This window comes from Eptesicus fuscus, chromosome 22 (assembly GCF_027574615.1).
Source record: "Eptesicus fuscus isolate TK198812 chromosome 22, DD_ASM_mEF_20220401, whole genome shotgun sequence".
In the NCBI taxonomy this organism is placed as follows: domain Eukaryota; kingdom Metazoa; phylum Chordata; class Mammalia; order Chiroptera; family Vespertilionidae; genus Eptesicus; species Eptesicus fuscus.
The window spans coordinates 10,838,719-11,057,500 of NC_072494.1; the positions used below are offsets into that span (position 1 = coordinate 10,838,719).

Consider the following 218,782-nt stretch of genomic DNA (forward strand, 5'->3'; position numbering starts at 1 on the left):
TGGAAAAAATAACCTCGGGTGAGGATTAAAAATCATGCTACATGAGGGAATGCAAGTTAAAAATGCAAACCCATCTAGAATGAGCAGGCACATTGAAGACCCTGAGGAAATGGGGTTCGGGGTCAGGGAGGGAACAGGGTGGCAGGCATAGAGTAGGTTGGGCTGTGATGTTCTGTGGGAATCCGGAGGGTGTGGTTGGAGGGTCATGGGGTAAAATAAAAGGCAGGTGTGAATAATTATCCTGGTCCCATCAGTGTGAAGCCACTGTTTGCCCTGTCACCCCCACATCAGCTCGAGTCCCACGAAAAGCAGAGGAACCTTGCCATCCTGGAGGAGGATATGCCCTGCGCTCTCCTCTCTCTGAGCCACAGGTAGCTGCTATGTTGAGGCATCCAGGGGAAGCTGGGCAGAAAAGCTGCACACCCTCATTTCCAAGGTGAAACTCAGACCTTCATTCATAGCTGGTTTTCAGATCTAGGAAATCCGGTTCTTTGCTGCTTCCTCTGAAACGGCCTGGTTTCGTGCTGGGCCAGGGTGGTCTGTGGGTGAGCAGGCCCTGCCCCCAGGGTCAGGTGTGTGCCTGGCTCCGTGTTTCCTTCAGGCCTCACCTGTGATCTACCCGCAGGGACAGGGAACCATCCCGGCTCTGGGCGGCCTTCCCTTTCCCGGCTCAGCTGGGTGCTTATTCCAGGTGAACCTCAGGCCATCCACAGGGGCCCCGTGACCTGCTACAAAGGTCAGCGCGCTCAAGAGCTTTGCAAAGTTCACATGTTGGGGGGCAAGGCTCCTTTGTCTCATTTGCATTTGCTTTGTATCTGTGTACCCACCTTCACTCCTATTGACCTGGGCTCTGGTCTGAGTAGAAACTTTTCTTTTTTTTTTTACACGAAGGCACAGTAGAAAGCTCCAGGCTTCACACACGGAGGGCACAAGCAGGGAGAGGTGTAAATGCAGATACTGCCAAGTAGCACAAGCCGCGAATGTTTCCTGGTTCTATAAATGCCAAGCTCGCACTTTCGTATTTGTAAAGTGCTTTATGCTTTTTAATGATTGTTGATAGCTGTGGTCTGACCTTTTGTGCTCTCAGCTGCTAGGAAGACTTACTGTTGTGATTTACATAATGAAACGAGGACACTGAAAATGTGTATGCGTGATGGATCACTTAAGGCTGGTCTGGAAGGGCCACAGATGTCCTCGCTGACACAGCTGGGCTTTGTCCCATCAGTAGGGTGTCCTTGGCGTGTTACATGTCCTGTGGGGCTGTGGTTAGATGACTCCCGAGTAGATTTCAGTTCCCTGGGCTGAGCCCCTCCCCTCCGCTGGTTTAGCCTCTAGAAGTCAGAGTGGTGGGAAGCAGCCTTGTTTTCTCACTCGTGATGGGTACCCTGTACTTTTCACGGATAAAACAACCACAAGGTTGTTCTTACAATTCAGCAAATTTTCTGGGGATGCTGGTCATTTATACTTGATCAGTTGTATTCTAGCAAAGAACACACAACCCAAAATCTATGAGACTCAGCAAGAAGAGTCCTGAAAGGGACGTTCATCACATGACAGGTCTACCTCAAGAAACAAGAAAAGTCTCAAACAATCTAACAAAGAACACACAACCCAAAATCTATGAGACTCAGCAAGAAGAGTCCTGAAAGGGACGTTCATCACATGACAGGTCTACCTCAAGAAACAAGAAAAGTCTCAAACAATCTAACCCTACAACTAAAAGAACCAGAAAAAGAACAAGCCCAGAGTAAGTAGGAGGAAGGAAATATTAGAGCAGAAATAAATGACATACATTATTGGCAGATGACATGATACTGTAGATAGAAAACCCTAAAGACACCATCAAAAAACTATTAGACTTAATAAATGAATTTGGCAATGTAGCAGGATACAAAATTAACCCCCAGAAATCTATGGCTTTTTTATACACCAATAATGAACTTACAGAAAGGGATAAGTCAGAGAAAGATAAATGTCACATGATCTCACTCATTTGTGGAATATAATGAACAACATAAACTGATGAACAAAAACAGATCCAGAAACAGAGAAGCATCGATCAGATGCTCAAACCTCAGAGGGTAAGTTGGGGAGGGTGGGGGTGAGGGGGACAGATCAACCAAAGGACTTGTATGCACGCATATAAGCATAACCAATGGACGCAGACACCAGGAGGGTGAGGGCATGAAGGGGAGTGGGGTGGGGGGGACAATGAGGGGATAAGAACACACATGTAATACCTTAATCAATAAAGAAATAAAAAAGAGATAGAGGAGAACATAAACAAATGGAAGAATATACTGTGTTCATGGATTGGAAGAATCAACATCAGTAAAATGTTCATACTACCCAAAGCAATATATAGATTCAATGCACTCCCCATTAAAATACCAATGGAATATTTCACAGACCTAGAACAAACTCTCCAAAAATTCATATAGAATAAAAAAAGACTCCAAATAGCTTCAGCAATCCTGAAAAAGAAGAACAAAGTTGGAGAGATCTCAATACCAGATATCAAGCTATACTCAAAACTGCTTGGTACTGGCATAAGAACAGACATATAAACCAATGGAACAGATCAGAGAACCCAGAAATTGACCCAAGCCAGTATGCTCAATTAATATTTGACAAAGGAGGCAAGAGCATGCAATGGAGTCTAGACAGTGTCTTCAATAAATAGTGTTGGGAAAATTGGACAGATACATGCAAAAAAAATGAAACTTGACCACCAACTTACACCATACACAAAAATAAACTCAAAATGGATAAAGGACTTAAACATAAGACGGGAAACCATAAAAAACTTAAAGCAAACCACAGGCAGCGAAGTATCAGACATTTGTCATAGCAATATATTTACCAATACAGCTCCTAGAGCAATGGAAAGTAAGGAGAAAATAAACAAATGGGACTACATCAAAATAAAAAGCTTCTGCACAGCAAAAGAAACCATCAACAAAACAACAAGAAAGTCCATTGCATGGGAGAACGTATTTGCCAATGTTATCTCCGGTAAGGGTTTAATCTCCAAAATTTACAGGAAACTCATACAACTTAACAAAAGGAAGATAAAAAATCCAGTAAAAAAATGGGCAAAGGACCTAAATAGATACTTTTCAAAAGAGGACATACAGAAGGCCGAGAGACATATGAAAACATGCTCAAAGTCACTAATCATCCGAGAGATGCAAATCAAAATGACAATGTTGTACCATCTCATACCTGTCAGAATGGCTATCATTAACAAATCAACTAACAACAAGTGCTGGTGAGGATGCAGAGAAAAAGGAACCCTCGTGCACTGCTGGTGGGAATGCAGACTGGTGTAGCCACTGTGGAGAACAGTATGGAGTTTCCTCAAAAAATTAAAAATGGAACTCCCATTTGACCTAGTGATCCCACTTCTAGGAATATATCCCAAGTAACTAGAAACCCCAATCAGAAAGGATATATGCACCCCTATGTTCATAGCAGCACAATTTACCGTAGCAAAGATTTGGAAACCGCCTAAGTGCCCATCAGCAGATGACTGGATCAGAAAAATCTGGTACATCTACACAATGGAATACTACACTGCTGTGAAAAAGAAGGAATTCTTACTATTTGCAATAGCATGGATGGATCTGGAGAGCATTATGCTAAGTGAAATAAGCCAGTCAGAGAAAGATAAATACCACATCATCTCACTCATTTGTGAAATATAGTGAACAACATAAATTGATGAACAAAAATAGATCCAGAGACAGAGAAGCATCAAACTGTCAAACCTCAGAGGGAAGGCAGGGGACCGGGAGTAAGAGATCAACCAAAGGACTTGTATGCATGCATATAAGCATTACCAATGGACACAGTCGTTAGAGGGTGAGGGCATTTGCTGGGGGGTGGGAATGGCCGGAGAGAGGTCAATGGAGGGGAAAAAATAATAGTGTAATAGTTATGTACAGGCCAGGGGGGATACTTGAAATATTAGGGGACCACTCTGAAAAGTATATGATTGTCTAACCACTATGTTGTGCACCTGAAACTAATACAGAATAATATTGAATGTGAACTATAATGGCGAAAAATAGATGGAAAATTGTATGTTATATATTTATCATCATCATAAAAAAAAAAAAGAAATTACCTAGCGACTAAAAAAAAAAAAAAAAATACCAAAGATCAATGAAACCAAGAGCTGGTTCTTTTGAAAAAATAAACAAGATTGAGGAACCTTTAGCCAGACTCATCAAGAAACAATGAGTGAGGACCCAAATAAATAAAACAGAAACAAAAGCGGTATCAGACATTAAATAAACAAGATTGACGCCACAGAAATACAAAGGATTGTAAGAAAATACTATGAACAACTATATGCCAACAAATTGGACAACGTGGCCAAAAGACCAATTCCTAGAAACATACCATCTTCCAAAACTCAATCAGAAAGAATAAAAAAAAAACACCTGAGAGACCAATAACAACTAATGAAATTGAAGCAGTGATCAAAAACACCCAGCAAACAAAAGTCCTGGACCAGACGGCTTCATAGGCGAGTTTTACCAAACATTCAAAGAACAGACACCTCCTCCTCTAACTCTTCCAAAACTTCAAGAGGAGGGAAGACTTCCGAGCTCTTTTAACAAGGCCAGCATGGTCCTAACTCCAGAACCAGATAGAGACACCACAAAACTTACAGGTCAATGTCCCTGGTGAACGTGGGTGCTAAAATCCTCAGCGAAATACTAGCAAATCGCATCCAGCAGCACATCAGAAAGATCATACACCAGGGATGTAAGGCTAGTACAATATTCGCAAATCAATAAATGTGATACATCGCATAAACAAAATAAAGGGTAAAAAATCGCATAATCCTATCAATAGATGCAGGAAAAGCATTCAACAAAATCCAGCACCCATTTGTGAGATAAAACTCTCAACAATGTGGGATTAGGGCAGTGGTTCTCAACCTTCCTAATGCCGAGACCCTTTAATACAGTTCATGTTGTGGTGACCCCCAACCATAAAATTATTTTCGTTGCTACTTCATAACTGTAATTTTGCTGCTGTTATGAATCGTAATGTAAATATCTGTGTTTTCCGATGGTCTTAGGCGACCCTGCTAACGGTTCTCAACCTATGGGTCGCAGCAGAACCGCTGCTGTAGAGTCTAAGACCATCGGAAAACACAGATATTTACATTACGATTCATTAACAGTAGCAAAATTACAGTTATGAAGTAGCAACGAAAGTAATTTTATGGTTGGGGGTCACCACAACGTGAGGAACTGTATTAAAGGGTCTCAGCCTTAGAAAGGTTGAGAACCACCGGACTAGAGGGATCATAACTCAACATAATAAAGACCATGGGGGCGGGCTAGAGAAGGTCATTGGGGGGAAGGGGAGGCATCGGTAATACTTTCAACAATAAAGATTTAGAATAAAAACATCGGGCCGTATGTGACAAACCCACAGCCAACATCATACTCAACGGGCAAAAACTAAGAGCATTTCCCCAACGTTCATGTTATGGGATTCCTGGGTGCAAGGCGGGAGGAGCCAGGACAGGTCAGGGAGCAGCAGGCCAGAACCGAGCAGCCGCTTGGGAAGAGCTGCAAAGAGCCGAATACACTTAGGCTACAAACAAAGCCTTTCTACCTCCCTCCTCCCCATCCCAAGTTAATGCACCTCTGGACCTGGCTTCTAGCGGAGTCTCCTGCCCCCTCCTGTCCCCTCCGCCACGTCCCACCTACAAGTAAATCACTGTCCCGGGCCGGCGAGGAGGATTCGATGAGGGTTCTGTGTGGCCGCCTGTGTTTCTCTAGCCACTTACAGCTGTGTCATTTGTTATCAAGGCGGGACTAGCCCTCTGTCTGAGCTAAGTAAACCCTAGCTAAACCCGCCCAGCTGTCTTCAGTGCCCATTACAGAAGCAGCCAAACAGGTTTGCCCTGGCAGGAGTTAGTCAATCCCAACTCCCACCGAACCCCATTTCTGAACAGTGAGGGAAACCTTTTTTAAAATGTAAGGCTTTGGCCCGGCTGCCTTGACTCAGTGGTTGAGCGTTGACCTATGAACCAGGAGGTCATCCCCAGTAGGGGGCTTGATCCCCCGTGAGGCACGTGCGGGAGGCAGCCGACTGATGATTCTCTCTCTCCCTCTTCCTTCCCGTCTGAAATCAATAAAAACGTGTTATTTAATAAATAAAATGTAAGGCTTTGGTGCAGATCAAGCATGTCCAACTCAGAGGCTAACACGGACCAAATAAACGAGGCATGCGGCCCACCAGCCGCGAGTTTGACATGCTTGGTGTAGGTGGCCAGCCCCACGTTTCAGTGACGAAATGCTTATGTTGGTAGCCGCATTTGATGTGCGTTTAATTCAAGACCTGAATTATATTGCAGCGTCTCCTTGTTGCTTGGGGAACAGCGGAATTCACCCCAAAATAAGGAAATGCGAAAAGCCATTCTCCCAAACAGAAGCAGAAGGGTGCCTGGCACAGGGGGCACCCCACATGTGACTCAAAACCAAGACAGTGACATGGGACTTTCCAGTCTCTCTCTTTTTGTTTTTTTTTCATTCAAATATCTGTGGATTCACCACTCACCTTTGTTGGCTAATCCCTCATCAGTGGTCTGCAAACTGTGGCTCTTGAGCCACATGCGGCTCTTTGGCCCCTTGAGTTTTTAGCAAAGGCCAGCTTAGGAGTACCCTAATGAAGTTAATAACAATGTACCTACCTATATAGGTTAAGTTTAGAAAATTTGGCTCTCAAAAGAAATTTCAATGGTTGTACTGTTGATACTTGGCTCTGTTGACTAATGAGTTCGCCGACCACTGCTTCAGGTAGTAAAGAAGTCACGGCAAAACTGAACCTAATGAGACAGCCTTCTCCACATTTTCCTAATGAATCTTGATTGAGGCCGGGAACGCTGTGGGTTTCTAAGTGGTGGCGTACGAGACCCCATGAAGGTGGCATAATAAGTGAGCGTGCAACTGGCGTAAGTTCACACCCAGAACTTAGATCACCCCCTCCAACCCCCCCCTTCGCCCCCCCCCCCCCCCCGGCAGGCATCGTATTTAGGACCCAAACAAGGGGGCGCTCACCTCTTTCCCATCACTCCCCAGACGTGAGGGCGGGTCTGCTCCAGGAGCTCCTCCCGCGGCTCCATGCCTCCTGCCTGGTGGCTCCGATGTCCCCAGGGAACTCAACCACCCACACAGTCAAAGCCGTCCCCCACCACCCCTGCCCCCCCCACCCCCCCGTGGGGCGCAGAAAGGAGAGGAGGTGGGCACAAAGCACCTCCTCCTAAGGGCGCTGCCCTGCTGGGCTGAGGACCTTGGCGGCGCCTGGCTGTGGGCGGCGGGAGGTGTGGCCTCCAGCTGGGCAGCAGGGCCGACCACAGCTCAGGGGGTGAGAGCCCTGAGCTCGGGCAGCCGGGGCCGGGTCCTGGGGGAGTTGGTGCAGCCATCCCTCCTCTAACGGAGCTTCTCTGTGCCTCTCTCTGCAGGCGTCTGCGTACTTCCAAAAGGTGGATTTTCAAAACTCCTGACAAGTGTTGTAACCCATCCCCGGCTGTTGTATCACCCCCCTGAGTCCTCTGGGCCTTTGGTGCCGTCCACTTCCCCGCCTCCCCTCCATAGGAGACAGGTGTTCCCTCCCCCTCACCAACCAGGGAACAGCCCACAGGTGGGAGAGCTCGCCTCCTCGCTCCCACCGACACATCCGAACCCTTTCTCCTCCTTTCCCCGGCAGAAGCCCCAGCGCCCAGGGGGCATTTGCCATCGGCTATTTCACCTGAACTCACCTCAGACCTGCCACCACCGAGACACTGAGCGCCTTGTCCTTCCCTCACCCCTACTCTGTGACCAGCTTCCATGTGGAACCCCCCAGCAGTGAACGCTCACATCCTGCCCCTCCTCACTGGGAACTCTTTCCTCACCACACCCTGAGGCCCACTTTCACCACCAGGCCTTGGACCTTGCCATAGGACTATAGCACACTACCCCCAAGATATGATGCTTAACACCTCACTCTCCCATTCGTTCTTTTCACGTGTCCAGAACGCTTACTCCAGCATGCCTACTCCTAACTTCCCAACACCGTCAACCACAAATCCGCTGACTTCAAAATGTTTTTCTTATCCACCATCCCCTCCTGCCCTTACTTTTGTCCTTTTGTGATTGGCTTCCTTCACTGAGCATGTCTTCGAGATTCTTCCATGTAGTAGTATGTGTCAGAAATGTATTCCTTTTTTTAAAAGGCTGAATGAGCCCGGCCGGTGTGGCTCAGTGGTTGAGCGTCGACTCATGAACCAGGAGGTCACGGTTCCATTCCTGGTCAGGGCACATGGCCAGGTTGCAGGGGGCATGCAGGAGGCAGCCAATGGATGTTTCTCATCGATGTTTCTATCTATCCCTCTCCCTCTCCCTCAAATCAACAAAAATATATTTTAAAATAAATAAACAAACAAATGGCTGGATGCTATTTCATTGTCTGCATCTGTCACATTTTGTTTATCCATTCATCCATCTGTAGACACTCAGTTGCTTCCACATTTCAGCCATTGAGAGCAATAATGCTATGGACGTGCGTGTGCAAATATATCTGCACGCACCTTCTCTCCACACACCCAGAAGCAGAGCCGCAGGATGATGCAGTCGTTCTAGGATCCATTTTTGGAAGAAACTCCATGCTGTTTTCCACGGCAGCGGCACCACTTTGCATTCCCACTGCAGTGCACGCGGGCACAGATTCTCCATATTATCGCCAACACAGTGGTTTGGTTATGGGGGGGGGGGGGGGCGGTAGGCATCTGAAGGGTGTGATCTTTCTTATTTCCTTCCTTCCACTAGCTTTGGGTTTCCTTAGTTCTGTGAATATAACTCGTTTTTAAATCCTGCTTCATGTCACCCCTAACTGCATTCCCGCCTCCAAACACCACAGCACTTCCGGCAGCACAGGTCCCACCTGTGTTACGGTCAGCTGTGCAGGCTTTTTCTTTTCTTTTCTTTTTTTTTTTTTTTTTTTTTTTTGGTGCAGGTTTTTTCTTGCTCTCCCGGTCTGTAAGCTCAACAAGGCCGGAATTTACGTCTGATTCACTTTTGTAGCCCTGTTGATCAATACATTGATCGTAAGATCAAGAATTTAGCCACTCACTGCCTCCTGTCTGTGAGTATTGTGCCACGTGCTTTCCATACAGTCTCATTTACTCCTTCCACAACATCCCCATTCTACAGATGGGAAAACTTAGGCTCAGACAGGAAATAACCTGCCGAACTTCAAGGCTCTTAAGTAACAGAAACAGGATGCAAACCCAGGTCTGTGTGGCCATAAAGACCATACTTCCCTATTGAACTCTATCCCTCTTGCTCATTCATGTATTCAATCAATATCTATCAACAATCTATTATATGTGCCAGGAACTGTTAGTACTTCCCGCTCTTACACACGCAGCCTGAAGACTGAGGCAGACGCTGGAGACAACGCGGGCGAAGAAAACCTTTTATTTCTTTATGCACGTTTTGCTCTAATAGCCCCCAGAGGAAAGGTTTCATTTCCTCCCACAGATCCTGTCCACCAGTCATGTCGGCCTCCAGTCTATTGCTATAGCAACATATATAAATACATATCATACAGCTGTACACACGTACACACGTCCTAAAGCACCGCGGAGACAGACCGGGTAGGCTTTAGCACGACTGTCTCTCACACGCCACCTACGAAGGTCACGGGTTTGCGTTACACAGACTTTCAATGGCTTGGCCTGGCCATCAGCCCCAAGTCCCCCAGGGAAACACGGTGATAGCGGGACAGCATGGCCAGCGGGGCCGGCACACTTTGGAGATGGGGGGGGGGGGGGGGGAGGAGGGTGCTGGCTAAGCGTGAGATGGTGTCCGGGAGTCGCCCCTTCCGCCACGAGGGTTCACAGGCCGCACGGCTGCTGTGGGGCGGACCCCCGCGGCCTGGGACCAGCTGAGCGGCCCGAAGGCGCGGCTCTGAGTAGGCTGCTGAGCCCCCTGCCCAGCCGGGCCCGCTGCTCCACCGTGTGCTTCTGGGCCGCCGAGGAGTGCCAGTGGGGGACCACGTGCCGTCCTGGGAAGCAGGGTCCTGGGTCCTCTGAGCTGAGGAGGTTGGCTGCTGGGGGAGCCGTGCGGCTGCGGGTCCCGGGCCCTGGGGCTTTCTCAAGCAGCGCCCCAGGCCGTCTACAAACTCCCGGGTTTTGCTTAGTGATAAGCATGTTGTGCTTAGTGCCGGGCAGGGGCCTGGGCTGGTGTCTGTAAGTGCAGGGCGGCCCCCGCCCACGGCCGACTCCTTCTGGACCCCGGCAGGAGAGGAGGAGCCGGGCGGGCGGGCTCCTCAGCAGAGCGGCAGCTGCTCGAAACGGGGGCAGGCCCATCCTTCCTGCGGCTTTAAGGACCTCTGGTGGCCTCGCTTCTTGCATGGCTCCTGGGAGGCCAGGGTCACAAGGCGGGAGCGCACGGCAAGGCCCTTAGCGATTTCACCTGCAGACAAAACCACACCCGAGTGAGGGCTGTTGTCAGGGCCGCTGGGACACTGAGGCTGCACGGGAGCTGAGTGGTGGCAGAAGCCAGCACAGCGAGGGCCTGTGAAGAGGAGGAGCTGAGGGGCTGCTCTGTGGCCGGGGAGCAAGGGGTGCCACCAGGTTAGTGGAAAGGTTCCCACCTCCTCGCGTGGCGATACCCCTGCTCCAAGCACGCAGTGGCCGGATCCGACCACCCCCTCGGGCCAGCTCCCTCTCAATCCACTTTGCAGCAAAATGATGGCTTTGTGCTCTCCCAGGAAGAGATGCTCAGTATGGCACAGGCGCACACAGACACGGCGCTGTGGGAAGGAGGGGACGCTGCGAGAGCCCCCCGTTATGTCCCATCTACTTAACGAGGAGAAAAAGGGGCCACGCCAGCAGGGACCTCGGAGATCATTTAGGTCTAGTGCCCCCTCTTCCAGCCGAGGGGCAGCCCAAGCCACACCGCCGGTTAGTGACAGGCCCGGGGTTAGAACCAGGCCGCGGCCTAGCGAGGTGGAGAGGAACTTCCAAGCTGGGGAGCCAGCGGGAGCGAAGCCGGTGGGTTACCTTTGCTGGGACAGGAATAAGGCTTTACAGAGGCAATCTTGGAAGTGTTCTTCTAAAAAGGCTCAGGAAAGAGAGGAATCGTCGAGAGAAAGACAAGAGGGAATTAGCAAAAGAAGAAAAGAGAAAAAAGGGGGTGCCGCGTTTAACCCATTTTCTCACTGGGGAAACCCACGTTCTCCCCGGTTATCACTCAGGAACATGCTCAGCTGCTCATGGCAAAGCCGTAAAAGTCCAGGTTGAAAGACTGGGTTTCTGATTGCTAAGCCATTTCTAACATCTCAAGTTCTTCTGCAAGGGACTTGCTAGGGAGTGTGTTCGTGCTTTCAGCAACTGCAGAGAATGTCTGCCGTGTACCTCACCTCTTTCCCTCCGCGGTTCAGCCTTTCTCTCTCCAGTTCTCTTAGGTCAGTAAGACCCAGTGTTTTTTTGTGTGTGATGTTGCTTAAAAGAAAAAGATGCAGCAAAATCAAACTGCTGTTTTCGGCCCAATAGTGTGCAGTGGATTCAGTTTATTAGGTGGCACCTGGCTTTTATATGTCCCTAAAGTGGCACAGAAAAGCCCAGCACACCCCGGCCTCAGGAGCCCTTTCCTGGGGCGAAGGCAGAGGCCGACTCCCACGTGGACTCTGACTCCAGCATCAACGGAGCTGCATTTCTCTGGGGCCCTGACGTGGCAGAAAAGGAGGGGGAAGTGGAGTAGAGAGAGAAGATGGAGCCCCTGGTGGAGGGCGGGGCGGGGGGGACTAGAGGATGCCTGCCGACCACCTGCTGACGACCTGCACTCCTCCGTGGACCAGAAGCCCGGTGGCCGGAGCAGGCGGAGGGTCACCCGCAGACTCTGGCGACAGATGCGGGTGGGTGTGGGGTGGGCTCTCTGGCTCGGACTGGTGCGGTGGTTTCCTTACCTCCAGATTAGTCCTTGCCTTCTTCAAAACATCGTGCGTCCTGGTCACTGAAAAACAGAAGAGCCCGACAGGGCGGAGATTACCAGCAAGCGGGGCCCCCGCTGGCCCTGGGGGTGTGTTCTGCAGTGTGTCCTCCAGGCCAGCTCAGCCTGGGCCTCCTGTGCCCCTCAAGCCCCACTTTGCTCTGCATTCATGCTGACTCATGGCACAGGAGGCTGCGCATCCATCAGTCTCCCCTCCCCTGCCCATCCGCAGCACAGTGGGGAGTCTGCACACCCCACCCCGCCCCGCCCGTCCCCTCCCCTCCGGCTCAGGCACCCACGCTGACTGAAGATGAACTGCTCCAGGCTCTCCTTCTGCCGGCTGGCGGTCCTCAGGCGCTCGGCCGTGCTCTGGAGGAGGCTCTCCTGCCTGGAAAGCTTGGTTCTCAGCTCCAGGAGCTCCCTCGCCGTGGACTCTCCCTGGGGAAGAGGAACAGCTGGCTGTCGATGGTCAGAGGCCTACACCCCATGTTCGAGGCTCTTACAACCCAAAGCAGGATTCCTTGATCTTCCCATCGATTTCTGGAGTGGATTCCATGGAAGTCTCAAAACCCCGCAGTGCTGACAGCTCAGGATGAGCCAGCAGGTGGGGCACTGAGCACCTGGGGGCCCAGCAGGCGGACACTGAGCACCTGGGGCCCCAGCAGGTGGGGCACTGAGCACCTGGGGCCCTGAGCCAGCAGGCGGGACACTGAGGACCTGGGGCCCTGAACCAGCAGACGGGGCACTGAGCACCTGGGGCCCTGAACCAGCAGACGGGGCACTGAGCACCTGGGGGCCCAGCAGGTGGGACACTGAGGACCTGGGGCCCTGAGCCAGCAGGCGGGACCCCTAGCACCTGGCGGCCCAGCAGCCTGCAGGCCTACACTCCGGCTGCTGAGCTCCGGCTGCTGAGAGGACCTGACCCCGGGATAGCACGGAAACTCCCGGCTGTGACCAGAGCTCAACCTGAGGGCGGACGTCCTACATCGCTGGGCCTCACACGTGAGCCTGGAAATTAGGAATATTGTGCCTTGGGAGGCAGGGCTGGCCAAAGACTGTCTGCACTTTAGTAAATATTTGTGCCAACCTCAAGATGGCAAACCCCCCCTTGGAATTAGCATAGCTGGGTCCCCTAGGTGTGGGCAGCTAGAATCTGGAGCAAGAAGCCCTGGAGGGGATTCGGAACCTGCCTGTCCCAGTGCCGCCATCCAGGGAGCAGGCTGAGGGCTGAGAGCAGGGGTGGCTGGCGCTCCAGGCCTGGCCCAGAGATGCAGACTGAAGGGCCCTGGTGGGTTCCAGCGGGTGGCCCTCTCACGGGGACATTCTGGGACCCTGCTTGACTCTGTGCGTGGTGGGTGGGTGGGGGCATTGAGGCTTTAACCCAGACGTCCTCAAACTACGGCCCACGGGCCACATGCGGGTGTTTTTGCCGTTTTGTTTTTTTACTTCAAAATAAGATATGTGCAGTGTGCATAGGAGTTTGTTCATAGTTTTTTTTAAACTATAGTCCGGCCCTCCAACGGTCTGAGGGACAGTGAACTGGCCCCCTGTTTAAAAGGCCCCTGGCCAGTGTGGCTCACTTGATTGGGTGTCATCCGAGGACCCCTGCTTTAACCTATCCCTGAACTTCCCAGCCCCACTTCAGAAAGTTAAAGAAACTGAGCATTTACAGCTTCCAGGGTTCTCCTCTCTCTCCCTTCTCTGCATCCTTTCTTTCCCCTTTGATTTCTATCCTGGGGGCTGGGGCGGGAGGAGAATGGCACTGACAGCAGAACCCACAGACGAGAGGTCTCCCCCAGGTCCCATCTATCTGATTCGCTCCTGATCTTCAGGATCTACGGGGCTGGGGACGCAGCACGGTGACTGGGGGTGGAACCAGCAAAGGGTGCTGGTCTCTTACCGCTTTGCCAGGCAGCGCAGGGCCGTGGGAGCTGGGCAAGGCCGCCCGCCAGAACATGGTCAGGAGGGAGGCCGACTCGTCCAACACGTGGCCTAGGGCATTGGCGCTGCTGCGAAGTTCACGGACGCCTTCGCTGCCCAGCACCTGGGAGAGAGGCAGGGAGCGCGGGCATCACTGGGGCTGACAGATCACTTCCCCCAAGGACGCTGTCAGCGATCTTACGCTTTCAGGCGTTCAGCTTCCTCTGTGCGTGAGGCAGACGCAGGCCTGGAAGCCCAGCGCCCCTGGCCTCGGCCGTGACCTCCCGCCTGCAAGGACTCATGGGATTCCAGCTTCCCCCACATTCTCTTTACTTCTAGTCCTGCTCCACGCGCTTGAGTCTAAAGTCCCGAAGGGGAGCAAACTGTACCATGAGGGCATACCGATTAATTTGAATTAACGTTACTTGAGGAAGAGCAGGCGCAAGAAAGACACTCTGACCCTGCTTTGTCCCCCGAAAACAGGAAATAAATCTCCTGTGTTGATGGCAGGAGAGGGTGGAGGAGGAAGAGGGCATAGAGGGGATACATGGTGAGGGGGAAAAAGAAGCAATCAATGAATGCATGAGTAAGTGGGAGGAGCTAAAGTCGGAAGAAAGGGCCCTGGCCAGTGTGGCTCACTTGATTGGGTGTCATCCGGGGCACCTGGAAGGTGCTGGTTCAGTTCCAGGTCGGGGCACCTGCAGGGGTTGCAGGCTCCGTCCCGGTGGGGGGCATGTTTCGCTCTCTCTCTCTCTCTCTCTTCCCCTTCCTCTCTCTCTAAAAATCAATTTAAAATAAAAACCAGAAGAAAGGGCCCAGGACAGGGGCACCTAGGCACTGTGGTGTGACTACCTCGGAGCCCCGAGCCTCGAGGCCAGGGCAGCTGCAGGCGGATCTCACGGCGGACGCGATCTTGCTGGCCAGCAGCCTGCCCTCCCCGATCTGCTGGCTCAGGGCGCTGTAGTCGTCGATGTGGCCGACCACATGGCGGCCGTGCTTATTGGCGAAGCAGCCGTCAGCAGCATCGCCCTCCAGCTTGGGAGGGCTCTTCACTCCATCAAAACCCAGATCTGAAAAACAAAGGCACAGCAGACCCCACTGCTCACGTCAACCCGGAAGACACGTCGAGTACTGCACGGGCCAGGGCCAGGGAGGGCAGTCGTGGGAAAGCCCGGGGCGTGGAGTCCGGATGGTCTGGGTTCTATGTTTTGTCATCTTTCTTACGTCATCTCACAATGACTGAATTGCAGGAGGCAAATTTTGTGTTTATTGCACAAGAAATACTTGGAACAAATGTTTTTCGTTAAAACATTAAAACGTCTGGGATGAGAAGACAGGGCAGGAGAGGAGGCTGGATTCAGAGAGCACTTTCAGGAGGGAGCGACTGCGTGCGATGAAGCACCAGCGGAGCGAACGGAGACCCACAGGAGCAAGTGTCCTGACAGGAAAGGTGGCCAATGAGCGGGGCCAACGGCCTCGGGGCAGCAGAGAACCGCCCAAATTCAGACAATGTGGGTACAGAAAACCGAGGGTCACTTGCAGTAACGGCTTTCCATCACCAGCCCCTGTGCCCTCCGGTTGCCATAGTTACCATTAGTCCTACTGAGGAGGGCGGTGTCTGGACCGGGAGCCGTGAAAGAGCCCGGGAAGACCAGGGCTGGGTTCATGCCGACGTCCCGAACGGGAGGGGAGGCGACTGCATCTGGGGGTGAAGACAAGGGCAGTTCTCAGGGACCCTGGGACAGGCTGCTCGCCACGCACAGCACACCTCCTCCCCTCGGCCCCTCTCACACACCCACGGGCCACGACCGCATGGTGTGGAACAAGGTGTCCCTGAAATTGAAGGGTGGAGAAAGCAAAGTCTAATTTTAAAAATTACCAGGTATATATTTTTCTAGCCCCAGTTTTGAATACAATTTTGCATGTAGCATCTGATACTATGCTTTGTAACAAAGTATAAATATGCATAAATATTGGCATGTATGTTAAATATCGGTAACATATATGTTAAATATTGGTAACATATATGTTAAATATTGGTAACATATATGTTAAAAATACCGAATCAAGGAATGAAGGGACGTGTGGGCGAATAAACCCAGAATTCTTTTTTAATATATTTTTATTGATTTCAGAGAGGAAGGGAGAGGGAGAGAGAGATAGAAACATCAATGATGAGAGAGAATCATTGATCAGCTGCCTCCTGCATGCCCCCTACTGGGGATGTAGGCCGCAACCTGGGTATGTGCCCTTTACCAGAATCAAACCCGGGACCCTTCAAGTCCACAAGCCACTGCTCAATCCACTGAGCCAGACCAGCTAGGGCTAACCCCAGCATTCCAGTCCCCCTTCTGACGAGGCGTTAGTGCTGGGGAAACGCAGCAGCATGGGAAGAACAGGACACAGGAGCCTTGGTGGGCCAGGGGTGCCCGGCGGGAGACCAGGCAGCAAGCCTTCAGTGGAGGAACTGGCAAGTGTCCTGAAGACAGACCATCCTGCTCAGGCCAGCGTGGCTCGGAGCCTGCTCCCTGTCAGGCCTCTGTGGTGGGGACGGGACGCGGGGCAGTGACTGAAGTCCCCACGTGCCAGGGGAAGGGAAGCCAGGCTGGAGAGCCTGGATGGCCAGCAGCACCCAGAGGAGCTTGGGGGCGGCGGGAGGAACGCAGCCTGGAAATCAGAACCTCTGGTTCGGTCCTGGGTGGGGTCTGAGCCCCGTAAGCCTTAGCAGGTCAGGTAACGTGTCAATGTTTTCTCCTGTGAAAACAGAGTGTAAAACCTGCCCTGCCGCAGAGGAAATTATTTGGAAACGTGTGGGAAGTTTTAAAACACTTTACAAACACAAATACAGGAGCCGTTAAGGCACACCGCAGTCAATCGATGAGCAATTCTTACTGTGCCAAGCACTTGTGAATTATTTCATTTACCACTCCAAATAACTACCCAAACTCGATGTTGTTACCTGCATCTTAAAAAATGAGGAAAGTCAGGCTTCAGTGCCTGAGGAGCTCAAACACCTGGCCCCGGGGAAGCATGGGAAGGTGGCATCAGCGTCGGAGGCAGGGCTGAGCCTGAAGCCCGCGCCCCGCTCAGGCACTGACTACACGGGAGCATCTGCGATGCCACCCCGACCTTCTCTAAGGAGCTCGGAGGAGGCAAGACCGTCCCTTCCACCACAGACGCCTGGCGGCCAGGCAGCTGGCTGGGGCTTCCCGATGCCCTCGCCTTCCTACCTGGGAGGAGCGGCTGCTTGTCCCCAGGGCCCGTGCTGGCGGGCGAGCTGTGGCTGCCGCAGGGGCCGGGGCTGGCTCTGCCGGCACCGCGGTCCAGCTGCTGCTCCAGCTGCAGCCGCAGGCTGTTGTTCACCTGAATGCTCTGCTCCAGCTGCCCTCTCAGGGCCCGGATCTCGGCCACCAGGTGGCTCAGGTCGCTGCTCAAAGGGACCTGGTGGCAGGCATCCCAGGTGTGAGCTGAAAGCAGAGGAAGAGGGGTTAGCAGCTCTGATCCAAGTATTTCTCAGCGTTTGTCGGACACTCCGTGAAACAGGGCTTGGGAGGGGGGCTTACTCCTCCACAATCCAGCCTCTCCACCACCAGAAGGCTCCAGTGACCAGGGAAGTGGGAATTGTAGATGCAAATCCCATTGCCCCTCACCCCGGCCCTCTGTTCAGCCCTCTGGAGAACCACAAACACACCTGACAGTCCTTCAAATGTTCGAAGCCAGTTCTCACCTTCTCAGGCTCTTTCCTGGCCTAAACATTGTTAGTTTCTTCAACCAGTTTGAGATTTCTAGTCCCTCAGCCTCATGGCCCATGTCTTCACGATGTTCTTAGTTTGTCAATGTCCCTTTTACAAGACGGTACTCACAACCTGACAGTATTCCAGACATGGTCTCACCATGGGGACACCACGCTCGCACCACGGCGGTCTCGGGCTGAGGTGGCACCTCTATCAACCTTGGCCTACAACGTCCTTGTGGAAATGTGTTTCCACCTCACGCCCTCACCCGCGAGCCCACGGACAGCTACAGACCCAGGCTTCCGCGTCCTGTATTTCTACCACTATTTTTATTTATTTTTTTAAATTAAATGTATTGGGTGCCACAGATGTTTTTAATCAAGCTCAGGACTTCTAAAAATTATCATTTCAGCAGGTGACAGACGTCTTCTTTAAGAGTTTAAAATGTAAATCCAGCCTTGACATGTAGGTCCTATCAGTGGTATTCCCATAAAAACAATTCGTGTATCTTTTCCCCTTCTCGCTGGGAAGGGGTCAGAGCGGGAGCAGGCGGCCTGCGGCACGGGCGGCGTGGTGGTCGGGATGTGTTGCTCACACTAGCCCAGACCTTTCCCAGTGATGACACCATCAGGACGGCTCTGCGCACGTAAACGGTATCATTGTATATCTGGACCTTGAGGAACTCACTGGCTTCTGGCCTAGATGGTGGGTGAGGTTCGACTCTGTGGCCTCTTTGTAAGGATGTCTAGGCTCGACCTCACTGCTGTCACCAACCTCCGGGCTTTGCGGAGGAGAGCTCCCCTGTTTGGACTGGGAGCCCCAGGCCTGGCTGGCGGTTTTTCTGAGACGGACTGTAGCTTTCCGGGACCCGTACACTCCAAGGTGAAGAAGACCCCACCGGGATGCTAAGCAGGGGCAGGAAGCTCGCGGCCAGGGGGGCGGGAGGGAGAACTCATACCTTGCGGCCCCTTCTTGGAGCTGCCGTGAAGCGCCTCGTAGATCTGCAGCTCCGACTGGAGGGTCTGGAAGAGCTGCTGCTTCTCCTCGCACTGTTGCTGCAGGAGGGCCAGCTTGTGCTGCAGCCTGCGGGGAGGGGGAGGCGGGGGAGGGCGCTGAGCCTGCAGGGCACTGGGCCACACCAGGGTCAGACACTGCGAGCCAACCTTCACACCAGAGAGGCTTAGCCCGAGCTGTCAACGCGGGGTCACAAAGCCCTGGCTTTGAGTTTACAGGTGTGGGGACAGAGGCTGGAGGGGAAGTGACTGCTTGGAGTGGTGCCATGAGCTACAGTGGCTGGGACACGCCAGCACAGCGTTCCTACTGCCCCGGATGCTCTTCTCACGCTGCCAGGCAGTTAGTGTTAGGCTGGGGACGAGCATCACGGCTGGTGCCGGGGTTCTACCTTCCCAGAGAAGTCCCTCCTTCTGGGCATGTCACCCATAAATCAGGCATCGCAAAGGGGAAATGGTCTCCAAAAGGGGCCATTAACTGTCTTGCCAAGACCCCTTCTTCTGCACCTGAAATTGGGGCCTCCTTCCTTATCAGTGGGCTCCCCCTGACCTGGAGTCCTTCTCCTGGAGGGAGAGTCGTTCCTCCTGGAAATGCAAGATCTCCTGCTGCTTCTCTTTCAAGTCTCCCAAAAGCTGCTGCCGGTCCACCTTCTGGTGCTCCAGCTCCGCTTCCAGCTCTTGCAGCCGGGACCGCGAGGCCAGCAGCGCCTCCCGCAGGCACTCCGCCTCCTGGGAGTGCTCTGGTGAGCAGAACACAGGAGCGTTTAGACTGGGGCAGAGGTCAGCAGGAAGGTGAGCCCAAGCACATCATCCCGGCAGACAGAGCTAAGGCCAAAGGAAGGCCGGCGCATGCTGCAGCCGCCCGGGGTTGGGGGGGGGGGGTGTGGTCAGCTCACTGTCCACACACACGGGGGAATGGGGCCTCGTCCTTGCAATGCCCTTGGTCCTCTGCTGAATAAGGCCTACTTGCTGTTAGAGAAAACGCTCTGGTCTCTAACGCTCACTGTTTCTAAGTGCTCACAACCCTCTGCGCAATAGTCCATTCTTGAATTTCACCAGAGATCAACAACAAGATCTCCTGTCTACAGTTTTTAGTATATATTACTGTCATCATTTTGAAAATAGGGACATCTGCTCTGGGCTCGTGGCATCTCTATGCTCTTCATTTCTTAAAGATTCTGGACAAGGACTCTGAGAACAAGACTGCAGGTGCCGTCAGTCCTCCGGGTAGAATTCACCTGGGCCTGGCAAACTGCTCATTTAACTCTCCCATCTTCTCCCCCGAGAGCTCTGTTCCAGTCTTGCCAGGCACACAATGGTGGTTTAGTAACCGTGCCTTCTCTCTTATGTGTGACCTTTCCTATCTCCTTCCCCACGCAGTGACCTTTCCTATCTCCTTGCTCTGCGGTGGCTAATTTGGAAAAATCTGTTGATATCTTTTTCCTTTTCCACAAGCATTCATTCATTCTCAGCTTATCCTTTTGGACACTATTCTTAGTCTTCTATGACTAATAAATATTAGTAAATAAAAATAATTTGTTATTGACAATATAGTGATCTGAGCAAGTCAGCTAACACTAAGGTCAGCTGCACCTCAGGCCATATCGGAAATGATGCCCACCCATGAATGCCACCTATGGAATGCCCACCTGTGGATGCCACCTATGGATGCCCACCCATGTATGACTGACTGCCTGTGGATGCCCACCATGGATGACCGCCTGTGGATGCTCACCCATGGATGCCACCTGGAGATGCCCACCCATGGATGACTGCCTGTGGATGCCCACCCATGGATGCTACCTGTGGATACCACCTATGGATGCCCACCCATGGATGCCCACCTGTGGATACCACCTATGGATGCCCACCCATGTATGACTGCCTGTGGATGCCCACCTGTGGATGCCACCTGTGAATACCCACCCATGGATGACCGCCTGTGGATGCCCACCCATGGATGCCACCTGGGGATGCCCACCCATGGATGACCACCTGTGGATGCCCACCCATGGATGCTACCTGGGGATGACCGCCTGTGGATGCCCACTGTGTAGACTGGGAAAGCTCTGGAAACACTTTACAGGCACCTCCTGACACAGTACTGAGGACTCCTGACCAGAGAGGAGCCTAACTGAGGAGCGAGGGGATGTGGTGAGGGGACACGGGGATGGCAGCCCAGTACCAGGAGGGACACACAGAGCTGCAGTGAAGTCAGGAGAAACGTGAGAGGGTTTATAGCACGCAGGTTCCTTCCTTTTCTGGTTCCAAATCAGCTGGAGTTGGGGGAGGTTGGACGGACACCTAAGTGGTTCCACTTTGATAGCCAGTGACTGTGTCAGCGGGCGGGTTTGCACGGCAGGGGTGGTTCCCTCGGGCTATGTGTCCCTGGGCCGGAGTCTGAGGGCCCGCAGGTGGCACCTCTCAGGAGCAGCCCTTTCCGCCTCCTCTCTCTGCTTCTCCGGTTGGCGACGGGTGTGGCCAGGGAAGACAGGCACCGAGGTGACCAGTGTGTGGCTCTGACACCCACCTCGCGACAGGTGACTCAGCTGAGCCTGGAGGCTGCGGTTCTCCTCTCGAAGGGCCCTGTTCTCGCTGTGCAGCTGAGCCGTGGGCTCCAGACCCTGACTGTAGACGTTAGACGTGGATCCTGCCCGGAAGAGAAAGCAGACGAGTTACGCATGTGGGTGGCAGATGCTTTCAAAGCTGCCCCTTCTGTATCTCCAAAGACACTGTCCCACCCAGCGGAAAACCCTGAGGACTCAGGCCTGGGGGCCGAGGCCTGGTTTCCTGTCATCCTCTCGGGGTTCTCGGCGGCACTATCACCTGCCCTGGCTGCCACCATCAGGGAGGCCCGTTCCCCTTCACAGCTGCAGCTGCGCTGTGGGCCGGACAAGGCGCGTGGGAGGGACGGCCTCCCAGTGACGGCAGCCTGGGGGCGAGTGTGGGGAAAGGCCACGCGGGTAAGTGGCTGGGGGAGGGCCCCGGAGACCTGGCCCTACCACCTGCCAACCACAGGACAAGGGCACAGAGGACTCAGCAGGTAGTATGAGAGCAGATTAGGGAGGATGAGAAGTCCGTGGCTCTGGGACAGACCTGGTTGGTTCATGCGGGGAGGAAGGTCAGTCTCTGAGCTCCCCTCCATCTACCTGCACAGTGAGGACAGCGGTACTTGCTCAGAGCCTTGCCTGGCTGCTGGCAGGCAGGCAACTGTGTAAGCCAGGGGTCCTCAAACCTTTTAAACAGGGGGCCAGTTCACGGTCCCTCAGACCATTGGAGGGCCGACTATAGTTTAAAAAAACTATGAACAAATTCCTATGCACACTGCACATATCTTATTTTGAAGTAAAAAAACAAAATGGCAAAAAACACCCGCATGTGGCCCGCGGGCCGTAGTTTGAGGACGCCTGGTGTAAGCCGACCACTGTGCTCTGAAGCTCTGCCCAAGGGCCCTCCCTCCAGAAGCTCCCAATTAGGACCAGGAACCGGAAGCCCGGGCCGTCCTACCGCTTCCGCGGGCCGTGGAGCTGAGCCGGTGCTCCAGCTGCTCCCGCAGGCGGTCGTTAATGCAGATGGACTCCTCCAGGCGCTGGCGCAGGTTCCGGATCTCGCCAAGGTGCTCCTCTAGCAGGTCAGCCCCTGCAGCCACCACAGGGCAGGAGAGAGGCGGGAGAATCCCGGTCACAGGCGGGGCCCACACGGGCGCAGGGCTCGGCCACCGGCTTCTCAGCAAGATCCCTAAACGTCACCCTCCTTCTGCCAACTGCACCCTCTCACATGGGCACTCAGGCAACAGGGCACTTTCCCACACAGGACAGCCCGGGCCAAGCAAGCCCCATGGACCTCCTCCCACGCCGGGCCAAGTGCAAGTGTGCAGTGACCAGTGTAACTAGTGAGGGTGAGGGGGTTCCGCCTGGTTTAGAAAAGTAACTGGGAGTGCTCGTTAGCTTGAGAGCTCATTGGCTTGAGTTCTCGTGTGGTTTCCCCACCGTGGGTCTCGGTCCAGCGTGTGGAGCCATGGGAAGGTTCCTTCTGCGTGGTCTGATGATCCCTGAACTCTAGTCACCGCCTGGACCGGAACCAGTCTACATGTTCAAACTCCTAGGACGATTCATTCACAGACTTTGCTAGAATTTCTCAATATTTCTGCCTGGCTTTATTTTAGTCTGCAGTCTTTTGAGTTCTGGAAATTAAGCTGTCCCTTTTAATCCAGTTCGGTTTGATTCAGGGGGGATGTTATTAAAAACCTGTTCATGGCCCTGACTGGTTTGGCTCAGTGGATAGAGCGTTGGCCTGTGGACTCAAGGGTCCCGGGTTAGATTCCAGTCAAGAGCATGTACCTTGGTTGCGGGCACATCCCCGGAAGGAGGTGTGCAGGAGGCAGCTGATCAATGTTTCTCTCTCATCGATGTTTCTAACTTTCTATCCCTCTCCCTTCCTCTCTGTAAAAAATCAATAAAATATATATATTTTAAAAACAACAACAACAACAAAAAAACACTACACAAACAAAAAACCTGTTCATGTGCGCAAAATATAAATAAGTAACTGGAGGCTGGGACAGGCCTGCTGGCATCTGGCCACCCAGTGGCCACCCCTGAGTGTGACTCTGGGTGTGATGGGGAAGGCCTCGTGCTACCCTAACCCTCTCCTCTTACTGATGCTTCATTAAACATCCTTTAGCTCTTCCTCCGCCTTCAAGACAAGGCCTCGGGTCAGTTTCATAGACATGGACTCATCCCGCCGCTTAATGGTCCTGAATGCTGCCCTCACATCCCTTTACCAGGGAGGAAGGGAAGCAAGGAAGGAAGGGAAGGAGAGCCGCACATATCCGAGGGCTGGTGAGAGGAGGAAGTGCCCCAGGAGAGGATGACAGGTGCAGGAACAGAGCGGGGAGGGGTGCTGTTGACAGGCTGTGCCACCTGCACCACTTTGCTTCGGGCTCAGCCTTTTTTTTTTGAAAATGACAGTCGTCTCACTGTTGGAACTGAGCCGCGTCCCAGCATCCACCTGTATCTAACAGGTCCACATGGAGCACTGCCTCGACCCTGACCAGGAAAGCTAGGACAGAGGAAAGTCGGACCTGGTTTTGGGCACAGGATATATTTATGGGGTGGGCCACGCCCTCTGCAGCAATTCCTGACTGATGGCAGCATGTCCTGTGAGTGCTGGTGCCCGGCATTCCGGAAGGGCCCGGAGTGTGCTGCCAGGGGCTCGGGATGCAGGCCAATGTGAGAGCAGCGGGGTCCCTGGCTTTCCCACGCCCCGCCCAGCACCCGGGCCCTGGCAGGGAGGATGAAGGCTGCACGAAGCACCGCTATGGCCCTTTCGTTTTATCCCCAGGGACTAGAGAAAGGCAAGAGCCCTGCCGGGGGCACAGACTCTACATGGGTTTACTTTCACTTACCTGTGGGTTTGGAGTTCAGCTGGCACAGGGAGGAGCCCGAGGACAGGTCCCCCGATACGCTCCCTTTCTGAGGCCTCATCATATCCCACTGGCCGCTGCTGCCCAGGTACCGGGGCTCCAGGATCCCGCCCAGTTCTAGGGCGCCCCTCGGAGGAGAGTGGGGCTGGGCAGGGTGGAGGAAGTGGGAAGAGCTGGCGTCTGAGTGGCTGCTCAGCAATGTAGCCGGGGAGGCGGGATGGACGGTGCTGACACCTGGGCAGAAAGAAACCCGCGTGAGAAACAGCATCAGAGGGGTCCCTGTGGCTGTCAGAGATCCCAACCCATGGCAGAGAACCCAGTAGATAAAGACTCATGACCTAGAGGCCATGTATTTGCCATCAGGAGACACCAAGAGGCAGGAGACGGATAAAGTATCTGAAAGTCACCAGTGTAAGCCAAAGAAATCCAGTGGACCCTGGCTCTTGTCACAACTCCTATGACAGAGTCTAGGGAGGTCCCAGGAGTAGAACGCACTCCCAAAGTCGGGGGTTACGTGGGTGATGGGATCCAGCATTGCGCACACCTGTGAACAGGACTCTTTGTTGGCCTGTGGGGACTTGCCTTCCCCAGGAGCTAAGCAGTCTGTCTTTCCCTTTCTCCTTTGGGGCTGTCCGAGGAGAAAGGGGACATGAAATCCAGCTAGACATGGTCGCCCCAACTCCTCCAGACCAGAGAACTCTGCTGAGGCTGCAGGAGGCTCTACGGCAAGTGGGGATTGGACCTCACCCAACATGATTCCTCACTCCTGCCTGGAGAATCACTGAAGACTTGCAGGGAGGGAGGCAGGCAGGGAGGGGAGAGGACCTTTCATTTCACAGGCGGATGCTTTCATAGATCTTAGGAAATCATGGGGCCTTCTCTTGAGCATCATCATCTCTGCTTCTATATAAAAGAAGCCCAGCTTGGGGAGAGACGGAGAGAGGAGGGCAGCGTTGTAGTTTAGGACGTTCATATTCATAGGACTGCTGTCTTTCAGGGATCATATACATGGGTGGCAAGTGCACAGGTAGCTCTATCTAAGCAAACAGAAGTGAGGGCACATTTCCTCCTGCCAAGTCAGACTCCTCTGAGCAGTTAATTGCTAATTTTTATCTCCATCTGTAACTGGTTCTCAAACTTGGCTGCACAGTGGAAATACTTGGGACAATGTAAGAAGAATATATACTGATGCCTGGGCCCCCGAGATGCTGCCTTGGTTGGTATGGAGTACAGCTTAGGCACTGGTGTTTTTAAGGCATCCCACGTGATTCTAATGACAGCACCGTTTGAGAAATACGGTCATGGGTCTCTCCTTCCCCAAATCTGCAAAATACAGACATCCATTAGGATCACTGGGAGTTAGAGAACAGGATGAAAAGTGTAAGCCTCGGAATTTTACCTGGGGTTCAATAAAGATGTGTTTTCCTACACCCTTCAGCTCACCCCACCCCAAGGCAAAGCGCTGTTGACAGTCAGTGCGTATACTTTCTACCCAAGGTCACAGGAGCTCCCAAGACTGTCAGCACCAGTGAGCAATACTCCCATTCTCCAGTCTCCCTGGCCACACAATGCAGAGCACATGCCCTAAATCATGCAAGGACCTGAGAAGCCGCCATGCACTACTGTCCACACGGAAGCTTGGGTCAAAGCAAACAAGGAGCATGGGTGAGCGCTGGTCCCTCGGAGAGGACCGCACCTCAGGAGGGCAAAGAAAGGGCTACCGTCTTCCTCACCAACGCGGGACCACCCGACTCCGGTTAGTGCCCCAGACTAGATAGGGCTTCAGCCCACAGCACCAGACCCCTTTTCATGCAGTGCTCTCCTTCTAGTCTCCCCTTGGATGAAGGCGAATCGACAACTATGGAAAGGGAAAGGGGGAAGAGTGAGCTTGAGGACACTCTTGTCACTGGGGCATGGGACAGATTTGTTATCCATCAATTGTTGGTTCCAGAACTGCTACAGCAGGAAGTTCTAGGTCAGACGCACCAGCACTTTCCACTAGTTTCAAGGTCATTTCAAACTGCTTTCTAGTTGTTGTTTTTTAAACACTATTAGAAAGCAAATCCATCATGTGAGGTTCTTTTCTTATTTTTCCTAAGCTGTAAGTGATCACACGCACACAAAATTTTTATGATGGGGCATCTAGCCCATTTATATATCAAACTCTTTTCTAAAAGGTAACCACACAGTCTATGAGTTCTGTGAGTTAGAGGACTGAGTTCAGAGCAGACAGCCCTGTGTTTCCGGGTCTCGCTGCCATGTGTCCCCTGTCCAGGGGCAGAAATGAACCTTGCGCAACAGGGAGAGGGGCTGTCACCCCCTTCTAATCCCTCTACCTCTGCCTTGTAGCCCCCACCTGAGGGTGTGAGGATCTGAACTCGACTAAAAGCATCTCACAGCGAGAGGGTATAATGGCCATGGAAAGGATCCCACGGAACGTGGCCATCTTTGTCACGGAACGTGGCCCTTTGTCACGGCCACTTCACCCTGCACAGGCAAGTGCGTCACCAGCGTGTCAGGCTTCGGCACACTTGGTGGTATTCCCCCCTGACAGCAGCGGGAGAGCACCAGGACTAGGGCCTGGTGAGCTAGACGCCTGTTAACTGATGGGTGACACACACCAGAAAGATAACAGTAAATACATTTCCAAAAAAAAATTTAAAAAGCAAGCAGCGTTATCCCGCCATCGCCCCGGCCATGTGCGCCCCTCGGCTTTTAGAAAACTCTGCCCTCAAACCAAAGCCATGCAGAGCGACGCGGGCGGGGCCGCCACCCGCAGGCTCGCGTGCAGGAAGTGCTCACTTTCTCCCAGCTGCTTCTGCAGCATCTGCAGCTCCTGCTGAGCCTCGGCCAAGGAGACCGCGGGCCTCTCACAGCAGCCGAGGAGGGGAGGGCCAGTGGGGCAGAAGGGCAGGAAGCTGGGTGGAGCTGAGGGCAATGGCGCCTGCGGGAGGCTAACCCGCGTGGGTATGGAGGAGAAAGGAAGGCCTAGAAACAGAAAGTTAGGGAGAAAGCAGAGACATCGTTAGAGAGAAAGGAATGAGTACAAGATATAGAAGATGAAACTGTCCCCTGAGCAGATGTCTCCTTGGGGAGTGGCTCTCATTCACGGTGGTGCTGCCTGGAACGGCTAAGAGTGACCACAGCCATGGCCAAGGGTGAGCACTGCTCCCAAGGCTGGCCTGGCTGACCCCGCCCCTCTCCTGCCAGGGCCGTCCTGCAGACATGGTCTATGCCCGGGGTCGGCAAACTGCGGCTCGCGAGCCACATGCGGTTCTTTGGCCCCTTGAGTGTGGCTCTTCCACAAAATACCACGGCCTGGGCGAGTCTATTTTGAAGAAGTGGCGTTAGAAGAAGTTTAAGTTTTAAAAATTTGGCTCTCAAAAGAAATTTCAATCGTTGTACTGTTGATATTTGGCTCTGTGGACTAATGAGTTTGCCAACCACTGGTCTATGCTCATCTCGGAAACAATTGGCGACAGAAGGCAACAGTATTTTCGTGAAGTAAGCCAGGTGGCCGTAGCCCCACCCCAGCATCCTGGGCACTGTCACAGCAGGCGCCAGTCCTTCCCCTGTGACGAGCCTCTCCCCACACCCTGAACTCCTTTTTCTGAAAGCATTAGGGCTCACCCTGGGGAGGTTCAGGCTGGACTAGGACTGTGGGGAAATTTGCATTATGAATGCATGCAATTCAAGACTAACGGAAACATTTCAGAACGCTACATCAACACGTTCCTTCACCGAGTGAAAAACAGAGGCCTCCGTGAAGTGACATAGATAGACACAGTGGCTCACAAACCTGTCCGGGCATTTGCATCACCTGGGAAACATTTTTAATACACACAGACTCTTGGGGCCCCAATGCAGACCCACTGAAACTCTGAGAATAGAGCTTGGAAATTTACTTTTAAACAAATCTTCATAGAGGTCACGATGCAGCTCATCTGCAGACAGGTCTTGAAGAACCCTGGGGAGTTCTGATGTTTGAATCTGTCTCCTCTTTCATAAAAACAGTTAGGGGGCCCTGGTGAGGTGGCTCAATTAGAGTGCCGTCCTGTACACCAAAAGGTTGTGGGTTCCATCCCTGGGCAGGGCACATACCTAGGTTGCAGTACGGAAGGCAACCAGTCGATGTTCCCTCTCACATCGATGTTTCTCTCCCTTCCCCTCTCTCTAAAAACAATAAGCATGTCCTCGGGTGAGGATTAAAAAAGAAAACCAGATGTAGGGCAGGGAGCCCACAGAGGGAGCGGAAACCGAGACTGACCCGTGGAGAATGTCTCACGTGGGAGCATGTCTACCTTCTACATCACACACTGCCCGGCGCTGACCCGGGACCAGAGCAGTACTGCCAGGACCCCGGGCTGCCAGTGACACGGCCCAGGCTCCTCCAGGAGGCGTCTGATGGAAAGCCCTGGCCTTCCGCTGTTTGACCCCAAAGCCTTTCCGCAGATGTCTGCAGGCTGGGGGAGCAGCTTTTCCCCACGAGCCCCTGCTCCGGCTGCTGCTCCCTGTGACTGAGAAACCTGAGCCCAGCTCAGGAAGACTCGGCCATGCCTCTTCCTCAAGATTTTGGCTGACTTGTCCTCAGGAGAGACGGGGGCGACAGAAGGAAGCACTGTGCTTTCTGGGGGGGTACCTCTGTACAAATCCAACCCCTCCCCAAACCACACTGAAGACAGCAGCCGGGAGGGGAGGAGTGTAAGAAGCGAAGACGAGGTGTGCCTTTCCCTGCATGGCTGGTGCAGACCTGAGATTGACCAGTGTACCCCGGGCCACTACACTGAGGCAGGTAAACGAAACATACCCCTCCAACTGGCCTCAGGATACGCACCATGTACATATCATGCCGACCCACTCATAAATCCCGAGTGACTTAATATGGCAGAATCTTGTCTGAGGATTCTGAGGCCTCCCCAGCTAGGAAGTGAGCAGCCCACGTACAGCAGAGGCTGTGGCACAGGTAAAACGGGGGCGGGGGGCAGATGTGACTTTCCTTTCGTTCTTTGACTACTATAATCCTGCAAGAAACATTTTGCTTCTTTGCTCCCCAGGGTGAAATGAGAGAAAGAAATGAAATGTTTATTCAAAAATGATTACCCAGTCCTGGGCGGTGTGCTCAGTGGTTAGTGTGTCGGCCTGCACACCAAAGGGTAGCAGGTTAGATTTCCAGTCAAGGGCACATACTGGGTTGCAGGTTCAAACCCATGGCCCAGGTGCGGGGGCATGTGTGGGAGGCAACCAATCGGTGTGTATCTCTCACATTGATGTTTCTTCTCCCTCTCTCTCTCTTCTCTCTCTCTCTCTCTCTGCCTTCCTCCTCCCTCCCTTCCACTCTCTCAAAAATCAATGGAAAAAATATCCTCATGTGAAGATTAATGAAAAATAAATAAAATACAAATGATTAGGCAACTATTGGTCAGAGTCTTTTCGTATGCAGCTCAAAGTCTGCTGTGAATGAGTTATTTTTCTAAAATATTTCAAACAAAGAAGTCAGGCACAATTAGCGAATTAGGATGGTCTTTTGATTTTTTTCCAGGATTTGATGCAAATAAGCCCCTAACAATGGAAACATCTGTCTCTGAAGAAAAGCCAGGCAGGAGCTGGGGGAAAGGAGACGAGGCCCTGCCCGCTGACCGCTGCATACCTGGACGGGCCTGGGTGGCCTCCTGCGGGGGGTTCTGGGGAGCAGGCAGGCTGCTGGGATTGCTGCTGGGCTCGGCCTTAACCCCCTGAGGCGCAGTGGTAGATGATGGTGTAGCAGACAGTACAGCAGAATGACTTGAGTGATGGATGGAATCTACAAAACCCACGAATGAAAGAACATGTTTGATGATCTACAGAGAACTGGAGCCTGGCCTTACATTTAACCGGGATTCATTTCCTCAGGACAGAGAGCTCCTTGGGGAGGCAAGCCAGCACAGAGGTGATACCGGGCCCAGAGCCCTGAAACCATGAAAATGGCATCTGCAATGACACCAGGCAGGACCGGCAGCACCTGTGGGACGCCGTTCGGGAGCTGCTGCTAATGTGATTGCTGCAGGAAGGACCAGCGGCCCCACCTTAAAGGAGGTCAGAGTCTGTGCTCGTAGGCAGTGGGACAGAAACACCGACACGGTCTCATTCTCCCCTGTGGCTCGCCTGGGGTCTAACCTCATGCACATGCTGGGGACCTGGTGCCAGCGTAATTAGTAGAGTCAGCAGCAGAGCAAGGATCCTAACTCACTGGGCCTGTGCTTGGCACTTGGTCCCAGAGCCGTGTTCGGCCTGATCCACACCAGGTGGACCTATGAGGCCGGGTTATGGAGGGCTCCTCTCGGCCTGCATAAAGCTGGAACCACTCAGAAAGTGGCGGCTACCTGGGTGACCAGGCGAAGCTTTCTTCTCTTCATAGTGTGTGTCCTCGCTGGCTACGTCCATGTCGGAGCAGGCTTCCAGCTCCTCGGACAGGAAGGAGGAGCTGCTGGGTGAGCGCTGGGAGTCGGACAGGGCGCGGCTGCTGGAGGGCGAGAGGGACCGGGCGTCCAGCTTGGCCTGCAGGACCTCAATCACTTTCTCCTTCTCCTGCAGCTCCCTGCGGAGGCTGGTGGGGAAGGGAGGACAGCAGGTGAAATCGAGGTCCCCAGACCAGCTAGTCCTGACTGGACCACATGGGAAAAGCCACAGAAGTCAAGGGAACATTCCCGCAGAGAATAACAGAAGTGACCCATCTCTGATTAGGGGTGGGGAGCAGGTGGGGCGCAGAGGGAGGGAAAGCAATCGCTACCCAGGGCACTGGCCACACCATACGCTGAGGACTAGCGGGGACTGGGCCAGCCCTCAAAGGCACTATTGCCTAGAGCAGTGGTCGGCAAACTCATTAGTCAACAGAGCCAAATATCAACAGTACAACAATTGAAATTTCTTTTGAGAGCCAAATTTTTTAAACTTAAACTTCTTCTAACGCCACTTCTTCAAAATAGGCTCGCCCAGGCCGTGGTATTTTGTGGAAGAGCCACACTCAAGGGGCCAAAGAGCCGCATGTGGCTCGCGAGCCGCAGTTTGCCGACCACTGGCCTAGAGTATGGTCCCCACTACGGCTGCAGCCTGAGAACTGTTGGCTACCTGTCTCCAACTAGACAGCACGGAATGGAAGGAAAGCATTGAGAGCCATATGGCAGCTTGACCTCGCCTTAACATCCAGGAGCAATACAGATGAAACCATCTGCGTGACTGCGGTACAGACCACCTGTGTGTCTGATGGATTAGACGTGAAAACAAAGGCAAAAACAACAGCACCCTGTCCTTCACCAGGGACATGTGGAGAAGCACTGTGCGGTCTGAAGCACACGCATGACACCAAGTGGCTCGAACTAGCAGCTACCACAAACTCTGAGCCCATGTGTCACTGTGCACGATAAGGCTGTATGCAGTGACTCACTGAAAGCTGGTTTCTGAGGCACTGAGCTTCCCAGGGACCGCAATGTGTGGGCCTTTTTCACTAAGAACTGTACTATAATTCTTTTTCCTAAGGAAATTGGGCGGCTAGGAACTAGCTGACAACTCAACTGGGGGAGGGAGGGAAGAGTAAGCCAACTGGGCAAAAAGTATACCCTGGTCTTTAAACACACAGCAGGAAGCAGAGAAGACCCTGGGGGTGCAAAACCCCTAAAACATGGTTAGTATACTTTTAATCAGACTGACTCCAGGTTACCAAACCTGGAGAACAAATATGCAAATAAAAACCAACAGAATCATATCAAAATGAGTAAAGAATTAGGTTAAAGACAACAGTTAAGTGTTCCAGCATTCCCTCCTCTACTCCCCCTCCCCAATTTGTGACCCATGCTTCATCCCTCGGGCCTCATTCCTGATCCCTTTACCAGAGCCCATGTGGAATTACCTGAGGGCCAGCGGGTCAAGTCCAGCTCGATCTTTCTCACTTTTATGATCCTCTGCAAACCAAATTCAGAAAAGAAGCAGTAAAACAATCAAACAGGTCCCACTTCACACATTGCAAACGCAGGGGCCTACTTGTGTACGGAACGATTACTGTGTGTGTCCAGGGTGTGTGGGAGCATCATGCTGGGAGGCCTCAGATTCCGTCTTTAGGGAAGGGACCCGCAGGCTTTCCTGAGCTCACCGCAGACCTTCCCTGGTCTGGCGATCCCCACCATGACTTCCTCTGCCCTAAATCTACGCAAACAAGTTTAAAAGGCATGTGCCCAGCTTCCCTCTGGGAAAATCCAGCCTCCAAGCCTGCCACACACTGACTCCCCGTTGTACGGCTTTCATGTAGAACCTACTCTTGCTCTGAGATGACGAACAGCCCTGTCCCACTTCGGCACCTGCTATCGGACGTCGGGTGCTTGGCCCCAAAGACTGATTCTGCTGTGCCCAGGAAATTCTCTCTAAGCAAAGAGCTTCAGTAATAACCAACTTTCCTAGCCCTTGTACTATGGCAATTCGTGCCTAAACCATGTCCAAAAGGGCATGGTGCTTCAGCTATATTTGAATTACCGTATTTTCCGGCGTATAAGACGACTGGGCATATAGAAGATTTTCCTGGGTTAAAAAGTCGTCTTATACACTGGGAAATACGGTAGTTTTGTGTATAATACCATGCAATACATGAAGAAACACAGACACCAAAGAGATAAGTCATTTTCCCAAAGCAAGTTGATGGAAGCATCCAGGCCAGAGCTTGGGTCTTGAATTCTAAGTTCAGGGCTCTTTCCACTGTCACAAGGTGCTCTGAGCACCTCCCTTTCTTCCCCTCAGCGCTGGATGGATGCAGCCTCCTTCCCAAAGGTCACATTCCATGAAGGATGACCTTCCTACAGTGGTAACCGTGGCCTCTCCAACCCGGTGTGTGCTTCTGCGGTGCTTCCCACCTTCCTTACTCTAAGGCCTGATGCTGTAATGGCCCCCAGGGAATGACATGGTGGCTGGAGGCTGGGTGAAAAGGCTGCTGTGGAGGTGTAGCAACCACCCGGGCCCAAGGCTGAGGGTGACGGAGCGAGTCCCAAAGCCCCGTGGCCAACTCACTGGTGCTGAGTTTGCTGGCGAGCCGCTCCGTCAGCTGGCTTCCCTGGGCGAGTTGCTCCCGGAAGCTCTGCCCCAGGTAGTAGTCAATGTCATTGCTCCTTAGGAGGTCCTCAAAAGACTTGACTGTATCTTTTGCATGCTGGGTGAGGAGATAACAGATGCCTCTCCCTTCTCGTATTTTCTGGCGTAGGTAGGATAGTTCTCGCGCCTGGTCCTGAATCAGGGAATCATATTTCCTAATGCGGGGAAGAGAAGGAAAAGAGTAAGAATGAAGAAGAGGGAATGATAAGTTATGGGGGCTTCCGTGGAGATTTCTGTGAGCACTTCTCTAAGGATCTCCCCGCCAAGTGGAATTCTGGCACATAAACCAAAGGACGTATTTAAGAGTAAATTCTGCTCTGAGAGACTATTGCATCAAACAATTTATGCTACTTTCTTCTACTGTTTATATATGTTAGTCAAATGGCCCAAAAATGAATCGTAAGGCCCTAGTCGGTTTGGCTCAGTGGATAGAGCGTTGGCCTGTGGACTGAAGGGTCTGGGTTCGATTACAGTCAAGGGCACATGCTGGGTTTCGAGCTCGATCCCCAGTGGGGGGCGTGCAGAAGGCAGCCGATAGATGATTCTCTCTCATCATTGACGTTTCTATCTCTCTCTCCCTCTCCCTTACTCTCTGAAATCAATAAATATATATATATATTTTTTAAAATGAATTATAAGTTCTGTGGAGGAAATTCAGCCATAATATTTTTTTTTAATATATATTTTATTGATTTTTTTACAGAGAGGAAGGGAGAGGGATAGAGAGTTAGAAACATCGATGAGAGAGAAACATCGATCAGCTGCCTCCTGCACACCCCCTACTGGGGATGTGCCCACAACCAAGGTACATGCCCTTGACCGGAATCGAACCTGGGACCCTTCAGTCCACAGGCCGACGCTCTATCCACTGAGCCAAACCGGTTTCGGCTCAGCCATAATATTTAACACCCCTTACAGCTCCAGTATTAATGTAGCCTCATAGGTGATACTAATTAAATACTAGTATATTTACTTAGTACATGCTCAATAAACTAAAAATAAATGGAGGAGAATCACTTAATCTTCCATCTGGACAGGACCTTTCATATCTTCTATGTCTAAGACCTTCGATATTACGGCAGACAGCGCTGCAAAGACGGCCAGGCACAGCTCCCGGTCCATTGCTCTCTGCACCGAGGCTGTGCTGCTCTTTCATGGGCAGGAGAGGCTGTTCTCCATCTCCTTAAATCTGACTGGGCTCTGACCACTCTGACCAAAATAATACAGTGGAAGTGACAGGGTGCCAAGCCCAGAGTGGCCCTTGACTGCCCTGGCAACTTCCACTTCCTGTTTCTTGGGAGCCAGCTGCCACGCAGAAATGAAACTACCCGAGACCACTATCCCAGGAGGAGAGGCCCTGAAATGAAGCCACGTGGAGGAACAGAGAAACCAAGGGGCAGAGTCACCAGACATGTCAGTGAGGAAGCCGTGTCCAGCCCAGCCACACCTTTCCGATGAAGCCCGCCCCATCGACCACCGCGTGGCAGCCCCGTGAGAGACCCCCAAGGGAGAGCCACTCGGCTGAGCCCAGTCAATCCACATGAATTATTGTTTAAGTTCTGGGGTGGTTGGTCACTCAGCCCAGATAACCAGGACAGATACCAAGATATCTGCCCAGTGGTTTTCAACATAAAGTATCAAGAACAATAATAACTGTGGCAAGTAGTACTTAGAGCTTAATATATGCATTATTTTAAGTACTTATATTAATTCACTTAAACCTAATAACCACCCACTGAGATAAGTTTTCTTATTTGACTCATTTAATATGTAAGAAAACAGCTCAGCTGTCATGGCTCAGTGGTTGAGGGTCAACCTATGAACCAGGAGGTCACAGTTTGATTCCCTATCAGGTCACATGCCTGGGTTGTGGGCTCAATCCCCAGTGTGGGGTGTGCAGGAGGCAGCCGATCAATGATTCTCTCTCATCATTGATGTTTCTATCTCTCTCCCTTCCTCTCTGAAGTCAATAAAAAAATATATATTTTTTTAAAAAGTAAGAAAGCAGGCTCAGAAAGACTAGATAGGTTGCACAGCTAGTGAGTGCCAGAGCCAGGATTCAAACCCAGGCAGCCTAACTTCAGTCTTACCATTACACTGTGCCCACTGTCCTTTCCTAATAAATTCCCAGGAGGAAATCCCAAAGACCTGGTACTGTCCAGACAGGGCTGCCACCCAATGCCTTGGATGCCTCCCAGTTCTTTCTTCAGACTTGGTCGACCACTGAAATAAGTGCCCTGCGGGGTTTTCTCTCCCACCTGCCTGGCTACCCTACCTCAAGCACAAACTCCTCCATCCTCTATCTGGTAAGGGTCCGAGGAACGCCCTACTTACCCAGGCCACGAGGCTGATCTCAGCTCCTCGGCCAGCTTCCCTTCCAGTCCGGACTTCGGGAGCTGGGCCTCCAGCTGGGACACCCTCTGAATCAGACTCTCCAGGTCCTTCTTAGCCTGAAGGTCTGGGGGGTAGAAAGCCCCAGTGCCATCGGACAACCACCCCTCGTCCTCGTCAGTGACACTATGAGGCGAAGATCCCTCGAGGGTGCCAACGGCCTTTAGCTTGCGGGGTCTCTCCAGACTGGACGAGTAGTCGCTGGTGACGGAGAGAGACCGGACCCGGCTCTTGAGGTTTTGAATGATCTTGTGGGCGGTCTGCAGCTGGGCCTTCAGATCTTTGATGTCCTTCCGGAGGACAGAGATGTCTTCGGACTTTCCATATGCCTGGAACTCCTCCTGCTTCCCCAGCTGGCTCTCCAAGGGCTTCCTCTTGAGGGGGCCGGCCAGGGTCGGGCCCAGGCGCTCCTGCTGAGAGCACAGCCCCTCCATGAGGACTGTTTCCCTGGGGCTGTCATGCTCCTCGCACTCTGGGAAAAGACAAAGCCGCCTTCCTGAGTAAAGCTGGGCATGCTCCATAGCCTCGCCCTTCAGGGCAGGTGGTGTGGTCACAAGGACAATTGTGAGAGTAACATTTTTTTTTAATTTTAAATATATTTTATTGAGTTTTTACAGAGAGGAAGGGAGAGAGATAGAGAGTTAGAAACATTGATGAGAGAGAAACATCGATCAGCTGCCTCCTGCACACCCCCCACCGGGGATGTGCCCGCAAACAAGGTACATGCCCTTGACCGGAATCGAACCTGGGACCCCTCAGTCCACAGGCCGACACTCTATCCATTGAGCCAAACCGGTCTTGGCGAGAGTAACATTTGAAGCAGCTCTTTATTCAGCCCTGGCACGGGACTAGCATTCAAATACAGTATTACTTATCCTCACAACAGCCCTGCAAGTCAGGTGTGGCCTCCCTCTGTTTTAGATTGCAAGTTGGTGGGTATCCCTACAATCAAAGTCCTTTTATAGTAGAAATACCATTTTTTAACTTATGGTTTGCATATTCCCAAAAGTTCATTTGATTTTTTTCATTAATAAGTAAGCCTTAGCATTTTCCCCTATAATAATCAGTTGGCTAGAACAGTGTTTTCTTTAACAGTAGTATGCTGGAAACTAAGTCTAGGAATTCAAACTCACACTTGGCTTTGTCTTGGGCAAGAGTTTTCATCCAGACCTCCTGTCCCTCTCTGGTCCTGTGTCCTCTTCAGTTTACAACACCCTCTCACCCCTCCTCCTCTTCATCAGGTGTGAGATTGGCCAACAGCACCCAGATGTGAAGGCTGAATGGGGAGGGACGGTGAGCCTTACCTGGGCTGGTGCTCTCCTCCCGCTCAGCCTCATTCTCGCTCCGGCCACAGGTCTCGTACCCCAGGTCCTGGAGGTCCACCTGAACCTGCTTGCTGGCCTGCTTCACCAAGGATTCACCTGCTCGAGAGACAAAGGGTATCTCACTTACTCGGTGGCACACACGCTGGCCCTTGGAGGCAGGAAGTCAGGTCCCGAGTGGGATATACGCTTCTTTGGACTCATGGCGTGGAAGAGACCACCCTCTCTGGGCAGCAGGACTTCCCTCCACCAAGGTGAGCCTGTGTTTGCCACTGATGCTCTCACCTACGTTGACCCAGACGTAGTTGGGACCAGACATCGTTAGACGGCAGATATTGCATACTCTCATATAGAAGCCCCAGTGAAACTAGCAAGTGCCTTAGCCACAGAAGCTCAGGAAATACCTGAATGACACTGAACTAACTTAGAATCCCAAGACATCTAGCTCTGCACTGTCCAATATGGTAGCTACTAGCCACATGTGACTATTTGGTGTTAAATTAATTAAAGTTAAATAAAAGGTAAAATTCCCAAGATGAACTAGCCCCATTTCATGTGTTCAATAACCACATGTGATACAGACAGAGAACACTTCAGTCACTGCAGGGCCTTCTGCTGGAAGGCACTGATTCTAGATCAACAGTGATGATATATTTTTGAAGAATCGGACGTGGTGCAGAGGAACAGGAGAGAAACTATCAGTATGTGCTGAGTGAGGTAAGGCCGTGTGCTGACCCCATGAGAGATCCTCAAACCCAGCTGTTAGTCCATTACCTCCCTAACTCACTGCAAACTGCTTTATCCATCCCTTCTTCTCTGCCACCTGCAAATTAACGTTAAATATCCTCCTCCATGATGCTAGGACCATGGTCAGGGGTAAGTCTGTTTCTATGTTGGGGAAGATGTGAAGTCCGCAAGGCATGTGGCTTCGCAGGGGGAAGACAGACACTTGGTGACGAGATCTCAGGACTTACTGAGCATGAGCCTGAACTTCTCCAGCTGGCTGGCCTGGGCTGACACAGTGGCTTCCGCTACCAGCAGCTTCTCCTGCAGATCCTGATAGCGCTGCCTGCACTGCGCCAGCTGGGAGCGCAGGTGCTGGGTGGGTCTTGGGAGGCTCAATTCCGACGGTGGCCCAGGGTCACGGGCTTGGGGCTGGTCGTCCAGCTGTGAAGAGAAGCCAGCACAGGGAAGTGACGGGATCGGGGCGGTCTGAGGTCAGCCCCAGCAGCGAGGCCCCCTTCCCCTCTGAGCCCATGGACTATACTCGTGTGTCTGCCACAGCCCTGCTCATGCCATTTGGCAGCATCTTGCGTTCCAGATGGAGCCTGGGGAGCTGGGATAATGTTTTATTCACCTCGGGATCTACAGCCCACGGCACGGGGCCAACCGAGTCTTCAGAGGAGCCCTCGGTAAATGTTTGTTCAACGGTCGGAAAGAGAAGGGGCAGAAACCACCCCTCATCTGCCCCTGCATTCCTGCCCCGGTTGTCCTTTCCGAATCCTCAGGGTTCTCCATTTTTCTTCATCCTCAGCACAGCCCCTCCCCTTTAAAAAGAGCCTGCGAACCCCTCTGAGACCCAGCCACAGGCCCCTGTGAGGAGCTGTGATGAAAATGGCAGGGGCGGGCGGTGACGGGAGGTGGAGGAGGGGGTGGGGGGATAAATGGTGATGGACAGAGACTTGACTTGTACACAACACAGTGTACAGATGATGTGTTGTGGAGTTGTGCATCTGAAACCTGAATAATTTTGTTAACCAGCGTTACCCCAATAAATTCAATAAGAAAGGGGAGAGGAAATGGCAGTGGTAAGGAAGAGATATCATTACACACCGCTTGACTGGGCTGCCTTACAACCCCGTGCATTCCCTACACCGCCTCCTATTGCAGGGAACTGCTTCTGTCCAGCTCTCCCTCCATACTGAGTACCTGGAGGACAGAGACCGGGTCGTGTTGCCTGCCGCCGATAACTAGTGTGGGACTAGAAAACTAAGCACTCAAGATACATTTCTGGGAGATTAATTACTTGTGAAATATTTATGGCATAATGTTGCAAAAGCCTTTCTAAAGCCTGAATGTGTGAGGACTATTATGACCACTGCCTGAGGTGCAAAGGTCCCTTGGTCCCTCTGGACCCACTGGACCCACAAGGCAGAGCTGCTTAGGGAAGAAACTGACATCTCCAGCCCTTCTCCAGAGGCCTTTCATTCCATCTAACCCCACACTTACTTGGTGGGCATCCACTGCAAGGGCAGCCCCAAGGTCAAGGCTCTGGGGTCTGGGGCGGGGCCTCCCGGTCACGTCCTCCTCTTCTTGGCCTTGGTGCTTCCCAGGAGAGCACACTGGCTCTGTGTTCATTCTGTCGATCTCCCTGGCCAGGTGCACCAGGAGCTCTGGACTCAGCTTACTATTACCTTCCCTGCTGCTCAGCACCAGCTGTTCTTTGAGGAGGTTGATGATGTTGTGGGCATTCTTCAGTTTTCCCTGGAGCTTTCTGAACTCAGCCTGAAGGCTCTTCTCATTCAGACCCCCTTTGGCCACGACCGTCTCCACCATCGCCTCGCCCTTCTCCTTGTCCTCCTCCATCTCCCATCCATCAGACATTGCTTCTCCCATCTGTTCTTTCAGCTCTGCGTTCTCAAGGCAAAGGCTCAGCATGGTGTTTCTGCAGGGAACATACACCATTAGGGGCCAGATCTGGTCTTGGCCCGAGTTTCTGAAAGCCCCCTTACCCAGATCTCAGTCCATCATAGACTCAGGGACACCCCAGAGCATGAAGTAACCTCAGAGACCTATAATAACACTCTTATTCTATAGATAAGAAAACCAAAGCTCAGGAAGAATAAGAGACCTGCCCACACCCTCACTAAAAATCTTGGACTTAAGACACCTGGTTTTGTTGTCTTTACCCGGCCACAGTTTCATGTTCTAACTTTTAATGGCCCCTGAAATAAACAAGGGTACTTACACTGTTAAGAAAAAACATAAAGACATAGCCTGGGACACATTTATTATTATGCATTCTATGGTTCTCTTAATTAGCATCAGTCAGTTTTCAACTACTGGGCGAGAAATTGGAACCTAGGAACATGGAAGAAATAAATAATGCAAATCAGAACTTCAAACACACTATGGAATTAATTGCTTCATGACTCCTGTGATAGGAGACCATCTTCATGAGAGCAGATGTCTGTCCTGTTTGCCCCGTGCCCCCAGAGCCTCCACATTAAACATTCACATTTGCAGAATAAAATGGACTCAACAAATTATTTTCACCAAGACATTCTAGATCCACCTTTTCCCCCCACCAAATCCTTTAGTAGGATTGGTGGAAGCAATAAAAAGCATAGCTTTAACAAGGCAATTCACTTAACCTCTCCGAGCCTCCGTCTTCTTTTATATAAAACTAGAGGCCCAGTGCATGAAATTCATGCACGGGTAGGGTCCCTAGGCCTGGCCAGCGATCAGGGTCAATCAGGGCCTTCCAGCTGCCAGCCAGGGCCTTCCTTCGTTCCGCACCACCCCCTGGTGATCAGTGCACATCATAGCGAGCGATCAAACTCCCGGTCTCTCGGTCGAACTCCCGAGGGGACACTTTGCATATTAGCCTTTTATATATATAGATAAGGATCACAGCAGTGACCTAGTGGAGTTCTTGGATGCTTCAATGAAATTACATGTGTGTGTGGTTAACTGAGGGTCTGCCATGGACAAGTCATCTAATTCGGCTGTACAGCTGCAGCCCTGAGAAGACTAACATCAGAATCCTATGAAGTGCTTTAGGGCTGAGGCCTAGGAGTTTACATTTTTACTTAAGTTCCACAGGTGCTTCTTACATGTGCTAAATTGAGAACTGCTGGGTAGAAGAGGCAAAGAAAATAAGCAATTCACAACTTGAAGCATCACCAGCTGGCTATGCCTCTAGATTGAATTTCTCAGAATCCTAAAGTCTTGGAACCAACAGAAGAGCTTGTCTAATATGAATTAAGGAAGAAAATGCTTTAGGACATGGACTCAGACACACTGTCTATGAGAGTTTCCTCAATGGAAACAAAGGGAACTGGTATTTTACCAAAACTGAGGTGTAAGAAGGAGAGAAAGGAGCATGTGTATAGTATAGAAAAGAATATTTAATATTCTAACTTTATGCTTTGGGGAAATCCTATTGTTTTCACAATACAAACTAATGAAAGCAAAGCTCAACAAAATCATCTCAAGAGATAGGCTATGCATTTCATAAATTCTATCTTCTACAATATCAGCCAATCTTAAAGTTGGGTGGAGAGTTAAACAAATCAGAGTGTCAGGTCATTAACTCTGTCGGGGGAAAGGAAAATCCATAAAAACATGTACATATGGTTTGATTGTAGATTCAACTGTAGGATCAAAAGAGATACTATTCTTACCTATGACAGCTCAACTAAGTTTACATATAACAGAGTTTAAGTAAAACATATATATATATATATATATATATATATATGTAATATTTTTATTGATTTCAGAGAGCAAGGGAGAGGGAATGAGAGATTGAAACATCAATGATGAGAGAGAATCATTGATCGGCTGCCTCCTACATGCCCCCTACTGGGGATCAAGCCCGAAACCCGGGCATGTGCCCTTGACTGAAATTGAACCCGGGACCCTTCTGTCCTCAGGCTGACACTCTATCCACAGAGCCAAACCAGCTAGGGCTGTAAAACATATTTTAACAAGTAGAATTAAGGGAAGAAATCACCATTATCCAATATTATGCACTTTTCTCTAAAGAACTTGGAGAAACATAAACCCATGGAGCCTGGCATGGGGACCAAGAAGCCCCATGGCAGAGGTGGATGCCTTGGCTGCAGCAAGGCAAGTCCCTCAGTTATGGTGCCTCTCCACTGGCAGGCTCCCCGGTCTGGGGGTTGTCCTACCTGATGTGGGCCACAGAGGAGAATCCTGCTTCCTCGATTTGAGCCTTCAGCTCCTTCAGTTCCCCCTCGGCTTTCCTCTTCTCCTCGAGGTGCTGGTGGACCTCAGCTCTCAGGTGGAGCATTTCCTCCTGAAGACCCCTGTTACTGCCCCCTCCTGTTGGGGACGGAGGGCAGAGAGACATGTTCTGGCTCTCCACAGCTGCCAGACTCTTCTCCAAAGCCACTTTGACGAGCTGAAAGAAAATCATGATTTAAAGAAGTCAGGCCATTAAAGAGGATCCACGAGGAACATCAGATCTCAAGGGCATTCTCGAATGGGAACAAAAAGGGGCAGACCTAAAGTGAGCGCCCTCCGAGGCCTTCCTCATCCAGAAGGGCCCTGGAGACTGGTTTGGGTGGGGAGGACACACCCAGGGAGCAGGGAGAACTGTTGCCATGGGCAGGAAGAGGAGATTCCAGAGGTGGGTGAGAAAAAACAAAAACACAAAAGCATATAATAAATAAATAAGAATTCCAACAAATGAGGTTTCCACGAGACTGGAAAGTATGCGTGCTGTGATTTTCCTCCTGAGGGGGCTGAGTCCCCTGAATCTTCTCACAAGTCAGGAAGTTTCATCAGCTCCATGACCCTGGAGTCTGTGACTTGGGAAGACCAAGGCTCGAGACACCAGCGCTCCAATCCTCAGGCTGAGCCTATAACTCAGACTCCAAAGAGGATGATCTAGAGGGAGGGCTCAGGGCGCTGGGCAGTCAGGAGTCAGTGACAGAATCAGAATATGGGTGGGGCTGCAGGTAAGACACAACAAGCTGAATTTCATTGGCTGCAGGAGAACCACACCCCACAACCACTGAGAAGCTACCGTGAGGCCACCTGCCAGCAGCTAGCTTCACTGGTTGGTTAATCACCCGTGTGCTGATGCTGCTGGTGAAACTCTCTCTACAAATCTAAGCACATGAGAAGTAAACAAGGCAGAAACAACTTCCCAACACCCTCCCCCCACCTTTTTTTTTTAGGATATTCTTGACATTACTCCTCAACGTTTCAACTAAAGTGGATTTGTATGGTTTTCCCTCCAATGAGAATTTTTAACTTTTAGACTTCCTTATTGTTCATCCTGGGCTCCTCTCCAGTTTTCCCCATGCATTTAAAAGTGTAGAAAACAAATTTGAGTATGATAATGAACTTATTTTATGACTAGTTATTTTAGTACAAGAATTTGCCTGGCGGTCCAGTATTAATCATATAACCCAGTGCCATCCTGACTTCTGTTTCCTCTCAATTTTGACCTCCCAATTTCCCACCTCTCCCCATAGCTATTTCTGGGTCATGTTGTCATCTTTTATCTCTATAAATATGACTTGTACTTGTCACTTATAACTTCATACTGGCTGTACAAAATAATTTCCCAATATTAGTATATTTATGTGCATCTCCATAAACCATATAGTGTCCATATAGTGGAGTTGTGATTAGGGATATGTTGCAGAATTAAATGCTTTATTCCTTCATTCAGGTCACAAATATGTTGAACAGAACAGAATCCAGAGGAGTGTAAATAGATCGATGATCGATAGAGCTGCTTGACTTGGCACAAAGCCATCGACCTTTGCTTTTGACTCCATGACAGAGCATAGTAAGAGTTGGGCTGCACGTATGTGGTGGGGTTGACTCATGGCATGTACATGCAATGGTGATTAGGAGCACAGCAGTTGGGATTGTGAAGAGATGCACATCCATGTCAAAAATGAAAGAGATGAGCGAACACAATTGCTCATTTCCTAGGCATCCAATCCCCCTCCTGGGATTGTGAGCCTGAGATTTGGGAAGCTCTGGGATGTCTGCCTCTATGCCTCTGCTGCCAAGCTGGGTGAGACTAGTGGCCATCCCTGCATGTGCCACAAGGCATCTGGGACAAAATAAAGGAAGGGGGACTGGATAAAACCACTTTTGAAAGTTTATAACCTCAGCCCTCGTTTAAACTATATGATATATTTTTATGTAAACTCTTTGCAACTAACTGAATGTTGCATCAGCTTTGAATATGGGCAAAACATTTGTTCTTTTCTTTCTTTTTAATTGATTTCAGAGAGGAAGGGAGAGGGAGAGATAGAAACATCAATGATGAGAGAGAATCATTGATCTGCTGCCTCCTGCACGGCCCCTACTGGGGATCGAGCCTGTGACCCGGGCATGTGCCCTTGATCAGAATTGAACCCAGGACCCTTCAGTCCACAGGCCAGTGCTCTATCCACTGAACCAAACCAGCTGGGGCAACATTTGTGCTTTTCTAAACCTTAAAGGTTCCTTCTGCTTAAAAATAATGTCTGACTTTAATGACAGCCACCTATTATTTTAATGTACCTTCTGGATGTATATCTTTTTCTATTGATTTAAATATACCCATTTTATTTAAATACAAAATTAAGACCCATGGAATATTACCAGTAAATATTAACCATAAAGTCCATCTGATCTAATTTCCCACTATAAAATGAGAAAAGAGAGATCTGATTTGTTCCCAGGATGATTTGGGTTTCATATTTTCAGGTCAAAGGGAGCTTACTTTGGCTAATTTGTCTTTACATTTTAAATACAAATGCATGAAAGTTAATATTTCCTCCCCCTCCCAATAAAACCCCAAGTATGTGTGGTGGTAGTATAAACCCTTTAGGTCTATTGTTAATTGTATCTCTTATAGCTCCCCCACCACACATTTTCTAATTCATCTGTTCTATTAGATCAGGGTATAACTCAACTTTTTTGTGTGCTAGATTTCCATTAACCCCATGCAGGTCTACATGCAGCTCTGATCTCTTGTTTGAATAGAGTTGTGTTGCTTTTACCTTATTGCTTCACATCTCTCATAATGTAAATCAGTTCTCTGATAGCATTAGGGGCATTAAAACCATTCTTTTCTCAAGTTCATCACACTAAGTCTACTCATTTTTCTCTCCTTTCATTTGAATCTTGATTAACTTTTTTTCCATTGCAAAAGTTCAAAGAAGAAAGATAATAACTGGTTATGCTAGTTTCTTTCACAGGAATTTCCTAGGTATTTATTATAGATTTTACATTTGATTGAGACTGGAAATTACCACCATGGCTGGACCTGAGACTTCCTGAGGTGGGTGAGTTCAAATATAAGGATAAAGCTACTTGCTTTAGCCAAAAGTTGGTTCTTGCCTTGGAAGAAACACAAAGTTGGATGTGTTTGTTAAGGGACTTGTGTGTATGCCTGAGGTAGGAAGGGAGCTTTGTGTCGAGAACAAAGCCAACCTTTTAAGGACACAACTAGAAGAAGCTCAGAACCTAATCTCAAAGGGACCATTTCCCTGGACACAAGCAAACACATTTTTGAGAATCTGGACACAAAACAGTTATGGCAAAACAAGCTTTATTTAATTTGTAGCAGAAGAGTCACACCCTCAAGCTCCAGAAAAGTTGAAGTAAATTTACAATGATTTCACACACCCTTTACTCAAAACTGAAGATTAGTTTCAAGAAAAGGTGATGGAAAGCAAAATGGTGCTTACCCAAGATATCCTTCATCCAATAGGTATATACTTTGTCAATCATGAGTCAAGCCCCAATCCAAAGATATTTTAACCCATAATTTATTATCTCCTATGCCAAGTAATAGGGAAGATGTTGCAAGAAAAAATACAAATGCCCCAGTGTAAAGGTGTATTTCAGGATTGAACTGACCTTCTCAAAATGTGCTCTGGTCATTGTCTCCATGCAGATATAGGAAAGAAGGTTAAGGAAGAAATGACTTTACTACCCAGTTTGCCTACAACTGAGAATTAGAATGAAGGACTTCCCAATCAGAATCTGGCTCTTGGCTTATGTGTCTCTTGTTCATTTATTCTAAAGTCAATCCTGTCCCACAGTAGCAATAACCATCAGTGACCTGCTGACATCCCAATATAGTTGTCTTAGGGTGGATATTTGGTCATCCTGAAGATCCCTCTCGCTCACCCAGAGTCCTCAATGAAATCAGGAAGTGAGAGGCAGAGGGACCGGTGCAAAGGGGCTGTGGGGTACATAAGTAAAGTTACAAGCATCGGCTAGGACTCAGAAGAAGCTGTTCAAGCAAAATGGTAAGAAGAGCTCATGCAGAAACTCCAGGGGAAAGTAAGGGTCAGGTTAAGTCTAGAGCAATAAAGACAGGATCTTGATAGAAGTAAATAATCTGTGTTGAGAACTTGAGATATTCCAGACAACTACTCATGTCAAGAACCAGACTGTGCCAAATCCTGCAAGAGTTGGGGATTGCTCACTTGGGCTCTTCTTGTTGGTTTATTAGATGTCTCCTCTTCTTCTTGTGCAGATGTACAGGCAGACCCAGAAAGCCTAATTTTCCCTATAGTTTTCCTAACCCTCCCCCCCCCCCCAAGAAATGTATCACTGGAAATGCCCAGCTGCTTCTGCAAGAAGGACAGATACCAATAATCCACTTCCTCCTTAAGTCACAGGAATGGTCCATGTAGGAGATGTGATGGCTAAATGTCCCTGGGCAAGCTGGAGACACAAAGGAGTACCAGTGAGTGCTAGGGATCACTATCGGTGACTTAATCTCTGAGGTCCAGGCCATTAAATTCTTGAGCTTGAGAACATGCTGGTTATTTCATCATTGACGGTTGGTGCGAACAGTGTTTCAGCCTTGGGTTCCAAGCTGAGGTTTGACAGGGGCTTGCTCTTGAAGTGCCATCTCTTCGTCACTGATGTGCCATGACATGGGTGGTTTGTCAGATTTGCCAACAAAGTTCTCTTTTGTATAATGAGATTTCACTGAGAATGATTCCAATCCTCTTAGGCTCTCTCAGAGAGCACTCTCCCAAAGCAGGTCCCAGGCCCCGCCACCTCCCCAAGTAGCCCTTCTATGACTCTGTCTTCAGTGGAGTGTTTCAGTTACAAAAGCCCAAGAGGGACAGTGTCTGTGGTCTTATAAGTAAAAATTCTCCTGGAGCTACAGCTATAGATGGTACATAGGGACAAAGGCGGGTGGAGGGGCAGGGAGCAGGGTGAGAGACAGAAGGAGTGAAAACAAAAGAGTGTATTGGAGAGAAAAATGGAGTGAAGATAGAGGTTGGCAAAGAGGCTGGGAAGCTCAGGGAGGGCAGGGAGAAGACTGGGAAGTGGTTTATATAAAAAGATAGCTTCTCACTCTCGGTCCACAAGAGCTGCAGGAAAGCACCAGGCCCCCAAAGAGTCACAAGTCTTCCGCCCTGGGACCCAGAACCTGACTCAGACTTACTTGCTGGTGGCTGTTGTGTGCAGCCTCCTCCTCAATGCTGTCAGTGAACTCAGTGCTCGCATCCTCGGTGTCATCCCCTGCAGCTGCACCTGGAAATAAGTCCAAAAGAGAAAGGTGATTCCCTTCACAGATGGCTTCCAGACGGCAGCTAAAATGTCACTTCTTTTGCCATCCGCCTCTGATTTCTTCCCTTCCCCATATGCATGGTCCCCTGGCCAGCAGGGCTGACAGGAAAGGCAGAACCAACGTGCCAAATCTGTAGAAAAGCCTTCACACGGTATCACTGGTATTTTCTTACTAACATTCAAGCTTATGCCCCAAACATAAACTAGCTTTGATTGCACAGACCTGTACCTAAGGAGCCCACCGTCAGGTGGTTACCCCTTTCACTTATTTCCAGAAAGTCTGAATTACAACCCCCCCCTACCCCCCACCCCCGTTCTGCCTCTGACTGGCTATGTAACAACCTTCTCTTCTGTAACATGGGCCCCTGCATGACTACCCTTTTCCCCACCACTGAATGTGGACAGGGTCCCTGATTTTCTGGGGACTTGGGCAGCCCTGCTCCTCTCATACTTTCCCATCACTGGGATCAGCTGTGCATGGGGTGACACTCTCTCTGAGGAACCCTCCTCTAGGGGCCCTATGTCCTACAGAAGTTCAGATCTAGTCAAGACCCAAGGCACAGGTATTTCTTAATTCTTTCTTTAACACCTCCCATCCCCATCTCTCAGACTCTTGCTCAATGCCAACATCCATTGCCTGAAGGGTTCTTGCACTGCTTTTTCCAAATGGGATTTAATCCATATTTTCATTCCCCAAAGATGGACACAGTCGCCCTAGGGCACAAGCATGTATGCCCTGCACTAAGGGAAAGGAGCTGCAGTTGGTGGTCTGGGCAAAGGTCTAGAGCTGTGCTGAGCAATAGACTTTCTGCAACTCTATGTCTGCACTGCCCAACATGCTAGACACTGGTCACCTGTGAGTGGCTACTGAGCACTGGAAATGTGGCTAGTGTGACTGAGGAACTGAAATTTTAATTTAAAATAGCTTGAATTAAAAATGTTTAACTTAAATTAAAAATGTAGCTAGTGGCTGCCATATCGGACAGTACAAACCTAGGATATTTCTTCCTCTTTACATGTTAGAATAAGACTGTCTATCCATCCAATTTCAGATTAAGGCCTATGGCCCACATTGCAGATTTCTTCTGAAAGTGTAGGAATTTATAGTGGTTAATTCATTTGAACACCCAAGAAAATCTACCTTGACACTCTCTGAGTCTTATAGAAGCTGCCCAAGTTAGAGAACCTAGAGAACTAGTTGTGACCCTGACCTTGGCAACCAACCTGGTTAAAACTCTTCTGTCCACTGAGTAGTCACCTAGGCCTCAAAGAGATTAGGTGGCGTGTCCAAGGTTCTGACAAGTGTCTGAACTTTATGAGGCAACTCACTGTTCCTTCTAATGACAAATCAGCTCTGTATCTTTGTTTCTTCCTTCAAGACTCTGCTCCTGAGCTCAGACATCCCTGGATGAAAGGCCTCGCGTGAATAACGAGCATTCAGTACCATCTGCAGATGAGGTGAACGGGGAGGTTCACACCCACATTCCATCTTGGCATCTGCAATGGTCTGGGCCAATCACATTAAAGTACTAAAAGGTAGTAGGCATGTTGTTCTAACAGCTTCATTTTAGGGTTCATTCACTGATCTTCACCGTGAATGTTGTGTTATCCTTGGATCAAGGCAGTACCAGTTCAATAAAGCCCTGCTTACAAGGGACCTCTACCGCTCGCCATCTTTGGAGCCCCCTCGCGCACAGTGCACAACAGGCATTTTCATTCCTCTTAAACCAGCCCCAACATCCGCTCAGGACACTGTGTAGAGGTGAATGAACACACTCCCTAAGCTTTGGCTGTTTTGGAAATTCACTGAATCCAGGATGCTAAATCACTTGAGGACAACTGTATCGTATATAGGGTGTCCCCCCAAAAAATGTACATACATACTTTGAATAATTATAAAGGCAGTGTTTGCTAAAATACATTTAAAAAATTGAGCTACCAGCTGTTAAAAGTGTGTATACATTTTTGGGGGGACACCCTGTATTATGCTTACTTTCAGTTTTTTTTTCTTCTGTACACCAGTACAAATCAGAATCTTTATTTTCCCCTGCAAAGAAAAACAATTGCCCCACTCAGTGGCAGATTAAAAAAAAAACACACTTTTCATGGTTTCCCCTGTTGAGCATTGGACTAGAGAATGACCCTGTGACTGAAGAAAGCTCGGCTCTATGAGGTCAGGATCCTCATCCCCACACCATTTTTGGTGGGTTATGTAGCCATTCTGGGCTTACATACCAAGGTGATTCTAGACTAGGTTTCAGGAATAAGGTTTAGTGGGGAATCAGAATAGGTGGTTGTCACTGGTTTTGAAAGTTTTTCTCTAGCTTTCTGCCCTCCACTTACCTCCGCCACCTTCCTGATGCCACATCCACCTTTCTAGATAATGCTGTCTCTTTAATTCACTCAGGAGCAGGATACCATGGTTTTGATATCAGGAATTAAAGGGAGACCAAGCAAGAATGCCCATTTCATCCCAACACTCCACTACGCAGGGGTTTTACTTTCCTTAATGTTTGGTTTGTTTATTTATTTATTATTAAGCTAGTTTATAGTCCCTGTATTTCCTCCAGGACAGCGTTAAGTGATGCTCAGCCTTTCGCCAACATAAATTAGAATGCAGAAAGCTTTTTAGTGTTTGAGTGGGGTGGAATAAAAAAAATTGAGAGAATATTGGGATGAATGTTATCCCACACAAGGTCCTACATGTTTTACATTAGACATCCCTCTTTCTGTTACCTTCTGGTTTTTTGTATTTTTTTTTAAATGACAACTAAAGAACTTCTTTTGTGCAAAATACCCCTTTCTAAGCTTTTACAAGGCAACAAAACACTATCTTCAAAACTAACTTGAAATACTTTAAATTTCTAATTTAACCCTTTGCACTCGCTTGCTTTTTTCGATTCCTTTATTCTACTGCTAACCGTGTCGAGTCACACTCGACATCCGAGTGCTAAGGGTTAAAGGTGCTATATTTTGTATTAATAAACCTACTACTTATTTCTCATGAATGTGAAATGTCACCTTTAGAATCTCTGAAAGGTAAGTATCTGTTCATTCAAATTTAACTTACTTCTCCTTCTCTAGGTTTTATCTCCAGGGTTAAGTTTTATGTGTTACATTGAAATTTTTATTAAAAACTGTTGAGGCTTCGATAGTAGTTCTCAAGTTGTGATTCTTGCACGTTTCTAGGCTCTGAACCACACAGACTGAGGTGCTACCAAAACCTTCCTTTTTAGATTTAGGAAATTATTTTCTACCAGCGATCTAATGATAAAGTACACAGATATAAAACAAACCTCTAAATACATAAAATCCTTGGGCAAAGTTTTAAGCATTACGCAAATATTTATTTTTTATCAATGAGGCAAAAACTTACGCATTTGTGGCGCTTTTTAAACAGAAGATGGCTATAATTATTAAGAACAGGGGCTCTGGAGCCAGAATGTCTAGGTTAGAGTTCTGCTTCTGTCATTAGTTACGTGACTTCAGGCAAGTCACAGCCTTTCCGTAACTCAATTCTCTCAGCAGTTAACCCCATTAACTAGGGTTAATAATGACACCCACTCCCTAGTTGTGCACTTTAAAGGGTTTGTTGCTTTTGAAAGTGCTTAGAACGGTGCTTGGCATATGGCGTGTACCACTAAATATTGCCCTTAAACATTATTGTTTTATTATTACTGTTGGTAAACTAAAGTGGCCCAAGGGTGGGTAACCAGCAGAGGGAGATTTTGTACCTGTGACTAACTGGAGGATCTGCATTGAGACTATTGCATGTCTGTGTGTTTCCCCAAACGAGAGGCTGGAAATCACACTTGGTTCTCCCTGTTCCCAGAACCGCTGAAAGAACAGTTGTAAGTAAATGGAATGAGCTCTTTTGAGTGACAGGTGCTTCACACACTGGGCTCATCATCATCAAAGTCTAGCTGCCCTCAAACTCCAGCAGGCAGGAATGAGCCTTAGAGGGAAAGTCATGAAGGGTTACTTTAATTCTGCAGTAACGAGCCCAAAATGGTTGCACACGACCTGTTTCCCCAAACTCTAGGGTCATTACTGATTTCCCCTCCAGCCATTTATATGGGACCAGCAGAAAAAGAGTAATATTTTCCCATATGGTTACTCAGGACATAGGACTCACATTTGACTATGTTGAAAGAAGATTCAAAGAGCTAAACACTTCACAGCATGAACAAGTTGGCAGTGCCAAGCGCCCGGCTGTTCTTTCCTTGCTGCCAGGCTGCTGATTCGAGCCCTCTGGGCCCATCTCCCTTTCACCTCTGGGCACCCTGCCATGGGCTCATTACGAGGAGTCACATGTTCACATCATGAACCAGCTAATGCAGGCTCAAGTATTATGATGCACTATGAGAGAATCAAAGGAAACCGCTCGCCTATCGAACGCGACAATTTCACCCGCATCCACTCCCTTCTGGACCATAAGAAAACTTTAAGAGTTCATACAGTCCTCCGTAAACTTCTGCCGAGAAATAAAATTCTTTAACTGGACAGATTCCGATCTTAGAACAGAAGTAGCTAGCAAACAGTTGTCTTTGGTCAAGACCCTTCAGGGTGTATCTTTGTCTTTAAATTGCAACCTCTCTTACGTTGCTACCAGCTTGTCCTTGATTCAGAAAGCAACAGTTCTCAGTGCTTAAACTTCTACAATGTCAAGGAATTCTTCCTGCTCGTGGTCTCTCTCTTTCCGCGCAAAGGACACGGGAAGCAGGACTTTCCGGGAACCTGTATGGGGACAGCACCACCCGCCGTAAGAACTGGCTCTGCACATCTCCATCCCTCTTCCTACTACTCTTCAGTGAGGAGGGCAAGAAAGGGTTTTTAAGGTACAGCAGTCCAATTCCATTTCTGCAGGAAATACAAGGCTGTCTCTTAGGCTCACTTCTTTGAAAGCAGAAAAATTCAGGTTCCTTCCTCTTCCTTTAGTTAAACAAACACAAAGGCATTCATTCACTCACTCCAGAGCCTTACTCTGACTTGGAATTTTAATACAATGGTCAACAGATTGATTCTCCTATAAGGGGGGAAAAAAAAGATATGACCTTTCTCTCTCTTTTTTCTCCTCATAAACCTTTTAAAAATGAAACCAATAGTTACTGTTTGGCCTTGGATACTTTTATTGATCAGTAACAACTTTTTTGTGTCTCAACTCAAGTGGCTGAAATTCTAATACTTATATGTAAAAAAAAAAAAGTACACTCTCCATGTCAGCACAAATGTTAACACAGGTTAGCACAGCACAGGGCCATGAAGAAATGAACTTCCTGAGGAAAATACACAGGACTGGGAAATAGACCTGGAAATAATCGAATGCCAAGTTACTGGGTCATTTAACATGTCACTCCCTCCTTCATTTAAACAGTCTGAATCAGTTTCATTTTTCTCAGAAGCCTTAGGAGCAAACTTTCAAGCAATGAAAGTAAAGCTGTTTTTATCATCAAACTGCTACTACTTTGTGGAAATAAATTCATGATTTGCAAAACATACCTGTATACACACGTGCAGCTTGAGAGAGGTCGGCATTTTAGAGCAAGGACTTTGATCATGGCACAAAGAAGCGGTGCGTACTCATGTTACTTACGGAAAGCAACCTTCATGCATTTGCCAGACATTTATGAGTTCCTTAAGGGAACCAGGAAGCTGATTTGGTTCATGAACCTAACACCCCTACTCCTCACATTATTTTACATCAAACATTTTCTGATGTTGTTGAACTTTCCATTTTATCCGTCCAGCTTTTGCAAGAGGAAAACAATTATGATAGAGATGTTTATTTCTGGAATTTGACTTGAAACAACAAAAAGGGAAAGTAATGCAAAAAGAATGAGTAATTCACTTGATAAGTTTAATTATTATTTGAAACCTGGTACAATTATTATTGTCAGCTCTACAGTTTTGTTTCCCTTCCACTTCCCATCCTTTGTTGGAAGCTAAATGCAATGCCAATGTTTGATTTGGGAAACTCATCCTGGCTCTTGTGATTAGATAGCAGGAGGCTGAGGACTTACCTTCTGTCAACACTCAGACTACTTAACAGTAACATGCTTGTCATGTAATCATAATAAAAACGGTTTAACAAAGTTATCGCTCCGAATGTCTAGCGAGAGGGTGGCGTAACTCATATTCCAAAAGGTGTTAAGACTCAGAAACTGTCACCCCATAGAAATCACTCCGATGTATGGTCCCATTGGCTCGCTCCTTGCTTTCTGTTATTGGTTGCCTCATGAGCTCCATATTCCTAGCTCTTCTTTCTACAGTACAAATGGTTCTATAACACCAAAGGGAGAAGAAAATCTCTCTGAACTTTAACCCAAAGAGAAATGAGAGAACATACTCTGCAGGCTTCATCTCACAGGATATTAGTATCTGAAAAAGAAAGCTGATTTCACTTATTCTACCGTCAGTACAATTTCTACAAGACAGGATGGAAAATGGACTGTGTGCGGAGGACTAATATGTCTTCCTAACTTCATAGAAAGTGTCACATTTCCCTGCAGGGCACTGGCTGCTGACCTGTATAATTACTACTGAGGCCCAAGTTGAAGAGGCAACTTGAATTTTTCAGGGACGTCAAATGTGAAGATTCTGTGACTTTTTCATGTAAAAAGACCAGAAACCAGTGGCTTCATCCTAACAACAGGAACTAGAGTTTCTGATACTAGCTCAAGGAAAGCCAAGGAATTAAGCATTATTCTAAGGCTTATAGCCCAAAGGGAAGTGACTTTAGGTAGGCCAGTCAGCCTTTATTCCTCGAGGAAAGGAGCAATTTGGGTATAATCTGATCTGCTCCCCCTTTGCCCAATCAGAGAACTCTAGGTCCAACTGGAAGACAGAGAAAACCGAAATCAATTTCATGAACTGCACTGAGGCTATAAAGCAAACTTCTCAGGACCAGATACTAAATTCGGAGCATAAATAAGCATAATAGTGATAGGTCTTTATAAAGATTTGTCACAGAGATCACATATGTATAAACTGTGCAAGTGAAATATACTAAAGAACCCTCTAAGGAAATGTCTTGTGGCTAGATCCTAACATCCTATTCAGGTCAAGATTTTCTTGCTTTAATAGAGCTCTCACTATATTTAACGGCATTGACAAATATTTTTAAAATATGAATAAGGAAGTAGAGGTACCAAAAATATTGCTGCTGCCTACAGTTGAAGGAAGAGAAATTGGGTGGGGGTAAGGGTAAAAGTACACCCTATCAAACTAAAAGGTTGACAATATTAGAATAGCCCAAAAATGTCTTTTCAAAAGTTACAACTTGGCTAAACAGCTATCATCTGAGGGAGAATTTAATTCATTCATTTTCTTTCAAGATTTTTTTTTATTCAGGCATCAAGTTCCATAAGCAGAACACACAATGCTTTATCTAAAATTGTGGTGATGTTGAAAAATGCCTGACACAGGTAGCATAATCCAGTAAGAGAAAGGGTCTGTGCTTCTAAAGAGAGAATGGACACTATTATGTCATGTTAACTCTAGTCCCTATGGTCGATCACAGCATCATCTATATGAAGGTTATAGAACAAAATTCATCAGAACTGTGTTCCCTAATATGATGTCAAATGATCACACAACAGTGGTAGGCCAGAGAGCTCTCCCCAGGCAGCACTGTTTGCAAGCCTCATTCCAGCTACCAGAAAATCAGTACTGATTTCAGTCACATCTGCGGTATCAAAATCAAACTCTTAATTTATCCTCTGCCACTAAGGCACTTAATTTTCTAAAATGTTTTCCAAAGACAATATCAAAAGGCAAGTAACAAGTTAGTCTGTCCTTTCAGAATCTAAATCGGGACCAGAAATTCACTTAGATTTTTCTCTCTAATCTAGTCTGATAATTATTCAATAGAAGTTGGGTTTCTCAGTATTCATCTAACTTGAATTCATCTAACACTTAGCAACAGTTCAAGACCCCAAGGGAAGTTGCTACTCTTGTTCAAGGCTGACAGAAGCAGCAGTGGTAATGATTACAGTTCCTTTAATCATTGTGAATCATTAGAACCCAAGTCACCCAAGGTTGAATCTTAGGAGACTTAGAAAGCTTCCTTAGTCTACTCGTAAAATTAAGAAATAACATTTCCTAAATGTTCTGGTTGGTTGACATTTTACTGCTCTAATACCCACCTCCTCACATCCAGAAAGTCACAATAAGCTCTGTGCAGCAAGGGCCTCTTAAGAGGAGAAGAGTAAGGAAGTGGATGGTTCTGCTTATACTTCCTCTTTTCTTCCTTAAATGACTCCTTTCCCTGCCAAAGCCATTAAACCTGGAAAGCACTTCCATGAAGAGGAAGGCCTATGAAGGCTATCGGTCTTTGCAAAATACTTTACAGAAAATGCTAGGCTGTTCTCTTGGATGGAATTTAGAATGTCAGGCGAGCCATGTCAACACACGAGTGTGAGAGAAATGAAAGTGTCCTGGAAAACAAGGGAGGGCAAACAGGACACTCACTGCACCCCACCTCCTTTACAAAGAGCAGTCACATCTACGGTGCTAGAAAGCCTCAACCCCTGCTCATCAAATTCCAGGTTTACAAACCAAAATCTTAGCTTCTAATCTAAGAAACTGCCATCCGGCAAAATAAGCTATCTCATTTGAACCCTCAGAGCTCCAAGTTACCCTGGTTACTTTTTACACGTCAACAGTGAAGACACCAGTACAATCGCCAGTGCCCCTGTCCTTCTACCCATGCTGTCGCTCTAAGAAAGCACTGAGACAATGACTAAAACCTATAAACACAGATCTGTGACACTTATGTCTAAACTATTCAAACACCTCAAAGCCTGAAGCCTATTACTTATTTTAATATGGAGAATTGGAGAAGCACTAAAGAGTGAAAAATATAGGATCCCATCAGGGCCACTACTCGCTAAAACAGATAAGCAATACACTCCTCTGGCCATAATGACTTATTTGGTGAATTACTAAGTTTAACGGGGGACATTCATTTCAAATTATCTTTTTATATAGAGAATTGTGACTCTGGAAGACCTGGGAGCTTTCTTCAAGTCATGTTCTGACTAAATAACATACCCCTGGTTTAAAGAAAAAAGAATTTAATGGAATTTAATCTGCTCCTAATCTAATTTCAGTCATTAAAAAATCAACTCTGAACCAATATCGGAGGTAAAGGTTTACTATCAACGCTTTACCCTTTGCCTCTGCTCTTTATTGTGGCTCTCCCAATGCTACAGTCTACCGTGGCGAGACTTGGTTTTGGTTACCTTCCGACAAGGATTATATCACTTTTGCAAAGTCATTCTTACAGACTTTAAATCTCTCTCTCATCTTGAAACTTTAAGTTACTCTCCCTCAAAGAGCAGGAGTTGACTGAATGGCAAAAAATAATACACACGCATGCATTATGACATGATATGGAACATATGAAATGGATTGTGAGAGCGGGGGAGGAATAAACTTTATTGGCCCACAGAAGGGATGAAGGAATCGGGAGGAGGCGCTGGGGAAACGAATGAATACGGGAGGGAAAACTAAAATGGAATGATTTAAAATGTGCAAATACACTTTGTAACCTCCACCATTCAACTTAGAGATGGATACGTGCTGTGAAGTTCAGGTAGACTAACGTGAGTTTCACTTTGTAGCTGATGCTACTTGTACCGGTTTTATCATTAGTAAGTCACCATTGAATTCTGCCAGTCAGACCCGGCTCTCTCTGGTTAGTACAAACAAGGCTTTCCGTCCTGGTTGCAGTGACCCGCCAGTGCTCAGAAGGCATGCTTGTGACGAACTCGCACACTTTCCAGTTCCCCACCTCCATTGGCGGCCAGGGTCTCCAGCCTGCTTAAGCGCTCCAGGCTTCTTCCAAGAATTTCTTCGAGCCGACCGCGTAACACCTGGGCCCCTTCCAGTTCCACCTGCAGAGTCTGGTCTCTGTCAGAGCTGATTAAACATGCCACACGGAAGGAAAATGGATTAGCCATCAACTGTAATGAGTTCACCTGTGCTTTCAAAGAGCCACCAATGCCATGAGAGCTTCTAAAGCAAGCATGTCAAACTCACGGCCCGCGGGCCGCATGCCTCGTTTATTCGGCCTGTGTTAGCCTTTGAGTTTGACATGCTTCTCTAAAGTAGCTGTTCCCTAGGACACAGTGAATGAATGTAGTCTTTGTTGTGGCATTTGTGGCCACTGCGGTAGATTAGCAAGACATGCTCCTTTCTTTCAAGCTTGTCCCTTATCCTAGGCTCTGGGCCAATCTCACATGAAATTATAGCTCCCGAGATTTATCTCACACCCCTAAAGCACATAAGAGAAATTTCATTATTTGACTAAGAGCGTTAGTTTCTGAAAAACAAAACCCAGGAAAAACTAAACATAAATGAAGCAATATTGAGTCAAGTAAAATACTTGTTCTCTTGTTTGTTAACCAGGCTTGACAGTGCTCTGAAAAAGAATCCAGTTCACAGAGACTAAGGATCCAAACATTCTTTAAAAAGTAACACAATCAAGGGGTCCTATTCTACCTTTCCTCTTCCTTCATTTGCTTGAAGTAGAACAAAAAATTAAATCCAACAATAATAGAAACGGAATAGTAAAAGAATAAAAACCGGGTAAGAGAAAAGGGGGCTAGGAGGGAAGGCAAAGTGTACAAAAAGGGGAAGAATATAAAATGGACCAGAACGACATAATATACATGACCCCAAATCAAGAGGGACAAGAATATAGACTGATCACGATGGCTATCAGTGATCCTGGGGTGATACTGGCATCGCAGTAAATATGTTTTCTTCAATGATACTCAACAGTATCAGTTCCCATTACAGCCTTAGTCTTACAGCAGAACAGTCTTTCGTAGGGCATGGAGCAGAGAAAGCAAAGGCCTACCAGTATACCTGGAGTGCTTACTAGAGGCAAGGCATTCTTTTAGAAACCTGCTAGGTCTTCTCATTTGAAATTTGCAACAGCTATATGACTGACTTAAGATTAGACACTTCTGCTCAAAGCAATCCACACAACGAATGACAAACTGGGCAGTCCCCGTAGCCGTCTCTGCTTTCTTTTCTCTCCTCTTCGCTATCGTAAGCATCTGCACTTAGTGAGAGTCAACGGGAACACAGTGCAGTCACTCTCTTACCTGTCGGGATGGGCGTGGAACTTCACCAGGCTGCTATAGAGCTGTCGCTCTGCTTGTAAGGCCTCATTGAGCCGACTCCGTTCATCTACTAGTCCTTCCAGCATCAGCAGCAGCTGAGGAAAGAGTAGAAGAAATGCGCAAATGGAGACATGAGACATGAAGCCAGTTAATCCTGAGAAAGACTAAAAGAATGAATTAGCATGTACTTTGACTAAAAGCAAGCCCACTATATTATTACTTACTTATGCTTTCCATGGTATTTTAGTTTTCAAATCAATGCCACATGAACTACCATTTTTTCTTCTTTAAAACCCTATAAGGCAGTGTTTAAACATGGAAGCAAGTAGGAGATAGAGAGGAGCCAGAAGCCTAGGAAAGAGGCTGAAAGAAAGGAGGGGAAGAGAAAGAGAGGAAGGGCAAGAGGGAAACATGTAATGGGACTTCCTAGTATTCTTCATTCATTCAATAAATACTTACTGAGCCCCTTCTTATGTGCCAGGTTCTGTTCTAGGAATAAGCTTACTATATCTTGTCAGGGGAAGACATTCATCAATCACGTCTGTCACTGTGTCACCGTGAGCTCTGATAAGTGCGATAAAGAAGACGAGCTACGGCAGTGCATGACCAGAGAGATCTGTTTAAGTGGACTGGTAGAGTTAAAAGCCAGACCGGAGTGACATGAGCAGTTAGTGAGAGGGATGAGAGTGGAGACCAGGAGCGCAGGCAAGTAGGTCTTCTGAAAAGTTTATCATTGAAAAAAGGTTAGACATGGGATAGAAGCTACAAAAGAACTTTGGGAAGAGGCAGAAGTTTTCTTTTCTTTAAAAAAAATTTTTTTTTAACCATTTTTTAAAAAATGGTTACATGCAGACAGATGGATTCAGCCGAGAGAGGTGACTTAGGGGTCAGGGACAACTGACAGTGTATGATGCAAGAACTGCTTCTCCCTTCGCAATGACAAGTGTAAGGAAGGAGCCTCCACGCTGGTGGCTGCCACTGACCAAGGCAGGACACTCCAGAGCACAGATTCTCCGTGAAATTCTATCCCCGGACCCCTTCTCAGCTAACTGAGATGGACAGCTTCTCCACTGTTCATTTCACAGTGAAAATAAGGTTTGTATTCCAATAACTTACTTGTTGTCTTCGGTTTCCTGAAGCTTCCTGACCCTGTGATTCTACCAAAGCAACTTTTTCCCGAAGAAGTAAGACTTCTTGAGTCAGGCGGTCCATAGCTGGTATGTCTTCAGGATCAACCAGTTGCATCTGCAGGTCCTAGAAGTAAACAAATGGTTACAGTAATAAAAATACTATTCAGCAAAGGAGATGTGCCTAAGACAGTCTGCTACGCTTTCAAGTGGGATACTGGTAAGTCATATGAAGGTAATGATGTATTCTGAACGAAGTCACAGCAACTCTGGTACAAGTCAAAGAGAACACGGCAATACCACGAGACTCTAATAGCGTGTCCAAGAAATAAGCACTGGCCAGCGGACTCAGTGCATCCAAATGTGTGTAGACGCTATTCTGAGTTGTAGGTATTTCCAATGGTCTTTAAAAAGCTGAGAGACCTTTATGAGGTCTTCTTTAATCTGTATGTTCCTGGTCAGGGACTCCATATCAGCAGCCTGCACCTGCAGCTCTTCCTCTTGCACAGCCATCATGGACTGTAGAGCAGAAAGTTCCATCTGTGCAGAAAGAAATCCTCAAGTAAATTATAAGCAACAAAAATTTCATTTGTGTATTTTCTAATTCTATCAAAGCTTACAGTATCACTGTGTGGGCTCATGATGAGTTATGACGATACCAAGTTATCTGATGGCTCTGGGCTCCTGTGGCATGTTAGGAGAAAATGTTTCTCCTCACATTTCCTTGCATGTTGAAGAAGCCCAGGCAGTGTAAATCCTGACCTCTCTCCACCCCTTTCCTCACCCAGCTCTGGGCAGGAAGAGGGACTTACCGTAATGGTACATGGGGAAAGAAAAAGCCAGGCATGCTTGACGAGGTTCCACCTTTCCTAACTTTGGGAGGGAGTTGCCTGCGGGAAGCCTGCTTTTGCCACGGCTTCTCCAAGGGCAGCCTCCTCCCGACCATGAACACTGGGGAATCTGCCCAGGCCCAGTGCTGCCTGTGACTGGGGAGGTAAGTCTACCTAATTCTGGGGACTGGCTGGCAGGCCCATTGGCTCTTGCATTAAGTTCTCTACCTAAGCCTTTATCAGTAACACAGTTGATAAGGTAACACAGCATCCGCCATTACTCTGTTTTACTTTTCAGTTTGTCCAGGTCTGGGTTATGGAAAAAAGGGGTGCTATGCATTAGGCCCTCTTCAGAGATCTCTATCATTAAATATCCAGATAATTTGCTCCATTAAAAAAAAAATGAAAACATGAGGAAGAAACATTATTGCAGCATGATAAAGATCTGCAGTCAGACACACATGGGTTTCAGTTTCCTCAATGGTAAAATGGGAATAATACCTACTTTTCAGAGCTATGTGAAAATAAAAAATATGTATCTAAAGTGCCTGGCACATACTAGACAATCAATGAAGGATGATTACTATTACCACCACTACTATTATCTCAAAATAGTAGGGGAGTGCTTAAAAATTGGAAAAAATCTTCATGGCTTTTGGAAAATAACAGATATTAGAGGGAAGCTGATAATGAATATAAGACATTGAACTGAGAAGTTGGTAGTTAAGGATACATAAAGGTAAGTAATATAGCTAAATATCATTCACTCCAAATATCCATTTAGTCACTATAATTTTATAATCCTGAAAAGAGGACCAGACCAAGGAGTAATATTGCTCTGAACTGAGCATATATGAAAAAAACAGGAACTGCATATGGAAACTAAACAACTGACATGAATAATCAGATAACGGTTGGGGTAGAGCCCGCCCCCCACCCAAAGGGGAGGATAACTGGGGGATTTTTAAAACTGTTATTTTTTAAATGCCATGCAATTTCATATCCTCAAACTTTAGTCATATAATGTGGGTCTGTTTGTAAGGAGATAAATGGTGTAAAGAGAGAAGTTAAGAGGTATAATAAGATACTTTAATCACAACTATGAACACAGGCTTTACATTTAGATCTAAGACAAAGAAGTGGAACAAAACTGAGCTACACAGCTTAGCCAGCTGAACTTGATTTAGGAACCCATGACCCGGACCGACCTTCTAAAACAGATGCCATGGGAAATAAAGGCTCTTAGTTGTAGTCTGGAACACTATACTGTGGCCCCAATATTCCCTCTGCAGCATAGCTGGACATACAACTAGCTGCACAGGGAGGCAGAAGGGGAGGAGAGTCTGTGAGGCCGAGAGGCCTCTTCCAAGAAGACTGATGAAAACTCTATTGCTAGACCTCGAGCATAAACATGGGCGGCGGGGGGTGGGGGGGGGGGCGCATCTGTTCCAGGAAATGACTACTTACAAAGCATTTCAAGTCACAAAAGACCCAAGCTTAAATTTTAGTTTTAATTATATGACTATTTCCTACCGCTGTGTTTTAAAAAGTCTGAGTTTCAGCTTCTTTATCTATAAATAGGGCCAATACCACTTATTTTGTATAGAATTATAAGCATTAGTGCTAATTTAAGTAGCCAATACAGTGCACTGCATTATAGCAATTACTCAACATTAGTGATCATTCTCAAATTTCTCTTGTTCCATGCTTCCAAAACTAATTTTATGAATCTAATGTCATAAATCTAAGCAGCAATTATATAGCATGTCATTTATTCCCAATTACTTTATTCCAGTGAGCAATGGGCAGAGAAAACTATTATTTTAACACTTAACATGTTTTAACAGTCCCCATTTATAAAAACCAGAGCATCTTGGAAAGGTAATATGGATATGAAGTGATTTATATTTTTCTCCAGAAAAAAAAAAGGCATACCTTGTTTTTGGACCCAGATATTATAGTTGGAGAAATGTACTTCCTTAAATATAAATTATTTTGAAAGAAAAACCAGGAACTTAGAAATTAGGCTTGACTAGAAAACTCACCCGACTTTCTCTTTCTTTTTTAGCCATGAGTTCAAGTTCCTCTTTGGCATTACTCAGTTCTTTTTCCAGCCCTGCAACTGTGTCCAAGTCTCCTGAAATTGAAACAACAATGTGCGTTCTTATCACTATTAACATAGCATGATCTCTGCGGCCTCCTTTCTCAGGAATTTACTCTGAAGACACACCCCAACAATAAAAAACAACATATATGCACAGGTTGTTCTTTGCAACATGATTTGTAAAGGCAAAACACTGCAAGCCACCTACATGCTTATAAAAATAAGATTAAGTAAGCCACAGTATACCCACACCAAGGTTAAATCTCCTGTGTGACAATTATATTGTAGTTATGGAGGCAACTGCCTGCCCCTCCCAACACTGAAATGTCACGTTACAGCAAGTGTCCTCAGCCTTCTTAAAAGATACCCAGAAGGTATCAGCCCCATCGTCCTGCTGTGCAGGTTTGGAAACACTACCTCCTGCATTGCTGAATCCCTGCAAAGCTATCCGAAAAGGAGGATGCAATGTCCCTGGCCAAACTGCGTGCCCAGAGCAATCACCTCAATTCAACATTATGGAAAGGGCAGTTCTTCCTAGAATAGACTCGTCTTCATCCTTTCAGGGGAACTCAAGTTTAATTTTTCCATTAAGGTAGGAAGGGAAAGAGAGTCTCGGCCAAATCTATTAATAGAGAATTATGGGAAGGAAAAGCAGAGATTACTTAATGCAATTTGATGCTTACCTAATGGGGACTTGGGTACGGTGGTATCCCCTTTGGCAGTCAATGAAGTTCTATCATCTCTGGAGGGTATGTGCACTGAACCCTGAAAATTGGAGGAGTTGGGGGATTTAGGAAGATGCAGGAACCATGATCACAATGACAAGGACTTGGATTGTTCTCACACAGGTCAGATAATTATCAAACTTAGGCCTCAAATATCTACACAAGTCTACAGTCTTACTTGACCAGTCTGCTCTCCGAGGCGGGGGCTGATGGAGGTCACTCCGGTCGGCTGGCTAGAAATGAGTGCTTGGGACACCGTGAAGTCTTTCCCTCCTAAATATTGGCGAAGGGCCTGCAGTTCTGAATTTCTTTCCATTAGGGCTTGCACCATCTTCTCGGCAGCAGCCTAGAAAGGAAATCACACGTGACATCAGAAAGATTCTCTAATATAACAAAACTTGTGTTCTGAAGTTATATGTTAAAAGCCAACCATTATGAAGCCAGTTTTGGGACCCTAGAAAATAGTTTCCTTGCTTTCAGTTTACAAGGGAAAATATAGTCAATGAGTGAAAAGTCTCTCATAGGTAAAATATTAGAACAAAATGAATATAACAAATATATTAAAGATAAAATAATTTGAAATTGGTTCTGCTAGAACTCATCAGACCAAGGTGTCAAGATTCTGGTTTGGCCCTGGCTGGTTTGGCTCAGTGGACAGAGCATCGGCCTGCATCAGCCTGCGGTTTGAAGGGTCCCAGGTTCAATTCCAGTCAAGGGCACATGCCCGGGTTGTGGGCTCAATCCCCAGTACAGGGTGTGCAGGAGGCAGCTGATCAATGATTCTCTCTCATCACTGATGTTTCTCTCTCTCTCTCCCTCTCCCTTCCTCTCTGAAATTATATATATATATATATATATATATATATATATATATATATATATATATATATATATATATATTTTTTTTTTTTAAGATTCTGGTTTGAATTGTGATAACAGATGTCTTCCTTTACTCTGGGTAAAATGTGTGTTAGTCCTTACCTGGCTCTGCCGCTCCCTGGTGCTCATAGACTGAAGCAGGCCCTGAATCTCCATTTCGTGTTCCACTGCTTGTTTGTTTCGGTCACTCAGAAGGTCCTGCAGCATCCTTTCCTTGCGCTGTAGACGCTGGCACAGCTCCTCAGCGATCTCACTCTGCCCTGGTCCGAGTTTGCAGAGCAAGGTTGCACTAACATCCTAAGACAGAAGAAACAGTTAAGTTTTGGAGGAAAGAATTCCCTCTACTACATATCAAAGGGCTTTTAAGGATCTATCATATAAGAAGGAGCAGTGAGATTCTGAAGAACAAGTATCAGTGTTTCATTTGTTTTTGTTTCCCCAGACCTAGCACAGGCCTCGCACACAGAAGCCCGTAAATACATGCTCAGTGAATGAACGCTGACAATACAGAAGAATACTATGGCAGCTGACATACTGTTTTGAAGTAACAAACTCCTTGAATTTATAGGAGTAGGGATAACAGTCCCAGTGAAAGCCAATGACTCGCCCAGGCACAGAACGGAACAAAGACTTGGGTCGCTGGCCTCAAGAGTCCTAATCCAAGACTGAGCTTATGTAACCGATAAACTGACTGCCAGTAAGTTAACAAAGTCTTGCCTCCACTTCTTTGTTCCTGTCGTGCAGAGATGTCTGTAACTGCTGAATGATACTCTCTTGTTCCTTCTGCCAATGGCTGAATTTGGTTTCCATTTCTTCTTTCAGCCACTGGAGGTTTTGACAGGTAGCAGATAACTGCTCCACTTCCAGGCCCTTGGCCCTCAGGAGGCTCTCCATACTCTACGGTCACAAAGAAAGCAACCGTAAGTCCAAGGACCACTCCACACCCCTCAGGTTACACAAGAAATCCGGTCTACCTTTAAATGATCTTCATATTATCAACGATTTTACAAAAGGAGGAAGCTTAGTACCTAATCTAAAAATGCCATACTAATTTATTTTTTGTTTTTATAAATTCTCATCTAGTTTGTAGAGACATAAACATAACATACATGATAAATGATGTATTTTGGAGAAAGAAGGCTATACTATACAGGAAGTGAAGAACTTCTTTAAGAAGTGGCAGATGGTTAGATATATAAGCTCTAAAATAAATATCAAAAATGCTCCACAGTAAATATTACTAAAATAAACAAATGATCTGATTGCGGCCATACACAGACATGTATGTAACATTGAGAAAACCACAATGTAGTAGTTGCACCCTGGCAATGCTTATGTAAAAGTGTACAGATATTGGCAAGGGTTAGAAATGAATTAGAACCATGTATAGAAATCCATATTCAGCCGAAACCGGTTTGGCTCAGTGGATAGAGCGTCGGTCTGCGGACTGAAAGGTCCCAGGTTCGATTCTGGTCAAGGGCATGTACATTGGTTGCGGGCACATCCCCAGTAGGGGGTGTGCAAGAGGCAGCTGGTCGATGTTTCTCTCTCATCGATGTTTCTAGCTCTCTGTCCCTCTCCTTTCCTCTCTGTAAAAAATCAATAAAATATATTAAAAAAAAAAAGAAAGAAATCCATATTCACTGCCTCCCCCTACAAAGTTCATGAAAGTGCTAAAACTTCTCACTTCCTAATCCCTGATGATGAAACTAATGACTATTATTTTTATATATTTTTTCTCATAAATTAATACGCTGGAAAATGACAGAAGGGCTGATGCTTCAGGAATGCAAGTAGGAGAGGGATGCCAAGTCAGGACAGATTTTGCTCTTACCTGCATGGTAGCTTCATTAGAGGAGAGGATACCGCGCAGCCTCTCTAAGTCAAGATCTCGCTCTCTCACGGCCAGACGAAGTTGCCGCAGCTCTTTGTCTTTTTCTTCTAGAGTGGAGAACTTTTCATCGATAGCCCGCTGCAAGGAAAGCAAGGATCCTAAAGCTCCGTAAGAGCCACTATCCTGGTCACCCCTTTCCAATAAGGATCCCAATATAAAGGAATGGGGATTCAACTGTGACAAGCAGCAAACCCAGCAGATACAGATTTCTATAGGGCCTGTGTGGACAGAATAATCCATAGCATCGTGAGCAAAATTATGGGACATACCTCTAGCGCAGCATCTCTATCTTGTATTCGCTGCCGCAGTTTCTCAAGCAACATTTCATTTGCTTCAAACGTTTTGTCCGAGTTATCTCGATATTGCAGGAGCTCCCTAAATTCCTAATGAAGCCAAAAAAAAATTTTCCTTTATTCATTTATCCAATACTAACTGAATTCCCATACTCTGCCAAGCAATTTGTTAGTTATTCAGGTTAAAAAACAAAATGTGATCTCTTTCAAGGGGAACAGTTAAGCAGAGATAACAAATTTTTAACTGCATCACATACACATACACACGTGCATAGGGGAACAGGAGATGCATTGTCTAACTCTGCCTGAAGGTGTCACTAGAGATCTCACAAAAGATTACATTTGCTCTGAGTCTTGAAAGGACTAGAAGAGGTGATGGAGGAGGTATTTCTATCAGAGAAAGAAAAAAGTATGCACAATGTATGCATGCTATGAACAATCGTATGCACAATAAACTATAAGGGATTCAATGTGACTGGAGCTTAGAGTAGGTGGTAGAAGTGATTACTGTCTTCTTTAGAGTTTGATTTCCCCCCTAACACTTTTGTTTTATCATCTGGGGAAATTTCTGTTCAGATCTCTTCACTTAATAGGCTAAGAGCAGTGGCCATATCTTCTCTTTGTCTTCCTAGAACCTAGCATACTTTCTGACTCACAGAGGTGCTTAATAACTATTTACGAGTATGGCTCCGTCTTTCAGGTCTATATTTGTTTCCTGGACTTCCTGGTTAACATCCTGGTTCACAGATTGTACTTTATTTTGAACCCTCCTGGTCCCCACCTCTCACTATTCTACATGTGGCAGGTACTCAACGCAGGTGGACTGACATCTAGAGATTACATGAACAGGAACTTCAGCTCTCTGAGTCCAGTTTTCGATGAAATCACTGTGTGACTCACCTGAAGCAAATGTTCTTTGTGACTTAGACTATGGTTTAGATGCTGAATGTGTTGCTCCTGGGTTCGAATCTCATTGTATTTTTCAGCCTCCAGGGTACAGAGTTGTTGGCTCTTACTCTGTAATTCTCCTTGTAGCTGCTGTAAGGCTTTCCGCAATTCCTGAATTAAACAGATTCCCCTTATTTTATTTTTTGAAATTTTATAAGAATTTATTTGAGCCAAACTGACAACACAGATCTTAAATGGTCCCCCATATTCCCTTTTGTTAAGAATCTAACATTTTCACAAGGTCATTAGACATGGAGGCCTTAAAGCTTTCCGGGCATGTAGAACAAAATAAACTAGCAGAAAGTACCATCCTTAAAATTACTCAGAAATATTATACACAGATCAACTAGGATGTGAGAAACTGTGGATGGGGGTAGAATGTAAATTTGGTAAAAATGATAGACCTCTATAACTACTAAGGAGGACTCTGTCCCACTGCAAACCTGGATCCTTTGCTTTATAATAAGATCAAGGATAGGATAGTTCAACCTTCCTTTTAAATCTTAAAAAAGAATAGCATATGCTCTAAACTAACAAGATAAAGAAGCCATTAAAAATTATGTCTTTTATTAGAAACAAACAACATGTCTAATGGCATGTGCCATCCCTTCGACCTTGCTTGTGCTTCCACTTTTCTTTCTCGCTGACTTTTACCCATCCTCCAAAAATAACTTCATAGCCCTCGCCTGTGTGGCTCGGTTGGTTGGAGCATCGTCCATGCACCAAAAGGTGGCGGGTTCGATTCCCAGCTGGGGCGTGTGTGGGAGGCAATCGATCAAGGTTTCTGTTTATGTGGCTGTATCTCAAATTAAATTACAATAACTTACAAGGAAAGAGCCTGTGATCTTCCCTATTGTATTTCCAGAGCACAGCCCAATATTCGGCACAGAGTATGAGGGCAACAGATGAATTACTCAGATAAAGTAAGTGACTAAAGGGTTCAACACAAACTGTCTTGATAAAAAGTTATCATCAGGGCAAAGTCAGTCTGTAGGGCCACAAAATGATTAATGATTTACCTGGTTATGCTTCCAAGAAGCCTCTTTCTGCTGTTCTCTCTCGTGGGCCGCGGCCTCGACAAACTGCACACACCGTTTGGCGTCAGCCAGCTGGCGTTCTTTCTGTCGGACGGCCCTCTGGAGCTTCTGTATTTCCAGCTGGCTGCAGAATAGAGCACTCTGCAGGTCAAACAGAGCCACTTGTTGCTGAGCTGGAGTACCCTCTGAGCTCTGAAAAGAGTAAAGATGATGATCACAAGGAGGGCAAGCACCAAGCATCTGAGAAGACCAACAATATAGGTCAGAGAATGGCACATCCTCCAAGGAGTCTGCCTATGTGACCCCCACATACATGAAGCTGTCCAAGCTGGCTTTGGTGAAGCATTTCTCGAAGCTTTGCCATTGTGTCATTTTGACTTTCGATCACCTGGTATAACTCCTCCGTCTGAAAATGAGAGAGGGAGCATCCCACGTTAGTAAACGAAATGGTAATTAACTCCATTATCTCACCTGTACAGATTTTAGTAGCAGGACTATTCCAAAATATCAACTCAGGTTAAGCTACAATTTCTCTAGGGTAAGATTTATTAGTCAGACATCAAAAATATAGAATACTTGTCGACTTTAATGGGACACATCATTTCCTCACAGGTCCTTGATTGCCAAATATTTTACCTCACTTTCCCTGCTTTTCAGAGTTTCCTTGAGGCTTTGAATTGTACCATCTTGCTTCTGAGATGACTCCTGAGCAGACTTTAGTTCACAGCTCATTTCATTCAGTTTCTCTTGAAGAATCTAAATTCAGGAAAGTAACAGAGTTTATTAGGTCAATTATATTTCTTTCTTTTTTAAAAATATATTTTATTGATTTTTTACAGAGAGGAAGGGAGAGGGATAGAGTTAGAAACATCGATGGAAGAGAAACATCGATCAGCTGCCTCCTGCACACCCCCTACTGGGGATGTGCCCAACACCAAGGTACATGCCCTTGACCGGATTCGAACCTGGGACCCTTCAGTTCGCAGGCCGATGCTCTTATCCACTGAGCCAAACCGGTTAGGGCCAATTATTTCTTTTGACCTCAAATGCAACCATAAAATCCTCCCTCAAATTTAGGTTCAGAGGATTCCTTGGGAAACATTACCTTATTACTTTTCCCCCAACATAGTGACCATTCAAGTCCTAAGCCAATCAGCAAGAGAAAGTGGCAGGAAAGGTGAAATACTTCCTCTTACACTCAGTTGCTTCAATTCTCACACACTGTGCTTTTTCTATGATGGCAGCCATCCTGGGCACTTGTCCATATGAGTCACTGTAGATCCCTTAAACCAAGACCAAGGAGCTTCTGCTATCTAGCATCATACAGAACTACACCAGGCCAGAAGCTCAGCATCCCAAATTGTGGACCTTTTCTTCTAAGCAGATGTTAAAATCCATTGGTTATGAAGGGGTGAGAAGTTAAGCTAAAATCAAAAGCACAAATCTCCTATCTCAGTACCTTATACACTTAAAGATTGCATTCAAGTTTTAATCACATACCTAAAAGGCACCAGAAACCTGATCTGTGCACAACAGGCTAACATCCTGATGCGAAATAAAGAACTACACTTAAATATACACTATCCATCTCCCAAGTCCTACTCAGAGAAGTTAACAGACTCAGCCAGAGCCAGTCACATCCTCAGGAAAGTATGAGCTCCAAGGGCCACCAGGTGATTATACCTTGTTGGTAGCCTCTGTTTGCTGGATTTTTTCCTGGAGTTCTGCCATGTGGGACTCAGGTACCGACTGTTGAGTTATAATGGTCTCATCTGAATTCAGCTTTTGTTGTTTGAATAACTCTTCGGTCATGGGCTAGGAAGAAGCAACAAGACAAGTTACTTGAGTTAAAAGTAGCCAACAATAAATTTTATCTTCAAAGGATTTTAGCATCTTTTGCTAGAGACTTACAAAAACCAGTTGTTGCATGCATTATCAGTATGAATTCCTGAAGACAGTCCTGTTCCTTATTAAGAGTACTGATTCACTTCCATCCTTACTATACTCCCTAGCTCCCCTCCCTAATTCTCCCAGCAACTCACACAAACACTACCTATTCAGTTAAAGAAATTAATTCAGAGTTTAAAGAAAGGGGAGGATTCAAAATAGAAAATGATGATCATATATCCACTTTATCCTGTTTTCAATCAGGAAATTCAAAAGGCACACTGATCAAACTTATGTCATCCCTAAGAGAGGAAAAGTTATATTCCAACTATCTTTCTTATAGCATGCTTGCTCACATTATTGGAGACATTGGCAGATTTTTAATATGGACTATACATTAAATAATAGTATTTTATCAATACTAAAATTATATAATATATAATACTATAGTTATAAAATAAGAGATGTCCTTGTCTTTAGGAAATAAATATTGAAGTATTCAGTGTAAAAATGCATTATATCTGCAACTAATTCTCAAATGGTTCCGGGATGAAAAAAATAATGTGTCTATATAGACAGTGGGAGCAAAGTTAGCAAAATATTCGGCAACTGGTGAATCTGGGAGTTCTATGTACCTCCCTCATGAAATTATTTCAAAATAAAAAGTAAGCCTGGCTGGAGTGGCTCAGTTGGTTGAGCTTTCTCCTATGCACTGAAGGGTCGCCATTCCTGGTTTGATTCCCATTCAGGAAACATGCCTGGATTGAGGGTTCATCACATGTGCAGAAGGTAGCAGATCAATGTTTCTCTCTCACATTGATGTCTCTCTCTCTCTCTCTCTCTCTCTCTCTCTCTCTCTCTCTCTCTCTCTCTCTCCCTCTCTCTAAGCATGTCCTCAGGTGAGGATTTAAAAAATGATAATAAAATAAAAAATATTTTAAAATAAATTTAAAAATCCATAGTGGTCTGAGGGAAAGGTGTCTTACAGAAAGAGTAATTCACCAAAACAGTTCAGTTAAAAAACACACACATGTATTATTTATATATGGGATGATCAATCAGACTAAGATGAACTCATTGATGAACTCATTGAATTATACTAATATTCATTATGAGCTAAGAGTTTTACTAAATAAAGCTTTAGGAATTCACTGTGGCATTAAATTCCACCTCCTCCCTCCCTATTCCACCCTCTTTCCAATTAGAAAAATTATAAACCCATTAGAGGAAGAGAAAAAAGGCAACTGGTATTCATTTTTTCTTTCCTTCACACTTTCGACCTCTTATTACCACCTTGCAGGCAGTGGAGTTACAGCTTACCTTAAGTCCCTTCCTGCCAGCAACTGGGAGCATAAAGATTTCAGAAGAAAAATCTCTTCTATTCCTTCAGTGCTATTTGTCAATTTTTCTGTTCACCGTGCATTCCTATCTCCTCTGCTCACTGTGCTCTAGCCCCGTACTATCCAGCACATCTGTTAAGTACCATAGTATACAAAGCATTGCAGAAGGGAGCTACATATAAAGGAACATGGAAGCACACGAAATATCAGCTAGGGACAAGCCTTATGCAGTAAAACAGAGAGCATGATAAAGCGACTAAGTTACCCTAAATTGGTTGGTCAGTGTGCAAAGATCTACAGAACAAAATAGGAAGAGGGAAGCAATAAAAGAGACCTAGGGTGGATATGAGCCTGGGAAAGAGAGATGCCTAGATGACTACAGTATTGCTTCCCAATAGAAATGCAATGAGCTATAGACATGATTTTAAATTTTCTAGTATCTTCATTGGCTAAAGTGAAAATAAATAGGTGAATGCAATTTTAATAAAATATCTTATTTAACCCATTATATCCAAAATACTATCATAAATAAGCATTCAATATAAAAATGATTAACAAGATACTTTACATTTTTTCATACTGTCTTTTGAAATGAAGGGGTATATTTTACACCCACAGCACATCTCAATTCGGATTAGCCACATTTCAAGTGCTCAACAGCCACGTAAGGCTACCTTGCTGGATAGCACAGGGATTGAGCATAAGGGGCAAAGGAGAGAGTAATTACAGGATGAGATGGAAAGGAAGGCAGGGTAAAATCATATATAGCTTTTGTACACCAGAGTTAAAGAAACTGAATTTCATTCCCATTGAAATGAGATTGGACTGCAGTGTTTTTTAACAGAAAAGTAATCCAATCATATTTAATTTTTCAAACGGTCACTCAAGCTGCTCTGTGATGAGTGGATTATGGGGGAGCACCAATAGAAACAGGAGACTAGGCTATTGCAGTAATTTAGATGAAAGATAACAGCAGCCTGGATTATAGTGGTAGTAATGGAGGGGGAGAGAAATGGGTAGATATGTTTTGAAAGTATAGTCAACAGGACAAGATGGAAGAGAGAAAAAGAAAAAAGAAGCAAGAAAAACAACTCCTAGAAAAATTGAGGTATTTGTTGTTGTGGTATAACAGGGAGCCTTGCCCTGAATCAATGTGAATTATGTCACACATGAGAGACGTAACTATTTAATAGGCATGTACAACAATTCTAAATGATAAATAACTATCATTTATTTAATGATAAAACGTTGTCTACAAAACCTGGCTTTTTATTTCCTCAAATAAAACAACTTTCCAATAATATCTATTATTAGATATGTTTCAAAAAATGTTAAATATATTTTTATTGATTGCACAGAGGAAGAGAGAAGGAGAGAGAGAAAGAAACATCAATGATTAGAGAGAATCATTGATCGGCTGCCTCCTGCACTCTCCCTACTGGGGATGATTGAGCCTGAAACCCAGGCGTGTGCCCTTGACGGGAATTGAACCCGCAGACTGCCGATCTATCCGCTGAGCCAAACCAGCTAGGGTGATATGTTTCAAATTTAAACTATAACAAACAGAATCAAAGAAAATAGCCTCATGTTTAAAATGGTAGGAACTGTGGTTATATCTATGCCCTTTAAACCAAAGAATCTTAGCGCTGTGAAGAAAACTTTAATTATCTGGCCCAATACCATCCTACATTTAGGAAATGGTGAGTAACTTAAAGATGGTAAGTAATTTGTCCAAAGGGACACAGGAAATCAGGAAAAGGTTCCAATTTAACCGAATGCACTTAAGTTGGTAATGTATCTTTCACCTCTATATACGTAAAATCACTATTTATCATAATGCCTAAAATATTATAGGGACCAAAAGTTTTTTGTTTAATAAAAACAATAAAAAGCAAGCAAACAAAAGATAGGCCTGTCTCCTTCTCAGGAAAATGCTCTAATCCTTTAGTGGCTCTCTTACAAATAAGACCAGATAGAAAGACAGATGGATGATATTTAATATAGATATCTCAACAGCAAGTTTAAAGCCAAGAAGGCCATCGAAGAGTACAAATGAATCTGGATCTCACCTGAACCCATCTTGGCATAAATCATCATAGGAAACTCCTAATTCTGTAACGTACTGACTTAAAAGCTAGAAGTTGTTTGTTTCTTCTTTAAGAAAAAAGAAAAGTATTCTTTTTTAAAGTATTCTTCATAATACTTTATTATTTTACATCTCAGAAAAATGTCCTTTCAAATATGAGTGCCAAAGAGCATTTTGCAAAGCCCCACTGAACCAACAGCTCATGAATTCTTGGGAAGTATCAAGTACATAAATCAATCGCTCCTATGAAGATTTTTATCGAGCCTGAAATTCAGTAATACTTGATTTGGTTGATCAGTGTTAATCTCCGGACTATCAGCTACTAAGATCATGTTGTAATAATTTTAATTAAGTTGCTTTAAACTCAGGACAAATCCAGTATCAGAAAAGAGAATTGCTTCCAGGCCTAATGTTGTATATTGTAAGATCTTTAGGCTAAAAGGCAGTCATTTAGGTCTTCCGGGTTAACACCATTTTTTCTTGGCATGTTTCTGGTCCTCACAATACCAAGTCATTAATCTCAAACTGCTGTAATTTTCTATTCCATTGTTGATAAGAGGAGATACATAAGAATCATCACCCAGCATCAAATTAAAGACCTAATCTTGTCCAGCATCTAACACATCTTCCAAAGGGCCTGCTCTAGGTTATGTAGCTAAACCATGAGAGCTATGATTTACTGTAGTCACACAAGAGCAGACCCTGGCACTGCAAAGCTTGAAGCAAAGATCTGCTCCTGGAATTTACACAGAAAAGGAAATTGCATGTGGGCCAGAGCTGAACTGCTCTTTACTAAGGAACCACACCCCTCCTATCACAGCTTTTCTAGTTCAGGGCCAGACAATAAAGAAGGAATAATTACCCGCTAGAATAAAGCTTCAAACCTTTCTTTAGATATTTAGACAACCAATATGTAGAATTTATTCAGGCATAAATTCTGTACAAGGCAAATCAGCCAATTTACATAATATTAGAAAATTAGTAAGCAGGAGAATGACACTGTTGCTGTTTGTCTTTAACAGAAGGAAGGAAAAAGCAAATACAGAGACAGAAAGAAAAGTAATCAGGAGACACTGTGAAAAGTGACATTTGAATAGTGCACATCATTGGGAAAGTAGAGGATTAAACAAAGAATCAAAATGATCTTACTGTACAATCTTGCTCTTTAGGATAAAAGGTTTTCTTCATATTTGTAGTAGAATATAACGAAAGGAAATGTTATTCTTTTGTGTTTTTTCCTTTCTACAAACTAAAAGGACAACTACCAAAAATAATTTACATTTATTTCTAATCTTTCCACATTTGTTCAGAGCAACAGACAAAAACCCGTCTGCCTTTGTTCCACTTGGCTCTGGCTCTGCCATAAAGCACAACAGGCCTAGGGAATTGAAAAGTCAACCTGGCCTAAAGAACAGACGAGGGGTCCAAAACATACATTTTATTTACAAACACCTGAGCCCAGTTTATCTTCATACTCTGCCCCCGCCCCCACATCCTTAATTATTAGAGAAAATGACATAGTAATTAAACACCATAATTAAAGCTGAATGTTATTTTCTCCCTCCTCTCGATGTTTTATTATTCAACAAACAATAAAGAATGTAAGCCAAGTGATGGGTGAAAGGTCATATACTTTGTTTTAAACATCTATTTTCCTAATGCCCAAATTTAGTGAAGTAAAGGGACTTGATGTAAAGATGCAGTCAACATAGCTTAAAGGAATCCTCCTGGAATCCTTAGGGTATAGAAGAGAGTCTCTGTTAAAAATAAGTACGTATTTAATTCAATGTATATCAGGCAATGTAACTTAATACACAGATTAAGAGGTCTTGGCTGAGAATGGTTAGGGACCTTTGGCTGTGCCTGGGCTAAGTATTTAAACTATGAGCTTTCCAGATCTCTCAACTGAGGGCCTGCATGAAATGATCTTTAAAATCCTTCCCAACACCAAAATTTGTTGATTGCAGGCACCAAAAGACAGAATTTTTAATTAAATATGGATTTTAAAATTCCTCTCATTTTGCCTGCAATTTTCTGTCTTTACTTTTCTATTAATATTGACCATATACGAGAGGGGGTAAAATAAGCTTATTTCCCACCCACCCTGCCCCAGACTACTTTTAGATCCTAATATGAAAACACCATGTTTAATTGTGACATCTATGTCTGGTCACACAAATACTGTAAAGCCCATATTTAGCTGTGAGGCTCCACTCCAAGAAAAGGAAGCAAAAGAAAAGAAGCACACAAGCAGTAGGCACACTAATACTTAATATTTTATACAAATGAAAACATTATCAAACTTTTTCTAACACTTTTATATATACTGTTTCTGACAAATCTGTCATTGTGATGCAAGTTTAATATATATATATATATATATATATATATATTAAAACTACTTTTCAAAAATTTCAAGTGACAATCAACAATTTCATTTTTTTATCAAGCTGTAAATTTCTAGGACGATGGTGACTGTAGCAGGCTTCCCAAAAATGCCTTCTAGATCTAGCATTTACTGTTGCTATAGAAAAAAAATAGCATGTCAGATCCCTGTATACTAGTATAGCTGCATTTTAAAAGTGACATGAAATCTATTGGCCAGATGTAAGCAGCTCAAATTAAGATCAATTGCTATCCTCTAATCATTTAGACCCTCAAGAGTATAATGGATGAAACTCTATTACTTGATAATGGATGAATCCTTTCTTAATATCAAATATCTCGTAAAAGAGCTCAATAGACTAACTGGCTGTGAAGTTTTCTCCTTAAATGACATTTTAAATGACAACACTTGAATTCCCAAATCTCTTTTATGAGCAAGTCACCATCAGTCCTCTATTAATTTAGTATAAATATTGCCCAGATGCCACAATACTTTGGTGAATTGATAGGTTTTCCCAAACCTTTACCCTATGCTCTAATCAGTTTGAAGCTTACCTGGGGAAGAACTAACTCCCTTACAGAATGGGAGAAAACATCTACAAATCTAAAAATAAAAACAAAACAAAAAAAGAAGGGAGACAGGAGGAGGGGAGGTGTGTGTAAGAGGGAAGAAGAGTTCTAGTGCCAGACATAGGATTATGTCTCTTCATAGGGTCAAAGTGAATTTGAAATATTGATCTGCAATTTTGATTATGGGAAGGCCAATAGATGTTGCTACAAAGGGGGTTGTGGAGAGCAAATCATTTGAGTGTGAATCACATACTGTATACTAAATGGGACACAAGCGAAAGGTGCGGCAAAAATGGGCTCGGTGATTAATTTTCTAATTAACCTTCATTTAGAAATCCTGTGAAGCTTGAGGCCGGATAACTCTAATAAAAAAAAGACACTATGTAGCCATGTTGTATACCTGGACCCGGAGTGGCAAATATTCTTCACAGAGATCATCCCACAGCTCCTGCAGCTCTGAAATCTCCAGGGAGTAACTGACAGGTGTGCTGTACAGGGGTTTCAAAGACCGGTGAAGGAAACCGGAACTAACGCCATCTGTCACGCTAGGGCCAGGCCTGGCTCCAGGGGGGCTGGATTTCACGGGAATAGGAAGCTTGCTCCCTCGGGGGCTCTGGATGGGCTTATAATCAAGCCCTTTAATCATGCTAAGAGCTAGCTCCAGCTTGTGGTTACACGTATGCTGCGGAGCCTGCTCCTCTGAGCAGCAGTCACACTTGACAAGCTCCTTCGCACTTCTCTCGGGTTCCTCATCCTTTTGCTGTGGAGGGCTAGCCTGGACACTTGCATCCAAAGATTCCACCGAGGATCCCGGTGTCCCTTCCTCCATGCTTTCTCCATCGGGGGGGACCTTGGTGCTTGGTAAGTCCGGGGGCCCAACCTCAGACAACGCTGGTTCTTCAGTGCAAATGCTGGTGGACCACCTGGAGGAAGGGCCGCACATGATACTTCTGGCCACCTTGCGAGGCACTTTGCAAATGGCTTCATAGTCAGAATCGGCAACCCGCAAAGTTGCACAACCACGGCATCTCCTGGGTCGGTGTCCAGGGCCTTCCGAACCATGGCAGCTGTGTAGCTCCTGGATCTGGTCCTCGTTGTCCACCCAACACTCAAACCCCGAATAGGCGAAGTCTTCCTGGAGCAGCGCCGAGTACCTCACGTCGGGTAAGCCGGAAATGTCAACCGTCCCGTTCCCCGCCTTGGTCTCCGCGCCCCAGTCCTCGTTATTCTTGCGATACAGGCTGGCGATGCAGAACTTGAGGCGGTCCTTCTCCAGCAACAGCTTCTGCAAGCGCTCGATGGACAGGGCTTCGATCCGGGCAATGACGGTGTCGAAGCGGTAGATCCGATCAAGCATGAAAGCACACTTGCTGCAAACAAACTCGGCTTTGCCGTCGCGGGAGACATCCTTGCCGAGGACGTGCGAGAGCAGAACCTGGAGGTTGAGCTTGGACGTCGTGTGGAAGATCCAGCGCCGCTGGTTTCCGCACAGCTCGCGGGCACAGATCCTGCAGATCTCCTTCATCTTCTCTCTCAGCCTCCCCCGAGGCGGCCGCGGCGCGGGGTTCACTCACCGGCGCGGCGCGGCGCTCCGTCTCCCACCGCGGCGGCTTCGTGCCGGCATGGCACAGCCCGCGGCGATGCCCACGGTGCAGGGGGTCACCTCTGCCACCCGCGCGCGAGCGCTGGGTACCGGAGTGGCCAGCCCCGCCCCTCGGGGAGGGCGCGAGCGCGGAAACGCCTCGGGGCGATGCTAAAGTGACAGCAGAGCAGGCCGTGCGCGGAACCTGCAACGTCTCCTCCGGCTGTTCCCTCCCGCCAGCCGCCGCGTCCCGCACGTCCTCCCAGAAAGCAGGCTGGGTGCGCGGAGCCCGGGCTGCCGCCGGCCGCTGACGTTGAGGCTCGGAGACCGAGGATCAGATTTCAAGATGGCGACAGCGGCTAAAGCTCCCGCCGCCTCCCGCAGGATCCTCTGGGAAGTGTAGTCCGGGAGGCCGCGCCCCGGCTCTGCGCATGCGTGGTGGCGAGTGTGGGTTCCTTCGCCCCAAATCGGGTCACCGCTCCTTGCGGGGTAACACAAACCTGGCTCAGTGTGTGTTCGCAGTGGCAAGCAGGACGGACGCTGACCGCTGCCAGGCCACTTTCATCGGCTAAGATTTCACCACGAAAGCGCATCAGTTCCCGCGTGGGTCCTCCCTGTCGCCCTGCAGCACGTCCGGAGGCTCTGCGCGGGGAGGAGAAAGCCGAACCCCCTCCCCCTTCTCCGCACGGGCAGTGCCACGTCCTCTGGATGAGCAGCCAGGCAGTGCCACTAGGTACCGCTGCGTGCCGCCTCCCTCCCGCCGGCAGCCCCACCTCCTCTCCCATCCAGTCCGGTGCTCGCATTAAAAGGCCCTGCGGCTGCAGAGGCGGCCGTGGAGAAAAATTGGATGAACCAGAGGGGGCGCGCGTAGGGCGGATTTTAGAAGGCTCAATTCAACCTCTCCCTCGACTACTGGGAATAACTAGAAACGCGACGTTGGGAGTGGGTGGTAGGTTTAGCAACCCCGGATGATTTGCCCTTTTCTGTTTAGAAATTCAGAGATGGCACAAAGCAATCACCTGAGAGAGTCCAGCAAATACCGCATGAATGCAGCTGGTTCAGCAAGATTTTAAAGACAGTGGAAGAGAAAGTGGGCTGTTTCTAGAATGGAGACACCTGAGAGTAGATTACCATCACCCAATTCTCTTTCAGGTTCTGGAACAAAAGACCAAGCTTCTTTGAGCAAGAGTCCAGAGTGTCAGGGAGTGCTGCTCTGCAGATTTAGGGCTGGGGATTTCTCGGACTTCAGTTAGTACCCTGTTTTATTCAACACTATACGGTTGTAAGTCACCCCACCCTTGGGTATAGAACTTGGGGTGCACACGAAGACTGGAGGGAAACTGGAGCTCTGACTCGGAGGAATCCAGGTGTCAAATCATTTACAATAAAGAATTTTCTTGTTGTGAGAGGCATGCAGACACCTCTCACGGGAAGGAAAACAGCCCCAGCAGTTACCTGGAGTCTCCCAGGGCAGGCCATATCCCAGTGGCAATAACGCTGAATTTTATTAACCTGACCTTGTGAGGGGTCATGGCCAGCAACAGTCTACGTATATCTAAGCCCATACTCCCCAACCTGGAGATATTCAAATGCCTTCAATGAGAGTCCATATAACTTCCCAGAATTCTTATGGAGGATTAAATGAGATGATTTGGGAGGAGTTACTTTGACAGTAAAGAATAGCGAATGTTGTTATTTTAACATCATAAAAATATCTTTAAGTAATTTTAAAACTTTGTGGGGCGCTGCACACATAAGATTGTATTGTTCTCTTATTTAATCACCAAAACAAAATCTTAGTAGCTCCATTGGGAGAGAGGACAGCTCTTAGAGCTTTGGGCTGCACAGGCTACAGAGCTCTGCATGTGTGATTTCACTAAGTATGTATGTTCTGGCCCTAAAACCAAGAATGCAAAATAGAGTTCCGAGTAAAACTCATTACAGCTGCTAACCCCCACTTTGTCATAAGAATAGCTTTGAAAATTGGGAAGATAAAATGTAGCCCAGAAAAATTTTATAAAAGGCCCACTTGCAAACTCAAAACTTTATAGCTCCTATCCGTATGAGATTTGGAAAATATTATTGTACACACCACACACTTATGAGTGAAGCAAAGCATATTAAGGTGAGATTTAGGGCTTCTGTGATGATTTAGGATAGAATGATTATTTCTAAAACTTGTCAAAGTTACATAATAAAGGAAAATTTGAGAGCAGGGTGCATAACATAACAAGCTATTAAGTAAATAAATTATTGATTTTATATATCAGCACTTTGCCTCAAAATGTATTGATACATGCAACTGTATGTCCTAGGTCAGATCACTTATATCTGGCCTTTAATTTCCTAATCTACAAAGTAAACCTGTTGCATTTAAACAGTGGTTTTCCACCTTTGTCATGCAGCAGAATCACCTCGAGGATTTGTTAAAGCACCTTGCTGGGACCCATCTCCTCAAGTTTCTCATTCACTTGGTCTGGGGTGAGGCCCAAGAATTGGCGTCCCTAACAAATCCCAGATCATGCTAATAATGCTGCTGTCTGGGAATCACACTGTGTAAACCACTGCATTAGAAGTATCCTAAACTGTGTTAGTAAAATCTCAGTCTAAGATCAGAAATTCTTCAGATAAATTGAAAAACCCACCAATGAAGAATAGTTATAAAACTGTTGACCTTAGAGAAAACGATATACTAATTTGGAACAGGATTCCTAAGTATTACTGTGGTCAGGATGTTTTGCACTATCTCTATTTTGATCTCTACATTTGGGGCCCTGGGAAGGATCTCGGAGGACCGTAGTCACATTTGTACCCCCAGCATTGTAGTGCTTCTAAGACCTAATACTGGGCTGGCAGTTTCCAACAGAATCAGATGTGGAAAATCCCCATGTCTCAAACCAGGTGTATTAGGTTTCATTGCCCTAGTTATGACATTGGGAATAGCTGTTCCAATTACTAAAAACTATGCCAAAAAAAAAAAAAAAAAGTGGTTATGGCAGAGAAGTAAAGCAGATGAGGAAATGCAAGAATATCAATCAAACCAGTTAGGCTTTATGGTAATACCACAAGCATGATTTCCCTGTGCTGCCTGGAAATCTTTAAGATGTCAGAAACAATCGTGTTTTGCATTAATGACTGATACAGCATTTCGCAACACTTCTCTAAAACCAGCAGATTTCCAGTTCAACTACAGATTGTAGTCATATGGGTATGGGTATCAGCAGGATCCCTTAAAATAGTAAGCATTAGAGCCTTTCCAGTTAAGTTATTAAATACCCATAGCTACTTAAGTGAATTTTATAGTAGTGTTACATCAAGCAACCCAGGAGCAAGAATTTTTGCAAACTCTGTCTTTTCTCTGCCTTCAGGGAGCTTTCAGTTTAGTTGAAGGGGAGAAAATATGGATGCTACAATGAAAACAATTGGATGGTAAACTAAATGGTACTGACTTAAATTCAATGTGACTGCAAAAAAAAGTTGAGATGAGCATGGGCTTTGTAGTTAAAGGGGACAAGAGCGGCTTTTGAGATGGGTCTTAGAATGGAGACAAAGGAAGGGACTGCAGAAAAAGGAAACAGCATCATCAGAAGTCTGTAGGTAAAGGGAGACAGTAGAGATTTTGCCGGGCATTTGAATGGCCAGCTTCATCCTACTCAATACATCGTATCCTCTGTAATTTCTCATTCAGAGAACATGTGTGAAGGGCCAACTATAAGCCAGACTGTGCCGTGGTGCTTTGGAGGGCCTTGGCAACTAGAATCGGGACTTAATGTTATAAACTTGAGCAGAGAATGGCATGATGCAAACTTTATTTGGGGAAGATTAGCCAGGCAACATTCAAAATCTCAGTCAAAAGATCAGAAATTAGAGTTTCAGGAAGAGATTTGGGGATGATTACAGGAAGACCTGCTAAAAACGCCACTGCAGTTATTCATATGTGGGGTAATAGAAGTCTGGGGTGGAAATGGGAAGAAAGTGGCGTGAATCAGTTTGAAGGCATGAACAGCGGGACTTGACATATATGCAGAGAGGAAGAACGAAAAAAAGGATTGAAAATGGAGGTAAGGTTTTTGGTCTGGAAGACTGATAGATGAAATGGTCTAAATGAGCAGAAATGTGAAGTTGAAGAGTCAGTCCATTTGCAAAAAGATAATGAAAAAATTTGATTCGGGACCTGCTGAGCTTAGGTGACTTGAGGAAACACTTCTGTAATCCAAGCACAGGTGAGAGGGGACAGAATTTCAAGGAGGAGAGCATTGGTTAACAATGTATAAAAAGCTGGAAATACATCAGCAGGAGAGAGAAACTTGGTTGTGTAATTTCTCTACCTGGGTGGACGTGTAAGCGTCAGAGTTGTTGCCTTTAACTCCCCAGAATCCTTCCCTATCAAACCAAACACTACATTCATTCCATCCTTTTTCTGAACATCTTTAGCTTGTCCAGAAATGTTGCTTCACATTTTCACTATGCTTTCCATTTCAGGTTCTGGAAACCTTAGGAGAAGCTTACTCCTCTAATCATTATGCATACTATCTCCACTGTAAATGCCCAATAAGCATTTTCAATGAAGCTATAAAGAAGGCCCTTATTTTTCCACTTCCTGTGATGTTGGAGAACTGTGATTGTCTTAGCTGATAAGACCTGTTTCTGATACATGTTATCAATGGGGGTTATGTCTGGGAGACAGGGATGTTGAATGAAGTTTTGTCAATGAGTCTCTAGCTTCAACATTCATCAGCTTAAGAAGGGGATGCAGAAAAGCTGCTCTGAAGGAAAAAAAAAAATCTCGTATGAAGTTGGCTGGGGCTGCCTCAGCTACTAATCCCTGCCAGGTTTTCAGTCTCTGCCTTGAGCTTCGGAGCGCATTATTGCCTTTAACCTCCACTTTAGATCTCTCCATGGTAACGCTGGAATGTTTGCTATTTTAGGAAACATGCCTCACTGAACAGCAGCGTCATTTGCATTGGGTTCCAAACAAGCCATAAATGCAATGGCTCCGGTGTCTGCTGCTTTGTGTGGGTGCCTGATTGTTCAATGCATGCCTCTCCCGAATTCTGTTGTTCTGTTTCATTTTCAGGCCGGCCGCAGTGAAATTACATGGTAATGAATATTACCTTATACTGGGGGGGGGGGGGGGGGGGGGGAATGGAGAGAGAAAAGGGAAAGGAACAAAAGGAGAGTTCCTCTAGACTGTTCATCGTTTCCCCTGCCTGCACACCCTCCAGGAAAGGTTTCATTTAAAAGGTGCTTTGAGATGAAGCTCCTGCCATTCTGTAAAGGGAATAATATCCGTCACTGGGGCCACGGCCAGCTTTCCCCTGCAACGCTGAGGATGCCTCCACCGAGGAAGAGAGAGAGATGCTTTGTAAACTTGGCTCCATTCGGTTTTCTGACTCCCTAGTGAAAAGGGGGACAGCCACCTCAAACAGCTCCCAAGCACCCCAATCACAGCATGCTAGCGACCCGAGTGGATACAGGGGATGGGAAGCCAACGCAGTATTGTCAATTGGTGGCATGTTAAGCTTATGGCATTTTTGTTGTTGTTCTATGAAGTTAATTATTTAATAGAAGCTCAGAAGTATTGTGCAAGTACACTCCAGCTACAATGGATGCTGTGCGATGTTTTGGTAGAATGGAAAAGGGAAACAGAGGGATAATAAAATCAATTAAGTAAAGTAATCTGTATCAAAGCCCTGTGTCCTATTTGCAGAAACTAAAATGCAGCTACTATTTGCAGATAAGGGGTAACACCCAGAGCAGAGCCTTCCAGTGTCACAAATAGCAAGAGTTGCCACACACTAGTGCATACAGAGGGGGGAGACAAAGTGCTGTCTAACTGGTTGTATAATAATCTTTATGCCTCTATCCAATTCACAGAATGGATTAGATGAAGCCAGTTATTAGCCGTGTCAAACCACAATTTACTACCTCGAGGGATGACATCAAATCTCTGCTCAGTCAATCAGTCTAAACAGCCACCAGGATTATCTTTCTAAAACACATCAGATGCTTTTATTCCCCTTGCTTAATTTTTTAAAAATTCTCAGTTGTTTACATGAAGTCCTTAGCTTGACATTTATGGGACGTTCCAGCTATGTATTTCACTCTCCAACATTTACCATATATTTGGCAATACCAATTCCTCCCAATTCCTTAACTATGCATATATTGTTCCCCTTGCTTAGAATGCACTTCTCCAATTTTATATCTGGTGTACTCAATCTTTAAGGCCGGGTCAAGGGGGACTTCCAGGTGAGGCTTTCTCTGACTTCCATAGGTAGACTTATTCCCTGTTATTGATGGGTCCCTTTAGCATTACGCATATTATTTCTATGTCTTTATTTATCATCCTGTATTTTAATTCTTTACTTGCCAATCTTTTATTGGACTATTAACCCTTTGAAGGCTAGGCCATGGTTCTACTGAGCAACTGTACAAACTCCGTTGGTGAATTCTGCAAATTCATGGGGGTGTTGCTTGTTTTCATTGTCATCCCAATCATGAGTGGGACAAAGGGTGCTACATAACTTGCAATGGACAAAGCATGACATTTAAATGACTTTCAAATCTTCCACGGGGCACTGGTGGAAGTAATAAAACTGTTTATATAATCATCTGAACTTAGGACTTAATTCTACTGTATATATGGGCATACTAATATACACTAAATTTTCCATGAGTTGAACTGCTATGTAAATTAGGAGAGAATTGTTTTTGTTTCATTTGAAAATTTACCAAGAGTTTATCACCTTGGCATCACCTTGGCTCATTATCACGTTGGCATCACCACTAACTCATTACTAACAGCATTGCCACTTGCCATTTCTGAAGTGCCAACAGAACATGCCTGCATGTTATACCATCACTTATAAAATCAGATTGCATTGGAAGTTGTGATAATCACAGTGCTTTTTGTTACAGTTATAAGCACCTATTTCTTTGTCTTTTTAATATAATTGTGCTCAAGAACTTACATAGTAAAATAAACATTATTTTATTATCAATTACTCTCTTTTTATGCCTCCTATGTCAATATACTTCACATGGTTGTTTTCAGACTTGTTAATTTGAGTTAATGTATAAGATATTTAGAGCCACACTTGGTACATAGAAAAGGCTACAATAAGTGCTGATTTCATTACTACAGAAAAGTTGTTGAATATTCATTGATAAATATTTTAAATTACACTTGGAATATGTTTTATATTATAATATCTGAACCATTTGAGTAATTAAATGTTCCCAAGATATTACAGAAAGTGCTTCAATATTTCTTTTTGTCTAGGAGGTTAAAGTGGTAGATAATTATCATTGTGATCAATTTGCTGTGAACCATTCATACTCCATTGTGGTCCTCCTGAGGAGCAATAACTCAAATTGACAACTCTTGAGTTCCATTTTTGCCTACAAAATAGTTTTTCTATGTGCAAAGCTAACAGGTCTGAAGGGAGAATTATGACCATTAATCTCACTAATAAACAACAGCTATATTTATTAATTTTGTCCTTGTGATAAAACAAAGACAGTTATAATGTGAGTGAGGTTTGCAATATATGACTGACTAACTATGTCTAAGAGGAGGAAACCACTTGGAGGGTTTATGTAATGTGCCCAAGGCTATACATAAAACAAGTGTTGACACCCAGATTCAAATTCCAAACCCTGAGCTCATTCTTTCATACCACTTTGCGTCCCTCATTAAAATCCAAGAAACTTGTCCTGGCTGGGTGGCTCAGTTGGTTGGAGTGTCATCCTGTACACCAAAACTTTGCAGGTCCAATTCCCGGTCAGAGCACGTACCTAGCTTACGGGTTCCATCGCTAGCTGGGGCATGTACAAGAGGCAACCGACTGATGTTTCTCTCTTACATTGATGTTCTCAATCAATCAATCAATCAATCAATAAAAATATATCTTCAGATGAGGATTAAAAAAAATGTCCCAACAATCTGAGGGAGCTTGGTCATGTATCAGTTCTCGAGTGAGCCTCCAGAAGAGAACGCAGCCCAGCTGAGACCTTGCTTTTAGACTTGTGAGACCCTGAGCAGAGAAACCAGCCAAGCCATTCCTGGACTTCTGACCTACAGAAACTGTGGGATAACAAATGTCTATGTTTTCAAACCACTAAGTACGTAGTAATTTGTTACGCAGCAATAGATAGCTAATACATTTAGATACAAGAAAGCAGGACTCATGAAAGCATGAGGCGAGTGCCTCAGGAAGTACAGCCCAAACCTCACCTGCACGTCCATGCTAGTTGGCTCCTCCAACAGATGTAGCAGCTGTTGTTTCTCTTGAGAGAGCTGTTCTACAAGCTTCTCCTGGGCAGCCAGGCTCTGACTCAGTTCTTCAATTTGTCTGAATTGAAGAAAAAGTAAGAACAATTATGCTCATGGTACTATTACTACCTTCTGCCCACTCCAAAGACAGCATGGTTCAATACAGTAGGTTTTTAGCTTTGGGGGTCACTGAACTCTGTGATTCTTTTCTTCAGAAAGCCATCTATGCTCTGCTCCGGGCCCCCAACATTTATATAGGTTACTCTTTGCTTACATGGTCACCAGGTTTATGGGCCTCCTGAAGCCGATCCATGGATCTATAGACCATAGGTATGTAACTGGAAATAGGGCCCTGAAGTTACAGGGTTTTTTGGGTTGCTATTGTTGTTTCACTCAAGAAACAATTCTTAGATAGCCATTATGTACACTGAGTGGACAGATTATTATGATCTCTGAATGCATAATAGTCTGGTCACTCAGTGTGTGTGTGTGTGTGTGTGTGTGTGTGTGTGTGTGTGTGTGTGTATTAGAGGCCCGGTGCATGAATTTGTGCATGGGTGGTGTCCGGCCAGCCTGGCCAGGGGGAGGGGATATGGGCGGTTGGCCAGCCTGCCTGCTGGTCAAACTCCTGGTTGAGGGGACAATTTGCATATTAGCCTTTTATTATATAGGATATACACTGAGTGGCCAGATTATTATGCGTTCAGAGATCATAATAATCTGGCCACTCAGTGTATACTCAATGCACTCTACCAAGTACTGGGAATATAAATTTGGAAAAGACACAATCTCTGCTCTGTAAAAACATTAATTCTTTTAGTGTGTGTGCCAAGAGTTTGGGGAGTGCAGAGACTCAGCAAGAGAAACAAACAATAGCAATAGAATGTAGTAAGTGCTGCCATACCACAGGTGTATGTGTACCTTGTAGTACACTGGGTGCTGCCATGGAGCTACAGGAAGACAGATTTTTTTTTTAAATGATTCATTTGACTGGAAAGAGTCTGGGGAAAGCTCAGCAGAAGAGATTTTTGAAGACTGGGTAATTTACAGGCTCAGGAGGAGAGCTTGAACAGAGGAATGAAAGCATGAAGACACAAGTTATATTTGGGGAAGAGTCACTGGCAGGAAGAAGGGGGAAAGGCTGCGGGGAAGAGACCGTGGCTGGAGAAGAGGCTGGACAAGCAGACTAGGATTACGAGTAAGTTTAAAGGCCGAACGCTATGTTGAAATATACACACCGTGGGTTCAAATAAACAGTTATTCATTATCTACAACACGTAAGGCATATCTTGCTGTTCTCTGATAATGTTGAATTCTCCGCTTCAAAACTGCTCTGAATTATTAGGAAGGAATGGACAGTAAATGGGCAGGACCGGAAGTGAAGAGAATAGTTAGAAGTTTTGCTGTAATAATCAGGACAATAGTGGCCTTAACAACTGCCCAGTTACCTTTAGAAACAAATTCAAGTTCCTTATTATGGCACACAAAGCTGGCACAATCAGACCCCTACTGTGAGCACAGCTTACCTCTCCCTAGTCTTCCCCAGACCCTCTGCTCTAGTTATGTAGACCACATGCAGGCCTTGAAATACGCCCTTCCCTCTGTCTCCCCTCCACAGTTTATCCTTCGCACAGAACCTTTCTCTCCCCCCACCCCCCGACTTCCTATGCTTTCTTCTAACTTCTATCCATTCTTCAAAACTTAGCTCAGATTTCAGCTCCTCTAAGAAACCTTTAGTCTGGAAGAGATGACGATCCTCCATGTCTCCCAAGCATCCCATGCTACTTCTGTCAGAGAACTTACGAAGACTGTGCAACATAACAGAACTGGGTCTTTCATCTCTGTAACCTTAGCGCTTAGCCCAGGGTCTGGAATGTAGCAGGTGCTCAGTAAATGTTTGTACAATAAGTAAATCCACATCTCTTGTGAGCCACCATGGGACCCTTGTTCTATTTATACCTACTTAAGGCTCCCGATGGCCAACAAATGAGTTCTTTTCATGAATACCATTGAAGACGCAACCCTAAAAAGAAAATCTTTGGTTGTGGGAGCCACCGAGTCTTAGAAATGGACACGGTAAGTCCTTTGAAAGGGAACAGTGCAGCCGAAACCGGTCTGGCTCAGTGGATAGAGCGTCGGCCTGCCGACTGAAGGGTCCCTGGTTCGATTCCGGTCAAGGGCATGTACCTTGGTTGCGGGCACATCCCTGGTTGGGGTTGTGCAGGAGGCAGCTGGTCGATGTTTCTCTCTCATCGATGTTTCTGGCTCTCTATCCCTCTCCCTTCCTCTATGTAAAAAAATCAATAAAATATATTTTTTTAAGAAAGGGGAACAGTGCAGCTGCTATGTGGCTCACAGCCTGGAGAACAGGCAAAAGGCAGGTGACAAATATAGCACCAAAGGCACCTACTTGTCCCTCTGGGCCAGGGCCTCAGTGTGTTGGTCGGGCTTGACCCGGTCTCCTGGCACATCTTCCCTGTCCTTGGTGACGCCCTTCAGTTTCTCCGAGAGCTCCAGGTTACACTCTTTCTCCGCTTCCACCAGAGCTGCCATCCGCGCAGCTTCATTCTTTGCTAGCCTGGATTCCTGCGAAAAGAACAGAAACTGAGAGACTGCGAAGTGCCCACCGAGGTTCAGAGCCCTAAGACACAGGGACACTCCATGCGTTTGGGAAGCGAGAGAGGGAAGGAAAGGTGGATGCAGGGGCAGAGCAGCAGGGAAAGAGGCAGGGAGCCTGGCCCTGGGCCCCTACTTACCTCCTGCAGAAGCTGGATCTTGTTCTCCAGGAGCTCGTACACATGCTGCGTCTCCTGCTGCCTCTCCTCAAACTGGCGCCGGAGCTCAGCCTCATTGTGGCTGCTGAGATTCTCCACGTCGGCACTGAAACCACAGGGCACGGGCCGGTCAGAGCCAGGCATATAATTTAGCACGGGAGCCCACGCCGGTTGTTTCACACAGATGAGGAGAAAAATGAAGCCTTTTTCCCTCTGCAATTATTTTCGGAACTGCCTTTTCCAACCTTTCCAGGAACTCTTTAAGTTTTTGTTGCTTGTCCATCAGAATACACTTGACTCCCTGGAGCAGGGGTGGGGAACCATTTTTTCTGCCAAGTGCCATTTGGCTATTTGTAACATCATTCGTGGGCCATACAAAATTCTCAACTTAAAAATTAGCCTGCTATATTTGGTTAAACATTTAATTAACTCACCCTTAATGCCTTGGCAGGGCCAGACCAAATGATTTCGAGGGCCTTGTATATAGCCCGTGAGCCAGACCTTCCCCATCCCTGCCCTAGCGGCTTCATTATTCCTATAGCTTCATGGGGGAATCTTTCATTTGGAAGGTGAGTAGCCATCGAACTGTTCAGAACTCAGCATCCATGTCCACTATCTTCTGTCCACGGACTCTTCCATTCAGGCTATCCTCCCAGAGTGCTTTGCTAGTGGCCTGCCTTTCTAGCTATTTGAATTGAAAGTGTTCCTTCCATGTCGGTGCTGGGACAGAATATCCATTTGGACAGCCACAGAAATGCTCTCCTCCTTTATAGCCAGTAACCCCTAAATACCTGCCCTGCACCTGGGCTACCTGGCCAGAGTCCGATCCAGTGTTCCCAGGATCCCATGCAGAGAGCAGACATTTAATCTATCGAGGCTCAGAGTTCTGAGCTTTGCTCCTCTGACGTCCTTAGGAATGAATGTCCAGGCACTAGCATGAAGCGGGTAAGGTGTCACCAGCTTATTTTTAGCTAACAACAGCTGCCCTTGGATGTCTGAGGATTAGAAATTTGGGGGCAATATCAGGTGCTGAATGATCTTAATTCCGGTTTGGTTTTATTCCTGCTTTAAGTCATTTGTTGAGAACCATGGACCACCTTCTTGTTCTCAGGGCAGAGAGCAGCATTGTACCTTCATAGGCTCCTGATAAATCAAAGCTACTCTACCCAAGCTCAGTGGTACTTTAATATTTGACCCAGAAGGCTGTATCCATGGAGACCAAATGGAGCTTTCCTAAAGATGACAGGATCCCTTAGTTATTGCTGGACACTACTCAGTACCATCCAGAGGCTTTATGTAACTTGAGTCTTTGGGGGATAGAAGGGTCTTGGTTGTACAAGGTACAGAAGTCAAAAGAATAACCCTAAGTAGAAAGACCCCTAAATAGGTAGACCTCAGGAATCATCAACTTTTCCTTTGACTCCATACTCTTTGATAAATGCAATAGACAAAAGCTAACTATAATATCTTGAGAATGGAAGTTATACATTTTCTGAGTAGCTCAGTTGGCCGGGAATTCCTGATTGAAGAGGCTACAGCTGTTGTAAAGTCAGAGGCGCTGAATTGATGCCAGAAGATGTGGGTTCTGCCACTCATTTGACAAGACTTTAACACTCTGTACCTTACTTTTTTCATTTCTAAAAATAGATAATAGATAATGCCACCTAATTAAAAGCTGAAATGACATAAAAAATCTTAAAGCATCACACAAATCTCAAAATCTATTACTCAATTGTTATTTTATACGTTTTCCTAAAATCTATCAGCTCACTTAATGCTTTAGTAAGTGTTTAATAATACCAGTATATCGTGTATTATTGAATCTGGTTTTGAGTATTCTGACCTTGCTAGACTAGTCATCCTAAGTGTCAAGAGATACTGTAGCAATAGAAAGAATGACAGATCAGATTGAATGTAAACCGATCACAGGATACAATCTGAAAATTATTTTAATGGCAATTTTAATAATACTTGTCATTTAAAACTCAGTTTTTAAATTATAAAAACTATAAATTATAAAACTATTTTAACAACACAAAATTATATAAAGAAAAAATCAAGTCTTCTTCCTATCACAAACTCCAATCTCACTCCCTTGATATAAGCACGTTAAAGGATTTGATATGTAACTCTCCAGTTTTCTTCCTATGCAGCATCAAACACACACATATACACAAAGAGAGCACTTTTGCCTTTATTCAAAGGGGCTGATACTATAAACATCACTCAGCACCTTTTCCCCTTACTTAGTCTATCAGGGACTTCCCACCAGGATAGAGCTAACTCATTCTTTTTAATGACTGCATAATGTTCCACAGCATAGATCAAAATGCCTTCAACCATTGCTCTATTGATGCCTAGTTGATTCTAGGTTTTTGCCATTAAAAATAATGATTCAGGAATTATCTTTATACATTTATCCTTTCATATTCGTGTTTTTATTTGTAAGGAGTAGATTCCTTTTAAGGACTATTTGATCCGAGGAAATGCTGATTTTTTTACTTAGGTAGTGCCACATACCAAAAATGTGGCCACAATTCACACTCTCATCAGCAGTGTATGAGAGTGCCCATTTCACCCAAACTCTATGCCAGCCCTTGGTGTTATATCAGTAGGTTATTTAATAGGAAGTTTATAAACTTAGGTCTGGTGAATTTGTCAACCTATGGCAAGGTCTGTCAGACTTAGTAACAGAGCCCTGAATTGGACATGGCATCCAGATGCCAGAGTTCAGGGTAAGGAATTTGGTTCCAAATCTATTATTCTCGGGTTAGTGAGCCAGACTCTGGAAGGGACCAGAACTCATCCAGTGCAAACTACAACTCACCAAGTTTTATCCAAATGCTGTTTCTTGTCCTGGAGTTCTCGTTTTAGGCTCTCCACTTCAACCTTCAGCTCGATGTTCTGAAAAGCACACAGGCATGAATCATCATTTCCTGCCGCAGACCCTCTACAGGTTCCTACTTGAACTTGCCTTGGTCCTCAACTTGTCATCTCAACTCAGCCCTCTTCCTGCCCTTGACACAGCTGTGGATTCAGATGGGTCAGTAACCTAAGTCCTAGCCAATGACTAATGGACTGTAGGCCTCAGGACTTCTCTGGGGCTACTTAACCATCCTCCTAATCTGACCCTCACCGCCCCTGGTCCTGAGCACTGCCCAAGCCTGTTCGCTCTTCAATGCACTGACGGACAGAGTGTATATTAAAATAATATTTTTTTCTTACCAACACAGGTGTGTTCCTGTAAACCAAAGTGCAGTATATAGGACTGTATTTTAAGTTTACCTAGGAATTTAATTATTTAAAGAAATTGTGTTGTGATGAGCATTTCTGAAAACAATACCCAACCTTTATCATAAAATTGGACTTGCATAAATGGCATTTGTTTAAGGTGACAGGAGATTCTGATGGCAAATGAAGAGAACAATTAATTTGTATTGAGGTGAAGCGGCCACAAGTCAGATTTTGACGAACAGAAGGAGGAAATAAAAGCATCCCAAGTCAAACATGGACCAAGATTTGGTGAGCGCTTGTCCATGAAGTGCCCAGGGCAGGGGAAGTGGCCTGGTGTACGGGGAGGAGTGGGAAATCGGTACAGAAATTCATTTACAACTAGTTTGTGAGCATTATGCTAAGAAGGCTGAATAGTAATCAGTAGAGAACAAGAACTCACTAGGGCGCTGCAGGCAAAATAGGGCCACGGCGAGCTCTGGGTTGAGGAAGGAATTCACCGTAGGTAGGCGTGAAGAAGATGCTGAGCCAAGAGGCAACTGACCGGAACGGGGTGGGGACTGTCTGAGGCCAGCGAAGCACAGGGAGGAAGACTCAGACGACCTCTCAGAGGTAGACTCCACAGGGCTCGCGGATTAGTGAGGGACTCGAGTAGACCAGAGGGAGGAGCAGAGCCAATGCGGAGGTTTCTAGCCAGTGGGTGGCAATGCGTGTGGATGACTGAACCAGGGCACAGCAAGAGGAGCAGGTTTGTGGGTGAGCCGAAGGAGGGGTCTCTGCATTTTAGTTCAGGATGGACTTTATTCCGGCTTCGAGCTGAGCGCACAGAAACGAATCGGTTCCTTCCCTGATGGCATCCATTGCACAGTATGAAGCAGGACGAGTTTTGTTAATACTAGTCTATGGGCTTCATCACACAAGCCTCCGTTTTCTCACAGGAATAGTATGCTCCCTCATTTTTTTTTTTTATTGATTTTTTTACAGAGAGGAAGGGAGAGGGATAGAGAGTTAGAAACATCAATGAGTGAGAAACATCGATCAGCTGCCTCCTGCACACCCCCTACTGGGGATGTGCCTGCAACCAAGGTACATGCCCTTGACCGGAATCAAACCCGGAACCTTTCAGTCCGCAGGCCGACGCTCTATCCACTGAGCCAAACCAGTTAGGGCTGGTCCCTCATTTTAAACATAAGGAAACTGAAACCCAGAAGGGTTCCAGTATTCCACTGCAGCATTTCAGAGACCAGGCCAGGACACACTGCCAGTCTTCCCTGATTTAGTGGAATGTGGTGAGCTATAAAATTAGGGAATGTGCCGCATTTGTGCATTCTTGAAAGATGTGGAGGTAGTAAGTAGAGTGGCCAAGAGCATAGGCCCTGCAGGTGAGAAGAGGGCCTGGCAAGTCACCTGCCCTCTCTAAAAGCCCCGACCTCCCTCATCGATCAAGGGGGAACCGTAACGGTACCTCGCTCATAAGGATATTCAGAAGACTAAGTGAAATAATGCACAAAAAGCACACGCATGGTGCCTGGCGTGCAGTAAGCATTCAAGAAATATGACCTATTATCAACTATAAAAACAATTTACCCTGTCCGACTAAGGTAGTTAAAGTTCTCAGCCATAACCACATTTTAAACTAGTATGTCATAGAAAGAAGAAAAGAAATGATTACACCAAAGGTGGGCTATCCCAGACCCTGCACACAAATACATATCCAATCCGCACATTCTTCATGTTAGCTTTATCCTTCTAAGTTAAGTAGAAAAGAGAATTGAAAAGGAGGGAAAGCAAAAGATAAAAATAAATGAGGAAAGATTTTTAAAAAATAGAATTACTTCTCTAGGCCTTAGTATTATGTCTGTTCAATCAAATAGACAGTGAAATTTATGTCTCACACAGAACTGCTGAAATAGCTTCAGCATCACAGATTAGATCTGAAATCTTATGATCAATGATTCCAGCGGATCAAAGTCATTTCACAGGTGATACAAAACCTTACCACATGGAAATACAAGTACATTCCAATTTAACCCTTTGCACTCGCTTGCTTTTTTCTCGAGCTGCTACCGATGCTAACCATGTCATCATTGTAGGTAAGAAATGTGGTATTAAGATAGAAATTGCTAGACAATCCAATATGTACAAGTACCATTCAGGAGCTCAGTCATTTCAAGCATACATATTTGACACTATAAAGTTCTAGAATCACTTTTTAAAATTTCACCCACTGACTGATAAGTGGATCAATAAAATGTGGTAAATCCATACAATGGAATATGATTTGGCCATTAAGAGAAATGGTATATACAGCATGGGTGAACCTTGAACACATGATGTTCAGTGAACGCAGTCAGACACAAAAAAACCTGGTGCTAACGCCCGTGATACCAAACCTGGATTTAATACCTGACCTAACTGCCCTTTCAAACTCTCCCAGAAAGATAATCTTCATCAACCAGTCTGGAACTTTCTGGTCAACACCCATGAGGTAATCCATCACATGGGCCCTCACCATGCCCCCTATGGAGAAGAGGCAATCTGCAGGATAAAAACCCCTGCTGTCCCCCAGCTCCCAAAAGAAAATGTCAGTGGTCTACAAATAGTCCTTCCCTTTTGTTATCAGCTCCCTTCCCTACCCTTCTTCCTGTAAAAAGCTTCGATTTGGTACAACCCCAGGATCATCCTTCTAGTTACTAAGCAGGACACTGCCGGACTCATGAGTCGCTTAATAAAGCCAATGAGATCTTCAAATGTACTGGGTTGAATTTTGTTTTGTTTTTTTAACAGTCCTTAGACCCTATGATACAGGAAAGACTTTACTCAGAGGTGAAATTTCTGCCTTTCTAGATTCCAAGTTCACTGCCTTCTACTAGCGCAGTTAGACACCTAGGTTGCCCCAGCATGTGACAAGCGTCCTTCATTGCCAGGGAAAGGACAGCAGGGCGGTGTCCACAGTCTCTGTAACCAGAGGACTCTACAAGGCCGGGGCACTGTCCTGCCAGAACCTGCTTTAATGTCCAGGCCCCCAAAGAGATGGAAAAAACCCAAGTGGAAAATTTCAGTTCCTACAATACATAATACAAGGATCCACATCCAAATGGCAAAGTTCCTCTATTCAGGTCTCTCCTTCAAGCCCAACCCATGTCAGTCCTTCGTAGGGGCCTGAAAACAATACCATTCTCTTCCCAGCCCAAGTAGACAAACACAGTCACATCCGAGGAAACACTGAGCTGTGAATGAGTTCGAAGGAGGTAAGGAGGTCAGGTGTATGAACAGACACAGGGGAGAGAGAGAGAAAGAAGGAGAAGAGGTGCTCACTGGGCAGAAGACAGGGTGACTTGTGAGATGGTAGCATTTGTTTCCTTCTGTTTTGATCAAATATTTATGAAGCACCTATTTTGGATGTGCAAGGACAAAGCAGACACAATCACAGTCCTCAGGGAATTTACAGCCTATGGGAGCAATTAAGCAGATGATTACAGTAGAGTGTGATAAACAGAAGAGATCTAGAATCAGATAGTGTACGGAAATGCGGAAATGCTCACACGTGGCAGCTGTAAATAGCAGCAGATACACAAATCAATAGAGGTCCGTCCTGTAATTCCAGCTTTCACCTCCAGAGAAACACGCCTAGACCCAACTCAACATATGTCAGACCTTGGGCTGCCCTTCCTCTTGGCTCCCTAGTCCTAATGTTTTAGGGGGTGAGAGACATAAGTCTGAAACTACCGCACTGCCAAGGGAAAAGAAAGAATCTGGTTCCTAGGGCAGCGTATGGTACAAGGCAAAGAGTGTAGACTTTAGGACTGACGTACTGGCTCGCTCATATTCTATTAGGTTGAATCACAGGGAAGTACAGCTCTTCAGCCACTTTTCACAGTTTCACATAATTCCATACAGTTCAACCTCTGTATTCTAGAGGTAAATCGCTTAACCTATGTTTTCGTTTTTTTCGAGTGCTAATAACTACCTCTCAGGAATATTGTGAAAATTAAATGAGAAGATACAGTGAAAATATCTAACACAGAGTAGGTGTTACGGGCAGAAATAAAATATTGGAAACCAACTATAATTATAAGAAATATTAATCATGCTCTGTTAACCATGATTGTTCTTTTCTGATTAGAGAAAGCACATTTTTACCTGGCTGGGAGTTGTCCGCCCTGGAATATGGGAGCTAACATAGGAATGCAGTCCATCCTCCTGTCCAGAAAACTGCCTATCATTATGGAAAGATTTACAACCTCCTGGCTGACAAAAATGTAGTCCCAGAGGCACCTGCTCTTTACCCCAGCCCCTATTACCTGTAATCTGGTGCCGGGGTGCCTGGAGGCACCTGCCCTCTGAGAATCCCCTCCAGCCCGCATGACTTGTAACCTGTAATGATTATCCCATGCCCACTTCCCCATGCCTGTAATTCCTACTTTCCCACGTAATCTTCGTCCTTCTACCCGATATAAGCAGCTGGCTTATGGTGGGCTGCAGAGCAGATTTTTGTGGATGACCTGCTGCTCTCCCACACTGCCGGCATTACTGGAATAAACGCTCATAAATGATTCAACCCTGTCTCTGCTTAAGTGGCTCAAGTAGTGACAGGCAGCCCAGACCCCTCGGTTGTCTGGTTACATAATCTGGTGAAATGTTAGTTTCCCCACAGGTAGTAAGATGCATGAGTCATAAGAAAGAGAGAGAGAGAGATTTCTGGTCTACACTAACTGTAGGAACCCAAGAAAGTTAAAATGAGATGTCTTTGGACTAAGATGGTGGGGAGGCTGTGGGCGTTAGGGGGCAGGAGGTATATGGGATATCTCTGTATATTTGGCTCAATTTTGCTGTGAACTTAAAACTTCTCTAAAAATAAAGTCTATTACAAAGTGGGGGTTGGGGGGGGGCAGGGGTGGGTGGGCGGGCGGGAATTTGAGGTGTCTTGGGCTTGTTTCAGTTAGACCGAGCTCAGAGGTCTTCATACACACACTGCGTTGGTGTCCACACTGCTCTGCACTTCAACTGTCCTCAGTGTACCTCCAGCCACTCGTCCCCCGTGGCCACTCTGTTAAAATCTTGGTTGAGTCCCTGAAGCCTCTGCTGATCTGGCAAGTGAGAGACTGTACACATAAATACCAATGATCTCAGTGCTTCTCTCCCTCCCAGAACATTCCGTAGCTGGACGCATCTCTCTCACTTGGCTGGAGCCTCTGGTCCACAAATAGGCCTGGCGGGGCTTAATTTAGCAAAGTGCAGGCCTCCTGAGAAAGCCGGGGCGAGGCGGGAGCCCTGCAACCCCCAGGACACCTGTGTGCAGACAGGAGCCCAGCCCCACGCATGGGGCTGAGAGGGATGCTCAGAATGGCTTGTGTCCTCAGCTAGTCTGGAAGGGGAGCTCAGGGTACCATCCTGAGCTCTCCCTGGCTTCTCTCTGGGCAGCAGGTCTGGAACTGGGAACAAAGTAAAAATGTACTATGAAGTTAAAAAAATATAACCACTATATTAATTTTTCTATAGATAAATTGGTGCACAGGAAACATATGGCCTACTAAATGTTTTTAAATGATTTGTGTTGCCCAGCCAGAGTGGTTCAGTGGTTGAGTGTTGACCTATGAACCATGAGGTCACAGTTCGATTCCAAATCAGGGCACATGCCTGGTATTGGGGCTCAATCCCCAATAGCAGGCATGCAGGAGGCAGCCGGTCAATGATTCTCTCTCATCGTTGATGTTTCTATCTCTTTCTCCCTCTCGCTTCCTCTCTGAAATCGATAAAAATAAATTGTTAAAAAAGCATCCATGTTGTCTAACATGATCTGACATTTGTCCCCTAATTCAGCTCACTTGCTTTTATTTTTCTAAAAGGACAGAGCCACTGATGGGTGTCCTGCAAAGTGCAGGACAGTTTTGCTTACACTGAAGCTTACACTCCACACTGGAATCTAAGGCACTCCTCCTGGAAAGCCTACCTGTGTCCTGCAGCCAGGCCCTCTGATCAGTCAGCTCTTCTGAGGTTGAGCTTCTGTTTGGGACCAGGCTCAGCACTTACGACTGTAGGTCCTACAGCTCTGCCATCCAGGGCGGCAGCCACAGGCCACATGTAGCTACTGAACCCCTGAGATGTGACCAGTCCAAACCGAGATATGCTGTAAGGACTTCAAAGACTCCACACTGATTGCAAAGGCCAACCACACGAAAGAATACACACTCTCGATTTTTAAATATTCATTTCATGCTGAAGTAATATTTTAAATACATTATTAACATTATTTTCACATTTTTTAAAAACTGTTCTTTTAATATGACCACTAGAAATTTCTAAATTTCGTCTGTGGCTCGCATTATATTTCTACTGGACAGCACTGCTCTATAAGATGTTAGGAGAAAGGTGCACTAGCTTTCGGTACATTGCACGGAAAACGCTCTGCCCTGCATTACACTAATCCTGTGGTACAGGAGAATCTTAGCGTTTCATGGGATGATGGCATTCAGCAACCAACAAAACAAGACATGACTCCAGCTCATTATAAGTGAAGCAAAACGAGACAAGTGGTAGCAAGCATGGCACTGAGTAGGAGTCAGATCCCAGTCCTACTCAAACTGTGTTCAGGCACTGTGATGAGTGTCAGGAGGACAGGAACCCCTCTATTCTCTCACCACTGTATCCCCACTGTTGTTAGCACGGTGCCCATACATAGAAGATGATTACATCTTTATCAAATGAGTGAATTTGTTCCAAATAAAACAGAACTCACTCTTTTTTTGGGGGGGGGGTGGGGGTGGGGATTAATCCTCATCCGAGGATATTTTTCCCATTGATCTTTTAGAGAGAGTGGAAGAGGGAAAGACAGAGAGAAACATCAATGTGAGAGAAACACATTGATAGGTTGCCTCCTGCACACTCCCTAAACAGGGCCCAGACCAAGGAGGAGCCTGCAACAAAGGTACTTGCCCTTGACCGGAATCAAACCCAGGGACCCTTTGGTCCGAAGGCTGATGCTCTATCCACTGAGCCAATCTAGCTAGGGCCAGAGCCCACTCGTAAGCAATTCTTACTGTCAAGAATTTCTTCTTCTTTTTTTTTTTTTTAAATTTTTTATTGTTGAAAGTATTACATATGTCTCCCTTTTCCCCCATTGACTTCTCCCTGCCCCTTCCCATCCCCCCAGCACAGGCCCTCACCCCCCTCACTGTCTGTGTCCATTGGTTATGCTTATATGCATGCATACAAGTCCTTTGATTGATCTCTTACCCCTCCTCTCCTGCCACACGAATTTCTTCTTCTTACCTATTTCGTTCCTCAATGTGTTTGCTCTCTATCTCTGCCAACCCTTCTCTTGGAGAGGCTGCTGGATTCTGGGAAGAGATGAGGGTTCACCTCCCAAGCACAGCTCCTGGGCCTCCCAGGTGGAGGAGATAGCAAAGGGCACAAAGGTGTTCTGCGCTTCCTCTTTTTCTGTACAGGTGAGCCTCACTTTGCAACTTTCAGGGTGTTTGCAAACAATCAACACAAACTTCCTGAGTTTGTGTTATAGGCTCAACAAACAGGCGTCCTCAAACTACGGCCCGTGGGCCACATGCGGGTGTTTTTGCCGTTTTGTTTTTTTACTTCAAAATAAGATATGAGCAGTGTGCATAGGAATTTGTTCATAGTTTTTTTTAAAACTATAGTCCGGCCCTCCAACGGCCTGAGGGACCGTGAACTGGCCCCCTGTTTAAAAAGTTTGAGGACCCCTGATGTAGAAGATTATGTTGAAGGCTACAGAGGAAGTTTGAGATCAATCCACCCCACAAAGTGTTCATAATCTAAGAGGAGGGACAAGGACTGTATATGTGGAAAGACAGTTGCCAGCCAGGAATTCAGTAACATTTGCCAAATAACGCATCCCAACTGTAGTTGCTGGAAGAGCACAGAGAGTGAAAGACGATTTCCGGCAGTGTGATAAGGAAAGGCCCTCCTGAGCAGGTAGAAGCTGAGTTGGACTCTGAAACCTGAGAAAGGTTTGGATAAGCAGAGAAAAGGGATAGGGGTATTCCAGGCGTGAACGAGGATATGTCAGCAGGAATTAGCACACACGAGGGAGAGTGACTCACTCTAGGAGCATGTTTGAAAATACAAAGTGGGAGAATAAGCTTGATTTTTCCCCCCTTTTCTTTTTTTTATTGTTTAAAGTATTACAAGCTTGCTTTCTACATCCTTGAGAATACTGAAATGCTAGAAGAAAACTCTTAACAGTCTTCTCCCACCGTATCTGTCCATCCACAGGCATCTGAGCTCACATACTCTGTCTGTCCACTTGTGACCAAAGACCAACTATCCATGCTCCCGCCTAAAGCCAAACATTCCATTTATGCATTGCCTCTTAAAAGAATCATCCAGAAACTCTCTCCTTCTCTTCACCAATATTTCACTTTCTACTGGAAAATTCTATTGGTATGCAAACATGCTATTATCTATCTTTTAAAAAAAATCTTCTATAACCCCTTACTAGTGACTACCCATTTCTTTGCCCTCCTTTGCAACAAAACTCCTAAATAGGATCTGTTGTACTCACTGAGTCCAATTCTTCTCTCAGTTTCTGTTATACCTACTGTGATCAGGCTTTGCCTCCACCAGTCCATCAAACTACTCTAATCAAGATCACTAGTGACATCTGTGTTGTTCAATCCAAAGATCAAGTCTAAAAATTTTTTAATTGATTTCAGAGAGGAAAAGAGAGGGAGAGAGAGATAGAAACATTAATGATGAGGAAGAATCATTGATTGGCTGCCTCCTGCTCACCCCCTACTGGGAATCGAGCCCACAACTGCAACCGAAGCATATGCCCTGTCTGGGAATCAAACCGTGACCTCCTGATTCATAGGTCGACACTCAACCACTGAGCCATGCAGGCCAAGCCAAAGGTCAATTCTTAGTCATCATATTACTTGAGCTATCAGTGGCAGTTCAAAACTTTGATCCCACCCTTTTCCATTATATACTTTCTTTTTTTAAAAAATATATTTTTATTGATCTCAGAGAGGAAGGGAGAGAGATAGAAACATCAATGATGAGAGAGAATCATTGATCGGCTGCCTCCTACACACCCTCCACTGGGGATAGAGCCCAAAACCCCAGGACATGTTCCTCTGACCGGGAATCGAAACATGACCTTCTGGTTCATAGATTGACACTCAACTGGCTGGGCCATTATATACTTTCTTTACTTGGTTTCCATGACTCCAGACTCTTGGTTTTCTTCCCACTTCATCAGTCGAATCTTTTCTATCTCCTTTGTTGGTTCTTCCTCCTGTCCCCAAACTATTAATGTTTGAGTGACCCAGGGTTAAGTCTTTGGTCCTTTCCTCTTCCCCGTTGGTAGTTCTAACTCCCTGGTGATCTTATACAGTTTTTAATACTATTTATATGCTGACAACACCCACATTTTATATCTCCAGTCCAATGCATTATCCAGAACTTCAGACATAAATTCAACTGCTTGCTTGATATTGCCACTGGGAATGTCCAACAAATATCCCAAACACAGAATGTCCAAAATTGAAATCCCACTCCCCACCCTCACACCTGCTCCACATACATCCTTCCCAGTTTTAATTATGGCAACTCCATCCTTCCAGTTGCTTGGGCTTTGACCCTGGAGCCTTCCTTAATTCCTTTTTTCTCTCTCACATTCCACATCCATCCCTTCACCAGCAAATCCTCTTGGTGCTACCTTCACCACTTCTCCCCCCATCAACTGCTATTACCTTAGTCTGATCACCATCACCTCCTATGTGGCTTACTGCAATAGCTTCCCAGCAGCCCTTCTGGCTTCTACCCTTTCCCTTCTACAGCCTATTCTCCGTATCATAACCACAGTGATCTTTAAGCAAAATTTTTTAATTTTTCAATTATAGTTTACACTCAATATTATTCTGTATTAGTTTCAGATGTACAGCATAGTGGTTAGATAATCATGTACTTTACAGAGTGATCCCCCAGATATTTCAAGTACCCACCTGGCAACATACATAGTTATTTGATACTAGAGGCCTGATACATGAAATTCGTGCAAGAGTAGGCCTTCCTTCCCCCGGCTGCCAGCACCGGCTTCCCTCTGGCCGCCAGCAGGCACCCAGGACCCAGGCTTCCCTCACAGCCCCGGTTTCGTCCAGAAAAATGTCTGGTTGAATTAGCATATTACGCTTTTATTATTATAGATTATTGACTATATTTCCTGTGCTGTAATTTACATCTTTGTGACTATTCTGTAACTACCAATTTGTACTTATTAGCTCCACTACCTCTAGGGCCTCATCTCTCAGCATTCTTGCACCTTCTCATGCTGCTTCAGGCTCCATGGCTGCCCTGGAATGTTCTTCTCCTAGTTATCTGCTTGGCAAGCTTCCTCATTTCCTTTAAGGCATTGCTTTAATAAAACATTTTCTGTGGCATAGCCACTTTGGAAAATAGTTTAGCAGCATCCTATCAATTGAAATATATGCTTATGATATGACCTAGCAATTCCACTACTGGGTACTTATCCACAAGAAATGAAACAAAGACTTGTGCATGAATATTTAGAGCAGTTTTATTCCTAATAGCCAGTCACTGGATACAGCCCATATGCTCATCTGCAGGTGAACGGATAAACAAATTGCATTATATTCAAACAATGGAATACTACTCACCAGTAAAGAAGAATGAACTAGTGACACAACATGAATGAACTTCAAAATCATTATGCTAAGTAAAAGAAGCCAGGCACCAGAATTCCATTTATATAAAATTCTAGAATAGATAAAACTAAGCCGTACACAGAAAGTAGATCAATGGTTTTTTACAGCCAGTGGTGTGAGAGGATTGATACCAATGGGACATACAATTTTGGGGGGGGTCATAAAATACTTTATATCTCTATTGTGTGGTGATGGTTGCATAGATGTATATATTTGTTCAAACTCATCAAACTGTACACTTAATAAAGTTGATTTAAACAAAAAGATGTAAAGAAAGATACAATAAAGGAAGTGTCAACATAAATAGCCAAGTACAAAAGGTAAGTAAGGAGCTCAGCATGAAGACCACCAATCTGGGATGCTTGATGGTTATAAATGCTGTGAAGGTAGAACCTAGGAACAAACCTTCCTCTATTGGTCCCTCTCATGTTTATTTACTTCCCTTCACATCCCATCTCTGCAAAAAAAAAGTGGGACGATTATGTGGTGGACAGACTCTCACATGCCTCCCATATCTGCCTCCTGGTGTTCATGCCTTTGTATAGTCCCCTCCCCTTGAGTATGGGCAGCATGTGTCATTTGCTTCCACCCAATAAATATAACAAAGATAGGGACTGTCACTGCTGTGTCAATGTTAAGCCTTAAGACTGTCTTGTTAGCAGACTAGAGCCTCTCCCTGCTGACATGGTGAAGCAAGTTGCCATGTGGAAAAGCCCATATGGCAAAGGGTGGTAGATGGCTTCAAGGAACCGTGGCCAGCCTCTTGCCAACATCCAGCAGGAAGTTGGGACCTTTAGTCCTACCACCCAAGTGAGCTCAGAAGCAGATTCTTCACCATCACGTCTCCAGATGAGAACTCAGCCCAGCCAATACCTTCTCTGTAGCCTAGTGAAATGCTAAACAGAGAACTCAGCTAAGCTTTTTCTAGAGTGCTGGCCCACGTAAACTGTGAAGTAATGAATATGTGTGTGTGTTTTTAAAATCACTTTCTAAATGTGGCCTCCCCTGACGACTTTCTAATACTGCAACCTGCCCTCCATTCTTACACTTTCTGACCCCCTTACCCTGCTCTATGTTTTTCTTTTTATTCTGAAGAGGACTTAATCACTTTCCAATATTCTATGTATTTATTGTTCATTGTCTGTCTTCTCAAGGTAGAATATACATTCCATGAGGCTAGCGATGCTTATCTGTTTTGTTCATTGATACAATATTCCAAACACTTCTAATAGCACCTGGAACATAGAAGGTGGTCAAAAATATTTTCATGAATGAGGCCTAAATGCTTATGTTTGAATTAGGATCAACTTATTCTTATTCTCATCAGACACAAGAGCTTATCATCTGTCACATACTGAGACTTCATGTATCTAAAAGCTACTACTAGGTCACCTTTAAGTTTATTCTTCCCCAAATTAAAAATCCCAATTCCATTGCCCTTTTCTCATAAACCTCATTTTCTAATTTGTATTTCGGTTTGAATATTTCCTAATTTCCTCTGTATTTCTGGAGTTCCATACCAGACTCAGGGCAGTGTATGGGGATAAGGATAGCACGGTTTCTATTACATTCCACATAGCAATTCGCAAGTAAAAATGAGGTCAATGCCACCTTTTACTGCAGGTAGAGCAGTGAGATAATGCCACCCCTTCCGGTCACAGTCTTGGTGAAAGCCACTATGAAAATAGATATCGTTCACTAGAACTCTTTCTTTTCTCTTCAGTCAGGCCTTAATACAATGTAGAGTTAGTCACTAAAAAGCATCATTTGCATTTGAAAGAGGGACTAACTTTTAATTCTAAAAGATGTGCCAAGGCCTTGATTAACTCAAGAATCGGGCCATGTGGCTGCTGGGATACCAGGTACACTCCCTGGCCCTGTGAAAAAAAATGAGGACAAGACACCAACTTCACAGGGCTATTATGGGTTGAGATTAAATATGTATAAAATGCAAAAGCACAGAGCCTGGCCTGCAGTAACACTAAATGGATTTCCTTCTCCAAGAGGGTTTAAATGGGAAGCATTTAGCATTTACATGTGTGAAATTGAGGAGGAAGAGACAAGATATGGGGCAAAGAAGGACAGAAAGAGCCTAAAAATGGGGGAGAACAGTGATACAAGAAGGTGGGACAAGATCTGGCTCTGGAAACTTCTGGAGAGCAGTAGCCTAGAAAGGATAGAGGAGTTTTCCTCCTGATCATTTCTTTTCTTACATCTTAGGCCAAGACACTGAGGCACCGGGAACATACTCTCACACGCCTTGAAAAAGTAGGGAAACAGGAGAGAAAAGAGAAGAGAGAGCAATGAGCAGTTGAGGGTGGAGAAAGCCTGGGGCGGAGTTCCAGTTCTAACCACCATCTCGTGATCACCCTCTACCTGCAGCACTTCAGGCAAGCCCTTATGTGGCCTCTCTACAACCACGCTTTCCCTGACTGAAGGGACCCCTCTGCTCTCCTTCCCAGCTTTGCAGAGGCTGGAAGGGACCCGTTCTGACCGTTCTGACTGTAAGAATCCTCTGAGGCCTCACAATCCCATAGCCGAGAAGGGGTCGGAGAGAAAGCAGACTCAGAGGAGAGAGTGCTCCCCATCTGTAAGGAATCCGCTCACCTGAGCCCCAGAGGTCCACCACCTTCATCTGATTCTGTACCTGAAAGATCTGAGGGTCCTGCTCTGGACTCAGAGTCCCTGACTTTGGAGCAGAGTGATGACAGCACGCCGTGTGTCATCAATTGAGTGATGCCAGGTGGGCAGGACCAGATGTATGTTTAGTACTGAGCATTGACTCAGTTTGACTGGATCTAATGGAGAACTCTGAAAGGGTCAGACACTATGCGGCCTCAGAGGAAGCTTGGAAACCTACCCAGAACGAGTGACCCAGAAGGACTTCTTACTTCTGGCCCTCAGCCAGGGCCCAGACACTCCTTTCGCAGCTCCAGGTCATGGCCTGCATGCTGGCCAACCCACTCCACTTACCCAGGGGCCCCAGAGCAGGCTTCTTCCTCAAACCCTCACGAGGGCTTTCTAAGGCCCTGTGTACATAAAGAGGTGGCTTCCCGCCCTTCGCGCAGTGGGATCTTGCGTGAGGTTGGGGCATGAAAAGCTGGCATAACAAGGCAGGCCGTGCCTTTCATTTACTTCCAACCTCTTCAAATAACAGGTATGATAACTGCCCAGTGTGGCCCAAAGTCCGTTCTAACGCTGCCTGGCAAAAAGCCACCTGGACCGTTACTTAGCTGTGCACGGAACAGCATGTACCAGGTCTTTTGGTGTGTGGGTGGCTTAGCTGCTGTTTAACGTGATAGGGTGGATTCTTTCCAGTGTGCCCCAGCCCCCACTCTGTGCCGTCTCCATGTATCACAGAGCCTCACCTCACTGTGAAGTTTGTGAATTTGAACTTGCTTAGATGAGATGGCAAAGGTCAGAGCAGGAAGCAGAGATAAAAAATGTTCACAGTGGCTTTGGAAACATAAATGAAACCCCTACATAAGGCGTATATAGGCTGAGGAACTACATGTGTGTTTTTTTTTTTGGCAGCAGGCACAGGGTATAGAATCTTTATCTATGAATTACCCTAGCCCCTGCTGTGTATATTCTGTTTTAGCCCAGTAGCACAAAGCGGAAGAAAGTCTCCATTTTTGGCAAGCATGTAAACCCCTTGAAACTTGGCTGACGACCAAGGAAGTCACTTCCAGTACCCAGACAGGTAGCCAGGCCTCCTGGACTCTAGTCCCAACCTGACCTCTGTGACCTTGGGCAAGTGACTTGACCAATTTGGGGCCTCAATTTCCTTATCTTTAAAAATAAAGGGCTTACTCATTAGGGGAGGCTGAATGAATGGTATATAAGAACTCTTTATATATTATTTTTGCCTCTTTTCTATAAGTCTAAAATTATTTTAAGATAAAAATATTTATTAAAAAGCAAAAGGGTTATATACTAGTAGATTAACTCCAAGATCCTCTCTAGCTCTAAACTGTGAGTTCTTATTTATCTCCATCATGTGCAGTCTCTTTCCAGCTACCCAAATACAGATCAAGAGAATTTTGCCCACTCCTCCTACCACACAGAAGATGTTGAGTAGCCCCAGCACAAACCTGTTTTCTGCTTTCAGCCTATCCTATACCCTAGCCTAGGCAAAAACTGAATCCTCTAAAAACACATAAAAACACTCCATCCCTATCCACTTTGTTCCTGCAAAGGAGTTGATTCATCCAGCAGGGGAAAGCTGCTTCTGGCAGTCCATGCCTACAGAATCTCAGTTTTCCCCTAGCAACTGGGCTAATTATAACCCCAGCTACCTGGTAACAGCACCAGATTTTCCTGACACTGGCTGGCAGTTTTAAAGCCATCTCAGCTCTGGAGGCAACTCCTGCAACTGAGAGGCATCATGAGCTGAGAGACTGGGAGAAGGGAGGCAACTACCTAAGCTAGGGTGAGAGTATCCAAAGAGGCTGTTCAGAATCACAGAACTTTGAGCTGGGAGGGATGTTGGCATGGATCCGGGTCCTGCCCACTCATTCTACACATAAACAAGCAGAGGCCCAGAAAAAGTGACCTATCTTAGCCAGGAACCTGACAGTCTTTAAAATATATAATACAATATATATATATGTAAAAATATATAATTGTTATTATTATTAATTTTAGAGAGAGGAAGGGAGAGGGCTAAAGAGCTAGAAACATCGTTGAGAGAGAATCATCTACTGGTTGCCTCCTGCACACCCTCTACTGGGGATCGAGCCCACAATAGGGGCATGTGCCCTGACCGGAATCAAACCATGACCTCCTGGTTCATAGGCCAACGCTCAACCACTGAGGCACCGTGGCTGGGCCTGACAGTCTTCTCGATTCTTTTCCCTCAGTCTTCCCATCCCGTCAACCACCAAGTCCTACAGATGTTTTACCTCCTAAATATTTCCCAGATCAGTTCCCTCCCCTCTATTCCTATTGCCATGGGCCTTCATTGTGTCTCTTTAAAATTTCTTTGATTTTTTAGCATTTAAAAATAGGCTTTATTTTCTAGAGTAGTTTTAGATTAACAGAAAACTGGGCAGAGAATGTACAGAGAGTTCCCACATCCCCTGTCCTCCCCCACATCAACATTCCCCACCACAGTGGCACGAGTGGCAATTGATGAACCTATAATGACACATGATCATCACTCAAAGTCCATACTGTTGTACATTCTATAGGTCTGGACAAATGTATGACATATGTCTATCATTATAGTACCCTACAGAATAGTTTTGCTGCCCTAAAAGTTTTCTCTGCTCTGCCTATTCATCCCTCCCTCCCGCCAACCCCCTGCCAGCTACTGATCTTTTTACTGTCTCCACAGTATGTTTGGCCTGTCTGTCCTCCTGCTTTCCTGCACTCCCTTCCTGGAGTCCCTCTTCCCCACCCACTAGAAGGATCTGGGGGTTCCCCGCTGTTTAAAGCCCATCAATGGCTCCTTATCATCCTCAGGATAAAGTCTACACTTTTAAAAATGGCACAAAGGATTGTGTCCTGCACACTTCAAAGCCTATTCTCTATGCCTACTACTTCAATTTATCAACGCAAAACCACTTTGATTCTCCACATGAATCATGCGCTTTCTCATCTCTAGGCTTTTGTTTCTGGCAAAATCCTTTTCTTTCCATTGTAACATCCATCAACTAACTTTGTACACATCTTGATTTTTGCTTTTTACCACACTCCCTCGCTTGTGTTTTACAATTTTGAACCCCCAACTTCTAGCAGAGTACTTAGAGTACAGTAGGTATCCAATTAATGCTTATTAATGAATGAATGGATAAGTCCCAAAGCTCTCCATGATCTGTACCCTGCTTACCTCCCAGCCTCACCTTCCCACCACCACAAGCCTTACCTGTGCCCCAGCCATACTGAAGACCTGGAGTGTGCCAACACACAGTGCTTTTTCATGCCTCTGTGTTGTTGTATATGCTGTTTCTTCTGCCTGCAATGCTTCTCCCATTCCTTATTGTGTTAATCACCTTTCAAGATTCAATTCAAACTTCACATACTTGGCAAGACCTTTCCTGGTGGATTTTATTGTTCTCCTTTGTACTCTAGACCCGTGGTCGGCAAACTGCGGCTCGCGAGCCACATGTGGCTCTTTGGCCCCTTGAGTGTGGCTCTTTTACAAAATACCACGGCCTGGGCGAGTTTATTTTGAAGAAGTTTAAGTTTAAAAAAATTGGCTCTCAAAAGAAATTTCAATTGTTGTACTGTTGATATTTGGCTCTGTTGACTAATGAGTTTGCCGACCACTGCTCTAGACCAATATGTTTGTATCTCTATGGAAGCCCTTATTATATCATTTTTCATTTATTTGTTAATATCTTTCTCTACCAACATCAAGCACAGTAGCTGGCATATAGTAGATAATCAACAGATGTTTGAATGAATGTGTGCAAATGTGAGTGAACAAATGGTCCAGGGGATACTGCAAATAAGGGAAACATTTGAGACAGGAATTTAGAGTGCCTCCTTTCAACTATCATGCTATATCTATCAGGGTGTAAGCCTGGATGGACATAACTAATACTAAGAAGGGGCTTTGTAATAAGTTCATGCAGAAGTATAAATTAGGTGGACGTCGTAGTAAAGGGGATAACTGAAAGTGAATTAGAGTAAATCAGGCTCCCGAGGTTCATCATCGGTGCTGAGAGCTCATTGGCCTTGTGGACACCACAGCTCCAGGCAGGTGTAGGTGAGGAGGGAGGGAACGAGGATAGAATGTGGCAGCCTCTCGAGCCCACCGGACCCTCTGTTTTCCTCCACACTCGTAGGAAAATCTGTAAGTTCGCTGCAGCACATTCCTGCACACTTTGCCTAAGCCCATCTCTCCCCTGAAACTAAGGAAGGCAGGATCAACCAAAAAGAGATAGGTCTTAAAAACTTTTTTAAAAGCTGAATTTAGAACCAGGCCAAATTATATCAGAAAACATTAAACCAAGATGATAAAACATTTTGAATTATAATTAATCACAGTCATAATAATTTGTATAAAAGCAAAGGACTTTGTACCATTGCTAAATAAAATACATTGTTAAAAAAAGAAATTTAGCAAACTCAGCCTTTCTTATTTATTCACTCTTTTTTAAAGTTATATTTTTTATTGATTTCAGAGAGGAAGAGAGAGATGGAAACATCAATGATGAGAGAGAATCACTGATTGGCTGCTTCTTGCACTCCCTACACCGGGGATTGAGCCCACAACCCAGGCATGTGCCCCGACCAGGAATCGAACAGTGACCTCCTGGTTCATAGGTTGACGCTCAACCACTGAGTCACACCAGCCAGGCTGGTTCATAACTCTGAACTACTATGCCCAGTGACAGCTGAATAGTAGAAATGAAAATCTAGTAGGCAAGTAAAGTCAGTCTGTTTGTCACAATTTTAAAAACCTAGCTGCATGAAAATGCTATGTATATAAACTTCAAAATTTGCTCAGGAAAAATATAATTTGATTTCAAAGATGAGAAACCAGAGCTCAGAGAAATCAGACAGTTTAAGGGCCAAAGAACAATAGAACACAACTCTGCCAACTCCCATCTAAAGGCCAAATCCACTTTAACCTTCTACCGTCAATTATGCCAGATTTAAACACTGACTTTACCTGGCCCAGGATGACAACCGTCAGCTTCTCCTGATATTTTTGTCATTGGATCTGTCAGATTTTAAATTCCATTCTTAAATCTTTTTTTAAAGCACCATAATAATAAACTCACAGAAGCTTAAACAAGTAAGTAGCTATCATAAGGCGAAACACAGTGGATTGGGTGTTTTCCACACAGCAGTGGATTTCATTAATTCCAGGGCACAACATATTCCTAGTGGTGGCACACTCCGCTATAATGAGAAGATGCAGTATTAGATAATCAACAACAACGAGGAAATCAACAAGTTGCCACCCAGAAATTATTTGCCAGAGCAGCTGCAGTCCAGAAATGCCAACAAGCCACCCTCTGAAGGAGTGGGCCATACTCAGCTGTGGACCAGTCCCAGCACTTTCTCACTTTACTCAGCTCCAGAATCAGGAGCTAACAGTACTGCAATGGTTTCTTCTTGGGAAGACACCTTCAAAACGGTCTTCCCCCAAAAAACTGAACCTGCAATTACTATTTGCTACCAAGAGGGGGCAGTGGTACCTAACCAGGTAGATATATGCCCATTTTTTTCTGTGCTCAGGGTAAGCAGCCGCTTTCTGTTTTTTAATTTACAAAAATTGAAGCTAAAGGATAGTTAAAACGCTCAGCAGAAAAGTAACCAGTCTCACAGAACCAAAATTTTATGTATAATTTAATACTATTTTATTAGTCCATAGTTAGCATGGGTCTTAAGATTATTTCTGAATTTTCTGAACAGCTTGAAAGAGAGGAACCTTTAACTCCTTTATTTACTTGCCTTGAAGTCGACACTTCCAAGTTTTAATATAACTCTCTTACAACTTCTTACAATTAATTTAAATCCTTATGAATTATATCTATTTTTGTCTCTCTCGTAAGCAACTACATAAAGGAGGACTTGCCACCTGGAAAGACGGGCCCCTCTCTCCAGTCCTTTTCTCCTAAAGTTTCTCATATTTTCCTCCCCAGCTGCCATCATGGTAAAAAGCCTGACTGTCTCTCCTAAAGACAGTCATTTTCACTCCTAATACAAATATCTCAACAGAATCTGAAGTAGTGGAGATGTGTGAAATGATCAAATACTTACTATCCGCAACAGACTTAAGTTACATGTTTCGCAAACATTGGTTTTATTTAAGAGAGCCATGCAGGCAGCACCCAAATTATTGCAGATTCTGACTCAGCTGGGTGTGATTTAATATGTTTACTCTCTTTAAAGAAGTGTCCTTCCAACGCTAAAGAAAAACCAAGCTAAGTTTGGTCACAAAACAGGGCTCTGAATTCCCATCTGAATGACCTGACTTACCGTGTGATGCTGTAATGCACGTCACCCTTGATGTCTCTTTGCCAACATGGCTGTTATTTAATCCACCTAATCTCGTGGAATCATGATGTGACTAACAAGGATGAACACAAGACACTGTTGGGGCCCAAGACAGGCCACCCCAAAATATCCCACGACATATTGATTACTTTGAATTGAAGTTCCCTGACAAGCAGCAGTTCCCTGCCAGAAGGGCGTCTTGACCCTCCCTGGTCTCACTTATTGCAGAAAATAAATCTCCCAGGTGAAAGGTGAGTTAACTCAGAGCTGAAAAGTCTGCATGACAAATCTTGGTGCCTCTTTTCTAGTGATTAATAATGGCTTTATGTATTCCGTTTCCCCAATAAGAGCATTTGAACATAAGCCTTTAGTGTTTCCCAAGTCAGACAAATGGGATGAGTATGTGACAGGTGGAATGAACGAAGATTTGGTGAGAAGGAAGATAAGGGGACCCAGTAGTTTGAGATCCCTCCAATCGTATTGTCCAGTAGCTGCCTGACTTCACTGTACTTGACATCAGGAGGACACAGAGCCATGTCTGTTTCCTAAACGGGACTAGTGGCGACTTTGGTCGAACAAAATGGTTGTCACCTCTGCATGTGACAATGTGCTGTGACCACTCCCTCCCCACACCCCACCCTCAGCAGTTCCTTTAATCTTAATCACGCTTCTCCTGGACAGCTGGGCCTCTGCACAGCCAGCCCGAGGTGTTCACTGGAGACTCTCAGAGCAGAGGGTGAGAACAAACGATGCAAGCAATCCGTTGATTCAAGTTAAAAAAAAACACACACACAACCTTTCCCTCAAATTATCTAAGAAACCATTCTTCCTTCTGTCTTGCTTTGGGGACAATTAAGAGAAAAATGCTCCAGTGAACAAATTCATTCACTATTTCTACCCTGAGGCAAATACTGCCATTTACCCTCCCCCCTCTCTCTTTATCTTTGAGCCAACAACCCTCACTTGGCAATCTCCTCCTGGACCCTGGCGGCTCCTTGAGGCACAGCACTAGCCATGTAAAAGCTGAAAGGCGAATCTAGACCAGTTTCAGGAAAATTCAGAGTAAAACATGGAAATCCAGGAAAAACAGAAAATGGGGCTAAATCCCCCCAATGTAGCGGTCCACATTAGTTGATTTACCAAATAATCATTGACCAAATTAGCAGTTTGAGAACCTCTGGTTCAGTGTAGCTCTCTTTCTCAGGAGACAGCAAGAGTTGTCATGCAGACCAGCTCCTCCTCTGACCAAGACCCTATTTAGCAGCCTGTGACGCACAGGGGTCTTAGCTGCATGGTCTCCTGTGTAAACAGCTGGAGATTTAGGATCTCTGATAAAGTCCCAGGCGACCAGCTCCAGGTCACTCAGGCCTCTTCAGCACCCGCACAGACGCTAAGAGGGCTGTGGAAACCAATGTTGTGGAAACCAGTCAGGACGCTTAATCCTTGTACCCCACAGCCTGATGTCCTCTACCAAGGTGCTGTCTCATCTCACCCTCAACTCAGCCAATCCCCACCCTAGTCACTCAGCTGTCAATCAAGACAGCCCTCTGGTTCAGGGAAGCCACCCTTTCCCCTCCCCCTCCGCAGGCCTGCTGCTACCTTTTCTTCATTCTAAGCTTACCTATTCCTAAGACTGAAAACGCCTAAGATTCTGTCTTTAAAACTATTCTACATAACGATCTTCAAAAACTGAACATGAGCCCAGCCGGAGGGGCTCCGTGGTTGAGCGTCCACCTATGAACTAGGGAGGTCAGGGTTCGATTCTGGTCAGGGCACAGGCCCGGATTGCCGGCTCCGTCCCCAGTGTGGGGCGTGCAGGAGGCAGCCGATCCATGATTCTCTCTCATCATTGATGTTTCTACCTCTCTCTCCCTGTCCCTTTCTCTCTGAAATCAATAAATATATATATATATTTAAAAACTGAACATGAATGTCTCAAGAAAATGAAATGCCCTCCATGCTGCCCTGTTCTCCACAGCATCATTCTCTGCCTCCACGGGGCCAGTCAGCGCTACAGACAGCCCTTCTCTATCGGGTGTGACACCTGGGAACTACCAGCTTCAGAGCCACCTCTGGGGCAAAATGCAAATTCCCCAGCGTCCCCATCGGTGACTAAGTCAGAATCCCGGGGTGAGGCAGGGAATCTACATTTGAACCAGCTCCCAAGGCGATGGTTTTGCACAGTTCCACACACACTGTCGCGGCCTGAGAACCTCTGGTTCAATCGAGCTCCCTCTCTCAGGAGGTGAACTGGGCTTGGCCAAGGTCACGCACCTTAAGGTGAGCCGTCCAGGCCTGGAACCCACCTCCCCCGCTAGAGCACCAGGAAGGGCCTGGAATATCAATGCGCGGCACTCACCCGCCTGTAGATGTCCTCCCGGCTGGCCTCATACTTCTGCTGCATACGCTCCTCCAGGAAGTAGATGCGCAGCTTGAGGCTGAAGTTCTCCTTCTTCAGGTCATTGAGGTGCTGGGACAGAGTGCGATATCCATTAGACATGGTGGGCTACCCATGGGGAGGAGCATGCCCAGGCACCCCTTCACCCCAGGAACGTGGTGCGGCTGCACCGAGGCATGAAGCGAGCGGCCGGGCGGGCGCGGTGGAGGCTACGGCGCCATGGCCCTGGTGGCTGGCGCTCTCGGGGACTCGGGACGCGGGGCTCACTGCTCTGGGTGCTGGAGCGCAGCGCACTTTCCTTTTTTACCTCCGGGAGATATTTGCGGAATCCCTGACAGAGGAACATGCTGCGTGAACTCAGACACACACAAGTGGTGTAACCTGACTCCAAGCCAGGACTCCAAGCTGCCACCCTCCCCAGAGCCGCCCAGGCCCAACTGTGGGCAGTTAACAGCTTCTGGAGAAAGAGAAGGGGGGTGACCCCGAGAAGCTTCCAGGAAATGGGGAATGGGAGTAATTCAAGGTGATGGTAGGGCTACAAAAAAGAAAAGGAAATGAACGGTGTTTGTGCTGGGGGGGGGGGGGGGGGGGAGGGGTATTTAAACTCCTGGTGGCTGATTTGCACACACACACACACACACACACACACACACACACACACACACACACACACAAAACCAATGGAGTGTGGCCAGAAGGAAGTAATGAACAAGTGTACACAAAATGGATATCGCACATAGACAGTCAAATAGCCCCTTTAGGTCAAGTGCAAATCTTAAAGAGCTACTAGCCAGAGGGGTCTCTAATTTCCTTGGATGATCCCAAACCTCTAATCAGTGCCTGCACAGTTTTCTCCCCTGGCTTTTCCATCCCAGCGTTGCTTAAATCAATAGTCTTTATCTCCATGACCCCCACCCCCCTCCATTATACATCAGAGTCAGCCCAAATTAAACAGCAACCTTCTCGGTCCCTGGAATCTTTGCAAACTCTGTTTACCATTACACAAGCTCACAAAAAGGCAGGGTCAATGGCTCCTCCCCACAAGGGATGAGGGAAAGAGAGGGTGGGCGGAGGGGGTGGGAGGGGAGGGAGGCGTCAGCCTGGAGCCCAGAGATTTCAGCCGGTCCCTGGTTCTAACTCGGGCACCTGCCCAGTGGAGCCAGGCACTCATCGCCAGATCCTGCTCCTAGAGCAATTTAAGATCCTTGAATGACAGCTGCAACATTAGCAGGAAGTGTTATTTATATCACATCACACAGGACACTGAAGGTCACTGGGAGACACACATACCAAACACAGGTTCTTGGTTGCGGTAAATACTCGGTTGAAAAAAATTAGTATTAACATCCAAAGTAAAGAAGACTAAAGAAAGTTATACTTAATTCAAGTACTCACTTCCTCCCCAACCTACCTGTTCTTCATTCTTCTAATAATAACTCTAAGTCTCCTGAGTCCCCACCAAGTAGTATGTTGGGCATGAGGGATAGAAAGGTGAGGACAGTCCCAAACCTCAAAGAGTTAGTTATACGGATATAGGTGTGTGTTTTACACTATAATCCTCCAAGCTTGTCACACTTTTTACATTTTATACTGCAATCCAGCACACATACATGAATGAAGTGAAAGCTTCAGAAAGTAATGTTACCACTGAAACAGGAATTTTAGGGGTAAGATAGGACAGGTTTAGGAAATTCTAGAAATTTTGGAAATTAAGGGGACCATGGAGGAAGCACAGGGCTGCAGAGCAGCAGAAGGTATATTTCCACAGAATAGGGGAGCTGAAAAGCTGCAACAGGTACATTTCCATAGCATGAGGGAGCTGGGAACAGCAGAAGGTCTTTATTTACAAAATAAAGAGAAGGAAGCCCTTCATCCAGAAGGAGAGGAAGAAAGCCCAAGGGAACAGGAAAATAGGAAGGAGGGAAGAGAACTTCATATGTCCCATGGGAGGGTTGACCTTTGAGCCTAAGAGTTAGTATAGTAACAAGTCTAAGGGAATAGTGACCAGAGGGGATATCAAGGCACCAGGATCTGCAGCCTTTATAAGCCATAGAGAAAAAGAACTCAGTGGGACCCTTTCCCCCTCCCCACGTGGGAGTCCATTCTGTGGGGCTCTTTCTCTCTCCCCATGTGGGAGTCTGTACTTGTTCTTCAATAAATTTCCACCTTTGCTATACCACTCTCTGTCCGTGGATTCATTCTTCGATTCCGGCAGACAAAGAATCCGGGTTCCAGTCCAAAAATTCCGTTTCACCACCACGGCATGCAATGCACACTGATGTTACCTGTTCTATTGCTCTTTCTGGGAGTGACCCACTGAATTGATGCATTTACACACTGACGTTTCCACCTGAAGTTTGGAAAACGCTGACTCTTTGAGAACCCAGAAGTCAAAGTGGTTAATTCTTATTGGGATGATGGCAGAAAACTTCATTCAGAGTTGCACTTGCCCTTCGCTTTGAAAGATAGGAAAAGTTTGAGTGGATCAAGTGGCCTCAGGAGGGCATAATTTGAACTGAGCATTCTCTCGAATCGATTTGGATTATAAGTAGTCAACATATATATTTTTTTTACTATAGACTGTTGGCAACTTAAGATAAAATATTCATTTTTTTAAAAAATGTAGACATTTAAAATCCATGTAGTTATTTTCGTTATATCCATGCTCTTAGACTAAATGAATAGAGTTCAGGAAGAGAAAAGTCTAAATTAAAACTCAAGAAGATCCGTTTCTGGTCCCAGCTTTGTTACTAAAGAGTTGTCTGACCTCAGAAGTGTGCTTCTCCAGAGGCCTATCTGTCCTCATTTATAAAATGAAGTGGTTGGAAACGAGGTGATTTTTAAGGCACTTTCTCAGTCTATGCTCCAAAAGGGATAACCTAGTTCTTATCACCTCCATTTGGCACATGGGGAACCAGGATTCCAGATTTGATTAATGTTTAATAATGTTTGCTATGTCTACTTGGATTCTTTTATCAAGTGAGATAATTTAATGAAAGCTTTATGAAAAGTAACATTGCATAAGAATGCAGGGTATTCTTATCCAACTTAGATATTTCTTTCTGCACATTAATGCCTATTTCCTCTTATGCCCTGTGGTCCCTTGTTCCTCCATCTGACCCCTTTTCTGGATTTTGCTGCTCCTTAAAGTGAGTATTTAAATGATGGTTAGTCCTTAGCCTTCTGCTTTTTTTTTTTTTTCTCTTCATACTTTCTTCCTTTGAGATTTTATCCACTTTTAGGGCTATCACTTCTGCCTCCTAAACAAACCCCAAATCTCCAACCAAGTCCTCTTACCCAAGACCTAGCCCTACACATCATACTCTTTGCTAGATAGCTCGAGTGAATGTCCCATCCTTACAATCAACCTCATAGCAAAAACATTTGTAGCAGTCTCTTATCATGTCTGCCAAAATTAACTTTGGTCATCTGCTCTGTATTATAGCTAAAGCGATGTTTTCAAAACTCAGATCTTATCCTGTCGTTCTCTTACTTAAAACCCTTATCAGGTATCTCATCCCTCTTAGAATGAAAGGAAAACCCCACCATCATCTTTCCTCAAGACACCCTGTCTCTGATTATATATATACTAGAGGCCCGTTGCACGAAATTCATGCACTGTAGGGGGTGTCCCTCAGCCCAGCCTGCACCCTCTCCAATCTGGGATCCCTCTCACAATCCGGGACTGCTGGCTCCTAACCACTTGCCTGCCTGCCTGCCCAGTCACCCCCAACTGCCCTCCCCTTCCAACCTGGTCACCCTCAACTGCCCTTCCCTGCTGGCCTGATCGCCCACCACAACTGCCCTCCCCTGCCGGCCATCTTGTGACGACGTGGGGGCGGCCATCTTGTGATGACACGAGGGTGAGATGCCACCTAGGCTTTTATTAGTATAGATCAGAGATGAAGGGGGAGGGAGAGAGATAGAAACATCAATGATGAGAGAGAATCCCACACTGGGGATCCAGCCCACAACCTGGGCATATACTCTGACTAGGAACTGACCTGTGACCTCCTGGTTCATAGGTCAATGCTCAACCACTGAGCCACATACACTTTTTTCAGGCCCTAAGTCAAATCCCACCCAAACAAAGTGTTCCCTGCTTCCCCAGCCTGGAAAGATTTCATCATCTTTTGAGTTCCTAAAGCAAATATTTGCATTTGGCAAGTGCTTACATGCTGCTTCATGATATTGTTTTCCTGTTGTCTTGAAGGATTGTTTATACCCTTTAGAGCTACTTAACTTGTGTGTTTGTTTCTCCATCTAGTCTGTAAGCTGTCCAAGCACTTACATATCTTTCCACATTTACTTCAGGCCCACTACAACCGAGACAGCCTCTCCAGCAACATTCACTCCACTGTACCTGTTAATGAAGCAGGAATTTTAGGGGTAAAATAGGACAGGTTTAGGAAGTTTTAGAAATTTTGGCAATTAAGGGGACCATGGAGCAAGCACAGGGCTGCAGAGCAGCAGAAGGTACATTTCCATAGAATGAGGGAGCTGGGAACAGCAAAAGGTCTATATTTACAAAATAAAGAGAAGGAAGCCCTTCATCCAGAAGGAGAAGAAGAAAGCCCAAGGGAATAGGAAAACAGTAAGGAAGGAGGGGGCGGGGAGCTTCACATGTCCCATGTGAGGTTTGACCTTTGAGCCCAGGAGTTGCTATAGTAACCAGTCTAAGGGAATAGTGACCAATCAGAGGGGATATCAAGGCACCAGGATCTGCAGCCATTATAAGCCATAGGGAAAAGGAACTCAGTGGGACCCTTTCCCCCTCCCCACATGGTCCATTCTGTGGGACTCTTTCCCTCTCCCCACGTGGGAGTCTGTACTTGTTCTTCAATAAATCTCCACCTTTTCTATACCACTCTCTGTCCATGGATTCATTCTTCGATTCCAGCGGACAAAGAATCCGGGTTCCAGTCCAAAAATTCCGTTTCCTTAACAGTCACTTCAACCAGACCAGGGTGTTTTGAGGATGTGGTTTGTGCCTTTGTGTTCTCATTGCACAGTATTTAGGAAGCAGTCCCTAAATACCTGGTGAATTGATGAATAGATGAGTGTTCAAAATGTAATGGAATTTTGCTAATTACATTTGTTAAATATGGGCCCGTTTGCTTATATTGTTCTCACAACTTTCCAATAATATAGAAAGGTTTGTTGCAATACTTTCAAAGAAACCACATTTGCTAGATTGATTACTGTAGAAGAATGATGTTTTGCTCACTTGAATTACATGCCCATCTTGAGCTTTCTCCGGAACCCCAGTCCATATCTCACTTCCTAGCAGAGATTTCCACCTGAATGCAGACATCTCGTACTTGCGCTATCTAAAACTCCTGATCCTTCCCAGGGCATAGGTTCCTTCCTCACTGGACCCCAATATTGAGTAAGAACTCAATATTTGCAGTTGTTTGGGCCAAAACCTTTGAGTTATTCTCATCTCTTCTTTCTCATACACACCATCTCATCTGCCTGTAAATCTTATTATTCTTACTTCCAATGTATCTATATCCATCTGTATTTACAGAATCCAACTATATGGCCACCACCACTGGCACCTCTACCACTCTGGCCAAGATACTTATGATCTCTCCCCTAAATGGTCTGAATAGTCCCCCTTAACTGGTCTCCCTGCTCCTGCCCTTACTCCCCTATAATCTATTCTTAGCACAACAGTCATAGTGACCCTTCTAAAATACATCAGATCACTCCTCCGCTGGAAACCCCCACTGGCTTCCCATCTAATTTAGAGTGAAACACGGAATCGTTTCATTAGCCCGTAAGGCCCAAAGCCCTGCTTAATCTGGAGTCTCTCTCCTTGCTCTGTCTTTTACTTTTTTCCTCCCACTCTCACCCTACACATTCTGCACCAGCCACATTGTTTCTCTTCACTATTTCTCAAAAACAGTAAACACACTCCCTCCTCAGAGCCTTTGAGCTTGTTGATCTTCCATATAGTTTGCTTTCTCTGTATAATTAAAACTGTAACTCACTCTGTGCCTCACCCCAGCACTCATATCGCCGTTGTTTTTTTCTTCCATAGCACTATCATCATCTAAAATGTACATATTTACTTAGGTATTTTGTTTCTCGATTATCTTCCCCCACTAGCATATAAACTCCAGGATTTTTGCCTGTTTTGTTCGCCAAGCAAGAGTGGTGCTCAATAAGTATTTGCTGGGTAAAAGAAGGGATGAATAGTTAACACATTGTGGACTAGTAGTTTTATTGCTAGCTTTACCCAGTGGCCAGATAAGTTTCTATTAAACAAGTACAAAAAACTTTTAAAATAAATGTTAAAGGCACGCTTTAAAATTAAATATCCATTGCATTTTGAAGTTATTTATTACATATTCTTACAAACTAATAGCTTTTTAAAAAATATATTTTTTATTTATTTTTTACAGAGAGGAAGGGAGAGGGATAGAGAGTTAGAAACATCGATGGGAGAGAAACATTGATCAGCTGCCTCCTGCACACCTCCTACTGGGGATGTGCCCGCAACCAAGGTACATGCCCTTGACCAGAGTCGAACCTGGGACCCTTCAGTCCGCAGGTGGATGCTCTATGCACTGAGCCAAACCGGTTAGGGCCAAACTAATAGCTTTTTAAAGAATTCTCGTGATTGGCCACAAACGTTAGAACAGGAAACACGAGAATTCTCATGATCCGTCCGCAATGTGTTAATTTACTGACTGGATTTAATCCAACGAGAACTCAATCTATGTACAAAATTAGAGAGATGTTTTAGGATGATGAGCATATATAAAGGCATCCTTCTTTATAAAAAAGGTTATCTTAAAAGACTAATTTTGATATACAATGCAGAATCTGAACTTCGTTTGAGTTCCGAACAAATGGGATATAATATATGACAAATTACAATTCAAGGACAATCTGAACTGTACAAATTGTAAAAACCTTAGAAATTAGGAAGGAGAGCTGTCAGAAGGTTCCATAGGGAACTGGCATCTCAGCTCTCCTTAAAGGATGAGTCGCGTTGGGCTGGGCCTGGGGGAGAATGTAAGGCAATCAAGGCAGGTGGAGCTTAAACAAAGGTGCAGAGAGCCAACTGGACGGAGACAGTGGCACATACTGCCCTGTAATGAGGAAAAGAGAGGATGGGTTGAAGAACCATTTTCGGGAGATCTTGAAAGTCAGGATGAGGAGCCTCTGGACGCATCCTGGCTCTCAATTTAGACAACGGGTGAGGAGAAAGGCTTGGGGGGTGTGGAGGGCCAGAAACTGCTTACTAGGAAAACTGTTTTGTTTATTGCTTATGTCTGTTGTTTATAGCAAACAAAAATGCACATACCCGAGATGCACATCAGGCTACTGAACCAGGGCCTCTCCCTCAGGCACATGTGTTTTGTTAAGCTCTGAATTACTTAGGAAATGAACACTGGGCCAGGTTGGCCGGGCCCTACCTCTTTTTCCCATGCTCCTGTCTTTGTTCTTTCTTTCTCACACAGTGCGCATCGAAAACCTTTACTCTTCCCTAAAAATATTTTTTCCCAAACATTAACGGCTCTCTCCTGCTCTTTCCTTAACTTCTACATCTTCTTAATGTATCAGTTCAAACTGGAAATAAGACTTTAATAAGGACTCGATCAATGCCAACAATAGTAGGAGGATTACAACCCAGCTGTCGCATGTCATGCCCCATTAACACAAACAACTGTCAAGTCAGTCTTTAAAAAAAACTCAGCTTCACATTTGCCTGATCATATTCAGACCCCCCACGAAGCTCTTCTAAATGGAAATGCTTGAAAACATACTAATCTTTTACCATTCTGTCTCCTAAAAATAAACTTCCACTCTGCTAGATGATTAATCATCTTAATACATTGCGGACGGATCACGAGCATTCTCGTGTTTCCTGTTCTACGGCTTGTGGCCAATCACAAGAATTCTTTAAAAAGATATCAGCTTGTAAAAACATGTAATAAATAACTTCAAAATGCAATGGATATTTAATTTTAAAGCGTGCCTTTAACATTTATTAAAACGTTTTTTTGTACTCGTTTAATAGAAACTTATCTGGCCACTGGGTAAAGCTAGGAATAAAACTACTGGTCTGCAATGTGTTAATTGACACATTCTTTTCAAATATAATAGCACTTCTGCAATTTAAACTATACTAATTTGAAATCTGTGATAATTCATATCTTTTACATTTTGTGAAAATAAAAATAGCCTTAAATAATATGGTAAACAGAGAAACAGGAGAATACTATTTTAAGTAACTTTTGACACCATACTTACTATTCATTTACAAATAGGCAACAAATATTATCACTATTATGACTATCTAGGTAAAGTAGCTGGGCATTGTGGAAAGAGCAAAAGCTTTTGAACCAAGGAGATGTAGGTTCAAATCCCAGCTCTGCTTTTTTTCTAATTGTGTAACTTTGGGAAAATTACTTACTAGTAATTAACTATAGGAAAGGAGACAGGAGACAGATCTGGGTAGGCTACTAAGAAGCTTGTAACTATCTCTGAAATGCTAACTTTTGTTTTTTTAATCTGAGGCAAATAGAGTGAAAATAATATTTAGTATAATTTAGATATTGGGTACAATGACAGTGTTTTATTATTCTTTGCACATTCCTGTTGTTTGTAAAGTAGCTAGATACAAGGATAAATTCTCTAGTAGAGTTGGATGTAGTAAACTTATTGCCACACTCCATCCACATATCCATTCACCAAATTTTTTTTTTAATCCTCACCCAAGGATATTTTTCCATTGATTTTTAGAGAGAGTGGAAGAGAGAGGAAAAGACAGAGAGAAATACATCAATTGGTTGCCTCCTGCATGAGCTCCGACCAGGTCCTGGGCCAGCGAGGAGCCTAGCCTGCAACCAAGGTACGTGCCCTTGACCGGAATTGAACCTGGGACCCTTTAGTTCACAGGCCAATGCTCTTAAGTCAAACCAGCTAGGGCCATTCACCAAATATTTATTGAGCACTTACATTATGAGAGTAAATGTCCTGTCACCAAAGGGGCTCAACTTTTTTTTTTTTTTTTTTAATGATAAAGTTTCCATTAAAAGCAAGTGGTTTAGAAATGATCATTTCAAAATGTTCTGCTTAGATTAGGGGGCGTTAACATAAAGGCTAGATGAAGTATCCTTTTTTGTTGTTGCTAAGATGAAGTACCCTTTAAATGGCCCTCAGTATAAAAAACTCAAGGGTTATGTTTTACCAAGTTAAGGTTTTGTTTACAATCCTGAGATAAAACAGAAAGGAAACATAGATCCACTCTGGTTTGCTACAGGAAAAACATACTCCTGAAGGGGTCCTGAAGACTATGCCTACCTTTTGGAGACCAGTCTAATAAGGAGAGTGTCAACCAAAGTCAACGAACTTGGTCTTCCACTCTTTAACCCTTTCATTCCCACCCAGGGTTTCTGACCCACATTCCAGGTGTCAGCTGTTGATGAGGCCTGCTCATAAAGCAGACTGCAATTCTACCAAGACCTTTTTTTCTTTTGAGTTGCACAATAAACACATCTTTCTTCTGAAACTCTGTTTCTGAAATTTCAACATCATTCCTGAAGTTCCAGCATCTTTTAAATGCTATCATATTAATATCATTCCATTTTCTCCCCTAAAACTCAGATACCCATCCTCTGTGCAGCCTTTCTCTTGAAATAACTGTCTGGACGCCCAGAGAGCTAACAGCAAAGCTGTTCCATCAGGTCGATAAATAACCCCATCGCATGCAACATCATCGTGTGGATGAAGGAGAGGGGTTCAGACAATATCCCTGCTGCCCTCCCCCATCAGAGATGCACACCCACGCCTCCTCCGATCCTGGAATAACAAGGTGCTGTCGTCATCACCACAGTAGAGCACTGTGAACTCTATAAAACCGAAACAAAACAAATAACAAATTCCCTGACTTCCAAAAATACGTGGTGCAGCCAGAAGCAGTGCTGTCAGACAGTGAAATGCCCTCCACAGCAGAAAGGACAGCTGAGCTGCACCGATGCACGCCTGCTATAACGAGGCACTACGCTACCCACTGTATCTAGTAGTGAACGAGATGAACCCCGTCTCTGCTATCATGGAGCTCAGATCCTAACGGAGAAGAGAGACTCTGAACACATATGTTATGAAAGGAAAAGTACAAGGTGCTCTGGAAGTTTACAACAGGTGACACCCTACCCTGTGATGGGAATGGAGAGATGAATTGGTGGTAGGGCATATTTAGGCTTCTCCTCCATCACGGGTCATGCACCCAATCAATTGCTTAGTCTTGTCACTTCTGCTTCTGACATCTCTCTCTTTCATCTCTCCATTTCTCTCATCCTATGGGTCACCACTACCAACCTTTTTCTGGACTACTCCACAGCCTCCTAACTGCCCTCTTTGCCTTAGACTGACTCCTCCAATCCACAGTCCATACAGAAGCCAAAGGGATGTTTCTAAAGGGAAAATCTGATCACATCATCTCCCTGTTGAGAAGCTTTCAATGGTTCCCCATAGAGCTCCGATAAAAATTACAACGCTTTACATAACTTGCAAGGCCCTATGTACTGGCCTCTCTCTCCCCCCTCTCTCTCTCTCTCTCTCTCTCTCTCTCTCTCTTCTCTCTCTCTTTCTCTCCCTCTCTCTCTCTCTCTCTCTCTCTCTCTCTCTCTCTCTCTCTCTCCTCTCTTCTCTCTTCTCCCTTCCTCTCGCTCTAAAATCAATAAAAACATATCCTCAGGTGAGGATTAAAACACGGTGTAGCTAAGAGTTCAGTCTCTGGCCCTAGCTGGTTTGGCTCAGTGGATAGAGCATTTGACTGCAGATTGGAAGGTCTTGGGTTCGATTCCAGTCAAGGGCACATGCTTGGGTTGTGGGCTCGATCCCCAGTGGGGGTGTGCAGGAGGCAGCTGATCAGTGATTCTCCCTCATCATTGATGTTTCTTTCTATCTCTCTCTCCCTTCTTCTCTGAAATCAATAAAAGTATATATTTTTAAAAAAGAGTTCAGGCTCTGACATAAGCACACTTCTGCTCAAATCCCAGCTCAGCACTTTCTAATAATCACTATCTTTTTCTAGCTTCAATGTCCCTCTCTGTACAGATCAAGATAATGGTTGTGCCAACCTCATTTTACTGTTATAAGAACTGAACAAGATAATGCAAGTCAAGTGCATTCATAGAGCCCTGTGCACTGTAAGCACTCAATAAATGTTAACTGGCATCATCACTTTTGTTGCTATTTTTAAAAATTATTTTTGGAATGGAAATTATTACTGGAATGAAAATTCCTCAAGGTCCATAAGAAGATAGAGCTTTCTTCATTGAGTGAAGAAGAAATATTTACACATGTATATATTAATACAAACTTTAAACTGTTTTTCTAATATTTGGGCTTTAAAGACATACATTTGCTTAGCAAATGTTCTAACCTTGTGATATCTCTTCCCCTGTTGCCGTAGCTGTTATTTAAATTAAATCTTGGATGACTTAAATTTCATGTACCCCAATCAGACTGTACACTCTTTGAGAAGGGTAACTTGTATGCATCTCTGTATCCTCTACGTCACTTAGAACCAGCCCTTTTATTAATAGTTCTTTTAAAAAAATGATTGTGTTGATACATATCTGGCCATGTTGCTTAGGAATGAAAATGTTTCTGAAGTTCTGTGGAATGACTGTGTGGAATCCTCCTGAAAAGTCATGTTTAGAAAGAAGAAAATTCTGTCCTTATGATTGCTGAAAGTTTAGGATTTCCCCCTTCCCTTCTCATCTAATAACTTAAAATTTTTTATTTATTGATTGATTTTAGAGAGGGAGAGGAAGAGAGAGAGAAACATCGATTTTGTTGTTCCAATTCTCTGTACACTCAATGGTAAATGCTTGTATGTGCCCTGACCAGGGATCAAACCCACAACTGTGGCATATGGGGATGATGCTCCCACCAACTGAGCCACCCGGCCAGGGTCATCTAATAACTTTTTGAATGCTTCAAACACCAGCAAAAACGAAGTCACTGTGCTTGGGGAACTCTGGTTTGGGAGGCGTAACTGCCGGTTTTGTTTGTTTTTAATGAACATGCTCTTCACTGGTAGCATTCATTTCCCAAGGCTGTAATTAGAGAGAAACTCCCAAGACGCACTGAAGCTGCTGGACCTAACGCCAGCGGAGATCTGATCCAGATTCACCTAACCCAGAACAGGAAACCCAGACTGTGAGAAATCGGATCTCCAGAAAGGCAGAAAAGTCCCTTTTAGGACTTGTCCTCCCACCCTCACTCCACCCACCACCACCACCACCACCACCACCACCACCACACACACACACGCACACATACAGACTTCAAGATTCAAGTGGAAAATTTTTCCAGGATGGGTGGAGCCTCACCCAGCTGACTCACTGTGGCTGGATTCAGACTACCAGACGACCAGGGAAACCTGGCTTCACACTATAATTAGCCAAACACTGCAGCTGGGTTTGCAGGCATTTTCATGTTCAAGACAACATTATTAAAAACAAAAGGCCCGATGCACGACATTCGTGCACTAGGAGAGTGCGGGGGGGGGGGGGTCTCTCAGCCCAGCCTGCACCCTCTCGCAATCCTGGACCCCTCAGGGGATGTCCACCTGCTGGCTTAGGCCCGCTCCCTGGGGCGGGCCTAAGCCGGCAGGCGGGGTCCTTAGCGCTGCCTCGGTGGCAGCAGGAGAGGCTCCCGCCACTGCCACTGCACTGGCCAGCCATGAGCCCGGCTTCTGGCTAAGCAGCGCTCCCCCTGTGGGAGCACACTGACCACCAGGGGGCAGCTCCTTGTTGAGCATCTGCTGCCTGGTGGTAAGTGCACATCATAGCGACTGGTGCTTCCACCGTTTGGTTGATTTGCATATTAGCCTTTTATTATATAGGACTAAAGGCCCGATGCATGAAATTCATACAAGACTAGGCCTTCTTTTCCCCGGATGCCGGCACCAGCTTCCCACTGGCACCCAGGACCCGGGCTTCCCTCGCAGCCCTGGCTTCGTCCGGAAGGTCATTCGGAAGGACATTCGGTCTAATTAGCATATTACGCTTTTATTATTATAGATGTATAAACAGGAGAAAGCAGTGGAGTCCCCCTTTAGACCTTATGGCCACAGGCCCCCATATCTCCATAGCTTTTCTATAGCATCTGCCATTTTATTCTATACTTAAAACCACACTACACACATTTCGCCAATCTCTCTTTCTCTAAAGCAGGGGTCCTCAAACTTTTTAAACAGGGGGCCAGTTCACTGTCCCTCAGACCGTTGGAGGGCCGGACTATAGTTTAAAAAAAAACTATGAACAAATTCCTACACACAATGCACATATCTTACTTTGAAGTAAAAAAACAAAATGGCAAAAACACCCGCATGTGGCCCACGGGCCGTAGTTTGAGGACGCCTGCTCTAAATGGTCCACTCATTCCCCTAGGAACCTTGGAAATCACTGGAGTAATCATGGTTCTGTCACTTTAAACCAGTATAGCTTTAGGTACGTTATTTGAGTCTTGGTCACTTCATCGGTCTAACAGATGTAATAACATCTATCTCAATATTAGGAAAATGAACTAAAAAATAGTTGAAATAAAATATATTAAGTATTGCCCTGGTCAGTGGCTCAGTTGATTGGAGCATCTTCCATTCACCAAAAGGTTGCGGGTTTGATTCCCATTCAGGGAACATACCTAGGTTTCAGGTTCGATCCCTGGTCGGTGCAAATACTGGGGGTGGGGGGAGCAACTGATCGATGTTTCTCTCATATTGATGTTTCTCTCTCTCCTCTCCTCCCTTCACCTCTCCTCTCTCTCTCCCTCTCTCCCTCCCTCTATCTATCTATCTCTCTCTATCTCTCTCTCTCTCACTGAGATAATACACATACTTAAAACAGTACCTGACACATAGAAAGTGATCAAGATGTGATAGCTAGTACTATCTACATGCTGCTCTATTCTCACTCATCCCAGACATGCCAGGGAAAGCATGAAAGGAGTTTTTCTCAACACCGTTTACATGTAAGAATCTTTCTGACCCAGTAACCTGTCAGGATTTATGATCGTGGTACATAAACTCCATAACCCTGAAAAAGTCACAGTTTCTTAGTCCCAGCAATGACATTTCTGACAAAAGTGTCATAGCCCTTGTTAGTTATGTATGACTTGACACACAGGGGAGATTTAAAATATCTCCTATTGGCCTTTTCTGTGTCCTGCCTCGGTTTCTGTCCATGGTCTCCAGCATTGAGAATAAGGACTAATCAGGCATCTTAGACCTGGATGTTAGGAGAAAAGGACTTAGACCTCCATACCTGAACGTCAGGTGACTTCTGTTTGTCACCCAGCTGGGCCCTTTATTTCCCCTCCCCCGACAGCATCCTGCCATTCATTCTGTCAGTGGTGACACCCCCGACTTCCAGGTTCCAAATCGCCTCTCAACCAAAAGGAACCTGCAGGCAGACTGGCTTTGCAAGAGCCCCGCCCCCAGCTCTGAGGAGTCCTGCAGCTCTGCTCACCCCTGGGTGCTTACGCAGAATCCAAAGGTGAACCAAAAGGCAGGGGCTGGGTGTTACCAGCCCGACTCCCACCACCAGCACCACAGCGGTTCAGAGATTTAGTCTTCAAAGGCCAGTTAATATTCCTGCAAACGCTCTGTGTCTTAAAAACACACACCCAGTATCCATGACAACCTGGGTGAAAACAAAACCAAAGCAAGAACAAGCTGTTTAATTCTCAAGCCCACGGGACATGGAGCACCTTCTCTGTCCACAGGAAATCTGGTAGGGTGCACAGTAGGTCCTAATGAAACATTTCTATTTACAAACTGAGAGAAGACGGGGCAAACCCATGTCAACACGGCTTTAGTAGGAATTTTATTATTTTATGTCAAAAGCTATCAATTCAAGAATAGAAGAAACCCACAGATCTGAGTACACTGACACAGTACCGGTGTGTGGCCTGATACCTGGGTAACCCCCAGGGGGCACCAAAGAACTATTTCTATTTTTAGCACACAGGGGTGTAAGAAATCCTGGGTGCTCTTTCCAGGCCATATAAATGCCAGAAGATGGGTGCTACTGTACAGCCTTCTTGGGATCAATCCAGGGTACAGGGAGCTGGGGTCCTGAATTACATTATCCGTAATCTGGCTTGGCCAAATCTAAGGGTAAACATATCAAGGTGCTGAGCACGTGTCAAGAGTTGAAGCAGGAGTTTCGAGCCACAATGACAGATTCTTGTTGAGCAGCCAATGGTTGTGGCTGAGCCACCTCACACCACAGACAGTATCCAGATGTGCAGAGCTGTGCCCAAGCCAGCTACAGAGAGAATAATGCCAGCCACGTGGACTGGATTCCCTGGACTCGGGTGCCATTTAAACCTCCTGAATTGATCTGAGAAGTAAACCAGGGATAAAAATGGCGAAGCAGCAAAACCGCTGCCTCAGGCCACTCACTGCCCACAGACCACAGCGCTCAGCACACAGCTAATAGGGCAAAATGCTTACTGGGGCACATGCCTGTACAAGAGGCACCATTATGGTAAGAACACCCACACCAGAGCAAGCCATGGATCATAGTTTTATAAGCCATCACTACCCATGGGACTCCTCCTAGTTGAGATTAACAAGTCCCCACCCATGTGACTCCACCCATGTGACTTACCTTCTCAAAGTCTCGGAGAGCCTGGGTCTGCACCGGAGGGGCTTTTTCAAATGCTCTCAGGTAATGTGTCTGCCCAAAGGGGACCTTCTCGCCACTTCTCCAGGTCTGTGACTGCACTGGAGGGCCCCGATCTTTAGTGTCACTGAGAAAAGCTGCCAGTGAAACAGAACAACAGGTGATGTCACACAATGGTGGCACTGTGATCATTGTAGATGAACACACGCTACTCCAAATGCTAATTTTAAGTGACTCTGAAGTCCCTGGCATGTTCAAATGATAAACTTTCCCCCACATCGTGCATATGAACTATCTGTGCTCTGAGGCTGGTATGGAAAAGGCAGATCACTTAGCAAAGTGAAATCCTCAAGTTATGAAGTTTTTGTGAAAACCTGAAAAGAGAGAGCTATCTTCACACGGGTTTTGTAATTTAGGTAGATCTCTGGCTAATGGTAGGGCAGTAATGATGAGAGAGTATTATGAAAACATTAATAACTATATTTACTGGGTGCTTACTCCTTCCCGGGCACTGTTCTAAGAGCTCTTCCCACTTAACCTCACTTGTGAGCTTGACACTGTTATTATACTCATTTTAATGGTATATTGCAGTGAAGGTTTCTGGCAGACTCTATTTTAATCACTTTACAAGTGACTTTAATCTTGCAATTACAGAACCATTAAAAGTCTAAAGAGTTCACATACAGATTCCACTGCATGTGCTGGCCAGGTGAGGAGTTACATGCCACAGGGGCATGTTTGAAAATTCACAAAAATTCTGAGGACACTGCCATGGTGAATTTAAAGGTCTGTGATTTAAGGGATTTATGACCAGCAGGAAACCCAGAATTTAACAAGACAAGGCCCATGGCTTCCTTACCTACTGCATGAGTTGTTCTGGGTACCATCTCCCCATCATCCTCTGCAAAATAATCTCTGTAAAGAGAAACAAATAATTCATGAGATAACCTCTCCACCGGGTCCCCAAACCCTGGGGCAATAAGACACCTATGTTCTGTTTTCGTTTATTTCTCCACAAGTATTCACTAAACTCCTACTGTGTTTCAGGGACAGTGCTAAGTGCTGGAGATACAAAGACAAACCCCACCGGAAGGGTTTCTATCCTCAATAAGTACACCTAGAGATGGCCATAGACTAAACAACTCCACAAGTATTGAATTACCAAGTGGCAAATGCTATGAAGGAAAATGCACAGTAAATTAATTAGTAGAGAGACTGAGAGAAACTCAGAAGAGGGGACATTAAAACTGAGATCAAGAGAACATCAACCATGCCCTAGCCCAGTGGTTGGCAAACTCATTAGTCAACAGAGCGGCAAACCGCGGCTCGCGAGCCACTTTGCTGACCACTGCCCTAGCCGGTTTGGCTTGGTGGATAGAGCATTGCCCTGTGGACCAAAGGGTCCCGGATTCGATTCCGATCAAGGGCATGTACCTCAGTTGCAGGCTCCTCCCCGGCCCGGGCCCTGGCCAGGGTGTGTGCAGGAGGCAACCAATCGTTGTGTTTCTCTCACATGGACATTTCTCTCTGTCTTTCCCTCTCTCTTCCACTCTCTCTAAAAATCAATAGGAAATATCGTTGGTCCCGGATCTGTCTCTTGCTTCAACAGTGTTTGGATGCAACAGACCCAGGGACGCTCCTTCTTCCAGCCTCCGACCACTCTCCTGCGTCTTATCCAGTCACCACCTTCAGAACCACCTCCGGGACCAGCCACACACTGGGGTTTTTTCTACCTTAACTCCTTATTGCGGAACAGCCATGAGCTCCCAAATTCGTCAGAATTGTTCCAACCGAGGTGGAGGCTGCGGTCAACCGCCTGGCCAACCTGCAGCTGCGGGCCTCCTACACCTACCTCTCTCTGGGCTTCTATTTTTACTGAGACAATGTGGCCCTCGAGGGCGGGGCCACTTCTTCCGAGAGTTGGCTAAGAAGAAGTGTAAGGGCGCTGAGCGTCTCCTAAAGATGCAAAGCAAGCGTGGTGGCCACATTCTCTTCCAGGTCGCGCTGAAGCCTCCCCAAGGTGAGTGGGCAAAACTCAGGGTGCCATGGAAGCTGCCCTGGCCTTGGAGAGGAACCTGACCCAGGCCCTTTTGGAGCGGCATGCCCTGGGTTCTACCCATGCAGACCCTCATCTCTGTGACTTCCTGGAGCACCACTTCCGGGGTGAGGAGGTGAAACTCATCAAGAAGATGGGAGACACCTGCCTCACCTCCGCAGGCCCCTGGCCTCCAGACTGGGCTGGGGGAGAATCTCTTCGAAAGACTCACCCACAAGCACAACTTGTGAGAGGCCCCTCTGCATCCCCTGGTGTCTGGCTTTTACCTGAGCCTCTTCCTGAAACCACTAGTCATTCTTTTAACCACCCTGAAGCCCTCTCCCATGCCTTGGACCAAACAAAACAATAAAGCTTTTTGCAGCAAAAAAAAAAAAAAGAAAAAAAAAGAAAAGAAAAAACGAAAAATATTCTCGAGTGAGGAATTAAAAAGAGAGAGAGAGAGAATGTCAACCAGATGAAAAATGGGAACAGAAGAGTATTCCAACATAAGGGAACAGCAAAGAACCTGAATGGGAAAGGAACAGAGAAAATCTGATTGGGACCAGACTGTGTCTGGCCTTGTGGGACAGGGTAAGGATACTGAGTTTTATATGAAGGGCAATGGAAACCACTGAAGGATTTTAAATCAGGGAATGAATGGTAAATGACCAGGTTTCGATTTTAGACAGATCATTCTGACTGTTGAGTGATACTGCATGGAGGGAACAAAGGTAGATGGGGAAAGCAAGGAGTTGTGATGGTTTTAACCAAGGAAAAAGACCTGGAGATGGAGAAAAGCAAAATATTCAAGATATATTTAGGAAGTAGAATTGACATAGAAATCAAAGTCTATTAATGGAAATGCTAAAAACACCAAAATTCAGTAGCAAGAGGTGTATCTATCCAGCACAAGACCACCATCTCTAGCACAGAAGGGAGGGGTACCTCAAAATTATTAACAAATATTTGTCAAGCACCTACTATGTTTTAGGCACTGTTTTATGCACAAATGTACATTGAACAAAACAGACAAAAATGCCTGCGCTTGCCCAGCCGGTGTGGCTCAGATGGTTGAGCATCTCCCATGCACCAAGAGGTCATTGGCCCAATTCCAGGTCAGGGCACATGCCCGGGTCATGGGCTTGATCCCCAGTAGGGGGCATGCCGAAGGCAGTGGATGGATGTTTCTCCTTCATTGATGTTTCTCTCTCCCTCTAAAATCAATAAAAACAACCTGCCCGCACTCATGGAGCTTAGAGAAAAGGGGAAACAAAAGGAAAATATATAGTTAGAGACTGGGGACAAGTACTTTTAAAAATTAAAGTAGAGATAAGGATAAGGAGTGCTGGAAGCAATGGGGTATGTGTAAGGATTTTCAGTAGGCAAGGTTTCTCTGAAAAGCACTAAGAGTAGCCGTGGGGTATTGGGGGAACAATCTTCTAAGCAGAGAAAATCAAAAGCAAAGACTCTTAGAAGGGAGCACGCCAGAGTGGTTTTAGAACAGCAAGGAGGCCAGTGTGGCTGGGCAGAGTGAGCACGTGGTGAGTAGCAGGAGGTGAGGTCAGGGGAGTAATGGGAAGGCTGGACGGGGGCAGGCTATATAAAGCCTTTTGGGACACTGAGAGGCATTTAGCCACTGGAGTCTTGTGCATCTAAAAAAGAGATGAACTGAGTGACGAATGTTTTAAAAGGGCTGGCTACTGTTTTGACACCAGACTGGCTGGGTGTGGGGAAGGCAGAAACAGAGAGAGCATTGCAATAATCCTACAATGAGATGCTTTCAACATTTAGCTTATTCCTTAAACCTTGGATACTCCCAGTTGGTTGCTGGGAAAATAATTCTGTAGACAGAGATTTAGAGAGCTCCTCTTTTTAAAAAGCCATTCACAGGGAGGCATTTGTTCCGAAATTGTTGTTCTTTGTTCACTGTGTCAGGTCTGGATCTTGGCACAAATCTTCACTTTGTTAATTTCCAGATGGACATGAGAGTACCAGAAAGGACACATTAGTCTACACACACCACCTGCCAATTCTTGATTATTCAAAAGCAGATCACCAGTTGGTGGTTCCTTCCAGGCCCCCTGCCTCTTTCCTTTTCCACTTCTCATTAAAAACTTTCCTTGTGAGTGAACAATGAAAGAGATAAGTGTACTACTTGGATATTGAAACTATCAGCCAGAATAATATCTTGAAAAATTGGTAGAGACTAAAACTTATACTTGGCTGCTTTTATTCACAAGTTAGGTGAATTCCTTTATGCTCAGCCCATAGACCGAGGTAGCCATCGGGAGCAGGGTCATTCCTCAGGCCAAATTCAGCCCATCCAACATGTTTTATTTGGTCAACACAAAGTTGACCCATTTCTAACTTCTCTTGGAAAATGAATGGGTCTAGCAATACTTGGCCTGCCTTCCCACACGCGGATAACCTGCCACCTTTAAACAGAACAGGGGTATTCTCCAGTTTGCCACGGTCCCTCTCAGTCCCAACTCATGAACTCTTTGTTTTACTTGCCAGACTCCTTACAGGTCTTGGAGACTATTATCCTGATATTGATAAAGGACAGACATATTTCATTTCTGCTTTAAGACACAGTCTCGAGTAACCTATTGGCTTTAGCACACGTTTCATTAATCTGTGATTATAAGCTACTAACTATCTTATGATGTCATTTTTACTTCTTCTAGCCTTCAATTTCCTCAAGTATTTGTAAAAGAAGTCCCTGAATTTCTATGGTTCCTTACAGTAATTATGCAATTCTATTCTAGGAGATGCTTAAGCATAAAACCCATTTTAATACTTTCCAAATATCCAGGGAACTGTCCAGACATGATCACATTCAATCCTCTTTGCTCTGAAGAGTCCACATTCTAGATCAACCAGGAGCAGGTTACAGCAAGGCCATGCATATGGGCCCCCTGAGATACCTCACCTTCTCCACCCCACCCACACCCACTCTGAGCTAGCTGTCTGCCCGGGATGAATCAATAACTGAAAGGGTAGAGAGGTCACTTTGGATGGATACTGAGTTAATGGGATTATTGTAGTCTCCAGAGATTTTTAAAAAAATCACTTTAACTCTATTAACAGCTCAAGTTCCCTCTTATTGCCAGAGAGTGGGGCTCACTCAGCTGCTCCAAAAGGTTGGTAAGGAATCTGATGCTCCCCCAGGGAAGGGGCTCATGGTGAAGAAACACAGGGTATATGTTCAGGGGATGGCAATTCGTGACATCTGATAAACCAAAGTGCAAAGAGAATTGGAGTATGCTACAGTCAGACTCCAAGCATGCCCCCGCCACTCCACACACATCATCACACACACACAAAGCAGTAATATATGTTGGTAAATTCTTCTGTATTACCCAAGTCTGGAAAAAAAAACACTTATTTATCTTTTGTCCCAGTTTCTAAAATTCAAGTGTTTCTAGATTTTTTTTTTATATATATATAGCAGTACTTAGAGCAAAAAATGGCCTCTGATTAGGTTTTTCATTCCATTTCATAAACATGTAAGTTGCTTATATGGCGAGCACTGGTAATGCAGAGGTGAAAAAGAAATACACCCTGTCATCAAGGTGCTGAGAGTCTATTGGGGGAGGAGGACAGGATTCAAAGAGATAATTATTAGAATGATGAGATTTAAAACAGATTTCAGAAAATAAATGAGATAATTTTGTCCTGTTTGGTGGTGGTGGGGAGGGGGTGGCACTAGGAAATATATAGAAAACAGAGAGCATGCGATCTAGGCCTTGAAGGATGGGTGTGGGTACATAAGAAAACAGGACAGGTGCATAGGCAAGGGTTTAGGATGGTATAATTCTTTTTTTTTTAAATGAGGAACCATATTTTGATTTAATTTACATTGCTTTTTTATTGAATGTCCTCGATAAAAGATGAAATGGGATTAGTCTCAGTGTGGCCTTCTCAAACAGTGGGAGATATGTGTGGTATGATGGGAAGATTGGTGAAGTCTGATGTTTATTTGGGTCCTCTCCAATATTAGGCACTGACCCAAACACACATTTTCTCTTAATTCCCGTATTCTTAAAGCTCACTTGACATGAGTTGCTAGATTCTGGTTCAAATGAAAGAAATCTTTCTAATGTTCAAAGATTTACCTTTCAGGCCCAGCAAGTGTGACTCTGTGGTTGAGCATCAACCCAGGAACCAAGAGGTAGTGATTCGATTCTTGGTCAGGCCACATGCCCAGAGGGGGGCGGGCAGGAGGCAGCTGATGGATGATGTTTCTCTTTCATCAATGGTTTCTAGCTCTTTATCCCTCTCCCTTCCTCTCGCTCTAAAAGTCAATAAAAACACTTTTTTTAAAAAAAAAGTAGTTTTTAAAAAATTGATCTTTCCTATTCTCAGTTTATATCCACACTCAACCCTTGCAGATATAAAGGAGCCTGGAGGAGGAGAACTGTGGCCTACTTCCTTTAACATGTGAAGCTCCGGCTCTGAGAGCTTGTACATGGTAGGGTTTCACAAGCAGTGCCAACTTAGAAACAAAGGTTGTCAAGAGGTAACAGTCTCTGGTCTGCCTCTGCACAACTTTACAGTTCAACATGTTTTCTTACACGGGAATTTTCCTCAACACTAATCTCGAATTAAATGACCATCACCATTATTTAGACGACCACCACCAATGCTGCCGCCATAATTTATTGAGTGCCCAATATTTTCCAGGCAGTATCTCATTCAATCCACACAAAATCCTGTAAAATGGGCACTGCTCCCCCAATTTTACAGACACGGAAAATAAGAGACCTTGAAGGGTGAAGTAATTTGCCCAAGATCAGCTATTTGGCTAGTTGGTTCAGAAACTTGAACACTGTTTCTGTCTGATTCCACACCTTTACTCTGTCCTATCTACCCTATTTGTACCCACTCAGTTACTGGGTAAATGAGCCTTGACTCCAGGGAAAGGACCTGGGAAGTGAGGTGAGAGGAAGGGTGGGGAGTGGTGCTGTGGGAAGGAGATGGAATTCAGAGTCAAATCCTGACACAAGTTTGTTCACACTTGAGTATGTGACTACTGGTATAAACAGATGCCACGTGACGAATGACTAAAATCCTAAAAGGGAAGTGGCAAATATGACTTTTTATCTAAGTCCTATCCTAAAAAGTGAGTCATATATTATTTTATACTTCCCTATTTCCAGCCAAATTTCTCCAAGTATTTCACATCTGCCTTGAGCCCCTTGTGTGATGATACTTGGCATTGTCCCTAACAGACAAAGGCAATCAGCTGACAGGCAGCAAAGGTGATGGGAACAGACACAATCAAAATGGGAAAGGCCATGAGTGAACAAGCTCTGAGACGTCTCCTCAGTTCGTTTCTTCTCTTGCCAAGAGAGACACTGAGTACATATCTCTCATGATCCAAATATTGCCAGCTACCCTCCATTTGGCACCATAATTGCAAAAACATATAAATTAAATGCAAATGGGGTAGAAGTCACAGCTGCAGAACATAAGACTCTCATACGATAAATGCAGTAAGATTATAATTTTTTCTTACCTCAAGACCTGTCATTATAAAATTGCAGGGTAGGATGCTTAATTGACAGAGCCCTTCTGACAGGAGAGAGGATCACTCTGAGCTTCCTCTGCACACTAAGTACGGGCTGACTTGACACTGCTGCAGTGGTATCCAGTTTTCTCCAACACAGGCTGCAATTTACACCCTTCACTCAACAGTATCTATTCACTGAGATTGACCAGGGCCAACTGAACTCTGGGAGGCAGTTTTTCTGGAGTGCTAAGCCCTCAGTAGCTATAGGGAGCTACAAGCATCATTATGTATCTGCAACAACTTTGAGTTTTATGACCTATTTTGCTCCTATATTAAGTCTTCACTAACTTTTTTTTTTTTTAATTTTTAAATTGATTTTAGGGAGGAAGAGGAAGAGGGAGAGAGAGAAACATTGATGAGAGAGAATCATCAACCAGCTGCCTCCTGCATGCTTCCTACTGGAGATCGAGCCCACAACCCAGGTATGTGCCCTGACCAGGAATCGAACTGTGACCGCCTGGGTCATGGGATGACACTTAACCAACTGAGCCACACCAGCTGGGCAAGGACATTTTTCTTGCTGCTATCTATCAAGGTTCAGAAAAACCACTTACTACTGTAAAAAAGATAAAGGCAATTCGAGTAATTATTTTCTTCACTTTGACCTATGAGGTTATCAGACATCCAAATATCAAATGAATTATCTACCCTACCCCCTAAATCAGCCAAGACACTGATATCACTCTTTTAAATGAGATGTTAAAATAATTTGCTTTCGGTTCTGTCACATCACTCAGGATGGTACAGGGGCTCTCCACCACTTCGAAAACTTAGCTTGTGCCTTTTGCTTTTGGTCCTGGCACTGCACTCTGTACTCCTCAGTTTTCACGAACAAGCACCACCCACAAGGCACTGGGGTATGCAGAGGCAACTGGCTCAGTCTATCTCAGAGCCCAAGACCAAGCATCAAGAGATAGGTGATTTTTTCCCTTGATTTCATCTTTTTATTCACATTATCTTGCACTGTTTCCTTTCTTAGCAATGTCTATTTATAACAATTTGAAAAGAATTATGTGCTCTAGAAATTTTGGAAAGGAGAAAGGTATACAGAGAAAAATCTCTCTATATAGAGAGGTAATATGCAAATTAGGCCAGGACTCCGTAATGGGTCATGACCAGACAGGAGGAGATTGCGTGCGCAGGTGAGGCCCGGAGAGGAGACGGAGACAGAGGCAGGGGGGGCCTGCCCCAGAGTGGACACAGGCAGGGGGGCCAGGGGACGCTGCGAGTCAGGCACGGGTCCTGGCCCCCCACAGTGCCGGTCTGGCCTGACTCCCGCGGCGGCTGGTGCTGCATAAGTCAGGCGCGGGTCCCCGCCCCCCTCAGGGTGCCTCCTCACATGGCAGGAGGCGGGGCACCTCCTCGCGCGATTTCAATTGCACACTGGGTCTCTAATAAAAATAATAAAAAGTGCGACCACCTAAAGGCAATATTGCAAAAGATTTTTATGTATTGCTCTTCCGTTCATATGCCTATGTGAATTCTACAAAATAGAAATAATACTGAACAAACTATTTGTATCTTGATTTTATAGTATTGAAATTGAAGGTTTTGAGGAATGCATTTTTCGGGAAGAGGAAGAGGGAGGGAGGAGGCAGGTGAGTGAAGGAGGAGAAAGTGTTATAACATTATGGACCTGACAGAGATTAGAAAGAATGAATTAGAATCTTCCTTCTCAGTATAGTTTTTTATATTAAAAAAGAGCTTATAGAGTCCTAGAGGATAATAAAATTGACCGAGGGTTACCAAGGGTGGGAACGGTTGAAGCGGTGAGAGATTCTAAAGCAGTGCTGAGAATAATTCAAATGCTCAGCAGGGAGAGGAATGAAGAGCAGAAGGCCTGGAAGATGGGGAGAAGTGGAGGAACTGGACTAAACGATAAGGTAAACCGAATATACAGAAAGAATGAAGAGATGGGGACTTGACCTTGTGGTCAGGGAATATAATTGTAGAATTGAGGATCACAGGGATGGGGAGTTTGGGGTGAAGCTGAGTAACAAAGGGTGGCTGTGCTTAGGGGGTACTGAAGTGAATTAGAATTGAAGAACTGTGAGGTCAAGGTGCAGAGCGTGGTCTGGCGGTAGAAAACACGCAGAACTACGTTCCAAAAATAATTCCAAAGGCGGTAGTGCTGCAACTACCCTCTGAAGGAAACCCAGAGTTATCCTAACAAAGGCAAGGCTAGCTGTGTAGGTGGGAACAACTGGTGTTCTGAGGCCCACTCATAGTAATTTTAGCTCAGGGTGAATAAAATGACGATCGACAGCCAGCTCCCATAATGCTGCTCCCATGGTGCCAATAATCTGGAAATCTCCTAGTAATGCACAGAAGAATCTTCCCAAAACCAACTCCGTTCCAAGCTTTCCATGTTGTCACTTGGTAGACACAGATGTAACCTGATATACCAGGTAAAAGCATATGCTCACGTGGTTGTAAAGCAGCATGTCAAGGGTGTTGTCCATAATCCTATAACAAAACGCAGCCTCAATTTTTTTCTCTCTCTCCTTGGAATCAACATCCTAATATGTATGCATAATTTTGATGTAAATTATACCCACTTTTTCTTTCTTATATTGAACTTTTCTGTTTATTTCAGGAAACGCTTCAAGATGGGAGCAGAGATAGCAGTAACAGTGAGGCATCTTGCCCCAGAGAGAAGTAAAAGCTGGGACTATTGCTACTGATTCACACAGGATATCCTAGTATATGTCAGTGTGTGTGCCTCATTTCCCCTTCTGCCATATAGGGACTCAGGTCTTGAAAAGGATATTTAAATGGAATGTAATGACCTTTCTATAAGTATGAGTTATATGATTCTAAACCCTAAGATAACTGCAGTGTATTTTCAAGAACTAGAAGTGTTCGACATTGTTATCCTCCTTCTGAACATTTGCCATTCAAAACTAAACTGTGAGAGGAGATGCTTTGAGCACCTAGATGTTTACCAGATCTATGTAACAGCTAAGAATTGGAAACCTAAGAGCTTTAATTTAGGGGAGTGATTAAGTAAAGTACTACTCCACATGACATGCTATTCTGCATTTAGAATACTAATATTCCACATTATGAAATGGAAAATAAATATATTCTTCAATTGTGTGAAATTCTATGATTTATTCGATTTTCTTAGCCAATCAATGTTTTCTACACATCAGCAGCTGTTGCTTCTTTACACGCCCCCCTCCCCCACCTTGGCCATGATGAGGAGACACCTCCCCCCATTTCCCAAGGGCCTTGGGGAAGCCAAGCAAGAAAGAAGTTTCTGCAGTGGAACCAGCGGAGAAGGACTGGAACTAGTGAGACAGGTTAAGGGAAAATATGGGAGAAACTATTAAAGTGCAATGAAAACACAAGTTATTATTACTACAATAATAAATAGTCTATGACTAAGGAAGTGCTTCAGCCATGAGGGAAAAAAATAAAATTCAGATCACACTTTGTCTTGCTGACCACAGAACTCAGAAGATGTTCTGAGATAAAGGAAAACCAGTCCTTGGAGCGTTTAAACGTTTTAAAATAGAATCGGACAGAGCCACCTTGGGTCATCGTGACAGCTCTTTTATTCTGGACTTTCTTCTAACTTTAAATGCGATTTGAATTTTTGCCAGAGACAGAACTTGTGGAATGTTCTGAGCCCAATTTGGAATTTTATTTATAAAATAAGGTCAATTCCAACAGGAGCAGCGAGGGCATCCACTGAGTGCATGGGTGCTCCACGCAGCCTTGAATAAACTAGCCCTGAGTCACCCAGAATGGAGAGGGCACCGTGATGGAGAGGTGTCAGCCCACTTATCCTTGTAGAGGCAAACACAACCTCATCCCAGTCTTCTGGTATTTAAAATCCAGCCTTAATGTGTAAGCTGAAAGAAAGGGGGTGGGGGGCTCCTCTGACCTGGTATGTGGGAAATAAATGGGGGTGAAAGCACGGATTAAGATAAATTTCTCAAGTCAAAATCCAAGTATGGTCCTACTTAAATCAGATCAGAATTGTGAACGCAGAAATATTCCTTCACCAAATGCAGAAAATTAATTGCTAGAAGTGCTGAATGATAAACAGGAAATCCAATGTCCAAAGATGTCTCAGTAAGAGAATTAAGAAAAGGAGCATTTCCCTAATATGCCAACCAGCAGCACCAGGGAAGCAAAGATACGAAAATCATCAGATCCTCATGCTCCCGAGCCTCAGAGGCCACACCTATAAAATGTGGAGACTCCATCTCTGGTTGTCACTATGAATTAGTGAATGGGATTCTGCTAACCCACCATGAATTCAAAGAGAAATAAATGTCCTTGCTTCCTCTAGGTTAAGAGTTAACATTGAGCAGGGGAAAAAATGCAAATAATCTATATTGATGGGGACCATTTAAGTGCAATTTAACTGCATCTTGTCTTACTTGAAGGCTATACTTTAGCTTTGTAGGAGCGGAGAAACAAAATAAAAGTTCTTGAATTTTTATACCAAACCACTGTGTTTTTCTTGGATGCTACTCCCCTTCTCCAAATTTTCACAGCCACAGCAGGCAAATACAATGAATGCTTGCATTTTATTAAATCAAATTACAGGTTAATATAAACCAAAACAGACTAATTTTATTTTCCTTTCCTCACCTTCAGTCTTAAATAGTTCAAGTTCACTTTTCATTGAATTATTTGTTCAGGGAAACTGTATAAGGTTAACATTATGATTTCCTGACTTGCATTCAGCTTTCCCATATGCTAGAAACAAGAACATTTCCACCTAAAAGGGGAAGAGAATGAGTAATGACTTTTCCAACACTTAACCAGTGTGGTAGGCTGAACAGCGGCCTTCCAGAGAAGGCCGCATTCCTAATATCTGGAACCTGTGACTATGCTTCTCTACATGGCAAAGGGAGCTTCCAGTTCGGATTTAAGGATTTTGAGATGGAGACGTTGTTCTGGGTTACTCAGTTGGGCCCAATGTAACCACAAGGGTCCTTGTACGAGATAAACAAGAGAGGAAGAATGAGAGGAGGAGAGGAGATGAACAGAGGCTGGAGTGGTGCCACTTCTGGAAAGGGGCCACGAACCAAGGAACGTGGAAAGGAACACATCCCGCTGACACCTTATTTTAGCCTAAAAGACCAATTTTCAGACTTCTGACCTCCTGAAAGGCAAGATAATAAATTTGCATTGTTTTAAGTCACTAAGTTTGTGGCATTTGTGACAGCATCAAAAGAAATGAATACAAACAGGGACTCTGACGTATCCAAACGGTTCTAGAGAGTTGCTAGTCCAGAGAGATGATACTAAAAATTAAGTAGAAGCCGTTTGTCTGATTGGTGCTACACTTGCAAGGTGAGCAAAATGACCCTCATCACCAGGTTCCTCGTCATCTCCATGAGCTCGTTCCTTTGACAACTCCTACCCTAGTCGTGGATATCAGTTTGATTAGTGACCAAACCAGCTTTTTGTAAGTCTTATGTATTCATGTGAAATTTGTTATTCCAAAACCAACCAGGCTCTTCCTGAATGATTTAACCAAAGAGTGTGGCAACAGTCAGGCAAGATGCTGGCGCGGTGAGGGACACTCCCACTGATTTGCAGCAGGGAAGATGTATATGGGGGCAGGGAGAGCTAGGGGATATTTAACTTTGAGGACTCAATTACTCAGCACCCTGCTCTTTTTTGAAAGGTTAAGCAAGATAACGAGTTTGTGGGCTCAGGAGAAGAACCCCTCACAGAAGAGGCTTTCCAGAGCTGCCAAGAAGAAAACTTGGGAATAGAATCACAGTCTTAAACTTACTCATAAGCTTAAGCGTAGTCAGGTTAAGCAGCCAGCTACAGAACCAATTCAGAAACCAAGTCACCTACAAGACTCAACTCAAACAAAGCAATTAAGAGCCTAGTCTTTGGAATTAGATAGTTCCAGACTACACTTCTTCCTCATATGGGTGCATAACCAGGGGTATTACTTAATATCTCTAAAGTTCAATTTTCTCGTCCTAAAAAATGAGTATAACAACATTTACCTTATACCTCAGAGGGTTGTGAGATTAGATAAAGTATGAAAAGGGATTAACACACAAGCGAATGAATACAAGCTTAATAAACGGTAACTTCATAGTTAATTTTTATTCTTTGAATTCTCCATGCTGTGCTGCTTCACTGTGCTCCCAGAGCAGGCAATGCCCATGTCTGCCTTCGTTGCTCTCTGTCAGAATTTCAGACAATGAGAAAGTAGGACCCTCAGAGGCAGAATCCAGTCTCATTCATTGTTTTACCCTTAGCATTTAGCACAGTGCCTGATGGACGTGGCGCTCACATTTTAAATCATGAACTGATCTTAGCTGGGAGTTAGGAATATCTGAGACATCAGTTAAGATATATGATTAGAGGATTTTTCCATGTGTGACCCACTAGGTGGTGAAATAAATTCAGTGAGTCATACCAGCATTTTTTTAAAAAAAGAAAAATAATAGGGTAGAAAAGATCAGAGTACAAAACATGGAGTAAGGTTAAGTACTGTTACATGAAGCTTTTGTTTCAGTGACATATGGGCGTGTAATGTAACTGGGTTGGGATGTAAATACATTTCTTATTGTGGGTAGGGATGAAAAAGAACACGTGAGCATTCTGACTGTTTCACCTCGCCCACATTTGGTATTTTCTGTCTTTTCCATTCCAACCTTTCTGATATGTATACAGTGGTGTGGCATGCAGTGGTATGTATACTGTGGTTCTAATCTGCATGTCCTTGATGACTAGTGATGTGGAGTCTCTATCCTCTTGAAATCCTCTTTATGAGCACTTTATAGAAAACGCCTTGGCAGTATGTACTAGAGTTGAGCGTGCATTTCCTATTACCCAGCAGTTCTACTTCTATGTATGTGCCCAACAGAAGTGTGTATACACGTCCACGAGAAAACAAGTACAGAAAGGTCCACAGCAACACTATTCTCAACAGCCTCAAACTAGAAATTGCCCAAATGCTCATTAACAATAGAATGGGTACATAAATTTGTCGTATTTACACACAATAGAATCGTACCTAGAAGCAAAAATGCACTACTACCACTATACACAACCATGTCTAAAAACCCCACAAGCATAAGATTGAATGAAAGAAGCCAGATACAAAAGAGTACACAGTGGATAATTTCAGTCACATAAAGTTCAAAATGAGGCAAAATGAATCTGTGGTGTTAAAAATTAGGATGATTAGGATATCCTTCAGGTCCCGAGGGCTTCATGGGTACTGGTAATGTTTTCCTTTTTGATGGGAGTGCCCGTTACATAGGTATACTCCATTTGTGAAATCAGCTGGACTATACGAGTAAACATGTGATTTGTGATTTTTCTAAATTATTTCTGAAATTGTGATATCTAAATATAAAGTTCAAAAAAGTCAATAACACCTTTTTTTAAGTATGAAAAACACATAGAGAGCAAGAACCCCCGTACACTCCCTCTCATTACCATCAAGTGGTCATCAAACCTTCGCTTGAATCATTCCAGGGTCAGGAACCTATTTACTGCCCAGGTCCCTTGTTAGAAAGCTTTTCCCTTACACTCAGCCATAACGTGCCTCCCCACAACTTGCTTCATCAGTCGTCTGTCCTCCTAACAGATTCCAAATAGATCTACTCCATCTACAGCAGCTGCTCTTCAAATAGTTGAGTAACCCGCATAATTAACACGTTAAGCGCCCAGCCTGTTTTGTCTTCCTTTCCGTTAGTTTAGCCGATTTCACCGATACGCTGGCGGCCGGAGACTGACGAGGTCCAAACAGAAAGTATAGTGTCAGTCACCAGTGACTGACATGGCGCTTAACGTGTTAACCGGTTCTAGCATAATTAACCAGTTCCCGCATAATTAACCGGTATCCGCATTACTAACCGGTTAATGGGTAATCCGAATTTAATAATTAACAGGTTAATAATGAGGATTTTGTGATTAAAGAAAACACGATAATTTCAAGAGAAACACCAAAAGTGCTTTATTCAAAGTAATGTCCATCGCTTGCACTTTTCTTCCAAATAAAATAATGAATTAAAACTTTCCGCAAATGCTCATTTTTTGGCACGAAATTTGACATTTTTAAGTGTAAAAATATCTATGATCACACCTTCAGAAAATTTGACATATGAAGTTTTGAAGCTTGTTGTCAATATAACAAAATAGCATACATATCAATATATGTGGAACCCCATCTATTGAAAAAAATCCACATCATTAACCTAATAAGCCCCTCCCCAGTCTTCAGTTCTCTGGACTAAGGAGCTCCAGCTCCTCCTGTCACCCCTCAAGGCCTGTTTCTCAGTCCTCCTTGCCTCTCGATTGCATTCCTTTTATCTAGTGATGCCCTGAAGAGAGCAGAGTCCCCTAGGAGAGGTCTGAGAAGAGCAGGAAAGAGCAGAAAGTAGAATCATCACGTGCAAATCTAGTGTATTTCTTATCAGCATACCCTAACCTTCCACTTGCCCTTTCTTTAAAATTCACATTATACAGTTCACTCCGGTCGAACAATCGGCCAAAACCCCCCACATCTTTTTCACAAGTACGTTTACTTTCTGTGTCTGTCCAGCCCGCATCTCTTGTAGGACTCCCAACACTCTTTGGCCCCACTCCAATCCCCCAAGCGAGGTCTTGGAGATGGAGGAACATCTGTTACGGAAACACCTCTGAATAGTCTCTCCATCTGCCCTCCTACTGAAAAACAAAAATGAAGTCTTCATCTCAACCCATCATCTCTTCTCCTTGAGTGAGCTCCACTTTCAAGTATCTTTGGGGGAAGGAAGGGAGGATGGAGAAAACACAATGTCACCAGCATCAACAAAATACAACCGAGAACGAAAAGCAGCTATCGCCCTGGCCTCCACGAGGTCTGAGCAATGAAGGGCACTCTGATCTCTTTCTCCTTTCCTCTCCCAAACTCAGTTCCAACGGGGCACTGGAGATGAGCCTGGCTGGCCTGCTCTCTCAGCCCTTTGCCTCTGTGTAAGTAGGTGGAGGGTGAGGTTAGGAGGGACGACGTGGCAGGGGGAGAAGGAAATCTGACCTTTTCCAAGGTATCTGAAATCAAAGGTATCCCTAGAGGAAGACCTGCAGGAATCCCTCTCATCTGTGGAACAAGGAAAAGACAGAGGAACATTTCTCCAAAAACTCCCAGGCAGCCTCATGAGTATTTTTAACATCGAGACGAGGTAGAGGTTAGATTTTTTTTTTTTTTTTTTTTAGGCAAGGAAACACCAGAGACGCGAACATGGGCAGGGGGATCAAGAGAAGTGGGCATTACGGAGGGCAAGACAACAAAAAAAGAGACCCCTAGAGGCGAGGAGCGACTTCTCTGTAAAGGCGCGGGGATGGGGGTAAGGGGGCGGGGGGAGGGGGCACAAAATCAGGGATTCGGGATGCGGCGAGGAAGCAGCAGTCACCTACCTTGTCCACGGCTGCTCCATTTTCCAGGCGCTGTGCTTGCTCCCAGGCGCCCCTCAGCCGGGAGAGGAAGCAGCCCGGGAGAAGGCGAAGCCTTGCCCACGAATCTCCAGTGCAAAGAGCGGCAGCCCTGCCCTCCCCAGCTCCCTCCTTCTGGGTCCGCAAAGGGAGAGAGCTCTGCTCCTGCTTTTTCAGAAAACCCGGTTTGACGTGGCCAAACCTCCAGCTAACGGTGCACCACCGGGCACAAGGGAGGGACTGTTCTCAGTAGGAAGCTGGATGCGGAGTAGAGCGGAGCTGTTTGGGGGAGCTGGGGCCAGAGGCAGCGCAGGCTGAGACACGACTGGCTGGCACGAGCGGCTCCGGCTCCAGCTGAGCTGTCAACCACGAGGGGAGGCGGAGCTCTGGCCGCCGGAGCCGGGAGCTGAGCGGGCCTAGGTTACCCGCCGCCTAGACACACCCTCCGGCCCTCCCCGCCTGGATGATGTTGGCAAAAGGACCGTAAAAGGACGCCACGCCAAGCCCTCTGTGCCTGCCCACGCCGCCGATTAGGCTTTGGGAAAATCCTATTTTAGAGAGGAGGTCCTCTCTTGTGCCTGCATCACCCTACCCGCAGGTAACCCCGGAGCCAGAGCTGGAGCGCAGGAGGGTTTTAGGCGCAACCCTGGCTGAATGCGGATGCGCAGACTACATGGTCGTAGGACGCCAGGTTATTTCCTCAGAGATCTGACACGTCGGTCTCACCAGTAATTAGGGGTAATTAGGGATCTGACATGTCGGGCTCACCATTCATTTGGGGACAGGAACCTCGCTCGGGAAGGGAAGCATCCTAACAAAACATCGCAGCCTTAGCAGCTGTCTCCATCTCAGACATCCCCGGTGTGGTGGCATTTCTGCCTCTCTGGGGTTCAGTTCCTCAAGCATGGAGGCAGCCCGGCTCTCCCACTAGCTGCAGGAGGGCAGAGGGCTCCCAAACTCCCCAGAAAAGCTTCAGACACTGGCCATCAGGACCTAGAAGCTTCTAAGTACTGCTCTAAGTACCTTATAACTGCTCTAAGACCATGGAAAAGGGTCCTTTGGAGATGGCACTGCCCGAGACCAATGTACCATCTATTTCTGCGACAAGGTTTAAACAAGTCGGACGCGCTATAATTAAAGTGCTCACAGCCCCGAAGCTCCTTTTTCAGCTCTAAAATAAAACCATTTTATTAAGTGACATAACCACCAGTATTAATAGCACTACCACTGACCTTTTTATTTTTTAATTTGCAGAAAGCTTCAGAGTGCCCGTGAGTAAGCAATGCTGATTTAGTCACCCTTGTGGCACCGATAATAAATTTGAGACCCAAAAAGGCTCAAAGGCTCTGCTAAGGCTCTGATACAGGTTGTTTCCTACACAGTGTGGCCCTAGAGACATGCTTTCTGAAGACCAAACGAATAAGGCTTCTCTGGAATGAACTGATTTCGCTCAGGTATCCCAAGAGTTAAACTCAGGAAGGACCCCAGCATGCCAGAGTATGCATGCTATTACAGGGAGCTTGTATCCTTGTTTCCCGTCTCTTGGGTTAGTTCTCCTAATTGTCAGTAAAGAATGGGGGCCGGGCGGGTTGGATAACTTTATTTTATTTTTTTAAAATATATTTTATTGATTTTTTACAGAGAGGCAGGGAGAGGGATAGAAAGGTAGAAACATCAATCAGCCGCCTCCTGCACACCTCCTACTGGGGATGTGCCCGCAACCAAGGTACATGTCCTTGACCGGAATCGAACCTGGGACCTTTCAGTCCACAGGCCGACTCTCTATCCACTGAGCCAAACCGGTTAGGGCGGGTTGGATAACTTTAAAACATTTGAGGAACCGTCTAAAAAGCCCCTAGTCTAGAATCCCCCAACCTTAATACTTAGCTTTGACCTAAGGCCACAGAGCTCTTAAACTCAGAATATTTCCAGGAAACATTTAAAAACGTTTAATGAGACAAGGCTCACAGGCCACCTGTCTTGAAAAGAATCTACTGCTGCCTCTTCAGTGGGGGAAGAAAAGGAGAGGGCCAGGAAAGTCAGATTTCCGACCTCCGGCCCAAAGTTGGTGCTATATTTAGTTTTGTCTCAAATCAAATTATGGGCTACTGAGTTTGGAGAGGAACTCTGTCTATAGCCAAACATGTGCTGCATTTAAGAAATGGCACATTAACTAGATAAAGTGTGGGTCTCAGAAATGAGGCTGGAAAATATGCTCATTTGCTTTTAAAATTACTTTTTTACAGAGTTCATAATATATTCATTGTAAAATATTTGAAAAATACAGAAAAGTATGTAGAAAGTAAATTGGCCTTAACCCCAGAAATAATCAATGTTAAAATTTAATTTATTTCCAGTCTTTTAAAAAATGTATCTTCTAACCCAGTGGTCGGCAAACTCATTAGTCAACAGAGCCAAATACCAACAGTACAACGACTGAAATTTCTTTGGAGAGCCAAATTTTTTAAACTTAAACTTCTTCTAACACCACTTCTTCAAAATAGACTCGCCCAGGCCGTGGTATTTTGTGGAAGAGCCACACTCAAGGGGCCAAAGAGTCGCATGTGGCTCGCGAGCCGCAGTTTCCCAACCACGGTTCTAACCTAAACAATGACTCTTACACACACGAGTATATTCTTGAGAAATTTCTTTGTTTTAAAAAATTACATTTATTGTAAAAAAAGGAACTTTTTGTATTATATTTTGAAATAAAACTATTCATCCATATATGCAATCCTCCAGCACAACTGTTTAAATGTCTCCATATTTCCTCTAGTCCATATATATTACATATCTATTTGTAGTTAAAATTACAACTTAGACATAAGTTTATATCTTCCTTTTTTCACTAACTAAATGTTTGTCCAAAGAGAACATGCATATGGCCAATAGATATATAAAGCAATACTCAATGTTACTAATCATCAGAGAGATAGAAATTAAAACCACAATGAGATATCATTTCACACCTGTCAGAATGGTTATCATTAATAAATCAACAAACAAATGTTGGTGATTATATGGAGAGAAGAGAACCCTCTTGCCCTGTTAGTGGGATTGCAAACTGCTGTAGCCACCTACTATGGAAAACAGTATGAAGTTTCCTCAAAAAATTAAAAGTAGAGCTCCCTTATGACCCAGCAATTCCACTTCTGGGTATATATCCGAAGAAATCCAAAACACCAATTCAAAAAGATATATGCACCCCTATGTTCACTGCAGCATTACTTACAATGGCCAAGATATGGAAGCATCCCAAGTGCCCATCAACAGAATAGTGGATAAAGAAAAGGTGGTATATGTATACAATGGAATATTACTCAGCCATTAAAAAAGAATGGAATCTAACAATTTGCAGACAATATGGATGGATCTAGAGGGCATTATGCTAAGTGAAGTAAGTTAGCAAAGAAAGACAAATACCATATGATTTCACTTACATGTGGATTCTAAGAGAACAAAAGAAATAAACAAACAAAACAGAAACAGACTGATAGATACAAAGAACAAACTGAGGGTTGCCGGATAGAAGGAGAGTTGGGGTGTGTGTGAAAAAGGTGAAGGGATTAAGAAGTACAAAATAGTCACGGTGATATAAAGTACAACATAGGGAATACAGTCCATACTATTGTAATAACTATGCATGGTGTCAGATAAGTACTAGAATTATGTTGTAAATTATATAATTTTCTAACCACTATGCTGTACATCTGAAATTAATAAAATAATATTGAATTTCAAGTGTAATTGAAAAATAAAATAAAGGATGTAGACATTCAGTATAATACTGTAAACGTATTTTTCTCTTCCCTATCATTTTCAGTTTATGGTAAGCATACAGTATATCACACATATATCATACAAAATATGTGTTAATTGACTAAGTTATTAGTAAGGCTTCCAGTCAACAGTAGGCTATTAATAGTCAAGTTTTGGGGGAGTCAAAAGTTATACATGGATTTTTGACTGAGTGAGGGTTGACAGTCCTAACCCCCATGTTGTTCAAGGGTCAACTGTAGTTTCAGAGCAAAAATCAAATCTAAGATGTAACTGTTAGAATGATGGTTAAGAACTCAAAAAGATTGAAGCTAGTGCCTCATTTATAATTGCAGTTAAACTAAAAGGCCTGTAAGCTCAGTTGGCTGAAGAGCTGTCCCATACATCAAAAGGTTGCAGGCTGGATTCCCATTGGACCCCCCAGTCAGGGCGAGAGCAGGAGACAGCCGATCCAGACAGCCCATCAATTCAATGTTTCTCACAACGATGTTTCCCTCCTCTCTCTCTCTCTCTCCCTCCCTCCCTCCCTTCCATCTCTCTCTAAAATCAGCAAACATCCTCCAGTGAGTATTAAAAATAATAAAATAAAATAAAAGGCCTGTAAGACTCTTAAGTGTGCGCCTCTCCAGTAGACAAAAGAGCTAAGAATTCGCAGGACCCATTATCCTCCAGCAGCCTCATAGACAGCCAGAGGTAGAGAAGAGTGTGTTTCCGAACGAAGGGTGGGTGTGACTTTTGCCTAGAGAAGTTGACTATAAATTTGCACAAAAGATGCCCTCAACGTTTTGGGTTTTTTTTTGTTTTTTTTTGTTTTTTTATATTTTATTGATTTTTCACAGAGAGGAAGGGAGAAGGACAGAAAGCCAGAAACATCGATGAGAGAGAGACATCGACCAGCTGCCTCCTGCACATCCCCCACCAGGAGATGTGCCCGCAACCAATGTACATGCCCTTCACCGGAATCGAACCCGGGACCCTCCAGTCCGAAGACCGACGCTCCATCCACTGAGCCAAACCGGTTTTGGATGCCCTCAACGTTTTAAAGTGAATTGTACCGGCATGGACTGAAAGGGATTAGACAGTACAGAATGAAAAAATGCCTTTGGACCCATCAACCTGCTGCTGAGAGGAAGCAGGCTGAGAAAGTTGCCTGACTACAAGTACCATTTCTTATGAAAAAAAAAAAAAGAATGACTCAAAGAATGGAACCAGGAGTCCAGAGGGCAAGACCAAGATATCTTCAGATCTAGAGGAACCATACTTAAGGAGCTGTACCCCAGCAGCTTCATCTCCACCTGAACTTGATTTAGATGGTGAGATTCTGAACTTCTGAGCTGATGAAGGGTTATGAAATTTGGGAGCTTGGGGAGGCAGTAAATAATGCATGTGGTAATGTTTATGGCCAAAAGCTGGAGGAATGTGGTAGATTAGAGATGGTTGAAAATTCTTTGCTACTTCTCCCATTGAGACCTGGGGTTTAATTCTCCACCCCTTGACTCTAGGCTGGTCTTGGTGAGTTGCTTGACCATCAGAATACAGTGCTAGGTTATCAATTCTGAGGTTCAGGCACAAGAAGCCTTGCAGCTTCCACCTGGGAGCTGCCATAAAAGAAGGCTGACCACTTTGCTGGAGAGACCCCAAGGACAGGCCCTGAGACCAGTTGTGAAATATCATCTAGCAGTCGACATGAAGACATTAGGCATCACTCACATTCTAAGCCTGATATAAGTGAAGTTTTTCTGGACCTCTGAAACATCCTTCAGCTGAATACCACCTAGAGATCCAGTCAACACCACAGTGAAACAGGAATTTTAGGGGTAAAACAGGACAGATTTAGGAAATTCTAGAAATTTTGGAAATTAAGGAGACCATGGAAGAAGCACAGGGCTGCAGAGCAGCAGAGGTATATTTCCATAGAATAGGGGGGCTGAAAAGCTGCAACAGGTACATTTCCATAGAATGAGGGAGCTGGGAACAGCAAAAGTTCTATATTTACAAAATAAAGAGAAGGAAGCCCTTCATCCAGAAGGAGAAGAAAGCCCGAAGGGAATAGGAAAAAAAAAACCGATAAGGAGGGGGGGAGGGGGGGGGAGAACCTCACATGTCCCATGTGAGGTTCGACCTTTGAGCTCAGGAGTTACTATAGTAACCAGTCTAGGACAGTGGTCAGCAAACTCATTAGTCAACAGAGCAGCAAACCGAGCAAGCCATGGTTTGCCGACCACTGGTCTAGGGGAATAGTGACTAATCAGAGGGGATATCAAGGCACAAGGATCTGCAGCCTTTATAAACCACTAGAGGCCCAGTGATGAAAATTCATGCACTGGAGGGGGGTCCCTCAGCCCGGCCTGCCTCCTCTCACAGCCCGGGAGCCCTCAGGGGCGGGAGGTGACCCGGCAATCAGGGGAAGGTAACACCCCATCACACCTCTGCTGCTGCCACTGCCGGCAGCACAAGCCTCAGCCAGCCCTGGTTACCTGAGCCTCGGGCGGCCCTGGGTGGCTGGGCAGCAGCCATCTGAGGCTTGCCTGCACCTCGGGCTAGCCCTGGGTGGCTGGGGGACTCTGGAGGCAGGAGCACAGAGCGGCTGGACCTGCCTGGGGGTGTGTCTGGCCGTGCCAAGCACCTGCCACCCTAGAGGGGCTGAGGGGACTGGGCACCGCCATCTTGTGGCTGTGGGCACCACCATCTTTGAGGGTGTGGTAGTCAATTAGCATATTCCCTCCTTATTGGCTGTGGGCGTCACCATTTGTGAGGGCATGATGGTCAATTAGCATATTCACTCTTTATTAGCTAGGATAGGCGGGGGGCGGGGGGAAACTTCAGTAGGACCCTTTCCCCCTCCCTATGTGAGAGTCCATTCTGTGGGACTCTTTTCCTATCCCCATGAGGGAGTCTGTACATATTCTTCAATAAATCTCCATCTTTGCTATACTACTTTCTGTCTGTGGATTCATTCTTCGATTCCAGCGGACAAAGAATCTGGGTTCCAGTCCAAAAATTCCGTTTCAACAGGAAGCGGACAAATTGCTCAACTGAGACCTGTCCAGATTCCTGACCCACAAAATCATTATATGTAATAAAATGGCTCTTGGTTTAAGCCACTAAGTTTTTAAGTGCATCATTACGCAGAATTAGACAACTAGGCCAATGCCTTCTAATGTACACAAGAATTCTGACCCATTTTCTCATTCATTTATTCACTTAAAAACTTTATCACATTATTAGGGCTGCAAAAGATCATGCTTCTGTTAAACAATTTGAATTTTCACCGGTAGAAGGAGAGATCTTCCCAGTCTCCTCTGAGTGACTGCCTATGGTCCCATTCACCCAGAAGAGCCATGCAGTGTAGATGCTGTCACTGGCAGGCATTACACCAGCGTGGTTAAGATTTCTGGCTCTGGAGTAAGAGAGACTTGGTTGAATCCCTCCACCCCTCCCCCCCCCCCCCCCTCGCTTTGTCAATTTTCAGCCCTGTGATTTTGACAAGTTACTTAAACTCTGTACTTTAGCTTCCTCATTTGTAAAATAAGGTTAATGACAACAACTACCTTATAAGGTAGTTGTGAGAACAAAATGAGCTAACATATGACGTGTTTAATGTGTTGCCTAGCACATTTAAAGCACTGAATACATCATAGCTATTTTTTATTAATATTTGCATACCAGGCAGAATTCCAACCCTGGATAGGAGACATAAATTCAGTTCTGTTCCAAACTACTCTCGAGGGCTAGGTCAGTGACCCAGGTTTTCCATTTCTCAGCTCTCTGATCTATCATATGAGACCAAGGCACTGGCAAGGCAGCTGAATGAACTGGTTCCCTCACCACTTAGCTGGAGTTCTAGGGACAAAAAAAAAGGAGGCAGTTCCATCATCTTGTATTCTTTCTCCCCCAACCTTCTCCTTCTGTCTTTAGGAGTGTGTGTGTGTGTATGTGTGTGTGTGTGTGTGTGTGTGTGTTATTCAGACCCATCTCCTTTACTAGCTAGCCCTGTCAGCTGTTTTTTTTAAAAAAAAAAAAAAAAAAACCTCAAGGAAAGAAATAATGATCAAGCCTTCAGACAGCTGGTGGTAATTTACTCATACAATCCCCCTCATTCTTTCAACACCCACTACTTATGTGTATCTGATGTGGGAGCAGGGGGAATTATGCAAGAAATGTGGTATGAAAATGTCTAGGAAGGGGGGTTGGATCAGTGAAGGAAGACTTGTGTGAAATACCTGGATAATTCTCACTGCTTTGAACACAGATATTGGGCCTTAAAAATTGAAGGGACTGATGTGAGGGTTAAAAATAAATAAATTTCTGCAATCCAAAACAATACTGACATAAACTCACAAACAGCTTTCAAGGCATTCATGACAATTGCACCATCACTAAAACCTGAGTCATTTTCCGGTAGGGGACAAGCAGTTCTAGTCCACGGCCAAGGAGCACGTATCAGGCAATCTAGGCCACATAGCAAAAATGCTTAGGAAACTATCAAACTGTAGCCTCTCCTTTGGCAAGAAGTGCCCACCCACAAATACCAAACCTGGTCTTATGACAATGCAACCATCTACAGATGCCCCCTGCTGGCAGAACTTATCCCACAGAGAGGCCTCACCATGTATATTGTTTGGCCCTCAGAATAGGGGCTTGGGGGCCATCACTGTAAACTACACATACAGGGTGGGGCAAAAGTAGATTTACAGTTGTTCATATGGAAAATAATACAATAATGAATAAATAATAATACGAGAATAAACTCTGTTTCACATGCTCACAACTGTAAACCTACTTTTGCCCCACCCTCTACAAGATGGTCTTCCAATAGGTCCTCTAAAGGCAGAGCTTCCCAGCCAGTATTCCTCTTGTGCTGCCAACAGGTTACATTGTCCAGAAATTGATCCACTCAACCTTTTAGGCATCCAAGAAAATAGCCAGAGCCAGTCACTGCCAGCAATGTTTTCCAGAGATGCTTGGAGAGCTGACTAAGCAGGTAGAGTCTGGGGATTTTATTATTCTAAGGATACAGATGAAAATCTTTAACACGACATACATAGCTTGGCAGTCTTCGGCCCCAGCTCTGGTTACATTCCCTGATTTTTGTGCTTGATTTGTACTGGCCTTGTTCCAGAAGGAAGAAAGGGAAGGAATAAATTGCCTTATTCATCTAACTTCTAGGAGTTGAGGTAATGGATGCAGACTGTGATAGGCAATCTTTAAGAAGTACCCCAGTGATCCCTGGGTATTGGGCACTCTTGGTATTGGAAGGAGATATACTATAAGGGATTGGCTTGTGCAATATGGAAGCTGAGAAATCTCACGTTCAGATGTGGAAACTGGAAAATTCAGGAAAGCTGATGGTGGAGTTCTGATAACCAAAGGGCCTATACTGTATGTAAGTCCAAGTTCAAGGGCTAATATTCCAGAGCTCAAGCAGTCAGAGAGCAAAGAGAGCAAAGTCTCTCTTCCTCCACCTTTTGAAAAAAATATATATTTTATTGATTTTTTACAGAGAGAAAGGGAGAGGGACAGAGAGTTAGAAACATTGATCAGCTGCCTCCTGCACACCCTCCCACTGGGGATGTGCCCACAACCAAGGTACATGCCCTTGACCAGAATCGAACCTGAGACCCCTCAGTCCGCAGGCCAACGCTCTATCCACTGAGCCAAACCGGTTTAGGCTCTTTCTCCACCTTTTATTCTACTTAGGCCCTCAATGGATTGGATAATGCCCACCCCATTTGGGAGAGCAATCCGCCTTACTCAGGCTACTCATTTAAAATGCTAATTTCATCTGGAAACACCCTCACAGACTCCCCCAGAAATAATGTTTAGCTAAATATCTGGGCACCCTGTGTTCCAATCAGGTTGACACATAGAATTAACCATAATAGCCACTAAGATTTGGGGTGATTTGCTAAGGAGCAATAGATAACTAATACAGACTCCTGAACTTTCCTACAATCCAAGGTCATGTTGTAGAGTTAGAGACCCACCCCTATGATTCAGAAAGAGTGAAGAAGGACAAAAAATTCAGAACACTTACTTAAGGCAGCACAAGAGGAAATATAGATTGATGGTGAAAATTAAGCCGAAACTGGTTTGGCTCAGTGGATAGAGCCTCAGTCTGCGGACTGAAAGGTCCCAAGTTTGATTCCGGTCAAGGGCATGTACATTGGTTGCGGGCACATCCCCAGTGGGGGGTGTGCAGGAGGCAGCTGGTCGATGTTTCTCTCTCATCGATGTTTCTAGCTCTCTTTCCCTCTCCCTTCCTCTCTGTAAAAAATCAATAAAATATATATTTTAAAAAAAGAGAAAGAAAATTAAAGGAGTGAGACCATTCTGTAGAATATACTGCCTAAGCACTCTCTCCCCCAAATTTGCTTTTAAAACATTATTATTTTAGAAACTATGTAAAACCCATTAAGAGCTTTCTCGTTAAGATTATAGGAAAGTTGTACATTTCAGTTGAAGTATTTAATTGGAGATTCCAAAGTCAAGGTTTATATAGCAATGAGGCAAAGATGTTATAGGCTGGAATATGGACACTAAAAGGATGCTAAAATGTGGTATTGTTTCTGTTTGTACACTAAGGTCACTCGTGCATGTTAACATTTCTTTCATTGGTTCTGCTTTCACTGAGCTAATGTTGGATGGTTAAATGTGGGTACACATGAGCACATATACAGTGAACAAAAGCCCCTCATTCTGTGAACACATGTGCCTGTTGTTCTGGGCACTGAGCCCAGCTTGCTTTAAGTCTGTTATTTGAACAGTGTCCCAGATTCTCCTTTGAAATGTACAGTTCACCCATTTTTATTAACCTAAATATTGAGTTATCTGATGGTTTTTTGATAAGATTCTTGCTCATATCCAGGCACACTTTCTTTTCTTTTAAGTAGGTCATTTATTTCTCTGTGTTGACCTTCAGGCATTTTGCGCTATGAACTGAAAGCATATCCCCACAAAGTCAGATTTTAGTAATGCAGCTTATTATTTTTAAAACAAAAGAAATTTCACACTTGATATGCTAATTTGGAGACAAGAACTTTTTTTTTTTTTTTTTGTCAAACCTCAATCAGTCTTTCTATTGTTTTGATTTTTTTGTTTTTTAAGAAAAAGCAAATCTAGGATCATTGAAATGGAGAAACTATAAACCATGCAAGATGGGAGTTTTGGTCAAGATGGCAGAGTAGATAGATGGATGCTGTGCTCACCTCCTCCCATGACCACACAAAATTGCAACTAAATTATAGATAAATCAACCTGGAGAACCATCTGAAGACTAGCTCAACAGAAGTCCTATAACTAAGGATATGAAAAAGCCACATCGAGACTGGTACAAGGGACAGAGATGTGAAACGGGCTGGTCCCGTACCCACCCTGATCTCATCCCATGCTGGAGTTCCCCAGCCCAGAGTATTAGTGCCAGGGATAAGGAACCCACAAAACATCTGGCTGTGAAAATCAGGGGGTTCTGTTCATCTGGGTGAGATGGAAGACTGCTGGAAACCCAGGCGTCCTTTTAAAGGGCCCGTGCACAGACTCTCTCTCACAGGCATTTGCCCTGGGCTTGAATGGAGGGACAGTGGCTCTGGAGGCACCAGAGAGGGACAGACAGGGAGGAACTGAGCTGTGTGCCTTCAGGGCAAGGACAGGTGGGCAGCTGCCCTTGTCCCTGTGTTGAGCTCTCCTCCAATGCAGTGCAGATAGGTAACCTCGTTGGTGTTGAGCCCTCCTCCAAAACGGCCAAATCTGAATGCAATTTAGCACCACCCTTATTAACTCCCCGAGACCCCACCCCACCCAACACATCACGCTTCCTCAGGCTTTTTCTGCGTGGTCAGCCAGCCTAGGCCTGCATAGCAGGTTTTTTAAAAAATATTTTTTATTGATTTTTTTACAGAGAGGAAGGGAGAGGGATAGAGAGTTAGAAACATCAATGAGAGAGAAACATCAATTCAGCTGCCTCCTGCACACTCCCCACTAGGGATGTGCCTGCAACCAAGGTACATGCCCTTGACAGGAATCGAACCTGGGACCCTTCAGTCTGCAGGCCGACGCTCTATCCACTGAGCCAAACTGGCTAGGGCCTGCATAGCAGTTTTTATTTGAAAACTCTCCAGGCATTCCAGTAAAGGAGCAGTAAATATATAAAGCAAATATTGATGATATTTTAATAGGAATTACATTGAATCTATAGACTGTTTTGGGTAATATGGACATTTTAATGATGTTAATTCTTCCTATTCATGAGCATGGTATATGCTTCCATTTATTTGTATCTTCCTCGATTTCTTTCTTCGGTGCCTTATAATTTTCTGAGTATAGATCTTTTACCTCCTTGGTTAAATTTATCCCTAGGTGTTTTTTTAAATGAAGTTGTAAATGGGACACTCTATCCACTGAACCAAACCAGCCAGGGCTGTTTCAGACTCTCTTTTTTTATTATTAATATATTTCTTTATTGATTTCAGAGAGGAAGGAAGAGGTAGACAGAGATAGAAACATCAATGATGAGAGAGAATCATTGATCGGCTGCCTCCTGCATGCCCTCCACTGGGGATCGAGCCTGCAACACGGGCACATGCCCTTGGCCATAATCAAACCCGGGACCCTTCAGCCCGCAGGCTGACGCTCTATCCACTGAGCCAAACTGGCCAGGGATGCTTCAGGCTTTTAAAAAATTCCGAAGTAGTCTGTGAAAAATATTCAACACCCCATAGATATACAAGTTTTAAAAAAGTAATTATGTTTGGGCTAAAATTCTACTTTATAAAAAAATGAAATAATGAATACTTCTTGTTTCATTCCTTCTTAAAAGCAGTAATTATGGGTTTCTTAATATAAATGTGATTCCTTTAAGCACTGTTAACTGAATATCTGACTCAGTTTTCTCCAACTGTGGACAGTATGATGAATAAATACAATTAAGTGTCTGTGAATAAACTAAGTTTCCTAGTTCACAAATAAAGCATAGTCCTGAACACAGAATACAGATCTGTTAATACTTCTGTAATAAATACTCAAAAGATTCAAATCCTGATTTTATGTGTAGGAAACTGAAGCCTAAAGAAATGAAGTGACTGTTTTCAGATCCCAGTTAGTTAATGGTGCTTAGAGATGGAAACCACAAATCCGCCTGCCTTGTAGTTGGATTTATGAGTGCTAGCTCCCCAAAAAGGATAAGCTAAAGATGTATGACAAGGAAATGCTTATTTCAAAAAAAGAAGCAGCACAATCTGTCTCTTCTAAAAAAAAATAATAAATCATGTGTATGACATTTTCATCCTGCTGTTGCTGCATGAAGAAAATGTGGGCCCTGACCGGTTTGGCTCAGTGGATAGAGCATCAGCCTGCAGACTCAAGGGTCCCAGGTTGGATTCCGGTCAAGGGCATGTACCTTGGTTGCGGGCACATTCCCAGTAGGGGGTGTGCAGGATGCAGCTGATCGATGTTTCTCTCTCATCAATGTTTCTAACTCTCTATCCCCTCTCCCTTCCTCTCTGTAAAAAAATCAATTAAAAAATATATTATAAAAAAAAAAGTGGGCCTAATTTGCCTGGTCTTACAAGCCACAGCCACGGAAGGGGCTAGGTTTAGGTGGCTCTTATCCTGCAAGGCCTCATCCAGTAGTCAACAGACAGGCTCCAGCTCTGCGCGGGGAAGAAAGGTAGCCTAGGAAAAAAGATTCATCACCACCCCACCCTGCTGTATCTAAGATTTAAAAAAAAAAATTATAGGGGCGTGTAATAGAGGGCAGAGCGCACTCTTTCAACTGCCCGCCGACGCACACCTCCTGATCCTTTATATCTTCTCTTACTAGTACTGCCTTTAATGCTTCCACGCCGGCATAGCCTCCTGAATCATGTGCTCTGCACATCTCTTCTTTGACCCAACAGGCCTGGCCTTCAACCTCATCTCCACCGACAAAGTGGGGGGTCAACACATTAAGCAAAGATCTTGGCATCGAGACCGGGTTTCCCAAGCTCTAGTCCAGTAGAATCCAGCGCCACAGCTTTATTTCTAGGCAGCTCCCCCACAATCTCTCCCCCTCCCGCCCCTGCCCCTAGCGCCATCAGCTCCCACCCCCAAGCCTTCTAACCGTCCCCAAGTTAATGTCACTCCACAACAACGCCTCCCACGCATCCGAGTCTGCAGCCCTGGAGCGGTGCTACGGCTCAGGGCCCGCAGGCGCCATCCGCAGCCCCTGGGCCCCGCGGTGCTCTCACCTCATCCAGGTTTCGGCTGCCCCGGCTGCCTCTTCCTCCTCCGCCGCCGCAGCCCAGCTCCCGGCCGCCTCCGGGTGCCGTCTTTCCGGGCCAGGAGGCTGCAGCGAGGACTGCAGGGTTCGTGCCGCGTCCCCGGACCAGTAACGCGCGTGGTGCGCCCGGCGGGACGCGCGGCGGCAGCAGCAGGACCCGCTGTCGGTCTTCTCCATGGATTCCCCAGGCCTGGCTACCCCGGTCCTAGTTACGGTCCCTGCTCGGTCTCGCCGCACTGCCTGCGCGCATCCTCCGGGCGTGGATGAGCATCCACCCCGTTGTCCCCGTTGTGGCGGAGAGCAGGAAGGACCAGGCCTTCGCCAAGGCTGCCTGTGCCACCTGCTCCGCCCAGATTGCGCTGTGCCTCTCCCACAAACACCCCACCCACTACCTCAACCTGGAGATCTCTTCATCCCCAGATCGTTTTTTTCCCTTTCTATCCGCTCTATTGCCACCTTCCTCAATTTCCAACCTCAAAACGGTTCTCCTTTCCGCACCTCTCTCTCCTTATCTCCCCGATTTTTGTCTCCCTCCTCCCTCCAAACTACTCACCCTTATACCTCCTCCGAATCACCACTTCTCAGATTGTTGGCTAGCCTCCTTCCTCTCTCTCTTTCCCTCTTTTAACATCTATTTTTCCTTTCAATTTCCCCGTTAATTGTAAAAACCTTTCCTCTGAACAAACTCAGTTTTCCTTTCAGTTGAGACTTTTTGAATGCCATTTCTCATGAACTCATAATAAAGTATACAGGGGTGGGCAAAATTAGGCTCACAGTTGTAATGCAAATAAATACAATCATTAATAAATAATAATACAAAAATGAACTCTGTGTTTCATGTACTCCTAACTGTAAACCTACTTTTGCCCACCTTGTATATACCTTGGTATCCACCATCAAGTCAAGGGAATGTCTTCATGGTTCAAAAAAGAAAAGTTCATAGGTCAAGTAAATCCACTGAACGTTTGCTCTGAAAACTTTTTTTCTTATATTCCCACAGTATCCTCTAAGAACAGAGGCTAAGGAGTCTCCAACAAAGCAGAAAGCTTCTGATACACTATTATAGTATAGCACAGGCCTGCAAGGGAGAAGGTATATCATTGTAGTGGATGCTGTGGATCCCAAGGTTCATAGGCAATAGTCACTATTGTGATTGACTCAATATGAACAAAGCTGAACTCAACCTTAACTCATTTTCCTTCTAAATCTGCTGTTCAGTCTGTTTTTTAAAACTACAACAAAAAAAAATAGCACTACCATCCATCCAGTCACCCAGGCTCCAAATTCACCTCATCCTGTCTTTAATTCAACTTCTTTACCACTTTTTATCTTCAAGTGGCCCCTCTCATCATGATTCCCACTGCCTCCAGAAAATGACACGATTGGGGACCTCCTCATTCTTTCTTTTAAATCTTCTAAATTAATCTATGTCTTTATTTCTCTTCTCCCCTCCTCCCCCCAATCTATCTTACTTGGGCAATTTCCCCTACCACTCTCATCTCTACTAAGAAATTCTTAAGTACCTTTTCTTATTTTTATATCTTTAGCTTCCCTTTCACCTTTAGCTCCATCCCCAGCCAACAAACATGTTCAAGTCTCCTCATCCCCAAAACAAAGTCCTTCCTCCACTAACCACCATCATATGTCTCACTTCCCTTCATAACCAACTTGCTTAAATACATTGTGTTCATTTGATGTCTACACTTCCTGACTTCCATTCATTCTTTACCGTCTAATTCTCTACAATCAGGCTTCTAATCCTATTACTTAGCTGAAGCTGCTGTGCTTCAGACTCAGACTTCAGTTTTGCCCACAGAAGAGTTGTAGATTTCATCTAATACACAAATTAAAAGGAATAGAAATGGGGTTCTTTAATTTAAGGGGAATCTGCGATCTTAGTTGAGGCAAATAAATAAAAAGTTTAGTGAAATTACTGCAAACCCAAAAGCTAAGAAGTGCTGAGACTTCCAATTCCAGCCAAGATTGAGGAACATGTATCAGACTAACTCTTCCCCTGGGCAGGGGGAGTGAGATAGAATAGCATATATTATATTTATAAGTAGTTATAAATATACTAATAAGTAATTATAAATATACTATATATAAGTAGTTATAAATATACTATATATTATATATATATTATGTGTGTATATATAAATAAATAAGTAGTTATAAATATACTATATATTATATAAATATTATGTGTGTAACTACAGAAAATATAAAAATAACTCTTTAAAGGCATTGAAGAGTAACCAAAGCAGGTAGGACTTGAATCTATGACCCTAGAGAAAAGAGAACATGAGGTTCCATATTTACCCTGGGATTTTTCTCCTAAGGGAATTTTCCAAACCAGATGCTAGAAAATAAAGGCCATGTAAAAGACAGCTGTATTACTGGGCTAAAGTGTCAAAGGTCAAAATTCAGGGCTACCAAAGTGGCTGAGACTTCCCAAAGAGAATAGCAGAGAAGTAGCTCAATAATCTAGATACAAATTCCACTCAAGATAGAGTGGTCAGTCCCTAAGACCAGCATGCACAAGCAAGATGCCAAAAACCACATCAGAAAAGGCAGTTCGGAGGCTGATTAGCTAAGCAGAGATTTCAGCATCCAACACAAGTTGGACTTCAAGCCTCTCCAAGGTAGACAGACACCCAGGGCCTTCAGTTGAGACTCCCCCCCAAAGGCTACACCCGTAGAGTAAGGGCAATACTGAAATAGAATAGATCTAACAAAGCTTTAAACCAACTCTTTACAGGATCAAAGTGATCTGCCAGTATTCTGTCTACCAGAACAAAACTTAACTCTTTTGGGGGTAGATAACATTTTCTAGAGCCACTACAATTTTTTGTTTAATTCACAATGTCTAGGATCCAATATATAATTATGAGGCATGCTAAAAATCAAATCCAAATGACTAAACACTAAGAGAAAAGTATAGAAACAGACACAGAGTTGACAGGACTTCAAATAACTGTGACTAATAGGTTTAAGAAAATAAAAGATGGATAATGTACTTCATATAGAACTGGAATCTATTAAAAATCATGTGGACATTCTAATTGTAAAAATTACAATAACTCTAAATCAGAACCCATTGGACATGCTTAATAGCAGTCTGAATGCAGCAGAAGTCAGGATTAGTGAAATGGAAAACAGGTCAGTAGAAAATTCCAAATTGAAGGACAGAAAAAGGGGGGGAAAAGAGGAGTTTGTCTTCTCAATCTCTTGACAGTGTATTTTGCAGAGCAGAAGTTTTTAATTAAAATTAGATGCGATTCAATTTTTCAGTTCTTTCTTTCATGGCTCATATCTGTATTGTATCTAAAAAATCATCACCAAAGCGAAAGCCATCTAGATTTTCTCCTCTTATCTTTTAGGAGTTTTACAGTTTTGCATGTACATTTAAGTCTTTTACCCATGCTGTTAATTTTTAAAATATATGTTTTTCATTGATTTCAGAGGGGGAGAGAGAGAAACATTAATGATGAATCGAACCGTGACCTCCTGGTTCATAGGTTGACGCTCAACCACTAAGCCACGCCAGCCGGGCCCTGCTGTTAATGTTTGTGAAAGGTGTAAGTCTGTATTTAGATTCATTGTTTTGCATGTGGATGTCCAGTTGTTCCTGCACCATTTGTTGAAAAGACTATCCTTTCCCTATTAATTTGCCTTCACTCCTTTGTCAAAAATCAGTTGACTATATTTTGTTGGTCTATTTATGGGCTCTCTATTCTGTTCCATTGATCTATTAGTCTGTTCTTTCACCAACCTCACACTGTCTTGATTACTCAGGTAGTGTTGGTCCTCTGACTTCGTTCTTCTCCACCAACATCGTGTTGCTATTCTGGGTCTTTTGCCTCTGCATATAAACTTTAGAATCAGTTTGTGGATATCCCCAAAATAAGTTGCTGGTATTTTTTATTGGGATGCATGGAATCTTTAGAGCAAGTTGGGAAGAAATGACATCTTGACAAAATTGAGTCTTCCTATCCATAATCATGGAATATATCTCTGTATTTGGTTTTTCTTTGATTTCTTTCATCAGTAGCTTTCAGGTATATTCACAGAATTGTGCAACCATCACTGCTATCTAATTTCAGAACATTTTTATCCCCTCTAAAAGAAACCCCATAGCCATCAAAGGCATTTCCATCTCTATCATCTGCTCTCCCTCCCTCCAGCCCCTGGCAATCACTAACCTATATTCTTTCTTTACATTTCATATAAATGGAATCATATGACATACAGTCTTTTGTGTCTGACTTTTTTTCACTTAGCATCATGTTTTCAAGGTTCATTTACTTTGTAGCATATGCCAGTATTCCATTCATTTTTATTGCTTTTCACATTGTATGAAAAGACCACATTTTTTAATTCATTCATCAGTTGATTGACATTTGGATAGTTTGCATTTTTTGCTATTATGACTAATGCTGCTTTGAACATTCATGTACATACTTCTGAGTGAACATGTTTTCTTTTTTATTATTGACAGTATTACAGATGTCCCCCTTTCACCCACCAACCCAGCCTCCGCCCCACCCCAGGTTTTCACCACACTACTGTCTGTGTCCAGGGGCTATGCATACTTGCATATTTGTTCTTTGGTTAACTTTCCCTCCCACTCCCCGATTCCAGCTCCTCCCATCTGAGATCTATCAGTCTTTCCATGTATATATGTCTCTGGACCTATTTTGATCGTCAGATTCTTTTGTTAGATTCCACATATAAGTGAGATCATGTGATATTTGTCTTTCTCTGACTGACTTATTTCACTTGGTATAATAATCTTCAGGTCCACCCATGCTGTCTCAAAGGGTAAGAAATCCTTCTCTTTTACAGCTGCATAGTATTATATTATGTAATGTGTCACAGGTTTTTTTTTTTAATCTACTCATCTACTGATGGTTACTTGGGTTGTTTTCCAGATTTTAGCTATTGAACATAGGGGTGCATATATTCTTTCTGATTGGTGATTCAGGATCCTTAGGATATATTCCCAGAAGTGGGATCACTGGGTCAAAATGGGAGTTCCATTTTTAATTTTTTGAGGTAACTCCATACTGTTTTCCACAGTGGCTCCACCAGTCTGCATTTCCATCAGCAGTTCAGAAGGGCTCCTTTTTCTCCACATCCTCTCCAGCACTTGTTGCTTGTTAATTAATTGATTTTTTATTAAATATACTAGAGGCCCGTTGCATGAAGAGATTCGTGCAATAGGCCTTCCTTCCCTTGGCTTCCAGCACCAGTTTTCCTCCAGCACCCAGGACCCAGGCCATCGCTCCAGCCAGAGTCTGCCTTCTTCGTCTTCACTACAGACTCCTGCTGGAGTCTGCCATCTTCGTCTTCACTGCAGACCCTGGCTGGAGTCTGCTGTCTTGGTCTTCGCTGCAGACTCTGGAGTCTGCAGTCTTTGCTGCACCGGAGTGCCGCTCCTGTAGATCCCTTCACCCGCCCACCCCCGTCCCCGCCATCCCTCTCATAGCAGGCGCCCTGCCCTACCCAGCCACTCTGCACCTGGAGCAGCTGGGCAGCTGCCATCTTTGTCTTTCTAATTTGCATATTCCCTCCTGATTGGCTGGTGGGCGTAGCGGAGTGATGGTCAATTTGCATGTTTCTCTTTTATTAGTGTAGATTAGAATGACATTGGTTAATAGGATCATATAAGTTGCAGATGTAGGTTTCTATGATACAAGATTTGTATATTGTACTGTGTGTCCACCACCCAAAGTCAAATCTTCTGTCACCATATATTAGGCCTCATTCATCCTCCAGTCCTCACCCCCTTCCTCTGGCAACTACCACACTGCTGTTTATGTCCACGAGTTTCAGTTTTATATCCCACATATGAATGAAATCATTTGGTTCTTAGCTTTTTCTTACTGAATTATTTTACTTAGCATAATATTATCAAGATCTGTCCATGTCGTTGCAAATGGCAGTAATTCGTCTTTTCTTATGGTTGAGTAGTATTCGATTGTATGTATGTACCACATCTTTATCCAATCCTCTATCATAGGACACTTTGGTTGTTTCCATGTGTTGGCCACCATAAATACTGCTGCAACAAACCTAGGGGTGCATATATCTTTTAGAATAGATGTTTCCGAGTTTTTTGGGTAGATACCCAGGAGAGGATTCCTGGGTCATACGGTAACTCTGTTCTTAATTTTTTGAGGAATTGCCAGACTGTTTTTCATAGTGGCTGTACCAGTCTACATTCCCACCAGCAGTGAATGAGGGTTCCATTTTCTCCACATCCTCTCCAACACTTTTTATTACTTGTCTTGTTGCTAACAGCCATTCTAACAGGTGTGGGGTGCTCTCTCATTGTAGTTTTGATCTGCATTTTCCTTATTACTAATGAGGTTGAACATTTTTTATATATCTGTTGGCCATTTGTATATCTTCTTGGGAGAGGTGTCTGTTCAGGTCTCCATTTTTTAATTGGCTTGTTTGGTGTTCAATTTTATGAGATATTTATATATTTTGGATATTAAACCTTTGAGCTATCATAGTTTGCAAATATCATCTCTCATTTGGTTTGCTGCCTCTTTGTTTTGTTGTTGGCTTCTTTTGCTGTGCAGAAGCTTTTTAGTTGGATATAGTCCCATTCATTTATTTTTGCCTTTACTTTCCTTGCCTTTGGGGTCAAATTCATAAAATGTTCTCTACAACCAAGGTCAGTAAGTTTAGTACCTACGTGTTCTTCTATGTGATTTATTGTTTCAGATCTTATATTTAGGTCTTAGATCTATTTTGAATTCATTTTTGTACATGAGGTTAAACTGTACTCTAGTTTCATTTTTTTTGCATGTGGCTTTTCAATTTCCCCAGCACCATTTATTGAAGAGGCTTTCTTTACTCCATTGTGTATTTCTGGCTCATTTGTCAAAAATAATCTACACATATAGGTGTGGTTTAATATCTGTGCTCTCAATTCTGTTTCTTTGGTCTCTCTGTGTGTGATTTTCCTGCCAATAACATGCTGTCTTGATTACCATTGCTCTGTAGTATAATTAGAAGTCAGGTTGTGTGATACCTCTAGCTTCGTTCTTTTTTTCTTCTTCTCAGGATTGCTTTGGTTATTCAGGGTCTTTTGTGGTTCCATACAAATCTGATTATTATTTTTTTTGGTCTTATTTCTTTAAAAAATGACATTGGGATTTTGATTGCATTAAATTTGTATATTGCTTTTGGGTAATATGGCCACTTTAACTATGATTCTTCCAATCCATGAAGGAAATGATTATGGGTATGTCTTTACTTAACTTAGTACAGTATACAACCAATGAAGTATTATCTCAATCCAGAGCATGTCATTCATTCAGTCATTTATTCAATAAACATTAATTGAGCATTTGCTACATTCCAGGTTCAGGATACTAGACTCTGGGGAATAACAAACGACTACTTTTTCTGTTCTGAATGAATTTAGGGGCTAAAAGAAATATGTTAAAATTATTTTCAATTTCAGTAACATATTTAGATGCTATCAAAACTACCCCAGCTATCCTTCTCAATACACCACCTCCCCACCGCACTCCTACTACCCCAAACTCCACCTGGGCCTGGCTTTCCAATGAAGTAGGGAGACCAAACTGACGCAATAAAAGACATGGTTTCATAAGGTAGCTTCTGGAAGGCAGGCTCGATATTCGAAGCAGGCTATTTAAAGCAGTAATTCTTTTATTTTTTAAAATATATTTTATTGATTTTTTTACAGAGAGGAAGGGAGAGAGATAGAGAGCCAGAAACATCGATGAGAGAGAAACATTGATTAGCTGCCTCCTGCACACCCCCTTCTGGGGATGTACCTGCAACCAAGGTACATGCCCTTGACCGGAATCAAACCCGGGACCTTTCAGTCCGCAGGCCGAGGCTCTATCCACTGAGCCAAAACCGGTTTTGGCAAAAGCAGTAATTCTTTTAAATAGGGACTTTCACATGACTTACAATACACACTTTGCACTTTTCTCCTTCCTCCCTAAATGTATACTTTTCACATCAAAAGGACAGCCTGTGTGCATAGACACAGTTAAAGTCTATTAGTGAATTAAGAATGAACAAGACAAATGCTTGCCTTCACGGAGCTCGCACTGTAAGAAGGTTAGGTCAGGGATGAGAATTCAAAATTGCCACCAGCACAGACCTGAGGTATCCCTTCTCAGAGCAGCCAGGAATACACCTAGTAGGGGACTGGGGGCGTAACTAAAGAGCTGGCGCCTATGTGAAGGTGGGGCCGTTCTGGATTTCACAGAGGAGCCAATGGCTGCCTAGGAGGTGGAGCTTTTGACACTGACTGGCATAGAAACCAACCAATCAGAACCTAATCTGGATGAACTGTGAAAGCATAACCTAAGGTGGGGGCTGAGGAGGGCTTTTAAGGGCAACAGCTGTTTGGTGAAAGGTGTAAAAAAGCAGTTCAGTTTTTTAATAACCGGTTCAGCAGTATAATATAGGGGTTATGTATTTTTGTCTGCCAAGAGCTTCTCCTCCTGCTGAAAAATGCTCTCCCCTCTCACTTAAGCAATCATATAGTAATGTAAATGGAACAGGAGCCACTATTTACTTACAGATTTTTTTTCTCCTAAGCCACGGAGTTTGGTCTGGGGGTAAATAAGGGCCACAGGACTGTTATTCATGTTCAAAACCTAGCTCAGTGTCTGGCATATAATTAGGTTGTCAAGAATTGTTTAAGAATAAATGGACACAAGCCTTTATTGCTTCCTTTGATCTCACGTGTAAAATCTCTGCAACCTTCTGACTCATTTAATGGAAAGTCTCATCCTGTTTTAACAGCTTAATTTAAATTGATTTAGGTATGTGCTTTACTCGGTTTCTTTGATAAGTTTTAAGAATTTACTTGCAGCTCTGATATTCAAGGCTTCTTTTTTTCTTTTCTTTTATTTATTTATTTATTTATTTATTTAGTACAACATGTACAAGCTCCATGATTCTTGTATTTGACCCATTTCACAGTGTTGTTAGGTTTCAGGCGAAGGTATGTAAGCTTTATGAACTCTAAAGCTTTGGACAATGCTTGTTACGACCCTTTTTTCATTCAGTGCAAAAGAGTTAAGAACCTTCCAGATTTTGATCACAGTGTTTGCCATTATTACCTAGTCCTGTCTCGCCCAAAGGACCAAAGGGCAGGAGCTCAAAGGTAACTCCTGGGTGTGAATGAGATGATGCTCATTAAGCCAAACGCAAAAGCAGTTCAGATTTCAGAGTTCCCGAGGTCTAAGTGTGGGGCAGTTTCACACAGAGGCAGTTCTGGCCTTCTCCTGATGGCTGCTCTGTGACCTAAGAAGACCACTGCCCTCTCCTTGGAGGAATAATTTCAGTGTGTATAAACGGTGTCAGAATAGTGTGTCTAAGAGGAAAAAAGTAAGAGGTGCAAATATGAATGTTTTTGTTTCAAGAAAGTTTTGCTTCAGGTTGACTCTGCATTCCTCTATTAGTTAATTTTTGTGGTTGTAAGTAAGAGAAACTAAGCAAAAATGTGTGTGTGTGTCTGGGGGGACTTATTGTAAAGAAATAACGGTGGCTCATAGAATCTGTGTGCAGGAATGTTTATGGGAAGAGACCAGAGCCAGGAACTGGAAAGAAGCTGGGACTTGCTCCAAATCTGCTCCTTGTGCATGCCTGCTGTATTCTCTATCTACTTCTCTGATCCTCGTAGCAGTATCCTTAAAATATTTATATTAATGTATTTGTATTAAGTTAAAATATTTGTATTAATAACTCATTACTGGAATTGTTCTTGAAGAGGCTGAATGACTATCATTTGAAACTGTGGTAGAAGGCTGTACCTATTGAGTTGGAGGATGGGAAGTTAGATCAGCTTTTATCTATGAGCTATTCTAAATGTAAGATATTATGATTTTACCAACTTAGGCTCTCATATACACAGGATTGTCTTCTATTTTACTTTCTCATTGTCTGTTAATAACCCCTTTGGTTTCTTTGTCTTACATATATCCTAGTCTTTTATCTTTTATCTGGAGTCAATCATTAGATCTTATTGGGTCTTCCTCCCCAAATCCTCTCAATAAATAATATTAGTTTTCCCCTAATAGCTGTAGAGTTGTAGAAAAGATAACAAAATCATGAGCTCTTTTCTTATGGTTAAATGTTAAGACAGAGTTGCATCAGGATTACAAGAATAGGCTTTGAAGTTCAACCTCTGTTCAAATCCTGTTTCTATAACTGCTACCTGTGTCACCTTGGAAAAATAACTCTCTAGTGCTTTTTCTCCAACTACAAAGTGGGAACCTAACATTTAACAAACTTCCTGTGTTGTTTAGTTAAATAACTAGTATCCATAAAGCACTTAACACCAACTGCAAGTGCTTAATAAAGAGTTGTTATTCATATAATAAATACAGAAGTACTTATTGTTTTTAAATAATAAATTTTTAAAAGTTTATAGTTTATAAAACCTGTGTACCTACATTTTTTCATTTAATATCCTATACTTGGTCATTTATTCACACATACAATATCTTCTTCTTCTTCTCCTTCTCCTTCTCCTTCTCCTTCCTTCTTCTTCTTTTTTTTTTTTTTAACTAGAAACTGTTCAGGGATCTGGTGGTAGATCATAAACAAACAAGCAAAAAAAAGGGCGGGGAATCTCTGTCTAAAAATATACTAACATATAAAATACTATGTATAGGATATATAATATAAAAAATAGAAAAATTAAATATGAAAATATGTAGCCTGATTTTATTTTACACACCCTCCATCTAAGTACTCATTAACTCTCACCCTCCTATCCAGCCCTCTCCCCAAATTTAAAGTATCAGGAACTAGAACTTTCTATTTCAGTTTGTGTGCCACGCCCTCAAGTCTTATTGGAAGCTCGAAATCCAGAAAAGTGAGTGGGGCCTTGAAAGTTTCCGAAGGTGGAAGGAGAGGCGGCGGAACTGTGTTGCGAGGGTTGTGTTTCTCAGTGGGAAGCCAATTCTGGGGACCGGTAGTGGAACGCTCTGGAGCTTGTTTCCGGCCACCTCAGCAGGAAGCGGAGACGCCAGTAGCTGGGTCTCCGGGAACTGAGGTAGCGATCTAACTGTTGTAGCGGCGGAGGGAAGCAAGAGGACGCCGACGGCCGTGCGGCCCAGTGTTGGGTTCCCGTAACCTGCGAAGATGTTGTTGCTCACGATGATCGCCCGAGTGGCGGACGGGCTCCCGCTGGCCGCCTCGATACAGGAGGACGAACAGGTGAGCTCCTGGGTCCCCGCGACCCCAAGTCCCTGCCGGGGTGGGGGCTGTGCTCTCAGCACCTGATTTCTTCTCGGAACGCGGGAGACCCTGGCGACTTCCCAGACACTCCCGCCCTCTCTGAAGCGCTCTTTTACCTTTTGGCTTTGGAGAGACTACCTGTTAGTTAGAAGAAATCTGCTCTGAAGGCGGAGGTAGATTGTTGTGTTACATGTTTCTCTTAAAACGAACCAACGAAACGCTCTGGAGAAGGGATAGGTTCAGCTGATTGTGATCCCCCCAGTGTTCTGTAACGCTTGAGGGACTTGGTTAAAATTCAGGACTTCTACGTAATTTTTTTGCTGCTAATAAGGTTGACTGACAGGCCCTGGGTTAAATCAGCTCCCAAATTCTCCAGCTCTAGCACCTGATCCTTGCCCTAGCTTGCTGATGCTATCTGTTGAAAGTGGGTGAGGTAATATTGCCACATATAGGCACCTGTTTGAAGTTCAGTACAGTACCTTCTTCCAAGGTTATGCCCAATTCCCGCCTCCTTCTGTAATTCTTACTGTTGGAGGTATAGCCCCTGTGTTATCTTCCTGTTGGGCTTTATACCTTTATCTTACTATTTTTCTTTGCCTTTTAATAGCGTTTCCTAGCAGGCAAGTGACAGGTCTTAGTCATCTTTGTGTTTATGACAGCTTTTACAACAGCAGCTTTATGCTACTAGGTGCTCAAAAATGTATTGAATTGGTTAAAAACAACAACAACTCCAGACATCTTGAAAAGGAGCTCCTTTGTGCCTTAGACTCACAAGGGAAATTTCTGGTGTGAAACAAGTTTCTAGGGCACGGTTGGGAGGTCTCTGAAGAAGGGAGGCTGAGAATGAACTTTTTATAACATGTTTAAAGTAACCAGTTTTATCCTACTTTCTCATACAACCTAAGTAGTTTTTGGACGAAAACTTCAAGGCCTAAAAATAAGACGGGTTGTAGAAAAAAAAATTTTTTGCGCGTATCTTTTCTTGGACTTTTTGTTCATATATTCATGAAAAATAAATTAGTAAGCACATCAAATGTGCCAAGCCTGGTGCTGATGCAGGGGATTAGCGCACATCGACCCTACTTTCCTGGAACTTAGAGTTTGGTGGAAGAGCCAGACAACTAACAAGCAATTATAACATAGTGTAACTGCTATGGAAGAGGAAGAAGGTTTGGTTAAACATGGAAAAGGTATGGTGACATTTAAACTGACAGTAATGTCAAGTAATAAGGGAGGCTTCTCTTTGGTTGTATGCATTTGTAGGTTTGATATAGAAATGTATTTACTTTCACTTTTAGAAGAACAGTGATACAGATTTTGAAGTTGCAGGTCATGCCAAGTGAAATGTTTTCGGTTCATTCAACAAAACAAGTTTAAACGTTGATATAAAATGTGAAAAAAATGGAGCATGCCCTGAATTTTAAATTGTGAAATATTTTTCTCTTTTCCAATTTGTTAAGATTTTCTAGGAACACTCTGCAGAAGGAGTGGAAGTTTTAAATGGAGCATGATTTGGAAAAGTAGGGTGGTGTGGCGAAATATTCTTTAAAGGATATGTCGTTTGAGAAATAGTTTTCCCAAAGCGGGGGAAATCTGGTCAGCTTTCCAGCTATTGCATTGAATTTCAATGTGGGCAAAGAATACAAAATGGATTTGAAGTTAAATTAATATTAGTAGGCTCCTACTCTCTACCTTAATACTTTATTGAAAAGTTGGCATATTATTGTGTGTTTCTTAATTTAATTACAAATTAGGTACCTATCTACCAAAATGGGTTACTTTCTTTGTTCAATTGACAAGGAAAGAAACTTTACACAAAAATATTTTTTGTGATTTTAATCCCATGGTGATTTCCTTTAGAAATGTTGACTTTGAATGATAAAGTATTAAACTTTTATTACCTGCAAAAATATCAATTGTAGACTAATTTTTACCATTACAATAGTATACAGAATATTTATAGAATGCTTACTATATTCCATGCACTGTGCTAAGCTTGTCAAGTGCATGATATCATGCAATGTTAACAGCAATAGATACTGTTATCATCCCTACTTATAGATAAGGAAGCTCTGAAATTTAGGATGGGTCTCTTGAGTAAAGTCACATAGCTTATAAGTAGCACAACAAAAATTTTTTTTCATTTTTTTAATCCTCACCCAGGGACATGCTTAGAGAGAGAAAGGGGAGAGAGAGAGAGAGAGAAACATCGATCAATTGCCTTCTGTACATTTTCCGACCAGGGATAGAACCACAACTCAAGTATGTGCCCTGACTGGGAATTGAACCGGCAACCCTTCGGTGCACAGGACAGTGCTCAGCCAACTGAGCCACTCTGGCTGGGCACAATGCAATTTTTTATCAGAGTTTCTTAACTTTAGCACTGTTGACGTTTTGGGATGGATAATTCTTTATTGCGGGAAACTGTCCTATGCAGTATAGGATGTCTAGCAGCATCCGTGGTCTCTACACCTTAGATGCCAGTAGCACTACCTCCACCCTCCCTCCAGTTGTGACAACCGAAAATGTTTGCAGACATTGCCAGATGTTCTGGGGTGGGGGGGGAGGGTGGCGGGTGGAGCAAAATCAGCCCTGGTTTGGAACCCTGGTTTTTAACCAGTATCTATCTTGACTCCAGACTAGAGCCTTAGTACTATGACTTTTGTTCTATGACTTTTTAATCATGTATTTACATCTTAGGAGTCCAGAAATAAGTTTTTAAGAAATGGATATCTCTTCCAAATACTTTTATAGTAAGTATCTTAATTGTCCAGGCCAAGTAATTCAATGTACATTTTCAATTATTTACACTGATAAGATAGAACATATTTTAAATAGTTACTGGGTGCTAGTCCCTGTACAAGCTGCCTTATTACAGCAGTTGGATGGTTATTCAGATAATACAATAGAGAGTAAAATAAAAAAAAATCAGCAGATTGTCTAATGCATTGTTTCCTCTGTGCTTAACTAGAATTGTAGACCTAGGGCAATAGAGAGATGAATTTTTCCTTTCAATCCTAGAGTCCCTAACTGCTCATCTATTTTTTCTTTCTTCCTTTCTGCTGTTTCTCCTTTTCACGTGTTTGCAGTTTTTTCACCTACCTTTCTGTTCTACCTCAAAATGAAACATACTCTCTTCTCTTTCATTTTGCCCCAGCTCTGTGGACTTGAAGAGCTAACCTAGTAGGCAACAGGTAGCTCCAAAAAAGCATAGTCTGTTTAGAGTTAAATGAGTTTTGATTAATCACCTTACTGTAATTAAGAGGAAAATGGTTGGTTCTGGTGCTTCTGGCCTTTGACCAGTTGAGCTCATCAGGAATTTAAAAGTGATAAGCATTTACCTAAACATTCTGCAAAGGCAAAAGATGGCATTTGATACAACTAATTGTTCAGCAGTCCTAGTGACACCAGTGAAAGGTATTGCAGTTGTATGGCCAATTACTACCCTGTACTTTTGATATTATATACAGAACCACATCCTAAATATGCTACTGAATGAACTCAGATTACTTTCAGAATTTATCAGATAGTCACATCCTCTTCATTATTGGATTACCAACAGATAACTTTCCTTATAGTGTATAAAAGGTTCAAGTCCATTTTAGATAAAGTAGGAAACAGAATGAAGATATCTACTTTAATTATTTTTAGGTAGACTTTAATCTTGAAAGCAAATAGGGTTTATCTTTAACATAAGTAGTGCTTATGTTGTGAGACCTAGATTCAAGCTGCCACGTGGTTTCTTGAACATTTTCTATGAATTTGACTTAATATTAAATGGTAAAACATCACCTAGAAGGTGTATCTGCTACTGCTGCAGCAGTTTTAACTGAAGAGGTAGTATAGCAGCTTAAGGAGCAGGAGCTCAGAGCTAGACTGCTTGGGCTCAAATGCTAGCCCCTTTTCTTCTTGGCCTCAAGCCCTTGAGCAAGTCTGACTCGTCAGATATAAAATAAACTTTAAGGTGCTCACCTGCCTTTAGCTGTCAAAAAACTTAACATCTGTGGTTGTGGATATTTTAAAAATAGCAGTGTATGAGTTCTGTGTGCAAGATGCTGATTTAATTCGTTTCGGGTGGAGATTGTGCATGAGTATTTTTTTTTTAAGATCTCCAGGTGATTTTATTGTAAAGCCAAGGTTGAAAAGCATTAATCTACATTGGTATTATTTCTTGGCACTTTAATAGCGTTTCCAACTTTATTTCATTCTTTTTATCTATTGTTGTGGGATCAGAACTCTTCTGAATGCTACATAATGGCATGGGGAAGCAAATAGATTGGCAAATACCATTCAAACCTAGGAACAAAGGATATTGTGCACTAGTTCAAAGCATGTGATAGTGTTCAGTCTCCTTTACTGGCTGACCAGTCATAAAAAAAAATTTATATATATACAAGGTGTCCCCAAAAATGTATACACACCTTAAAAGCTGATAGCTCAATTTTGAAAATGAAATGTATTTTAATACTGCCTTTATAATTATTTAAAGTGTGTGTTTACTTTTTTTGGACACCCTACACACACACACACACACACACACACACACGCATGCAATATTGTTTAATGATAGTATATAATGTTAATTATTTCAAAGTATTAATATATAAAACTAACTATACATACATATACATGTACATGCATATATATACTTATATGTGTTGATATAGAAGTATTTCTCAAGTGAACAGCATTATAACAAATCATTGCCATAAAGACAGTGCTGAACAATTTATTACAAATTGATAGTTCTAGTGGTCTCTGCCTAACTCCCAGGTTAATTTGTTTACTTTCTTATTCATATTTAATTGTTCAGTTTACCATTTTATTCTTATTTATTTTATTTTTTTAATTGAGGTGTAATTGACCTGTAACATATTAGTTCCAGGTATACACTATAATGATTTGATATTTGTATACACTGTGAAATGGTCACCACAATAACTACCATCCATCACCATTCAGAGTTACATTTTTTTCTTGTAATGTGGACATTTAAAATTTGCTCTCAGAAACTTTCAAATATGCGGTACAATCTATATATATAAAATAGAGAAATATGCTAATTAACTGGGATGCCGTAACGGGTCAACCGGACAGGAGGAGGTTGCGTGCGCGTAGCGTTGGGGGCGGGGTGGCAGGGGCCTCCGCGAGCCTGTGCTGGGGGAGGGCCTGATCAGCAGCGGCTGCAGCTGCTTCAAGGGCCAGAGAGGGAGGCAGGGCCAGACCAGCAACAGCCGAAGCTGCTGAGGGACCCGGGGAATGAGGCAGGGCCAGACCAGTGACTCGAGGGTGGGCAGCACTACACGATTTCGAATCGCATGCTGGACTCCTGGTGTTATTAGTATTAGTCATCATGCTGTATGTTAGATCCCCATGATGTATTTATTTTATAACTGGAAGTTTGTAACTTTTAATCCCTTTCATCTGTTTTGACTCACTACTCCCTCTTCCCCCTGGCAACCACCAGTCTGTTCTTTGCATCTATGATTTTGGCTTTTTGTTTTGTTTTGTTTGTTTTGTTTTTTAGATTTAACATGTAAGTGAGGTCATACAGTATTTCTTTCTTTGACTCACTTAATGTAATGGCCCTCAAGGTCCATCCATGATGTCACAAATGATAAGATTCCATTTTCTTAATGGCTGAATAGTATTCTACTGTGTTTATATACCACATCTTCTTTATCCTTTCATCCATTGATGGACACTTAGGTTGTTTCCATATCTCGGCTATTGTAAATAATGCTGCAATGAATATTAGGGGTGCATATATCTTTTCAAATTACTGTGTTCATTTTCTTTGAATAACTACCCAGAAGTGGGTAGTTATTGCTGGATCATATGACAGTTCTAGTTTTAATTTTTTGAGAAACCTCCATCCTGTTTTCATAGTGGCTGCACCATTGTACATTATCATTAAACAATGTTGCATATATATTTACATTCCCACCACAGTGAATGAGGGTTCCCTTTTTTCAATATTCTCACCAACACTTGTTATTTCTTGTCTTTTTGATATTAGCCATTCTGGAAGGTGTCAGGTGGTATCTCATTGTGGTTTTGATTTGCATTTTCAATTCACCATTTTAAATATAGCTATACTTGTACCTTGCTTATCTGCCTTGAAATAATTTTTTATTGCTTCCTCATTTTTACTCTTAGCTCAGCATTTTACTATATAGAATTTTAAGATTTCACTTTGTTCTTTCTCAATACTCAACCTCAGATCCAGACCAGTAACAACACTCTAACCACTGAGCAATACTGACCAGGGCTGGAAAATTCTTAAATGAAGGTGTCTTCTTTCAGGCTTTTCGGGACCTTCAAAAGTACCAGAGTCAGGCTAAGCAACTCTTTCGAAAATTGAACGAGCAGTCCCCTACCAGATGTACTTTGGAAGCTGACACCATGAGTTTTCAGTGAGTATAATCCTGCTTTCTTTGTGATCATTTAAGTATGAAATACAGAAATACAGTAAATGTAAGTAACATGTGATGAGAATAATTTTTTAAAAGTAAGATAACTTGAAAAGTGTAGTCTCTTCATGAAGCCACTTCCCTAGCTCTAATTCTGCAAAACTGAAATCTTGGTTTGTTTATTCAACTTGTGTCTAGTGAATGCTGTACCTGTCATGCAATAATAGATAGCTTTTGCTTTAGGAGCTTCATAGAACCAGACACATTCAGGTTAGTACCCTGCTCAAACAACTATATATATATAAAAGGTTAAGTGTCTGTCCTTCCCTCCAACCAGTAGCTGTGATGCGCACTGACCACCAGGGGGCAGACGCTCAACTCAGGAGCTGCCATGATGCGCACTGGCTATTTAAAAATAAATGGCACCATTGACCTGGTGCCAACAAACCAACATTTGGCTTCCCCCAAGTGGGACACAGGCCCTGCCACCACCCCGGAGCGACACCCCACCAAATCGCAGCCAATGCTGCCAAACCCCATGGTGCAAAATGCAGCCCACAGCCCAACCCAGCCCAGAAATGGTTGCTGTGAGCGCGGGTAATGATGTCACATAGCAACACCTGGCTTCCTTTCCCTAGTGACTAGCCTCTTTGCAGTTTCTTCAGCCTAGAAACACGTCTTACTTTATAGCCAGGTGGAAACATTTTACAGTTCAACCAAATGTCTGTGAAGCGTTTTCCCATGCCTCATTTCATTTGATTTTCACTGAAGTCCTGGAGTAGGTAGATAGGAGACTCAGTACAATCCATTTTTTTTTTTTTCATTAGCAAGACAACAGAGATTTAGAAAGTTTAGAAACTTGACCCGACTGAAAAGAAGTAAGAAATGGTGGAACTTGAAAATGACTTAAGGTTTTCTCACTGCGCAGAATATAGTCAAACATTGCTGCAGTTACATATTTTACCCTTTATTCTCCCTGCGTGATCTATAATAATAATCTGTTTCATGTTGATGTTTACTGCTGTGTTGCTGACAATTATCTGAAAGAGAAGTTGGGGTGCTTCACTGGGCTGGGAAAAGTTTAAATCAGAAAGCAGGTCTAATTAAGCAAGTTTATCTATATATATAAAAGGCTAAGTTGACTCGCGCATTTGCAGTACATATAAAGCTCTCGCTGGCGCAAATCACACGCATGTGTTTCTATCTCATCATCAATCATGAATTTGGTTGACACTTGTATTATAAAGGGCGAATAGCGATATTAAAATATTTCTTCTAATTAATTTCCTTTCAATGTGCATGAATCCGTGCACCAGGATACTAGTTTACTAATAGTGTAACCTTGAACACTCATATATACTTCTCCAGGCTTCAGTTTCCTCTATAAAGTAGGGAAAGTAATCATAGTTTTTATTCCATGTAAAGGAAATCCATGTATATCTCTTAATATCTTGCCTGGCACATAGAGAATAGTTAGTAAGTGTTACTTATTAGGAAAAAGGAGAATTATAAAAGACACTTCAAGAGCATCTCAATCCTTGATTATAGATAATGCATACAGCTGAGAGAGGGATCAAAGGCACTTTGTTGAATTTCAAATGATACACAAATAATTGGTATTAAATGTGTAATAGATGTCAAGTTTGAAGGTGATAAAACAGGAAGGATTAAAGAAAAGAGAGGATAAGAAAATCAGAGGGAAAAAAAAGCTGAATAATGTTGCTATTTTAGGAACTCAGATACTAAGGTAATATAGACCTGGGAGCAGCCTTGTGTATTTAACTTAAAAGGAAAAAGAACAAAAACTGCCACTCATCAAAAACAAGCAAATAAGTATACAAAAACAAAAATACGTTCTTTAGTTTAAGTAGGAGCATTAAGTTTCATAAGGTATTAATTTGTGTAGTTTATAAAACATTTCCTATAAACCTAATTTTTAACATCAAAAGGTTAAAGGCACTTAATTATATAATACCTTTATCTCTACTATGGGTTAGGAAAAAAGCCACAAAAGATAGGACAGCATCATCATCATTATTATTTTAAAGGGCCTGAGTGATCATATAATGGACTAGAAACACTACTCTGTGGAGTCCTAGGATGCCTTAGGAGTGGGGTAGGGGTGGGGGGGGGTGGGGGACCCATAGACTCCTACTTAAACTAAAGAACGTATTTTATTTTCTATACATATTTGTCTTCTGAATGTAATTTTTGCTGAAATAAAGACTACAATGGCTTAAACACATTTGAAAACCACTGAGTAGCCTAACCTCTTTCCAAGAATATGTCAGACATGTAATCTTTACCAGACAGGGGACCTGGCCCTGAGCGGGTCTGCCTAGGGGCAGGCTGATAGTGTGTGGGTTCTTGACTTCATGCAGGAAAGATTCACAACTCGAGTCCAGGTGATTTTCAGAGGACAGTTATTAAAGCTGGAGACAGTGAAACAAGGAAGGGCCTAGGATAGAAGAAGCAACAGGAGAGGGACTAGGTGGGGAAGTGAGCCTAGGCTGGGCTGCTTTGGCTCACTAATCAGTCAGAGAAAAGGGGTACAGGGTCAGGGGGTCGCTGCCCATTGCTCCCTGGTAGCAAACCTTGTGGGTCCCTTAGAGTTTAGGCGATACATGCCTGTAGGGGAAGAAGAGAGGGCTGGGAGAGGCACCCAGGTGCTCCTGGGAGGGAGAGCATGCCCTGGGACTTTCCGTTTGAATGTTTTAAAGCAGGGGTCCTCAAACTTTTTAAACAGGGGGCCAGTCCACTGTCCCTCAGACCGTTGGAGGGCCGGACTATAGTTTAAAAAAAAAAAAACTATGAACAAATTCCTATGCCCGGGATGAGTCGGCTGCTAAACAGGACAGGCAGCGGCGGCAAAAACACCCGGCGGGCCGCATGTGGCCCGCAGGCCATAGTTTGAGGACCCCTGTTTTAAAGGCTGAGGGTTTATGAGAGACTCTCAATAGAATATTCGTCAGTTTTATGCTGGTGCCAAAATAAGATCTATTTCCTTAACTCCATCAGTCCTTGGGTACGGTTGGGACAAATGGCATTAATTGGATTTCTGCTATCTGTCGCCCCGATTAGGGTGATTTAGGTTATTTACCTCTGGTTGGGGAGGAGAAATGCAAACCATTTACTCTTAAGTGTCTTTGGTTTAGGGACAATAAGATTATGCAATTTACTAGAAGGCTGTAAACTGCTTGTTTAACTACCTGCCTCAGTTTCCTTGCTCTGCTTGTCCGGGCTTAGTAGCTCCTCTCAATCATAGTCCCTTCCAGAATGTCGGGAAGCTCACTCTCACAAGAGGAAGCCAGCTCTGTTACTGGGCAGTTTCCAGTTGATACAGAGTCCTCCTACCTTGATACCAGGGAATATTTTTAGTCCCGAGGTCATTATTTTCTGTAAATAACATTATATTCCGACTTTTACGTATCCATGACATTTTTTAGTTTCACTGTTTTTCTTACAGCTGGAAGGAGTTTAAAACTGTATACTAGTTTTATATAATCAAAGGATGGATGGAGTCACAACTCCAGTATTTCAAGAAAAAGCCTTAGGTATTAGGACAGTTTAGTTCAAGAATTATATAGTGAATAGACAGTTATACTACACATGTCTAAGTACTCCTTTTGGGATATACTTCTAATAATGGAAAGATGTTTGCTTTCTGATTCCAAGAATTTGTTTGAAATTGGCCTTCTGATTTAGTTAGCCTCCCACGGCTTAGGTTAGAATATTTTTGAAAAGCTTATATGCCACTGAGAGTCTGCTTCAAATTGTCAGAGGAATTGTTACTGTACAAACAACTTTATTCTTACTTTTTTGTCTCTCTCCAGCTACATTATTGAACACGGAGTGTGTTACTTGGTTTTGAGTGAAGCTAACTTCCCTAAGAAGTTGGCTTTTGCCTTCCTAGAAGATTTACACTCAGAGTTTGATGAACAGTATGGAAAGAAGGTGCCCACTGTGTCTAGACCCTATTGCTTTATTGAGTTTGGTAAGTTTTTGTTCCTCACCTCTCTTTCAAGGGAGCAAAGAATGTGGAAAAGCTATTTGTTACGCTGATGATTTTCACATAATTTTACTGACGTTTTGGATTCTGCCTCTTTCATTCCACCTTTTTTTGTCCTTTTAAATGAATGGGGCTTCCTTCTTATAAGTAATTTTCGCTAGTCTTTTGATCTTTTCCCCATAGAACTTGTTGCCGTTTGCCCTTTTTGGTTATTTGGTTTGATTCTTCATTAAGGTCAAGTCTGCTTAATTGGTATATAATAGCTGCGTTCTTTTCCCAAGCAGACACAAACACACTCACAGTAAGGCTCATTTTATGGAGGTCAGAATTTGAAAATCAGCAAGATTTTTGGTGTCTTATTTCTTTTAGAAAAATAAGATTCTCTAATTTTAAAGAAAAGTATCAGAAGATAGATGGCATTGGGGGATAACATTTACTGCATGCTGAAGTAGTGAGTATGGGTGTTGATATTTGTATAAGAATTATAGACTCAGGACTGCTCAGCCTTGTTAAAGTATCTGATGGCAGTACATCAAAGGAAATGTCCTAGTACAGCAAGTAGAGGAAGTAAGAACAGGTATGGTCAGCCTTCAGCGCTGACATTTTTAGTTAAAAAAAAAAGAAATTGGTTTTTACTATCTCTATATTTCTGAAATGTTTCATTTTCTAGATAAGGAGATCATCTTGTTTTTTAGAAATAAAGTTTAGCAAAATACTCCAGTGTTTTATAACTCTGCAAGAGCTGATTGTTTTAATGTATGTGTTTTTTAATTTTACGTTTGTAGACAATAGCAGTCCAGTAAGCCACGAAAAAAATAAGACTGCTGTTGTCAAGGTCACACAGAAAATAATTGGTACACGCAAGTTAGGTTAAAGGATTATAGACAGAGACATGAATGGGTTATAGGTGAACTGCAAGGTACTGGGGCCCGTAACACAGTAACTGTTACCATCCCCAGGCCCAAAGGAATGAGAAAAAGAAGCAGTTTCTGGATTGGGGAAGGAGAAAATTATAGAGAAGGCCAGCTCCAGTGTAAGTTGGTGGAGGGACATTGCCAGCCCAAAGTGATTTTTCAGGGAGGAGCTAGAGGATTAAACACCCTGATGTCACTGTTTGCTCTTCTTTCCTTCTCTTGGGGCTCCCCCTTTGGCTCAAAGCTATATCAATATGATATTTTTTTTCTTAGCATGGACTATTGATATAGTCCATGTAGGTCAACTTCCCAAGGCAAAAGCAGGGTGCAGAACAGTGGAGAGGAGATCAAAAGAGGCAAATGAGAGGTATCCAGCACAAATAGCTTAAGATTTTGGTCAAATGTTGAGAATGTAATCTTTAATAATAAGTCATTCTCCTACAGTTCTGAGAAATATAGACATGACCTAAACATGAATGAAGCTGCAGTTTTATAGTGGTTATTTGGGAAAACTCCCTAATACATGTCTGCTTTACCCAAAGTTTACCAACAGAGTGAAATTGGGATGAACGTTGTAGAAAATACTTTAAGACAATTTTTTTCAACTTTTTAATGATAGAGTGACTCTTTTGCCATGTTAGGCTGTAGAAATGCTAGATTGTTGCCAGCTTTTTTTTTTTTTTTTTAGGGAGTGTATCGAGTTAAGTAATGAAACTGTAAGAGTCCTCAGAATACAGTTGGAAAATGTCTGCTTTCAGGAAAGGCTTACTGTAGTGATTCTTAATTTCTCTAAGGATCCTAAAAGTAGGTGCTTCTAATTTGTACTTCGAAGGTGTGCAAAGGACATTTCTCCTGCATGGTCATCTAATTATATCTTTACAATTTACAAATAAAGAAATCAAAACTCCCCTTTTGATACTCATGCAATAGCTTGGTTAAGCATGGATAGTAGCAATCCAGCACTAAACTCAGAACTGCTTAATCCCTATTTCAGTATTTTGATGGACATGAAAGAAGTCGTTCATGGTCCTTGTTCTCCATCATTCTAGAGACCTACATTCAGAAAACCAAGAAGCTGTACACTGACAGCCGTGCTCGGAGAAACCTAGGCTCCATCAACACTGAATTGCAAGACGTGCAGAGGCTCATGGTGGCCAATATCGAAGAAGTGTTACAACGAGGAGAAGCACTCTCAGGTAGTAGCTAAAAGCCATACGGGTCTTACGAAGAGGTGGTTCTCATTCCAGAGGCAAGGATAGCTTATATTAGTGTAACTTGCATGCTGTCAGAGTCTATGGAGCACTGTTAAGACTTCATCTCTCAGAAACAGATGACATTATAAAGCTTCCAGTATGATATTTTTTTCTTAGCATGATTAGATTTGTTGAGTTGAAACAGTAAGGGTCTCATTCCGTATCAGAAGCAATTACTATTTCCAAGATATCTACAAAGTTTAGTAAATATTTACAGAAACACATAAGTGAGTGGAAATGAAAAGAATGAGAGGAAATTGTCAATTGCTGTGGTTTCCTGAGTAGCCACTTGGGGAGATTTTACTGCCGCCAGATTAAATGTTATGTAATCCTCTGCTGAAAACTTTAAAAACTCTGAATGCAAGGTAGATTTAGTCTGGTCTCAACTTACTTTTCGTTCATTCAGTCATTATTATTGTGTACTTGTAATGTGCAAAAGCATTGTGTTCTCTATACTGGGAGGTAAGGAGATTACAAACTCCTCTCCTTCTCCCTAGTTACAAACGTAGTCAGGTAATCCTGGACCTGTTCTTTAAATCTAGATAGGAACTGCCTCTATGAAGAAGCCTTTGCTGCCCTGGCCAGTGTGGCTCAGGTGATTGCGTGTCGGCCCATGCACCAAGAGGTTGCTGGTTAAATTCCCGGTCAGAGCGCAGGCTCTATCCGCAGTCTGGGGGGTGCAGAGGCAGCCTCTCATCAACGTTTCTCCCTCTCCCTTCCTCTCTCCCTCTAAAATCAATACAAACATATTTAAATAAATAAGCCTTTTCTGATCCTTACAGTCCATATCACATTAAATTCTTTAAAGCACTTAGCTACATGTGGTGTTTTTTAGCACTTAAAGGGGTGTTTGTGTATATGTGTGTATGTACTTATTTATGTAAATTTCCTGAAATATATATTTGGATTAATGAATATATTTATACTTAATATATTTATTAATACCAAATATATATTTAATGTTTAAATGTTACTTAAGTGTTTAAATGTTACCTAAGTGTTTAATGTGGACATGTACTCTTTAAAAGTGCTTATGTTTTATGTCTATTTCATATATTTCTTTTATATCTCTCATAGTAATGATCGTAAGTAGATGTCTTAAGAATATTTCTTGAGTTTAACCTTTCTACATATTCATGAATAAATTTTGTTATTATATATTGCAAATTTTAACCTTTATGTTACTAGGAAGCAGTTGTCCAAGCATATAGCTTCACACTCTTTAAAAAATCTACTTTTAAGTGAGTCTGTGTATATTTTCATCATAATAGACTTACAGTTTCTACTTATGATAAAGTAGACCACAGGAACTTTTTTAAAAATCCAAAATACATATATTGGTGAGTTCATAAAAAATGTAAAGAATTCTCTGCTAGTGCTTTGCTGGCTGCTACAAAGCTGAGATGCTGATTGAAAAAGAAGTACATTTATACCCTGAAGTAACTTCATCTGATTGGGAAAATAAGTAACATTATCAGAAATTTATAGATGGTATAAGAAAGAAACATCAATGGAACACTTTGTGCTAGACAAGATGGTAGGGGGACTACATATATTTTATTAATTCTTTAGCGTAATCCCAGGTGAAGTGGGTGGTGTCAAACCAGTTTTGTAGATAAAGAATCAGAGACTCAGAAAGGTTGAATAGCTTCCTAAAAGCCACACTGCTTTTTCGTTGGCCCACAGAGTTGTCCATTTTCATTGTATGGTAGTTTTAAATAGACATATAGACAATGAGAGCTATAAAAATATAGAAGGAAGAAGATAAATATGAACTGAGCAGGAAAGATTCTTGAAATTTGATACATCAGGAAGGAGTGAAGAGTGGTATTTTAAGAGGAAGAAAAACCATTTCTGTATGGAGCATATTTGAAGGACAGTGAAAAAAATAAGCCTACCTCATATAATGTTTTCTTTCTCTTTAAGCTTCCTCATAATAAGAATCCATCTTTTATGCCTTCTTCTCTAATTTTTAAAGTTGTATAGCTAATCTACTTTGCATTTAAGACCCAAGAATAGTTCCTGTGAGTTCTTTAAGCAAGATCAAATTATGACCTTTTTACTGCCTCAATACACCTGTTTTTCTTAAGTCATAGATTTTGTCTTTTCATTCAAAGGTGTCACTGTAAATTTCAAAAATATAGGTATCAAAAAACATGTTTTGGCCATCATTGTATCTTCTAGCACTTCACATGGTGTCTTCACATATTTGCTAAACGACTTCTCCAAGTAGTAGCTTTGTCTTAATGATACCATGTGCTGCTAAATGTTCTGATGCAGAGGAATTCACTTAACTATTATTTATTTCATATGCCCTAATACTTGTTCCTCTGTCCAGTTAGTCTCAGCAGATTTTTAGATTCATTTAGCAAATATTTCTTTATTGCGCTCTGACTATATATGCCAGACTCTGTCCTAGTTACTGGGGATATAGCAAAATAAACACAATAGTTAAAAACCTCTGTCCAGTGAGTTGTACACTCCAGTAGACTGGCTAGAAAGATGCCTTGCAGCATTGTCATGGTTATTTCTCATCCTGTAACTTCTTTTTTTTACATGACTAGGTGTTTTTCTTACAGGACAAGTTGATAATTTAGAAGTAGCTGTCATGCCTGTGCTATTAAGTAATGCCACATTTCTCAATCAAAACCAGTCTCTATTAGGCAACTCCAAATATTCCAGAAGCATTCTCTGAGGAAGAACAAACATTCAGATTGCAAAATAGTTTTTCAAAAACTTAAAGAAGTAAAAGTTTGATCAGAATTCACTTATGTCAAATTGAGAGTTTGTTTTTATTATTAAAATATGCCATGTATTTTAGTCCAGTCTAGCTTTTGTCTATCTGGCTATTTCTCTTAATTGCTCAGTTAACAAGCCTATCTAATAAAAGAGTAATATGCAAATTGACCATCACTCCAACACACAAGATGGCTGCCCCCATGTGGACACAAGATGGATGCCACAAGATGGAGATGCCACAAGCAGGAGAGGGCAGTTAGGAGGGACCAGGCCTGCAAGGGAGGGCAGTTGTGGGTGATCAGGCCTGCAAGGGAGGGCAGTTGGGGGCAATCAAGCCAGCAGGGGAGGGCAGTTAGGGATGACCAGGCCGGCAGAGGAGGGAAGTTGGGGGCGACTGGGCATGCAGGGAAGGGCAGTTGCGGGGGACCTAGGCCTGCAGGGGAGAGCAGTTGGGGGGGACCAGGCCTGCAGGAGAGGGCAGTTGGGAGGGACCAGGCCTGCAGGGGAGGGCAGTTAGGGGTGACCAGGCCTTCAGGGGAGGGCAGTTAGGGGTGATCAGGCCAGCAGGGGAGGGCAGTTAGGGGTGACCAGGCCTGCAGGGGAGGACAGTTAGGGGTGACCAGGCCTGCAGGGGAGGACAGTTAGGGGCAACCAGGCTGGCAGGGGAGCAGTTAGGCATCAATCAGGCTGGCAGGGGAGTGGTTAGGGGGTGATCAGGCTGGCAGGCAGAAGCAGTTAGGGGCAATTAGGAAGGAAGGCAGGCGAGCAGTTGGGAGCCAGCAGTCCTGGATTGTGAGAGGGATCCCAGATTGGAGAGGGTGTTGGCTGGGCTGAGGGACACCCCCCCCCGCCCCCGTGTGCACAAATTTTGTGCACCGGGCCTCTAGTTATAAGAAGATAATGACATTACAAATGCCATTTACTTGTAGGGAAAAGAAATGTTGCAAAATATTCTAAAAAGCTTAATTTAGTAGATAATTGGTGGTTTTCTAGCACCTATATTAGTCTCTACAATGTGAAGAATTTTAAACATTTGGCAGCATTCATCATTGAGATATAGCTTAATATTCAATGGCTGGTTCATTGGATTTCCTGGTTATCTGAGTGTTATTTTACATGGATTATTATTTTTTTAAAATATGAGGGAATATAATTTAGACCATTGAAAGATTATGGAGATGCTTAATGTTGGCCAACATTTCTCAGATGTTTACCATATGCAGGCATTGTGCTCACTTTTACAGGCATTTGCATGTACCTATAAGCCTATGATATAGTTTCTATTATCCCCAATACATAGATGATGAAACCGGGCTTTAGTGAGGCTGAGTTACATGGCGGATGCATCTGAAATTTGACCAAAGAGTCAGAGGCCAGAGCCTGCACTCCTAACCACTTCACTATGCAGCCTCAGGAATTTGAACATTACTTGGTCTGATAATTTTTAAATGCACTGTAGATTTTTCAGTGCTTTAGGATCATGAATTAATCAGTACAGGTAACTTTACCCTTAAAATAAAAGTGATCATTTAAGCATTGTGGTTGTTTGGTATAGTGCCACTCCTTTTGGTTATTTTTATGACTTCATACATTTGATAAAATACTTCCATGGACTAATTAGTGTTTTCCTCTCTTCCTCTTTGACAGCATTGGATTCAAAGGCTAACAATTTGTCCAGTCTGTCTAAGAAATACCGCCAAGACGCGAAGTACTTGAACATGCGGTCCACTTACGCCAAACTTGCAGCTGTGGCTGTGTTTTTCATCATGTTGATAGTGTATGTGCGATTCTGGTGGCTGTGAAGTAGTGAACCGGTCACTGGCAAGGGAGAACCTAGACCCCGGCACGTGTGTGTTTTCAGGAAGCTGAGCTCACAGAGATGTGTGTTAGAATCCAAGTGGGACCTCTGCCTTTAAGGACCTTGCAAGAAAAGACAAATCCTGAAAATGAAAGGTTACACCTCATTTAATGAAGCTTAACCCTATGTGGAAAGTCTCTTTTGGGGGCAGAGGCTTTCTCTGGGTGCTAAGCTGTATATGTTAGGGAACAGTAGATTGTTTTATTTTGGGTATTTTTTTCCCCTCCCAGTGTTTTACATTTTTAAAACAGCACTGACTGGGGCATTCATTCTTTAACGGAGCCATCAGCGAGATTTAACTAAACCAACCTGTGCTAGCAACAGGCTGAAATTCCTTCAGAGAAGGCAGCCCTCTGGGAAGTTTTTTGACTCTATCTGATCAACATTCCTTTTGTTGGTGACATTTGTGATTTTCAGTAATCTGAGTTTTCGATGGCCTTTTAAATAAGACTCCAGTGTGTGAAGGTTAATTGCTGTGCAGCAAAGATCTTGTCTGTTGGCCCCTGTAGGAAGTTAACCTTTGTTATTTTCCTTTTATATTTTGCTTATTGCACAATTGCTTTAGGGTTAAACGAATTATATTAAGATGCCTTGAAATTCTATTATAGCACTCCTTGATTAAGAAGCTAAAATGTTTTCTGTCATTTATTCCTTAAAAGACTTAAATTAGTTTGGGACATGCTTAATTTTGTTTTGCAATGTCTGGTTTATATGAAGAGTGAGGATAGCGTACCTGTAGCCAGAGGCCCCTGACTTAAGAAGAAAGGCCCGGTTCCTAACTATAGCTTTGTCCTGCCCCGTTCTCACTGTCTCCACTACAGTTTCCCCCACTCTCTCCCTCTTGTCACCGTTTGCTGACATTTAAAAAATTATTCTGTGCCCAATAGTTTCATGTCCCATCAGCATCTTCTCAGGACAGTCTCAAATTTCAAAATGGAGAATGTTCAGCTGTGTGGTTAAATTTAAAGTTTTGCTGAGTGACTACTCAAACTACTAAATACATTTATCTGAGAAAGTCTCTGAGGGCACCTCACACCTGCGTAAGTTTATATAAATTTTCTGAGAATGATCTAGAGCTAGGCAACTCATTTATAGTGTCTTCTAGTAACAAATAAGAGGACATATGATTTTTCCCCTTTTTGCTCAGGGATAATGGGGATTTTCTTTTACCTTCTGAGATTGAATTTTCTAAATGGGAGAATAGGTTTTTTAAATATTGTCACAAGGGCCTGCAATATAACCTATAACTCCTACAAATACTGCAAATATTTCTTTAAATTGTAGAGGAAAATGAGCCATCTTCTTACCTCTTAACATCTTTGGAAAGAACTTTAACCAGTGAGCAATTTTATAACTGTGGGCTCATCAAAGCTACTGTCTTGATTCCTGATAGAGAAATTCTATTTCCTTATGACAGGCAAGGAGAAATGCTTATTTTATTCCTGATAATTTACAGAACTAGAATAATTTTTTTTCTTTCCATTTTGGACCTACATCTGCCAATTGGAGTTTTGTGCATGAAACATGAAGTTACTTTTTATAGAGAATAAGTGCTTTTAAGTCTCTAAAGGGCTCGCCCCTAGGTAATGATGTTGGTAATAAAGCCTGTGAAAGGCTGAAAACTAAGTAGAGGCACCATAGCATTTGGTGCTTCTGTAGGAGTGGATAGTGGCAGCTCGCTGTTGAGAGTTGCATGCTGTAACCAAGTGGTCAGCAGTGAAATAAATACTTCTAGAATGTTCCCTTCAGTGTGAAGTGTTGTTATCTAGTTTATTTATGTCCCTATAACCTTCTAGCTATTTTTCTTCATAAACTCAGTGGGTTAAAAAATGAGAAGGGGGATTATGGAATGACAAAGGAATAAGAAAATGGTTTAAGATTATGTGGTAGAAAAAGAACAAGACTGTCATAATATGGCTCCTACTTCTGCTCTTTATTAGAGGTGGTAGGAAGGGAAGATCTGACTAGATGAAATGTATCAGCAACCAAACAGCCTTCTAGAATAGAATGTGTAATTAGCGTGCAGTGTTACTGGGGCCACATTGAGAATAGATACCCAATTTACTTGGGGAAGGAGTGTAGTAAGAAAAGGAGAATGGGATATTCTAGACAGAGTCAATGGCTTATACAGAGCCATGAGTTAAAAGAATAAGGCACATTTTGGGGATTGTAATTAGTTTGGTTCCATGCACCTGGTAGGGTAAGTGTAGGCAATGGAGACTTAAGGAAGAAGAGCTAGACTGGCCCACTGTTGTAAAGGGGCAAGAGATGGCATCAGGTTTGTAGTTTCAAATGATCATTCTGGCCACAGTGTAAAAGATATATTAGAGAGGGATAAGCCTAGAAGTAGGAAGATGAAACTAAGGCACCACCCAAGTTGGAATGAGACCTAGGAGTCACGTTTCAAATGATTTTCGAGAAAGGAGTTATCCCAGGTACCAAATGATAACTCATATTTACATAATGCTTTCTTAGTTGGGAGCACATTGAATTCTCCCATTGACATTTTGAAGTAAGTTCTGTTCACACAACATGAATAAAGACACTTTTTACTAAGGATACCACTCTGAGGCAAAGAGAGTTAATTTGTGCAAAGCTGGAGAGCTAGAAAGTGATGGGGCAAAGCTTTGAATTAGGCAGTTTGGCTCCCGAGTCCACTTCTCTCCAATATACTATAAAACCAAGTGGACAGATAAGTACCAAAAAATGTATTTTGAATTTAGCAGTTAGGATCTTAATCATACAGACAGAAGTCAGATTACAGTGGGTTGAAGGTTGTGTGAATTACTAGGAAGTAAAGATGTGGAATTACTCTTAAAAGTAGCTTTTCTGGCTGTTGTGACACTGAACTTCCCAAGATGCTTATTAAACTAAGAAATCTCACAAATGTTAAAAATATTTGGCCGATTGTACATACATCTGCTCATTTAAATGTCTAACTGGTTCTTACGCTGTTTGGAAAGGCTTTGAAAATCTGATGAAAGGTATGTGCCTTTGCCTAGAAAAAACTCATGCATACTTGTATACCAAATATCACATACTGTGTCAGGGAATTCAAGGACTCCTGCAGCCTGTTGTAACCCAGTGGCCCATGGTCCCCCAGTTAAGAACCCCAGACATGCAGGAAGTGGAAGTCAAAGGTAAGTACCCAGAAGCCTTGAAAACTGTCCAGCTCTGGTGAATCGGAAGAATTCTATAGTTTGAACTAACTTTGTGGATGAGATGCATTCTTGAAAGGTGGTATACCAAAAAAAAAAAAAAATTCTACCAATATTTTTCTGTAGTACATTTAGGGATCTGGTTGTACAGAAAAAAATTTTTGACCCTAGCTGGTTTGGCTCAATGGATAGAGCATCGGCCTGTGGACTGAAGGGTCCCTGGTTCAATTCCAGTCAAGGGCACATGCCCGCATTTTGGGCTCTCTCCTCATAGGGAGGTGTGCAGGAGGCAGCCAGTCAATGATTCTCTCTCGTCATTGATGTTTCGATCTCTCTTTCCTTCTCCCTTCCTCTCTGAAATCAATAAAACTGTATTTAAAAAAAATTTTGGTCTCAGTTCCACAAAATCACATTTAAGGATCTTTTATATTTTCTACTTTTATCAGTAGGGCATCTAGCAAAAGCAAGTTAAGACAAATGGATAATTCTGCACCCACAGTATTTAATAATAAATGCATAAGAAAACATCTCATAATTTAATTTCCCATCCCACTGGGAGTTTTCATGACTAAAGGCTTGATTGTTGGTGGCCACACAGTTAAGGCTTTTTGGTTAGTGTATTTAGCAAACTGACAGAATCCTCCCCTGGTTGTCTTTTCAAACAGCTCAGCAAAAAGGCAAAGAGCAGTGGGTGTATAGGTGTACTAGTATAATTGCAAATTGACTGATTGGACCAAATAGCTTGTACAGATAAAGGTCCCGAAAGAAAATTTGTAGCATGTGTTGCATAGTTTGATATAGAATGAGCAAATTGAGTCTCACACCCTATTACTCATTACGGAGAAGGTTGATCCAAAAGTCGAAAACTATCTTGAGCAATTTAATCATTCAGTTATAAGTGCTGTAACTGAATCCATGTTTTAGATGAGAAAATTTGTTGGAAATTTGGCTTTTATATACTAATCAAGACTTCTAATGTTTTCCCCATAACCATTTTCCAGCTTGCCCAAGGCTGCATAGCATGTTGAAGTACTTAGATTCAACCCCCAGACTCCTAGACACCTACCCAGTAGTTTACTACGCCTGAATAATCACGCAGACATGTTCATTTTAAGCACTTGGCATTTCACTTTGTCCTGTCTATTTATTTAATTTGCTTTTTTGGGGAGAAGGTATATCTTTTTAAACAATTTCATTGTATTATTCCATTCTCTTTTTAGGTTTTTTTGTTTGTTTTTGTCATTTCTCCTGTATTCCTTTTTAATGTTTTTTGCTCTTGAGTTCTTATTTGCCCTTTCTCATCCTTGGTTTGACTTTTTCATTAGATCTCATTGTCAATTCAACATTTTTCCACATCCGATTCACTTAAGGATTAGCAAAATGATTTTTTAAAATCCTCACTGGAGGATTGTTTATTGATTTTTAGAGAAAGAGAAACATTGATGTAAGAGAAAAACATTGATCCGTTGCCTCCAGTACACGCCCCAACCTACATATGTGCCTTGGTCAGGAATCAAACCCAAAACCTTTTGGTATACAGGACGATGCTCCACCCAACTGAGCCACCTGGCCAGTGTGCAAAATGATTTTTAAAAGTAAGTCTTCCCTTCCTAATCCTTTTGCCCATTTTCTCTTTTCCTCGCTTCTTTTATCCCTTCGCATTTTACATAATTTCCATAGATGCTGTTTCTACTGAGGAGTCAATGTAATCCTTCAACTTTGCTCTATAAGCAAGAGCTTCAAAATTAACTTAAAGCCTGGCGGGCATGGCTCAATGGTTGAGCATCGACCTATGAGGTCACAGTTCAGTTCCAGGTCAGGGCACAAGCCTGGGTTGTGGGCTCGATCCCCAGTAGAGGCGTGCAGGAGATCAATGATTCTCTCTCGTCATTGATGTTTCCATCTCTCCTCCTATCCTCTGAAATCATTAAAAATATTTTTAAAAAAATCAACTGTTATACTTACTCTTTATTTTTAGACCTTCATTCATCTAACCTTTTATTGATTTTATACTATACTATGTTATCTTATTAATGCAGATATGCCCCTGCTTTGAGGAGTCCCTTTATAAAACAATTCAAACATTTCAAGAAGTCTTTAAGAACAAGCTCCACTAGCTTGCCTTTTGTAATTAGGACTTCAGCTCTTACTTGTATTATTGGTAACTCTGAAGTACACCTGTCTACCCTCAGACTTAAGGTTCAGACCCAGATTTGTTGCTGCTTATTGGAGATCTGTGTTGTAATATTCCACAAATATGTAATTGCATCTAAGACATTTTATTACCTCCACTTCAATATCAAAGGTAAAACCTTACCTGTGCTTCCTACTATGGGTCCTTTTTTTGGCATCACCTGCCACCCCTTTACCTGAGCAAATCATGAACTGCATTTGATGCCTGTGTTTGTGCTTTCTACCTCTCAACTGTTAAAAAAAAGTCTGTTTTTAATAACCACCAAAATGTTTCATACGTCACTTCCTTTCCTTTGGCCTTAGATTCAAGCTCTCATTAACTTTAACTTGGACTCATGCAGTAGCCTCCTTACTACTTTCCTTACGCAGGTCCCTTTTTCAACCGGGTGCTGCCATGTGAGTAACAGAAATTTTCTTAAAAAGTTCATCACACCCTGTTTTCTATAGAATAAAAGGTCATGTACTCCAGGCTGCCTCCTACAAGCCGACTGCTTTGTACCCCTCCTGACTCACCTGCCACTCCCACCACCTCTGCTGTTTGAGCCTGACCACATTCTCTGTTCCAAGCACTTTACCATGTGCCTTAGCTCAGTGGTACCTTCTCTCTAGAACATCCTTTCTGTAAGCCTTACCCCCAGGCTTTTCCCTTTCAATCTACTAAAGCTCTGCTTATCGTTCAAAGATCCAGCTCTGATGTCTCCCTTGCAAAGCTTTTCTAAGGTTCTCACCTGCCTCTTCCCACCAACCTGGGGGATTATGGTTTCGTCCTCTCATAGCAAACTTACCAATTTCAAAGAACAGTCATCGTGTGCTTGTTTTGTCTCTTTGGCTGTGTAGACCATGTGAGGTCCCTGAGGTACAGACCAATGGTTATTCGTGGTTTGGAATCCTTGCCACTCAGAACAATGGCTGATGTTAGAGGTACTCGGCAATATTTGCAGAATGAGTACATTGTCTTTAAAAAGTTCATGCCCAAGTTTTCTGGAACTGGGCTGTTCTTAAGTCATGGATATGCATGTAATTTGAATGAAAGAAGAAAACGGGGGGGAAAATGGCATAGGCCTAATAAGAGAATGGGGAAGGGAAGGCACACTAAAGAAGTCACAAGAGAGGGCCAACAGGAAGATTCTATATACAGTGAACCCACTGGAGAAGAAGAAAGTAATATAGAAAATGAAGTCAGTTCTTTAGGGCAGAAACAATTGAAAGGAAAAAGAAAGGGAGTTCAGGCATGGAGGCAAATTAGACATGAAGAGAAAACACCAAGTCAAATAGACCAGCAGTTTCTGGTTGACCACAGAGCCATCATGCCTGTGGTTGCTTTTATGTTGTGTGGATAGCAGCAATTAAGCTTTTCGTGTCACTTAACTCCTTACCAATTTGTCATCTAAAACAGTAACTCCAATGATAAATACCTTGACCAACAATGCCCTATAAAGGAAGCCATACTTTATCATGCTAAAGTCACAAAACTGGTGTAAGGCTTGGTTTTGACCAGCTGGTGGCAGTTCGCACCTGCCAAACTTCTCCCAGTGGTTCCCTTGCAAATAGTGCAAGTGGGCAATGAGGTGTTTTGGGCTGAGCACGCAGGGGTAGGTGATAAGACCTATGAAAGGGAAGATGGAAGAGCATGTTGATGTGTGTGCCTTTTGTTTGACCATTTCATTAATATGCAGAATGTGTTTATTTGCACACTTAGAACTGTAAAATAAAAGCACTTTAACCTTCAGATTGGTTTTTCTTGATTTTTTTTCATCTTTACACTCTACTTTTTCTTCCATCTTTCTCAAACTCAATTTTCCCCAGTAACAGAGTTGCGACTTATTATTACAAAACTCTACGTGCCAAAGATTCTTTAAAAAAAAATGTGTTTGTGTGTGTGTATATATATAGTGTTTTTTAAAAATAGTCATGGGGTGTAAAGTACAGCATAGGGAATATATTCAATAACTATGTATGATGCCAGGTGAGTACTAGACTGAATGGGGTGACCACTTCATAATTTATTTAACTCTAATCACTATGTTGTACACCTGAAACTAATATAATATTGTATGGTAACTGTAAGTGAAAAATAAAAAACAACAACGAAATGCTAAAGAACTTCCACGCAAAAGTTTAAGAAGTTCTGCCATAGGCAGCCACGTGCTTGTGAGATTTCAGATGTTTTTTCTACAATAACAGTATAGCCTTGCTAGAATCCTATACGAAGCGGCGTATCTGTTTTCACCAATGAGGTGAACACTGCGGGACATGCTGATGAAGGACAGAGATTCATGTAAAACACTGACAAATTACTGACATCACATACAGCAGTGTCCATGGAGGTGAAAGGGCAGAAAACACTGAACCAGGGATTTGGGAGTTTTGGCTAACAGACCCAGCTCCCCCTCTGCCCCGGTAGGACTTTAGGTAAGTTATTTGGGCCGCAGTTTTCGATGGTTGAAAACAGGAGTGATATCTGCTATGCCTGCTTCACCTGGATGATTGGAGGGTAAGAGCAGGTAAAAACTGCAGTAATGTGTGTCAGGGTTTTATGAACTTTGAAGTGACATTATTATTATTATTATTATTATTATTCTATTATTACTACTACCACTATTCTAACTTCAAGGAAACATTTGTCACCAGTGCAATCTGTCTGTTCCTCTGGAAACAACCCAGTTGCATAATTATTTTACTCTCGATGGAGCTGTATTCTGGTCTGATTATACTGCAGTATTTAGGATCCCTTAGCACCATCCATTTCTCAGGTCATGACTTAATGTTTCCAGAAGAGGGAAGCAAAACTCCAACTCAGAGGCTTTGTCCCATCCTCAGAGGGTCTAACCTTAGTGTTTCCTTAGAGGAAAATACACTGCAGAGAGAACACCCTTTATTTTTCATTTATCCATTTTTCACTCCTAATTCTTTAAAAATTTGTTCAATTACAGCTTTCATTCAATATCATTATGTATTAATTTCATGGGTACAGCATAGTGGTTAGACAATAATATACTTTACAAAGTGTTTCCCCAATATTTCCAGTACCCAACTGGCACCATACATAGTTATACAATACTAGAGGCCCAGTGCATGAAATTCTTGCATGGGGGTGTGTGTCCCTCAGCCCAGCCTGCACCCTCTCCAATCTGGGACCCCTCAAGGGATGTCCAACTGCCCGTTTAGGCCCAATCCAGGTAGGATCGGGGCTAAACGGGCAGTCAGACATCCCTCTCACAATCCAGGACTGCTGGCTCCCAACTGCTTGCCTGCTTGCCTTCCTGATTGCCCCTAACCGCTTCTGCCTGCCTGCCTGATCACCCCCTAACCACTCCCCTGCCAGCCTGATTGATGCCTAAGTGCTTCCCTGCCAGCCTGATTGCCCCTAACTGCCCTCCTCTGCAGGCCTGGTCACTCCTAACTACCTTCCCCTGCAGGCCTGGTCCCTCCCAACTGCCTTCCCCTTAAGGCCTGGTCACCCCTAACTGCCCTCCCTTGCAGGCCTGGTCCCTCCCAACTGCCTCCCTTGCAGGCCTGGTCCCCCACAACTGCTTTCCCTTGCAGGCTTAGGTCCCCCCAACTGCCCTTCCCTGCAGGCCCAGTTGCCCCCAACTTCACTCCTCTGCCGGCCTGGTCCCCCCTAACTGCCCTCCCCTGCAGGCTTGATCGCCCCCAACTGCCCTCCCTTGAAGGCCTTGTCCCTCCCAACTGCCCTCCCCTGCTGGCCATCTTGTGTCCACATGGGGGCAGCCATCTTGTGTGTTGGAGTGATGGTCAATTTGCATATTCTTTTATTAGATAGGATAGAGGCCTGGTGCACGGGTGGGGGCTGGCTGGTTTGCCCTGAAGGGTGTCCCAGATCAGGGTGGGGGTTCCCTTGGGGTGTGGGGTGGCCTGGGTGAGGGGCCTGTGGTGGTTTGCAGGCCAGCCATGCCCCCCGGCGACCCAAGCGGAGGCCCTGGTATCTGGGGTTTATTTATCTTCTATAATTGAAACTTTGTAGCCTTGAGCGGAGCCAAACCTCCTACTCACTCCATGGCCGCAGCCATTTTTGTTGGGATTGATTTATCTTCTATAATTGAAACTTTGTAGTGGAGGCCAAGGCAGGCCAGGGCTGTGGGAGCTTGGCTTCCTCCATGGCCGGGGGCAACTCAAGCCTCCTGCTCTCTCCATCTCCATGGCTGCCACCATTTTTGTTGGGATTTATTTATCTTCTATAATTGAAACTTTGTAGCCTTGAGTGTAGGCCTGGGCCGGCCAGGGCAGCAGGGAAGCTTGGCTTCCTCCATTGCTGGGGAAACCCAAGCCTCCTGCTTGCTGCAGCTCTGTGGCCGCAGCCATCTTGGTTGGGTTAATTTGCACGCTTGCTCCTGATTGGCTGGTGGGCGTGGCTTGTGGGTGTTGTAGAGGTACAGTCAATTTGCATATTACTCTTTTATTAGATAGGACTAGTGGCCCAGTGCACAGATTCATGCACATTGAAAGGAAATTAATTAGAAGAAATCTTTTAATATTGCTATTCGCCCTTTTTCTATAACAGAAGTGTCAGAGATGAAAATTAGTAAAATGTATATGAAAATAACATATAAATTGATTAATAAACAATAACAGCATGATATAACAACAAAGACATGATATAAATACAAAAACATGATATAAAAACATTGGTAAAAACAATGACTGATAAATTGATTAAAGTTATTCTAATATCTCCCTGTAAACCACATTAAGAGTAAAAACACTTTCAGAGTGCTTGACTAATTTCTCTTGTGATGAAGTATTTACAACTTTAATTTTAACATCACATGGTCTTCAAACTTGAGAGAAAGCAACATATAACTGACCATGTCCGAAAATGGGTTCAGGTAGGAATATTCCTACTCTGTCTAGAGTTTGTCCTTACGATTTATTAATAGTCATCACAAATGCTGGCATCATGGGAAACTGTCTGAATTAATTTAAATGGGAGGTCAGTGTCAGATGGGGACAAATCAATTCTTGGAATTAGAACAACCCCTCCTTCCACCGGTCCTGATAATACTTCAGCTTTGGTTATGGTGCCAGCGAGAGCTTTATATGTATCGCACGTGTGTGAGTCAACATTTATTTTTAAATTGCCAGTGCATGTCATATGTACTGGCCGGTCAGTCGGACAGACAGATGGATGGACAGTCACTTAGCCTTTTATATATATAGATTATTGACTATATTTCCTAGGCTGTACTTTACATCCCGATGACTGTTTTGTAGCTACCAATCTGAACTTCTCAATCCCTTCACCTTTTTCACCCTGCCCCCAAACCCCCTCCCCTCTGGTAACCATCAGCCTGCCAAGAGAACAGCTTTAAAAAATGATGAGGCAGATCCCATTATTATAAATACTATAACAGACATTCACTCATTTCAAATAATATTTTGTCTTTTCTGTATCCTCTGAAGAAAATGGTTTGGGCCATTCCTTTAATCTCATTTTAATGATCTGACCTGTGTAATTAGATACTCCTAGTCATATTTTCCCATTTAACTCTAGAATTTTAGATCTCACATAGCACCAGAATTTTAGATCTCACATAGCACCAGTTTTTAATTTAAGAATATATTTTTTTATAGATTTTTAGAGAGGAAGGAAGAGGAAGAGAGAAAGATGGGTGCGAGAACAATGTTATGTTGCCTCCTGCATGCCCCCTCCTGGGGATTGAGCCCACAACCCGGGCAGGTGCCCTGACCAGGAATTGAACAGGTAACCTTTTGGTGCACAGGACAATGCCCAACCAACTGAGCCACACTGGCCAAGGCTTAAATAATTTTTTTAATAAGAAGAAAGTAAGTTATTCAGGCCTGATTCTTTTCATTTAAGATGCCTACCTAGGTCCAAAAAATGATTCACAACACTGTGTAAATATGTCTGTCATAGCATGTGTCTGTGTCATTCGGAGTAAGTGTTATCTATATCTAATCTTTCTTACTCTTTCATTATTCAAATTTGTTTTATTTTTTATTATTTTTTTAAAATATATTTTTATTGATTTCAGAGAGGAAGGGAGAGGGAGAGAGAGATAGAAACATCAATGATGACAGAGAATCACCGATTGGCTGCCTCCTGCACGCCTCACACTGGGGATCAAGCCTGCAACCCGGGCATGTGCCCTGACCAGGAATCAAACCGGTGACCTCTTGGTTCCTGGGCCAACGCTCAACCGCTGAGCCACACCCGGCTGGGCTCAAATTTGTTTTAAAATATTCCTATGCTTTTTAAAAATTGATTTGCACGAGAGAAACATCGATTTGTTGCCCCACTTATTTATGCATTCATTGGTTGATTCTTGTATGTGCCCTGATCAGGGATTGAACCCACAACCTTGGCATATCAGGACGATGCTCTAACCAATTGAGCTACCCATCCAGGGCCTCTTGTGCTTTTGTACTGTGCAAGAACACCAGCGGCTAACATTTGTACTGTTTCAATAGCATATGAAGCGCTCTCATACACATTTCAAGCGAGGTTGATAGCCACTATCCCCATCTTACAGATAAATTTCCTCCTCTGTAATCAGAATAGCTGCTCTTTGCTTAAAGAGAAAAGTGCGGGGAGCTGCCCCCTATGTCAAGAGAATCTCCAGGGGTGGGTACTTGTTCTCTCTTAATAAATGACAAAAGAGCCAATTCTGAATCTGATGCTTTTTCCGTCTGCTTCACTACAATCAGAGATGGGGTAGAAGGGCATTCCATTACAGCTTTTCCCTTCTGCATATGTCACTTCATTTCTGGCTCAGCTCATTTGGAAAAAAAAAAAAAAAAAAAAAAGACTGTTTCCCATTCCTTCCCCTCTACAGCCACCCCCCAAGCCAGAGTCATCTTTCCATTCCAGCTAAACCTCTTCCTGTTCTTAAGAATTGCATCACATTCTTGGCGTAATGTAGACCAACACCCCCACATTGGCACCAGGGAGTGTGCGGGCCTTTATTGGTTGAAAGTTCCTGTCTAGTGAGCACAGAGTAAGTCACTCACTTCTTCACTTCCAGCCCTGGCTGAATCTGTCTCTGGAAAAATATATATTGGATTTTTGTTTGTTTGTTTGTAAATCCCTTTCATTTCAATTTGGCAGTTACAAAACAGTCATGGAGATGTAAAGTACATCACAGGGAATATAATCAATAATATTACAATAACTATGGATGGTGTCAGATGGGTACTGGAAATATCGATGGGATCACTGTGTAAAGTATATGATTATCTAACCACTACGCTGTACACCTGAAACCAATGAAAATAAAGTTGAAAGGAAAATAAAGAAATTCCCTCCACTTTAGCCCAATCCTGGAATGGGCAAGACTTTACAAAGTAGGAACAGTGTGGAAGGACATTTGAAGGAGAGGAATGAGCTGTGTACCCTTGCTGTTTCTAATTCTTCACTTCTCTCTCTCTTTTTAACATGGTTTAATCTGGAATTGGCTCCCACTGTGTTGGAGGGGCTTTCGCTAAGGACAGTAATGCTCCGTGTCACTAACTGTAATGGACACATCAGTCTTTATCTTACTTGACTCTAAGTATCTGACACTATTGACCTCCTTGAAAGACCTACCGTCTTCCTTTGGTTCCATGTGCTATTTTTTTCCTGCCTTCGTCATGGATCTTCGCATTCTTTGCAAGCTCCTCCTTCTCCGTGAACTTCTTAAGGGTTGGTGTTCCTGACCTACGTCAGTGTCCTTTCTCTCTACGCATTCTCTGAGAAATCTCATCCTCTTCTAGGACTGGTTGAGGTCTGTATGCCAATGACTTCCAGATCTCTCCCTCCCTTAAACTTGACACATTCCATTGCCTTCTAGAACTTTTCCAATTGGAAATTCCTGAAACCATATTCATTCACTCAAACTATCTCTCCAATGCTCCTTATCCAAATACATGCCACAACATCCACACCACTGCTTGCGCCAGAAATCTAGGATTCGTCCTTGATTCCTCTTTTGCTCATCCTCCACATTCAATCAATAACCAAATTCAGTAAAGTCTCCTTCTCTGAATCTACCCACTTATCCTCATCCTGGCCTAAAGGACCTTTGCTAGTTTCCTGCCTTTAGTTTCTCTCCGCTTGGATCATTTTCCACCAGCCATCAAAAGGTGTTTTGTCGATGCAAATCTGATAAAGTTTACCTCCTCTGTTTAGAATCATTTAGGCTAGGGAACAATCCTTTTAGCCGAGCTTGAAAGCCCTTGGTGATCAGCAGCCTGTCCTCCCGCCACCAACCCTTCCCCCTCTTGTTGCCCTACTGCTCTCATGCCGGATTCCAGGGTTTCAAGCACACCCCTGCTTCTTCGCTTCTAGGCCTTCACAGATGCTCTTCCCTTCACTTGGAACAATTTATTACAGGACCTCAAACACAGCTCATCTAAGCTTCCCGCCCCCCACTCAACCCCCGCATATTGTCAGATATCTTATTCCTGAATTAAAATTGAATTTGGATACTTAATTTTTAATTAACTCTTTAAATTGGTAGGCATGCTTTTAAATGAAATGTATTGGGGTAACATTGGTTAATAGCACTGTATACATTTTAGGTGTACAAATTTATAATACAACATCTGCATACTCTATTGTCTGCTCCCAACCTGAAGTCTAGTCTCCTTCCATCACCACATATTTGAACCCCTTTACCCTCTTTGTCCTCCCCCCACCCCTCTTGAATTCAATTAATTCTTGAATTAACCTTATCTCATCCTATATATTTCTTATTTCTTTGAAAAATATACTCAAGGGTATGTTCTAATGAAAATGTATTTGAATGAATTAACTCAGATCAGGATTGACTTCAACCAGGGCTGAATGTGAGCTGGAACATACTTTTTAAATTACTGGAATGTTTTCTTGATTGTTATTCATCATGACATTTTATCTTTGGAATTTTCTCTCCTTTCCAGCTGGCTTCTACCACTTTCCTTTCTTACCTCTCAACCCTTCCCCCTCTGGTTGCCCTACGCTTGCCCCTCAGTGGATCCAGTTTGCACACAGTGGTGGCTGCTGTGGGGCCACAACGAAATAGAACAGCTCAGGCTGCAACAGGAAAGCACTGAATCGAAAGCAAAGGGGAGGAAGCACAAACCAATACCCACCACAAAGCTGCTGGGTGCCCAGCATGACCCAAGCCGCACCCTCTGATGAGGAGTCTTGTGAAGGAGTCAGAAGCCACAGGCTTTCATAAATCATCAGCACAGCCTGCTCTTCACTTCCCCTGATCCAACCTTCCTTTGTCACCATGAGTTACCAGGTACTGGCCTAAGAAGGGGGGCGATGGCAGAAAAAGCCACCAGAGGGGTAGCGTTTGGGAGAAAGCCCCTGAATGGAATGACTGTGGACCATTCATCTCAAACTCCCCACCTGGTCCAGCTCCACGAGCAGGAAGATCCTGGGCTTGAGAGTGTTTCTAAGAGCTCCCTACCCGGGGTGATTCCCAGGTGAAGGCTCCCCCATTCCCTAAAAATACCTTTGCTACCTGCCTGAAAGGCTGCTTCTAGTAGTGCCCCAAACTTTTTAATTTTATAACTGCAGATAAAGGCCCTGTGAGATACAGGAGAACTTTATAGTCACATTAAGTTACAAATTAGTATTTTCTGATTCTTCCCTGACTCCAGTAGAGGGAGAAGGAGTAAGGAAAGAGAAGGGAGCATCAAAGATATATATATTTCGCCTACTTTGTGATTTTGCCCTGGCCTCCCCTGACTACTTACATTTGTCCCCTTTGCTATCAAAGGAGATACTAATTCTCCAGCAGCCTGGGTTACAGAGAAGGGATGAGAAATGTGGGAAAAGATGTAGGAACTCTGTCTAGATTTTAAGCACTGGCTCATCGCCTCAGAGTCTGGGGAGGTGAGCCCTGGGCCTGCTTTTGCAGCTGGAGGTGCAGAGCACCGAGAGCAGGGGTGGCCGTCGGGTCGGAGGAAAGGCTGCTGTGCTTGGCTGCAAGTGGGCACTTGTGTCTTCACACAGTGCCAGACCCACACTTCAGATAACAGAACAGGAAGTACGGTTAGTGCAGCTGGGAGGGGAGAGAGAACCAACTGTACCCAAGACCGTTCGGTTACTCCTCGGCCTCTTTGCATCGTACTTTTCTATCCTCTCCGTGACCTGGGTGACTTTGAGAAGCACTGGGAAGCAGGTGGCGCCTGCAGCATCCTCACCCCCTCCCGTCCGGGTCAGCTTCTTGAGACTCTTCAATTCAGGACATCTTTCAAGATCTAGATCATTCATGAGGTTGAAAGGGAGGAATTCAGGTGCAATGAGAGGGGGTGAGGGAAACAATTCTGGAGAGAGGGGCCTTCTCTCACAAGGCCAGAGCTACACATCCTAAAAATGTGGCCTCTGTTGTGCAACCTCAACAGCAGTGAGTTGGAAGGGATCCTATCCTAATAAAGGGGTTTGTGGTCAGATGACTTTGCTTTGAAAGAACCCTCCCGTCCTTCCTCCTGACCTCCATCCCTTCCTTTCTTCCTTTCCTTCTTCCCTTCAGAGAGAAAGGGAGGGGAGAGTAGCCATGGAACGGGAAGCTCCTTGGAGCTCCAAGGGGTGCTACAAGCTTCCCAAGCCTGATTGCCTGCCCAGGGCTTGCCCACTTGCTTCAGAGGTCAAGGGCATCCCTCTTGTTAAACCCTCAAGTTGTGTTTAATACTCATGCATGGTCCAAGCTGCAGGAGCTCGAGGCGTGCTCCCCAGGTGCGGCCTTTCACCTTGTGACCTGCGTTTGGACATTACATTCCTTAGATAAGAAAGTAAGAATATGAGTGCAAAGAGGGGAGGACGGGGAGTGTGAGCTACTTTTTGAAAAAGGTTACTTATGGGAAAAGAGACAGGTTGGCTGGAGGGCGTGTGGCGTACAGAACAGGTTTCTTTTTTGTCAAACTGAGAGAGGTTTAGGTGTGTTTATACACTTGAGGAGAAAGTGGTAAGAGAGATCTTAAGCAAGTTACTTCATTCCTAAGCTTTGATTTTTCTCATGAGAGGGGAGGTTTCTGTAGAGATTAAAATGAAATGAAAAGCAAATGCATGGTGGTGGCTTGTGCACTGCCAAAATCTTCACACATGTTAATTATTATAACCATTATCATCTACTGACTGTACAGATGAGTAAGCCCTGGTCACAGCTCTTCTGTCTGTCTCTTCTCCCGTCTGTGAGAGGAAGAGATGGACTCTCAAGTCGCAAGGAAGAGGCTACCAGTGGTGTGATTTGCATCTTGCCAGGCTTTAACCTTTGGGGGATGATGTGTGCGTGTGCGAAATGAGTTACCATTGTATTCTTCAACTTACCCGGTATTCTTATTTTAAAATTCTTATGTAAGCCATAGCCTATTGGCTCACTGATTGGGGTATTGTCCTGTGTGCCCAAGGCTGTGGGTTTGATTCCTGGTCAGGGCACATACCTGGGTTCTGGGTTGGATCCTTCGGTCGGGGCACATGCAGAAGGCAACCAATCGATGTTTCTCTATATCAGGCGTCCTCAAACTACGGCCCGCGGGCCACATGCGGGTGTTTTTGCCATTTTGTTTTTTTACTTCACAATAAGATATGTGCAGTGTGCATAAGAATTTGTTCATAGTTTTTTTAAAACTATAGTCCGGCCCTCCAACGGTCTGAGGGACAGTGAACTGGCCCCCTGTTTAAAAAGTTTGAGGACCCCTGCTCTCTACATATACCCTGCTTCTCCTCTAAAATCAATTTTTGAAAATAGGCACATTTCAGATCCAACATCTCTCTTGAAAGTTCTAATTTAGGGAAAATATTTTTTAGAAATTCAACATACCCTTCTCAAGGTGCAAGGGGCTGTACAAATAAGATTATGCACTGGATTTCTGCTTAGACAAAGGAGCACTGTCCTGGAAGTTACCTAACGTTAATCCACAGCTCTGTTTGTAGGAAAGGTTAGCCTTTTATTTATTTTTTCTGGCTATTTGCAGAATCGTGTTATAGTTTTGCTCTGCTGCAGATTTGGTGATAGCAGTCATGATTGCTTTTCCCAATTGGCCACAGTGCTCATCTACTTTTACCAAATAATCCCTATCAGCTCTACACAGCATTATATACTCAAGGAATCAGGGAAGTCTGTATCCTCATAATTATTTGCTTTTCAATTTGGCTTTGAACCCACCTGGCCCCATTCCCACAAAGTTGGCAGTAAATACATTCTGCAAATCCCACTCCCACATTTCCTCTCCCTTTCCCACCTGGCTGTCCAACCTTGAGATGACATAGGCCTTCATTTCTGGGTGCCTCTCTTTGCCTATCCCTTATCGTTCCTTCTCCATCCCTTATTCCATCCTCCTCTTCCCCTGGCTCCTCTCAGCCTCCAGCTTTTATTACTAGCGACCCTTAAGGCAATTCTCATAGCATGCTCGTCCATGCATCACAGGAACACATGTTTTGAGGGAACTGAAGGGAACAATCTGGTGGGGTTTTTTCCAATAGAGAGCAAGAAGCCACTTAAAAATAGCTATATGGAGATATAACTTATACACTGTAAACTTCACATCTTTAAAGTGTACAATTAAATGGTTTTTATATAGAGAGTTGTGCATCCATCACCTTAATTAATTTTAGAACATTTTCATTATCCCCAAAAGAAACTGTGCCCATTAACAGTCACCGTTTCCACTCACCACTCCACTCTTTTGCTCCCCCTAATTCTAGGCAACCACTAATCTACTTTCTGTTTCTATGGACCTGCCTATTCTAAACATTTTGTATAAATGAGGTCACACAACAGGTGGTCTTCTGTGACTGGCTTCTTTCACCTAGCACAATGGTCGGCAAACTCATTAGTCAACAGAGCCAAATATCAACAGTACAACGATTGAAATTTCTTTTGAGAGCCAAATTTTTTAAACTTAAACTTCTTCTAACGCCACTTCTTCAAAAAAGACTCGCCCAGGCCGTGGTATTTTGTGGAAGATCCACACTCAGGGGGCCAAAGAGCCGCATGTGGCTCACGAGCCACAGTTTGCCAACCACGGACCTAGCATAATGCTTTTAAGGTTCAACCATATTGTAGCATGTGTCTGTACTTGGTTCCTTTTCATTGCCAAATACTATTCCATTGCATAGCTACATCACATTTTGTTTATCCATTCATCAGTTGATAGACATTTAGTTTGTTTAAGGTACATTTTGAGTCTACAAATAAAGCTGCTATGAACATTCACATACAAGATTTTATGTGGACATATTTTTGGTAGGTCATATGGTAACTATTTTTAGCATTTAGAGGGACTGCCAAACTGCTTTCAAAAGTGGCTGCACCATTTTACTTTTCCATCAACAATACATGAGGGTTCTAATTTCTCTACATCCTCACCAAAAATTGTTATTGTTTGCTTTTTAAATCATAGCCATTCTAATGGGGGAGAACTGGCGTGTCATTGTGATCTTGATTTGCTTTTCCCTACTAACTTTCAATGTACTTATTAGCTACTAGAGGCCTGGTGCACGAATTCGTGCATCAGTGGGGTCCCTCAACCTGGCCTGTGGGATCAGGCTGAAACTGGCTCTCAGACATCCCCTGAGGGGGTCCCAGGTTGCAAGAGGCCAGGCCAAGGGACCCCACCAGTGCACAATTAGGCCAGGAAGGGACGTGAGAGGTTGGCCAGCCAGGAAGGGACTGCGGGAGGGCTCAGGGTGTGTCCTGCCTGTCTTGCTGAGTCCCAATCGGCCAGACCCCAGCAGTAAGCTAACCTACTGGTTGGAGTGTCTGCCCCCTGGTAGTCAGTGCATGTCATAGCAAGTGGTTGAGCGGCCTTAGCATATCATTAGCATATTATGCTTTGATTAGCTGAACGGCCGACCAGACGACTGTACACTTAGCATATTAGGCTTTTATTATATAGGATTTGTATATTTCCTTCAGAAAAATGTCTGTTGTAATTACCAAATTTTTAAATCTTCAGCTGAGGATATTTTTTTATTTTTATTTTAGAAAAAGGAAAGAGAGAGAGAAACATCGATTGGTTGCCTCTTAGATGCACACTAACTGGGACTGAACCCACAACCTAGGTATGTGCTCTGATCGGGAATCAAACCCATGACCTTTCAGTGTACGGAACGAAGCTCCAACCAACTGAGCCACACCAGCCAGGGCTGTAATTGCCTATTTTGAAACTGGGTTCTTCATCTTTTTATTATTGAATTTAGAGTTTTTAATATTCTAGATACAAGTCCTTTATCAGATATATGACTTGAAAATATTTTATGTCATTCTATGGGTTGTCCTTTTACTTTCTTCATGATGTCCTTTGAAACACAAAGTTTTTAAATTTTGATGAAATCAACTCTTTATCACTTGTGCTCTTGGTGTTATATCTAACAAATCATTGCCTAACCCAAGGTCACAAAGACTGACTCCCACGTTTACTTCTAAAAGTCTTATAGCTTTAACTCCTACATTTAGGTCTATGGTCCATTTTGAGTTAATTTTTATGTATATATTTGATAGAAGTCCAAATTCTTTTGCATGTGGATACACAGTCTTCCTACACCATTTGTTGAAAAGATGATTCTTTCCTATTGAACACTCTTGGTCTCTTTATCAAAAATCAAATGCCTAAAAACAATTAGGATTTATTTGTGGATTTTTAATTTTGTCCCATCAACCTGTACGCCTGTCCTTATGTCAGTACCACCCTGTCTTGCTTACTGTAGTTTTTCAGTAAGCTTTGAAACCAGGAAGTGTGAGTCTACCAACGTTGTGCTTTTTTTTAGTATCACCTGGCTATTCTGAGTCCCTTTCGTTTCCATGTGAATTTTAAGATCAGCAGAAACTGACAAACTGATCCTAAAATTCATAAGAAACCCCCTACTTTTAATAAATGATTAAATTTATTTCTTTCATACTAAGGATGAAATTGGATAAGGAGGACGGAGCAAGTAGACTTTGGAGTGTGGAAAGCGGGGGGCAGGGAGGGAGAAAGCTAGGAAAGGGAGACCATCCTGCTGAATGAGGGGAATAAAGGAGCCCAAAGTTTGGTGAACTTCCCAACCTAGTGAGAGGAATGTTTGTGCAGAGGAGGCAGTTTAATCTAGCACCAGGGGACATTGTGAAAGATAATTGAAATTGTTAAGTCCATTGATCTCCCCAGAAGAAGAAAAGGTCTCTAAGTAAGCAGTATTGTTAGCTTGTTGATTCTTACCAAAGAATAACTAAAGGGAAGCAGCTGGCCCTTTCTCAGGGCTGTAACACAAGAAAAAAAATGAAGAAATTCCTCCCTGTCTTTTCTTACCTCTCTCTGTGGCCAGCCCTAACCTTTGTTCATCTTTGTTACCCTGCCCCTTTATAAATTCCCTAAAAGGAGAGGGAGGAGAAAGAGAAAAAAAAAGAGAGATGCTGGGGGTAGTAGAGGAATTCCAGGGAATTTAAAATAAAAGATATTTAAGGTAGTGTTGGTACATTCTACCATGGACTGTGGCATTATGTAGCAAGAGGTGTAAGGATGATCACATTCTTTGACTCAGTAATCCAACTCCTAATAGTTTATCCTAAGGAAATAAGACATGCAAAAAGCAAGAGTGGCCATGTTAATGAGCATGTTATCTGTAATAGCACCGGCGGGAACAACCTATATCTCTAAAATAAATGTTTTATGACATCATGACATGCAAAGAGGGTAGATTACCCTGCTGGCTCCACTGTCAAAATATGCCCTGAATTGCATCACTTTTCACTGCATTCTCTACTGCCTCAGGTCCAAGTCACATCATCTCTCATCTGAATTGCAGTGGCCTCCCAACCGGTCTTTCGGCTTCCACCCTTGTTCCCCTCCCCCTACTCTACTTTCAACACCGCAGTCATAGGAACCATTTAGGATTTTTTTTGGGGGGGAGGGGGTCAATTACAGCTGACATTGGAACCCCTGAGAACACTGAAACATGTTCATCCTCCATTCAAAATCTTCCCTGGCTCCGCTCTCATTTAGTATAAAAGCTGAAATCTTTGGTTGGTCTCAGGCCCCACCTCACTGGGCCGCTATCACTCCCTGACCCCATCTTGTACTACCTTTCCTCTTGCATACTCTACCCTGGCCACACCGGCCTCCTAATTGCTCCTTGGACACACCAGGTCTTCTCCTGCCTCAGGACTTGGAACTCACTCTTCCCTCTTCTCCCAGATGTCCATTTGGCTCATTCCCTCACCGCCTTAAATACCACAGGTGAGCTTTCCTTCCTTGGCCATCCTGTTTTAAATTGTCATCTGCCTCCACCCCTAGCTCCCAGCATTTCCTATTCCCCTTCCTCATTTTATCCTCCTCATTCCACTTAGCACTTTGTGTGACTTATTTGGGTTATTGTCTGATTCTCCCTGTAGAATCTGTGCTCTTTGAGAGCAGGGATTCATCTATGTTGCTCACTCACTGCTCTATCTTTCGTGTCTTGACTGTGCCTGGCACAGAGTAGCTGTTTGATAAGTATTTATGGAATGGATGAATACATCCATAAAAGTAATAATTGTGAAAACTGGGAATTATGAAAGTGGGAAAGGGTACAGATACTGACTGTGACATGCACAGCGGCTGTGGCAACATGGTGTATTGGAGTCTGGAGCTGCAGAGTCAGAGGGACCTGGATTAGAATCCTAACTCCACCTCTTTCTGTTGTATGACCTTGGGCAAATGTGTCTGATCTCTCAGTCTCATCCTCTATGAAACAGGCATAATAGTGCCTCCCGTATATTAGTGTTGTGGCAATTCAGTGACGAAATGTAAGTGAACATTTGGTGCAGGGTGGGTGCTTTCTTCTCCTGGAGGAAGAATAAGAAGTGGGTGGAAGCCTGGGCTGGTGGGCTCAGTTGGCTGGGCCTTGTCATGCACTGAAAGATGGCTGGTTCAATTCTGGCTCTCAAATCCATGTTTCTCTCTCCCTCTCCCTTCCGCTGTCTCTAAAAAAGAATCAAGTAAAAAGAAAAACTGGGTAGAAATATGCAAAAGTGGAAATAGTTGGGTGTGTCGAATTGAGGAATTAAGAATATTTATAAACATTTAATTTTTTTTAATAGTCAAGTCCTTCCTATGGGTGTAGTAGACCAGGAATGGGATTCTCCCAGTTATCTCCTGGGTTCTGGCTTCACCTCTGACACAAGATGTGTGACATTAAGAAATCCTAACCACTCTGGGCTTGTTTCCTTATCTGTAAAACCAAGAGCTTGGATTTAGTAACTTTTAGTCCCATCAATGCTTAAAATTCCATCACTCACGTAGGCAGGCCACTCCACCTGGTCTTGCCAGACTCTAGCCCAGCCTCACGCAAATGTGACGGCCAGATGTTTCTAATCTTAGGTGTAAAAGGCTCTATTCTTTGGTTTCCAGTGGCTGAAAAAAACTGGAAAGTTTAGGAAAATAACTAAGCCAATGAGCCTTCTCTCTGACTCTTAAACACCGCATTCATTTTGCTCAAACTTAAGGAAACATGAGAAGCAAAGCAAATATGCACCTTTGGGTTTGAATCAACTGTGTTGTGAAGCTTTAAGCCATGAAGGAAAGTGTGTGTGTGTGTGTGTACGTGTGTGCATGTGTGTGTGTGTGTGTGTGTGTGTGTGTGTGTGTGTGTGTGTAAGCAACAACCAAAAAAGTAGATGTCAGCAGTTCTCAACTGTAACTATAACCTTGTGCCTGTGTGGCTGTGAGCCCAAGGGAGGAGCGAGGGGCTGGGAGGGAATGGCTGGACCCTCCCCTGCTCTGGCTTTGTGTTCTTCGCGCTGCTGCCCGGCGTGGTTGCACGGAGGAGGCAGGAGGCCAGGAGGGAAAGGAGGATGTTTGGGTTTGCAGGCTGTTCGGCAATGTCAGCAAGTTTGCCGCCCTGGCTTCACTTCCCTGAAGTGTGTGTGTGTGTCGGCGGGGGGGATCTTGAAGGGGAGCAGGGTGGTCAGCTGCCCCTGGCCTCTCTCCACAGAGGATTCAAATACCCCATCAGTTGCAAGGCTCTGACTTTACCCAGCTGAAAAGGGACGATCTCATCTGGGAAGGGTCAGTTAAAAAATGACAACTGCCCAAAGAAAACAGAGGGAACAACCACAACAGAAACTGCGATGTTTCCTTATAATTACGGAGTGGCCACCAGAGCTCTGGCTGGAGTCCGCGCCCCCTCCCAGTTGCCCCCCGCAGGCCTTGTCTACGCCCTCGCCCTCCCTGACCTGAGCTGCACCTCCCTGAACTCCGGCCTCTCTCCAGCCCCCTCCCCGGAGATCAGGGAGAGTCCAGCTTGCAGACTGTTTTGAGAATGGAGTTTGGGGATCGTCAGACAAGAAGACCCTGTAGAGCTCATATATTAGGACTCCTAACAGAGGAGTCCACGCAGCTTCAATGATGTGCCCAAAGTCAGGGCGCAAGTTTGAGGCAGAACTGGTCTCCTTATTCTTAACCGACTACTCTTCCCAGATTATGATACACTGTTATGAGGGACTAAAAATAGAGCAAGAAAACTTTAAAAGTTCTCTTTCTCAACCTTTTTTCCTAACCAAATCCTACCCTGTTGACCTTTAGGGCTGTGTAGAAAAGCATATTTTGCATTTATTTATTTTAAACTATATTTTTGGTTTCAGAGAGAAGAAGGGAGAGAGAGAAATATCAATGATGAGAGAGAATCATTGATTGGCTGCCTCCTCCACACCCGCTACTGGGGATGAAGCCCACAACCAAGCATGCACCCTGACCTCCTGGTTCACTGGTCAACACTCAACCACCGAGACACACTGGCCCGGCAGCATATTTTGCATTTAGGCTTGTGTAATAGCACCTCCTTTGTACTTCAGTGTTAGAGTTATCGATCTGCCCCTCCAGGCAGCATTGTGAGGCCAGCAGCCCAGCAGAGTGGGCAGAGCAAGGGCTTTCGAGCCCGCAGAACTCTGGTTCCGCACGTTCTTGCTCTGTAAACTTGTACAAACCAATGATCTACTCTCTCTATGACTCCATTTCCATGTCTGCCAAGTGGGAACAATTGTAGCATCGACTTCATCCTATTGTCATAAAGATTTCATGAGATGATACATGTCATGCACAGTGAAAAACTCAACTAACGTTAGAAATTGTGATGCATCCTGGAAGGCACTTATTGTTCCCTTTTTGCAGATTAGAAAATGAAGGCTCAGAGAGGTTAAAGGGCAGTAGTCACACAATTGGTTAGTAAGAGAAGCAGGATTCAGCTCGGCCTCCCGACCCCACATCAAGGGCCCTTGCCTCACCACGGAGTGTAGATGTTGAATGTGGCTCTGGGCCATGGGTCAGAAATGTCTGCCTCCAGCATCATGAAAGGCCATGTTATTGATTAAGCTCAAGGTCTTGGGAACTGGATGCTTCAGGGTTGAGGTAGGAGCGTATTGCTGTCTTTTTATAAGGCAGTCTTTGCACGGACACCAGCCTAGGTAATGAAGCCTGGCATTCATCTCTAGCCCTGAGCCCAGGGGATACTGGGCTCAGGGCTAGGTCAGAAGTCCTTTCATTTTCTCAACTTCCCTTTCCTTTGACAATGCTTCCTGATGCTCGAAGAATACTTTGCTTAACCTGATGTTACAGCCTTTTTCACACTCTCTTGGGTTATAGTATTTTGGGGTATCCATCTGATTCCCCTGTTGGAACAATGAGCTCCAAAGTGGGGTGGGAAGAAAAATATGTGAGCACTTGTTTCTTTTTATTCTTTACTAGAGGCCCAGTGCACAGAATTCAGTGTGGCGGGGGGGTGGGGGGCGTCCCTCAGCCCGGCCTGTATCCTCTTACAATCTGGGACCCCTTAGGAGATATCCGACTGTCAGTTTAAACCGGCAATCAGACATCCCTCTCGCAATCTGGGACCGCTGGCTCCTAACTGATCGCCTGCCTGCCTGCCTGCCTGCCTGATCGCCCCTAACCACTCTGCCTGCCTATCTGATCACCCCTAACCACTCGCCTGCCTGCCTCATTGCCCCTAACCACTCGCCTGCCTGCCTCATTGCCCCTAACCACTCACCTGCCTGCCTGATCGCCCTTAACTGCTTGCCTGCCTGCCTGATCACCTCTAACTGCTCGCCTCAGCCCCCACCCCAGCAGCTTCGTTCGGAATGACGTCTGGAAGGTCATTCGTCTGTCTGGTCTAATTAGCATATTATGCTTTTATTATTATAGATACTAAAATATTAGGAAAGTTAAGCTTTACCAATATCTAAAAATTAGTACAGTAGAGCACATATAATTTATAACAAGTATGCAATTGTTGGGAGTGCATGCAAAATTTTTTTTTTAATCCTCACCTGAGGATATTTCTCCCATTGATTTTTAGAGAGTGGAAGAGAGAGGGAAGACAGAGAGAAATATCTATGTGAGAGAAACACATCGATTGGTTGCCTTCTGCACATGAGCCGACCAGGGCACTTACAACCTTGGTTAGTACCGTTGACCAGAATTGAACACGGGATCCTTTGGTCCACAGGCCAACGCTCTATCCACTGAGCAAAACCGGTTAGGGCCATGCTAAAAAATTTTTTTGATGGAATGTAATGATGAAAAGAGTTTGGAGGTAGTTTGACAGGAAGCTGCTAAAGAGTAAGAGATATATTTTGTTCTGATTTGTATCCCTCTCCCATCCTCATTATCTAGTACTTGACTGTTCCCCAAAGAAATTAATTTGGCATCGATCTGAACTTGGTTGTCTTCCCCCAACTCCTTTTATCATCCATCTGATATAATACTGTCCTGTTCAGTATTCTGCCAAGACCTGAGCAAATAATAAAGCTGTGTTTGAGGAATAAAGAGTGCAAAGTGCCAGGATTGAAAAGTACAAGACTGATGTTCCCCAAAATGAGTTCATGGCAGTTAATGAGGTGTACGGCAGGCAAGAGTAAAACCTCACGGGAGAGCTCATGGGCACAGAGCCAGGCGCGGGGCACCAGCCCTGTCATCTGAGGAATCGTGTGGTTTGAGCAACTGAATATTTTCAAAGTGAGCACTGCCCTCCCTCTTCCTCTTCCTCTCAAAGCAGCCGGAGGCAGCACAACACAGTGAGCAAGGGTCTTGGAGAAACAAGTCCCAACTTCGGCACTCTCCCTGACTGGGGGATCTTAGACAAGGCCCCTAACCAAGTCCTCCCCTTCTCCCAGGAAAACAGCTCTTGGCCTACAATTGAGGTTGGACTGGATGATGCTGGAGATCCTTTCATGCTCTGAAGCAGTCCTGAATGTAGAAGTTGGTATTTTTCTACAAAAGGTAATTTACACTTTGAGGGGCGCCGTGAAGCCCACTGAACCAAAAATATCACCTTACCCGCAAGCCTTCCACGGAGTGTGACATCCCCTCCTCAGACACTGTGTCTCCATGCGCGGCTTACCAACCTGTCAGTAACTTATTGGCATGCAGCCACTTCAAGTCTCAGTTATGTCCATTTTACATGGAAAGTGAGACAGCAAGTTATAAAAGATTATACACATATCTAGAAATATATATAAAAATATATATGTGTATACACAGAAAAAGAGCTTAGAGATACCTACCATACTTTTAACATTGATTATTCCTATGGAATAGGAAAAGTGGAGATGAGGATAGGGACTTTACTATTTATTTTCAATTCTTCTATAATGTTTGCTTATTTTTAATAAATAAACTATTTTATTAATGAAAATAAAACTTTTTTTTTAAAAAAAGTGAAACTAGACCACCAACTTATACCATACATAAGAATAAATTCAAAAGGACACAGACACCAGGGGGGTGAGGGCATGAGTGGGGGGCAACAGGGGGATAAGGACACATACATAATACCTTAATCAATAAAGAAAAAAAAGAATAAACTCAAAATGGATAAAAGACTTCAATGTATTTAAGAAAAAAATAAGCAAGTCTCCTTCCCTTTCTTAACCTCTTATTTTCCCAGTTCCCCTCTCTGGAGGTAGCCATAATTGCTAGTTTCTTATGTCCCCCTCCAGAGACATTCTGTGTGTATGTAAGTATAGCTATGTATATCTATGTAACACTTGAAAAACCACCAAACACAGAAATGGGGTCATTCATAGACATTTGTTTCATATCTTGCTATTAAACTTAACAATACATGTTGACATAATTTAAAGGTACCTCATTCTTTTTAATGGCTGCTTAGTATTCCATACAGTATATAGAATGAATATGCTACAATATATGCAGTCACTGTACTACTGTAAATGGTTGGGTTGCTTACAGTTTTTATGACTACAAATTAGGTTATAATGTTTATCCATGTAAATATGTCTTAAATATATCGTAATACCCAGTGCAAGCATATTCACAGGATAAATTTCTGGTGGTCAAGTTGCTGGGTCAAAAGGTATAACTTTTTAACTTTGACCTTTGGTGCCAAACTGAAGTACAAAGAAACTGCCCCAATTTTCAAATTCACAAAAAATGTTTTAGATTTCCTATCTCCCCATTATCCTCACCTCACCAGTATGTATTATCAGATTTTTATAATATTGCCTTTCTGATAGGTTAAAAATGGTTTCTCATTGTTTGAATGCTCATTCCTAAAACCGTGAGTGAGGTTGAGAGTGTTTTTCTTATACTTAAAAGCCATTGGTTGGACACAACTAAACCATAGTAGTCAGGGATGCCACTTGGTTGGTAAAACCTCAAAATTAGAAGGAAGTGATTTCTACAGAAGTCAGTATAGTGGTTACTTTCGGGGGAAGGGAGGCAGTTATGATCACCACAGAGCACATGGAGAGCCTCTGACATGGCTGACCATGTTCTGTCTCTTGTTCTGGGTGACGATGAAAAGTGTGCTTACTATATAACATTCGTTTTGTTTGGTTGTCTGTATATGTTTTTTTGTTTTATTTTTGTTTTACTTTGTAATAAAAAGTGGCTTTAAAATTTAAAAAAAGCCATTTGTATTGATTTACCAATGTATTCTATTTATGTCCTTTGCCTATTGTTTTCTATTAGACTTTGATCTGTTTTTAATTCTCTTATAAGAACTCCATAGTTTAAGGAAGCCAGCCCTTTTCCTATTAGTTGGAAATATCTTTCCCATTTGTTTTTGGTGTCCTGGTTTTCTTTTTGCTTTTTTGACTCACAGAAATCTTGCATTTTTATGGAGTCAAATTTGTCCATATTTTTGCTTATGGCTTCTGAATTTGCTTAGAATGGCTTTTGCTTGGGAAGCTTCTCATGGTCTCAACATGGCAGCTGCTAACTTGGAAAACAACACTCGAGATTTCTGGTTAAGGACCACAGATTAAACACATGCATTAAGCTCCACTCCCTCCTAGGGCTCGACCAAAAGTTAATGTTTGATGAAGTAATACATTCACATGGTTCTTAAAAAAAAAAAAAAAAGTAAAAAGGCACAGAACAAAAGTATCCCTCATCCGTGTCTCCCATTGGCCCAGGTCCCACCTTCTGCCTGCCCATAAGTAAGCGCTGTTACCAATCTCTTGTGTCTGTGTTTCCAGAGTTTCTCAAGAGGCCTGGGAAAGCAGAATTTTAAGCCAGCAGATGAGAAAGCTCAAGCAACTCACTTTACACTTCAGAATCCACCATGTGCTCCGCCATTGGTGGCCCCAGCCAGGTACTTTGTGAGTATTTTGTGAGTAAAGTTGTGGTTAAAAACAGTAGGATGAATTGAAAGTCCGTTCAAGAGGCATCGAGATCCTCAGACCCCCAGTTCCCTTTGCTGCTCTCAGGTGGGCTGTTCCTGCCCCACAAAGCCCAAAGAAAGAAGGTTTTTCTTCTGGTGGGAGAGTAAGACAGAGGGAGGACCAGGCAGAGCTGTGTGAAAGGACAACATACAGAAAAAAAAAAAAAAGAGATTACCTAGAGACCCCCTGCCTTCTCTCCTTATGTAGGTAGTGCAACCCTGACATCCAACCAGAAGATTTATATAAAAGTTTTCTCTGGGAACCTGACACACTGGAGAGAAATGCCCTAAAGATCATCTGACAACAGCAACATC

At 44.1% G+C, this 218,782-nt stretch overlaps 2 protein-coding genes across 8 annotated transcripts; one reads left to right on the top strand and one right to left on the bottom strand.

Annotated features, from left to right (window-relative positions):
- Nucleotides 1-10,282: 10,282 nt before the first annotated feature.
- Nucleotides 10,283-147,067, bottom strand: LOC103291238 (myomegalin-like). 6 transcript variants are annotated; one of them, XM_054712184.1, is made up of 48 exons: nt 147,047-147,067; nt 130,897-130,952; nt 130,023-130,174; nt 114,337-114,447; nt 91,913-91,989; nt 89,068-89,191; nt 88,722-88,897; nt 86,273-86,390; nt 69,867-69,998; nt 68,820-68,939; nt 68,497-68,589; nt 68,166-68,375; nt 67,099-67,257; nt 66,175-66,288; nt 65,846-65,983; nt 64,729-64,908; nt 64,114-64,308; nt 63,311-63,478; nt 63,091-63,172; nt 62,349-62,440; nt 59,897-60,013; nt 59,463-59,600; nt 58,329-58,441; nt 57,008-57,135; nt 47,090-47,178; nt 41,832-42,064; nt 39,145-39,580; nt 37,890-38,082; nt 36,898-37,014; nt 35,537-36,065; nt 33,122-33,357; nt 31,977-32,028; nt 30,454-30,677; nt 29,742-29,894; nt 26,897-27,082; nt 24,077-24,328; nt 22,177-22,308; nt 21,200-21,319; nt 19,220-19,409; nt 18,618-18,742; nt 17,156-17,392; nt 15,517-15,627; nt 14,778-14,995; nt 13,906-14,049; nt 12,305-12,443; nt 11,983-12,029; nt 11,078-11,129; nt 10,283-10,487 (listed from the first exon to the last, which is right to left on the bottom strand). In XM_054712184.1, exons 1-48 carry the CDS (start codon nt 147,064-147,066, stop codon nt 10,342-10,344), a joined length of 7,374 nt encoding a protein of 2,457 aa, XP_054568159.1. In that variant the 5' UTR covers nt 147,067; the 3' UTR covers nt 10,283-10,341. The 6 variants fall into 6 exon arrangements, with proteins under 6 accessions (XP_054568159.1, XP_054568160.1, XP_054568158.1 ...); XM_054712185.1 differs by lacking the exons at nt 26,897-27,082; nt 147,047-147,067 and having other exon boundaries at nt 130,897-130,946; XM_028154204.2 differs by lacking the exons at nt 11,078-11,129; nt 26,897-27,082; nt 147,047-147,067 and having other exon boundaries at nt 10,347-10,487; nt 130,897-130,946.
- A 25,044-nt stretch (nt 147,068-172,111) lies between these two features.
- Nucleotides 172,112-191,270, top strand: SEC22B (SEC22 homolog B, vesicle trafficking protein). 2 transcript variants are annotated; one of them, XM_008147235.3, is made up of 5 exons: nt 172,112-172,322; nt 178,650-178,759; nt 182,590-182,750; nt 184,729-184,875; nt 189,319-191,270. In XM_008147235.3, the coding sequence occupies exons 1-5, from the start codon at nt 172,248-172,250 to the stop codon at nt 189,471-189,473; spliced, it is 648 nt and encodes a 215-aa protein (XP_008145457.1). In that variant the 5' UTR covers nt 172,112-172,247; the 3' UTR covers nt 189,474-191,270. The 2 variants fall into 2 exon arrangements, with proteins under 2 accessions (XP_008145457.1, XP_054567484.1); XM_054711509.1 differs by lacking the exon at nt 189,319-191,270 and adding an exon at nt 185,475-185,591.
- Nucleotides 191,271-218,782: the final 27,512 nt, after the last annotated feature.

Excerpts from the sequence above, each read along its gene's own strand:
- LOC103291238 (XM_028154186.2), bottom strand. The coding sequence starts at position 77,976 with ATGAAGGAGATCTGCAGGATCTGTGCCCGCGAGCTGTGCGGAAACCAG. Across the intron at positions 15,628-17,155 it reads CAAGCAGCCGCTCCTCCCAG|ATGCAGTCGCCTCCCCTCCC; the intron begins GTAGGAAGGCGA and ends CTTCACCCCCAG. Across the intron at positions 14,050-14,777 it reads TCGAGGCTCGGGGCTCCGAG|GTGCTGGGCAGCGAAGGCGT; the intron begins GTAGTCACACCA and ends CCTCTCTCCCAG.
- SEC22B (XM_008147235.3), top strand. The coding sequence starts at position 172,248 with ATGTTGTTGCTCACGATGATCGCCCGAGTGGCGGACGGGCTCCCGCTG. Across the intron at positions 172,323-178,649 it reads CGATACAGGAGGACGAACAG|GCTTTTCGGGACCTTCAAAA; the intron begins GTGAGCTCCTGG and ends GTCTTCTTTCAG. Across the intron at positions 184,876-189,318 it reads ACGAGGAGAAGCACTCTCAG|CATTGGATTCAAAGGCTAAC; the intron begins GTAGTAGCTAAA and ends CCTCTTTGACAG.